General features: G+C 44.5%; 2 protein-coding genes across 28 annotated transcripts in view; both read left to right on the forward strand.

The window, feature by feature from the left end:
- Positions 1–39,911, forward strand: part of AUTS2 (activator of transcription and developmental regulator AUTS2) — a 526,196-nt gene extending 486,285 nt beyond the window's left edge. For 3 of the 27 annotated variants that reach the window (XM_015880952.3, XM_085521772.1, XM_085521778.1), the window contains 13 exons: positions 18,339–18,816; positions 20,372–20,625; positions 21,435–21,676; positions 22,107–22,151; positions 25,503–25,598; positions 26,724–26,795; positions 28,173–28,202; positions 29,093–29,164; positions 31,993–32,134; positions 32,632–32,712; positions 32,984–33,067; positions 33,983–34,205; positions 36,693–39,911. In XM_015880952.3, coding sequence (XP_015736438.2) covers positions 18,339–18,816; positions 20,372–20,625; positions 21,435–21,676; positions 22,107–22,151; positions 25,503–25,598; positions 26,724–26,795; positions 28,173–28,202; positions 29,093–29,164; positions 31,993–32,134; positions 32,632–32,712; positions 32,984–33,067; positions 33,983–34,205; positions 36,693–37,932 — 3,059 coding nt within the window. In that variant the 3' untranslated portion in view covers positions 37,933–39,911. Of the gene's footprint in view, positions 1–18,338; positions 18,817–20,371; positions 20,626–21,434; positions 21,677–22,106; positions 22,152–25,502; positions 25,599–26,723; positions 26,796–28,172; positions 28,203–29,092; positions 29,165–31,992; positions 32,135–32,631; positions 32,713–32,983; positions 33,068–33,865; positions 33,918–33,982; positions 34,206–36,692 lie in introns of all 27 variants that reach the window. The other 24 variants (XM_015880954.3, XM_085521779.1, XM_015880955.3 and 21 more) reach the window with 16 other exon arrangements.
- Positions 39,912–86,259: 46,348 nt separating this feature from the next.
- Positions 86,260–214,211, forward strand: GALNT17 (polypeptide N-acetylgalactosaminyltransferase 17). Its single transcript, XM_015880996.3, has 11 exons — positions 86,260–86,822; positions 115,956–116,139; positions 126,890–127,056; positions 131,317–131,491; positions 133,322–133,519; positions 165,000–165,117; positions 203,940–204,125; positions 206,054–206,191; positions 207,368–207,463; positions 211,817–211,984; positions 212,221–214,211. The coding sequence occupies exons 1-11, from the start codon at positions 86,585–86,587 to the stop codon at positions 212,347–212,349; spliced, it is 1,797 nt and encodes a 598-aa protein (XP_015736482.2). The 5' UTR covers positions 86,260–86,584; the 3' UTR covers positions 212,350–214,211.
- The last annotated feature ends 18,476 nt before the right edge of the window (positions 214,212–232,687 follow it).

Genomic DNA, 232,687 nt, shown 5'->3' on the forward strand with positions numbered 1-232,687 from the left:
GCTCCATCTAAAATAAATAACTGAAAATAGCTGAATGAATATAATCCATTTCTCCAAAGGAAGAAAAATAATTGCCTTCAGACTTCTAACTTCCCTGCCAAATTGCATCCTGATGTGAATTGCAATGGACAAATTATAATCCTTTGAGACAAGGGAGGAAATGATGGAGTCTGTAAGTGACCCTTCCCTGGTAGGCACAGTCAAAATGAAACTAAACTTGGCAAGTGATTTGCACTCACATCGGGGAAGAGCTGGTCCCCAGGTCATCCTTGAAAGGCATTGACTTACGAGTGAGAAGAAAATAGCTTGCAATGCATGCTGATGGCCTGAGCTTGAGCAGAAGGCAGTTTCAAGTGCTATCAGCACTATGCAGACCGCAAGCTCTATATTGCACCACTTAAAGAAAAAGAAAAAAAAAAATCAAAACCAAACAGTGGCAAGTAAAAGCATGGAGGAGGAGGGAAATGTAGCCAGGGAGCCTCATGGTTGCTGGGTTGCTCTTGGAAGGGCTTTTTTTTGCTTAACAAATGATGGCACCTGCAGAGATGGCCACATCAGCAGGAACTGAGCATCTGCCTTCAAGTCTCTCTCTGTTTACTTTGTAATCCAGTACTTAGGTATATAAGAATCAAGGTGCATTTATGTGCAGCACTCAAAACATGCATCCAAAACGTCTGCAGGCAGGTCTCCCACTGGTTGAAAGTGGAAAATCAGAAGCCAAGTTAAGAGCTTTTTACTCAACCCGAGTTATCTCAGAAAGGATCTTGAACTTCGTATCGTGGCTGTTGATGGGCAAGATGCTACCATTGCAGGTGAGCACAGATAGAAGGATTCAGACTGGAACAATATAGAGTCGTATCCTCCAAACTGTCTAATGGATGGCAGGAGCCAGAACTGCGAGGAGGAGAGAAAAGATTGTGTTCCTATACAGAATGGATGCTCTGCTTTTGCAAAACATAACGCCTTCAGTGTCTGCAGCAGTTGGTAGAATAGCTGTGATTGTTTTTCTAACCTCAGGAAGATTAAATGTCATTTAGCAAACTTGGTCTAGGAGATAGTAGCACGTCTGCGAGCATTTTCTTAGGGAAATATGAGCTGTAGAAGTTTATTAATAGGATGTAGAACAGTTATTTGTTTGTCTGCTTTCTCCCCCCTCAGGAATTTTTTCCTTTATGTTTTCTAAATAATACAAGACAGCCTTGGCAGCACAATCCCCACAGTGGTTAATGTCAGATTGTTATCAGATTTGGCAGTGATTGTTTTCTAATAATATGTATGTTTTTCCCTTGCTGCCCATGTAAGAGTGACAGTTTGCTGAAACTCAATGCAAGGTTTAAGAAAGCGGTAAATCACTGAGAGCACATGACCTACTTACTGTTCATCTCTTTTACTATCTGCCTTGTAGATATTGAAGAAAAGGATTTGCAAGAAAGCAGATGAGAGATGGGAGTCTGAATTTCTCCTTTGTTTTTATTATAGCAAAGACAAGATCCTATTTATATTTGGGCTTCACAATTACGTTCCTCGCTCCCAACAGAAGAGCTGATGAAACATATAACTCACATGTCAGCATTTGCCTTGTTTTGAATGCTTATCACAGCGTGTTGGTTTAAGAAGCTCCAGGTAGTTTAAGTGACCACATCCTCTCCTAGACAGCATTGGGAAAGATGGGCAGGATGTGGGTGCTGCAGGGGCACAGGGACAGATGGGGATACTTTTCCTTCCCAGCCATAGGCTGGGGCTGCTGCCCGGAGCCCCCCAGGCCATCAGTGAGGGCACTGCTGTGACCTGAGCAGAGCAGTGAAAGGTTTCTGGCTGGCCGAGCTGGCAGAAACTATTCTCTTACATCTTCACGATGTGGCAATAAGAATGCAACAGCTGCCAGAAAGCAACACTGAACCATCCACTTTTCCTTGCAGCAGCCGGTTTCCTAAACAAAGCTCTCTGATTACCGAATATTATCCTTCTCCCTGAGGAGCCCAGCTACTCCCCAGCTGCTGCTTCCCTCTACAAGGGAACATGAAAGATGAACCAACGCCGATCCTGGGGTGAAGAGCCTGTGGTGTGTCACTGCTGAGACAGGGAAGCATTAGAGCTGCTCTCAGCTGTTGTGGCAACCAAACAAAACCCAAGCAGTAGCTGATTGCCAGGTCAGAACCAGCCTCTTTCAGAAAGGGATTAAGCAGCCGAATGCACTTGTGTTGGCTGAAAGTGATACAGCATTAAGTATAACTCTTTTAGAGTTGGATTGGTTTGGAAAAGCACTCATCTTGGATCAGCAATCATCCCTTACCACTGTAAGTTTTAACCAGCAGTGAGGATATTACATGAGCAAAGGATCCTAGGAGTTGCTTTTTGCCTTCATCTCAAGACCACTGGGAAGGGCTGCTTGCCTTGTCCACGTGATGGCCTTGGCTGGAAGGGGAAGTGTTGTCAAAGTCTTAGAGTGGTTTTAAGAAGTGTGTACTCTGTTTTAATTTAGTTGGCTGTATTATGTTTGGTCTTGAAGTGCTTGCATTTACCTTTGTGTGGCTGCCTGGGGAGGGCTGTAGGCTCCATGCGATGGGCTTCTGTTGTCAAATCTCAGAGTCATTAACGTATCAGTTAATATGTTAGCTGAGGTGCAGTCAATCCATGGAAGAAATACATATTGAGATGAAAACATTACCTGGGGTGTTAATTTGCTGCCTGTATTGGGAACCATGGTAATTATTGGGGAATGTTGGGCATTTTCAGTGAAATCTGCCTCACTTAAAGCTTGCTGCTGCTTGTCCAAACTGCAGTGATAGTCGTGTTTTAGAGAGCGGTACTTTGGCTTTTAAGTCGGCATTTAATCCGTGCTCATGCGTTATGTCCTTAAGTGTTCTCTGAGTTCTTCTGAAGAGGATGTCTGCTGGCAGTCGTGGCTGGTTCAAAGTCAGCTGTGGGTGTGCTGCTTCGCTTCCCCTGTATTTTCAAGTAGGTGGTGCTTCCAATGGGAGAAGCTTGCAGTGCTTCACCCATGAATAGTAGCGCTTAACTACTCAAAGTTTGTTCCAATTATTATTTCATGTGGTTTGAAAAGCGACTTTTCACTGTGAAGAGCCTTGAAATGCTCCAGAATGATGTTACCCGCCAAGTGTGGAGCCCAGGGAAGAGGCAGCATCTCAGTTGCTTTGCTGTTGCATCTTCTGCATCATTAGTGAAGTTCAGCCACAGACTCCCATCTGTTATTAGAGAGGCCCCTATTAAGGAAAACTGAATTGCATGGAATAGCAATAAGATGCAGCGTCGCTGCCTTTCCTGATTTTATCAGGAGTCTCATGATTTTGGGGTTCTTTTTGATCTTAGGTCCTGAAGTGATGTCATTAAGTAACAGGCACTCCCTTTCACAAGGCTGAAAATGAAATGCAAATAAAGCAAACCCAGAATATACATGCTGCTGTTTTTAAGGCAGTTACATGGTGAGGAGGCTTTGGCTGGTGGTGGTTCCGTACACTTGAGATTAGAACTATTACAGTCTGATGAAGCGATAAGAAGCTTATCTAGTTGGCCATTATTTAGGCAGAGTCCCTGTGTTCCAGGTAGGATTCCTCTATGTGTTATACATCTGGAACCCTGTGTGTGTGGCACTGCTGTCCCTTTCCCCTTGGGTCAATGAGCCAGACAGATACTGGGCTTGGTCAGCAGTGTCATCCAGGTACTTTGGCCAGTACAATGGGCTGTCAGAGCTACAAGGTGCTCATTGCCTCTCCTTGTCATTAAAACATTTCCATGCATCTTTGCATGCAGTAGATAGGCTGGTGTGCATTGGTAGTGTGTACTTGCCCGGTGCTAATAATGCCAGAAACTGCTTGACTGTAGCTGCTACCATAAATACCGAGCTTGTGCAATGTATCCCCTGTTAAATCTGGATTGAGCAACCACATAAATCATGGCCTTGAATGTTTTGGTTTGCATTGGCAGCCCTTTTGGTAACTGCTGAGATAAAAGCTGTGCCTACAGCAAGCCATATTAACCAAGTCAGCCGTGTGAAATGCATCCATTTATTTAAATAAATCTAACAGCTACTTGGCTTCAAATAAAAACACTTCTTTTCTTTGTGGTTTCTTTAGATAATTTCAAGCTCAAATTCAGCTGCTGCTATCCAGTGTCTTCTGGGCAGAAGTGGTCATAAAACTGTGATGAAAAAGATCGCCTTGTAACTTTGGGGCAAACTTGTGTTTGCAACGCAGTGTGCATCTGATCCGTGACAGTAGCAAAATGTCATGGAAAACGCTGCCATGTGTTCATTAAAAGTCTGTTGAGAAGCGAGATGGCAAACTCAATTGTGAGAGCACAATTATATGTTATTCCAGATGAGAAAAAAACAACATCGAGCACCAGAGTGAAGTAGCAAAGCCAGCCAAGCAGACCAAGCAACAGCAGATGAGGTTATGCATTAACAATTGCAGGATTGGGGATACTGAAAGAAAGAACTATTCATGCACAGCGCTGGCCTCTAAATTAACTCGAGTGCTTCAGCAGAATGACCTGTGGGCAGCTCAATAGATATTTTTGTTCAGCGCGCTGAAACAATTCAAGAAGATGTAAATAATTGCAGGCTGAGTAAAATCTTAGAGTCTGGATCAAAGCAATTGTTCAGAGCGGCCTTTGATGGCCGTGCTGTTGTCACTGTGCTTGGTCCCTTGAAAGACTGAGCTGATCAGTAGGTGATGTGTGCAGGTAAGGAGAGGCCATGCTGTGCTCAGAGGAGATAGAGGAGACATCAGAGTTTCCAATGGTAATGGTAGAAGCAATAGCTGAGGTAATCCATCTCCTTCCTATGTGACACAAGCACAGGGCAGCTCCCTGGGGAGCTGCTCAGGTTCCCACCAGATGCTGCACAACAAACAGTGCTGCAGGAGGGCTGGGAAAGCAGGGCTGGAGGAAGTGAGAGCATGACAGGAGGCCACAAAACCACTGGGAAAAGTGGTTTCATTCGGCACTGATGTGTGCAACACGCTGGGCTTTGCTTTCCCTTTCTTTCACCCCACGCTGTCGTTCAGACCTGTGTCCTGATGTGCTTGAGTGAACTCAGCAGTGAGAAGAGCTTTGAGAGCTGTAAAAGTAACATTAGGCCCTTGTGAACAGTTGATTTTTATCATTCCATCAGTGGCCCTGTGGCCCAGTCTGAGTTTTGCAGTGCTCTGTCTCTGTGGAGCAACATAATCACCCTATTTCTAAGTGGGTTTCTTTTTAGTTTGGTTAATTTTGGGGCCTTTTTTTTTGGTACAGTAGATTTGCTTTTACTCGGTACTTTGCAGAATCATTTAACGTTGTTTGTTTTTAATCTGGTGTGTGATTAAAATAGATTAATGTTGTTGTAACATAAAAACCCTCCAGGGGTTTTGTTCTCTTTGTAAATATTCTCTTGGATCTTTTTTGTCTCCTAAACTGTGTGTAGGGAGAGTATTTTAATGGGACCTGGGGAGAAAAGAGCAGCATTTTAAACTTAATATAAGAATTTAATTTTTAATAGGTTTCATTTGGGGCTGGAGTATTCATATTGAAGTGGAAATTAAAGTGTCTGGATGCTTTGTGTGTAAGCTTTTGGAAAGTCTATAAAGAGATGTGTGGGTAAAAGCCTTTCTTTCTTATCTGATCTCACAAATATGCAGTTAGAGAAGCTATTGATTGATATCGTTCGTTCATATTTGACCTAGTTTTGCAAATTTACCTTTGAGTTTCCTTTTGTTAGTCCATGCAGGTGTGCTGTGTAGAGCATGGGTCGACCTGCTGTCCTCCAGCAGGGCTCTTGTTCCTCTCCACATTTGCCTGTGAAGGCACAAGTTACAACAGCAATTAAATCACTTCCAGACTGCTGCGTGCCATACAGATGGGTGGCAGAGTGGTTCACTGAGCCATACAGGCAGCAGTGGGTTGTATTTGTGGTAAGGTAAAATGCCTTGCGGTCTCTCCAGGTTGGCAGGTGAGAAGATGTACTCATTGCTTAGAGTCATGGAACATAGAGGTTGGAAATGACCTCTAACATCATCTAGCCATCCAGCCCTGGGAGCAGCTGTGGGAACAGGAGGGTCCAGGCATCAGTGAGGCCCCTCTGAGTCACAAGGTCATTCATTGCTCATCTTTGCAGCCAGCCTGCCTTGCTTCATACCCAGGGTGCTGCACGAGGAGCAGGTGGTGGCGAGACGCCGATGACAAGAGCCCTGTTTATGGCTAATGAGCCCCTCCAGCAGTTACGGAGATAACCAGCAGCCGTCCCTGCTGCAGATACATTTCCAGGTCTGTGAGCTTAGCTTAATACCTCCGCCTTATCTCAGCGTTGCGGACTGCTTTCTGTCTTCATGTGGAGGCATCAGAATGGCCTCAGGCTCTTTGGTAAGATTAAGAGCTTCCCCTGGCATCCTGACAAGGAGGAAATTTAAGGAACAAGAGTATTTAATTTAAAGCTAATCTGGTCTTTGTGAAAGCGGAGGATTAGACCATTAAGTTCTACGCGCCTGGCAGGTTTCTGCCACTGATGGCACAGATGTGCTTCTCCTGAAGGCTGTGTGTGTCTCTGTGCGTGCTCTGTTCCTAGAATCCAGGTTTAAGCCTTGCTAGGAGGAATAACTTACAGAATCACAGATCACAGAATCACAGAATTACCCGGGTTGGAAGGGACCTCAAGGATCATATAGTTCCAACCCCCCTGCCTAGCAGGGCCACCAAACATACACCTTTACTAGATCAGGTTGCCCAGGGCCCCGTCCAACCTGGCCTTGAACACCTCCAAGGACGGGGCATCCACAACCTCACTGGGCAGCCTGTTCCAGGACCTAACCACTCTTCTAGTAAAGAACTTTCCCCTAACATCCAACCTAAATCTTCCCTCCTTCAACTTAAAACCATTTCCTCTAGTCCTGCTATTATCAGCCCTTTCGAAGAGTTTACTCCCCTCCTGGGAGTAAGTTCCCTTCAGGTACTGAAAGGCTGCAATTAGGTCACCCCGCAACCTTCTCTTCTCCAGGCTGAACAAACCCAACTCCCTCAGCCTGTCCTCATAGGGGAGGTGCTCCAGCCCCCTGATCATCTTTGTGGCCCTCCTCTGGACCCTTTCCAAAATCTCCATATCTTTTTTGTACTGAGGGCTCCACACCTGGACACAGTACTCCAGACTTAGAGAAAACGATGGCTGCATTTGTGGTGGGCGCAGCCTCCATCCTCAGGAGGACGGGCTTCTAAACGCTTTCAGCAGTTTACAGTGAAATTAGTGGCTGTTGGTAAACATTCAACTGGCTTTTGTTGTTGTTGTTGTTCCTGCTACCCAAGAATGAATTGTAAGTTAGCTTCCAGGGGATGCTGGAGGGCTTCCAGCACACACAGCAGGCTTAGCACCTCCTGGGAGCAGGGCCTTGGATCCCTTAGAGGTGAGATGCAAGAAGTGAACACATCCCCACCTGCAGCTGGAGCCATTCGTGTGAGCTGCTTTCCCTCATCCCTGTGAATCAGTTAGATATCCCTGCCTTGATAACAGTTAAATCCTCCTCACTTCCATCACAGCACCACAAGTGAGTAGGTTAACGTACAGATACTTATATGCAAAGGTGACTACACAGATGCACCCACTCTCACACATGTAAATATGTATTTTATAATGGATTATCAGTTAAATGGGGCTCTTAATGGTTTGTTTCTAAATGGTAGTGGGCCCAGTTGATTTTCTGTGTATTTTCTACATTATACTGGAGGCTGTTACAGTTTTAGCCCTGTGCTTATTATGTAATGCTATGGGCATGATTGTGAAGTATTCATAATTGGCAGGGCCTAACAGAAAGCTAAGCAAATGAGCTAAGGACATGATGATTAAAAGCTCACTGTCAGCCTCACTATAAAGTGGGGAAAAAAAATTCATCTAGATAATTTTCCTATATTTGAATGCATAACAAGACGTAGCGGAATGGAATTAATCATTGCGTATTACGTTCTCTTACTCACTTTCTTACTCAGATGCATCCTTTGTACCACAAAGAGGAGTGGTGGCATTAGGCCAGGATTGAATTTGACCTTTCTTCAGTCCCTGCCATTATTTTCATGAAAGCAATGGAAAGAAGCCTTAAGCAAGAACTGATTCTTGTTTTGCACCAACCCCTGAGCTGAAGAGCTCATAATCTAAATACTTGGAGGAGGAAACGGGGACAGATGCTGACCTAACAGTGTCCCTGGGGAGCTGGAACAGAACTTTAATCTTCTCCTCTAGTGCTTCGTCCCTGAGTCCTGATGATTTTCCACAGATCATTTTTTTTCTGTATATTTGGAGACATTGCAAAATCACTTTGCCCAATGCATCCTGAAGGGTTATTGCTAAAAGCTTCTCACAGCCTTGTAAGAAATATGTGCTTCAGCATATCTAGTACCTGTTCAACCTGGTGAAGTAATGGGGTTTTCCTATGTCAGAACAAATCAAGCCTGTGCCAAAACTGCTGTAAATGTTCTCCAGGACTTAATGAGCTCTTGCTGTTTTGCGGTGGTCCTAACAATTTGTTACTGTGACTGTCCTATAGTACAGAATTATGATATCAAAAGCATCTCATACAGAGACAGGGCTATCAGGGAAAGCTGATGGCACATTGTGTGTTTTGGGGCTGTGCTGCACTGGTGTGGAATTCTTTTCATGGTAAAGATGGATGCGTCTGGGTGTGTGATCTTTGGTAATTCTAATTAAGCAGAGGTAGTAAAAGTGGCATTCTTCACTGGGGCCGTGAACTCTTCCTGAAGTCACTTTAAATTAGAACATAGTAAAAGAGGGCAAAACTGAGTGAGAAACCTGGCATTCCTCTTTGACTCTTTGTAAGTCAGCACGAAGCACAAAGCTGTGCCTGTGGCTGCAAAACATGGAAGGTTTGGGGTATTAAAACCCACTTTGACTTTCAAGAGCTTCTCTTGAACGCAATTCCACACCGCCATGAAAAAAAATAATCAGTGTAAAATATCTGAACTGGAGCAAATGGAACAATTTGGCGACTCTGATGCCTTCGTCTGGAGTTTCATGCCTGCGAGGATGTGAAAAAGTCAATAGTGTGAATTGGAAGTTATTGATTATTTCACTGGGCTGCTGTTGAAACATCATATGTACTTGATTTGGTCTCCCAACACCCAGCAAATGTTTGTTTCTAGTTTTGTCTCCCTTGCGAAAACAGTTGAAAACACCATAAATTGAAAATGATTTTTTTTTTTCCTTCTAATTTTAAAGTATTTCTTTCTTGAAGTTAAATAAATGCTATTTGTAAAGGTTCCCCTCACTCCAAGATGGATATTTCACGTTACAGATGGGCCTATTCTTAATTTACTTTGCAAGGCGTTGAGCCTTCTGTTCGACACTGCCATCTGCAGCCCCATTGATTTTAGGACGTTTGTGTAAAGCTGTCTGCATCCGACAGCTTGCAGGGCTGGCTCTCCGCTCCTTTGAAACAAAGCAGGTTATGGAAATGGGCTTTTCTCCTGCTGCCTCTGCGCCAAGGCCGACCTCACCACCTTGTTGAATGACAGCAAGAGATTCAAATGAGAACCTCAACTGAGAGGAAGCTTCGGGTCGTGTTCTGTGTTTGGGAGGTGTAAAGGCTGTCGTGATACAGCAGGGTGAGCTGTGTTGACTCCTGAATGTGGAAGAACACCAGTTACCAAAACTGCTGTGAAGTGCTTCCACTTTGAGCTGCTGAACATTTCCACTGCTTCACATGGAGCGTGCAGCAAAGGGGAGAAAAAAGGAAAAGGGATTATTGTGGGTATTTGTAGAACAGATTTGACTGTAAGATTATCCACAAAAGTAAAAATATTTACATCCCAGTTGGTTAAAAATCTGTCCGGTATGTCTATTTGTTTAGCTAGCATTAATTACCTACATCAGCTCCTTCTGGTTTGGTTAATTTCCAAGATTCAAACATTTTGCTTTAAATTACTGGAATTAAGAGGGAAACGTACACCATGGCAGTTTGCTGATGTAATCTTAGGAGTGCTCTGTGATGGGGGGCTGGGGGCTTGGCATGACCCTGCTGGTTAGGAGTGATGGGAGGAGAGAAGTTGGACCCCCCTTTCATTCCAGCTCTCCAAAACCCCAAATTGCTTGCACCCAGTGCATCACCAGTACCTGCTTCCAGGAGGTTAAGCTGCTGGAAGTCAAGCAAACAATGCAACGCTGTCCGGAGAGGGATGTTGTCATTCATCAGAAGCTTGTGAGGAGATGAACAGATAAAGAAAATCAAGTGGAATGTGAGTTGTGCAGCTGTTGAGATAAAAATGAACACAGAACAGTGCAAAGTCAATTCTCCATGGCTCACTTTTGCTAGGTGGGAGACTTCCAGGTTGTTGCTCCAGGCTGCAGGGCCAGACAAGGCTGTGTTGAACAGGGCGTTGCTGCTTTGCATCTCCAGGCCATCAGAGATGATGCAAATAATGTGGAAACTCCTAGGCTGCAATTTGTGGGTCTGAGGTTGCCAGCTGTCTGAAGGCAAGGAGCTGCTTTGCTGGGGGAGGGATCTGACGTGCTGGTTGCAGAGTTCACATGCTGCTCTTGGATTCCTGGGCTCGCCATGCAGTGTCACACCTGGGCACACTGTGCCTGCTGGTGTAATTGCAAGTTGACTTGTGCAGCTACTTAATGAAGCTTAATGGTAAGGGAGAGAGAATAGGAGGATTCAGAGGATGCTAGAGGGGGATTCAGTTTGCTAGAGGGGGAATGACCCTCACTACACTGAGAGGCCTGGAAGTGCTGTGGTTGTGTGCAGAGTATGGTCAGGGTGTGTGTACATTGTCCCACTGACTTCAGTGCAAAAGAGCAAATACTGAATTAAATGGTCTTCTGGTGCTTTGCATCGCGTGTGACTTAAACAGTTGACCTTACGTGTGGTGCATGTTCCTGTTGGTGTCTTTAGGGGAAGGCCTCCCAATTAATGGCATGAAGCGTCTCTCCACATTTAAGGCCTTTCCTCTTAGAGCAGGGAGAGGCTGCTGGCAGCAGGGGCTGTCCCAGCTCAGCAATGTGCTCCTCATACCGTCTGCAGTGCAGATCTGTGCCACATGTACTGTATATCCCCAGTGACAGCTGAGCAAACTTATGAAATAACAATTGGGGATGATTATATTAGTTCGGAGGATTAGCACAGCAGGTAGCAGTGTTGGCACAGGGCAGGGTTTGGGCCGAAGGATAAATACACATTCTTTTTATTATTGCAGCTAATGGGAATCTGCTAGACTTTGAAGCATAGAAAAGGCTCACTGGCCACCTGTGAGCTAATCACACGGATTTGCCTCATTCTGTATTTCTGCTCACTTGGAGCCTGTAATCTAATTTCCAAACAGAGATGAGAAGAGCGAACAATTCATTTTCTACTTTACATGGCTGTGCCGGTAAACTTTTAATCCTTTCAGAATTACAGTTCCTTGCAGTGTGGAGGTAACAACACAGAGCCCTGTGTGCAAGACGTGAGTCTTTGAATGCACCATTTGCTGGATAATAATTAGCCTCAGCACGGCTCAACATGAATCAAAACAAAGGTTCAGAGCGTTGGACATTTTTCAAACGATGTCTTGGAGCACACATAGACTAAAGATTGCAGTTTTCATAGAGAATTCCTGGGTTTTTAACTTCAAAAGAGCCCCGCAGCAGTCGGCGTTGTCTTCAGCCCCCAGCGTTACACCCTGCTGTTGTGTCTCTTCCATTTGTAGGACACGGTGATGTCAGTTTCATGTCTTACCTAATTAATTATCTTTATAGCAGAAGGATGTGTGGCTGTTTCGGTGTTACTGTGGACTTGGTGACTTTGTCACCACCCTCTGGGTGAAAAACTTCCTCCTAAGATCCAACCTAAACCTCCCCTGTCTCAGTTTAAAACCATTCCCCCTTGACCTTGTAATAAAAAAATAGAGCCAGAAATTTCATTGTCTTCAGTGAATTGTGCTCACTGAAGTCGGTTCAAGCAGGAGGGATATATGGTCATAGGAGTGATGTCCCTAAGAGCACCATCAGACCTTTGTTGCACCTTACAAGGTGATCATCAGGGAGGCTAATGAGACTTCTCTGGTTGCATGGGGGTATATGGTGGGTCACACATTGCTCCTCTGGGTCTTCCCGAGGGCAGACACTGTTCAGTGAGTCAGTAGTTCTATCAAAAACACCCTTTTGCAAAATCTTCCTTTGCAAGAAAAAAAAAGCCCATGTCGTGGGTAAATGCAAAAGCGGTTTGTCTGATTCTGTTAAAGCATCTCATGTTGTGTGGAGCAATTAGAATATAATGGGACATTTGGCTGTACCAAAATTTCTCCTACCAGAAGGCCCCCAGCTGTCCCGAGGTATGTGAAACCAGAGCTGCTGGGCAGCACAGCCTTTCTGATTGTAAATAACATTCATACAGATTGACTGGCACAAAATGACATCTCTCTGAGACCTGCCAGGTTCCCATCATCACCCCACCTCCGTGTCTGGAAATTAATTTGATTTAAGCAAATAGATTTCATTCCGTTTGTTTATAAGGTTTCAGTGACTGGGAGGGCTGCCATCCAACTGCAGTCCATGGAGTTCAAGTAATTGGAGCAAGCCAGTCGATATCCAGCAGATGTCAAGAGCAGGCTGGGAAGAGCCATGGTCATGAAAACAAGATGTCAAGGCAAAGAAAGCCTTTTCAAGTAGTTCTGTGGTCACCTTGCAGAGGTATCATAAAGGTCTTCAGACCATGAGAGGCTCTTATTACCTGCACCAAGTTATGCAGGAGGTAATGATGCCCCTCTATAAATGGTTGTAATAAAAAAGCCGAATATGTTTCAGTTCTTGAATTATCATATAGGCTTCAATGAAACATCACATTCCTGTTCACAGAATGCTACTAAACGGGGTAAAAACAAAACTGGTGCATGCCAAAGAGCCGCTGTTGGTCTTGTGGTTTTTTCTTGGTTTTATATTGTTTTCTATATTAATTAGTACAAACTCTTTCAAGTCTTTCACTGTCTTACTTGGGAGGAATGTGGTACGCAGTCATGTTTAGCTACAGGGGAAAAAGCTTTTATCAGCCCTTGTCTGAAGCACAAAGCAGGCTTTAGTGACATTACAACTGTATGTACAAACCTGTTCAATGATTTGACTCCCACTTGTGCCCAAGTGTGAGAATGTGCTAAGAAACACTGAGCGTTGGAATTGCAGTTTGGAGGTATAGCGGAGTTTTCCTGTAGACACAGAGGACCGAAACAGTTGCAATTAGAAGTGTGCATTGCCATGTTCCTGCTGGGCTTTGCTTTGGTGTTAACAAGAGAGGTGCTGGGGTTTTGTGCTCTGTGTTTGAACTTGACATCGTGCCTTTAAAATCAGGATTGAAAATTCTTGGCTCTAAAGAAGAAATTCAGAAAGGGAACGGTGTTATGTGTCTGGTGAGTTATGGGTATGACACCTCTCAGGGGGAATAAATGTGTTATTTTTCTATATAAACACACCACACTGATCTTTTTTGTCCTTCATATATTAAACTGAGCTGTCAGGCTGCATTCGATCAGCGTTCATAAGGTGATACTTTTCAAGCTGCTTTTGAAAGCCAGTTTTATTCAAGCTTATTGAAGTAATCCTGTTGCATACAAGTGGGCTGAGTGTTTGGGAGAGCACTGCAGTTACATGGCTGGAGCAAACTGATAGTAAGGAGGGGGGCTGGCAGTGAAGCCCCAAACATTTTTCTTCCCAACCCCTGTGGTGAAGCTAATCTGGTGATAGGGTTGTCCCATCCCTATTGATAATTGGAGGGAATGGTGAAGCCTCGCTGTTCCCTGTTTTTCCTTGGAGCGAAGGATTCTCACCAGTAAAACGTGGCTGAAGAATGGAAAGCAAGGAGTTGGGTTGTTTTCATCATCATCTCTTTGCAATGCAGGGTTGGTCTAAGAGCTGCTCAAGTGTGAAGTCCTTGTGCCCCGAGCTGGTCAGTGTAAAAGCCAGGAGGGCAAGCAGCAGCACATACACATGCTGTAAGGTCGTTAGAGCTGTTAAACAGTGAAGAAACCTCATCCATCTGAGAGAGCAGGGATTGAGTCTAGACATACCTGAGGCAGTGCGTGTTAAATCAGAACACACAGGCCTCAACAGGACACGTTGCAGTAGCTGGGACAAGCCGAGACCAGCAGCGGGCAGTGATGCAGATGGTTTAATGCAGAGCTTCCCCAGGTCTGCCCCAGCTGGCTGGGAATGGAGACGTGGAACGGAGCTGAGGAACCGAGCGGTGAGTGATGGGAAAGGGGTGAACTGCTTCGGTGTGAGGCAGTGGTGCAGAAACCTACAGGGTGCAGCAGGAGGATGAATGGGAAGGGATTGGGAACATGGGTGAACTTGTAGGAAGGAAGGGTGGGAAGCCAGGAGCTGAAAAACTTGCAGTGGAGATAAAAGGGAATAACGCTCTTCTAAAGGAATGGGTGATGGTGATGACTTACAGAGAAGTCTCTGACAAACTGGCAAGAACCAAGTGGAATTAAAAGGTGAGGAATGAAAACCTTGTGGAAGGAATATTCTCATATGACGTGCGTAGAAATGTGCTGCTATGGGCGATAACTTTACACTACTCAGATGAGATTGATGCACCTAACAGGTCCGTGGTGCATTACTGTGATTTTAGAAAGCTGGGGAAGAAAGTCTCCGGTTTCTGGGAGTCATCCAGTCTTACCAGACATCAGCATGAGCTCTCACGTGCCAGGCAGGTTATTTAATCTCTTCTGGCTGCAAACGTTTTACATCTGCTTTGGAAAAATCAGTGGTGGGAAAGGTGGATCCTTGTCATGGTGTAGAAGGGGCTGTCTGTGTTTCTGCAAGCCTGGGTGCGCTTTACAAATGCTGTGATTACAGGCCCTGTACTTCTTTAATTAAAGCACAAAATTTAAACAAGAAGCGAAGGCTTATTGTGCTCAAACCCTTTATTATCAAAGAATGGCCCCCAAATCATTTGTCAGCATTACTTCCTACGTGGGAAGTTTCCATTCTGTTCAGGAAGAATCCACATTAATAAACTCTGGTGCTGGTAGCTGGCAAGTGACTGCTTCAGAGCTGCACAGGTAATGAGTAACTTACCTCTACCTGTTGGGAGAGGTTGGGAAACCAAGAGATTATCTCTGTTGGGAGTGAACTGTGCACACTGTGCCTATGTGTGCACACGTAGGTCGAAGCAGGATTGAGTTACGGTGTTGCTTTCTGTTAGGTTCCATTAGGATGCTACAGATGGATGCAGGTTTTTTTTCCTATTAAGTAAAATGCAGTGATTTGTAGAAGAGTTTTGCTCTTCATTTTCCTCTAGAAAGCCATATCCCCTTCATTTTTGCTAAGTAAAGACATGCCTTGAAAAAATATCAAACATCAAGTGCTTTTAATATTATACTCACAGCATACAGGATGTAGGGGTTACATTTATGGCCCGTGTTCTGTGTAACAGCTGGCTGAAATAGATCATTTCATGTGAAATATTGGAGGGCTCCACACTCTCAAATCAAGGCCAGCAGCAGCTCAGTGACTGAAGAATTGTCAGCATCTTGTGCAATTCCATTAAGTGCTTCTTCCCATTGATCTGCAACTTTATTGTTGACGATTAAATCCATTGCCAGGCAGAAGAGAAACACTTCTAACAGGAGGTAGCAAAGTCTTTTGTCCCGAATGATTTTTCTTCTGTTTTATAATTAAGTACAAAGTGTGTGACAAGTCTTGCTATTCACTTGTACTAAATACCTGCTTACCGTGGGATAATTGATATCAGCAGACGACAGAGCTGCTTGCAACACACTTTCAAATGCGTGTTTTTAATTTGCATAATCAAATACTTTGTTAGTGTCCTTGGAAATTAGGATGAAAGATGGCTGTGTGCTAAAAATGAAGCGTTGTTTTTAGCAGATTATTCTGTATCCAGTACAGCAGATGAAGTGCTCTGGGGCCTTCCTGGTACGTGTTGGCTGGTGCATCCAATGATCTTCCCCATCCTTTGCAGTAATAGTTTCTGTCATCTGCCTCTATTTATCCAAATGTTCCTTTGACTGATGTCCAATCAATATGAAATGTACTTAAATCTGATTAATTATTTCAAGTCGTGTAGGACACGCATTGAAGTGTCATCCCAAGGCAGTGGGGTGTACGTTCTCTGCTTCCCATTGACTTCAGAGAAGTTAGGACTGCCTGTATTGGTTGTGATGGTGTGCACCAACTGCCCCACTTTTTGTGTGTTAAGTGAAAAACAGAGGAATTTCAGATTCAAGACACATCAGAGGGCAAAACAGGAAAGGAAGATAATGGAAGCTGCATGTGCTGTCTGGGTGGTATGAGCTCAGCCAGTGTTTTTCTTCACCCTTCAAAGAACATTGAACTGCGGCTTTATGCCTTTCTCAGTTAAAAGACTGTCTGCTGTTGGACGTAATAGCAGCCCAGTGGAAAAAGGGAAGCCTTTGCCAGCACAGAAGTTACATCACAGTTATTTGTCCAAAGCAGAGTATGGAGACGACCATCAAATGAAGTCATAGGGGCACAAAGGACATTTTCCCCTTAGTTTTTGTGAGTCAGTCAACCCTCATAAGTGATGTGCTGGTAGGAAAATAGCGATCTTGTATTTATGGCTGTGAAGTATTGTTGATGAGGACTTGAGCCTTCTATACGAAACACGAGGTTGGTTGTGTTCATCACTGATGTGGGATTTCAGCTCCCAAAAGAAAAGTTGTGGGATGAGGAACTCATTTATGCAGTTTAATTACAGGGATGCATGTGGAGAATATAAGGAGGCACTGAGAGACTGCAGGACATCTGATAGCATCCTGGGGTGGATGCATAGATGCAGAGGTGTAAGACTGAGAGAGGGGGAAGGTGTGCAGACATTCAGGGTTTGATGCTTGGAATAATGTTATGTTACTGAATGCAACATCTTCTAAGAGATGAACTAACAGGAATGGGACTTAAGGGGCTGTGTAATAAAGATGTAAGCAGCAGCAGCAAAGAATACCCAGGAGATGACAGGATTCCTCACCCCATCTCTCCGGGGGAGGAGGAGCTGCATTCCCAGCAGTGAGTTGTGCTGAATAAATGTTACAAACACCAGAGACTCTAAAGATATCAAATGGAAAGATTTAATGATTGCAGCAAGCACAAGGTATTCCCTGTAGCTTGGGAAGTATCACCTCAGCTGGGTTTTCAGACCACCCCACCTACTGTATTCAACTCAAAGGGAATTTCTAATGACAAAACTTGTTTGTCTCTCTCCTGCACCTCCCTTTTGTCCCATCTCCTATTCACGAGCCTTTAAAGCAGTCTCCGTTGGGCTGCTGTCACACAGGGCCTGCAAACCTTTTAATAAGGGGTCTGGCACAGTTTGCTGCATGAGAAACCCAAATGAGGAAGAGTCTTTGATACATTCCTGACCGACTCTCTCCAGCAATTCCAATGTTGTGCAGGTTGGCAGATGCTGTGAACCTTGTCTGTGGCTTGGAGAAATGCTTTACATTATAGATATTTATTCTCCTTCTCGTCAAGGTTTGACCAATGCAGCTGTCAACCGTTATTTGTGAGCGCATGTTAATTTATTATACGTTTATTCATTTTAGCCCTTAAAATTGGCAGAAGAATGAGTGAAGTTTTTCTGTCTGAAGATGATTTGGAAACCTGGGTGCTTGTCCCCAGGCCCTTTAAATCTCATGTGTTTCCCATATGCTTCATCTTTTAATTGCCAAAGTTGTAAGTGCCGCTTTACACCATCGCTATGCAATATTGACGTAAATAACGCTCCCAATTCCCGCAGCAGCTGCCAATGCTGACTTTTCCAACCCTGTCTTGGCAGCGTTCCCCCTGAACGTGCTCAGAGGGATGTCACTCATCAGATGAACAGGTTGCCCAGTGATGCTGTGGCTGCCCCCACCCTGGAAGCACTCGAGGCCAGGCTGGATGGGGCTGTGAGCAACCTGGTCTGATGGGAGGTGTCCCTGCCTATAGCAGGGGGTTACAATGAGTTGATCTTAAAGGTCCCTTCCAACCCAAACCATTCTACAGAATATTCATTGTTAGAAGTCTGGGGGCGTGATTGAAGTGGGAGGTCTTTGTGACGCCCCCTTGAGCAGAACTCCAGTGTAGCAAGTGTTGTAATTTTAATAGCAGTCATTAGTATTAAAGAGACACAGCTGGAGGACCCAAACCAGTCTCTCCATGACCAGCCAAACCAAGGAAGCCTTGCTTTCTGACCAGTAAACATTTTAATGTTTCAGATTTGTGTAATAAGGCGCAGAGCTCGCAGTGCATTTCCTCCCTTAGTGTGTTGGTGAGGGAGTGATGATAGAGGAACAATAACAATATTCGTTGTGAATACACACTCATCTGTTCTGTCTCTCTTTTATTGCAGATAAAGAGTTAGGACTCAGTACACTCGCTGAAAATGCCGACCCTGGTGCTAGGGGTCCAGCTGTCCCGAAAATATCAGGACTAGAGAGAAGCCAAGAGAAGAGCCAGGACAGCAGCAAAGACCCAATACTTGAGCCCGTGGTGCCTAAAGACCCCTGCCCTCAGGTGGCCCAGCCTCTGGCCCAGCCCCAGTTGGAACTGCAGCCGGAGATACCTTGCCCCAGCCCTGCGCTCGCCCCACGGCCGGAGGTTCCAGCCCCACCAGCCCCACCACAAGCCCCACAGCTGCCTGCAGCCCCGGAGGAACCCACCCGTCCACCCGCACCGCAGCCTCCTGTGCAGCACCCACCCCGGCCGCAGTCCCCGGTGCAGCCAGCCCACCCCAACCTCCCTGCAGTGCAGCCCCATCCGGCCGCTCAAAGCCTCTCGCAGCCGCTCTCTGCCTACAACAGCAGCAGTTTAAGCCTCAACAGCTTAAGGTAGGTGGAAAGCCAGGTGTGCCCATGTGCTGTCTCTTTGCAAACTTGCTGCCCCCAGTGGTGATGCTTTATTGGTGCCTAGAGAAAGTGTGGGGGGATTGGGGTAGAGGTGACAGCGCATCGCACCCCATTTGTCAGAAATTGAGGGGGATTTGTGCCCTCATCTTCAAATTCTTCCCTAAAATGAGCCAGAATCACTTTATTTTCCCAACAGTGCTTGGTAATCTCAAGCTCTTTGTTAATTTGACTTTGCTTATCCCTCCTGTCCTTGCACACTCAGGTTTTTGAAGGGGATTTCATGCAACATAGGCCAGTGGAAGCAAATCCCAGTTCTTGCAGGCTGAGCTGTTCTCTGAATGCTCCCAACTTTTACCCTTGCCTCCCTGTAAACCTCTTCTGCTTTCCCCAACTACTGACATGCCCTAGGGCAAGAAATACAGTGCAGCTGCTGTTAGCTCTGCTGACAGCTTGGCATAGGCTTACACTGATGACATTCAGGCTTAATTTCTTCCCGCACTGACAACACCTTGCAGTCCTCAGTGTTTTTCACCTCACTTGGCCACACAGAGATAATCCTCACCTTTTGTAGGGGGATAACAAAATTAACGGGGATTAAGCAACCCATTCCCAGGAGCTCGTGATGTCTTTGTAAGTCACAGACCTCAGGTTTCCCCTGTGGCAACCTGGTGCTCTCAGCAGTGCCCCTCACCTTTCCCTGAATCTGAGCTTGCAGCAGGAACATGGCATCCCTCCTGACCTGGTGAACCAGTATATGGATGCTTCGTGGTTTGACTAAAACTGGGAGTTGTTGTTGAAGAATTGGATTTATTTTTAACCAAATTGTTGCGGCTCGTCTTCAGAATCCACTGCAATAAAAACATGTCATTACTTGAAATATTGACAAGTGGGATTAAGCACCATGTGATTATATGGTAAACATTCCCTGCTAAGAAATGAAACCTGCAAAATTACAACCAGTATAATCCTGGGTATTTATTTTGCTGATTCATCTTCTCTCTTCATATTGTGGGGGTAAGGAGAGTCATTAACAGGATAATAAGCATCTATCTGTTGTTGCCTTCCCAACTTCATTTCATGTTTTCCCCACTCTTCCATCTTTCTGAGTCATAGCAGAGAAATTAAACTTTTATTAACGCAGCGATCAACTGATGTTGAGCTTCGTTTGCCTGAAAACATGAATCAGAAGCAGTCATGTAGAAAGGACCCGATAATTAATAATGAATGCACAGAGCTGATTACTCCTTTGTGTGCTGTGCCTGTGTTGTCGAGGACAGAATCTCAGCCTCTTACAGGGAGGGAGATGTGTCCTGGGGCTTTGGTGTAGAGGGGCCACAGGCAGTAGAAGATATTCAGTAAGGGAGAGGTTGGAGAAAGGAGTGTCTCAAAGAATAATAACTTATATTTGCAGTGTGTTACTTTTATTAGTGACAGGTTTATCGTGAGCCGTGCGTAGTTCATTGGGGTAGTGTACGTGTGCTTTTAGAGCTGTTCTCTCTTCTGTGCGATGCTTAATTGCTTTTCTTTTTGTTAACAGCAGCAGCAGAAGCAGCACTCCTGCCAAGACTCAGGCTCCCCCTCCACACATATCTCACCACCCCTCCGCCTCACCATTCCCCCTCTCTTTACCAAGCCACAGCCCACTGCATACCTTCACGCCCACCCTCCAGCCCCCCGCACACCCACATCACCCCAATATGTTTGCCCCTCCTACGGCTTTGCCTCCTCCACCTCCATTGACGTCAGGGACCCTGCAGGTTCCAGGACACCCAGCTGGTAGCACTTACTCAGGTAAGAGGCAGATAGATCGTGGCCCCAGTGTGGCAATGGAAACCTCTGCTGGTTGGGTAGGGGGGGCACTCACTGCTGAACGATTTGGGGTGATGTCAAAACCAAAAACCACCCAGACTTTCCCAATGACTTCTGCCCCAGGAACGAAGATTTTTGGAAGCCTGTGCTTTTCTGTGTCTGCTCCCTGGGGTAAAACCACTTCAGAGTTCATATGGGGCCACCCAGAATCTGAACGCTGTAGCAGATGTCTGTGCTGTAGCTGGGGTCTGTGCTCAGCCTTGCTTCCCTGCAGCCAGCCTGGCTAGGGGGAAGTCTGGTTGCTGTGCACACAGTGCTCCTGAGGTCGGCTATGTGCAGAGCTGTGGGGAGCAGCTAGAAGTGAAGTGAAATATGCTCTGTTGTACTTTGTGGGGAGATGTCAGTTCCTTCTGGCTCACTGAGGGGGATCTGAGGGAAGAATATTGAGGATCACCAGTGCTTCAGTAACATAATTCGTGTCCATGAAGCAGGGGAGCTGCGTTTGTGGCTGCCCTCTGTTCCCTGACTTCAACTTACCTGCACTGCCCACCTGCATCCAGGAATTTAAGGAGAACCTGAAGGCAGGTTCCGTGAAAGAGGGGAACTGGAGGCTTTCTTCTCTCAGTGTGGCCTATTGGGAAGAGCTGGGGGAGCTTTCTTAATCTGTACTGTGTCATGCTTTACTGTGAGGGAACTTAATATAGAATGTCACTACTGCAGCCAGCAGAAATTGGCACAGGGTCTGGAAAAGTCCCTGAGCTCAACAGAGGTCGCTTTGCTTTGTATTTCAGAACAAGATCTTCTCCGTCAGGAACTGAACACGCGGTTTTTGGCCTCACAGAGCGCGGATCGTGGGGCCTCCCTGGGCCCACCGCCGTACCTGAGGACCGAGTTCCACCAGCACCAGCACCAGCACCAGCACACACACCAACACACACACCAGCACACCTTCACGCCTTTCCCTCACGCCATCCCACCCACTGCCATCATGCCGACGCCAGCACCGCCCATGGTGCGTACCCCAGGCAGAAATGTGAGGATAAGTAGAGCACAACTCTATTCTTTATTATGAACATTTGCCAGGCGGTGGGGAAGGAGTGATGTGCTGCCCAGGTGTGGTTGGGGAGGACAGGACGGGCGGTCCTTTCCCTATGGCTGTCATGTGTGTTATAGGTCCAGTGCGGGGGCAGAGGGATGAGGCTGCTGGCCAAAGGGGGACTCGTGCCTGGGAATCCCTGCTGGTTGGAGTGATGCACTCTGATGCCTCCTCCGTTTTCCTGGCTCATAAAGACCTCGTTGTACATTGAAGGGAGAAAAACTCAAACCAGCTTCACTGGGAGTTCATTTTCTGCCTATTTTTCCTCTCTGTTGGTTGCCAAATAATAGGGAATTAGTCTGTGTTACCAACAGAAACGAAGCAACGGAATAGAAAGTAACTAGTTTGTGCTTTGATCCCTTTGCAGTTTGACAAATACCCTACAAAAGTTGACCCCTTCTACCGTCACAGTGTGAGTTTTATTACTCTGTTTAAAACTGAATTAATTGCTTTTCTGTGGTGGGTTGGGATCACCACTCAGTCAATGGCACAGTGTCGAACCTCTCCCTAATCATCACTCCAGGATTTACCATTATCGTTCTTGGTCGCTTTGGCTTTTGAAGGCTTGCATTTTATGGTGCTTGTTTCTGATAAAGATGCAGTATCAGCTTTTCCAGTCAAAAGATCTCTTGTTCATACACCGCTGGAAGACAGGTTTGCTGTGAAAAAGATGAGACGAGAGGTGACTGTAGCACGAAGCAGTACAGAGCAGTAGTTTCATCACTGTGTTCCGGTGGTGCCAAAAACACTTAAGAATGATATTTTCCCTGAGAAATCTGAAAGGAAACAACAAACCATCACACCAACCCTTCAGGGATGGGTAATCTAATAGCTATTCTAATATATCCTATTTTGTTTTATAAAATTTGAAAGCTTGTCTTACTCTTCCCATTTCAAAAGCCAGTCTGACCCACTGGGCTTGTTGTGCTCTGTTTGATGGCAGCAGTACGATCTAGCTACTCACTTGACATGCTTATCTCAGAGCTACCAAAAACCTTATTTATTGAGATGAACTCATTCTTCATATTGATTGTAAAGCTGCTGCTCTTAAGGTTTAGAATCTGACTCATTTGCTGTTAAAATGCGGGTGACATTTCCTTCATCATACCAACAGAGGAGGGTATTTTGTTCATTTGGACAAGAATTTCTAAACCCAGTAGGGATATTTTGATGAGAGAAGGAGTACTGCATCGGCATTCAGAAATTCGCAAAGCATTTGGCTTCATGTGTTGATTTTGCTTAGAAGTGGAACTGGGTGAAAAGAACGGTCAAGGTGATGGTGTGATGCTTTCTGCTGTCCTGATTAAACGCAGTTCCTGCTCATAACTGATGCCTGTAGCACATGTGAACGGTCCCATTAATTCCTGACACCTTGTTTAAGTGTGCAGCGTGTGAGTGCCTGTGGGATCACACCTGTGGGAGTACGAGGCAAACATTTAAGCTGAGGATGATCTCTCAGAAGGGTCACGCTGCTGTTTGCATCACTGTTTGTGAAACTGCACTCTTGTTTGTGTGGCTTTATCATGGATTCAGAGGGGTAGATTATCCTGAATGTGGGATGTTGATTTGGGCAAGAACGTGGAATTGGGAAATGAGTAAATGCATCTTGGAGAAAGGAAGCGCAAACGTTGATGTGTAAAGTAGGAAACATTGAAATAGTCCTCGGCTGGATACTGTTTTCAAACCCACAGTGAATCCTTCAGGTCTCAGTATTACCCCCTTTCACATAAGGATGGGCTTCCATTTGCTTCCATTTGTGTGAGCCGGGATGTTGGCCCTGGCACAGGCACAGCAGCAGGGCCCTGGTGCATTAAGCTTCCCCTGCTTTCCTTGGGAACAGGTCTGTCCTAATGAAGTTACTGCAAAGTAATCACAATTGGCGTCTGTTGGATATTTAGCAAGCCAAAGATCAACATGGTGGCTATAAATTTCAATGGATTAACAGCCTTGCTAAAACTACAGCAAGGTCGTGGTAGCCAGAGCATTTCAGTAACCACTCCTAGGATGAATGTGAAGGAAAAGAGGAATGTTTGTTGGAGAGTTAAAATCAGTGTTTGCCAGAAAAGAGAAAGCAGGGGAAGGTCAAATTTAATTAACTTAGCGGGCGTTATAAAACTAAGAGAAGCATTCCTTATTATTAGTTGTAGATAATAGAATATTAAGCTTCGCTCCGTCTTTTGCAATTAGTCCATTACGTGCAGAATTAAATACAGAAGACACTGGGGGATTCAAACCACATTTTAGTTATTAAAAAGTTACTGTAAATGAGGACGGGTGTCTTCTAATGATTTCTCAGATACCCACAGTCCAGCAGCAACTTGCCTGAAGGTTTTTCTGCATCACTGAAAGGAGCAAGTCCAAATTACAGAGAAGTGACAACAGGATAGGGATGTGTTAAGAAAGGAGGCTTCATTCTGTGCTTCTAAATAAACAATCTCCTGATCTATGACATACTAAAATAGTTTCGTGTATATCAGTACCTGTAGTGTGAATAAATGGCCTTCTGAGACTGAAGCTATTGAAAGGGGAGCTGTGAAGTCGTGAGAAGGGATTCAGAAAATCACAAACATATGTTGAGATAAATCCATCCGAACTTTATGGCACTTTTTATGGCACTGATTTACTGTGGGATGTGATGCTCTCAGTGTTTGCTCCCTCCACATTTCCAGCTTTTGGCTGTTTCTATTCAACTGGCCATTGAGTCCTTTATTTTGATCCCAGAGGCAGCATTCGGGAGGTTCAGTTTCAATTGGCCGAATTCAGAGGTGAAATTTTATCAGCCAGAGAACTCCTTCATGTGTTTGTCTGGCAGTAGCAGTGAGGTGAGCAGCCATCCCCTGCCAGACCTCAAGGTTCCCAGTGAGAACAGCTTTGCACTGAGATGCTTTGAATCCCCGACTCCTACCAGAGAGTGACTTCCCTGTGCTGCAGCGTAAGGAAAAGATTCACAGCCAGACTGCAGAGACCAGATAGGATTTGGTCATGATGATTTGCTTGCTTGTTTCTCATGTGTTTCTCTGCGTTAGAGCAGAAGAACTCTGTTTTTGCTAAGTTGTCTTAGTACAGATACATTGGGACCACTGAGGTTGGTGAAGATTTGCCTCTTTTTATGCCTCGTGGTCTGTCTTTATAAGACCAGAGACCTTCAGTTTTGGGGTTCTACTTTGGCCATTTTTTATAAGTAATCCTTTTTAGCAATTAAGTTCATCTGTCTCTGCTGCTACTGGAAGTGGCAGGATATCCTCTCAGACAGGCTAATGAAGTCAGAATTGTGCATATTGTCCTCGTTTCCGACAGAAACCATTAAAATCCTTGCATACTAATGGAGTTTTAATGATACAATATCCTAGAGCTTGTGCAGGTTTTTCCCCCCTCAAACAGCAGCGTTCTCTGCCTTGTTTGGCCGGGCGCTGCCTTTTCTCTTCAAATCTTCTGCAAACTGCAACCCTTCCAAATCCCCATCCAATTCAAAACCCAGTCACTGCACAACAGTGTGCACTGATGGCCCAGTGCAGAGGCCAGGTTGCTGGCTGTATGATTTTGGAACTGCTTTTAAGCTCTGAAGTGAACATCATGACATTCGTGAACATCTCATTGACTGCTTTAACTAACATTGTTGCGGCGGGATCACGTCTTCAGCTCTCCCCGTTTCTCCATGTTCCATTCCCCTAACTGCAGGAATGCTCTCGCTGTCTCATCCAGCCGTTCGTCTTTGCTTTGTGACCCACGTGCATTTATGCTCCCCTCTCTTCTTCTGTTTCAGCTGTTTCACTCCTATCCTCCAGCTGTATCAGGTATTCCTCCCATGATCCCTCCAACGGGCCCCTTCGGCTCACTGCAAGGAGCATTCCAACCCAAGGTAGGACGTGTTTCCATCTTACACTCAGATGCTCACTTGTTCTACATATAATGGCATGGTTAACTTTAGAAGCAATGCGATTAGTTCACAGGGTAGCGTGCATTCATGTGAGGTCATGTAATAATCAGGATTTTAAGACACGATGATCATTATTGTTTTCTCATTTCCATAATTATCTCAGAGCTCCAGCACAACGCCCTACATTGATTTAGTTCCCCACTCCTTTGTGACAGCGACGATGGTGGAGTGCGATGAGTTTGTTTCTCTTTTGCATTGTTTTTATGAAGTCACTCTTGATTTATGAGTGGGAGGAAATCATTCTCTGTAGCCTGTAGTCTTTGTGACTGAAATCAGGACTGAAATTTCTGCAGAGAAGACACCTTTCTTAAATTGGCCCATCCACTCTAATGACTGAATATGTAAATTGCAGTTCATTAGTGGGATTCTTCATATATATGGTAATCAGTCTGTTAACAACTCTGTTACTTAATTGTTAGTTATACTGAAGCTGATTTCTTTTTTCTTCATTTTAAGTGAGCAAGATGTTGTCTAAATGTAGTGCTTTTTCCTCCAAAAGATGCATTTTGTTACGTTAGCTGAATATTTACATTCAAATCAAGGGAAAAGCTTTAATTTTCTCCAGATAGATGTTGCCTTATCCGATGCTCTTGTGCTAATAGTTCATTGTGGATGCAGCTCAGATCCTTGTATGGTAACCACGTAGGTTGCTGCTGCTTTGTGACAGTGAGGGCAGCAGTTTTAGCCAGTTCCAGTGCGTTATAGATAAGCAGCAGAGCACAGCCTTGGTATCCCAGGTGCTGCTTTAGGTGCTGTCTCATACTGCTCAGCTTTTCAAAGGTGAGAGGCATTCCCAGTGCAATACTGCTGTTGCCTCACGTGTTTCAGATCACTTTCACTAGCGGGGAGTCAGTGGGCAAAGTGAGTTTGGAAATTGAGATGTCAGTACCTACATCACTACATGGTGATAACAGTTATCCTTTTTGATTAAAAGAGCTGATCTTCACAGCACAGGCAGCGTTAATGAGGGAGAAGTACTGTTTTTCAGTTCATGTTTTTGTGTGGCTTTTTACTCATAAATGCTCTCTTTCTGTGTTACAATTCTAGACTTCCAATCCTATCGATGTTGCAGCCAGACCTGGAACCGTCCCTCATACCCTTCTACAGAAAGATCCACGGGTGTGTAGGAAGAATTACTGTATTGTTCTAAACTAAAGCTATACCTTGTGAAAATACTGAGTGCTAGGGCTGCCATCTTCTGTATGTCCGAATCAATGTCTGAAGCTAAAGCTTAATCTGAACTATTAAGTTGGTGAGATCAGAGGAGTTGCATGAGGACAGGTTAAATCCTGACCCTTCTGTCCATCAGTGGCTACAGCAGATAGATGCCGTGCAATGCAGTGCTCTTTCCTTGCTGTCAGGTGGCATCCCCACAAGACTGGGGTCAAACTGCAGACCAGCATAGAGACGTACAAACCTCTTTGAGATTTACATTTATATTCTGTAATTGTTTCTGATGTGGGCGATGACAGTTATTCCCTTGGTTACTGTATTATTGACTGCAGCAGCAAAATGCGGATGCACTTTATTGATCACTTGGTGCCTCTGGATTTTGAGTTGGAGCGCATGTGAACAGCATTTATTGTCTCAGTGCTTCGTTTTCTGGCTTTTTTTCTGTTCCTTGCAAATGCCCTCGGGTTGTTTGCTTGTTTGATTGAATACACGTTCTTTGCAGCGAGGAACATCATGCAGTCCTATTTTTCTCAGAACGCAATGACAAAAATCAATGGATGTGGAATTGGTCCACTTCTAAGCGCTGCAGAGCTGTTTTCTTTGGGTTACACCAAGTTCCATTAGTTGGAGTTTGCTCTGAATTAGCGCTGTTGTTAAGCTTTATAACAAAAGGGCCCACCTGTTCTCATGTCTGCTCATTCCAAAGATAACCGAAGCCTCCCGTCATTAAGTCACTTTGTTTTGTGCTGCCTTTCAGCTTGTAGTGCAGTTTTGATTGTTTCAAGATGATGCCAGGTGCCGTCACCGAGTCTGCAAAATAGCTCTTGCATCTGTAGGTCTCCTTTTAAAGGAGATGGCTCTCTGGATGTGCCTCCCTGCTGAACAGGCAGGGCAGTAGCTTGCAGGGCAGACCAACAAGCTCATTGGGAGCAGCCCCCTGATACTGCCCTGTCCGATTCCAAGCAGCTCTGAAAGATTAGACCAGAAGTTTGCCCAAAGGACAGAGCTGTGTTCTTCTTTGGAGCAGTTAACCAGCCATTTTGGTAGCATTAAATCAACAAATTAATGCAGATGCCAGAGGACAGAGCGCTCAGTGTGAGGCTTGTTTCGTTGCTTGTCAACACTTAGGTACAACAGCCATGGGGGGAGGGAGGCCGGCTCCAGTACGGGGGCTGAGGACTAATTATTAACTGAAAGGGCTTCATTTGAAAGTAAAATTACAACATTTTAATTTCATCTCTTAATGAAGCAATACAAATTTGTTAATTAGAGCAATTGTTTGAGTGACAGGCATGTAACCAAGCTGTCATTTCTTCTTCACAGTTGACAGATCCGTTCAGGCCCATGTTGAGGGTAAGAAACCTTCATGTGCTACAGTTTGTCGAGCTCGTCTCAGTCCCCGCCGGGTTGCAGCACACACTAATTAAGAGCAGCGCCGTGCTCCATCTGGGGGATTTTGCACCATGTTTGCTGAGCACTGTGGTCAGCATCGTGTGGTCGCTCGAGGAAGAGAAGCAGTTTTAAAGCTAGAAGTTCCCTGTTCTCACACAACCCCTTACCACAAACATCAGAGGTTAAATATTGATAATCCTTGTGTCGCTGTGGCTCACAAGGCTCCCTGAGCTGATCCTACAGGCTGCCTGGCAGATGTCTCCTGCCATTTTAATGCAGGTTTAAGGATTCCGCTTTCTAATGTTTATAGTGTGCTTTGTGTGTTATTCAGTACAGAACTCCTACTGGAGTACCTTCTTGTCCAGCACACAGTCAATCCAGCTCAAACACAGAATACTTTAGAGATAAAAGAACCAAAAGATACAATCTTACAGTAACCCAAAAGATATTTTTGTTTTTAGGGGTTTATTTGTGAGCCAAAATGTTGTAGGTTCAGACCTGCAGTTATATGAGGCAGTCAGACTGATTTGGAAATGCAGACTGAGGTTTTTAGGTGTTTTTATTTGGATCATCTGGTGGAAAGGCCAGTCTTAGAATAGCTGCGCCTTTGGAAATGTACTCAATGTACTGTTGTGAAGCAATCCAGCTGTGCAGAGTAGTTGCTAACAGGCAGATAGTTCCAGCAGCACAAGCTGCATTCTCAGCCAGTGGCATCAGAAGATTGCAGGAGTGCAGGAAAACAGAGCGTGGGTTTGTCTGGGGAGGAGGATGACCAGGAGCATCCCTAGGATAAAGCATTGCAGGTACTGGGAAATCACTGATTCATGCTGTATCCCTCCTGTTCTTTCCAGAAACCCGGGAAGTGGTGCGCTATGCACGTCCACATCGCCTGGCAGATCTACCATCACCAACAGAAAGTCAAGGTCAGTCTTTTGGGCACACCTGCATTTCAGATACATTGTGCACTGCAAACCTGTGAGTGGGAGGTTTTGCCTCTTGCTGTCAGCAGTTCTGTACATGGATGAAGCCTTGTTAACATAACCACAAGTAGCATCATAGCTGCATTGCTCCTGCAGATGTTCACTATAATAATAGGGAGGAAAGGTTGGTGTCTGTGTTTGGCATTTATGGCAGGAGTCAGGAGTGCTAGAAAGTGAAATTAACAAGGAGACCCTACCACTCTGCAGTCCTTGCATGCAACTGAGTTGTATGATCTCAGGTAGTGCTGTAAGATTATGAAGATGTTGAACAGCTACTAAAATCTACAGCTAATAGAGTTTAAAAATAACCCCTTTAAACAAGGTTGACAGGTTAATTTGCTGCAGTAGACATATCTCTTTTCTCTGCTTCCTTATGTTTCCCCTGCTAGTGATCTTCATTCATCTTCCCATTATCAAAAAAGACAAGATTATAGACCTAGAGAGTTATATCTCCTTTTTTTTTTTCTTCTGTATTTTATTGAAAAGATATTTCCTTGAAATGAAATTATTGTTCCCATGTTATCTGTGTCCTTTGAATCTTCTTTGATTTGATATTCAGAGAGGTCATACTGCTGTATTTATAACCCGTGGTAAATGCCATTTTCATACAGACATTTATTTTGCCTGCTGACTTTGTCTGTTTAAGAACAGTAATAATGCTCAGACTGTTGGGAAAGGGCATTGTTTGGCTTTTTTTTGGATGCCGTGGATGATGATAATTCCAAAAGTAGCTGGAAAATGTATTTCACTATCTCAGTTCAGTCAGAAGACGAGGTGTGGTGTGCAGTCATGAAGGCAAAAATGCAGGAAACCCCAGGAAAGAATGAATGCAGCTGTAGATGCTGTTTCCCTGCCCATACCTCTGCAGCAAGACACCATTCAGACATGTGTAACCAGTCTGTGCACCCAGGGAGACACAGCCCAAGCCAGACAGCAGCCCTGGGCACAAAGCAGTTCTACGCTGAGGCTCAGGATGACCAATGTAGGGTCAGCCTGGATTCCAGGCAGATTTTGCTCTCCTTCATTGGCCTGCTCCCTTTCAGGAAAGGATCTACAGCTTGATCTAATGTGCTGTGAAGTTAGAGCAAGCATTTGCATTGAGCTTAGTGGGACCTGTATTAAGGTGTTTGGCATTTGCTGGACCTGAAATGCATTCATAAGGTTACCATCAAGAGGGGGGCAGCAAATGGGAGTAAAATGAATTTGATCAGTTTTCTTCCATGCTCTTTTAAGGTAAATCAACGCATTCAGAAGGCTTTTACCACAGCCATGATGTTCCATTCCTCTCCAGACAGGGGATTTTTTGGTTATTAGAACAGTGCTATTCATATGGCCGCAATTAAAGTTTCTGCCAGATTTGCTGTTCTGAGTAATGCCTGTCAGAGGTTTATAACTTGGTTGTTAAGAAGAATAAGAAGAGCTCACGGCCTAAAAATCTGGCACAGAGCCTTCAGTTGAGGCATTTGTGTTTTCTGATCTTCTAAAATCACTGAAGTGCTGCAGTCTGACATCTAAAAGCCCTGACCTGAACGTGGCTGTCTTTTGCATTTCGCTATTTGCGCAGGTTATTATCACAAAACATTGATAAATCTGCTTTTTCTTTTGTTTCCTCTTTTTCCTGCTCATAGCTTCATAGACATGTTATTAGCACTTGAAAAACAGCTACTAGGCATGCACATTAACTTGGTCATAACTTTTTAATATGCATATTTATATCATTGTAATAGTCTGTACTCTGAGCTGGCACGGTATTAAATATTGATTTATTAAGCGTAACGTGCTCCAGAATTACTGTTAAGATCTACTGGTTCAGTGTTACACGTTTGTAAATCCTTTCAGCTGACCTGCACAATTAATCAGCAATCTGTGTTGAGGGAGTTTTGGCAGCTCAGGTAATTGGGAATTTGGTTATCCTCTGCATTCTATAAAACTATTGAAGTGGGAACCACTGAAGTGAGTATATGACACAAGGAAGAATCCATCCTTCATCCATTTATCATTTACAATGCAGCTACATCAGGAAACAGGCTTTCAAAAAGAAAATCTGCTCATTCTAGTACCATATAAATAGAGGCAGTGTCATACAGTGCTTTGAGTTTGGAGAGCAAGCTATCAAAATGAGACTGGAGTCCAGACACTACTGCGCTTCGTATGTAATTTGCTTCATTTTAGCCCCTATCTTGCTCAATTGCAGTCTGAGAGGCACTGAAAGATACCCAGCATCAAGTGTTCCTCGGCTGCAGCTCCACATTTAGATGTGATGGTTCTGCTGTGTGTGTGTCACTGCCTGATGGGTGATCCCTGCAGTCAGAGGTCAGCTGGCAGCTCTGCCTCTTGCACTTGGTGCTTTCCCCGCTTTCAGCACTCCTGCCCACCTGGGATCACATCCAAACTAACATCTCTCTTTGACTTTGTTTTTATTGTTGTGTTAAAGGCAGACCCGTGCTTACAGCCAAGTATGTGTTTTTAAGGCCTCTTCAGAGATTTCAGTGTTTGTTCTGCTCAGTCAAGTCTGTGCTAAAACTCTTTGCTCCAGAGGGATATATGTGTTTGTGAAGACACTGGTGAGCCCTGGGCAAAATACCTACTGGGAACTTGAGGTTGTTTGCCTGCTGCCAGGAGACTGGTTCTGCACTTATACCCAGGCTCCTAAAAACTGATAATCTTTGTTAAATCATTGGTCGTTATGAATAAATTGTGCTGTACCCACAGCATTCCAAAAGTGCCTTTTAGGACAGTCTCTTGCAAATCTTTTTTTCTTTATGTTTCAGAAACAGATGCAGTCAGATCCACACAAGCTGGACTTTGGCCTGAAACCTGAATTTCTGAGCAGGCCCCCAGGCCCCAGCCTCTTTGGAGCCATCCACCACCCCCATGACCTGGCCCGGCCCTCGACTCTCTTCTCTACAGCCAGTGAGTATTGAGGATCAAACTCTTCCTTGTGGCATGCTCATTAACATGCTAATCTGTGCCATGTTGACAGGAAATTTCCCATATGCTTTGGCTTATGAACTTTGCAAGACGTGCCAGAGGCTATTAGTCTATTTGATAAATATTTTAAAATTATTCCATATGCTCTTCAAAAAAAGAACAACGACGTGATAAAATGCCATGCAGGTTATACACGGAGTAACATTTCACGCAGTGATATCTGCATCCTGGAGGTGACAGGTTGGAAGTGCACTGTGTTGTGTGTTCCCCTTTGTTTTCCATACTGACACATTTCTCCTCCACCTTCTTTAACTGACAGCTTCTGTTCAGAAGAGCAGCTGCTGTTTGCATGGGATCCTGACCTGAGCATACAGCAGTCTCTGCTTACGTGAGGTGCTGTTTAAGAATAGGCAAATATAGAACACAGGGAGTCCCCCTCTGAGCATTAGCTAGGAATTCACCATCTTGCTTTGTTTCAGCAGGTGGGGCTCATCCAGCCGGCACCCCTTTTGGCCCTCCACCTCACCACAGCAACTTCCTCAACCCAGCTGCTCACTTAGGTAAGTGCAGTGAGTAGTTCTTGGCCCTCTCTGTGCGAGCCACTCACTGTGAACACAACTCAGAAGTTACACACAGGCATTTTCAGCCCTGCTGCTTTTGCATGATATGCTGCAGCTGGTTGCACTGTGAATATCCACTGAACTGACAGCCGGTCCAGTTGTTCTGTCGTTATCCAGAAGGCTTCCGTGCAGGCATAGCACAGCTGGATAACACAGTAATGCCTTCTCACAATGGCCAACACACCAGTGAGCTATTTCCATTGGTTTGCAGAGCCTTTCAATCGACCAGCTTCCTTCAGCGGTCTCACTGCGGTGGGCAGCAATGCCTTCGGGGGACTCGGCAACCCGACAGTCAGTGAGTAACCTCTTCGTTTATGAATTCTTGTTTGCTGGGTAATTCAGGACATGGCGTGACGGTGACTCTTTGCTGTCATTTTATCAGTTGCGTAGATCACACATCATTAAGGGATGGTAATCTGAAAAGTGAGCTTTTTCCTTTAAGTAACAGCATCCTTAGTCACTTGTAAATGGTTTTCTTGTAGTTACCTCGTAGTTTGGGTTCAGTGTAGTGCTAAATGTCACCATTACATTGTTAAAAGGAAATAACTGCATCTAGAACTCATGAGTGTAAGGAGTTTGTGGGATTCCACGTGGTTTTGTTGCATGGTCAAAGTAGTTAATGTGCAGTGCGTGTCTGTAATCCTGAGCTGTGGATGAGAACATTTGTTTTTTTTCCTTTCTCACCAGTGAATCCAGGACATGTGCCTGGAAAAGATCACTAACCTGCATTTATTTGTCCAGGGTCATCAACATTTCTCTAGATTTGGCCAGTCACAAAAGATCATCCCTTTAAAAATCCCTCTCTTTCACCATACTCCAAATCTGGCATTGTTTTGGTCACATTTTATATTACTTTGGTTCAGGATCGAATGCAACAAGTTCCATTATTTGTATTCAGTATAATGGTCATTGCCCGGTGTCTCCAAAATATTTGGACTAAGGATCATTGTCACTTCTATCTTCCTACTCTCATCCCTTGTCAGTTTTATCCACAGCATTTCCCTATCCAATTAAAAACAGCTGTCAGATGCCTGCCCATTTTTAGGAATGAGACCCTCTAATGAATCTCTGTTAATTTCCTTTCCTTTTCCAGCTCCCAATAATATGTATTCATTTTAACTCTGAGTGCTGTAAAAGTTTTTTTGGTAAGTACCTTCACTAGAGCATACCTTTTTCTTAAACCTTTTTGTTTTCCACTTCACCATTTCAGCACCCAACTCAATGTTCGGCCACAAGGATGGCCCCAGTATGCAGAGCTTTAGCAACCCTCACGAGCCCTGGAACCGACTGCACCGAACTCCTCCTTCGTTCCCGACCCCTCCGCCCTGGCTGAAGCCAGGAGAGCTGGAGCGCAGTTCATCTGCTGCAGCTCATGACAGAGATAGAGATGTAGATAAACGAGACTCATCTGTTAGTAAAGATGACAAAGAAAGGTACGAAAGAACACTTCCAAGAATTGTCTAGTTCAAAGCTTGGGGCTCCGTTCCGCTTTTAACCCTTCCCAGCCTGGCACATTGTTAAACCAGAGCTTCAGAAGAGGGACGCTCGGGGAGCTGACACCATCACCGCCTACGATGCAGCACTGGCGGTAGGGAAGATGCAGATCTGCCTCGGGTGCTTCCTGCTCCATCTGTTTCTCTTCTCACTTGCACCTCAGTTCATCAGAAGGAGCTTTGCTGGAGCAGAGTTCAGGCAGTGTCAAGTGAGAATAGAATGCTTGCCTTGTGGGTGACTTTTTTATAGGCTTTTTGAAGACGTGGTGTGTAGATGGGTGCCTGACAGGATGTAGAAAGAAATGTGAAGTCCATCAGACACGTATCTGCACCCATGAATATTCAACTTTGTAAATCCTATCTGCAAAACAAATAACCCTGCTTCCACCCCCTAAAACAACCTGAGGAGAGAAACCACTGTTAAAGTTGTAAAATTACAACACCATAAAATACAACGGCATGGCATTTTCCAGTACCACTATAAGCTTCAGTGCATGCCATTCATTGAATCGGCCTTAATTCCCCTGCAGAACACACACATACATGCACTGCTGTTGCTTACCTTTTTTGTTCAGTGTATTACATGGACTTGCACTCTAACATGTCCAGGCTGGGAAGGGTTAATGAAAAGTAAAACCTGGTCATTTTTTTTTTTTGTCAGGACTGTTCCCATTCTACAGTTAACTCCGTAACAATTCCTCTTAACATTTAAGTACCAAATTATAAGAATTTGCCATTCAGCAAGTGTCATGCCTTCCTTGGAAAATGCACAGAGGCTGATTTCAGCTTTTTCAGTTGTGGCTTAATGGCTTTGCTGCTAAGTTTGCACATTACTTTACTACATAATGGCTATTTGTTTCTAATTTTTTAACATAGAAGAATATTTAGGAGTTGTGCTTTTCTGACTTCTGTCACTAACCCGAATCTACGCATTAGCAGCCTTTTCCAAAAGAAGTTATGCTAACACATTAGATATTCTAAAAAAATACATTGAAGAGCTTTTCTGTGTTATTGTAAAATGTTGAAGAGCAACTCAAACTTCAGATCTTGTCACCTACATTTTCCATTTGGAATATTTTCTGTTTGGTAGCATAGCTTCATTATTTTCATGTCTGGTGTTAATGCTTCCGAATAAATTTCTGTTAGAAATTGGGGATTCTGTCCTGCGAAATGCTTAAGCATGTGAGTAACTTTACTGGCTTGAATGGCAAAACGTTTCAGTTACTGATGATATGAGTAGCCTTTACAATGACGTGATTCTTTCAGTTACTGTTTTGTTGTTCTGTTATGAGGTGTTCCTGCTGAAGAAAACCCTTTCAGGAATACATCCCCTGCCAGCAGCTTTAGCATTGCCTGACCTCCATATCATAGCTCAGAACATAATTTATTTTCAGTGATTTGAGAGTTTAAAAGTAAATGTCATTCATTCTTCATGTTCCTGCACAATTACTGCTACCAGTTCAGTACAGTAATGGCTTTGCTGATCCAGTATCGCTATGCATCCATGTGATTTTAAGAGTTCTACTTTGCAGCATGTTCACACTGTTGCCTGTTTGAGAAGATGCAGAGAATTCCTCCCTGGAGACACTCTCCCTACGTAGATAATGTCTGGTGTAGTTTGTGAGCTTCTCATTCCTCTCCTTTGACCTTCAATGGCACCCAGCAGGGTGAAGGTGCAGCCTTGCCCCTCTGGTTGAGGTCCCATTCTGTGTCACCAATTTTGATAAACATTAGAACCAAGGAATTCATTTTACCTTACAAATTTGATTCAGTCTAAATAGGAAGGCTACTCCACCTGGTCAGCTCTACTTTCATAAAGTAGTTGGTACAGGATCTATTCAGATATGTTTTGTTATCCGTTGCCAAACAGTTATTCTCTAAATCCTGTATGCAACATAAATTGGTTTCAGAGATGTAGAGAACTTGCAGTATTTTGAAGGCTTCCTGGCCATTGGCAGGGAGATCAATTGGCAGTCTCTGCTGTGCTCACTCTGCCCTAGAAATGGGAAAGGATTGGTAATCTTAAAAACAACAGACTCCAGAGAGGTGTTAATTTGAGAGCTAGTTTGAATGATGGGCATTGCTGCTGAAGAGGTCAGCGTATAATCCATACATGATGGCCACCTCTATTAGAAGACCTGTGCTGAGGCTTATTTCACAGTTAGAGAATTGCCTGTCTTTCTGGAGGTTATTTGTCTCCACAATACCAGTGTCTTGAGAGGTTTTAATCTTCAGTTTCGAGAAAGAAATTGAATTGTGGGAAGCAAACTGAAAATCTGGAAGGGTGAAGACAATATAGATAAGAAACCTATGATGTAAAGATTTGCTTTCTGCAAATCAACAAGTATAGTCAGACATCCTCAAGGCTTTGCTTTTATTTTTGAGAGTTTCTTGTGCTTTAATTTTTACACTTCTATTTCTTCTTAGAGAGAGCATTGAGAAAAGACACTCCAGCCATCCTTCGCCAGCACCTATCCATCCAGTAAACTCCCTCGGACATAATCGCAGCTCCAGTGAGCAGATCAGGAGCCATCTGAATCCTGAGGTTCGAGAAAAAGAGAAACCCAAAGAGCGAGAGAGGGATCACTCCGAATCTCGGAAGGAAATTAATGTTGAAGAGCACAAGGTGAAGGACAACTATATTTCAGAGAAAGAAAGCCTGAGCCATGAAAGCCGAGTGGTGGAAGAGTCGAAGCAAATGTCCAGGGTTCCTTCACCCTATGCTAGGCCACCTGTTGTGGAAAGCACCAGGCCTAACAGTACTTCAAGCCGTGAGGCTGAGAGGAAGAATGAGCCAGCGTACGATAATCCGAAGAAAAGCAATGAAGTCAAAGTGAAGGAGGAGCGAAAGGAAGACCATGATGCTCAACATGAGGGACCTCAGACTCACAGGTCATCTGATCAGCCACCACCTATATCTACATCTAATGTCCATCCAAGTCCTTTAGTGTCTATGCCCATGACTGTAGGTGTAACCGGGATACATCACATTAACAGCATCAGCGGTCTGGATAGGACTCGCATGATGACCCCCTTCATGGGAATTAGCCCGATTCCTGGTGGAGAACGCTTCCCCTATCCTTCTTTCCACTGGGATCCAATGAGAGATCCCCTAAGAGATCCTTACAGAGAGCTAGATATCCATCGGAGAGACCCCCTGGGCAGAGACTTTTTGCTAAGAAATGACCCCCTTCATCGTCTGTCTACGCCAAGATTATATGAAGCCGACAGATCATTCAGGGATCGGGAACCCCACGACTACAATCACCACCACCATCACCACCACCCTCTCTCCGTTGACCCTCGACGTGAGCATGAGCGGGGCAACCACTTGGATGACAGAGAGCGGTTGCACATGCTCAGAGAGGACTACGAACATGCACGCCTGCACTCAGTTCACCCGGCCGCCTTGGATGGACACCTGCCTCACCCAAGCCTCATCACACCAGGACTTCCTAGCATGCACTACCCCAGAGTCAGTCCCCCGACAGGACACCAAAATGGTATCCTCAATAAAACTCCCCCCACAGCAGCTCTCAGTGCCCCTCCGCCACTTATTTCTACGCTGGGGCCTCGGCCTGGGTCTCCAAGAAGGACTACTCCTCTGTCAGCAGAGATGAGAGAGAGGCCTCCTTCTCACACCCTCAAGGACATCGAAGCTCGATAAGCAGAGCGAGACTAAATAAAAAAGCAGAGAGAGAGGGACAGAACGTTGTAAATGAACATAATATAAAGACCTTCTTACTAGTCTATTGATACAGACTGGGAATGTGACCCACTGTACAATATGTATAGACCTGAGTGCAAAGATTTTGAAATGTTTTTTTTGTATATTATATGTTGAAATTTTCCAGATCTTTTAGCCAAGTCCATACGTCCCTCGTGTCTCCTACTCTATTTTATTTCTAGTTTAAAAGTTGCAAAATTTGAACTGAAGAACAAGACATTAATCTGAACGATCTGCCTAGAAACAAGCCACCGCCAATGAGAACCGTACAAAGCTCTTTCAGACCAGAAGTGAAGACATTTGTAGATATTTATGTAAAAAGAGTGCTTCATGGGTTAATGGTTCATATATGCAAAAAGGGTAAGATGAAAGCTTTACTTTGTACAAATGTAAATAGATAAAATTAAGTAACATAATACATTAATACTTCTTAAACTGTGCTATTTGCAAACTTAATATTGATCAACACAGTCTGCTTATGCTGTGTTACATATATTGTTATAGACAGCTAAACCCCTTCAACTATGCAATGAATTTTAAGGCTTTTCACAAAAGCCTTTATAACTCAAAGGAGCCTTTTCAACACACAACATACTTAAAGTCATATTTTCCCTGAACAAGCTCATCTGTATTAGAAACCTGTTTCTCCTGCTTGTTTTGATGAAGAAACAGCCCACTAGAAGTGTAGTTCTCTGTCTGAACCCCCGCATCAAGATGCTGATGTTTCTGTACCTCATGTATTCCTTAGAACGCGTCAGGTTAGCAGTCTGTAATCGCCGATACTGTCATGGCAAACAGGTTTTCAGTCACGTCCATCTGGGTTAAACCGAGTAATAATCAAATGCTGTCAGTTTTCCAGGGCTTTGGTCACTTAACACGTCAGATTTGGTTTTGGAAGGGCAGTTGGTTGAAACCATTCATGTCTGTGTGGCATTTCAATCTGTACGCACACTTCCTTTTCAGCGACACTGAAACAAAATCCTGCAAGAAAGCCAATACTTTTCTAGAAAAAATGATGGGTATGTTTTCACTGTGGATCAGTAGTTTAATTAATGAACTCCGCTGCAGATTTCATAATGCAATTTGTTGTATTTCAGTTGGTAATAAAGTCTGTGAATAGTTAACAGGTCAGCCTTGTTGTTCCCTGATCACAGAAGATGTGAATTCACGTGCAGAACGTGCTCCTTTTTAACAGAACGCATCATTCCTCTGAAATCTGTCTTTTCATAACACGTGTTTTTATAATGCATTAAGTTTCTTACCGGAATATTTGGAGAGAATATGACTTTATCAGAGAGAATTCAATACCTTGTCTACTGGACTGTAAAATATATGTATGAAATAAAACTAGTTCCATTGGTCTTCTAGTGTATTAAAGTGCTATCCGAGGTTGTTATCCTGTTTTGGCAAAAAAAAAGAAAGGAAAAGTAAAAAAAAAAAGAAACAAGGTACCTACCGACATTGTTTCTAATGATCAGAGGTCTATTGGAGTAGTCAGCTGAAGGTTTAGTTGTGAGCTTCAGGTTTTGTGGACTCCAGATGTTGTGCCGTGTTCTTTTCTCAGTTTGTTTTCCTTCTTTTTTTTTTTCCTTTCATTTTCTTTTTTTTTCTTGTTTTGGGGTTTTTTTTATTTCTTTTTTTAAGAACGGAAGGAAAAATGACAAACAAAAAAGCAAACAAACCAACCCAAACCAACCCTGAAGAATGATGTACACTGGAACCGTAGCGGTAGCTTTCAGTATTGTAAAGAGATTGTTATATACAAACCTTTTTGCTGTTTATCCTGTATGTAATAAAGTCCTTTCTAGATCCTATGTGAAAAGAAAAGTGAAGCAGCTCTCAATCTTCAGCATGTTTCCTCATCAGCGAAGACTTGTGTAATGTAAATTGTGCCATGTTATTAAAAAATGTGAACTAAACTGCTAGGTGCTTCTTTGTGTGCAGTACCCCATCGTTGCTATGGGGAAGAAATGATACCTTTTCCCAAGAGTGGGTTTTTGTGCAGAAGGTCTAGATGTTAAGAATGGAAAGGACGCAACAAGACTTTATGAGTTGTCTTACAGAATGGATTTTCATGGTCAGGTTAAAAAGGAACAAAAAGGAAACCAAACCCTTGGCTTGCCTGGATTGCACGACTTAAAACTTTCTTCTGTCTCAACAGTTACCACTTGAGGTAAACAACTGTTTGCATGCAGCCATACATTCAAGCTTTGTTTTGTTTCTCAATGCTGTTGTAGAATTGCTGTCTGTTCTGTGTTATTCCCATGCAAATCTGAAGAAAGTGGAATTCCTCTGAATTTCAACCATGTAACACAAAGAGTAGCCCTGTGTCTTTCTGGAAACTAGTTTGGTGTGATCTCTGTGCATTCTCAGTAGCAAAGTACCCCACAGTAGCATAATACACAAAAAGAGCTTGGAGGGTTTTTTTCTGCAAGCAGCCCATGTCTTGGTCTTCTAAATGACTATCATTAATTCAACTTGATGAAGGAAAGCAGTCACAGATGGCTGTAGAAGGATAAAAACTATGAGTGAGGGAGTCTGCGAGACAGGGCCCAATGAGAGCATCATCTTCCAAGCTCATCTCAGCATTGTAATAGGAGTTTTAGCAGCTTTGTCCATGTCTTCAGGGAGAATAAATGTGGACTATATCGACTATGACCGTTGTCCTCAGAGGTGCTCAGAACACTCCTGTTAAGGGTCCTGAATTTCCAACCAAGCCAACGAAACCTCAGTCCCAGAGTCCAAGAAAGCATTGAGGCAATTCAGTGTATGAATTCAATGCAGTTTAAGTGGCTGTCTGCCTTTGAAGAGCAGCGTGAGGTCTTACGTGAGTGCTGATGTTCACAAGAATATGCCTGAAAGGTATGACAAGAGATGTAACAAGATTGTAATGCTTATAAATGTTGCAGATGTGTTCATAGCTTCTCAGAAATTTGATATTGAGTCTTTAGCTCGTAGGTGTAGGACAAACTTGTTAGCAGGGTTTTTCATACCAGACATTTGTTATAATTCTTGTACTTATGAATCACGAGCATTTGAGAAATAAAGCACGTGTTAAGGCAACACAGCATAACCACCCATAGGAATGAAGGGACACTGAAGGGTATTGTTTTATGGGAGCCAAAAGAACAGTGAAAAACCTGAGTGACTGCTTGAATCACACAGGACCTTTGGTTTGTGCTTTAAGGATCCCACCATGCCCCACTACATCTGGTTCTTCCATCCAGCAGCATCCATTAAGAGCTGGGATGGCAGTTAAATCAAATTATACAGAGGGGTTCTTTAAAGGCAGTTCTCTGGCAGAACTTTCACTTTTTGCTCTACTTCTGTTTCATTTTTTGCTCTACTTCTCTTTCATTTTGACTTTCTACGCTGTCTTTGTTGTCTTTCTAAATGCCTTCTTTCCTGCTATTTACTGCACCTTACCATGCCTTTCTGCCTGCCATGCTTCTTTTTGTTTGTTTGTTTGTGGCTTACAGCAGCTAAATACAGGCAGTGATAAATGCTGCAGATGCGTTTTGCTGAGAGCTTTTGTTCCTTTTTACCTTCACCTGTGTGAGCTCACGAAAACAGAATTTGTAGTCTTCATCAGACTGAAAGACGGCAAATGGAGGCTGGGGAGGACTCTACTGAAAGGCTTTTATTTGTTGTGACTGTGCCATATAAAGTGAATATTTAGCATGATTCTTGATAATTTGAATTGTATTCCTTCACGCATGCAGGTGACCTCTGCTGAAAGCCTGGTACTGGAACAAGGTAACCGTGCATTAGATTTCTTTTACAGAGGAGCTGCTTGGCTGACGGCGTTTTGTTTTGGTAAGGAAAAAGTTGCTGGGTGCCCTGTGCATTTGGGAGTGCTGCTGTAACCGGGCAAAAACAGGGCTTCAGTGAATTAATGTGTTGGTTAATCATTATAATAGACTCCAGGCTTTTGCTGGCCAGGACATGACAAAGCTGCAGGCAAGAGCAGGCTCTGTTTTTCCTGCAGCCTCCATGTGTGTCCAGGATCCCAGCACCTCCAGGTGCACATTGTGGAATCATCAGTTTTCAGCACAGTTTGTTTTACGAGCTCTTGTGTTTGGCTGGGCCTTCATGTTCCTGCAGGTGTCTTACAACTGAAATAATTACAGAACAAATGCATTTTACTGATCACAAAGAACGTGCCCCTCCTCGTGTGTGTACTCTGTGTATAGAAATACCTGTGTTTATATACATCAAAACATGTGGCAATAGGTGCAGTATTCCTAGGATGAAGCTCTGTACAGCAAACAGTGGAGGATGAAATCATGCTGCTGCTTTGTGATCCTTAGACATCCCCTTTGCTGGTTTCTGCTGAGGCTTTTACTACAGCATGTGTTAATTGCATTTGTTGTTTCCACACTTGGTCTGGAGATACCCTACTAAACCATCACACATGTTTTATAAATGGGGAAACTTTTGTTGGGAACAAAAAGCTGAGAATCAGCTGTATGGTAACAGCCACCTGCTGCCTGAATCATCCCATTGGTCACCAAGGGGAACGTGGTTCCTGCCTCAGCCACACAGGGAAACAAAAATACCCTAAAATCAGTGGCACTGAGTGGAGAGGATTTTCAGAGTGGCTTTGAGTGTCACCCTAAGCTGTGCTAACAGCCACCTGCAGTTCTAGGTTTCCTAAAGTTACCTCCATGAAGTAATGGTTTTATTTAGTGTAGCAGAAATGCTAAGCCATGGTCTGAAACAGTGATTGAACACCTGGGGGAAGGCGGGACCAACCCAGGTGCGTGCAATTGCTCCTGAGTGACTAGAAGCCTCATATAAGGGCTGGCAGTAGATGCAGTGTGGTTCTGCTGGAGATCCCTGTGTACCCGAGGCTTGAGGTAAGTGGCTTCTTTCTTTTTGTGCTCATGGTTGTATTTGAGCAAGTTCTCACTTTCTGTAGTCTATGACTTTGTTACTTTGCTGCTGTTGCTGCGCCTTCCATTGTGTTATGCTTCTTCATAGAATAATTCAAGTACTTGTCAGGCCTGTGGTCGTTCTGATTAAGGAAAGCAGGTAGGCCATAATGTAACATTGAATATGGCTGGTTTGATGGCTGCACAGAGGACAGTATTTTTTCTTTGTTGGATTAATCACTATGTGTTTAGTTTACCACTGTCCGTGGCAAATCATGCATTTGGAGCTTGTTAAAGCAACCACCAGTTACTTGTCTTCCAAAGGGATGCTTTGTTTTGTCTGAATTCATATGGGAATGGGTCAAAGTGCTGGATTTATTTTCACCTGTTAAAAAGGCTGTCGTTCTTCAGAGACGCCACAAGAGGGTAGTTAAAGAGAAACTGAAATACGTGTAGGCTGATGGAATGGCTGCGCTGTGATGTGCAAGGTGAATATGGTTGTAAATTATTTTTATGTGGGCTTGATCTGCAAGGAGTTTTCCTATTCCCCTCCATAAATGACAGAAATCTCAGCGGTGCTGTGGCAGACCATGATCAGGTTGGATAGGGAGTGACCTTGCTTTAATATCTTTAGTAAGGGGAACCAGGAGTGGTTCTTACCCCCAGCATTTGGCAGCCTCACCATTGAGCAACAGATTGCTGCTAAATGGCTCACACCTGCAGGTGCAGCAGCTGAGAGCTTGTACCCTAATTAGCACAGAGACAACTTTGTGCTGGAAGTATGTGCTGGGTGCTTGCATGGAGGCCTGAAGGGCAGTGTGCTCACAGGTGGGTTAATGGGTGGCTTATAGCACCCTGTGGTGTCAATCTGTTGGACTGGGGCCTCCAGCCATGCCAGCAGCCCTGCAGTGCTCTCCTTGCTCTGAGCAGCATTTTGTTGTCAACGGAGCTACGTTATGATAGTCATTATGGTTTGAAATGACTCATTTTCCACTTAACTGTATTATTGTGGCTTATAGAGCATCTGGAGCTTTGCAGCAGTAAATACATCACTGGCTGCTACAACAATATACTAATCTGTTTCTTTGAAGGATTGATTTAGCAGAAGACAGTCTGTGCAGGCAGGTGCATATAAATGTGTGTGCCTTGGGGTGGCACCCAGCACTCGTCCTGGTAGCCAACCAGTTTGGGTCACAGATGCATCGTGCTGCTGGTAGGCCCATGGAAACTCATTGAAGGCTTTAGTGTAACTCACTGTAGCTTGAGTTAGGCATTGCTTTGGGAGGAGAAAAGGAGGGATTCTGCTCAGATTTGTGCAAGGGAACCTGTGTTGGAGCATCTTGTGAGGCATTGGAGCCATAAGGATCGACGTGGGTCTGCTCATACCCCTCACTCCTGACTGCTTGAGGGAGGAGCCCCTCTAGATACTTTTATTCGTTTTATTTCCTTTTTATCCTCGGCTTCAGCCCTTCCTCGCTTAGGAAAAGCGGCTGCAGAGGGCGGTGTGGGAGAGCAAAACCTGCACGAACAGGGCGTCGAGCCGCGTTCAGACGCTAGAGGGAAACCTCGGCCCGGCAGCAGAGCTCAGCCCTTAATAATAGAATTTCTGGGTTATCTTTGGTTTCTCATCTCACCTGATGAGGATTCTCACGGTCACAGTTGGGGCCTGTGCCTGTTTCTTCCTCTGTGATAGGATTTGCCTGTTAGGCTGGAATTCCCATCCTGTACATCTATGAAAACAATAAGTATTTAGAAGTCACTCTCCTGAATAGAGAATGAGACTCCCTGATAACATCCGAAGACAAAACAGGAAATGTCATTGTTGGGTAACACCGAAGCAGCTTCAGGAAGCCGTCAGTGAATCCCAGCAGAGCTGTGTGTGTTCTGGAGCCAGCCACATTTCTTAGGGCTGTTAAGTCAGAAATAGAGCATTTGCAAGAACCAGCCTTTAAGACTCCAAAATACTGACATAAATCAGTGCAGTGAACCTGAAGCACTTTGTAATTAAGGTATTTTCCTTTGAAATCAGACCTAAGGCTCAGTTCTCATATTTTCCCTGAGGTTGCCCCAGACCACAGAAGGGGAATGTACTGCCAGCTTTGGTAGCAACAAGTTTCCTAAGGCTGTTGGTCCCTCAGCACTTAAATTACCTGGGAGGGCTTTGGGTTTAAGTCTGCCCTGCCTGTGATGTTGTGACATCCCTGCAGCCTCCTGGGTGAGTGTACAGGGAAACCTGCTGCTGTTGTTGGAAGCTGGTAAATTTCCACACAGTATCTCGGTTCATTGCCCTTTTCCAGTGTTTTTGTGGAAAAAAATTCAGCAGCTCTAATTCTGTCTTGTGTGTTTAGGTTGCAAACACCCCAGGGCACAGTCTGGCACACTGAATGTGTGCATGCAGCTGACTTGTAATGCATAAAGACCACCACAAAATACCAAATACTTTGTGAGCCTTGTATGCTTGGCTAAGGCATGAGCTCCATGAGAGATGGTGGACGTCCCATCCCTGGAGATGTTGAAGGTCAGGCTGGGCTGCACCATGAGCAGTCTGGTGGAGCTGTGGGTATCCTTGTTCATTGCAGGGGGGGTCAGACTAAATGGCTGTTAAGGGTCTTCCATAGTCCATCCTTCTCTGTTCCTCGGTAGGTATCAGTAACTGTCTTCATGTTCTAGAGAGCAAACGTGCAGATGACTTTTAAGTCAGGAGGAGAGAAGGGAGGCAAAATAATGTGTTAAGTCCCAGAACTGGTCACTTCTGACCTTCATTTTTTCCAGAATTCATTGCAATGTTGGCAGTGCTCGTGCTGCTCTTTACATGGATAAGACTTGTCTTTTCTGAGCTGCAGTAGCTATTTTTTTTTATCCTTGCCCTAAATACACTTAATTTTCACCTTAATCCATTTTTTTTTCCCTGTGAGGCAACCGTGTTGCTGTCTCAGCAATAATAGTGAGAAGTTGAAAGAAGTTAATCATACTATGTGGCTCGATGCCTTATGGTTTATTATTAAGAATAAAGACAAGTACTCCACTATTTTATCTCTAATGTGCAGTTAACTTAATTCGTAATCCTCTAAAGAGCTGGTGTTCTTCCTAATGCTTTGGCTTCTGCCTTGCTTTCAAGCAGCACATGACACTTAAAAGCCAAACTGCTCCGTGCTGAAAACATTTTAATAAATGCATGCAGAAGTCAGTCTTCATTTGTTTAAAACGTTGAAACTCCTTTTACTGGTGTGCCTGGTTGAAATTAATGCTTAAGGGGCTGCTTTCCTGTTCCTCTTGTGCTGTTGACTTGTAATGCAATGCAGATACCCGTGGATGGGTACATTATTAGCTTAGTTCTCTGCTCTCAGCGTTGTTAACTGCCTAAAATACCTTTCTCCTTGTCTGCTAGTTCTTTTCATAGCCTGGCCTCCTCCTCCCTATTATTTTCATAGTTCAATGCTAGATCTGACTGAGCATTCACTGAAGATGTGTGGGCCGTGGTACGAGTTAATAAGCCTCTGCAAACAGTTAGTTCTTTACAGTGATAGTTTATTTTTAGCGTATTATGGTGCAGTGATATTCAACAAACAGCTTAACAAGCTTCAGCTGCAGAGTTTTGGCATCATTGTGCTTGTCCCTGTTAACTTTCCTTCTATGAGCCTGGGGTACAAGTTCCAAAGGCATTCAGACAGTATCTGTGCTCAAGTTGTGTTCTCAGACCGTGTAGATGCCTAAAGCCGGTTGTTCTGGAGTTTTGTTTCCATTGTCTTTCTCTTTTGAGTATGTTTAACTTCAGCCTCTTTCAGTCTTCCTGTTTTATCTTGCACATTCATCTCACTCCACTCAGCTAATTGGATTAATGCACTTAGTTTATTTATTGTGCAGTATTGATTTGACAATACCAATCTTCCACTCTTACCCATCTCATATTTTCATTGGCCTCAAGCAGCCTCACTAAATGCTCCTCTGCCCCCACCTTTGCACTTGGCTTTGTGTGTAAAATCATAGCAGTGATTAAACCCCCTGAAAGCTATTGAAGTTCTGCAGGCCCAGCAAGCCTGACTTCATGAGCACTGGAGGCTAAGGCAGGAGTGTTGGGTAGTGTCCCGGAGCTCTTCATAGCTTCAGTGCTGACATAAGTGACCTCCCAACGTTTGAGGCTTGTGCTTTTGCAAGTGGTTTGTCACTTGAGTGCTTAGTTTGGTGCCTTTTGGGGAGGCTAAATACCTCAAATATTTGCTTGCCTGTGCTTGTTTTTTGGTGTTTAAACTTCCGACAGCAGCTCAACATCCAAACTCCCTGGTGACCTGTGAAAATCACTGCTTAAGTGTCTGAAGCATTGAAACCTTCAGCTTCCCCAGCATCGTGAATTGTTTGCAGTAAGATAAAGTCTTGGGCACTGAAATTATCGGTGACGTGACAGGGATTATAGCAAAACACAGCATGCACTCATTGCCTCTGTGAGGAAAGGTGCTTGGTGCTGGACAGTCAGATGTGTGAGTTCAAGTATGTGTGTGCTCTGCAGAGTTGTCAGCTTCATGTATATCTTCTTTTTCTTCCCTGATTTCTGAAAGAGCGTTTTCATTACTTAGCTTACAGTTGTGTGCTTGGCTGAACTGTGTCTGGGGGGGGCTGAACCAACAGAAGGCTGTGCTGCCATTCATAGGGACCCAAACAGGCTGAGAACTGGGTGCAGAGGAACTTGATGGAGTTCAGTAAAAGCAAGTGTAGGGTCCTGCACCTAGGGAGAAATAATCATGTGCATCAGTGCAGGTTAGGGGCTGACCTGCTGGAAGGGAGCTCTGCAGAGAAGGACTGGGTGTCCTGGTGGGCAGCAGGGAATGGGAGGCAAAAGTGCTGTGCCTGTTCCTTTTTGGTGTTGATGTGGTATTTAGGGAATAGGGTTTGCCCCCCACTCACAGTGGCTGTACAGCTCAGAGCAGAGATAAATGTACTCAGAAGGAGGGAGTGCTCCAGGTGTAGGCAGTTTTGTTTTCTGTCTCATTGCAGTTGTTTGCCAGTTGTTAAGGAATGTTTTCATTATACGGTGGCAGTTGTAAGACACTGCCTTGGTTTGACAGCTTCTGCACCAGCTCAGTAGCTCCCATCACACAGAGAGGTTTCTTCTAATTTCAGCGTTTCACTTTTCTGAGATCCAAAGCTGGATGAGGAGAGGGCGACCATCAGAAAGTAATGGGTGCACCCCTGTGTGTGAGGGGTGTCAGGGAAGGCTGTCACAGGGACACCAAAAAAAGATGGGATTGTGAGGGGGGATTTTTTGTGTGTATTTGTGTGCTATCTTATGGTACATCAACTTCAATTTCAGTTAAACAGGAATCCTCTCGAGGCTAAAACTGTAACCCAGGACCGCGATGCAAAATTCTTATGGTATTTGGTTTGTGTTGGTGGGGAGGCAGAGCCACTAAATCTCCCTGGAAACTGGCAGAGAGGTTGTGATTTTAAACAACAACCTAAAGAAAAAATAAATAGACAAAACCCCAAGCAAGCAAAGAAACCAAAACAAATGGAAGTTAAAGAGGAAAAGGATCCTGGGATTCCCTGCTTGCCTCTTGCCCCCTCCAGAAGCTGGGTAGCATTGTAACTCCTTCAGAGCACAAAACTGAGCCCGTGCAACCTCTCTAGAGGTGGCTGTATGTTGGGGTGTTTTAGATTGGTCTGTTGGCTTATCCTGGGCCAGCATCTCGCTGTGTTATTGCACTGTGACACATTTAATTCCTGACCCAGCAGGGTGCTGAGCAGTAGGCTGGTGGATATGGTTTGTGCTAGGATTGCTTGTAGCTCTGTGTTCCCGGTGGCCTTCTGCATCCACAAAGCCAATGCCATACAGTGCTTCATTATGAAAGCTTAGTGTTCAGTTGCGTTTATTTTATCTGTAGTACATGAATACCTGATCAGTGCTCTGAGGTGCTGCCATAAATTGATTTGAGGAAGGAAACCCTGTGATGCTCTTCATTTGGTTTGCTTGGTTGTTTATGAAAGAAAAGTTTGGTAAAAATAATTCTTCCGTGTTTTTCCTGTCCATAACACCTCTTCCAGCTTCTCTCCCAGTCTAGAGTAGACTGTTAACACCTTTTCTCAGTCACTTTGTTGCTTACCTTCCTCAGAATATTTTTCAGGTTGGCTTCCTTTCCCCTCCCATTCCCCAGGGTCTCTTCTCAGGAAGCCCAGTGAAATATTGCACAGGGCCTCAGAGCAGGAGCTGGCAGGAGGGAGGGCAGTGGGACTGGGCTGGGTGCACACACAGCAAGAGCTGGCTCTTTTGGGGTGATTGCTAATGATTTCCACACAGCCTAAAGGCTGGGATTAGCAGCCTCACCTGGGAGCAAGCATTGCAAATAGAAGATAAAGGTCTGAGGAGCTGTGTGTGAGCAGCAGGGGGGTGTTAAGCTGGGTGGAGCAAGAGCTGGCTTGTTTTTCTTTTTGAAGTCTTGGTGGAAGTATTTTTAAATATAGTCTGCTTGGAAAAGGCTGGAGCTCCTGGGTGAGGTCTGGGAGAGGCCTAGGAGAGGTAGGGCAGGATGCCTTTTGTCCACTAGTGCAAAAATGGATAAAATCAGATTATTTCAGGCAACATGAGTATAAATGCGTTTCTGACTGCATCATGTTTGCTGCCTGACCTGAGCTTTGCTCCCATGTGGGAGGCAACTCTGTGAGTAGTGGTCTCTGCTGAAGCTGATGGGAATAAAGGGATCCTGAGTGTGTAACAGCTTCTATATCCTTAAAACTATTTCAAGCTGGAAAGAAATAAAATGCCAGCTGTTGCTTCAGCTACTTTTGTGTTTAAACTTCATTTTGCAGCATCTCATTTTGTGTTCCTCGTATTCCTTTGTGGTGTCAGTTGTCATTTAGGTGCTGAATAGTTGGAGTTGTTAGCAGTGGAGTTATTTGAATACTGAAAAACGTGTCCAACTGCTGCAAAGCAACACGTGGCAAATGGCTTTTGCTGCAACAGGTTCTTTGACTTAAAGCTGAGGGCTGGAGGTCTTTACATAAGGATGAGCAGGGATATATGGCAATAACACGAGCTGTTTGAGTCTGATTCTAGCATAACAGGAGATGAATCTGCTTTGACTTGGGAAGATTCATATTTTCTGTGGTATAATTCACTATGATGCTGGTCTGGAGGAAATGAATTACACAAAACAACAAAGCTCTGTATTTGAAGGTCTTCTATGGAGCTCTAACTCCCAAGTTAGATTACAAAGGAGAATGTGCTATTGTAACCATGTACCTGTGTGGTGCTTGTTTCCCATTGACCACAGCTGTAACCTGCAGAGCTCTGCACAGAAACAATCCTACTGTGAGCTGCTTTTGATGCCCAAAGATGATTCTCAGATTGTGCGGTTCGTTATCTTTCTATTCACAGATTGGACCTGAATTGTCTTTCTGCATTTGATCCATACAACCTCTGTGGGTTTTTTTCTTGTTGGTTTGGTTGTTGTGGGTTTTTTGCTGGTTTCTGCTTCTTTTCTAGTATCTGCTTCAGAGACTGCAAATAGCTGCACTGCTGAGAATGAGTGGGAAGGGAGAAAAGCAGCTGGAAAAATTGCTAGTTGTATGTGCCTAACCTTAGCCATTACCTGACAAAATAAACCTCTCTCACTTCCTTCCCTTGTGACAATTTTTCTCTGACCGGAGTCTTACTTTTATTATTAACAATCCATTTACCCCTCGGTGAAGAGGATCGGTCACTACCCTTGTTGTTAAAGAAGGTGTTAAGAATTAGCAAAACAACATAAGTGCTGAGGACACACAGTTTAGAAGAGGCCCAGCCCTGGGCTGATGCTCATAAGCTGTGAATAAATTCTTTTTGATTCTGGGAACTGTCTTAAAACAGCAGCGTGAGTCTTGTGAAGCGGGAATACCAGCTAAATTATGGTTGAGCTTCATCACAACAAAAGATTAATACTTTTCAAACCAGTTTAGCTGCCTGCATCCAATGAGTGTGTCTTTGGGTGGAGGTTTTGGCAAGTGTTTCTGAACTGAGTGCAAACAGGCAGTGTTTATAATGTCACTGGATAGAAATAAGTCTCTGTTGAACAGCATTGCCTTGTAATGGAGAGATTTGCTGGAAAGACTGAGCTTCCAAATTAGATGTTGTTTCTCGTGGCAGATTCTCCATAACTGAAGTCATGCTGGGCAAGTACCTGAAGGGCAGGAGCATCCTCTGCTAGAACTTGGTGTTGGCTCATAGAAATGGAATATCACTTTATCTCAGCCTTCTGGGGTGCTTTGAACAACCTCTTGTTAAATTAAGAGCTGCAATGCCTTGCAGTTTTTACTTGCTTTGCCTATAAGAAGTTTTGAAGCTGGATGTGTGCTCTTAAGAAATATTTAGCAGAGAATGTAGTCCTTATATTACGAGTTGTTTTGTGGCTTTAGTTAAGTGAGATTGAAATGTGAAGTCCTTCAATAGGAGAAATGGGAGGACATCCCAGAGCATGCTGCTGTTTAAGTAAGGCTGATGTTATGATACGGATGCAGAGCTATTGCCTTGCTGGAGATATATAGCAATTTGTTAAGCTCTGGGAACAGCAGAAATTCCTAAGAGCCCAGTCCTGCAATGCACTCCATGAATGGATTTAATTGAGTTGTAATGAGGGTAGTTATGGACAACTGTTCCACTGATAAGCAGCTTATTGCAGGATTAAGTTTAAACTCATCAGTGCAACACATGCTGGAGTGTTACTGTAAGATGAAAACTTCCAAGGTTTGAGGTGGGCTTCAGGTCCTCCAAAGCTCTGAAACCAGCTCTATACTGACATGCTGTGTTAGTGTTAGAAGCAAATGGTGTTATTACATGAAGTGTTCCTACATGCTTAGATATTAATAGCCAAACTTCTGACTTTTTTTTCTTAGTAAAATGTGGGGCTTTATTTCATCATATTTTGAATGGAAAGTAGGCAGGGTTTGAGGCGTCTATATTAAGCATGAGTTGAAGTGATTTAAGCTGCATCCTGCCTATCAAGTTCTTTGCTCCTCATTGCAGGTGCAGTACCTGTCCGGTTCTATTCAACTTGCCCTTGGGCTTATGTATAAATCTCTGCTGAAATAAAATACTATAATTATTGTCTAACTATTTAAATAGGTAAAAATGGCCCATCAATACGTTATAAACAGAGATTAATATTTTATTAATGTTTTCTGAAAGCTTCAATTACTTCTCATTGGGTATCAATTAGTTTGCTTTTAAACAGAATTCAGAGGAGTAGCGTTCAATTCACTTACTCTAAATTAGATGGCAGTATGTTTCACTTAATATAAATTGTGTGTGATTACTTACAATCAGTTTAAATCAATAAGTTTGTGATGGATTTTTTTCACCCTGTGCTATGGGTTTCCCAGTAATAAATCCCTTGTTTAGTCCAGAAGGCATCGCTTCTTTTGGCAGCTTTCCACGCATTTCAGTAATGAGTATTGGATAGGCACAGCTTTAACAAATCAGCATTTAAGGAAAAAAGTCCCTGTGGAGGATAAACACATTAAAAAAGAAATCAATTTAACTCGACTATCTCCCATTCAAATGAGCAGAATACTCAGCTTTAAGGGTCTGTCCCTTGCAGGGGGTACTTGTATCCTGGCTGCATAATTTGTTATGTGATAATCAGGGTACTTTGTAACTCAAGGGCTGGGTGCTTTGCTGTAATTTTATAACATTCTTGGTGGAGGATATATGCAAAACTGAGTTGCTTTGAAGTATCCATTGAGGTGGATGGGAAGGTTGTGTGACATTCCCAGGGACTGAAGGAAAACATGGGCAGTAATGCTGATGGAGCACAGAGAAAGTAAACCTGACTGTGGCACTGTGCTGGCATGAATGACATCCTCCAACCTCCTTACTGCTGGTGGAAAATCTGTTGGTCTACATTGTATACTCTATTTAACCACACGGGGATGGCTGTAATGATTAATTGAAGCAGAATGGGGAAATGAGTTTTCATCTTCCTGGAATGATAAGCTGCTTCTAGGCCATCTATCCTGCAAGCTCAGTCCTCACTCATTTATGCTGCAGTGTGTATATATGTATGTTCAGTCTTTCTCCCATTTCATGCTTGAGCTCCTGGCAATAAAAGATGCACACTAACAGACTGTTGCTTCCTGAGCCTGAGCAGGATTCATGAAGCAATTCTTAGAAGAAATAAAGCATGGAAATGAATTAGTGAAATTCCAGCCTTCAAAGTCCACCAAAAAAAAGTGAGGCAGTGCTGAGTATTGCAAGGCCAGGCAGCTGGGAGGCAGCAATGCAATGAATGTCTGTGGGAAGAGAGCAGCACAGCTTCAAATAGGTGTTTGTTTTGGTCCTGGCATGGTATGCTGGGGATAACTTGGATAAAAGCATTGAATTTAATGCAGGTATCAGGGGTAAGAATATATACTGTAATTGGAGATGCCTTCAAGGGGGCAGGTAGAGGTGGTTGAGCCTTTCCTTAGGGCAAAATAATTGCTTTCTGACAGGGTTTGGAGGGTAACCAGGCCTCCAGAGAAGGTGTGTGTCCAGCAGTAGTGAGTCCTTACAAACTGCCACTTGTTTTGTGAGGACCATGCTTGTTTTGCTTGCTTGGTGTCCCATTTCTTTGTGTACATCAGTCCATTTTCCTTGCTTTTTTTTGTGTGCACTCGAGTTGCTTAGGAAGCAAGTGGCAATCATGCAGCCAGAAGGGTAGTGAAGGGACATTTAACAGCATGGGGTGCCTTTTGTTTTTAAAGGATCCGCTGCTTGTCTTGGCAAGAAATAACAGCTGTTTGTGGTTATTTCTCTTCAGCAGAACAAAATGTACTGAGTTGTGCTTTCTGGTCCTTCATCTGTTTTCTCTGGGATGGCGCAGGGTGCCAGCGTTTGTTAATAGGATAACCTTCAGTCTCCACATATGTGCTCTGTGCATTTGTGCCAGGCTTGTGCCCCAGGCCTTCTTCCTGCTGCTTTTTCAGAGATATGTTATTAGTCCCTCAACAAGAAGGGTTATTTTTTATCTGGGCTACCTGTGTGCTCTAATTTGTAAAGTAATTTCCACCGAATCTGGGCCTTATGTCAAGGCAACACCAAAAGAGCTATTCAAGGTGTGCACGCATGTGTATAATTTTATGCTTTTAATTCGTTTGATTTAGCTAAGGCTATTAGATTCCTGTTGTTCTCAGTGTGGCTGACTATTTGTAGACTACATAAATTAAATATTCCTCTCCCGGTACTGTGTAACTTAATAATTAAAACTCCTTAATAATATTCTCCTATGTAATTCCTTCATGTGCTCCTTAATCTCAGAAATAATTTGCAGGGGTAATGTGCAGTGTTACCTACCTCATTTCCCCAGCCCAATTTTTCCTTAGAAGGCCAAATATTGTGTTGTACACTAATTGAATCGGCCAGCAACTTCAATAGCTGAGCTAATAAAAATCTTGAAGACCAAATCTGTAGCTGATCCAATAACTTCTTTCAAATGAACATGCTGGCCAGCAAAGAACTTCAAGAAACTTTCCCACCTGCAAGCTTCAGGTTCAACACTGCCTGTTTGATCTATGAAAGCTGCCCCACAGCCTGTATCTCTTGCCTTCTGGGAGGTTTCAGTATGTGTGGCAGAGACTCAGTCACTTCCATCAGAATGAGAACCGGTTGTGAGAGATACACTTTCAGGAGTGCTTTCAGGCAAGCAATTACAGCACATGAGGAAACCAGAGATGGAACTGTTGCTGATAGGCAGTGAAAAATTACTGTCCTTTGAAAACTGCACCCAGCCTTTTCTCTTTATCGCAGTATCTGGTTTATGGTCAGTTTGCAGTAATCACAGCAGTTAGCATTTCTCATCCTTGTAGCCATTTGGGGTTTGTTCTTTCAGTGCTGTAACCAACTGCACTTCTTGACCTGTGCTTGCAAGCAACTCTTGGGGCGTTCCAAGGCAGTAGCTTAGTGAAGAAATATGTTCAACTAACTCACCTATACTCCCTTTTTCTCTGCTTATGGAATCCACAACGGTTGCATAATAACAAGAACAACTGATAACGAGCCTTGTGATCTGAAGTGAAGTTCACAGAGTGCTGAAGTACACAAGCTTGTCACAGTGGTGCCTAAGGGTTTGCAGTTACCTTCAGCATGTTTATGGCACCCAAAGTAGGCCAGATTAAAATAGCTTTTTGTGATGGGTAGTCCCATGGCATATAGCCATGCTCCTACTTCTGCTTTATTTTGTATTGTTCAGAACTATTTGCCAATGCATCATGGTTTGCATGCTATTTTTCTTGCCTTTCAGGCAAGTATCTGGGTGAGCCAATGCCTGCAACAAATTCTGCATGATGCTGTTAGTGAAATCCCTACCCTGTGTGTGTGAACAGACTTTACACCTTCCCCCTTGCACGTGCCTTGAAACATGTTGGTGATCCTGGTGGCACGCTTGAGCATCTTAAGACTTGCTGTTTGGAAGTCTGATTTCTCCATGCCTTTTAAAGTAGCAGTTCTTTCCAAGGAGTCATTAGTATGCTGCTGCATTGCCTCCCAAATGCTTCTCATCTCTGGTTAGCTGTGCCCACTATAAACAGCTTGTCGAACATCTCAGATCTTTGCCCCTGTTACGTCTGATCTGTATTTCTATGGGTGATTTTGCATTTTGATATTGTAAAATCTCAGCGCGGGCTCCAGCTTGCTTCAGACTTGCCTTCTGCTCATTAGTTGTTTCTGGAGAGATCCCTGTGAAGCAGATTGAACCCTGACAGGTAATAGGGCTGCAATCAGAGGAGGCAAAAAAAAAGGATTCTGTGCAAAATCTCTTTTTCCCCTTGTTGTTCTTTCTCCAAGGAAAAATGTGTGAGGCTGATGGGTGCTGAGGGGCAGAAGGTGTTTGTTTCCACTCGCCTCCCTAGGAGAATGGGCAGTGATGCGTTTAAATTCTCTATTGCTCCCCTGACTTGCTGGGAGAGCTGCCGTATGCAGCCTCATGTTGTGGGAATCCACCCGAATCCTGATGTCTGCTCATTGACAAGCAGTGTTCTCTAAGCTTAAATTGGTGTGAAGGCAAACTGCCTGAAGAAGGAGCTGGAGTCAGAGCATTGCTCTGTCTGAAGATTGAGCACGAGTGCTTTCAAACGTCCCTCTCTCCAGTCCAAAGCTATTTATCTTGAGTGAGAACAGGCTTTAGCCACTCGTGAAAGTACCTGATGGTGACCAAGCAATCTGCTGGAGAAATCAAGTGCTTCTTTTATGGCTGTATTTTAAAGATTTCAGAATGGTGTTTTTTGTGTTGTTGTTGTTTTGAGAAAGTGTTTTCCTGAAGGAACTTGTGATTATCAAGAGAGGACTTGACAAGTGTGCTGTCCTTATAAACAAAACTAAACTGCTGTGCTTAGAAACTGAAGTATTTTGGTCTATGTGGAAGGGACAGATCTTGTCAATGCACAGTTGATTTCTTAGGTTAAGTTACAAGTCTAAATAGCGAAGTGGAGACTTGAAAAGAAGATGGGGAGGCACACGGATGAGGCTTGTTAGTTCCCCCTCCTCACCTGTCTCTCTTTATCAAGATGATAGGAGATGGTTCTAAACACTTAGCCAGTGCCTCTGTGTCTCTAATGGCCACTGTGGATTTGAGTTGAATGTGGAAGCTTTCAGCTTTTTCAGATGTTTTGTAGGCCAGCTGTGAGATAAAGCTGCTTTTCTTAGTGCTTGTGTGCTCAAATAAAACGTTTTCTGCCACAGCTATGCTTCTTGACTTCTGCATCCTCTCTCTGCCCTCTGACTTACAATAAGGATTGCCTGCATACGGTTTCTGCTGCAGTATGTCTTCATTTCAATTGCAAACTGTGGCTATTAGTATTCTACAAATAACCATTTAGGCACTTGGGTTTCTCAGTAAAGGGAGAACTTAAAACAAGAATGGTCGTGATATTTAAGATTGATGTTTCCAGCAACGCTTATGGCTTTTGCTCAGAGTCTGAAAGACTTTCTTAGTGGCCTGGACTTATTTTATAGTTGTCCCCAAATATTTTTACCATATTTTTCTGTAATAAGGGCATATTTGTCCAACTTGCTTCTTATTTTTTTTTCTCCACCTCATTAGATGCAGGAAAGTTTCTTTGTGCTTAATTATCATTAAGCGAAACAGAACTAAGAAGCTTCTCATGAAGGCACTGGGGTAGTGTGCACCCATCAGGACTTTGGGAGCTGAGGGTTATTAGGAGGGATTTTGCTGCTCTTCTTGGGCTATGGCAGTTGTGAAGCATTCCCAGCTCTGTCTGGTTGCTTTTGCCTTGGTTTTGTCTCCTGATTTCAGTTCACCCATGTCAGATAAGCATTGATGAAGGTGAATAACCAAAGCCCTGGGACTGCACTGGAGTTGGTATGTAGCAGCTGACTGCTTGGCTGCACCTATGGCTTCTCTTCTCCATGGTTGAGTACATCTGAAGAATATGAAGGAATGTGGGATGCACACACTGTGAACATCTTTCATCTTGCTGGTATATTGCCCCGCAGAATCCTTTTCGGGTGCTTTGTGATGTTTCACAATTAAACAGAGCACTCTGCTGACCTATTCACTTGTCTTTCTGTCCCTGTGAAGGATGGAGCCTTGGATCCTCTGGCCACTAACTTGAGGATCTTTTTCATGCGGAGAGGTTGTTAGTTGATTTCTCTTCTCTTTCTATTTTTCTGATAGATGAATTGGGCTGGTTTCAGCCCAGATCTCTAACAAAACAAAGCCATTCTGCCTGTTGTGAAGGGCTGGAAGCATAATCACTGCTTTCTCATTTAAATTCTAAAATTGCCTTTCAAAACTTCAGGTTTTATTTCTTTTGTAAAAGTCTTCTCTGGCCTTTTGAGGGATGAGCAAACACTGTTTCAGAATTGTGCTTTGAGTGACTCCCTGTGTTTTTACCGTTTACATAATCCCACATGGTGGCACTGAAAGAGTAATTTCTAACCACTTAACTACCCTTAACTTTGGTAAAGTCGAATTGCTGTCTGGGGAGTGTTTTGCAGTTGTAGCTGGTTAGGATGTGGTTTGCTTGCTCCCTCTTCGTTGTTTGCTCTATTTCAAATGCTCTGGTTGGGCAGAAGAGAGCAAGGTACCTTTTATTTTAACCTGTCACGCTCAGTGCACCTACATTTTTGCAGCTGTAGAACTTAGCCTGCTTTGCTTTGTGATCTCTGGGTTAATTCTGGAGATTCAGTGTTCCCTCGATACTTTTACTATGTTCACTTTAAAGTAAAGGTGTAGGCAGATCCATCTCCCAGCCCTCGTCAATGCAGGATACTGTCACACAAATCAGAGCATCAGGATGTGCTCCCTATGGAGGAAGGCCTTATTACCTTATTACCGAATATATTGCTTAAAGGCAAGTGTGGGGAGCCTTTCCCTTGCTGAAAGCTATATAGACCTTTCAGATAACTTTGACATGCTGTATGTTAACACATGTACTTGTGGTTTTTACTCTTTATGTTACCACTGAACAATTTTACTGTGGGCCTTATGAAATAAGTAGCACGCTGTAGTCAGCTGGAGGTTCACCACATAAGCTTGACAGACTAATAAGCTTTTCTCTTAATGGTATCTGAAAGCTGATTCTGCTTGAACTGCAGTGTCATTTCTCAGTCCAAAGTCAGATACTTCCAGACACACCTGCCTTGTGTTCCCAACTGTGTTAACCCTACAGAGCCACCATATGATGTTGGCAATATTGATAATGGAGGGTATGTTTTATAGGGGAGTTGCTAGATATTTTTCCATCCCTTAGAAGCCACCCATGCTACATTTAGGAACATCTGTAATTGCACCCATGCATCACTTGGAAGCTGGGGAGCTTCTGAAAGGATCTGAAGCTGTGGTAGAAGTTCTCCACTTTGGTTAGTTTGCAGCTTGTTAGGAATGTGAATAGGTTTATGGGTGAGATCTGTGGGTGGTGTGTTGGAGCTCACTTCCCTTAAATTACTAGCAACTCATAGAAAGGAGCAAGAGTACGAAAAACACTAATGAAAGCATATATTGCCTTTTGCAAGCAATTAAGTAGGAGATGGCTTTTTGGCTCTAGAAAGAATAAACAACTGGGAAATTATGGTCATTTGATAGTAAGAAATCTGTTTTTCATTATTGAATATTGAAGTAACCAGCAAATGAGACTGTTTAAACCTTGGTCAGTCAACAGCCCACACACGATCGCTTTCTTTTCCCTTTCTCTTCATTGAATTTCACAGCTGAGATTGACAGATTCAAGAATGAACAGCTTTAAATGCGATCACTCCCATCTCAAGGATTTGCCTGGCTTTTTAGTTTTCGAATCTCATTTCAGAGTACATTGCATTAAAAAACATGAAATTACCGAGCACTTCTATTACTGTTGTTGTTGTTGAACAAACTGTTTTTATCTGTTGCTATTGCTCTGCAGACTCTGCGGCACACATGCGTAATGGCTTACTGGTACAATACCCCATTTCCTAATTGTATTACACTTCAGAATGTGAAGTTATCCTGCCACTACAGCCACTTAGGGAAGCACGATGCAGTCTGTAGCATCAGGATGAGTTTGCAATAGGACTTTTCCCTTGCAAGCATCTCCAGATCCAAGGAGTACTGAAGTCTTAGCTGTATCTGTTGAGCTGCTTTAGCTGAAGAGAAGGAATTGATTGTTGATTTGGAAGTGACGCTGAGTGGGTTGTCTTGTATTTTGAGTGCTGCTACTAATGCTGTCAACACTGACCTGCTGTGCACGTGAAGTTCTGTAGCCTAGGAAGGAGAAACAAAGAAAGGCAGAACAAAATGGAGTAAGAGACAGATTTACAAAGCTTTTACTAAGAAGAATGGTGATGAGGAAGGAATTGCTTCTAATTGAAATGGACAGTGGGATTTTCCCATACAAATTACCATATCTAATTGACTTGTAGCAGAGTGCTTGCTGTGGTTTTTCTGCAGCGGTGTTGCTAGGAAATGTTGCTAGGCAACTACTCAATGACTGAACCGACCTTTAAGATAAATATATGTATTTTTTTCCCCATTCTGATGCTGGAGAGCAAACCTTTGTTTTGTCTTTTGTGCTGGCCTTTGTCTGGATGGTTGGAGCTATTTGGGCCTGGGGATTTCTGAAATAATAGTCTGCTTGAGATTTGACAGAGCTGTTGTGTAGGCACAGCCTCTGCATGCAGTGTTTTCAGGAGCTCCATTTCTTCCTTGCAGAGTGTGAGCAGCAGAAGTTGGCAAATAATGTTTTGAATAATTTATCTGATTTTGTGATCTTTATTAAATAAATCATTGAAGAAACATTCTTCTCTATTTACCTAGCGATGCTGGGACAGGCAGGGCGAGAGGAGAGCACGCGGTGGCTGTTGGTGCAATCTGACAAACAGGGTTTTAAAGACTCACGTTGATTAGGCCCTCTAATAATAAGAGTGGTGGCAAAGCACAGGGCAGCCATTGGGACCTATTGGGAGTGTTTTCTTTTTTTTACCAGCTGACTTTGAAGCAAATCCCTTTGTTTATTACCATGTGCAATTGAATTATGCCCTTAATTTTTGGAATGCTTTTGCCTGTCCGAAATGAGCTGTTGTATTTCTTTTCTCCAGAGGATCAATTTGCATAGGCTAAGCCCCACTAATTTTCTACCTCTGGTTGCATGAAGCTATAGAGATATTCTGTTGTTGTTTCCTTGGCTAAGGCTGAAGTTTCAAAATGCAGAGGCTTAGTAGTAAGTGGGCACTGAGTGCCAGCCCTATAGGAGTCCTGCTCTTTGTCACATCTAAGAGCTGATGGAGAGGGGTGGCTTCTGCTCCATAGGAATGGCTGGACAGGACTGAAGCTGTGGGCATCAGGCGTTCAGTCCCTCTCCAGCACAAAGCAGCAGGAGGAGGATCTTGAAAGCTTCAGGCAGAACAAGTTCTTGTTGCTAGGAGCTGGATGGTGCTCCTTCTCGAAAACCCTTGAGTAGCACAGTGGGATGCTGAAAGAAGATGGTATAGAAGTCAGGGCAAGGGAAAGTGCAAACAACTCTATAGGTGCCTCCGAGGACAGAAAACAGAGCTGCTGTCTGCAGGAGGGGCAAGTTTTGCTTGGCAGATGCCTGGCAGCCCTGCCTGCCACACACTGTGTGGTTTCACTCCTTTCTCCTTCCTGATGTCCAAACAAAAATGTGAACTAAGTTACTTGCTCTCCACATTTAAACCTTTCGGTAACTTCACAACTCTTCCTGGGCCTGTGTGCAAGCAGGATGTTGTGTTTTTCACTTTTTTTAAGGAAGGGGGTGTGGAGATGATGCATGAATGAAGAAAGCAATTGGAGCACTCCTACCTGTACAGTCTGACACTCCTTCGGTCTTGCTGAACTTCAGATCTGCTCTTCCAAATATACATTGCCTCCCTCCTCATGTTTGTGCCTTTGCTGTGCAGGGATGTGATTTCTTGAGTGTTTTGTAGAGGAACCTGGCTGGTCAAACGTTTGTTTTGAAGTAAACCCGGATATTCGCCACTGTTCAAATTAAAATACATCAGATTTGTTCCAGGCTGAGTTAGCTGATATGGATTTCCTGGCGCCAGCCTCTGCTGTGCTGGTTGCCAAGTAGGGTGTCCTCAGATTCTGCTTTTCCAGGCATTCAACCAGTCTCTAGGTATGAAAGAGACCATCTCTTCCTGATGCAGTTTTATCAATCCTCTGTGCAATGTCTATTATGGTAGAGGGTTTGGCCGCCCTCTGATTACAAAAACACTGAATGTGGTTCCATCTGAATGTCTAGATGGATGTCTCTTATTTCTTGTTTGGAGAAAGCATCACAAATGATTGGAATACCTTGCAGGGACTGTAGGCTTGAGTTGCATATAGAATGTCGAGTCTACTGATACTGACTCACAGACTCATAGTGTAAGTTTAATCACAATGACATTAGGGGAAATGACTTAACTCCTTCAAAACTGAACTTCTGGAGGAGAGATGTCTGAATTACCCTTCAGCTACAGATTGCCAGCGAGTTGTTACTGCTTTAGCAAGGCTTAAAAACCAACCAAACAAAACAGTGGAAGCACAGCTGGGTCCAGGTTTTGATTTTTGTCACGCATTTAATACATATACGTGTCTATGTGTTTGTCTTTACAGTGCTAAGCAGTCAGTGTGACATTCCTTAGTCCTTCCTGCAGTCTGCTGTCCTCTAAAATAATGTGCTGCTAGAGAAATAACTTTTTAATTGAAAAGCATCAAAAATGAGCAGGTTCTATAGCTGGGGGAAGGATTCCAAATTCTGCAGCTTGCCACCGTCTACCACAGCTTTCAGAATGTATTGATTTCACAGCACTAAACAGTATATGTGGTGTCAGGCTGTAGATGGAGAACATGTAGAATGAATAATTTACCACCCGGAGAGAGTGAGCCTGTCTGCAGGAATAATAAGGAAAACAGCCGTGTGAACTGAGACTCTGATCTCAAAGCTGAGAGCTTTCTTGGAAGTGGGAGCATCTGATGTTGAAAGACCTCTGGAGGGTGAGGTTTGTATGTGAGAAATTCTACACAGCGAGCAAGAAGAAATGCAGCTCTCTCATCTCGTGGTTTCACTTCTGTGTGGAAAGATGAGATGCTCTGCAGATACATCTTTGACCTGGACAAGGTTTCACGTTCTCCTCCTTGGAGAAGGCAGACTGGGGTTAAGGTTCGAACCTTCACAATTCTCATGGTCCTGGCAGCTGGGCTGCAAGGGAAATGAGTTCCATGCACATCAAAGGGAAATATCCTGCTGCAAAAGCTGCCCTTTGTTTAACTCCTTCAGGTTTTTGGGTGCAGGTCTGTTGCCATAGATATTAAGATGACTGCTAAGGAATCTGCTCTTGTTTTTAGCTGAGTTAAGTGATGAATCTGTGCGGAGTAGCGGGTCACATTGCACATCCAGTCAGACCTGGGTGTCATTTCACAAGAAAAAAAGTGAAATGAACTCTTTCCAGTTCTGTGGAAACACTAAAATCTGGTACTCACATAAAGCTTCAGCAGCAGAGATGCTGCTCTGTGTAGCTGCTCAGTTTGTTAGCAAGGCCGCTTCCTGAGAGAGGTTGCTGACCGTTTTCACCTGCTAATTTAATTGGTATTAAATTAATTAAACAAAGGCAGTTCCTCTGCCCTCCTCCTTCAGCTGAAGTGTGTGTGTACTCCACCTCCCTGCAGCATCCTTCCCTCTTCATTATAGGAAAGGACAAAAAGAATAGGAACAAGGCAAGTAGTAACTGATAACAATTAACATTTCAAGCAAAGTGGGAAGCTTTTGGTTAATGAGAAATGAAGGAGGAAAGCAGAGGCTGACAGAACACGCAATGAACAGCCAGTGTTCTCCATAGTCTGTGCCTGTTGCCTCCTCTTGCATCTGGTAACTTCACTTCTGGGTGGCTTCATGTTTCTTGTTTTTCTGAGTCTATTCTTCTGTTTTCAGAAGACCAACCCAGACCATGAGCCCTCGCACCACTTAGTGGGGCCATGGAGTGCTTACAGCAAACTACAGCCTTCCCCTCTTTATTCAGCTTGGACCTGGTGCAGCCTTCAGTGCAGTGAGGTCTGCTCTGAAATCAAAGCGAGCCTGCAGTACATTTAATAGGCTTCGTGAGATTAATCCCTTTTGACAAAGTGAATTCATCATAATAGTAAGATATAGGAGTTAGGAGGCAATTAAATCAGCTTAGTTTCAGGGCAGGGTATTTAATGAACATATTTGCCTGCTACTGTGTTTTAATAGCGCTCGATAAAATTATTTCCTGCCCAGAACTTTTTAAATGTGGGAAGCTGGGAAAGTTCTTTAATCCTAATGCTGTTATTCAAGGATTCATGGAAGAATATTGGAAAAATGTTGCGCAATATATTGCTAACTCCTCTTTCCTTTTTAAGGGAGAAATCTTGTTAGCTAGAAGACCAAGTATTCATTTTTTTTCTTCCTGTTAAAAATTAAACAAGGTTTTCTGCACTGAATTGGAGAGGCTGCTGGTTTTGGAAGTCTATGCTGAAGCATATCAAATATACTTGGTTAAAGCTCAGGAACTGCCTATGAGCCCCCAGCTTCAACATCTGCTCCAGAACGAACAGAACAAAGGAAACATAATGGCTGGGAACAATATGAGGAAGATAGCATTCTTTCTCTTGTGAATAGGGTTGTTTGTACCGCAGTCACTACAGTAACATTTGAACGCTTCCCAGTAGTAAATTAAACAACGCTACTAACATCGATATTCTCTTATCTACTTCTAAACTGCAAAGAATTCCTCTGGCTCGCACAGTGGCTATCTTTGTTCCTGCGGCCACACACCGGGTGGCTGCGTATCGCTTTGCTGCCAGCCAGGGCTCTTCAGAATGGCCTTTATCTACCTGTTTGTTTTTGATACGGTTGTATGCAGTGCTGCGGTGATAAGTGCAGAACAAACACGGGGAGACTGCACCGTGCAGTGAACAGGCAGGGCCTGGCAGGCTGCTTGGAGGTAAGTCTGCCTGCACCAGCACCTGACTATTACCTGAACAGCAAAATGAATCTCTGAGTAATGTAGCCAGAGCTCCTTGTGAGCAGAGAACAAAATATATGCTAAAAAGCACCCTATGCTGAAATGAGATACCTAGAGTTATGTTAGACCGCAAGGGGAGAACTTTGGGAAGTGAGGGAAAATGGTAGCACTGATATCAGCAATTGTTTCCTTCTAACTTCAGGGTTAATCTACTGAAACACAGCAATAATGTGCAGATACAGCAGACCAAGTTTACCCTTGTTTATGTGCACTACCGGAAATGTAAGGAATTCACAGTGCTATTTTTTTTTGTTGTTGTTTGCTTTCTCTTTAATCCCCAGGGAGAAACATCAATGCCCCGCATCTTCAGTGTGTAATAATTTATTATGATACATCATATTCATTTTCTTGAGTCCCTACAGATAAATATTTTAGGAAGCATAACTAAGGAAGTTGGGCATTTTTTCTTGTCCACAAGGGACTCTTCGGCCTCTGGAGAAGATGCTTCCTGGGTTAAAAATTAGAAGTTCTTTGGATGTATTTGGATAACATTCATTGCACAGACTCTGTGACTTGCTTGTGAATGAGCATGAAAATTAATCTCCTTAAGAGGATATATAGATTAGGGGAAGCTTGAGAGATTATTATAACCTGTTTGAGAACATATCAAGTGAATAGAGCTTAATATTATTCATCACCATACATTTCTATCTGACATTAGCATAATATACCCATATAGAAACTTAAAAATCTATTACTTTATTATTGAAGAGCATGTTTACTGCTATGCTTCAAACTGTCACTTTTGGCTGTGGTTAAAAATACAAATTAATGATTAATGAATGCAGTTGTACTTCTGACTGAAGGCAGCTGAATATATTGCTAATATAGTCTGTTTTATTAATGCATCTTGCTTTGACAATCATCTTGGGGCAAAGCTCCTCTTTTCAAGGATGCAGCCTCATAAGTGGAAGAAACACAACACATCTCTGGTAATGAGGGAAGGATGGCTGCTTGGCTTTATGTATGAACAGCAGCTTTCTTCTAGGTTATGTTGAAGATAGACAGATTTATGCCTCTAAATAGGAAAGATTAGAAGGGGTAGCCATGTCATCTTAACTTCTGTCTTCTCATGCTCCATTGGTTATCACTGGTGCCACTGCCAAAACAACACCCCCAAAATGCTCAGGATTACAAATGGCTCAAAATGCATTCAGGAAATGTTGATGTCTTGGGTTTTTCCTCATCTTCTCAGAAACCACATAAACATTAACGGTAATTAAGAGTTTGTGTAGCTGGAATTCTGCAGTTGTTGGGAAATCAGCCTCTAGACTATGTTAGGATTGATTTTTCCTTTTTAAATTCATTAACAACATCAGTTGACCTCCACAGCCTCTGATTATTATTATTTTTTAAGTCTAATTTATTGCATAGGCTACAACGTATAGCTTGCACAAAAAGGATTTGGTAAGCCATCAGTAAAAATTACATCAGAAGAAACTTTATTTCCAATAACATTAATAGGCACTTTTGGGGTGCCATTTATTTTTGCAACAATTACTGTAAAGTCTCCTGGAAGATGTAGTTAATGTAATATACATGTATGCCATTTTCTATTTTAGTGCCTATTGATTGCTTCATTTTTCATCTGTATTAGGCTATTCTTATAATTTCCTCCAGGCTTTCAGACATGGCAGACATCAAGGGGAAAATTGTAGCGGCGTGTCCTGTGGGAAATGCAAGAAAGCAAATAGATGGGAGTCTCAGCAAAAGATGGAGTTCAAGTGCACTCGTTTTGTGGGAATTTAAACCACCTTCCAGCCTTTTAGAGACGTGGAAGTATTATGCTGAAGTCACTTTGATCTGATGTATTTTCTGGAAGTTAATTTCTAATTGTGAGCAGAATGTGTGTGTACAAGTAGTGGGTCTGTTGGGTCTGTTCTGTCCCATTTGATAGTCTATAAGTTTGAGAGGTGATGATTAATGCTTCTCAGTAATCATTTGTGGTAGGTTCCAGTTATGAGCAGCTCAGGGAATTTACTGTAGAAGAAGTGTTCCCAAATGTAGACTTGCCGCCACAGGTGCACTATGTTGTAAGGCCAGAATACAGGAGAAGGTAACTCTGCTAGTATCCAATACATGTGAACTATTTTAATTTAAAAGCAAACAAAAATGCCCACAAATCTTCATAATTAACTAGAATGAGTTGTTTTCTCTCTGCTTTCACCTCCCACAGCCTTTCCACAGCAGCATGCTCAGAGGGGATGGGTTTGGTTTTCAGTTCAGGCTCTGTAATGCTAATTTGGACTTGCAGAAGTGAATTTATCTTCACAGTTCTGAGCAAGATAATTAACTTTTCATTAATATATCTTGAGTCCCATGGTACGCAGCAGTTTATAATACAGTCTGAGATAATGTAGTTAATTTGCGTTGGCTTGGTGGTGGTAGCTGTAACTTTTTGTTGTTTTAATGGTAATTTGTGTTTTTATGACGGCTTGGCAATTAAAAAGGTCAGGTAGAGGATCTGGCTGCAACTGGGGAGGGCAGGATCAAAGTCAGAGTCCAAGAGCTGCCACCCTCTGCCATCTACAAGAATCACTTTTTCTGACTCTTCACAGGTTTATGGGTTATTTCTGGACACCCTTTGAGTTCTTAATGACAGAAGGGATGTCTCACCTGACTGATGCTCCAGGAGGGGGCCTGAATTTTAATGCCTTGGACCAAAATTGATCTGCATGAGCACAATCCTCAGTGCTGGCTAGGGCCAAGTCAAGAGTTGGTCTTCTTCCGATTCCGCTAATTAACTACCTTGTGAAACACTCATTAATGATACTGAAAATGAGTCTTGGCGTTATGCCTGGGAATGACATTTACTTGAAGCACATGGGGGTTTCTGCTTCTCCCATTACATCTGCATTTGTTGCTGCTGTGCTTCTCTAGGCTCCCTGAGCGTGCCAGAATTGTGGCTGCTGTCAGCAGCCTCAGGCAGCTGATACTAGGAATATGTTCTTGCGTTTCCCTTTTCAGACATGGAAGGTGCTATTATTATATATGTGTAAGAGTTTATTGGTGTTGAACAGGCAGCTGGGACGAGTTTGTCCACCTTTCCATGATACACGCAGCTTCACTGTGCAGGTAATAGCAGGTAATGGGGGGGAAGGGAGGTATGTGATACAAATAAATAAGATTTCTACCATGGAGAAAACAAACTCAGAAGATGAGAATATTTAATTACCATTTTGCTTATAACTCAACCCATTTACCTTTTTGTTTACTTCCTCAAACATGAGGACAACTGACAGCTGTAAGTTTGGCTATTTTTTCTAAGAGCCTGAAGATAGGAGAGTCAATCTGGCATCTTCCTTCCAGTTCTGTGGCAGTTCCTCTACTGGGAGAATATAACACTTGTTTTAGAAAAGAACAAGTGGTTTGAGTAGATTTGTTGAGATAAAGCTTGAGTGTTTTAGTAATGAGTAAGGACCAAAGAAGAGAACAAGTAACAGAATGCAATTGGCAGGCTCTGTCTTCCATGAGCTGGCACTAATACTTTAATTCTTTTTGGTCACATACTGGAACTTTTCTGAGGACACATTCAGGCAATAAGCCGAGCAATCCAAAGATCATCTGTCTTCTCTAGTGGTAATAATTTCTTAGCTTTTATGTCTTTGTGAATCTGAAAGCACTTATAAAGGAATTGATATAATTTTTCCCCATTAGCCTGCAGCCAACTAATAGCTGCTCTAGAAATTGAACTTAAGTGATGGGCTGTCAGTCCAGTGAAACACCCTGGTGTCAGGGTGTCTTCCAAGGCAGGAGAGGTGACTGCTGGCTGTCAGAAGCAGGTATGGCCCTGATCTGTGGCTGCTGTGCGTTGCTATAAGCTCCCTCAGCTCTGAGGTTGCTGTCTGGTCAGTGTCTGTGGTCCATTCAGGGTGCCTGCTCATGCTCTGTCTCCACTCCTGGCTCTGTACCACAATATTAACAGTATTATTATAGCTGTCCAGTGATGTTGAGTGAAAAACTATGATTTCTTGTCTCCTGAATCCATTGCTATCAGATGAATTCTTTTTATGTGTCCCAAAGGTATTTGGGATATTGCAAGGAAACTCTTGTAGCCATAGTTGTATTCCTACACGTCTGAAGCATAGAGGGGTTGCTTTTCAAAGAAATAAAGTGAGAGAGTAGAAAATGAGTTAAAACCAAATGATTTCAGCATGTGAGATGGTGCTGCAGTGACTGCTTTGCTGGTTCTCATCTTCTGGGTCAAATTACTTACATCTAAGTGAATTCTTCCTGACTCCCCAAAACAGGTGTTGGTTTTGATCAGTGGGTTTAAAATGCCTGCAGTAAGCTGGAAGAAGCACATTTTGTCTTTGCCCAAGGAGCAGATAAAACCTTAACCCTAGGTGTGTGCAGTAATGCAAAATGGTTGTCATATCTCGTTTCCTTTTATATCTTATTCCATTTGACAACAAGAGTCAGATGTACCAGATACATTTAATCTGGAAGTGTCAGTAATATCCTTTTTTTTTTCTCTGCTTTTATATTTCCTGCACTTCTAGGACTCCAACTTTCTGATCTGATTTCTCCTGGCTGTACTACTGTATATTTGTTTCCTATTTGTGTCTCTCTTTGTGCGGGTCGTTGTACGTAACATACGCATCCTTACCTTTATGTGGCTCTTCTCAGCAGAGAATGAACAACAATAAGTGAAGGCTTATAGAGTGTAGGTGTGAATGATGGATATCATGTTTGTGACTATAGGCTGCTCTGTGGTAGAACAGTGTTTATTTTAGAGTTTCTTAGTTGCTGTTGGCTCTTCTGTCTTCGGTATTTTAAAAAATAGCCTAGCTGCTTTTATATAGTAGATAACAACTTACGGCTTTAAAAACAACTGAGGAAGAAGCCACTTTCTTGTACTGAATGTTCTATAAAATAAGCATTTCTTAATCAGAAATAACTGCGGAGATCAAATGACACAATTTGGAAGCCTGAATTGAAATTCTTCTTTTCTTTTACATTTGATGTGAAAGTTTTAATTTCCAAGCTATTGATTATTTGAAGGTTGCTGTATCCTAATCTCTGCTCCTAAGATTTATTCTGCTTCGAGCAGTTTGAATTAAATCTTTTATGTACGTGAGTGGGCACACTCATTGTGAGTGTACCAAATACACTGCTTGGGTCTGATTTTGTAGTAACACTCTAGAGAGGTGTGTGAAGGTAACAATGGCCAAGGTTGGGATACTGCAGTAATATGGATGTTGGCTGATGGACTGATTGGAGTTTTAACCTCACTGGTCTGTCTTCATGGTGTTCCTTGGGGATGGTTTATCAGAAAGTATTTACAAGGAGCTGTAGTCTGGAAGGTGGAATTGAAGGTGATAACTGGTGTCTGTAGGTGGATGCCAGTCAGGAACTGAAAGCAGAAAGGAAGACGAGGAGATCTTGAGCCTCGATTGTGGGATTTCAGTGCTTTCAGAAGCCTTGTCTGAATTGCACTCCCACACAGAGATCCTCTGCAGTACAACCACCCGTCTCATCACCGTTACTGAGTTCTCATGGCCAGTGAAACAAAAACCAACAGTGAAAATATGACTTTTTTCTCTTTAACCCACCCCTCTCCTCTTTGTTCTGTTTGTTTTTCTTCCTTCCCACTGGAACCAGTACAGAATGATTGAAATCATTATGAAAAGTGATACTGAATTATTTTGATGGCCAAGCTGTTTGTTTCTGAATGGGGAGGATGAATTTTTTTAGATCTTCCTGTTATACTGCTTTATATCAAAAGTACCTTACATAAAATGGAACCTTTACATAAGGTAAAGGAACTAGAGAAGTCTTAACTCCCGCATTCTCTTTGAAAACCAATTTCTCATGTTAATTAAACCTCTGCATCGCTAACCTTATATGTGACATTTGGTGTTGCAGATGGCATGGACTGGCTTCCTAAATCTCTGTTTTGAGTCATTATCACTATGTAATACACTGTGGGCCAACCATGCATGGTATTCTTGATGAGGATAAACCCAGCTGGTTCATATTAACAGAAACCAGCATTTTTATTTCAGTCAGCTCTTGAGTGATAGTGCTCCCCATGTTGATCTTGTTGCCAAGCTTACTGTCCAGCGCCCCTGTGGACAGTGCTGAATGTTGTCAGCAATGGTGATTTTTCACACTTTTGTGACCCTCTGGCATTTACTTTCGAAGAGCAAAACCTGTTTTCTTCATCATCTGACTGTAATGTTTCACATGAATTAATCAATTAAAACAGCTCCGGGAAACTCTTCCTGCTTGTTCTGGGAAAAGCTGCATTTTCAGACACTGGGTGGATATCTGAAAGTATTTTGGTGCATGTGATGAGTTGTTTGTTTTTTGTTTTTTAACCAGCTGATGAAAGTACACGGATAAGAATGCAGAATTTCAGCTCGTGAGAACTTGAGACTAATATGTTTCCAGGATCTGTGGGGTCAAGAGACAAACTTGGTGAACTTCTGCATATAACAAATACTTTCCTAGCCCTGTAATTCACCCCCATCCTGAAACGTGAACAGTACGTTGTGCAAGGAGCACAGGCATGTCCAGTGACATCAAGAGAAACAACTGAGGAGGGAATGTAGACTTATGTAGGTGAAAAGTGCTGTGCTGTTGACATGGATTTTGAGGGTACTGAACTGCAGCCTGATTTTGGTGCAGAAGTTCCCATCTAGCTGAGGGCCAGCAGATAGTCCTATATAATATCTTCTAGTCTTGCTCTTGGCTTGGTGGACCTTACTGAACTGAACTACAGAGGGCATGTGTGGAGGCTTTCAGCTTAGGGACATAAATCCTCTCTTGTAGAGAGAGAGGAATAGAATTGCACTGGGTATAGTGAATTCCAGGTTCCCATTCACAGAAGAGCTACAGAGCAGCTGTCTGTGCAGCACACTTCTCATTGCAGCTGAAACAAATCCATACCAGCAGGTTTGCAAAGCAGGCACACAGCAGTGTTTTATATGGCGAGTTGAAGTGAGTAATTTCTTTTAAGAGATCCACCCCCTCTGGATGAGGAACTGGGGCCCCTTAGGGCCAGATTCCTGTCTGAAGCACCATGTTGCTCCTCCTCCTTCCTTTCATTTGGTTTCATGCCGCCAAGCAGCAAGAAATGAAATGGACAAACTCAGATCTGTGTGATGTGTGCTTACGTTACAGTGTTGCTTAGCTGTCCTAAATCCTCTCCACGAACAGCACAGTAGATTTACGTAACCATCTTTAGTATTTAGTATAAATTCAATACTGTCAGCAAGAGAGATCACTTACAACGCTCACCTTGTATCTTTACTTTTAATGAAGCCGTTACTGAGGTCAGGTCTTTTATTTATAATGGCGTGTTCTCAGCTACAACCTAATGAAGAAGGAAAATGCATTAAATCGATCGCCTACAGATTTAAGGAATGTATGTACATGAAATTTTCTTTGATTTGCCCTCGCGCTTGTTGGAATCTGACCTTGTATGAGTCAGAATGTAAAAACACTCCATTGACTCCTATGTGAAATTTTTCCTTGCCTTTAGTCAGTCTCAAGATACTTGTATCCCAGTTAGAAAACGCACCTAATTTCAAATGAGAAGGTTTATTAAGGAGTCATTTGTGCTCTAAGAGCTTATTAGTTTTTAAAACCTACTCTTCAAGATAATTTTCGGCTACACAGAAGGATTAACGCTTTTATTTAAAAGGTTTTTTGTTTCTGTTTTCCATTAATTTGCAACTTGAGAGGAAGCAGAGAAATCCTCTTACTCAATAGAGAGAGCTTTACAAAATATGGCCAAGCTTACAGGTTTTTTTATGGTATGGTGATAGCATTGTCAGCTTACTGTTTTAGTGGGGCTTTTTGCAGTGTTTAGTCCAAAATACTGAGAGCTGTGTCTATATGTGCTAATCAGGTTAGGTCTGGTAGGCTGTAGTAGTAGCAGTAATGGGAGGATGTTTGGACTAGATGATCCTGTAGGTCCTTTCCAACCATGTGATTCTTAGATTCTATGTGGATTATTGGCTTTTCCTGCTGCCTATTTGAGGACCTGATTACTATGACCAGGTGGAAGGACTGAGCAGTCAGTTTGGTTTCCTGGAGCTTTTTGTTCTGCTAACCACTGGTTACCTGCAGTCAAAGAAAGCCCCTTTGTTTACATGGGTAAAGGGTGCTCACTTCATTTCAGCCTCTTCTCCTCACGTAAGCCCCATCTTACTTACAATTTCCTTTCCAGAGCTTCTTCAGGTTGTGTTTTCACAGACAGAGAATCTCAGTCTGAGTAGAAGAAACTGCTGCCCATCTGATGAGCAGATGTTGAGCAACACCAGAAGCATTACATTCTTACTATCCCATTCTTCAGAGAGGTGTGGTGCTGTTTTGGGGTACCTGTAGCAGAGTGAGGATCAAGCCAATATCACTTTGAACTGTTAGGATCCTTTAAATCCAGTCCTTGAAAACTTTGATCTCTAATGTGTTGGAACAGAGTTGTCCCAGTCTCAGAGCACCTGAGCAATGTTTAAATTAAAGTGAATTCTTGCTTCAGTAGGCTTCACTGGGACTTCTTCTATGTGTTGAATGCAATAAATACTTAAGTGATGAATTAGGGCTTGGAAAAAAGAGCTCTTCAGTCAAACAGTACAGCACTGAGCCCAAAGACAGCTGGCAATCCTATAACCCATATGGGTTTATTTTTACAATTTAAAAGTCAAAAGCTTGTGAATAATGTATGTGGTCAAAACAATAGTGCACATTGAAAGTACCAGAAAGAACCAGCCTGTGTACTAAAATGTTCACTACTGGGAAAAACAGGAGGGGGAAAGTTAAAAGGAAAAAATGAAAGATCACTTCTATTCACACAGCAACAGCAGCTGTAGTTGGCTGGGGTGGAGGTTTGTGCCATGAGATCATTCTGGAAAACAAAATTAGTAATGGATCAAAGTTGCAAAGTGATGATCTGACCTATGGTTGTGTCGCCAGGAGTTTACAAAGGAACAGCTTTCAAGTGTGCTCATGGCTGCTCATTGTCTAATGACAGGCAATAAGGAGCAATTCAGGAAGGAAAGGACAGGTAAGGTGTAACAGATACACGGCTCAGTTCATAGTAGGTGGCCAAAAAACAATACTTGCTAAAAGGCAATGTGCGTTTATGCATTGGTTTGCTTGAGCAGGATGCACCATGCCTGGGACTGTCAGCTGAGGTTCTGTATTGGGGGAACTCATGAGCTGCTGCAGTTCTCACAGATCTCCAGCTAGACAAGTCTGGGGAGTTGTTTTGGTCTGTTTTTCACCTAGGGGGTTATTTGAGCTTCCTTTGTGGCAGCTTGTTGTGTACTGTAACTGGGAACAATTTAGGTAGATCTTCTTAAAGCTTTAAATGCTCTTGGGACTAACTGAAAGTGAGGAGCCTGCAGCTGTGGATGCTGTCTTCCATTACGGCTGGAGGCAGTGGAATCCATAGGGATTAAGAGAAAAATCTCTCTGGGACCTCTCATCTTATGAAAAGTCACTTTTAGTCAAATACTGAAAAACTAGACTATGAGTGCTGTGGCACAGCAGAGGGTTGTCATGGATACTTTGACTCCAGGACACTATAAATCTCATCTTTCATTACATTTACAATATCTTAGCACTTTTAAATCCGCTCTCAGTGCAATTGCAAAGCTACATCAAAGTATATGGTACAGTGCTATAAGAATAACTTTGTCTCCTCAGGTGTGGTGAAGGCTCTGTTGCTTAAGGAACTCCCATAGTGCCAATGAGCCATCACCTGAGCACCATTTGGACACTCTTTAATGTAAATAAAGGCAAAATTTGTCGTGGTTTGACTAGAGGTTCCTTACTGCTGTAGATGTGTGACTGCCTTTTTCTATCTAAAGTATTCAGCATTATCTCAACTGAGAAGAGCTATTCTGAATACATGACATTGGTTGATGTGCATAGACCAGCAACCATAGAGCTGTTGTGTGTGTTTGGAAGCTGGGGCAAGTGATAGGATAAGAAGTTAGCTTATTTGATTGTTTAACGTAGGGATAAGTCTTTTTGTGTGAGTGTTAAAATGGCTAACTTGGGAGCATTAGAAATAAGAACCCTTCTTAACCAGTCCTGGTTTTGGAGTGGGTCTGTATTTAATAGCCTGGTAGACTCTACCCTATTTCCCTGCTAATTGCCAATTAGTGCAATAGATCTGCACACATCTCCCTAGAACTAATTTAAACTGGGTACTAATAGATCAAAAGAAAACCAGGTGAACACAGGATGGATTCTGAAAGGCAGCTTCTTCCATGTGTCCTTCAATATTCTTTGTAGGAGCTGACAGGAATGATGATATCTGTGTTATTTCTAATAATCAGATGGAAGGAAAATTGGTAACGTCTTTCAGAACACTTACCTTTCAGGTTAAATCCTCCAATTGAGAAAGCAGGGAGGTGCTCTAGATTCATGTAATTCCCCCTTTTAGCATTACCAAGAATGAACTGTAACTTGAGCATGGTGCACTTCGTTGGCTTGAATGAAGCAATTAAGGTCTGACTGAAGAAAAAGTGTGCTAATAATAATTCCTTCTGGCTGCACTTAGTGCAGACTAATAGATTTGTAATTTAAAGGTGCTACTCATTTTGAGTTCTGTTTCCCACTCTAGAAAGGGAAGACAGCCTTGTTGTTGTTGGCCTCTCTGAGGTGCAGTCTGGAGCCAGCAGAGCTGTGGGCAGTTGTGCTTGGCCTATTGATGCTCTATGCCAGAGCAGTTGTGGCACACTGCAGGCTTAGGTATGAGAACAAAGAGGATGATGTGAGGGTTAAAACTGCAGAAGAGCTGCAGAAAAACTCAGAAGAGCTGTCTGCAGGGGAGAGGGCTGAATGCATGACCACATCTTTTCTAAGGAGGCAAACATAGGAGATGAGATGGTATATTTTCCTGATGAAGGCACATACCACACTGACATCTCCTGCCTCATCCTGGCCTCAAGTGAAGCGCTGGGGGTGCAGAAAGCTCTGACCCTTCTCCTTGGTCTGTCAATTCTTTGCTCGGGGAAGAGAATTCAGTGACAGCACATCCCTACGGAAAAGATTCAGAACAAATGCAGCCTCCTCCAGCGCTGTGCTGCAGGGTCTTGTCTACAGCCTGCTAGGATAAGAGATTTTCTTCTTGCCTTCACTGCATCATGTTGGGCCCTTATTTTATGATATGCAATGCATACTCACAGGAGCCCTCCATGACCTCTAGCTTTGTCTTGGTTTCTAGCTCTGGTGTTGATATTATATTCTATACCTGAGTTAAATCCTGTACTTTGTCACCTTTTCTGCAGAACATTTTTCAATCATTCTCTGTCAAGTGGAGATGAGCAACACTGTAATAACAGAGAGGATTAGAGGGGTAAACTTTAACACTGTCAGAAAATGTCCAGTTGGTACTTTTGAGCTTTAAACACAAGAATGAAGGAAGATAGCTGTGCTCTCAATCGATGAAGAAATCATCTTGGATGATGAATTGTTTACTAAATCGTTAACTAAATTACATCAAAGAATGCATCCATACTGTAAAGTTAAATAGAATGGATTTATGAAAATGCTTGTAGAAAATGGTTTATTTTTACTAAGAGATCCAACAGACTCATGAGAAGAAGAGCTATAATGTGAAGGCTCTCTGCCATAATCCTCCTTGAAAATAGAATATCCTGAGTTGAAGTGGACTTGCAAGGAACATCAAGTCCAATTCCTCTGGTGTTTGTGAGTCCAAGTTGGTAGCAGTAGGGCAATGGTGCTTCCAAAAGGAATCAGATCAGCCTTGTGATGTTTTGTTGTAGGCATTCTCCATAGGAATGAACCGATGTAGAGATCCAGTGTCCTTTTGTAAAGCAAGAGAAAACTTCCTGAAAAACAATAACTTCTATCAAATAGTTTTGTGGTTTTGAGACTGGGAGGGGTTACTGTGCTCTCAAGCATCCAGGAGGAACTGTGAAGCTGTCCTCATGATGGGGTTATGAATGTAATTATGGTAAGCCTACACTTCAATGGATCTCCAATCATTAGCTTCAGCCTCGGGTAGACTAACCTTTCAAGGAGAATAAATCAAAAATGCTTAAAAGTTTTAGATGTGCTGAGGGCAACACCCACCTTCTGCATAGTACAAACATCAAAAGGGAAAAGAGGGCTTATGATGATGAAGTTTGAGAACTTGAGAAATTATAGAGGTCACTTCAGATCCCATTGGCCCTTGAGCAAAACTGTTTCAAGGTGTTTTAGTTCTTTGACCTTCTTTGTACATATTTGAAAGCCACAGCTTTTTACCCCAAGCATTCTAAACAAGATTAAACAACTTCTTAACATCTGCTGTGTTCATAATGTGTCGGAAGAGCTATCAGTTTTGGTTGCTGTCAAGATGGAGTGTTTTTTGCTTGATTTGGAAAAGGTGTTTAAACATACTGTTTAATGTTTGTGTGTTCTATGATGCTTTGTAAATGAGAGACATTAGCTTGCTTTAATTTGATGGCTTTTATCTAAAAGGAAAAGAATGCTTCAAAAACAAAGCAAACTGCATCTAGAGGTCAGTTCTCTTGCAGGCATGAATAGCAGCATCTGTTCAACAGCAAACAGCAACTTTACGTAGTGGTGGAGTATAGAAATATGTCAGTACCAAAGAAAAGTGGGAAGAATCAGAGGATGAAAATAGGGAATGACTGTTTGAGGTGTAAGTGCAACTAATCTTTAACAACTGTATGAATGAAGGGCTCTTAAGTCTTGCCTGCCTAATTTTTTATCTTGCCTGATAGCGTATGTGGATCAGGGAAGGTGGTTTTGCTCAGGGTGTAGGAATGACTTTGAGTGTCTCCATCTACTGCACTCAAATAGGCAAACCCAGGCTCTCCTGGCAGATACGCTTTAATGCTCTGCTGAGATCCTCATTGGTTAATAGAGGGTGGGGGAAATGGAAAGCATCTTTCTGTGCCTCGTGTTTTTAGGAGCCATAAATAATACAGTAGAACTTAAATTTTCCTGGAAAGCACTTTGTGCAATTTGAGCATTTTCTACTGCAATTTGTCATCTCTAAAATATCCTGTTTATAAGAAAACTTATTGTTTTCCTTTGGCCAGCGAGTAGCACAGTATGTAATATATAATAAAGAGCTTGGCAATTAATAAAGCACACACAAAAAAAACAAGCAAACCAAGGAAATAATTTGGGATTTGATTATTCAAATTCTTGCCTTCTTCCTGTGGAGCATCTCTGCCACTCAGGCAAATAATATTTGTTAGGTTTGACCTGGTCCCCCTTGGAGAAGGGCCTTGGAGAGGAGGGAGGTCTGCTGGCTGCATGGGGGGCTGGCTGCCTGCTGCCACTACAGGACTCCTAGGTGATGTTGGCAAATCATTTAGAAATGAGGATCTGCTATCCAAGGTGCCCCTCTATGGGCTGTTAGATTCATTAATGTTGTGGGCATGATCCCTTAATAAAGGTAGCAATATGAGGTAGTTTAATAGGTAATTAAACCTGATGAGCCAGGAGGGGGTCCTTTCCCATGCTGTGAAGTGCTTTGTGGCAGAAGGAGGCTGTTCAAATTAAGCTGAAGGACTGGGGTTTTGTTGAGGGCTATCAATGAGGGTGGTACAGAGGAGCAAACAGCAGCGCTAGTTCTTCAGTGGCATCTCTGTGTTTGACTGCTGTGTTGTCTGAGCATATGTAAGCCGCAGAGAGCACCAGGCAGGCATAGCATTCAATTAAAAACTAAAGGAAATACTCCTCCACCTTGGACAAGTTAATATGCATCGGACAAGCACATACACGAACTGTGCAGATCAAAGACAAGTGCTTGATAACGTCTGAATAATGTTGCCCTTTAAGATACTTGTGCTGAACTGTAAGGTTTCTCCTGGGATGTGAGTATGGGCTAATTGCAGTGCTGTCAGTCAGGCAGCCCCAAGTGTAGCTCCATCCTTATGCTTTTTCTTTTTTTGCTCTGGCTAAAATCAAGGCACTGCATTCACAGGCTTTCACTTGTGGCCCTTTATAAATGACCATCAAAGTCTGCTTCTGATGTCTGAGACACCAACAGGTATGGATTTACCTGAGGAGGAGTGGCCAGGAGGCACTGGAGGTTTTCCCTTTCTCCTTAGGTGCTCTATGCTCTTAAAAGCTATGGTGTAACACTGCTGCCCTTTGCAGCGTGGCAGGGATTTGGTGTTTGTTGGCTGTTTTAATTGTTGACAGCCCAAAGCTGAATTGACCTTAACCTGCTCAGATGTTAACAAACAAACACCATGTAGTGCATGCACTTCTGAACTTGGCAGCATTTTGAGTGCAGGTTGGCTTGGGTGGGTCTCTGAGCATGGACACATCATGTAAAATTGCAGGGTTTGCTGTCTACCTTCCCTGTGACCTCTCTGGGACTTAGAAAAGACTGGGCTTTATTTTTCTTATCCATAACATGATAAATATTGCTATGTGATCTGTTCTAGGGCCAGGGATATGAATGGGGGTGGTCTCTAAGTAAACCTCTACTTGGTATTAAATAAAGGTGTCAAATATTAGTCCATAATAAAAACCCGAATAATGGCTGGTGGATGATGCCTTTCACTCTGTACTTGTGTGTCTTATATTTAATATGCTATAAAAGTGTTGTATTTTATAGTCATGCCTAATACTGAAGGTGAGAGACACTGCATTTCTCAACCTTCAGTACTCTATTTGAATGTGCTATATCTCTGGCTATATACCCAGCAAATGCAGATCCCAGTAATGTTTTCATTAAAGGACCATATGGGAAGCATATGGGAAATCATCTCTGGTTGACCTGCCATTTATTAATGATGCTTTGATGTCTTTTTGTTTGTCTTTTGCGTAGGGTTTTTTATTTTCCCTTCCCTTGAAATTCAGCTCCCCTCCCCTGAGAAAGCTGATCCCATTGCTTGTCTGCTGAGGGAGTGAAAAAGAGGCATCTAGTGAGGGTTAAACTTCAGTTAGGGGAAGAAGCCTCAGTAGCAGATGAGATCCCTGAAAAGGCTCTTGCTTCTGTGAAAGTGCCCTTGATGATACAGAGAGAAGGTAGATCAGTATGGAAAGCATTACCTAGCTGTTCTTTCGCAGCAGAATGCTCGCATATGCACACATATATAGTGTTGTTTCAGGCATTGGAAGCTCTTTAAAGGAGCAACAGAAGCTCCTTATTTCAGAGAAATACCACATCAACGGGCTTATTTGCCTCAGTGTAGTCCCCAGTGATTAAAGCTACACCTACAAGAAAAGCTGAAAGCTTTGCCTACAAGCCTCCTTCTTTGCTAACACAGCTGAAGGGCTGTTCATTATCCCACCCAAGGCAGAGTCTTAACAAACAGATCCTTTCCAGACTCCCTGCATTGACAAAAAGAGATTCAGCATGCACTTGTTCAGCAGCAGAACCTGCTATACACCACAATGTTTTAGCATTTCAGCATTGATTGATGTGGGGATGCCCGTAGCACATATGTAGACTCTCAATACTTTCTTTGAGCAGTCAGTTGATCATCCTATTCAGAGATTTTGCATGAGAACTGAGCAAGTCTAATAGTGGAGGGTCTGCAGATAATTGATAAATTATAGATATGAGTATTTAGAATACGAGTGGTTGACACAAGCTAGAGAATATCATCTATATAAATAGCTCTGTTGAGTTCACAGTGTTTGAACAACCACATCAGCTTAGTTAATTTTAACTCCTTATTGGCTTATTACATCTGCTATGCCCAAGTTTATTTTCTTTCCCAGTTAAATCTTTGTCCAAATTAACAGTGTCACCTTGTAGCTGTTCATCAAAAGGGATCTCATAAGCCAGAACAGAGCTAGACAAACAGCATAACAACTCCACCAGGCTCGCACGTATGATTACTGATGTGATTCAATTCAGGGAGCTATTGTAATGAAATTTTAAATACAGGGCTTAAGCAGGTCTGAGTTAATGCAGGTATTATCCCCATCCTTTACTCAAGAATGAATTGCAACTTTGCTGAATATCTGACATGCTATAATGTGTGCCTTCAGATTCCTATTGCACTACTGAGGCTGTCCTCAGAACAAGAATAAAATGCATCTTTGCAAGCGATTTGCAAACAAAAGGAAGAATTAATTCCAGTCCAGACCTCTGACTCTAAAGGGGACAGACCAACCCATCCAGCTGGTAGCTACAACTAAGAAGCTTCAGACTTAGAGCAAGGTCTTGGAGTTCAAAATAGTTTATATGTATTTGTCCTCGTTTTATTAAACCTGCAAAGCAATAGCTGGTACTGCTTTCTTTCCAGAACTGTCTCTTCCTTACCTCAAGTGCTTTACTTGGAGTATTTATGGCACTGTGACAGCACTGTGGTATGAGTCAGCACCACACTGCTTACACTCTGTTGAATGGAGATGAAGGTGGCATTTCTTTATCATTGAAACCTGTTTTTGACACAGTCATAGAATTTGGCTCCTCCTCGTATATATGCACGTCAAACTGGTTGCAAGCAAGCACCAAAGCCTCTCGTGAGAACCATAGGCACACCACTATGCTGCTGTGTCCCTGATATGCAGCACAGCCCTTCAGAGCAGCAGGGCCTTAAGGATTAATCGTGCTTTAGTGTTTCCATCCACAAAATGGATATTGCTCATATCTGGTTGGTAATGGTCAGTGCTGATGGTTCTATAGCTCCTTGAAGGTATGAAGCTATATAAAAATGCAAAAGCTCTTTATGGTTTATTGTTTTTGTATGTGATATTTACTGCCCTCCCTGCTTTTGTTGTGTAACGTAACAAACAGTCTTCTGCATCCTGAAAGCATGTGGTGCATCCATTGCTCAGCAGTTTTTTTCCCCAATATCCTTATTTAATGGTGGTTTTGATATGCAGATATTTAGAAACTATGTAAAAATATGCCTTAAGTAGCAGAATAAAATAAATACCGGGGCTCTAACAGCTTCTCCCACCTGCATTCAATGCAGAGTTGCCAAACAATTTCAGTGCTTTATAGCCTGTTGCCCCAAATCAAATTCTGTGTTGCTTTTGGTTTAAGGGCTAATAGCTTTTTGAAATATATTAGTGCTTTCCGGTGACAGGTCTGAGATTAGCTGTTTATCTATAGTTCTGAGGGGTGTTCTATAATCCTGTGGCACAGCAAACTTTATGAGGAATTTTACAAGCGTTCGGGAGTGCATTGTGTTTTTAAAATGCTAAAAGGAGAAAGAAAAGCAGTTATGGAGGGAAGAAAACAAAGCACTGCAGTGTCTCCATCTGATGTTCCACTGGGCTTGCTAGCAGCACTGCTAGCAAGGGAGGAGGAATGGTTACATGCCATACAGGGAGGGAGGCACCAGCAATCCAGAAGCTTTAAGCACTGCAGAACTGGCTTACTAGAAACATACAGGACTTAAAAAGAGCAAGCAACTCTTCCTTGAGCTAAAGCTGCTGATGAGGCAGAGCAGCCTTAGCATGTGCTCAGTCCCTCAGATTCACCTTTGCTGATTTTTTTTCACTTAATCGTATTTTGGACACTGTGTGCAAGGAGGATGCTCAGGCTGTTGGCATTGCTGTGCTGCAGCTCCCCAGGCTGATAGAGGCTGTGCTGGGAAGCAAGGCCTGGGGCACCTCTCGGAACACTGTGTCTGCCCCGCTGCAAACTGTGGTGCAACTTGATGAAACCCTGCATCTCCTTATGCTTTGTTCTCCTTTTGTGCTGGGAAAAGGAGAAGCACCCATGTGCTTCAACAACACTGGTAGAGAAACTTGATGGGCTCTCAGACTTCTTCCTTTAAAACATATTTTTCTGCAAGATCCTCGGCCCCAGATGAAAGTGTGTATTCCTGCAGGGGATGCATTTCAGAAGCAAAGCCTCCAACATAATTCTCTTCTCTGCTTCCTTAAAGATGTCATATCTTTCACCCACAACAAATGCTATTGTTGGGAAGAAAACAGAAAATTGTCAGCCATTCTTCTGCAATGAAAGCAGCAATCTTCAAAGCTAAAAACAATAGCTTCAGGGTAACTCAATAACTCCTTAGACCATATGAAAACAGGCAGTTTGTATTTTTGAGGCATCGAGATTAACAACTGTTTTATCAGGCTGGAGCTGCCCCTGAGGATGCTCACAACTAACCCCAAGCAGGAGCTGGGATGGTGCTCCATTAGTGCATGGGGGTCTGTGCTTGCTGGGTGGTAGGAGATAGCTCGAATCCTGCTTTTGTAACTGCAGAGATAATCACAGCTGGTTTTGAGCATCAGCTTTCATGGAGGAAGCCATCGGTTTTGGATAAGCATGGATAAGCCTGACAAGAAAGCATAATACAGCCCAAAGTCTGGCTTGTGCTGTCCCTGATCTCCTACAGCAGTTTCACTGAGATGTTAAACAACCTATGACTGCTCAATCAACAAAACAATATCTAGATTGCCCCAAACCAAGGGGTGATGTGATGGGAGGGAATTCAGTTGTTTAATTCAAAGTATAAACACATATATGTCAGTTTCTTGACCTACTTAGGCTTCTAAACATTAGAGCTGCTTTGAAGCATATCTTTGCTGGGATGAAGACCTCTTGAAATTTTTATGAGGAGTATCTTTTAAATTCTATAACGAGAACTTTGTTCTTATTTATCAGTGAGATTTAATTAGCACGATGCACTACACAGACTGGCGTTCATTAAGCAGTTGCCACAATCTGTGGTACCTCTTTATTGGGAGGTTTGCATTCTTAAGGTTAAAACACTGCGTGCTACTTGCAGATGGTCAGCACCAGTCCGAGTCACAGCAGGATGAAAGCTGCTGTGGTGTGACTAGAGCACAGCTGAAACACAAATCAGTGCAAGAGATATCTTAATTATCTGAGAAAGGACTACAGGAAAAAAGACCCGAAGTAACAAGTATGCGTGCACTGACTTGTAAAATTCACAGTAATTTCTTATTGCTTTTTATTTTAAAAGACATACATTTTTTTTTTCATCAGTGTGAAGAGAGCTCTATTAGATAAGGAAGAAAAAGCAGGTGTCTGTTTTCCACCTTCATCTGCACTGCAGCTGCCTTTTGAGTGATGCTTCTTCAGCACATCTGTGTCTGCACCCTGCTTGTGCCTGGGGAGCCACAGGTTGCACCCCAGCCATCTGTAGCTTCTGAAAATCTTTGAGTCTTCCCCTTTATTCAGAGCTGGGAACTTAATGTAAGGGATAGGATGGTTGGTTGCCCTTAAGCACAAGCTGCAGTATCTAGAGAGCCCACAGAGCCAGGAGTAGTGCACAGCAGGGCAGGGATGCTCCATTTCTAAGAGGTCTGCTGAGCTAAAACTCACAGTTGGGCTTTTAGGGAGAAAATCTGAACCTTGGATGGTTTGATTGTATCCAAGCAGATGGACTTCTTTTTTTTCATGCTTCTGAGATGCTTCTAACAGTCAAACGAGAGGATGCTTCCATGTTGATAGGAACAGGGATACACTGCAAATTGCCCTTAGTGAGAGATTACCCTTGAACTTAGCATAGAATAATAGAATGGTATGAGTTGGATGGAACCCTTAAAGGCCATCAGGTCCCACTCCCTGCAGTGCACAGGGATATCCACAGCTCCACCAGTGCTCAGAGCCCCTCCATCCTGACCTTGGCTGTCTGCAGGGATGGGGCACCACTGCTTCTCTGGGCAACCTGTGCAGTGCCTCACCACCCTTATCACAAAATCATTTTTCCTTATTTACAGTCTTAATGTTCCATTTCCCCTTGTCCTATCAAGGGGACATAATATCATCGACTTCACGCTGATGTGAAACAGAGCTCTGGTTCCAAAGGTTTGATCCTGGCAGGGTTGTTTTTATCATCTCTTAATGTCCTTGGGAATGTAGAGCCCCTTTTCCAAAGGTCTTTAAGTATCTTTTTGTTTGTACATGTAACATGAAGTAACAGCATTTCCTAGCTGGACTGAAGGGTCGTGAGATGATTCCGTGTTGTAATATGGGCTATGCAGGTATCTTGTTTAATACAGCAGAGCTAACAGGGATTCTTTTCTGATCAGCCAAAAAGCCCATATTTAAATCACTTATTAAAAATGTTTTTTAATGCTTTGCCAAAATTTCAGTGAAGTCGCTCTTCTCCCTTATCTGTTTCTGTTAAAGGAGTCGGAACTTAAAACTAGCTTCAATAAGAAAGCGATGTAGGAATTAGCATTCACAGTGATAACCGGAATCTGAAATGCAAAGCAGCAAAACTAAAGGATATTTGAGCTGTAAAACATGATTTTGCTGTTTCTCAGTGGGTTCTTTCATTTCCAAACTCAGTCAAGATTTGAAGCCATTCTGGAAACTTCAGAAGTGCTGATCCTGAAAGATACTTATTGATAATCCTTGCGGAGATCTCTTTTTAATATCCTTGAGGGAACCATAAAGCAATCTCATAAGCTAAAAGCACAATATGTTGCTTGTTTTTCACAGCATTTCACTGATGTGTCAGTGATGAGCTGTCCGTGCTCGCAGCCTGAACTTAAAAATTCATGACATCTGAATAGAATCATTGTAATGTAGAGCTAAATATGGTTCCAAACTTTGAAGATAAAACTGGGGAGAAAAGTTACTTTTTGCTGGTGTAGCGAAGGACAATTGTAAGGCTGGAGATAAAACTGTGCTAACTAACACCAAGGATGTCCAGAGTTGGCTTTGGCTGCTTGTTGGCACCGTGCTGCCATTGGATATTCTGAAGTCATTTGGATGAGATAACCTCTGGAAACCAAGTTATTTTTGTACTTTGAATTCATGTAAGTGGCAGTTAGCGTTCATGGTATTTTAAGGCGCAGAGATTTTAGCTAAAGGATTACTGTGTCGTTAATCAACCTGCTGAATATTCATGATTTAGTGGATTTTTTTTCCCCCCACAGAAGGAGAGAATAATTATTTTGGCTAGCACTTGAAAAGCATGTGTGCTGTTGATAGAACCTCTACCACAGGAGGCAAAAATAGAACTCTTCCATTAGGCATGGAAGCCAACTGATCTTCTTGTTGTGTTGAGGAATATGATTTAGCTGGGAAGTATTGGGAATGGTTGGACTAGATGATCTTCTAGGTCTTTTCCAACCTTGATAATTCTGTGTGTGATTCTCTCCCCAACCCCAATCAATCCCCTTTAGTTCTTCTCATCTGCTTTGTAACTCTTAATGACTTTTGGGGGATAAGAAAGTCAGACTGCAGGAATGTTAGTGAGATGGTAGTTAATTTTTTTTTTAAGTATAAATTAATTTTGGGTTGTTTTGTTGTTGTTTTTTTTCCTTGCTTTTTAGTCAATATTCCGTGATAGCTCTGTGCCAAAATTGCTTCAATCTCACTTTTTACAATTGGCCTTTTATAATTAAAATAGATCGTGCTGTTTATTTGTAACGCAGCAGCACTTAGTTCAGCACGGCGCAGTGAAAGCCTGCTTTAAAACAAGCAGCAGGTGCCCTCCTGTTTGCACAACTCCTTCTGCTCCTGCTTATCTTGAGGTTGCATGGCCTTGCTTTGGTGTAAACAACCAAAACCAAAGTGTTTTGCTTTTCTTTATTTTTTTCCTGGGTTATCACGTGCCCAAACACCCCCCAGCCATGCAGGTGTAATATGCTGGCCAGTATAAGCTGTCCTGTTGTAGGGTATCCCTTAGCTGGGTGGAGCTCCTCTGGATCAGAGCTTTACCCCCTTCAGGTGTAATATACTGGCCAGCAAAAAGCTGTCCTGTTTGTAGGGTATTCCTTAGCTGGGAGGAGCTCCACTGTATCAGATCTTTACCCCCTTAAGGCAGCTGGGCCATCTAAGCGGGTCATTTCAGCGTCTGACTGCAGGGATGCTCCTGACGCCGTTTCCTTTGGGTTCTTTCGTTACAACACCGATCGCATCCTTCGGGCACAGCGCATCCCCAGGCGGCGCACATTGCCGCATCCCGGCAGGTCCGGCTGTTGGGGGCAGGGGGCGCTCCCTGCGGCCGCCGATCGGGGCGGGGATCCGCACAGCTCCGCACCGCCCCCGCTCCCCGCCCCGCCGCTGCTGCGAGGAGGAGGAGAAGGAGGAGGCGGTGAGAGGGGCGGCGCGGTGGGGACCGCCGGGGCACGTCCATGTCCCCTCAGCACCGCGGAGCTGCCGCAGGGCCCCCCCCGAGCCCCGCAGCCGGGACGCACCGTGCGGGGCATGAAGTTGCGGCCGAACGGGGCGGGCGGCCCCGGCTGCGTTGTCCCCCGTGGGGCTGTAGGGGCTGAACGAGCGGCTCCGAGCCGTGCCGCCCGCTGCCGTGCGATGTGCGCTCAGCGGCATCCACCTGCCCGGCCGGTCCCTTAAAGAGGCGGTGGGAGGTTCCCCTCGGGAAGTTTGATGGCTTCTTTGAGGAGAGTCAAAGTGCTGCTGGTGTTGAACTTGATCGCGGTGGCTGGATTCGTCCTTTTCTTGGCTAAGTGCAGACCCATCACAGCCAAGAGCGGCGACTCCTTTCATGACATCCATCCCAGGGCTGAAGTGGTCAACTTGACGGCCCGAGGCATCAGCTCCATCCAGGACGCGGTGCTCAAGAGGCTTTCCCTCCTGGAGGACATCGTCTATAGGCAGCTCAATGGTAGGCACCGCTCTGGGGCACCGAGGGTGAGGTGGGGGGTTCGTGGAGTTTTGGTGGTGAAACCTTATTGCATCCCTTTATCTCATGCACGGGCTCTCGGCTCACTGGTGTAGCATCCCATTTCCAAGTTGTGCTCGGAGCATCTTGCACAGGATGCGAGGAAGGTTCAGCAATTCAAGGCTGCCTTCAGGATGGGGGTGATGGGGGTGCAAACAGCACCACGATTTCTGCATCCAAACAGAAGGACGTTCCGTGGCCGAGCAGAGCAGCACGTGTTATTGATCAGGGAATGGCTTCGTTGCCTCAGGAGTGGGGGGTTTGTATTTGGAAATGAGCTTTTAAATGGCTGTTTGGGTGCAGAAGGTCAGAAAGCAAAAGATGATTGTGAGAAGTTGAGCAAACAATTCAGTATTTCCTACAGCTCAGCCCTAACGGCTGCTAATTGAAACCTCCGTAATGCTTCTCTTTATAGCACAGCAAAGGGATTTCTATTAAAATCTCACCAGGTTCAGTAGTTCTGAGATGCAGAAAAGGAGTTTTAAAGATGCCATGCGGGATAGAGGAACGTTGTAAGGGCGTAAGAAATGTAGGTGAAGCATCTAATTAAAACACTGATGTGGAAGCTCATCTTCTTTAAATTGCTCCCCATAGACTCCCAAGTGGCAGCGTGGTCCCAGCCCAGGCTCCCATTTATTCCTCCCCATCTCTGTAGCGTTAACAACTCCCAGCTTTAATGCTGCAGGATTGGAGGAGTCGGTGCTCCTGGCGCTGTCAGTGTGATTCCCTCGTTGGCTTTTGAAGAGGAAAGTGATGCTCAGCACTGTGCTGGCAGCCGGTGTGTGCTGTGCTGTGTATCAGGAGAGCAGGGTGCCCTTCCTGGGGGGGGTGAGCATCTGTGCTTTGGGGATGGGGTTGCACAAAGCGAGAAGCACTCGGCTGAGTGGGTAGGTGCTGTTTGTGCTGCTGCAGGAGAAGTTTGGGCACTTTGCTTATAGAGGGGCAGCAAGTGCAGTTCAGGATGGGAGACCTGATGCCAGGACCGTGGTATCAGGTGTGTAATAGGGATGCTATCTGCCATCCCACAAGCACACAGAGACTGCTGAAGTTAAAGTGATTGCTCTACTCCATTGGAGGGGAGTGTGGGATGCCCTGCAGTGCACCTGCAGGCTGGTCCTGGAGCCATAGGTGCAAGCAGGGCTACCCTGGGGTAGGGCTGGAGCCTGCTGTGTGCTCAGCATCAGCTGTGCACCCTAGAGCAGGGTAGGCAGGGAGTGTGTATTTGATATGTGTGTTTTAGAAGTGCTCTGGGTGCTGGGCAGTGTCTGCATTGGGCTTCACTAAGGGCAGCAGTGCCCCAACCCCATCACTCTCAAAGGACACCAGCAGATGGGACGGGAATTTGTTCTGCTGCTTGAAGTTGTATTTTGCTTTCAGTCTGACCTGTGCTTCAGCATGCATGAGGCGGTGCAGCACAGGGTAAGCCTGCAGCTTAGGGAGCATCAGGAAGCGTCTGGGCATGGAGTGAAACCCAAGTACAGTTTGGGTGGAAGTGGCTGTGGATTCTGTCTGCGTTGCAGCACTTGGCTGCCTTTCAGTGGGAGTTGGAGCTATTTTTACAGAGGCGAATCTCTTAAGAAGCACCGATTCTGTGCGGATGAAATGAGTGTTCGGATCCCACAGCTGCTGTGGTTTCGGTTCTTTGGAGCAGAGGAGCAGAAAGAACAGCTCTCTGTGGTGTGGCAGCCCTCGTTTTATACGTATGCCTGTTAATTCCCTTAAAGGTTGGGCATAAAAACAAGCTAAGCAGTGCTGTGTGCCTCAGGTCTGGTAAAGGAATGGTTTTACACCTTCATTCTCTCTGAATTACGTATCTCTACGTTGTTCTGGAAGCAGTGCCAGGTTTGTTCCTGCTCTGCAGTGTGATGTTCTGTGCACAGAGAGCTGACACAAACACATCCTGACCCACTGCCCGCACTGACCCTCACCTGGAACATGAGAATATTGACCCGAGCTGGAGTTGGGCATTAATCCCATGAAACATTGCTTGTGCTTGGTTTTCTCTTTTTAGTCACTAAGGGAAGAACTTGGTGAGAAGACTTAGCCCTGTCCAAATGTGTCTATCCAGTCTTTTTGGCCTAAAGCTCCTAGAGATCTATACACATGCCTTGCTCCTTCTAAAGTGCTATTCTTGCTCCTTGTCTCATTGCAGTCATTGGTTCTCCGTTTCCCTCGGTGCCATTCCCTGCCCCTGTGCTCAGTGTGTGCTGCAGGTGACCTTGGAGCGATGTGTCGGAGGCTGTTCCGTGGGCATCTGCTTATCTGAGAATTCAGGGAATTTCTAATTCCTGTTGTCATTTTTATAGACGGAATTTTCTCATTGAGCAGATGCTGGGAGGAAGGTAATGGGACTCTGAAAGGAGCCGGCGTGCTTTGTTTGGGATGTTAACCACAACTTCTCTTTGTGATCCAGGGTGGGGTTTTTTGTTGTATATGTATTTTGTTATATGCTCTTGAGGTCAGTATATGAACCGTGTGCTCATGAAGTAACGCTGCCGTACTGAGAGTCAGAAGTGAAGGGAGGGGGTGTCTGAGTGAACCCCAGGTTTGCACATGGGGAAAGCCAGCAAATCCTATCAGCTCCCACTGAGTGCTTTGAGCAAACAGAAGGGGATCGGCTCAGCTGCCCGCTGGTTATCTCAGGCAGGTATTGAGCCACCTCCCAGTTGTGCTGGGGTAAACATCTGCATGCCTACTTGCTAGCAGAGCTCCGGGCCGTGCTACCTGTGCACGTCCAGCAAAGCTCTGGGTACTGGGTTAAAACCTCTGAGCAATGAAGGAACTGCTGGAATAAGTGGGCCAGAAGATGGGTGAGCAGAGACAGGTTTCCCCTATTGCTGAAGAAACTCACAGAGCAAATTGCTGTTGTGGTTCTGTTGAAGAGGAGCTTTAAATTCCTTGGCAGTATGATAAACTATGCTCTTAAACAAGCTTGTGTCTGTGCTTTTGCACATGCAGTTATTTGCACATACTGAGATACGAACAAGTGTGTGGCAGCAGCCTCTGTGCATACAGATTTTGCTCTCGTCTGCTTATCCCATTGAGAAATTAACTTTGTGTGGACGTCGAGGCAGATATGGTAACACAGCCTTTTGCGTGGTCTCCCTATCCCCCTTGTAAAGTGGCTCTTAATTAACTTAAAACACTTTAGAGATATGTGGATTTACTTCCCATAAGAATAAGATAATGCTTATCTTCTATAACACTTATCGTCCTCAAAGTACATTACAAACTTAGCTAACTACCGAGTATAAAATTATATATGTAAATAAGGCAGATTAGAAGCCGTTCCATCAGCCGTTTAGTGGCGTGTGGTAGTGCTACACCCACAGCTAAGCAATATGAGGGTTTCCTAACAGGTAGGTAATACATAACTGAAGCACAAAGAAGTGCTCTGATTAAGCTAAACAGCTAAATATACAGAACTGAGAGTAGAGTAATTCTCCTTATAGGCAGAACGGGCCAAACTTTAATCACATTAATGAAATCAAATCAAGCCAGATCTTCATGGGAGCGTAGCCTTGCTGCATGAAACCCTTTGATATCGGAGATGGTGACGTGGAGATGAAACAGCACAGTGACACACTGCGATGGATGTGACTGCTGTGTTAACTGATGGTTATCACACTGCATCAGATATACTTTCTTCCCTTGTACTGATGCCGTGACGTTTCTGAAGTGGAAACAAACTATATTACTTTACGTAACCTTACATAGCGACCTGATAAAACACACAGCTTTCGTGCTTGTTATGTACCTGACAAATCAGGCTGCCTTATTCCCTATTGGAAGTAATGGCAACTGTCCAGATTCAGAACATGCTTTTAAAGTTCTCAACTTAAGCTCAGTAGCTGCCAGGTGAGCGGCCTTCATGGTCTGTGGGCACCCGAGGGCTGCTGCCTGTAAGTTGTGCATTGAAATTAAGTCTGATGCTGATCAAAGGATGAGCAGAGCAAGTATTCTTAAGAGAAATAGTAGAGTTGCAAGGTGAGGCTTCACAAAGTCAATTAGGAAGGGTCTGGAAGCTGAGACGTTAATGTGGCATTTAGTTTACAGCCTGACTGGGAGGGACTGATAGATAATTTTTGTTTTCGATCATTGTTTGGCATCATCATCTGAATATTCACAGTCGTTGGCAATGAATGAGTAATGAGCCACGAGCACGTTTGTCATGCAGGGACAGCATGGAATCATGAGATGCAGTACTAGCAAATAGTGACAACGTTGGCATTTTATTCTTGCATGTCAATTTGTGTCTGCCTGACTGGAGGAACAGAACCTGGGGTCGATGGTGAATTTTCCAAAACCACGTCAGATTTAGGCGACCGAATTAGTTGTGAGAGCTCTCAGGGATATACCATAAGCTGTTAAAATTATTGTGGATCTGGCAATATGATTTCCCAACCTCAGCAAGTCCAGTAAGAGACATTTGGAAATGGATGCATTTGGCATCATGCGGGCGTCTAGTGACAGTGCAGAGCCTGCAGGCATCCTGCCTGGCTCCCAGCTGCCACTCCGGAAGGTCACGACTCCACTGTTGGAGCAGTGTCACATCTGCTGGGCTCACACCGCATCTTGGATGCCCGAGGGCTGTTGGAGTGGCAGCAGGCATTGCTTGGACAACAGAGCGCCCTGCTCGCTGGAGATCTGCTCTCATAGAGTGGATGGGCAGAGGAATTTGGCTCTGGGTGTATGCTGACAGTGTGTGTGGGTTTGGGGGGTGTCAGCCCTGCTGTTGGCCATCGCTTTCCCTTATTGCTTCTGTCCTGGCAAAGGCTGCATGTATTTCCCACATGGAAATACAGTGTGTAGTGTGTGAGCAACTCTGGCTTAGTACAAAAGAAAACAGGAGTGTGCTCAGGTAATTAAAAAGGTTTTTCTTGTTTTGCGATTTACGCCACTGCTCTTTACATAAAACCCAACAACGTGGTCCAGCTGTCACAGCAGGCTGGCAGGCTGCCCGCTCTCAGGCTGGGTGAGGATGTTCTGCGTGCTGATATATCTTAAACAGGAGGTGTTTCTAGCAAGATGTCCCTATCGACGTCTGCAAACGGCCGTTCAGACCCAATGTGCGCAGTATTGACCCTGCTGTGAGTCAACAGCAGTGATTCAGCTCCAGTAACGTATCCTAGTGGTACAATATTATTTCCCCTAAGCAGGTTTGGGAATTCTAGCAGCCGTATTTTCTGGCCCCCAATCCCCGTGGTCGAATTTCTTTAGGAAATTTTTGAATGCTTTTACATTTTACTGCTGCAAGCACGGCGAGTTCTGCCTGTAAATCTAATAGCTCATCGACCTGCGTTCTGACACTGGCTGATAGTTACCTAAAAAATAATGCAGTCGTGATGCAATGAGAGCCCTGCGTAATGCGTTGCGTTCAAGGAGGGCACTGCGTGGAGCTTTGCACTGCTGACACAGAGCCATTCCATGCTGCCTCTGCTGCAGCCTTGTGGCTTTGGTGCTTGCATTGGTGCAGAGATGCAAAGTTATCTGTATTAAGACTGATAATTCCCTAAAATCAGGAGTGAGTTGGATAAGGGTTATCACACTGTAACACGAAACAGAGTGAGAATCCATTTAATGATATTTTAATGCTTGCTTTGATTCTCTTACTGGATTTAAAATAACTTTGGTTGGCCTTTATGTGTTTTTCACACTGCACCCTCTCCAGTGAAGGATGTTGGAGCATTTGAATGCTTTAAGTAGGTTGGAGCATAAAAGCCATATTCTGATAGATTTTATTGCGTTTTTTCCTATTTGTGCCAGCAAGACAATAATAGTAATAACTTATACACATTTCTAAGCCTGTAGTCCCTCCATGGAGGGGGATCCATCCGCCCGTTTCCATGAATTTCAGCCTCCAGGTGCTTTCCGTGTCCCCATGAGGCTGTTGGGGACAGGTGGGCTCAGCAGGACGGAGCCAGCAGCATCGTGCAGGGGATCTGTGGGCAGGCAGAAGCTTTCATGTAGAGATGTGCCCCTCCAGGAGTGTCTGGCAGCAGCTGTCGGCCTCCTGCAGTGCCTTGGGTGAAAGGTGCTCCCAGGGTCAGCTCACACCGAGTTCTGGTTGTCTTTGGATCAAGCACTGAGTCAATAAGTGACCTTCTGGGGGAGCTTTATAGCAGCTCTGCACAACCATTAAAGGAGAGATGTTGAGCAACTTTCCAGAGCTAATTAATGCTGTGTTCCCTGTACGCATTTCCTCCCTCCTGATGCTGCTTCTTTGATCCCGTGTAACAACATCAACCCTTGCAAATTAGAGCCAGCTGCCACAAGAGGAAGAGGCGATGCATGGCAAGGAGTGAAACTGCCACATCTCATCCCAGTCTGAGGCACCCGGTGTGATTTACGTCCTTTGTGCAGCTGTATGGAAAAGGGTGATGTTCCCCTGGATGTCCATCTCTGGCAATGATTGGTACAACCTCATATCCAGAAAGCAGTGAGATGAGGAGGCTATGGGTGGGTGAGGTGGAAATCAAGCATGGGTGCCTGGGCATGGAATGGTGCCCGCCTGAGTGGGGACCCTCTGTTTTGCTGTGTGAGTGTTTGGATACACAGCCCTTGCTTGAGGTTTTGCTGTAAGCTGTGGAACGATGGGCATCTGCAACAAATGTGTTATTAGCAATTAGGTATTTTCTAGAAATGAGGTGTAACTGAAAGGATAGGGAGCTCCCCGAGACCTTAATGCCAGACCTATTTCTGTTAGCGGGGCATTCAGAAGGTGTGTGGGTCTAAAGGCTGGGCAGGTATCATTAGCAGCGTGAAGCACAACTGTAACCTCACCGTGGCAATATTACAGGGTTTGTGCTGAAGCACATTTGTAACCTTTGTTTTCACAAGTCCAGAAATGAAGCTTTTTTTTTCTTAATATAGGCTGAATGCTCAGAGTGTGTGCAGGCTGGGTTTTGTCACATCCAAATGTATGAAATGCCGGCCTATTAAAATCTGCTGTAATGATCTCTTTTTCCCATAACTCCTAATATTTGCCATTTACTAATTATGATGTGCCTAAGTGTTTCTCATTTGTAGTACGTCTTTTAAATACTGCAGCTGTCCTAGTTCCCAGCTAACTGCTGGTGATTTTTTTTCTTTAATGTCTCACAGCAGCGAGTAGCACCATTGATTTTTTTGCAGGTTGGCATTAAGCGTTCACCTCACACTGTTCTTCATTAGAAAGTTTTTGATGTAAAGGTCCCTTGGGGAAGCAGCCGCGGTTGGGCTTGGCAGAGCAACAGCAGAGCTGGGGAGTGCATACGTCCCCAATGAGCGTTGCTTTGTGTCTTACACTGGTGCTGAGTCAGAGAGGGCAAGCTGGGAAAGAAGTGTGAATGTGTATTTCTATATGGACACACATCTGTCAGCTCTCCTGCTTTATCCCTTTACATCCAGTGCAATAATTCCTTCTGACTTAAGAGAGACCGGTGCCAGGTGTATGATGAGCTGCCATGGTCCTTCTGCACACGTTTGCAGCCCCAGTGCAACTTAATCCTTGTTTCCAAGCCGTAGGTGCCTTGTTTGTTGTGTGGAAGCAAAATGCTGCTTTCTGTTGGAGGTTGCACCTGACCTACAACCTCGTTTCCCTCCCTTTCCTTCACATGTTCTTAAAAATAGATAGCGATATTTTCCCTTCGTTTCCCTTTCTCAAGCCTTCATGCTGAGCCTTGGCTTAAAACCTTAAGAGCTGAAACTTAAGAAGTTGGAAAGAGAAAAAAAAAAGCTGATCTAGGAGTCTTTTGCCTGGATCAGTGGAGCAAAGGAAGAGGCTGAAGTTGCACAATTGTGAGTCAGAACTTTGCTGAACGTGCTGCGTCAGGATCTTGTGTGATGTGATTATATTTGGAGGGGCACAAAGGATGTGTAATGGCTGGGGCTGAACCTGGAGGTTCAAGCCCCGTTTTCAGCCTTGGATTGGTATGAGCTGAGCTTCTTTCCCATCAGTCCCTTAAGCTTTCACGGTTGAATCTGAGATCTTTTTTCCCCTGCTAGGTCAGTATGACCCTTTGTATTTCATTTGCATTGTGTTATGTCAGAGACCTGCACTTCAGCTATGTACCGAGTTCAGAGCTGGGTGGGAGATACCTGGCAAGCTTTCATTCATTTTTTAACATCTCAGGGTTTTTGTTTTTTTGACTAGTAAATACAGTTTCATATTTATACCCATGCCAGGAATAAATCGAATTAGTCTGAAATTAACTTTTGCTCCTACAATGGTTTGCACGTTTCTAATATTAAGGAGATAAGGGGAGAGAGGAGCAAACCTGCTTTGAAGGCGAGCTGATTTCCATAGCAGGCAGTGACCTACATAGCAGGGGGTGGGGAGAGTAAGCTGACTCGAATATGGGCTGTTCTTTATTTATATGATTTTAAAGGATCTGCGTCAGTGCTCCTGGACTGAGTCCTCTTCTGCCACTCACCTGGGAACTCAAAGCCAACAAAACCTCATTGTCCTTCAGGAGTCTCCTCTGGATTAAAAGCTTTGTGCAGAGGCATTTGGTTGATAGCAGGGTTCAGGTGTGGCTTCAGTGGAACCACAGTTCAGTGTTTTTAGGAAGCCCGTTCCATCGCTTTACTTAAATGGGAAGGAGCAGCGTGCCTTGTGTTGGGCATTTAAGTGCAGGAGATTTGGGAACATCCTTATAGAGAGATACCAAGAGGTGGCAGATCTGGAGAGGAGTTTGACAAGGAGTTGGTCCCATCATAGCAGGAGCTGCAGAACAACACTGCAAGGCTTGTGCAGTCCCCAGGGCTGCAGTAAGCAACGTGAGCGTGCACAGCTGTAGCTCATTGCTCTGTCTCTGGGGTGATCGTTTGCTTTGGTGTAAAGTCAGTGTGATGTGTGCCCAGATCAGAATGACTGTCACTTATGCCAGACATTGAAATACATTGATTTCTGCAGAGAAGTGTGATGAGTCAGTACCAGAGATTGTATAACCTGTTAGAGAGCCAACACTCATTTGGCTGCAGGGGGCTGCCTGCCCTGCTCTCAGTATTTACCCCATTACAGCCTTCATAGCTGTACTAACACCTGCAGGTCCTACAGGCTGTCCAACAAACGGGTTTTGCACTGTTAGGCTCGCTGAGAGAAGGCTTATTTGGCTCTTCCTGGTTCTGTATGAAAATCATAGGACAATGGAATGGTGTGGGTTGGAAGGGACCTTAAACACCACCTGGTTCCAATCCCACTTCCTTGAGACCAAGTCAGCCAAAATCCATCCAACCTGGCCTTGACCACTTCAGAGATGTGGGGCATCCTCAGCTTCTCTGGGTGACCTGTTCCAGCTCTGCCATCATACTGAAGAATTTCTTTCTTTTATCCAGTCTACATCTATGCTCTTTCAGTTTTAATCATAACTTGATTTGCATCACTTGCAGAATAGTTCTTAGAACTAGGACCTGAGTTGGGTACAGGTCATGCACTGCAAGAAACAGTGAGGAACTGAGCTATTGAATGCTTCTAAGTTGGTATTCTGCTCCTGCATTTAAAGGAGCAAGGTGTTCTTGTGGGCAGAGAACACGCTGTTGGTCTGAACTGCTGGTTGAGAACATCTTGACTGAGCTGTTCTTAACAAGTTCAGGTAGCAATGAAGATCCACTCCTTTATTCAGACAATATAGTATGACATTTTCTCTTCTAACCCTGTGCAGTGATAGTGCACAGTGTGCCTTGCCTTTGCCTGGAATATCCTCCTCCTTTTTCCCAGTTCTGGAGTGCAATGAGCTTAAGACTTCCCTGCCCTGCAGGTACTTGCATTTCACTGCAGCCATATGCTGGGTTTGCAAAGCCCATTGGGAATTGAGCAGGATCTATGAAGCAAGTTAAAAATTAAGAAGCAATGAGTAGGTGAGAAAAGGCTGCTCACAGCCTCTGAAGGGTGTTCCTGCTTGTGTCTCAGCTTGGCTCTACACAATTACTGTGCCCTGTTGCTTTTTTTTAATAGAATTTCTTTTTCTGTGACTCAGAACTCAACTCTTTTCCACTGTTCACTAAGAACAGCGAATCTGAGAGGTATAGAGGAAGTCCCATGACCTGCTTTCAATGTATGTCTTCAGTAATGTGTAAAAGAAAAGCTGAACACAGAACAGCATGGACTGTTTGCAGCTATTCCTCTTGCACCGTGATCCTTGCATCTCAGTGTTTCCCAGTCTTGCATGATAGACTCTCTTGTTTAATTTCAGAAAGCAGTAAGGCTTTGATTTTCACTTTTTTTTTGTAGCACTTGTATTTAATGTGTCTGTCGATACGGTGCACTCCAGATTTGTGTGTGCCGATGGTGCAGAGCGTAAACCGCCTGAACTGAAATGTAAAACATCAGATATTTTACAGTGTCATTAAAACAAGTTGTGTCTATAGTAGGGTTTTAATGATTCCTTTCAGGAGGATTTATTTTAATATATATAAAATAGAAAAACTTTAATCAGCTGGACTGCTGCAGAGATAACAAGGCAGTGCTTTCTTAGACATTTGTCCGTTTGTTTAAATATTAAAATAGGTGAAGCTTAATTAAAAAAATCTTATTTTGCAGGGCACTTTAGGTAATTCTGAAATGCCAGCTGATTGCTTGCAGCCCAGTGTGCCCAGTTAGAGAGAGGGGAGTGAGCAGAGGATGTGATGTGTGTGCCTGGAGCCTCAGGGCCACATCCTGCCCTGCAGGGAACATTGTATCTCCTGTCTACCCATGTTACATGTTACTGTCTACATGTTACATTTGCACTATGTGAAAGCAGGACTTGGGGGTCAGCATAGCTCAGCAACTGGGAGGTGTCCTGAAAGGGAATCCAGCATGTCATGTACCTGCCTTCAAATAACTGGTAAACAAATTGTGGTTGTTAATTTCCAAGGTCTTTGGGGTTCTCGGCCAGCACTGACCATCTCTGCCAGTGCCCAGAATGTTAAATCTGAGATCAGAAGTCCCAAGGGTGTTATGGGACACTGTGAGTTGGTCTCCTAGAGATGTGATTCAATCTGTGGTAACACAGATGTGGGAAGAATAAGTCCCCTGAGTCCCAACGTTTGCTTGGTGTCAGCAATCTGCTTCTTTCTCACCATCTTTTCATTCAGTTGTTCTGTGGTGAGGTTATAAGCTACAAGGATTAAACCTCACGCTTTGAAACAGAAAGCACTTCTGCTATCAATTGCTCCATATGGACAGCACGGACAAAGAAGGCTGAAGGCCCATGAGAAATGTCCCAGAGTTTTTGTCCTCAGGATTTGGGAGCTGGCAGAGCTCAACTCCAGGGAGGAAAGCTCAAAGATGGTTGAGCAATGGTGATGACAGTGTCCTTTTTGAGATGTGCTCGTCCATGGCACAGGATAAAGACGTTCCCATGAGTACAGAGATGGAAATAACAACAGCAGAGCTCTTGGATCCAGTTGTGAGAGATGGAACAGATGGGCTCTTGTGTGCAAACAGAACGTTTTATGCATTTGCTGGCACAGCAGCCAGTTGTGTTTGTTGGAGGAGTGGAGCTCCAGTAAAGCCAGACCTTGGAAAAGCCCTGAAAAGCATGTTTTCCTGAGAAAATTAATTAACTAGTTGTTTTTTCTAATGCACATAGACTGACAACCTGTGCTGGTGCACGTGGAGGTTGTGTATTGCCGAGCCCTGTGATTTCTTACCTCTTGCTCCTTTGAAGCTCCAGTGATTCCCTTGTACTGCTTTCCTTGTGTGCCTGGGATACAGCAGTGCCCCATATTCTGTGTAGCTTTGGATGCTTTATCTTCTTTGCAGCCCCTGCTGAGCAGCTCCATCACTGCTGATAGAGCAGCGGAGGTGGGGTCTGACTCAGTGGAACATCCTGGAACCAATGCAATCTTACAGTTTAAAAAACAAACCCTACTGCAGCAGTGACATAATATAGCCAGTTCTGTGTGGAAGTGAATATAGAAAACTGTCAGAGAAAATCTGTGTTTAGGATCTGTGAAATCAGGTTGTTAATGTCTTTGAATATCCTTAGTACCTGTTTTCCAAGTAGTGCTTCCTAGTTGCTTTCTGGTACTGAAGTGAGCTGTCTGGATGTAGCATACCTGTGAGCTTTCAGCTTGGACCAAGCCTGGGATAAGCAGCTTCCTTTTGGCAAGAGGTCTCTGCATTCCTCCCACTGCTCTCCCTTTATGGCTTCATTTCTTCTGCTCTGCCATTTGATTTTGTTTTACAGCTTGTAGCATGAGATCCTGAAATCATTTTCATCTGTTAAACAAACATCTATTCCTGGGACTGATGTTTTAATTTAATAAAACACCTTTTATTGTGGGTCAGCTGCATGTGGCAGTTTGTAATGAGCCTCACTGGAAGCCCAGTGGGATGGCAATGTGCAACACATGGGGGTGCTTGTTCTGAGCCCTGAAAGTGGACTTTGCATGAATTCCACCCAATTTCTATTTCTTCTGCTTTTCCTCAAGAGGTTCAGCTCTGGTTTATTTGGACCACATGCTGTCTTTGAAGGTTGGTGCTCAGACCTCTAGAGGAGGGGACACTGAAGCCAAAGCTGAAGTTGCCAATGAATGTTTAGTTGGTTTGAATAGGGTTGGTACTCCCAAATTACATAAAACAGGACTGGGTGCTTAATGCTACTGCCTATTGATCACCCACAGGCACCTGTTATTCTCTAAAAATGTTGTCAGTAGCTTCCAGGGAGCATAATGCTCCACTTATGGCTGGAGCTTTGCACATAAATAACTTGTTAAGAGCTGTGGGAAACCTCTTGTTGTAGCCATCGTCCCTTGATTACAGGGAGTTGACTCTTTCCTGTGTTTGCCTTGTATTTCTCTATTAAGGACATAGGATTATCCTGTAGCAAGGAGCATTGCTGTGCGGAGAAATCTGTGCTCAATATCTCCAGCCTTAACCATTATCATGAGAAGAATAGATTTCTCCTCTTCTGTGTATTAAGGACATGTTGTGACTTTGTGGAATCGCTGCAGGAGTAAATGATGTATGAAATGAGAAATCTCTGCTCAGCGCGCAGAGACACAGCCAGAGCTGTAAAATGTTCGGCTCAAATGCAGCCAGAAAAATCTCTGAAGGATCCAGCATGAGCCCCCATTCTTCCTCTGGTAAAGCATGGTGGTGAGCCGGCAGCTCATGCCACGTGTGTTCGGCACTGCAGCATGGGAGGGAGTGTGGGAAGGAAGGTGATTGCAGAACAGCTAAATGGAGGAGAGCTCGGTTGTGTGAAAAATGCAGAGGTAGTTTTTGGAAGATTTTGATATTTAAATGTCAGGGCTGAGAAGTTTTAATGGAAAACAAACCAAAACTACAAAGCAAGCTCAGTAGCAACTGTTGAAAACAAACAATAACAACAAAAGGTTTGTGTTAGAAAAAAGTTGTGAAATATTGTGGAGGTCATTTCAGCACTTTGGTTCATGGACAGCAGCAGAGCCTCCAACCCCTGGTGGTGTGGGTTCCCTGGATGACCAACCTATCACTGCCTGTGCTTTGTAGAATAAGCTCAGTTCTCTATGGAAAAAAGCATTTTTCAGCTAATTCCAAATCTAAGATCTTTGCAGAGAATTCAGTTGGAGAACAATTAATCACAAAATACATTTTTCTTCTCATCTTTAACAATGAGGTGGAACGACCGAGAGAGATAACTCTCTTGGCCTCATACCAAGAAGCTGCACCAGTGTTCCTGGGAGGGTGCCTGGAACTTCTGAAAAATACATCATCACTTTGGCCAAGGCCAAGTTAATGAGTTAAAGTTATCTGCACTTTCCTACAGCAGTATTAGAGACAAAGCCTTTCCCTTCCTCAGAGTTCCATGGCAGACAGGTGAAGTAGACCCCTTGGATGTTGCAAACCTAGTTCACCCCATGTTTTGTGGGGCTGTGGGTGAGCGTGTCTTGCTGGGTTGCCTCTTTGCCTGCTGCTTCTCACAGTCCCCCTGCTGCCATCGTGCCTCCCCTGCATCTTTCTGACCATGTTCTGTGCTACATTGATTCAGGGCTGGAGCTGAGCACTGATGGCAACAGCTCTGCTGTGATGGATTGCAAATCATCCTAGCATAGCTTTTCTCTGTCACAGTGTTAGGTATGGATAATATGGGCACAGCTGACCTCTTGCAGCTTTGCAGACACCTTACCTTCTGATTTTCGTGGTGCTTTCTTGCTGCATTTGTCACGTGCGAGGAAAAATGATGGTGTTCTGTGCCATCAGCTCCTTAACCGTCACCCTTGCTAAGTCTCTGCCAGGGACAAACAAATCTAAGTTAGGGAGGGGAAGAGATGGAGGAAAAGTAATTTTTTTTGTTGTCACACAGATGTAGCCCTTTGTGCTTTGCTATGCGTTTCAGGCATGTTTGATAAGCTGTAAGAGCTTCTACAGTGCTTGGAGAATGAGGGTACCCGATGGTTCTGAGGTTTTGCCTCTGAATCACAGATTTATGTCATGTTCTATTGAGAAAATAGCTTTATGGAGAGCATATCTGGATGCTTCCAGCAAGGAAGAGTATAATGTAGGTCTTCCACCATCTGATCTCTCATCAAGGGGTGTTCTATGGAGTTGAAGGACAAGCTCCTCTGTCCTGAAGACATTGGAAATGAATCTGTGTGTGCTCACCTGGAGGTCTGTTTGCTCTATATGCCATGTGGTGCTCGCAGTGTTTTTGTACGGCCACATCCTCCTTGACCTTCTTTGTATTGGGAACAGCTGGCTGGCTTATCCTCAGGCGTCCATCTTCTGTGCCTGAACGTACTTCAGTGTTGCTGGGTGAGACCCAATGGAAAACTTCCCCAGATGTTGTTTGTGTGCTGGGGAGAGACAGCCCTGGAGGGGCTTTTACCAGCACTTTCAACTGGTTATTGCAGGAGCATTCTTAGTGCAGTAGCCACATCTCGGGTTTTTCCTACTCACCGCATGCTGTAGTAAGGTTACTATTGTGATGAGCTTCCTCATTCATGCTATGTAGCATGATTAACATTTTATATTCCCTCGGCACTGTGGTGCTGTTATGTCTGCAGAATTTTTTTTCAACATTATGAGTTTGTTCTGCGCTGGCAGAAAATAGCAGCTCAATAATTCCCAATTAGTTTCTGACCATCCCTCTTTTAACCTTCCTCTCAAATGTGGATTATTTTGGGTACCAGACAATACGAGTGCTGCAGTGACTAATTGAGCAGATGATATACGAGTAGTTGGGGAGGCATTGGCCATTTGGAGCTCTTCTGGCAATCTACACTGACAGATTGCTGCGGCCAGCACCGCCAACACCCCCAGAGCACAAATGGGGCACTGGGCCTGGGCTGCTGGGACGGCACTGCTGGACCGGTGGGGACGTGCACAAAGTCAGTAATGGAAGAGTCTGATTTTATTGCTTTTATTTGCTTTTTGATAGAGCGCATCAAAACCCAAGTGAGTTGTATTTCTCAATACACCGATCGACCTATCCCCACCCAAAACCGTGGCACCATATTTCCTTGTCCTTTATCATAAACTCAAGAGAAAGCCTTATCAGTATCATTAGGAGATGTGGCTTCTATTTTGGGAAAGATGTGTTTCAGTTTTCCCTTTGTTCAGCCTGCAGGGGGTACAGTACATCACTTTGAGGCTTTTACTTCTGTAGCTTCAATTCTGTCTTTTTTTTTGTCCCTTCTGTTACAAGCTAATGTCTATGAAAAACGATAATTAGCAGCTTTGTTTTAGATTTTCATCACAGTCTAATGCTTTTAAATCCATGTTTCACAGTAAAATTAATAGTCTGCATTAAAAATGCAACCACAGAACTTCACTGGGGTAATGGAGTAGTGTTTGTAGGGAAATGTAATCAGCTTGTGGTAGAAACCACATGTGTCTGGGAGCCTGCAGAACATGGCTGTGGTGGGAGCCTCTCTGCCTGGGTTTGGAGGGAGCATCTCTCTCCAGTGTTCTGCAGAGTGGTTCAATAAGGCTAATTTTGGGCCGTTGGACAGGACCTCTCCATCAGGGCAAACTGATGTCCCTGGAGGCTCGGAGCCCTCTTTAAATAATGCACAGGAGCACTGCATGCTTTGTAACTCTGCAGCCTTCCCAGAGAAATTGATGTCTTTCATAAGTCTGGTTCACAGAGTCTCATTTTTTGTGTCTGTGCAGGCTTCACCTAATAAACTAGCAGTGTGTTGGGCTATAATTTAAGACCTGGAGATCAATGTATTTTTTTTTTTTTTTTTCCTGTTTAACAACTTGGGAATGAATGCAGAGCTGTTCAAAAGGGGCTGGTTAATGCTAGTGGTTAGCGCGATGTTAGGGGAAGGCGTGGTGGGTAGATGAGCCAGCAGTCTCATGGGTGAGTCTTGGTCCTGGTTTATATTATCCTCTTCCAGTATCTAAGCCTTGACTTCACCTTAAATACCTGGGATGTTTTGAGGCATCCTCTTTGGCCACCTCCTCCTGGAGATGCCTCCAGCCAGGAATGTGTGGCAGCCAGATACCAGAATGAAAGAATGACTTGGGTTGGATCCATATCAGACCACATGACAAGTTGCTCTCCCTGCTGTGTATAACCTCCCCTCAGGTACTGGAAGGCCACAGTGAGGTCTCCCCAGAGCCTTATGTTCTCCAAACTGAGCACCCCCAGCTCAGCCTCCTCTGGGTCCACTCCAACAGCTCAATGGCCAAGGGCAGCAATGGAGGCGTGATGCAGCTCTGCAGGTTGGTGGCATTAGGATGCCTGGCACCAACCTCCCGTTTGTTGTGCTGCTGTTAGTGCTAATGTTGCACTGTTTATGTTAACGTAATTACATTAACATAAACAAAATGTTTATATTTGTCATTGCAAGAGAATCATCATTCACTTCCTTTTCCTGTCTCTCATCTGTGTTGCACAGTCTTATTATTTTTTTGTGTCTTGTAGTCTTAAAATAAGTCTTTATGTATCTTCAGATACATCTTTCAATGCAGAAGCTCCTGAATCCTGTTTTCTGTGTAAGGAGATTTTCAAGGGAATGGTATCAGATGCTCAATTGCCATTGAGTGTCAAGAGGATTTAAAGGCTAAACAAAAGAATTAATGCAATCTGAAGGCCGAACTTCATCAGCAATCATTAAGATTTAGGCTTCTTACAGCATCCAGGCGCAGGCAGTCTCATGTGTTTAAGTTCATTTTGCTAGTAGGGCAACTCAGCCATGCATTAAGGTACACAGGATTCCTCAGGTCTGCAGGACTTTGGAAAATCCAAGTGTTTTAACTCCTTATGCCTTTGGAAATCTCTTCTTTCATCTCAAGGTGTAGCTTTAGGTATCCAGTACCAAAAGCCTTGGTGCCCAAAGCATCTTTTTGTTGTTCCTCCTTCAGAAAGCAAGCTTTTGTTTTGCTGCGCTGAGCCCAGCAGCGACAGCAATTACAATTAGTAACAATGGTCTCCAATATCTCTCAGTCTTTTTCACCATGACAGAGATTTTAATACATTGTCTGAAACGTTTGCTTTGAGACAGAAGTGCGGATGTCAAGTTTCACCCTGGAGGAAATTCCTATTTTCAACTTGAAGATATAGATTTTAACAGAAACGCTGACAGCCTTCTAAGGATGCTGCTCCCACAAGAGCCAGGGGATAACACACGATGCTCTGGATCTTTGGTGACATTAATCTTCCCAAGAGAAGAAAGAGATTTGATAATCTAGCTGCACCAGTCGTGAGTTGTTGGTCTCTTGTGTCTTGAAGATGAGTGTCAAGAATACCTAAGGCAGCCCGTATTGTTTAGATGTCCCCACTTGATTATTTAAACATATTTGTGTCTGCTTCTGGACTGCTTTGCATTGAGTGTGAAAAAGACACTGATATATACAGAACACTGAAATGAAAAGGTGATTGTTTGTGTGGTCACTGCAAAGGCTGCCTTTATCTTATGTGTCTTTTCTGGCTTTAACTGTGATATCTTGTTAAAGGCCACGTTGTTTTATTTTCATGTGTGAAATAATTACTTGTTCTTTTCTTGATCCCACTCAAGAATTTGAGGTTTTTGTTTGCGAGTTTGCTTCTGTTTGATATTAATCCTGGCTCTCATAAACGTGTTCTGCATTTCCAAGTGCTTTCATACAGCAAAGCATCTGACTCCCTTTAGCATAAAGGTCCAGCTTTTTGGTTTTTGTTTCGTTTTGAAATTGAAGTTTAGAGGAAAAAGCTGTGTTGTATGTGACGGTGTGCTCGTGTTAAAATGAAGCTCAAATGTGACTAGAGCCAATTTGTTTGCTGAACTAGGTTCCATCAATGCTAAAATGGGGAAGAATTGCAGAGAGTTCCTCACCAGAAATGGCTCCTGGGACAGTTTTAGGCTTTAGGCTTCCATGAGCATCACCGCGGTTCTTTCCATCAGACTTAAATTCACTTTAAAAATCCATTACAGGCCCTATTATCAAGGGCACTATTAAACCCCTGCAGCATCTATCTCTGCGGTGTATACGTTAAGTGGATGATCTGTTTCCAGAGTAAAAGGTAGTATGACACCATATATCTCAAAGCTGCAGATAACTGTGCCAGCAGTTAAATACCTGCCTTGATTTGCACAGATGTCAAGCACGTGTTGTCTCCTTCACTGCCAGATGCTGTCAGGTGTCCAGGTAAACTTGGCATGTGTATGAAGCAAAATGGAAGCGAGTTGTGTTCTCCCATGAACTTTATGGAGTTGGTATTCGCTGCCAGCAGAATTCATTTTCTCGCTGGCACAAGGTGTGATGGGATTTGTGCCTCAGAGTTCTCTGGTTGTTAGTGGCTGTTTTACACACATATACTGCCATACTGTCTGCTGGGGATGGGGGCAGGTGGGGATCAGAGCATCTCCTTTAGTGCCCCAGGGTTTGTCATGTATTTGCCCCACAGCTGGAAACATCTGGCCTGTAAAACAAGTGCCTGGTGGGAGGAGAGCCCATAGATAATGTGTGGCCAGCTTGTATAGCCACCAGCAGTCTCTGCATGCATTTAATATGCAGCACAATTCGCTGTGGCTGGGCTTTTTGCTCTTTGCAAGGTACGAAATACATTTGTGCTGCCTCAGTGGGAAGGAAAATCTGTTGCTTCGAGGACGTGGGTTGCTGCAGCACATGGGAGTACCGTGCCCAGCCACAAGACGGAATGGAAGCGAGTTAAGAGCTCCCGAGATGACAGATTTGCTGATGTACAGCAGCTTGGGAATGCGCAGCTCGTGCTGTGAATGAGGCCGGGCTGTGCAACAGGTTGCGATGTGCTTCAGCAGCCTGATGAGGCGATGACATGGGAGATAGCTTGGGATAGAGTAATGCTGCTTGGATCCGCTCCAGCAAACATGCCTCTGCGCTCCTGTAGTGCTTTTTCTTTAATCTCTGCACATTCTTCTCCTTTCTTATCTTAATCACTTCTTGCTGCCTTCGAAAGGCAGTGCTCAGATATTATTGGTATTTTACTTAGTGTTTGTGCTAGTGCTGCACCAGCTACATCTCTTGTCTGGTGTGTTTATTTTCGAGGGGTGCACAGATGTACTGAGATACCAGAAAAAGAATATATATATTTTTTCCAATGAAAAATAAAAAATCACCCTATGAAAGTGCTGATTTTCATTGGGATTCCATTAAAATGGCATTGAGCTGTACGTATTCTAAAGCAAAGCCTGTTCTCCCTTTGCTGTTACGTATGTCATGTTTATATTTGCATTTTAAGATCTGGAATGTTCGTTTTTCAAGTAACAAAATGGAGAGGTCTGCAACTAGGTTCCATCAATGCTAAAATGGGGAGGAATTGCAGAGAGTTTGGGCAGCATGTGCTGGATGTTTGCTTGGGAAGCTCCAGCCGCCCCCCAGGCTTCCAGTACAAGCTCCGTGTGTTTGCATGCTCCTGATTTAACCATCCCTGTATTTATTAGGAATATCTGACATGCAGAAATCAGATCTGCATCATAGGTGCCTCTGCTGTGGGTACAGGGGGGTTCCTGCTCCACCTTTAGCTTGAGTGGTTGGGGATTAAGACCAAGCACAGCCCACTGGTGCTGAGCTCTTGCAGCTGTACCAACCTTGAGGACAGTAATAGAGGCAAAGGAGTAGGAGAGGAGAGGGCTGCCTGTGGGCCTGCACAGCCCCATGGAGGGGTGATTAGGCTGTCTTCCTCCACAGGCAGCTGCAGACAGCCCTAATGTGTTAGATAACATTGCGGTTCAGTAGCCGCATGCTAATACAAACTCATCTGTCTTCATTTACCATCCTGCTGCTGTTCTTTCCATTCCTTCTTTCCTTCTCTTAGCGCTCAGGTTGGCTGACGTGCTGATAGTTTATCAGCTCGGTAGGGCTAAGCCTTGGTGTTGCTGGGCTGGGAGATGACGATGGGGTGCTGCAGGGATGCCCGCAGTGCTGGAGCCGGCAGCATCTGTGTGCAGCTGGTTGAATTACTGAGAGATTCTCAATCCATGCTCCTGATCCTTAGTTAAGCTGAAGAGCTCGGGGCTCTTCCAAGAAGCTGCATTCAGGTAGCAGATTTTCTACCTAAACCTGCCTGCGTTGTCACAAGGGTTATTTTCCCATTCTTTGCCCATAGAATGCTGCAGCTGCTTTGCTGTTGCTTCAGGGTGGCTTTATGAAGCAGATTGCTTGGAAGTCTGACGTGTTAGGAGTGGGGTAAATGGAGCTGCATGGAGCTCTCGGTGGAAGTTTGGGCCATGAGGTTTTTTAGTAGCTGGTACCAGCTGGTTTATTTTAATGTAATAATGAATCATGTGAATGGGAACATGGCCTGTTCCCTGAGAGTAGGATCAAACTTGAGGGGAAGAATGGAATTGAGGTATTTGTTGGCCAGAAATGGGCACTACCTGAAAACTTTCATCAGAGACTCAGAATGTGGTCTGTTGCCAATTGGGTGAAATGGGGCTTAGTGCCTTATTGCTGGGGCTGCTGTGTTATGGGGTGGGACCTGGTGTGTGTGTAATGATTTGCAGCTGTTTGTTATCATTTTCATTAGACTAATGCATAGGTGACACTAATGAAAGTTTCCTGCTAGTAATTGATGGGCCACTTGCCTTTCTTTCCCACCATACCTCATATTGCCCAGCACAAGTCAGCAGAAGGCATTTTCTCCCTTTCTCAGCCCTTGAGAGGGGATGTTCCTTTTATAAAGCACAGGCCAGGGTTGTGAAGAAAGCCAACGGAGCAGCAGCCAGCTTTGGCTGGGGATGTGAGCTTCGGCACTGCAGGAGATCAAGGCAGATTTGGGAAAATCCTGCTTAATCCCTGAAATCTGAGATAGTCCAATCTCATGCAGTTCCCCTTCGGAAGCAGAGCACAGAGCCCTCAGACCAGGTCCTCATCCCCGCTGAGACACAGACTGAGTGATAAATTTGTACTGATTAACATCTTCTTCCCTGAGTCCTGCAGTCAGCCGGAATATATTGTGTTTATGGCTGTTGTCATTGGTTATTTGTACCTGGGTAGTGTTTAGGAAACTCAGTCATATATCAAGATCCCATTGAGTCAGGCTCGGTACAAATAAACAATAAAATGACTCACGGTACTTCACAGACCTTACAGTTAATGACTTAACTAATTACTCTAATTAATCTGTGCAAAAATTAGAGAATTTGCCCTCAGACCTTTCGATAAATTAGTAAACATACGTTGTCCTTTCTTCTGTCATGTGTTCTCTCATCCATAGGTTATAAAGAAGCACAAAACCAGCCATGCCAGGAATGAGAGTAGCACAGAATTCCCATTGAGCCCTTATTTACTTCCATATTGGAAGTATGATAAATTATTTGGACTAAAGGACACGATACTGTCCTTCTTAATTTATCCTCTCAGCAATCTGACCTTTTAAAAAGATATATGTATATATATTTTTAGCTAGGTCTTTCCTATAAGCTCGTAGTGAGCCTTTCTTTCCAGCCTTATAACTACTCAGTTTGGAGCTTGGTCATGGTACAGTAGGAAGGAAAGGAATGACTGGCAGATCTCCTGCCTGGGGATCCAGGACTGTGGCTTGAAACCACTTGACCACAGAGCCAGAAAGAAGTTCATGGGCTCAGAATCATTATGGCAGTACAGGGTGGTTAAAGCAGAAGCAGAGGTGTGAAAATCTGCCGTGATGGAGAACTTGATGTAGGAAACACAGCACTGTTGCTCAGAATAACTCACTCCTCTTCATTCCACTTTCAGAATATTTATTATACCCAATTTAAGCCCAGAGGATGAGTTGGGAGAGCATCTTTCTGCTCCTTGCTTCCTGCTCAGCATTTCTTCGCTCTCTTTGAATTGTAGATCCAAGTTGCTCTCGAGTGTTGTCAGAAGGTGACATTTCCTTAATAAGGAAGCATGAAGAAATGAATGTAATGCTGTTGTTTTATTTTTCTCTTGACCTGCATCTGGAGCAGGAGCTGTTTTACTCATTAATAAATAATATCCCCAAGGAGAATTTGATCTCTGCAAACTCAGGATGTGTGGGAGGCTTTGTCATGGCAATGAGGGAGAAAAGAGTCATGGATCTTTGAAGGTATCTTTGGGAAAGAGCGGGGGAGGAGAATTGATGCCCACCAGCCCTTGTGTGTGTTGGTGGAGCGGGGCCTGTCCTGCTGGAGAGGTGTGATGCTGTTGTGGGTCCTCAGCTCTTTGTTCAGCCCAGAGCCCTCGCTGAGGTCTGCTGTTCACTCTCTGCAGCAAGCATGGGATTTGTAGACCTTAAGGCTGTTGTAAAGTGATACCTCCCATTCCTGAGAAGGAACAGCATCTTTTTCATGGCACCTTCTCCATGGCACCCCCTGTTCTTACTGAGCTGTGAAGGGATGGAGCTCTGGGTTTGGTACCTCAGTATCTACTGCAGCAGCAGGGTTTTCTTCTGGGAATCTGAATTCCCAGTAAACTTGACCTGGCAGGGCAAGGAGCTGATAAATGAGGTTGCTGACCCTTGGTATTGTACAAGAAACCTTTTATTCCCCTGAAGTCTTTTAATCTGCTTAAGGTGAGTAGGGCAGGCTTCACGAGGCTGGTATTAATTGCATTTCCCCCTAGATAGGAGGAAGAACAAGAGCAAGGTATAACCCACTGTTTAAACAGTTGCAATGTACTTCCCAAACCGCTCAGGATGATGAGTTGGAGTATTAATTAATATCTTGTTTTTCTCCTTGCATGTCTAGAAAAATCAATGGTGAGAACAAGGCTCTTCCTTCACCACTAGCAGAACAGAGACAGAATAGAGCGATTCCAGTTTTCAGTCTGAGGTTGTACTTGTGTTCACTGTGCTAATACACACGTTACATTAAACACCTCGGGCCCATTAACAGTGGTATTTTGGAGAATGCAGATGTGTACAAGTACAGGGGCATCGCAGTGGAGATTATGGCTCTCTGATGACCAAATTAATGTCTTCATTTCTGTCCTTAGATGTTGAGAGTCATAGTGTGTCACCCCTATGACCCATTTGCAAAGCACAAGCAGATGGGAAGAAGTGTGAAGAGCAGAAACACTCTCTGGGGTGTCCTGTGAGCTTGAGAGCACGGAATGCACACCAGTAAAGCAACAATAAATTGTTGCAGCTGCTGAGTGAGAACTGAGTCTGAGCACAACCAGAGCAAGTATTATAAAAGAAATTAAGTGCACAAAGCAAAACCCTGTAAAATAGACTTTCTTGACCTTAAAAAGTAGCAAGTTTACAGCTCAGCAAAAGGCAGTTGGTTGGAAGAAGTGTATACAAACTTGGTGAAGGTGCTTGTATTAATCCCGAGCATAACATTACATGTTGGATTTAAGAAGTTGGTGTTTATTTTGGGAAAGCCCACTGTGTGCAGTATCTAATGTAATAACCTCGCTCCTTACTGCCTTAGTGAACAGGTTTAGGGGTAGCTACCTGTGCTGCTGTGGTGTATTGTGATGGCTTCTGCCAACTTAAACTAACAGTGTGAAGATCGCTTTGGAGTGTTCTGAACACTCGATGGAAATTCATTGCTGTGTGTTGGTGGGGAAGTGGTTGTGCCTGCATCCCGCTAAGATTGAGTGGCTGAGAGCAGGCCTTAGGCAGGGCTTAATAAAGTGAGCTCTCAGGAGCTCTCAGACACCTTGAACATGGATGCAGTGTGCCTGGAGTCAGCTGTCTCTCTAAATGATCTCAATGATGTTTTTGACCCCGATTTTCCTTTTGCTTAAACCTTTTGATCTACTGCTACTACTTGGTGGGCGTTTTGTGGGTTGTTGCTTTTTTTTTTGCCTCTCTTCAAGTAAAAGCATCTATTACCAGAATGCAGCAGTCCCGTGTGTTAGTCAGAGATATAAATCTGTATTCGTGTCCTAATGTGCAAGTGAGATTGCTACAACACATTCTTTTCTGTGCCTCTCTGCAAACGCACTTCATCCATCCCCATCCGCAGATCGGCGTCTGTTATCTGGAGCTGCAAGTCAGATGCTGGTGCTACATATGTCACTTCTCTACGTGGCAACCGCTTCAAATACATCAGTACCTCGCCTGCAAAATGTGCATCCTTTCCTACAGCTAATAATATCTCTGGGCTTTCAGGGAGCGTGTATCTGTGTCTAAGCTCTTCTACTAGTCCCAGGGTTTTGGAGTTAACTGTATCAGTCCTTTGAACCGAACGGCCTCAGCTGGTTGAAGGATTCCTGTTATTTTGTGCCTGAGGTGAATCGTGATCAAGGAATTCATTTCCAGGCACAACTTTGTAGTGCAATGGCCGAAATAGGGCAAGGAGAGCTTTGAAATTCTCCTGAGGACCATATTCTGTCTGCAACAGGTGCCAGTGTTCCCTCTGGCTCCGAAGGTAATTGCTCTGTTTCCATTTCCATATAGATAAGAAAACTTCAATTACCCATGTTTGTATGTATATACATACAAACGCTTGTCAATGTATATTGATATTAAACACCTCAAACCAGTCTCTAAACTCTTTGCAGTTTGAGAGCGCGCTCTTCTCCCATCATTTTCATAGAGCACAAAGTGGGAAGGAACCTTGGAAGTTGCTCTGCTGCTCCCTGCACGAGCTCGGCTGTGCTTACATCCTTCTGGATACAGATGTTGATCTAACCTCTTAACTGCATTTAATTAGGAGCTGTGCCCATCCTGGGCAGCCTGTTTTGGTGCTTGACTAGCTGAGCTGCCGGAAAACTTGTGATTCTCACACCCATTTATCACAGTGACTTCAATGTCTTTTGTGGGAGCTGAAGGATATTTGGGGAAAGGAATAAGTGCAAAGGGAGGTTGATGGAGGCAGTTATGTTTTGTACTACCTGGACAGCTTCCATTGCCCTTGTATTGCAGAGGTCTGTATGCTAAGCAGATGTGACCTGCAGTCAGAGGAAGGGGCATTATTTAATGTGATAAACAAATCTGAGCAAAGGCTGGGTAAAAATAGTGGAAAAACTGCTGCAGGGAGGAAAGAGAAAATGTGTTTGTAGGTCTCCGGGCTCCACCAAAGCTGCAAAGGAAAATTGGTGCCTGTTAGTTTGCCAATTACCCTTATCTTTAATGAGCCTTCCTTTTAATAGTCTGTATTTGCAGCGTTCAGCAAGACAGCACTCAAAACTACAGCAGTTTTCCATCATTTCCAGCATCAACTCCAACATTCATGCTCTAGTATCTGCTCTAGTTTCTCATATGATGCCCCTAAAAGGCTATATCCATTGCATCATTTCTTTCCATCTTGGCTGGGAGGTCAGAGGGAAGCAGTATCAGCAGTGTAACATATAGCACATATCAGCCCATTTTCTGTGTTGTTCTCATCCTGAGATGGGAATTTCTCTTTAGCCCACAGACCCCTGGCAGGAATGAGGCTGCTCCATGCAGCTCAGCTGGGATGAGCATTGCTCTTCAGACATGTCCTTTGATTTTCTCTTTATGCATCCTTTATCTTCAGTTTGAGGGCTGACCCTTGTGCTTATCACTCCTTGAGAAGGGGGGGCTTTGTTATTGTGTGGTTATGGACACATACCTTTAAGCCCAGACTGTGTGCTCTGTAACTCACCTCTTAGGATGCCATAAACAAATGCTGAAGGATAAAACTTGAAGTTCTAGCCCGTTATTTGCCATTTCAGAAATCTTTCTTATGTTATTTCCTCTTGTTCTTCCTCTTCTCCACCTCCAGTTTTCAGGCTCAGGGCCTGTTTGTCAGTTCCAGCTGCCCTTCTCTATTCCCCAGCCTTATCAAGGGATGTTCCCTAGCTGTAAGTTTATATGGGGAGGGTTGACGTTTTCTTTCATCTAGGCTGACACGTAGCAAAATGCTTTTCCAACAGGCCTGCTGCCTGGGGAGCCTGTTTGCCTGGGCACTTTATAAATGAAGGCCATGTATCACACTGTATTGCATTTTACCAAAGGTTTTCTCTATCCGAGAAAGCTCCTGTCTCCCAATGAAATATACTGCCGGCTTAAAAAGGGAAGAATATATTTCCTGTAACTGTCTAGGAATGGTTTGGTTGTAGAGATGAACTTTTTATATTGTCTTGAAAGAAAAACAACTTTTTGTCAGTCCTCAGGGGATGCAGTGCGGCCGTTCCAGCAGGAGGGGCTCCAATATTAGCAGGCGTAAGTGCTGTCTTTCCTTCCTGCTGTTCCTGCAACATGAGAGCAATCGGCGCCTCTTGTTTCAAAGCTTGGATGTTTCAGGAGGCTTTGAGGAACAAACAGCTTTTCATTTCTAAGCTACTCGTTGGGTGAATGCGGCTTAAGGATGATTGAAGCTCTGAACTGTTCAGAGCTCTGATCTGTGCTGGGCATCTCAACTCTGTGTGGCCCATTTCCATCTCATGGACTTGCAAAATTCACTAGAGAGTCTCCCAAGGATCAGCCCTTTTGTGGGGGATTAGTGCTGTTTATCACTATGGATAGGCTGGAGCAGGCATCAGGAAAGATGCTTTGCCAGTAATTCGGCACTCCTGCTTTGGTGCCTGCCCAAAATGATTACAGATCAGGTTCTGAGTGTTCTTACTTCTTAGCCCAGTTCTTCGAGGAAATAAGCTGGTGTGGTTATTTGTTCTTCCTTATTCTTTGTCTCTCTGCGCTGTGGCCAATTTCAAGCAGCTTTGGCTGAGGGCTGGAGGTTCTGAGAGTGCAAAGATGCTGCAAACATATTGCTGCTGGCAGGCCACTGCATAAGGCTGTGCTGAAAACCAGCCATGGGCAGCTGTGTGCTGGGAGCAGCTGGCTACAGAGGTGATTTTGCCTCTCTGCTTCTGCACCACTGCAGGCACTTAATTGTGCAGTGCAGCATTTGAACGCAGTACTGGAGACTGCTGGTTCCTTGAGAACCAAATGGTGCTTCCATGCTGATTGTGATGAGCAAACAGAAAATAGAAGATGCACGTGCTGCCTGTAGGAAGCTGTGCTTTGTGGCTTCATGCTCCCAAGCAGGTGTCAGTGGGAAATCCCTGGGGCTGATGTCTGAAGTTTTGTCAGAGATGCTTAAGGCTTCCAGAATTGCTCTCCCAAGGCATCCTTTCATCCAGCTGGAAGCCAGCTCTGTTTGGACATGAGTTATCTTTCCTGTCATGCATGGGTTGAATGATGCTTGCACGTGCCACAAAGCAAAGTGATGCTCCAGCTGCACCGATGAACCCTTCTGGCAGCCTCACCTGGGAGCTGTGACTGTCCCTGTGGGTGATTTTGATATCATGGCACTGGAAGAGAAACTGACGATCTCAGCAGCAGTGCCCAGCCCAGTGTGTATGAATCAGTCTCCTTTGGTGATTCCTTTGGTTACATGACACAGATTTATTTGTGCTTTCCGAGACAGCAGCTCATCTGCAGGAAGGAACTTTGGGGAAGGTAATGAGTGAGTCCAGATGAATGGAAGCTGGTGTGTGTATGCGTCTAGTTGTCACAACCGCAGTCTTGGAAGAAGGCAATTAATGGCATTCTGAGCGTGTCAGTCAGAGCTGCTGAATGAAAAGTCACGTCCTGGCATTCCTCTGGTGCCTCTGCTGTCAGCACAGAGGCATCGTTTTGCCAGACCTGGAAGTCACCAGGGAGCTGCTGCCTTGTGATGGGACACAGATGGGTCTGGGATGGCTCTTCCTGCTTCTTGACTGTATTTAGGGAGAGGTGAAACATGCACCATCCTTTTTTTGTATCTTTCTTCTGGAGCAGAAGCAGAGATGAGCAAGTAAGGAGGTTATCATTGTGCTTTTCAGCACATCCAGGTATTTCAAACTGTGGTTTACATTCAGAGGTGATTTTCTCACCACCTCGCAATACTGTTTTTTAAGGAAAAAAGTGTTAAAATACGTATCTTGTACGTGGGGAGGCAAAGTGGTTTGTCTGGGCTGGGCTTGGATTATGGTACCCTGGGAATAACCTAAAGGTTGTTTGTCCTTTCATAGGTATCAATGGTGAAATCTGTTCTGCTCTCAGAACGGAGACTCTGCCATTAAAACAAAACCAAATGCGTTCTGGAATCTTAATTTGAAAAGGAAAAAAGAAGAAAAAAATAACAAAATCATCCATCAGATTTTCTGTTGTCTGACAGCGATGAGTGCAAGTCTCTGCTAATGAAAAATATTAAAATTCCAGGTGTCCTTTGTAATAAATAATAACATGAGTACAAACCTGGCTTCACAATCGCCACCAAATCATCAGTGTAGCTCTTTTTGTGCAGCACATTTTGAACTTTGCCCATTTCCTTCAGCTATGCAGATATAAATAAATAACTCAGCTTGATAAAGGTCTGGGTATGCTAAACCATAAAAGATAAGAAAGCTTTGAGGGGAAATTGTTTTTAAATCCATAACATTTGTATGCTGTTCACTGTTCATCCTGAGCGAAAACTCATTCAGCTGGCAGTTAACCAACCCAATTTTATTCTTATTCTGTGTTCCACCTATCCTTCTCCTGGGGACATCTAACCTTATATGTAATTACCTCTCTTAGAGGGGAAGGGGGTCTGAATAACCTTCCTAACAGCTAAATAAATGCAAGGATCCCTGGGACGGGTTATCGGTTGGATGCTGGTGGTAGAGCTGTCAGGAGCTGCATGCTGGAACCATGAAGAATATCAAAATTTGACTCATTTTCCTTCCTGTGTTGGGTTAAAGGACTGAAATTGGGAATGTTTTCAGAAAACTCAAAGAAAGTGCCCTGTCTTCTCTGATCGCTTTTGTTTCTGTTTTGACACAGAAGTAACAGTGGTGAATTTAGCAGCGACGGTGTCTCTCTTTCTTTCCAGGTCTGTCCAAGTCACTTGGTCTCATTGAAGGCTATGGTGGACGTGGCAAAGGGGGACTTCCAGCCACCCTGTCCCCCGAGGAGGAGGAGAAAGCAAAGGGACCCCATGAGAAATACGGCTACAACTCCTACCTCAGTGAGAAAATTTCACTGGACCGTTCCATACCAGATTATCGTCCAACCAAGTAAGTACTGCTGCCTTCGTATCACACAGAGAGCCAGGGCTGGTGGTTGCTTTCATGTTCTGTTGGGATCCTGTTTGCTCTTCCCTGCTTTTCGTTCTCAGGGCAATGCTCAGTGATGAGCAGCACATGCAGTTGGTGCAGCCTCCATGCCTCTGCCATCATAGTCGTCCTGGGACACTGCTGGGAATCTCCTCTTGAGCTTCAACTGTCCCTATAGGATTGTTGGGATGGAGAGAGCTGAAGCACTTGAACCCTTTTACATTGGCAGAAGGGCTTAAGATGGGGAGAAAGAGTAACAGATGTCTCCTGAGCAGGGACACCTCTGTGCAGACACAGCTGAAGAGGTCTTGGTGGATGCAGTGGCAATACCCGCCCTATATTATTTCACTAAAACGACCCTTTAAGGCGATGGTGATGATGAACGTTACCTACTAAGCACCATCCCACTTTAAATGAGACACCAGATCATTGTTAAAGAGTGTGAGAAAAGCTACGGTGAAAGTTATCTGTATGGAAGTTAATTTTAGATATGGCTGGCAGCGTGCTCCTCAAAATAGGAAAGTGACAATTTTTCCAGGCCTGGAGTGACAGCTCCGATTGAAAAAAGAATAAATAGCTAAGAGAGATTTAGATTCTGAAGGATACATGTCCAAATGCGTGTGTCATTAGGGTGGTGACAGAGCTATTGCTTGGCATCTGCAAGCCATTGAAAATCATGCAGCAAGGGGATGCAGCTACATGTCTCCAGCGTACTGGCAAATTGTTAACGATGTGAGAGCATGGAGAGCTTTTGTTCCTTCGCTTCTCTGCATGCTGCATGAATTTCAAGCAGCCACTCATAGTTTCCAAGGCTGTCAACCATTGACAACAGAAGTATTTGGATGAGTTTTCAAAGGCATGGAGTCCCAGCATCCATCCATTGCTGCTACGGTCTGTCTGGACAAAATAAATAGCAGGTAGAAATTGCACCTTTGGCAAATTGTACCATATGCAAATCTCACTACAATGGCAAATCCTTTAAGTGAGACCTTCCCTAGCAGTTACCTGAGCCTGGATTTCTTCTTTCATTTCTCATCCAGAGCTCTGACTTTTAGCAGAGCCAGCATTACTTTGTGAGAATTAATTTGAGAATTAATGTTGTTGGTTTTTTTCCTCAGATCTTTGAGGGAAGAAAAGGATTAATTCTGACATTTTGAGGTTCGCGTTGTATTTCCCTCAGTCCCGCTATCAGTGATTTCATGGGAGGACGGTGGAGAGGACAGAGCAGACACAGCAGTTTATGAACATAGGGATCATTTTGGAGCTGGGCTGATACTGTGGAGGAGAGAATGTGTGGGTTGCAGAGCTTAGTGAATTCTATCTGTGCACGAACTGCAGGCTGGTGGGGTTTTTTGGGTGTGTATTGATTTTTAGACCAGTTTTCTTGGTATCCTAAGGGAGCAGTTGATGTGGTTATGGAACAAGCGTGATTTTGCTGGAGGATTTGGAAAGTTTCAGCTTTTCCTGCTTCTCACTTCAAGATCTGTTCGCTATTTTGTGCATGCAGTTTTATGGCTGATTTTATGAAGGGTTTAATGCAAACCATTTAAGTCAAGTATCCTGGTCTCTGATTAAAATAGATTCGAGGCAAAGGAAATTAGCCTAAATGGTTTTGAAATTGCAGCATTGGTAGGAAAAAATGTTGAAAACACTCCAGCTGATAAGCATTACAAAGCATGTATTACTTTTAAATATAATAGTGAGGCCTGTTTGTTTCAGTTAAAGGCTGCTCGATGTCCAGAATGCTGATGGTCCTGAGCTGTTCTAGCATTGCCTGTCACATCCTTTCCTTTTTACTTTCTCCCTTTTAAAACCCGTCCTGCTCTTCACCACCTGAAGCCCAGTGCTGGGCTTTAGGCTGAATTGATTCCTGACAAGGCTCTGTGCATTCAGAGGGAATCTCTAAGTGTTCCACTTTGTCCAGGAAAGCTCTGAGGTCCATTCCCACCCAAGCCATCCTTGGACTCTCTGCTTGCCTATAAAGGGGGAGAGAGGACACATTAAGATGTCTCCTGTTTTCTTTATTGAAAGTGAAGCCTATTGACGTGGATCCTATGGGCTGCTGACATTCCCCACTTTAATACCAGGTTTTACACACCTCTATTTTAATTTGCTGATGTATGATTTAATGGGAGCCCCTCCTACATGTAATGAGAGAGTAACAATTGCTGCACTAAATCAACCTGGCCGTCCATCTTATCCAGTATCTAATCTCTGATAGTGGAATTACCAGATGCTTCAAGTTGAAGAAATCATATTAAGGAGAACCATGAAATAATCTGCCCATCTGCTACGTTGTCTTTTCTATTCTCTTTTCTATCCTATCTAATATAAACGTGGAGTTCTCATTATCTCTTTAAAAGTCTATGCCTTTCTGGAATCCTGCTAAGCTTTTATTCGGTGGTATTTTATGGCATTATGGGATTAAGGAGTAGATTTAAGAAAAATAATACCCGCAATTGTGAGGACTATTGAATCATTGGGTGAAGATGACATATTCCTGCTGCTGTAAATCTCCGAGCAGCTGTTCTCATGCAGACAAACTTCAATTCAGCATCCTATGTTGAAATGAGGAGGAAAAACTGTGAGCAAAAAGTCATTTCCACAAGCTCAGTTCTCTGAGGTTTTGAGGGATTTCTAACCAGGAAACCCCATCCCTTCCCAATGCCTGTATTTTAGTTCTCATACAGAGCTCATGGAAAGCACCTGCCTTTGGGTATTTCGTGATGAAGAGGAGGAGAGTCTGCCCTGTACTCCACACATCTGGCATCCACTGTGTCTTAGCATCTCATTTCCTCTCCAAACTCAAAGCCATACAAGCTCATTCAAGCTTTCCTTGAAACACTGTTTGTGTTTTTTGCCTTTTTTTTCCCCCCCAAGCGTATTTTTTCTCGTGGCTGAGATCTGCAAACATTATTGTAGCAAGTGAGAGCTCCTTATTGGTGGTTTCCTGGAGTATTTTAGTAGCTGGCAGTTGCACATTTGTGATATTATGCCAGTTCTTTAGTCATGTCCTGCCCCAGGGTGTTAAACCAGGCTCGATGAAATGAATCTGCGGAGAAGGACAGTGCTTAAAAGGCTAAAACAAACTGAATTACGTGGTGGTGTTTGCTGGGAAATAGACTCATGACGAACCACTGTGCTACTGAATACATACTGTATGGATCTATATTCTTAGAGCATCTCTGTACATATGTATGCAGAGATGATTATTGGACTTCCAATATCTCTTTTTGAAAGCTGGGCAAGTGAAGTCCCTACAGAGACACTTTCCTTCCTGTGTTTGCTGCCTGCTTGATGCAGTATCCTTTGCCTGACAGCTCCGTGGGCTCTGTATGAAGTCAGAAGTGACAAAAAGCTGCAGTGCTTACAAGTCCCAGCAGCTCCTTTTAACTCAGTAAAAAAGTGCTTCTGAGAGGGTAAGTCTGGAGATTGTTTAGTGGCTGCTGTGGGATTCTCTTGGTGGTGTTGCTCTGCCTTGGTGTGATCTTGAAATGCTGCAGCCGTGGATTTATGTACAAAATACCTTCATTTTTTCTCCTAATAGGTTGCACTGATTGTCAAATTTCCCTCCCTAACTACGGAATTGTTCCCTGTTCTTCTGAGTTTGGAACATGATGCTTCAGGGAAGACTTTTCTCTATGTAGTGCGCTGTAAAACACTTAGTAATGCAAACATAAGTGTTAAATGTGGGCTTTGGTGGAAGGCAGCTTTGGTGTAATTTAACTGCTAGCTTTGTGCTTTTCTGAACCCCTGCACTGAAAAATACCTGTGTTATAAATACCTCTGACTATGCTGTGCTTATGGAAGTACATGAACCAAGTGAAGCTTTGGGCATGTTGCTTCTAAAGTGCTTTCCAAAGGAAACAAAGCCTGTGTGTCCAGCATCCAAAGCATCACAGCAGAGCTGGCTGGGATAGGCAGAGGGACGTGGTGTGGGTGATCCATCCTACAGTCAGCAATGTGCCTTGAAGGACGGTCGACACAAAGCGTGAATCCATTGGAGTAATTCTAAAACTCATTACTTTTTCTTCCTTCCCACTGTCCCCAGCTTGGGGCCATTCAATAAATCCTAGTCTGAGGGTCTCCCAGTGGTTCTGTTCCTTCAGGGATGTGAAATAGCTTGTGTGCGTGGGGAGAGATGGGTAAGTGGATGTGACACTGCTAATGGCTCTGGCTTTTATGTCCCTTAGACCTGTCTGAACCTAATGACTTTATTACAAGAGCCTGTCACAAAAATAAATCCTGTTCTGCACATTCTGTTTTTATGGCTTAGGAGATCATTTCTTGTTACAACTTGCTGAGTAAGTGAAGTGCACTTAAAAATGCCTGAATGTACCCAAATTCTGACATCATGGTGTGTGTTTCTGGTTGCTTGAATTGTAAAATGTGAAGCACAACATTTCAGAGAAGTGGTTCCTGGAAATGAGGTGGGAGTCGGGAGAACAGAACAAAACAACGAGAGATTTCATGGGAGAAGCTTGATGAGTTTTAGAGGTTTAATGATCAGAAAGTCAATTTATGAGAATCTTATGTTCTGAATCTATCAACATAAAGCTTTATCAGACAGCATCAGACCTCGTAAGAGTCTCGGGTAATAGAAAATGGTTCAGTTTTCCATCTCCTTCCTAGGGCAGATACAATTGATTTCATATTGATAATCCCTTTTGCCAGGGGATGTTTGGCTGAGTCAGCAAAACACTGAGATAAGCAGTCAGTGAATGGGGCGTGATTAGGAAGCGTTGCTATGAATAGAGGGCTGAACACGTGCTTTTTTCCAAGCTTGTTTATAATCTTTACAAAAGGCAAATGAGAATCGATTCATTTCCTGGAGAAGCTGTGCTTTTGTGAGCAGAACACGAGCAAAGCTTGCTTGGTGCTGTAGTTTCTGGGGTTATTTGCCATCAGTTCAGAAGGATGTGTGAGATTTTGCTTTTCTGCTGAGATTTAAAGCCAGCGCGGATGTGTAAGTGAGAGCTGAGCAGCAGTAAATTTGTCTGGATTAAGGAAACTTGAGCAAGCCTGAATCTGCCTGGGCACAACAGCGTGTGCGGAGGCAGCAGCAGATTGTGGAGTGATTTGTAACGTATTGTGTTTCAGTCTCGGTGCTTCGCAGCCCGATCGCGAGTAAATCATTCAATCCAATCAGTGCTGCACCCATACAGCAGGATTTACCTCAGGTGTCTCTCAGAGCAAGGATTTCATAGCCATTGCTGCTTGAGCATCACCCAATGAGCAGCCGAGGTCTGTCTGGGATCAAGGGTGATAAAAGTCATTGCTCCCAAAAGTAGCTGCATCAGCCTGTGAGCGAGGCAGGCAGGGACTGCCAGGAGAGCAGGGGGGATACGTGGTCCTTTGACAGTGCCACTGTCTCTGCATTGACCTCAATGGGAGCTTCGACCTCATCTTACACTGAGTGTCTGTTAATTAGCCACATCCAGCATCGTGTCTACATGATCAGCTACACGGGTAGGTGACACCTCTAATAGAGAGTGTCAAAGTATGCGCTGTTAATTTACTGCTTTACATTACTGCCTCTCACCCAGCAATCTCTGAGTGCTTATGAGCTCATAATGTGGAGGATTTGTTGCCCCTTTCCAGCTGTGTCAGTGTTCACCTGCTCCTGTTGTTGACCAGCCCAGTGCTTATATGTGTCATGTAGTAGCATGGATCTGCTTAGCTCCTAATGGGAGCAGCCTATAGAATACCATTTTCACAGCCTCTTCCTTCAATCCATGCATACTTTGGCAATATTCAGCCCTGTTCAGAGGGGGCCATTTATAGAACAGACTGACTGAACAATAGAAAAGCTTGTAGATGTTCTTGGTGTTTGTTGGACGTTGCCTAAGATTGCAGGTAGGTGACCAGGTTGGCACTGCCATCACTGCACAACCTGTGGTCTGAGAGATCTGTTGATTCTCTTATTGCATGATGATGCTCACTCCAGTTTGGCTTTATAAGAGCTTGACCAAACCGTAATCAGTGTTATAGTAATTTTGGGGAGAATTCAACTTAGTGTGCAGAAATACTAAACAAGGTGACTTCTGTGCACCTTTGCTTTAATGTTGCAGCTCCGTATGTTATTGTAGGAGAGGCATTTTAAAGCATATGAGCTTGTGAAGTTGAACTCTTCTCTGGTTCTGAGGCACATTTGGCAGGAAAATCTACAAAATCCTGTAAAAGCTGTGCCAACATATTTGAGCACTTTCACAAGGCCAACTGTTTTTAAGGGCCGTAAGTAACAAGAATCATTTATTCTACTAATCAAAAGAATATTTGCCTATTTAAGTATTCCAACCCTCAAGCCTTATACGAGAATGAAATGTCAGTGAGGGATAAGCTTATGAGAAGCACGTTAGCTGGATTTGTTTTGTGTGATGGCCAGCAAGGAAATGATTAATAACTTCAAGAACCAGATTTGGGAACTACTGGGTGCTCAGAATTAGAAGTGAAAAGAGAAGGGAGGAAAAAAAATCCAGCCATTCTGGTAAGAAGGAGAAAATCTGTGGAAAAGCAGCCATGGAGGTCTTATATGAAGAAGTGTGGTCTCTATAATCAGAGCCATTAAAGTCCTTGTCTGCTTTGTTTTCCTCTTTAGGCACTGACACGGATTTTTGTACTTAATTCTGTCCTTCCAGTTTGTGTCTTATGGCTGGATCACACACATGAGATGGGGAGGGTCGTATCATAGAATCATAGAATGTCCTGAGTTGCAAAGGGCCACAAGGATCATCCAGCTCCAACCCCCTGCTGTGTGCAGGGTCACCAACCAGCAGCCCAGGCTGCCCAGAGCCACATCCCGCCTGGCCTTGAATGCCTGCAGGGATGGGGCATCCACAGCCTGTTCTAGCACAACCCAGTAGGACCCCCATCAGAAGATGTAGGGGTAACTTTAGAAAGAACTGTGGAAAGAACTGTAGGGCATCATGCAGGCATGGCTGCTTGTCCTTTTCCATGGTAGTTTCTGATGTTGGCATCCCAAAAGTGATGTGTGTGTTTTGTCACCTCTGCGCTGTGTGGAGCAGTGCATTGAGCAGACCTGAAGGGCGTTTATTCAAAGATGAGTAATGGTGTGGAGTCAGAGCTAATGATGATGTAGCTATTAGACAGAGACAGTGCTCATCCATCAGTCTGAACGCTTGGAAGGCTGGCATGGAGGGCTTCTGCTGCTGAGCCCCTCTGCCTTGTGGCAACGAAGCAGCAAGTCCATCAGCACTGGGATGTGGCTATCTGTGTCTCCTAACTTCAGAGGATAATGGAGCTCTTTGTGCTCCCAAAACTTACCTTGTGTGGTGCTCGCCTTGTGACAACCATTAGTCAGACCAATTAAACTGTTCCAGTGGCTGCAAGAAAGCAGCCCACCGTTATTTTGTTGACCTTTTCTTCTGTGTGTGTTTTTCATACTTGACATCCATCCAAAGCAGAGCCTGTCCTGCTTGGTAATGGAGTGTCTGTCCTTTGTATGGAAAATCTTACCTGCTTCCTGCTGGGGGAAGGATACAGAGCAATGAGGAGGCTGGGGAGGGCTGAACAGCAGGGGGAAAGTAAGAAATAACCTTATTTTAAAGTGATAAAAAGGTTATGCGGCAGACTTCTGGGTTCCTGTTCTGCTAGTAATTCATTTCTGGGCAATTGAATGCGTTATTCTGCATCACCTCTCCATCTGTCAAGTAGTGACCGTTCCTGCTGTGGTGGAAATGGGAAACTTAAAGTTTGGACTGCACTTCAAATCTCTGAATAGAACGTGCTGCTCCTTGTGTCAGTGGTTACTTTGCACTGATGTTGAAGGTAGGAAGAACGGATGCTGTCTGGTGTTGTGTGAGGGGATGGGACCTTGAACCCTTCCCTGTGCCCACTCGCTGCCCTGCTACATGGCACATAGGCTCAGGAGATGTTTGTGGGCTGCAGTGTTGGTTCCCAAGCTGGACCCACAGCAGCTGGCATGCTTCTAATGCCTTACTGCACTTGGGTATGTTTTATGGCACCAGGTCCTGCCCAGTTCTCTGCACTGCTTCTCTCATGCTGCAGGGCATGTCTGAGTGCTGCCTTTTGCAAGAAGATTTGGTTTTCCAATGGCATTTCTTAACACTTTGTTTGCCTTCCCTTGTTGGTGTATCAGCATCCCAGGCAGCAGAGCACAGGGCTGGGTGCGAAACACGGAGCCTGTTTGAAACCCATGGCACATCCCATCCAGAGCAGACTACTCAAATTTATGGAGTTCTGCCTTCTCTCTAGGAGTGAGAACAGCTATACTTTTCTGCTTAATGGTTTTTAATCTTCACGTAAGATTTGGGTAGGCATATTTATATATGGATTGGGGAGGAAGGACTCGCAGACGGTACAGCTGGGACGAATTAGGAGAAAATGATGGCCGTAATGATTTGAGGTACTGCGGAAAATAGATGTGTGTGCTGTCAGGAGTGGACGAGCTGAGCGAGGCAAATTGCAGGAGGAGGCAGGTTGCTTCTGGAGGCAGTCGGTGCCATGGCTGGGATTCATGGTTTATGGGGTCAGGGTGGCAGTGGTGTGATCTGGGAGCAGGCTGGGGGTCCATCAGTGTCTGAGTGCTGCTTCTCTTGCAGCTCACTGTCACTGAAGCACAGTGTGATTTTTTTGTTGCTGTTGTTGTTTGGAAATGTGCTGACTTGATTAATACAGCCTGACGCACACCAAGCTGTTCCCCATAAACTCAGCCCTTCCCCCACCTCCTCTTCTCATCCTTCATTTGTTTCTGAATGGTTTCTTGCATAAAATTGTCCCTGTAAAAAAGAAAAACCAAACAAGTGCCAACCCCCCTGCCCTGTAAGTACATTTTATTCCACATGCTCCTGTTTGCGAAGTTGGGGTTTTGTGTATAATGATCTCAGACCACAGAAAGGTGGAAAGGACCATGAGGACAAGTGATGCTTCCCAGTGCTGGCTCAGGTTGGACTTTATCTTCAGCCATGATGCTGCACGTTGGGAAGGCAAAACTTAAAGTGGGTTTTGTCAGTGTGATTTAAGGGGACATAGTCAAGCATGATTTAATGACACATAAAACGCCTCTTACTCTGATGTCCCATTGATCTAAATGAGAGACAAAGCCGTAAGGGCTCTGTATCTTTTTGCTATTAATCCATGATATTTTGATATAAATCCTGCAGGCAGGTGCCAGGCTCCGTTAGCTGAAGAGAGCAGGATTTAGTGAGGAAAATGTCACTGTGTAACCTGTGCTAATTAGCTACAGGTGTTGGCAAGCAAGCATTATTCTGTGCTTTCCAAATGGAGTGTTCCTCATCTGGCACGGGGGGAACAAGATCAGCTGCAGACAACTTGATGCTTTTCCAGTTTGAGGTATTTCCTGAGTTACAGGGTCTGGTGTTGCCCTTGTATTCCTAAATGGCCTTTTGGTAATGATGGATGACTGGAAGTTGGCAGATTTATGTTACAAAGAGGTGCTGGACTTTGACCCTATGATGACAGTGTCTCCAGAGGGGGTGTTGATCTCACTGTCACCATATTTACATTTAGAAGTTTTCAAAGTGTTTGCAGTTGTTGTCTGAGAAATCCATCCCTTGTGGGCTGGGAGTGGAGCAAACAGCAGATACAGAGAACATGACCTTGTTTTTATCCAACGTGCTTGTTAACTAAAGAGGAATCATAAAGAACTGTGTTTCTGTGAAAATCTCTGTCTCCAGTGTCTCTTTTTGGAGCGCAGAGGATGCCTGCTGTTGCCTAAGAAACACCCAGCACAATTAAATACAGAGTCATTGCTGGGAAGTCAACGAGCTTGAAGCTGCTCCTGGATATCAGTTCTGCATTGTTCTGTCATTGCTTACCTGGGCAGGATTTAGTTGGTAAACTCACACTGCAATTCTGTGAACACTATTGATGTTGCGTGGCTAATCCAGCTTGAATGGGGAGAGGGAGCAGAATGGCTCGTTTTCTTGTTCTTCCCTCAAAAGCATTTATTGTAGGGGAAACTGACAAGTTTGGTTGAGTTGTTTAAAGTAGGGAAGCTGTTGCTGGCTGGGGTGCAGGCTGGTGGGGGAAATGGGAACACCTTGTACCTCTCTGCCTCTGGTAGCACCTCTGACACCAGAAATGTGCCCAAGCAGATGCTCAGCTGTCAAACCAAAGCTGGAGTTAAACGATGACTTCTGAAACCCAGAGAGGTGATCACAAAGCTTTGGTTTAACCTGCACTGACTGTGAAGTATAAAGACCCCAGTTCAGAGCAGCGCCCTGCTGGGATGCTTCAGAGGGAGAAGTGTGTTCAGAAGAATCTATAAAGAGAGCTAAAACATAGATTAAAACTATTTAAACGTGGGTTGTTTTGTATTCGTTTCTTACCAAGGCAGATGGGAGGAAGTTCACAAGTGTGGTTTAAGAACTAAGCTCATTTCTGAGCATCAATTAGTCTCAACACGGAATAGCAAAGCGGAGCTTCCTTTTAAATGGGAAAGGCTTCCTCTGTTCTGGCAGCTGTGTCCCTATGGATGTATGGATGTACAAGCACAACCTCAGCTGAGTGAGCTGTGTGTACCCTGCCTTGGTGAGCCAGGAGGATGCTCTGAGGTGCTGCCATCTCTTCCTGTGCAGTGCTGATGAAGTCACACCTAGGCAGCTGCCTGCTCTGTGTCTTAAATGCTGCACATCAAAAGCATTCCCAGCGCTGAGTGCTGCAGCGTGCTCTGCTGACCTCATCTCTTTCTTTCCCCTTTGTGCTTCAGGTGCAAAGAGCTGAAGTATGGCAAGGACCTGCCCCAGATCTCCATCATCTTCATCTTCGTCAACGAGGCGCTCTCGGTCATCCTGCGGTCGGTGCACAGCGCTGTCAATCACACACCAGCCCACTTGCTGAAGGAGATCATCCTCGTGGATGACAACAGTGATGAAGGTTGGTGCTGGGATGTGGGGCATCAGAACAGGAGGGGGTTTGATTTCCTCACGGCTCAGATTTGTGTTTTTTCATATGGCAACGTTTTCAGGCTTGGATTCCTCCCAGGTTTGTTTTTCCACTGTTCAGTTGGATAACATCATTAAGGCAGTTAAAACCTCATGAAGACCAGCAAGTGGTTGTTGCTTTGATTGCCACCTTCATTTGCATTGCGTGCTTTTGGTATTATATAAAAAACAATAATAATAATAATAATAGACACGGGCTGTGGATTCTGTGATGAGAAAGGAAGAACAGGGAGGGCACAGGATGAGGAGAGCTCATTTCCAAAGGAAGTCTGAGAGGTTGCTCTTCTGTCTGCAGTGAGATGAGATGGTGTGCAGTGAGCGACTCAAGCCTGTAAAAATAGGCACTCAGATATCACAGTAATGAGCACCATAGAAAGCTGATGAATTATAATTACCAGTAGAAGAAACAAGAGGCCAGCTCCTCAGCTGATGAAAATCACAGCAGCTCTAATGCTGAAGCTGAGGTGATGTTCATTGGTGGGATTTCAGAGCTCAGATATCAGTTTGGATATTGAAGAGAAGGTGCTTGTTACCTCTTGTTGTGGTATTGCCTGGTTTGCAACGTCGAAATGAGACGGTCCTTCTCAAAACTGTGAAAAAAAAACCCTCAAAAAAAGTGCTTCTGTCCTCAAAAGCCTTCCAATGGAAGTATGAAAGGAGGGCAGGACAAGGAACAAGGAGATGCTGTTATCCACCAGGGCTGGTTGATAATGTTGGAGCTGTGCTGCTGAGTCTTTGTAGGCATCGTAACAAATGAGATTTTTAAGGGGGGGATTTGAAGGAAGATAATGAGGTAATGTGGCAGATGTTTATGGAGAGTTCCTCCCAAGCGTATAATAGCGTAAATTTCTTTCTATAAAAGAAATGATACAAACTAACACATATCTCTTGGACCTGTGCATTTGCTCTCTGCATCATCAAGGAGTTTCAATGACAGCAAAGAAATATTAATGGCCATAATATTGTCATATTAATTTGCATTAATGGTAGGAAGTAATTGTGAGCAGCGATAGCAACATCTTCCAGTTGATGCTCCAGATATTGCAAACAAAGTCATTATAATAAATGGATTTATCTCTACAGGAAAATAATTACAGGAAAATAGATTCTCATGAGCTCTCAGGCTGTAGGATGGTGTGTTTTGTACGGGAAAGCATTTTTCACATGCAGTAAGAGGAAAACATGGGATGGGAATACATATAGGTGTCATAGAATCACAGAACGGCTTGGGTTGGAAGGGACATGAAGGATCATCACATTCCAACTCCAACCAAGACCCCTGGGATTTCCAGGTCGGCTTCACCTTTTGGAATCAGTCACAGGGCTGGAGGTGAGCACTGAGTGTTGTAGCGCCATTCAGAGAACAACGCTGCAGAACGTAAAACTGTGCAATGAGAGATGAAAAGTTAATAAACACGGGCGTTCGGATTCTTTGTGAGCTGCGAGGAGGTAAAAGATACAAATCTATTGCAATGGGAAGAAATCCCTTCTTGAAGGAAGAAGCGTGGGGAGTTGTAGTTGGAGCCCCTTTCCCCCCTGAGCTGCATGTCACGCTTTGTAAAGACTTTTTTAGAGGCTTCTTTTGTTTGTTTGTTGCAGGGGTGTGATCGCCAGGCGGGCGTGCAGGTTGTGTTCAGCACTGATAAGGTGTTTCCCAGCTTGTTGGAGGGATGCGGCCGCGTGCCCCTGAGATGCTGCGTTATCTCACGTTTGCACACTTTGTCTGAGTGACTCTTAAATCAACACCTGCTTTTCTTGTGCTGTCTGTCTTCTAATGTTTGTTATCTGGGGTAATATCTCTTTGAAAAGCAAACTTCTTGGTATCAAAGGAAACCTTTGGATGAAAGGCTGCTCGGAGCAGCTGGCTGCACCCAGGGGTGCGTGCTGTGGGTTGCAGTTTAGCTCGGTGCAAGGCATGAGCTGTGGCTTGGTGCATCACTTTCTTGTTTTGCAGCACCACCAGCGGTGTTCGTGTGCTCCCCTGGGAGCTGACTCACATGTGTTGGGGTTTAGAGAACGGAATTAACAAACTTCTAAGAAGCTGAGTCTTATCTCAGCTTTTCCTGGATGTCGTTCTCACCTGAGTCCCTGCTCATTCCAGTTGCTCTATGGAAAAGTGCTTCTTCTTAATGTGCTTCCTTAATGTGCCACCAGGTAGGTCCCACCTTGAGGGGAATTGTGGAGGTCCAGGCAGGATTTGCAGCATGAAACACAGAGCAGTGGATGTTCCTTTGGCTGCTTCAGGGCTGCTGTCCGTGACACAGCTGCTTGGAGTGGCAGCCAGTAGCTCTGTCTCTCTGGCAGGTCTATTTCCCAGAAGACTCATGTAGGTGACAAAACACTTTGCAATACATAACATGAGTCATTGCAGCTGACAGCTGGAATTTTTAATAGAGCAACAGGTCTATTGGATTCTACTTTCTTGGACTCGCCTTTCAGTGAAGATCAATACAGACAGATGGAGAACAAAAGGAAGGATTGAAATTGAACCTGCTGGCATTTTCAGTTCAGTTTCTTTCTGCAAAACTTCCCTAGAACTGTCTCGTGCAGTGGCAAAGACCAAATGTTCACAGATACCTCAATGGGCAGGTATTGATTCCATCCTTAACGAATGAGATTCAGGAATGATGTGGGTGTGCTGTGCAGGAGCACCCCTGGAGGCTGACCCATGCAGATACCCCATGAGCACATGGACTGCACAGACACTGCTTTGATAAGGATGAGGGTGAGTGGGGCATCCACTGCTCTGCTCCCACCATGGCTCCTTTTGATTGACTCTTTGTATCCAGAGTTTTTTTGCTGAGCTGCATATCATGCTGAACTGCTTGCTGGTGCAGTGTGCTGTGGATAGTTCTATTTTCAGCAATGAGCTGATATGGGCAAAAACACTGCAAGTGCGTAGCATAAGGCAGAGGCAAGGAGAACAGTGGCCAGATGCTTCCTCCCTTGATGTAGCTTGTATGAAGTGCTGAAAATAGCAGGTTCAAAGGCCAGATTGCCAGTTTGAGGGAAAGCTGACTCTATTAAGCAAGGATCTTGGCTGTTCCCCTGTAGTGGAAGTCACTTAATTCCTGGCATACTATTTCAGCCCTCCTAACCTTCCTAATATAGCTCCGGGACATGCTGCGGAGGTGCAGGAGTTAGAGATGAAACACTTCTGAAGTTGGTGATAAATGAAAAGGTTTGCTGCTGCCAACCTTAATGCAACAGTGCTCCGGATCCCAGCCTGGATCTCTGCCTTCTGACAGCTCACCACATCCAAAGCCCAGCCCACCACTGAGCTGCTCACTGTTCACTTGTTTGGGTGCTGAGTGCATGTCTCTTAATCCCCAAAGTGCTCTGGCATCGTGCTTACACCTGCTGAGCACCGTGTGTTGTTCCTCTTTGCAGTTCCCCCCTGGTTCCCTACATCTGTGCCCTCCTTCGAGCTGCTCAAACAGTTCCCAGCGACGTTTCTCCCTCTTTCCCCTCAATGAGGGAAGCTTAAAATTCCAATTTGTTGAAAGCAGTTTTAATAGTTCCATCCAGCCTGCAATGCCATGGTCTGCAGCATTAATGACAGTGAGACATGAGAGGCTGTGCTGCGCTTCTGGGGCTTCATCTGCCAGTGAGTCTGCATCCCTGTCTCCTTAAAACCATTCAGAAGAGTTGTTGTCTCCATAAAACACTGGTTTTTCTCTGAGTGGCTCGGCATGAAATGGAAGTTGCTGAGTTATGTGTGTATGTGGTGCAGATGCTTCGAGTTGAGGAAGGGGCTCATTTGCTTTATTCTTTTTATTCCCATTTCAGCATAAAAGAGAAATGAGACTTTGGGGAAATTGGTGTGTGAGGGGAACTGTGCCAGTCTGAAGGAAGCACATGTTGTGTGCTTGGGAGAAAGAAGGCATGGAGGGAAGGGGAATCGATGCTGCTGTATCCTCTGATGGTGTCCCGGGCAACGCAATTAAACAATCTGCGGTTCCAATGAGCGTAAGACACAGAGGACAAAGATCTTCCATGTAAAGCCAAACCCTCCTTAATTCTATCATGGTCCATTCAACATCAGGTTTGACAAATGCAAAACAGCATTAACTCAATGGAAGGTAGTTTTAGGTGAATACATCCTTTCCAGTGGTGGTGTCAGGGTGCAGGGGGTTACGTTAGGTGACAGCTTTGCAACTTTTCATTGGGTTTCTGATGCTTCTCCCGGCAGAGGAACTGAAGGCGCCGCTGGAGGAATACGTCAATAAGCGCTACCCAGGGCTTGTGAAGGTGGTGCGCAACCAGAAGAGGGAAGGTCTCATCCGAGCACGCATCGAAGGCTGGAAGGCGGCCACCGGCCACGTCACAGGGTTCTTTGATGCCCACGTGGAGTTCACTGCTGGCTGGTAGGTGCTTGGCTGGGAGGTCTCAGTTTGTGTTTGTGGTGGGATGTTGATGTGGAGCAGCCTGTTGCTTTGTTAGGGTGTGTGAGAATGTTGCCACATGCACATTAATTTTGTCTTCCTTCAGTGCTGAGTGGTCACTAATGGGATACGTTGGGATGACACAAGGAAGGTCTTATTTCTATCGATCATTATCGCTCTTGTTTACTGTCATCATTTCCTAGTCCCTCGTTTGATGTTTCCCTGTTTCTCCCTCGCTTCTAGTTTGTTTTTCACATTGATTTCCAGTTCTCTTAGGCCTAAGAACTTCAAGTTTAAAAAAGAAAAAGCCCAGACAGCGGGGGATTGAAAAAGAAAGCATTTCCCACATTCTTGCCCTTTGCAGCTGGATCCCACTGAGGGAGGCTGATGTCTTAGATTGATTTGTTTTCTTCTGCAGCTAGAAATAAGTGCAGAGGCGCAGAAGCAACAGAAGGTGTTTCATAAGGACTCTTTTCCAGAGAGAGCTGAAACGTGTGGGTTCAAGTGGCTGAGGTTTCTGTGAGTCTGGATGGTGAAAGGAAACCAAGAGTGGTTTTTCTCTCCAACCGTGTGTACCAAATAAATGGCCCATGGTTAGGAAACTAGATGTAGAGGAGACTAACTTGTCTCTAATTTGAACATGAAGAAACATCCCCTACAAAAATGCTTCAACAGCAGCGCAGTTTTAAGCAGTCATTGGAGTTTTTGTAATAGCAGCACGTCAGATGAGTGTATTTAGGAGTCATTGCTGATGTTGATATCTGTATTCCCAGCTAAACATTCTTCAGATCATTACGTCTCCACACATGCCTTTATTGGTATACTGAGGCAATTTACTGAACCCTTGAAATGGCTTTTGTAAGGGGTGGAGAGGGAGGGGTTTTGCAGCAAGGACTCTTGCTCTACTACTGTGTAGCTGTTGCTGTTCTATGGAAGGAGTCTCCAGGTGTTGTTCTGCCTGCAGAGTCAGTCCATGCTGCAAATCTGGCCCTTAGTTGATGGTTTGTCTTATTTCTTTACTACCTCAGTGACGATATTGAGAAAGCTCAGTTTGAAAACACAACAATTTTGGTAATTAAAAGGTTCCGAGTGTGGAATTACTGTTTAACAACATTTGGGTTGTGTTTTTTTTTTCTTTTAAGCAAACATACCAGAGAAAACATAATGTTCTGCCTGTGCAGGAAAAGATAAGGTCCACTTTCAGAGCTTTCATTCATTTCAACAGTTTAATGCCTTGGTTTGTGGAAACTGTCTTTTGCTTTTGCTGCTGACCTCGGCTCGCCCATGAGTTCTCATAGGAGCAGTCAGTGGTGCAGAGTGCTGGAGTGCCCCTGACATGCAGGGCTTTATCCCTATCTCCGCTCACAGCCCTGCACAAGGGATGTGTTCAGACAGGGAACCCTGCTGAGTGCAAGCACTGCAACCTCCTGCTGCATCTCCCTGGTGTCTTGGCAGAGCCTTTTAGAAACAACCTTTAATCCTGGCCGTGTAAATGTGTTCTCTCTGCGTGTGATTCCTGTGCTGATAAAAGCAGGGGCAGCAGGGGCAGTAGGGCAGAGGCTGGGCTGTAGCAATGTGGGATTGCTCAGTAGCTCTTTGAACTCCTCTGGGTGGGTTTTGCTGTATCTCTTTGCTGCCGTGGTGCCTCTTCCAAATGGCAGCAAGAGGTGCTGACCTTCTATTTACCGAATGGTGACAAGATGCTTATTTCCTTACCCTTAGTTAAGCATACAAGTTGTATGAAGGCAACAGCATCCACATGCAAACTGGGGAGTAATTAAATTTCTTCCTACGTTGCTTCTTTTTTCCCAGGGCTGAGCCGGTGCTTTCACGAATTCAGGAAAACCGAAGAAGAGTCATCCTTCCCTCCATAGACAACATCAAGCAGGACAACTTCGAGGTGCAGCGTTACGAGAACTCAGCCCACGGGTACAGCTGGGAGCTGTGGTGCATGTACATCAGCCCCCCCAAGGACTGGTGGGACGCTGGGGACCCCTCGTTGCCCATCAGGTATGTTGCATGGCCTGCTAGGTGTGCTGTAATAGGGCAAAACATGGGAAGAATAAGTGCGAAGCCAGCCTAGAGAGGTTGGGTGCTCAGAGAGGCTGTTGTGTTGTAATACATCCATGTGAACAGCTTTGGGAAAGGATATTTGGCCATGGTGTGCAGAAAGCCTGGGAGCTGTGGGTACTGTGTAGGTCTGTACAGTCTTATGTTTAACTGCACATGATGGAGTTGCTTTATTTCAGTTACAGCATTCAGATTTTGGAAATCATGAGGGATGAGGTGATTATTGCTGCATAATAAACTGAGTGTGAATTCATGAAATAAGGGCACTGGGTGTTTTGAATAATAACTGCAGCTCCTTTTAGGGCAAAGTTTGAACAAACGAAGATATCGTTTTGCAAACCCTGGAAAAAATGGGTCTTAAGCTGTTCTTACACCGAGCTCTGAGTACCTGGCAGCTCTGAAGTGTTGTTTCTGCAGGCTGCAGGTGTGCAACAAGTCCATTTGGGTGACATATAACAGCAGGAGGAAGAAGAGCAGCTCAATGCATTAGGTTGGGCTTGCTTTTTGCACAGAGGTCAATTATTTCCTCTTGACAGCCCCCAAATACCTGAAGTGTAAGGTGGGCATTGCTGCCTCTCATGTGGAGTGTGCAGGATGGGCACAGGGGCTGTCGGAGGGCAGTGCCTCCACTTCTGTAACGGAGCCAACAGCCTCGTGGTGATGCTGAATAATTCAACAACTTAGTGAAATAACGTTGTTAACGTGTGCTGGGGGAATGGGTTATGAGAGAGATGAATGGGCAGTGACCACAACAAAAAGCTGATGAGAAATACCCGTCTCATTGCATTCTGTTGTGCGACCAGAAATAAATGACTGCGGTTATTTTTTTGTCACCCGGTGCTATGAAAACTGTGCACTTTATGGCAGTGTTTGCATGAATGGGATACCAGTGCGCTACTCCATGTAATTATGCATGGGATTAGAGGGAACTTTGAAATGATAATTTGCAAAGGTACATTAGTTTTATAGTGACCTTTTAGGATAAAAGAGTGGGGGTGGGGGAAAGAAAGGCAGTTTATTCCTTTTGTTTGCTTTGGTTTATACCATTGGTGCACAGGGATCGTGGCAGCATCAAGAGAAACTCCCCTGCCCAAGACAGGGTCTCCAATGTACCCCTACCAAACCCTCAGCAGGAAAGTGGAGCCAGACAGCTGTGGGAACACACTGGCAGGCAATTTGCTCTCATGGTTGATTCATAAGATATAATTATCCAGGCAAAGAGTGCTGATGGCACGAAACTCATCTAAAATATGGCCCAGTCTCAAACTGGTTCCAGATTCATGCTCTATCCAATGATTTTTCCCACAAAAGCAGTCTCTTTTAATGGCTAGGAGGGATGCTGGTGTAATACCTGGATTCTGTAATTCATTTTCTGTGTTATTTTTTTCCCCATTAACGTTTAAAATTCTGATACATGAGGAGACCCTCAATCTCAGCACTGTGTCGTGCTTGCATTTCATAATTAGACTCTCCTTTGCCAGGCTTATGGGCTTTTCTGACTACTTCTGCCCAGAAGATAAAACTGTGATTATGGCACAACCTGTCACATCTAAATTAGCGCTCATAGGAGAGGCAGGCAGTAAGTGATGTTTTAAACAGTCATCATGTAGATCCTTATCTGCATCAGCATGAGCTCCCATCACGACGGTTGAATTTTCTCATTCAGACGGTGTCAATGTGTGTATATAGAATCACAGAATAGCAAAGGTGGAAAGGGACCTCAGGAGACCATCAAGTCCAACCCCCCTGCTATATAGCAGTACCCTACAGCAGATCACACAGGTAGTTGTCCAGGTCTTGAAAATCCCCATAGGAGACTCCAGCACTTCCCTGTGCAGCCTGATCCAGTGCTCAATCACCCTCACCCTAAAGCTGTTCTTGTTTGTATGGAACTTCCTACGTTCAAGTTTTAGGTCATTGCTCATCCAATCACTCCACACCACTGGGAAGAGCCTGGCATCATCCATTTGCCTCCCATCTCCCTTTAGATCCTTAGAAAGGTTTGTCAGATCCCCTCTCAGTGTTCTGTTACCTGGGCTGAACAGACCAGGTTACTCAACCTTTCCTCATATGGGAGGCTTTCCAGGCCCTTTATCCTCAGGGCAGAGCAGAGGGGAAGGATTGCCCAGCAGGGTGGGAGCTGCCTTTGGTGCTCCCCATTGATGCTTCATCTCCCACCTGGCAGCCTGTGATTTTAGGGGGCTTCTCAGTAAGGAGCCTCCCTGCTGCTGCAGCGCTGCTGGTTCATTTCTGCCTGACTCATTTTGTTGGTGCTGCGTCAGGTTTTGTCAGAAAGCAGCTTTGAAGAAATTGCTGATATCTGCGAGATTTCTGGCTGGAATTGCTGATTGCACTCCAGATGCAAGACTCGTGATTTATAATTACAGATGTGACACCTCAGTGGCTCTGGGGGTCTGATTCAGGAAGGCAATTAAATGCACTCTGGCATCTTTCTTTCTTCAAGAAACCAAGAAAGCAGGTAGAGACTTGAGGACGAGGACATACCTGAGCATAGAAATTAGGCTCATCCCTCTTTTCTACCAGCAGCAGTGCATGTGATCTTGGTTGCTTGGTTGGCAGGTCCATCGAGAGCATTATGGATAGAATATAATGCATTTGTTGGCTTTATATTTGTATTTTCTGCACTTGCCTGGTGGACTGGCTCAGTCTGAGAGGTAAAAGCAGTGCTGAATGGCTCTGTTAGCTGGCAAGCCCCCTAATGTGCTGGGACTGAAGGAGTCCTTGGGTGGCTTCAGAGATGACAGATGTGTGTTTGCAGGCATGCGGAGTCCAGCTGGGAAGCAGCAAGCAGGTTAAATTGGGCTTTGGATGGGGTTTTGCTGCAGCTGTTTTATGTGGTACTTCATCTTTAGTGGTGTTGGAAGACAAAAGCTCATTTAATTAGTATTAAGATCACTGTGAGGAGGAAATTGGTTTTGAGAGTTATGGATTGTAAAAGAACAAAAAAGCTGGTGATTTTGAGTGGTGATTTTTGTTGGTTTATTTTTTCCTAATGATGAAAATAATTTGAATTAACCCACCCAATTACCTGTTATCTCAGCCTCAAATGCTAATGAGTTTGCTTTGCGATGTACTTAGGAAAGAGAGGACTCGTCGTGGTTGTGTAAATGATGCTGAGGTTGAGATGGGGAACAAACTGAGGGCTTTTGGGTTATTGAATATGACACACAAGTGGAGAGAAGGTGCCTAATTGTGCTGCTCAGCAAAATGCTTCTGGTGTTTATTATAGACTGTCCCCTCTGTCACAAACTGCAGAGTTTTGTGTGTGCTGCTGGGCAGGGAGCAGGTACAAGCATCTTTCCATGTGAACGTCTGTAAATCAAGCCCATGGTGTCTGTGCTGGGGTTGCTGGAGCCTCCTGCATCCAGGTACATCACTCTTAAGGTCACTCCTGAGTGACACAGGTCAGCACAGAGGCCTCTGACAACTTGCAAACAGCCCAACAGAAGAAAGCAAGGGATTTTTATCATCAGTATTTAATTTGGGGCAATCTTGTTTGGACCTGTGTTCCAGGAGAGGGACGACTGAGGTCAGAATCCTCATCTCAATAAACTTTGCCATCCATCTCTGGATTGAATTACAACTGTCAAGTGCTTTACCAGCTTCAGAAAGTAGTTTTGCAGGAAGCTTTTTAGTCCTATCAGTGCGGGTTTGCTTTTAGATGCAACGTTTCATCAGTGGCCCAGATTTTGACTGGGGATGCATTGGGGAGAAGCACACCTCGACTCACTGCTCTGTAAGGGACTGTCAGCAGAGCGCTGATTTTCAGCCCTCCAACTTCACAGGGATTCCCCACGGTGTGAGAAACCTGTCGTGCCTTTTTTTGTGATGGATTCTCTGACTCTGGTCATTTTGAACGTTACATAATTTAGTGCCAAGTGTGAAAGAAGGGCTCCTAATCATTTGTCATAGTGTCAGGTTTTACAAGACGAACAGACTTAAGTCGCTGCCTGAAAAAGACTATAAAGCTTTTGCTGAGGGTGCACCTGGGATTTAAGCATATGTGGGTGGTTTGCAGCAGCCCGTGTGTGTTAGTGCTGCATCAGGATGGGTTTTAATTTCCCAAGAGCTGTCGTTGTGATGGCGCACGTTGGCTGCAGTGAGGAGCTGGCTTGACTCACTGCAATGGGAGGTGAGATTTCTGCCATAGACCAGGGGTTGGGGCTCTGCAGGCTGTGTGATTCTTCTTCAAATGGGAGGAAAGAAGCTGGAAGAGGAAAGGCTGGGGGAGATGGTGGGGTCACCATCCCTACAGATGTTCCAGAACTGTGGAGATGTGGCACTATGGGACATGGGCAATGTTGGTGGATGGTTGGACTGGATGATCTTAGCCATCTTTTCCAACCTTAATGATTATGATGCTCCTGCAGCCTCTGAGCATCCTGATTGATGCTACTGTAGGTGCTGGTGTGTGCCTCTGTGCAGTGAATGGGCTTATGCCTGGTTGGCTTGGCCAAGTAAGCATCAGAAGGCAGCATTTGAGAACCTCCAGGTAGGTCGTTTTGGAACACAGAGGGGGAATCTGGGTGCTGGGCAGGACTAAGCAGCTGCTCCAGAGAAGATGTGCATCTCCTGGCATGGAAGAGCCATCCCTCAATGCAGCACAACATGGTTGTTCTTTACATTGAAACCACCTCTCCATGCAAAACTGAAGGTATAGTAACGTAAGGCATTTCTATGGAGAAAGAAGGTTGGCCGTGCTGGAGAAATTTGCCTTTGTGTTCTTAAAGCTTCACAGAGGAGAAGTATTTTGATTAAAAAGGAGGGAGGTTGGGGGGGGGAAGCAAAAAAGCATGGTCCTGATTTAAAAATAAAGAAATAGATGCACGAACAGAACTTTTAATCTGAGCCCTTGTCACAAAAACAGCCTTTATTGATGTCAGTTGCTTTAGAAAAGGGAAGAATAAACAGGATTTGGCCTTTAATTTGTGAAGGGTTTTGATTTTTCGGAGGCATTAAAAAGACAGAAAAGATGGGTATTGAATTATTTAACAATTGCTAGTAAAATTAAGCCTCAGTCAGCCTGCTTTCACTGAAATAATCTTATGAATAAAAACAAAACAATCTGGGGCAACAACAATACACAGCAGAGCTTCTATCCCGCTGGCTCAACTGTTTCAGAGTAGTCCATGAAGTGGTTTTGCAAGTCAGAGCCAAGCAGAGCTTTTTCTGTGGTCTCCCATAGGAGGTGGCTGCTGCTGCTGGGTGATACCGATGGTTTTTCTTTCTTTACATCTGAAAGCGAGGGCAAAAATAGGCAAAAAGGACTTGGGGGAATTTGGCCCTTTGAGTTTCTTTCTTCTTTAGCAGATGGCATTTAAGTTGATTTATTGGCTAAAGCCAATCTATTCTCATTAAGCAGGAAGTTTTTAATGACTTCTGAGGTGGGTATTCAAAACAAAGAGGCGATGGTCCAGGCGGGTGACAAAACATAGCAGCCCTTCATCAGACAAGACTTAAAAGAGCGTTTGAGAGCAAGTGCTGAGGGCTATGATTTTCTTTCATGTGCGCTTTCATTCACTGTCCCTTTCAGTCAGTGGAACGTAAATAAGCATAGTTTAAATTAAAGGAAAAATAGATCCTTATTATCATATCCATCAGTTGGAGCAAGGAGGATCTGATGCCAGCGAGCTCCCAGCTGCCTCTGCTTGGGAGTTTGGGGGTTTGCAGAAAGGCTCCAACCCAGTGTGGTTCAGCACTACTGTGCTGGTAGTCTGAATTCAATCTGCTAGAGCTTAAATCTCCAGATGCTTTCCCAGTGCTTGTAAAGCATGTACACGTGGGTGTGTGCAATGACTTAACATGTTCATTGGCCAAAATGTGCCTTGTGCATCGGACAAAAAACCTGCTTTGCTTCCAGTCCCAAGGTAACTCTTCCAAGGAAATGCGAGGCTAGGAGTAGCTTTTGCTCTGCTTAGCGCTCCGGCTGGAGTCTTTCCCTTGATTTGACAGTTGATGAAGGCTGTTTTTTCTGTGCTGGGCATCTTGGTGCTTAATGAACACCTTTCTCAGATCTAATTGCCTTGTAGGAGCTGTTGAGCTCCTTAGAAGACGAGCAGGTATTTCCTAATGAGCAGTCAGGCTCAAGGTGTTCTTAACATGATCAGATGAGCATTCGCTTCTTTGCTCTGATTTACACCTGGGTGAACTCACCTTTTTTTGTGTTTATTTGTTTTTAATTTTGGGGAACAGCACTGAAGCAAAGAAATGGGGTGTCTGGAGGTAGGGCCGTGCTCTGAGCTTGTCTGCCCTGGAATAGCAGCCCTGCAGCCCATCCTCATCCTCAGTGTTAGTGCTGTCCTTTAAAGTTACAGGCATGGAGACATGGCTCTGTGGCCACTGGTCAACAAATGCAGTGTTCCCTCTGTGATGTTGCTGCTGGAAGAAATTGTGGTTTTAAGGAAAGAGAAGCTCACAGTATGGATTGTGACTTACTGGTGGGGAATTGAGCTCTGAGCAAAGGATGAGCTAAAAATAAAGTGGGAGGATGAAGGAAAGGAGAGATTCCAGTTACTGTTGGAACAGAAGTGAGAGGTGGGGGAAGCAGATGGCTGGCTTGCTGCTAACCACAGTTGATTGTTCCAGCTGATTTAGGGATGGGCACACTTAGGTATTGCCAAGGAAACTTGCTTGAGTGTTCATGAAGACAAGGATAATAAAGGATTAGTAGTTCTGCTGGGCTGTGACACAGGGCTGACGGCCTCTTTGTGTCTGGGACGTGAAGCAGTGATCAGGTAAAATACATCCTAAGTGCTGTAAACTGAGGAGTGCTGCAGCCCTGTTAGTCTGCAGGGCTGTACAGTAGAGGCACGCTTTCCATTTTAGCAAGAAATAGCCTTGCAGAAAGACAATGCAGCGTGACTGCTTTCTTTCCACTGAGTTTGCTTGCTTCTCTTGCTGATTTATAGTTAGCTTAGTCAAGAAATTCCTGCATGCCTAGTAAAATGGGTTCATTTTTAACTGCGAGGGAGCATTTGCTTTATATACAGCAGTTTCTTTTTGTGCTTTTGTGAAATAGGCCGTAACAAAGAAATAAATCATCATAGCATTATTAAATTAAAAATAAGCCTAAAAAACCGAGCAGTGCCGCCAGCCAAGGTTAAACTTGGTTCAGGAGATTATAGTTTCATCAGTCCTTCCTCCCGCTCTTTGCTTAATTTGGTACTTAAACGAACTTAATAACCATTTCAAAGATATGTACACCCAGCTGCTTTGGAGAGCAGGCTCCTGGTCCTTGTGTTCTTATTCTGGGTCACACACATCGTTAATGTAGTAGAACTGTACTCCTAGATGCCACCATTTATTTGGATGCAAAAGCATTATGCTTGCTCAGAGCAGGGATTAACACAGAGTTTACCTGTCCTCTCAAAAAGGCAGAACAAGGTGTTTGGATTCCATGGGCAGATTTTGGGTTGATTTTTGTTTACTTGCACATGAAGGGAACAGAATGACAGCGTGCTTTGGAGGGAAGCTTAGCACCAACAGGCAGCTCAGTGCTTAGCAGTCATAGGGGACACGTTGGCCAAGGGCTCCGTGTGCGTGGTGATGAGCTGTGGGGGATTTAGAGAAATCTGTCCAAGAATGTTTTATTCCTCACAGTCGGTCTAATCCAAGAGACCTGAGCTGGCGTTTCCAGCAGTTTTGCCTTTCAGAAACATTTTATCCCTTGAAAAGCTCAACTCTAATTACTCTGCACCTCCGTTCCTGTCGCTTAAATAAAGGTGGTCACTTTTTTCCTCTCTTGTTACCTTGAAATGCTCGAGCACATTCCTCACTGCAGGGCTTGAAGAGGGGGGCTAAAATGGGGCTGAATGTGAGCTCTATGGCAAGGTGCTTTGCTGAACCCTGGCACTGTTTGTAATGGCTTTCGTGCAGCTCCTTTTGCTATTTGTTTGCCTTAATCTCATTCAGTTGTCTGGATGCCATTGCTAAACAAATGAGATGATAATTAGCATAGCAACATCAGAGGAAGTTGATTTTCCATCTATAATAAGGCTGATGATAATTAAACATGCATGACCTCATTGGATTGAATATGAATCAATTAAAATTAAAGCTGGCTGGGAATTATTTTTCTCCCGTGATATTCTTTTTTGGAGGCAGCAGGAGCAGTAGAACGAGTCCTATTGAAATGAGTTGGAGCTGCTTTGCACCCTCAGTGTTTAGAAATGACCACATTGTGGTGCTTTGTGGGTGGACTGTTCAGTGGGTCTTCCCCAGCCTGGTGCAAACCTTAATTTCAATGAAGTTTTTTCACTTTAGGGGGTAAAAAGTGGTGAAAAGGAAAAGGCTTCAGCTGTCTTAACCCGGAGCAAATGTGTGTGGATGCTTTCCGTGTGCAGGGAGGCACATTCTGCTCTGCGCTGTGGCCAACGAGGCGCATAAATTACCTTTATAACGCGTTTTAATTTCCTGTGCATGAGTGAGCGTCACAACGGAGCGGTTTCTTTTGAAGGGAGATGATTTATTTAAAGGCAAAGTGGAGGGATGAAATGAGAAGGGAGTTGGTGGCCCATCCGGGAGCTGGTGATGTGCTCCCCTGCACCCATGGGCTTGAAGGGGCTCCCCTGGAGCACAGCTGGGAAGGTGGATTGAATTCCTTCTTTTTGCCCTTCTTTTCTTTCCCACCCCCAATATGAAGTTGTGACACTGCAGTTCTTGCAGCCAGATCTGCCTATGGCTTTTTTTTTCCCATTTGTTTGGGGTGGTTTTTTTTTAGAGCTGTGACATCTCATAACTGGCAGCAAGATGCAGCCTGGTTTAGTTCAGCCACTGACCTGGAAAATGGGAAACCAAAGCCTGAGTAGTCCCAGGTCACTGTTTAGCATTTTGGAATATGCTTCCAGGCCCTTCAGTTGGAGCGCTTCTAATCTGTATAATTTATCGAACATGAGCAGGGCTTGAAAGCAAAATGCAGCCGCTCTCTTGCTGTGGTGAGGATGCACTCTGCTGTTAGGGAAGCTCTGAGGTCAGCTCCTCCTCTGGCTCCTTGATGTCCTGGTTGAATTTCCTGAACAGTGAGTTATTCTGTGTGTCTGCTGTGGGATGGATTCATCTTTTGGTCCTTTTCCACCCTCCCCCAGCAAGTAGATGAGTCAATTCTATTGCATCTTGCATCCAGCGCTGAAGAAAAGAAGATGCTGAAATACTGCTTTTCTCACCTTTCCAAAGCATTTTCTTTCAAAATACTTTTGCTTCTTGGCCACCCTCAGTCCATGGTAACACATGGTGTGTGTGGTGGGAGGTGACTGCTTGGAGGATAAATACAGTCCCTTGTGCTGCCTGGGTTCTGCCAGTTGACTCCAATTGAGATGGGGACGTTAATGATCCAGATTCCCAGGTCACAAGCTCATTTCTTGCTGGGTTTGTCTCGTTTGAGTTTCACTGCTGCAGGAATGGCTAAACCCAGTGTGATTGCTGTGCTTCCTGTTATCTGTATGGACTTAGCTGAAATTAGAGGGACTACTGTGCGCAGGCATCAAGGAAACAGGTTATTGCAGATGCAGAAACCACCAGCTGAGTGCAGATGAAAGCTCCATAAAATGTTAAATCATTCTGTTTCAAATGTGTTATCTTGCCATGTGCCAGCCCCCACCTGCCCGTCTTTCATTTGGGCCTTTTCTGTGCATGGCATTCCAATGGCTTTCCAAAGCTCTTTCCAATGGCTTTCCAAAGAAGGAAAGAGAGTCAATATTTCCATTTGGAAATGCCTACCTGTTGTGGGTATGGGGGCATCTGTGGCCAAGGGGTGGATGTGTTCTCTGTCCAGTTCCTTTTCAATGTGCAGGTAAGAAGCTTCCTTTGGTTGCAGCAGTGGGCTTTGCTGTTGTCTCATGGTGTCTGTGAGGCAATGAGGTGAGTCCAGCAGGGTTTGCTGGGTTGCTGCCATTAGGTGTAACCTGCTGGCTGTCTGTTTGGTGGCTTCTGAGGTGGAGGAGAACAGAGCTGACTCAACTGGAAGAGATCTGCAGTGCAAGTGTTTGGGAGAAGGGAAAATCTATTTGAGCTTGTAAGCTGAATAAGCTTTGATGCAGGAGGTGCAGGGAGATGGTGAGGGCAGCATCATGCCTGGTGTGCTTATGATCAAATTGTGTTTCAGACTTGGAAGAGTTAAGTTAGAAGTTAAACGTGTCCATTTGAAGTGGATATTGATAAAACATAATGAGTTTGATTGGAGTTCGGGGCTTCTTCGGGCTGGAGATGGCAGCCTGATAAAAGGACAAGGTTTAGCACCGGGGCCTTTTACTCTTCATTAGGACAAGCCTTGGAAACAAGCTCTTCCTTTTGCCTTCTAATGGCACTATCAAGGCCAGTAGCAGAAAGGCAGGATGCAAGTGGCTGCTGTTGCCCAAGATGCTATTACAATTAGAGTAGTCCCTGAACCTCATCCAAACTTACAATGTAGTATCAATTCAGGTTAAATTGGGAAACTGAGCAGAAAATTGCTGTCTGGTATTTGGAGTGTTTTTTTGCATCTTAACATTATCTGATATTGGATCATTATGTACTGATGCAAAATGGCAACAAGTAATAGCACAGCACTGCAAGTAATGACACTGGGATGTAAGAGAAGGAAATAGGGAGTGAAATTTAATTCCTGATGTGGTTTCATGAAATAGAAGTCAACTCAGGTACACACTTGTTCAGATTAAATATAATGATCTGTGGCTGCAAGCGAACTCCGAGGGGAATGCATATCTATAAGTTGGGTGAGCAGGGGGAGAGTTGCTATGGAAATACAACCAATGTCGTAGTTGCAGCACGTTGCAAATGGCTCGTGTGTCATGGCTCATTTTCCAGTGGAAGTGGGGGAAGACCAGGAATTAAGGAGAAATGTCTTGAAGTGTTTGCGGCAGGACGAGCCTGGGATTGTGCAGGGATGGCATAGCAGCAAACATCATGAGATGGAATTTCTGCATTGGGAAGGGGAGGCTGGCAGACTGCCTGCTGCTTCTGGGTGCTTTGCATTATTACCTTGAGTGGAGATTTTCTTTTATGTGTACTCTTAGGAAACAGCTTCTGCACAATGCATTGGGCTTTCCCTCAGTTTTGGCTTCCCGAGCCTTTGGCAGCCCAGATCCTTTCCCCTGGCTTTTGTTCCTTTAGTCATTTGGTGGCTCTGCCTGTGGCAGGAGGGTTGGAACGTGATGATCGTAGGGGTCCCTTCCAAACCAAACCATTCTGTGATTCTGTGATTGCCACAAGGAGACCCCCAGTGTCTGCAGCAGGTTTGTTTCCTTGCAAGGTGCTTGCAGTGTGCCCTATGGACCAGAAGTATTGTTTGCTCCAGTGCTTTAATTGAGAACTGCTCGCTGTTGTGTGGACTATAACATCGTCATTGCAAATAGGGATGGAGCACTGAAGGATAATGTCCTTATTTTTCTGATATTGGGCTGAAATCATTTGTTTACCACCCAGAAACATGCACAAACAGCGTGTGTGTTTATAGCCCCTCTTCAGGTAATTGTAGTGTAATTCAGGCTTCTGAAGTAAGAAGCTAACAACAAATAAATGTCTTTACAGTATTGCGATCTCTGTGTATTTAAAGCACCTCCTTTTGCCATAGTGGCTAAATAGAATCAAATGTGTATTTGTAGCCAGGTATGTTGGGATGACGGAGAGTCTGAGGGTTGGATGCCCAGACCCAGCTGGGTAACCCATCTCTGTGGTATCACAGTCCTGTTGTTGTTGGGCTTCCCATATGCTCACAAAGCATCGTTCAAGGCTTCAAAGAAATGGGAAAACTCTGCCTTGGTGTCTTTAGGTCATCTCCTGGGTTATAGACCGTGGGCAGCAGAAGTGGCAGTGAGGCTGTGGAGCAGGGAGAATGCACATCTCCCTTTTTAACTCCCATCCACAGCAACTCATTGCTGTGCAGTAGGAGTAGCATCAGAACTGAGGCCTTTCTTTCCCCCACCGTAGTGATGATGCTGTCATTTCTGCCAGCTGAAAAATGATCCTGTTTCGGACTAATCCCACCCAGGTGTAACCAAGGGGCAGATCTCCCAGACCTGCAGCAGCTCCGGAGTCTACTTTATTTTCTGAAGCTATTCTCCTTAAAATTAAGAGTAATTTCTCTTTTCCTCTTGATGTATTTCATTTAGCAGTAAAGAAAGGCTGCAGAAGAAAATTGAGCAGAGTTTCCCCTGAATTCAAAAACACCGTAGTGATAAATATGGTTCTAAATAAACCTCCTTGTAGTCACAAATCAATTAATCTTTTTTTGCCCTTACTCTCCATCCTAAGGATTTACTTTCTCATTGAGCTCTTGCGAGCTTGTGCAGTATACCTAATTCTTCACCTGGATAAATAACCAGTGGCATTTTTATTCTAAAGCAAACTGGCTTTATCTTTTTTGCTGTGTACAAGCAAATGGAAAATAACCTTCATTTATTTTTATATATTTTTTTAATTTATTTATTTATTTATTTTCCCCCAGAGCAACCTCTTGTGATTTGTGGCTTAGAATAAACAGGAGTTCAGGGCCCAGCTCTCAGCAGCAGCACACTTGTCTTCTGAAGTCAAGGGGTGGCATCACTCTGCTTTAGCCCCTTGGTCAGCAAACATTCCTTATGTAATGGCACAGTATGGGTTCAGATGGCAAGAGCTGTCCCACTAATGTGGATAAGGCTGGCCCTCTGTGCACTGACTCTTCACACATCCCCTTCCTACATTGCATTTGCAAGTCTGAACTCCACCCTTGTTCCCTGCCAACATCAGGGTAGATGCAGTAGGGAATGATAGCTAACATTGCACTTGAAACTTCAAAAATGATGAGTAATTCCAAAGGTCTTCTATATGACCAACTTATTACTAGATTTGAGCTTTTATTACTGTGCAGCCTATTAGCTGCCTCTGCAGAATGGGGTTTTCAGCTCTTTTTTTTCTAATGACTTAGGTTTTGTGAGGTGGCTTTGAGAAGGAGGTCATCATCCTCATCCTCATGGCTTTTTGGTCTCATTTTTATCCAGCTGGTAAAGGTGAGGGATGCTGCAATGCCCCACTTTACCTTGTGCACAGAAAGGGAAGCCAAGGAAAGTCAGCATGACATTCTTTGTGAGTGCAAAGGTTTGCTTTACAAAAGTATGGCAGAGAGTTTGGAGCACAGATTGTGGCACCACTTGCTTTGAGCCTTACAGAAATGTTTCTAAGAGGATGGGGCTCAGGAGCGGGAAGCTGGAATTTGGATTGCAGAGTTTTCCTTTCATCCCTTGTAGATGCCAAATGTTGATGAGTTCTGAAATCCTGAGAAATGGAGGTATTTAAAGTCTCTGACAGGTTCTTCTGCTCTAAAAGATTTTCTCTCATTAACAGCCAACATCAAGGATGCTTCTTGAAAAGCAGAATCTTCCCTGTATATAAGTACAGTGGCCCATTAAATACTTTGCTTCGTTTGTATCCCGTGGTTGATGAGGACAGGATTTTCTTTCTGGGCTTTTAGTGGGAGAGGCAAAAAAGGCAAAGGAATAGTGATTAATTGCAAACTGTCTTTCAGAAGTCGTGCAAAGTGTTAGCTGCTCTAAGCCATCTTTGTGCAAAGCGCCGTGTGTTAGATCTCCAGCTGGTGAAAAAGGGGGCTTTCCACCCCAGGGTCTGGCTTATTAGATTTAACCAGCAGATGGTTAATGCCTGTTTGCTGTTAGACGTGGTGAAGAACAAGGTGGAACTGGAAGGAGGCAATAGGATGCTGGCTGGGCTGGCTTTTTTGTCTCAAAGAAGTATCCTGCTAACAGCAATGTGAGTCACGTGAGCTGAAATTATTTTACAGTAACATGGAGCTGTCTTAAAACAACAGTGTGAACAGCTACAAATATTGGCTGCATTGAACTGGTGGCAAATGGTTCAAAAGAAGCATCCCATTGGCTTCGTATGTGGCTGCAGTTTAATTTATTGATGGGGCTGCCTTTATCCTTATTATGACCAACTAAATCTCATTCTGGTCAGAAAGATTCCTCTTTTCTCTTTTTTCCACTATTTTTTCCCCCCTTTTTCTTCTTTTTTCTATTTATTTCTGTTTTTGCCCTGGGGGAGGAGGGAGGGGCATTCAGTCAGCCCACATTTACAATGCATGCCTTGGTTTTTCTCCCCTTGACCTGCCAGGACTCTGGTGGGTGTTTTTTCTCTGTCACAGTACTTCCCATAGAGATTGCAAACAAGATTAAGCTTTTAATAGACACAGACCAAATAAGCAGAAGCAGCAGTCCCTCATGCAGTGGCCTTGAAGTCTGAATAGGGAGGGAAAGGTGTTTACAGGTAGAGTGAAGCTTGGGAAGCGTAAGTAGCTCACTCAAGGCCACACATCAAGCTATGGGGAGGACAGGAGCAGAGTCATAGGCTTCTACCTTGGGGCTAAAGCACTAATTCATATCATCTGTTTGTTTACTGTGCCTGTGCCCACAGTAGAAAGGAGAAAATGAGCAGTTTTGTTGTGAGGAAAGTGTGTGGTATTATGTGTTATTCCATGAGAAATCTGCCAGGGCCCAGCCCCAAATGCACCAAAACCATCAGGGAAGAAACCTGGAAATGCAGCTTGCTACCAGCATCTGTTAGCGTATTTTGGTGCACTAAGGATAGACAGTTGATTAATCACTTCATAGTGATAATGTCTTGCTGTTAACAACGAACCTTTCCTGCAGTATTAGGAAAGCTAATGGGAATGCAGAACCATTTTCCTCATTTCTCACAGCTGTATGAAAAAGGAAGGGATCTGCCCCAGATGGATGAGATGCAGCATTGTAGGCATCCAGGTCACCTTTGAAGATTCCATTTTGGTTCTGAAGACCTCTAAGCACCGCTGAGTGACTTGGATCAAAGTATCAGTTGGGTTCTTAGGATACAATTCCTATTTGTTGTATTTCACAGTATTTTAGCTCACAATAAGCTGTTATTCACTGCAAATGAAAACATTTGCAGCTGTTGATGAAGGCCAAGTATTTGGTGGATTCATTTGGGACTGCTGACAGTTCTGGTGAATGAACACCCCAGACAACTACTTTACTCTGAAGCTTCAACCTGTATCTCTTGTTTTCTTACCAAGACTTGTATTTTCTCATCCAACACGTGGCTTTATCTGAATGCTGCTGAATATTCAGCCTGTGAAACAGGAGAGGGGAAATAAGTGAGGCAGTGAAGCTGAAAACGCATCTTGACAAGAACAGGGAATGCTAAACTCTCCCAGCAGTAGAGCTGGGATGCTGATGGACAAAAGGAGCGGGGAATCCTCATTGCTCAGGAGATTCACTGTGGGCGCATCTCAAAACATTGCTAATAAGTGACACCTGGCAATATTTGCCCCTTTGAGCAATAATGGAGATGAGACATTTATCTCTTTCCTGAGATTTCATCAGAGAAATGGATGAGTTCTGAATGACTCGCCATATGTTTCACATTCGGGCATCAGGCTTGCACTTCTCCTTTGCCGTTGGGGACTGGAGTGATGGAGGAAAGCAGTATGTCAAACCTGGCTAACATAATCTTCCTCCTTTGCTCAGCAACTTTAAAACACTAATGTTTAATGCAGTGTCTTCCTTTCCTTCTGCTGCTATTCCCCTCAGACTTCTCCACTCACTTGTGCCGTCAGCATCTTTTGCTCCCCATCACATATGGTGTGCATCGTTTCCTATGTATTAAAACCTGAAACCAGGAAAACATCCAGTGTTCTGAAAAAAGCATAACAATGAAATCAGAAACACCAAAATATGAAGGCAACTGAAAGGGAATTTCTATCCAGGAAATAACAGAGTAATCTGTCTGTAACGTGTCCTGTTGCATTGGTAAGCAGTATCCAAATGGAGCTCTTTGAAGAGCTGTGTATTTAATCACAATAACTTTGAGCATCTGGCTTTGGGAGATGAGTGAAGAGCCCAGCTCCATTGTCTCGGTAGATGCTCTGCAGGTTTGGAGGCTGCTAGCTGCAGTGTGCCCCTGGTCAGCCCCTCAGTAATGGAAATGTTTTTGGATGGGGGACAGAAGAAAGCAACATAGGGGTTATTTGAGTTTTTAGTGTATAATGCCCCAAACCAGAAAGCTCCTAAGAATATTGGGTCTGAGATCTGCTCAACCTTATTATTGTCATTACCGTTATTTGAAGGCTTTTGAGTTCAGCAGATACATCTTACATGCTTCCGACATATGGCCTTAGTAAATGATTGCCCTATTTATATCCCTGGAGTTTTGTCAAGCATCTGCTCTGAGCTCAGTGTGGCAAGCATGAAATTCTTGGTCCCCCAAATGCGGTGTATGTAGCGTGTGGATCTACAAAGAAGGCAGATGTGATTTTTAGGTCAGTTGTCTGGAGCATCCAGTTTTATACAGTCACGTTGACAGTGGCCCATTTATTGAAAAGTATTTTCTTTTAATCCCAGGAGTGGAGTCTGGATCATCTTTACATGGTCCTGTGGTGTCAAGGGGAATGGTGGACTCTTTCTCCCAAAGACGTAGTGAGTTTATTGGCTGTGTGTGACCCTGGATACAGCTTGCCTTGATGTGGGCTGAATTGGTTTGCAATGTCGGCCTCGTTACACCCGTTGACAGTCGCTAGCTTTGAGCAAGCATGCTGGAGTGATTGCTACTGTGTTAATTCACATGGAATGGGAAACGGTATCAAAGGAAAGCAGAGATTATGTGTGATTGGAGTGGCGTTGAGCTCTTGAATAGATCTCATGAGCATAAATGCAGTTCCTGGTGCGGGTTTGCTCCCGTCCCCTCCAGCTCCATGTGCTGCCTCTGTGGGTGACATCAGGGAGCTGGGTAAAATAAGGTAAACCCAATGGGTTCTGGTTCTCCCACCTTGTGCTGTGAGCGATGCCAGGCTTAGCATCAGTTTGTGCCCATGTTGGAACTGTTGGACCTGCCCTCCAGGAATGCTGAGTGCTCGGCCCATCCACAAGCTGTGTCACACTGCACTTCCCCTTAGTGCATTTCTGCCTTTCAGCATCTCCTGTAAGAAGTAGCAGGTAAAACTCACTGCTTTTAATCTTGGAGTTCCACTTCAGGCCTTGACTTACCAAGTTTTCATTCTTTTCTCTATTGCTTGGTTCTGCAGAACCGAGACGATGGAAGAAATAACTAGAAGGAATATTAGCGTGGTGATGGTGGTACTCACGTTCCATTAAGAAATACCGAGTAATTTAAAATCCTTCTCCTAGGCACAGGAGATGCAGAGCAGATGTTGAACAGTGAAGTGGAGGGAACATGCTTTCATCTCTTCTGCAGGATGTTATTTCCTGAAAGCAGAAGTGTCATTGTTATCATTCAAAGCCTCTCGGGGTGCATCACATACAAATTTTACTAATAGAGGGCTTCAAATAGATGCTGGTATTGTAAATGCTATTCTGGGCTCCCTGTTGTTGATAGAAAGAACTCGTATACCACTGGTCTTATTCTTTTCCGAAACACCGTATTAAAGTGCTTTCCATCTTTGTGGAAGTGAAAATATCGTGTTTGGGAAATAAAACCAAATGACTGTGGTTGTGTTGTGAAGTGATGCTCGGGTGGAAGTATGTCTGTATCAGTACATAATGCTGAGATCCTTTAAAAAGAAAGGTGCTTAGAGACTGAAGCTGTTGTGGGTGCTTCAATTTGTGGTGTGTTTAACCTGGAGGTGTTCACTGCAGGTTGGGGAGCATGCTTTGACTGGGTGCTGTGATGGTGTCCAAAGCACCAGGTGACAGCAGTGTCCCCATGGCTGGTTTGTGCACTGAGCACAGGCTGGACCTTTTAAAGGGATGTCTTGGGAAAGACAGTCAGGGGTGCAGAATCCTGGGTGCCTCCATGTAGCTCATTGCCCTGCTGAGTTATTCTCCCCATCTGGGGAAAAATAAGCCAGTCTCAGAGTCAGTCCTCTCCAGCCCACATTTTCTTTTTGATTCCTGCTAAGCCACAGTGTGGTTGTGGGAGAGTCCCCAGGTGGGAACTCCAGGTGTAGATCTTTTGGAGTCCAATATATCTCTAAATCCTGCTTTCTCATAAAGCCACCAGAGATCCTTAATGGAGCTCGAGGCTGAAGAGGTTGGTGAGAGGTTTGTGTTGGCTTCGTTGCAGAAGGCAGCATCCTCTTTTAGCCCAACTAATCGCCATTTCCCATAGCACTGTCTTGTTGATTGTTTGTATTGTCTAAGTGGGCAGCTGATAAAACTATATGAAATGGAAGCAGCTGGTGTTTAATTGCTGCATTCCTTATATAGAGGCTTGGCCACGCTCCGGTCTCTCTTCAACTGAGCTCAATCCGGAGTCAGCCCTTTGCTGGAGCTTTGCTGGGTTTGGGTAACTGAAAACATGAATTTGTGTCATGTGTTCCTGCTTTAATTAAAACCTGCTGCTGGCTGCAAGAACTGGGGCAGACACAGGACTCTGCTTTAGGACGCGGCTACCAAACCACTCTGTCAAAATCCTAAAGATAGTGGCTAAAACCCTTTCTCCTACTCAAGCCAATTGCCAAATCCTGCCTTCTCTTGAGCCAGGGCTCTTCATTTGTTGGAGGAGGGTGTCAAGATTTAGGCCTGTTGATATTTGTTGTGGCAGCAGCTCTGCTGCAGGCTGTACTCTGCAGGAGCAGCCTGCCTTGCCTGTTTGTATTTCCATTTATCTGAGGTGCAGCTCCTACGCTCTGCTTCAGTGGGCAGAGAAATTCCCCTTCTCTCTTGAAAGGAATGAGCTTCCAAAATGTGATGGAGGTTAGATCTCCAGCCTCCTTCCAGTCTGGATGCATTTCGTTTTGGCAGAGATTTTTCTGGAGAAACAAAGGAGCTTTGGGGTCTGGAGAAACTTGTGCTTAGATGTGCTGCTTCTCCTCCCAGGCTGTGAGCTGACCTTCCTTGGAAGGTGCTGTGTGTTAATTCTCCAGTCAGAATGGTCTAAATAAAGTAGAGAAGCTGGAGCAGGCGAGTTCCAAGTTAGCATGAAAATAATCTCATTATAACACGCAGGACACAGAGAGCTGGGTGGGATGAGGAAGCTCTGCCTTGTTAGCAGGCATGCAGGGCTCTGAGCCTTGGCACTGGCCTCTCTGCCCTGTTTAGTTTCAGCTTCCCTTAAAATTCCTGCTGTTAATCCACTTTGCTCACCCGGGAGCCAGAGGCCTTCCTGCTATTTTCTGTCAAATTAAATTAATGGGGAGGGAAAAAAAAACAACCCAACAAAACAAAAACTACACAGATGCTCTAAATCCCAGGCTAATACTGCTGAGTTCTGGACCTTGCATCCTCTCAGTGTGGTTCAAATGCAGCCCTGGAGACACTGGGGCACGTGGAAAGGCAACATGCAGCAATAGCTGTGTTCCAGCAGGGCTGGGTTTTCATTTAGCTCTGGGAGGTGAGATGTGGGATGAAGCCCTGGATTTATTTGTGATCTCTGCAAACGTGCGTGGATGTGAGCGGGCCGATTTGCTGCAGGCAGTGCGCAGGAGTTGTTTGTTTGGTACACTGAGTGCATGGATCAGATGCGCTTTTTTACTGTGCAGAGAAATTGCTGGGAATCTCCTATGAGTGAGCCCTGCAAACCGCCTGGGAGGGCTGGGATGGGAACTCAGTGCTTGTAGTTTGGGGCTTGGACATTTTGGGGGTAACTGGAGGTTTTCTTTTAAGGTAACTTCAGACTCTTAACTCTTCACAGCCAGCATGGGAACTGAAGAACATAAATGGCCTTGCTCATGGACACTCAGTGGCCAGAGCTCCTGCAGATGCTGAAGGGCAGAGCTGTTGTGTCCTACAGACACAGATGCCATTTTTGTACAGGGAATGATTAAGGCAAAGGTTGCAACTGCCTCAGCTTGGCGCCGGCCATCTGCCTTTATTTTTATTTGGCTTGTTGTATTTTCAAGTGTGGAGAAGAGCCAAGGTGAGGGAAATGGGCTTTTGGCTGTAACCGAATGTAAGAAGCTAAAATGCATTTCTTTGGTAGGCAGCTCAGCCCTCCTCGTGGCATCGTGGCACCAGTAGCATGTGATGTGCTCTCATAGCTCCTCTTCCTGAGCTTTCTTCCTTCCCTCCTGGATGGTTGGGTTGGAAAGGAAGCTCTTGCAGTCTCCAGATTTAGGGCTGAAGTTTCATGGTACTGGTGGGATTTCAGAGAATTGAAGCTGTATGTGTGTATTTTCTTGCTCTCTTAATAGCTGTTAGGGGATGAGAAGTTCTACAGAAGGTCCAGGTGGAAGTATTTTCATGAGTACTAATGACAACAAGCTGTTTGGGCCTCAATGAAGAGTTGAGCAGGAGGGAAATGGGGGTCTGAAGCTGTTGGAGTTACTCGTGGTCAGTGCCAAGGACGTGCTTAGGGCTTTTGCTCCATTGGAGCCTACAAAAGGACCAAAAGTAAGCAGCAATCCTATGGAAAATACGTGCTCTGGGCTTCATTCACTTAGCCATCTTCTAATTGAAAACATATTACTGAAGTCAAGACTGCTCACACGAAGACCAAAGTCTTTATTTCTGCTCTTTGAAAATTGCTAGGCAAAAATCACTGAACATCAATGTGGGTTTAAATGCTTTTCTTCATTCAGCTTAAATTCTTCTGCCATCCCCAATTTAATCTATGAAATGTCAAAATATCAGATCTATTCCTCTCAGTGGAAGCAGGGACAGTAGAGCTGCACATCAGTAAAGAGGTTATTCAGTATAGCATCAATGTTGAAGTGCTTGGATGAATTTTCACGTACAGATTAGGAACCTTTTCATTGCAGCACTTGTCCTTTGTAGGTTACATGCAGGTTACCCCACTGCTTCAGAGGCATTTGGTTTTGCTGTTTGCTTCATGCTATTGATTACCCCTCTAATATGGCAGCAACCTCCTTCCTCACCTGCTGAAGCCAGAGGTCTGGCAGCCAAGGAGGGGGTTAAAACTTTCCTTTCTTCTTCTGCTTTTCCATGGTCCTTCCTCAGACTGTTAAATTCCACATGTTTTCCTTCTGATTAAAAGAAAAATCAGAGTGAGAGCGCTTTGGGCTCTTTTGGCATGTGGTGCTCTATATAAAGAGAGGGAATAATTCTTGCTCCATGTGATAAAACTGGCAGCAATTCCTAGCACATGCCTTTAGATTTTGTCTTTCCTTCCTGCTGTTAATCTTGCGCAGGCAAGAAGCCTCTGCAAAGATGCTTTAAAACTGCAGTTGAACTTGATACCCATTTCTCCAGCAATCAGCTGTGTGGATCAGAAGGCACGAAGCGCATCCTGACAGTGTGAACTCACCGCAGCTCTCGGTTTGGTTCAGCAGTCTTTGGTTGGATTCCTATTGGGTTTGCAAGACTTCTCAGACAATCTGCTGATAAAGCTTCCCTTCTTGTCTGACTTCCTTTCTAGCAGTTCAGATGCTAATATCCACTCTTCCAGCTTTTTCCAGACCATGGATTCAATCACCAAATCTTGATTTGTTTCAAGCCTGCATTGTGCTGCCAGGGCAAACTGCAGATCCTGTTTGCCAAGGAGGAGAGAAGGCTCTGGGGGGACCTTATAATGACCTTCCAGGACCTAAAGGGGGCTACAGGAGAGCTGGAGAGGGACTTTGTATAAGGGTAGGTAGTGACAGGATGAGGGGAAAGGGTTTTAAGGTGGAAGAGGGGACTTTTAGACTAGAAATTCTTTACTGTGAGGGTGGTGAGACAATGGAACAGGTTGCCCAATGAGGTTGTGGATGCCCCCTCTCTAGAAGCACGCAAGGGCAGGCTGGATGGGGCTGTGAGCAACCCGGTGTAGCGGGAGGTGTCCCTGCTTATTGCAGGGGGTTGGGATGAGATGATCTTAAATGTCCCTTCCAACCCAAACCATTCTGTGATTCTTTGATCTATGATGATGTCCAACCTGCCTTCAGCTGCTCCTCCTTGGTCCTGGGAGCCTCATGGCCAAAGTGGCTGTGGAAGGAAGGATACTCCTGCCAGGGCACCAAACAAACATTCAAGTTGACTTCCACAGTTTGACTGTGTGCAGCCAGTGAACAATATATTTTTCAGGACAACAGTCTGAAGGGGAAGGACTTGTCCCATGTTTAATTTATGTCCTGAGGATGTCTACTTCAAATGAGCTCCCACCATGTTCTGAGTTAAGCATACAGGCGAAATCTTGGCTCGTGGTCAGGTCCGGTTCTTCTTTGGCTGATGCTGATTTTACACATGGCTGAGCCCATTCATCCCATTTTGCACAGATACCTAATTACCAGGAGCCAGAGAGTGCAAGCTGGCTGATGATGTGTGCTGCCTTTTATGCGAGCAACACATAATTCAAACACTTCTATTTTTTAGATACATTGAAGGTGAACTTTTGCCACCAAGGAGCTTCACAAACCCAGATGTTCCATGCAGAAAAAAAAGCAGCGTGGTTGGGTTTTTTGGATTAACTAGCTCTGATTTCAATGCAATGCATTGATTTCATTGCTTGCTCTGTGGTCTGTGCTGCCTCATGCCACCGTTTCCAAGAGCTCTTGCTTCAGTTGTGGTCCCCAGCTTGTGTACATGTATGGGAGGAAATGACTGGAGCCTTAACATTTTAACAGATTATTCAGGGGTGATAAAGGCACCTGAGGATTGAAAGAGATTTCTGCTTTTGAAGCTGATGGCCCCGAGTTGCCTGGCCCTTAAACAAGCAGGTTGGTTAAATCCCTTTGTAAGCGTGGGGACATCTGATTTCTGAATGGGTAGATCTACTCTAATCCAAATGGGGGTGAGTCCAAAACTGCCTCCGCACCTCTGTATTTCCTCACCTGGCAATCATTTTTCCTGACCTTGCTTTTTCCATTTTCATACAGTTCTTCCCGTATTCATTTTTCTTTCCTATCTGCTTCACTCGGTGTTTAAAATAAACCCCCGGCGCTTGAGAGATGAGAATGACATTTACTATTAAATGCTGGAGGCACAAAATGTATCTGTTATGTTTCTCAGGAATTGTGCTTCCGTGCTGTGGATGCGTGAAGGGTAAGTTAAACCTGAGAGCTGCCCTCCCTGCGAATGGGCTCCTATCAAATACTTGTCAAAATAAACGCGTTACTCAGCTCCTTTGAGGTGCTTACAGGGCTATTTCAGCGCACTCTCATTTACCCACAAAGTGAAACTGCTCCATCTGTCAATAACCATTATTCATGTCCCTATTCTTAGTAGCAGCCTGTAGCGAATGTAAACACGTTTACCTAAATTCCGTCTGCAGAAATATCTGTGAAATTCCCAATAACGTCTGTCTCCTGAATCTTTAACTTCAGTATCCATTACTGCAGTACATCAGAAAGCAACAAGGGCCTGAGCAGAACTCATTTGTCATGAAGAGCTCCATCATCAGCCAATGAAGGCTTTGAACAGTGCCTTTGGTTTAGCATTTAGGAGGAATTGAGGTTTAGGAGATACTTTGGAGTGCCTGGAGGAAATCAAGGCCGTTTCTTGATGAGGCTCCATTGGGATGGATTAATGGTTGGATGAAATAACCTTAGTGGTCTTTTCCACCCTTACTGATTGTGTGATTCTGTGCCATTTCAGACTCAAACAGAGGAGGTTTGCTCTCGAGTGATGCTCATATCCACACCCTAAGAGCCCAGATTTCCTACTGTCACCGCTTTTTCTCAGTTTTCTTATAGGATTGCAGTTTCTTCTGCTATCTGCATACATGCCTATCAGCGCAGATGTTCTTTGTGTAATAGATAGGGTGGTGGCACAGCCTCCTGCAGCTGTGGTTGGGAAGAAAGCGGCTGTGGCTCATGTTTCTGCACTGACCTCATTCCTCTTGTTGCCTCCACATTAGGAGGATCTGAGCACAGAGTCCCTGGGGAGGGTTTGTTAACACATGGGAGCCCAGTAAATTAATTGGGGTGTGCTGATTTTGCCATTCTTGGTCATAGGCCAGGACACAACATGCTGTGTAAGTCCTGCTGTGGGTACTGAAGGACTCAGTTTGGCAGCTCAGACCTCCAGCCCTGATCCTTCAGCCCCAGGCACATCCTGCTGCTGAGCTGGGCTGGGAGCTGTGGCTCAGGCAAGGTGAGAGATGGGTTTACCTGCAATTTGGAGAGGAGAAACACAACTGAACGTCAGCTGCTTTGCTGCCCTTGAGAAAAAGTATATTCACATTAAAAAAGAAAAGTAAATAACACGTTCCTGTTAAGTGCCTGTTAGTTATACATATTACATCTAAAAGTAATTATCATTTAATTAGCAGTTTAGCAACAGTGGAAGGAGATGAAGTCACAGTTGCATTGCATTTATTACCAATAGCAAGCAAAGGGTTGTGGTCCCATTTGAAAACAGCTGGGATTAGGATGGGTGTCATATGAAGTGAGCGTGGGCAAACAGGCCTGTGGCCTCTGCCCTCTGTCCTGGGTGCTATTAAGGGTAAGCATTTGTTTTTTTATTGTTATTTTGTCTTTTTTACTTCTGCAGCTGTTTTGTTGTAATAACTCTGGGGTCAAAAGTGCTGAAAGATCAGAGATTGGAGGAAATAACAACAAAAAAAGCTTTCAGCTTCACACAGGTGGAGTCCCAGCAATGTGTGCCCTCCTGTCAGTGGGGTTTTGGAAGCAGTGCCATTGTAAATCCTTCTGGAGCTGTCTATAAAGCATTGTCTCCTTGAAGAGCTGGCAAACAGTTTAAAGGTGTTTGATGCCTCTCTCTGTGTGTTAAATCCAAGCGTCCTGGACAACTGATGAAGGCATCTCCTGTTCTGCTCTGCTTGACGAGGTGGATTTCGGTCGCTGCCAGTTAGCAAATAGGAGGTTTGAGTCTTCTTCAGGTGAAACTTTGAAGCCAGTTCCTGACGTTGCCCCAGGGAGTGCTGCTTCTAGCCTAGAATAACTAGGTCTGATTTGCATGTATAAACACTAACCTTTTAATGAGAAGTTCACGTGAGACTGAAAACTCCCGAATAAGCTGTTCAGGAGGGCACTTCCCACTTGCATTGAAAAGGTGACTGATAGTCAATAACAGGAAAGGACCGTGACCTTCTCCTGATTAATCTTTAAAAGGTGTGCGCTCGCCATACATACCTTGTGTTAAATAGGAGCAGCTTTCCCATGTGTAGCATGGGGATGCACAGCAGGGGGAAGAGGCTGTGATTTGCTTTTACCTCCCAGCTCAGTTGAAAACTGAAAGCTGCTTTATTTTGCTGCAGTTTTATTTCATGTTGGTTGGCAAGGTTTAACTGAAGGCGATATGGGAAAGCCTCTATTTTCCTATTGCAGACAAGGCTTTGTGGCTGAGCACCTGGATTTCTCATTGAATAGTTGAGTTGGAAGGGACCTGCGAGGATGAAGCCCAACTTTGGGCCCCACACTTGGACCACCCAAAAATTGAAATCCTGTGCCTTTGTGGCTTTTCCAATGGTAAAGCTCTCTCCAGCTTTTATTATCTGATGCCCCCACCATGGAGGGTCTGGTTTTGTCTTCCAGGCACCTGTTGGGTATCCTTATCACCATCCTACTAACAAGCCTGCTGAATGTTAGTGGGTGTCTTCTCAGTTAGTTCTGGCTGTGGTGGCTGCACAGCAGTTAGGGAGCTCTTTGATGGCAGCGTGTGCTTTGTCTCTGCAAGTAAAACAAACGAGCAGTTCCAAGATGTGCTTTGAGTTTAAGACCTTCAGGGGACCAGTCATGTAGGAAAGTAAAAACAGGTTAACTAGAAACTGTGCTTTTTTGACTTTTCGTCCGTGCTAATCTGTGCCCTCCTTTGTATTCCATGTTGATATGCAATAGCTTTCCAGACAGGAAAGTATTCTTCTTGCTATTTTTTTAACATATTTTTCAGTGACTTCCAACCTGAGCCAGTGTATGTATGAGAATCATGCTCTGTTTTATCTCAGCCTCCAACTCTGAGCCCGTGTGGCCTTTCCTTTGTGGCTGTCCCTACTAAATCACTTTGAGGGATTACTGCTATTTCCCCCAGCTTTACTCTTGTGGATAAATGGGTGACCATTAGGGTCAGCACCCCAGCATACCAATGTTTGCATGCATGCAGTTGTGCTGCAGTGCTTTGTGGGACCTTCTTTTCCCAGCTGCAGGCCAAGGGCTTTCCACCAAGTGGGTAAGGCTGGTTTTTCCCTTCTGTCTCCGGGAATAGCTTTGCAGCTGCCATTAAGTCAGCTAAAAAGGAGAATCATCTTTTCAGTTTATCTCAAGGGAGAAATCTGTAATTGCAATTGCATATCAGCATAGCACCATTGATGCAGGTCCGAGGAGTTCTTTGGGAATGGAACTGCAGATCAGCTGGTAGAATACACACAGTTGGGGGCTGTTACTGCCTGCACATGCACATTTTGACTGTCTTAGCAGCACAGATGTTTGCATGAAATGCCTTGCTAGAAGTGCTGAAGGAAATGGGAGCACTGAGTTGGGCTTTCTGGCATCTTGTAATCTGAAGTGCTGGACCAACCTGGGTTTTTGCTCAATAGGCAAGGACAGAAAATGCTTTTAGGTAATGACCTTGGCAGCAGTTTTTAATGCAGCAGGCGGAATTTTTCGATTAGGTTGGAGTCCAGGAGCTTGGATGGGTGATATAAATCTGCTTTACATTCGCATACCATATCTTAACACACCACAGGCGCTATCAGGGCCTGCACATGGCTTTTGTTGCTGCTGGTGGCTTAAAGCAGGACTTGAAGCAGCAGACTGTGTGGTTTCTTACTTGTAAGGTTGTTAACTGTCAGTGCAGTTGACTTCAGGTAAGTTTGGTCTGGGAGGGGTCTGGCATGCATGTCAGCAGCGGTAGTTAATTCAGCAGATCCAATGCAGAAGTTACCCAAGTGATTTATAAACGCTACTTCTGAAGACCATGTAGGTATTAGGCTCATCTGGTAGATGAGATACAGGGAGGCTGAGCGCCTTGCCTGAGGTCCTGGGTGAGTCATTTCTCGACGTGGGAATCAGAGCAGCCCTACAGCAGCAACAAAGTCAAATGGATCTCAGGCAAGGTCACAGCCATGGCAGACAGAACAGATATTTCCAAAAACGCATCATTTTCACAGCTTCTGTGTCATTAAAAGTTAAAGTGGTATTAATCTCCTGTAAATGCAGAGAAGGCATTCACTCCAGCATCTCTTTTATGTGATATCTCTTTATTTTTAATTTGTTCCACAGACTCCATAGTACTTAGCAACAGCGGGAAAATAAACCCATTTGAAACAGGCAATTAAACAAGGTCACTGGGGCAGGGAAGCTAGAATTATTCAAGAAACAACTATTGCAGATGCCATCCTGGGGATGATATTAAGCAAGGTACGCTGCTGTGGGCTAAAATGCCTTTCCTTCCTAGAAATTTTATTGCATTCTCTTGAAAGACATCCAGCTTTTATCAGCCCACACCATTACACAGGCACTGAGGGGAAGCTGAGAGCCTGGCTCCTGCCTCACTCGGTAAGTGCGTGTCGAAGCCCCTCTGTAGGAGGTAGAAGCAATATATATTTCTCCTTCCAAGAGGCATTTCATCCGTGACATTGAGGCTGCTGGGATGGGCATCTTGTGCACTGTTGGTGATGGCTTCCTGCAGCTGCCCTGGTGCTCCAGCACCTTCATTACTGCAGACTTCTGGAATTGATGACCTGAAGTTCATTGTTAAAGCAGATCCTGGCCCTGCAGTGGGTGTGCAGGCTGTGTCTGCTCTGCATGTTTGTTTCTGGGGGAAGCTGTGGGGGCACAAAGGGGCAGGATGGGCATAGGTGATCCCTGGGTCCGATGGGATCGAACAGCAGGCTTGTTGTTTTCCATTTCCTTTTTAATCATTCAGTTCCGCTCCCCTTCCATTTCTCTGACTGGGGTCAGGCACATGAGATCTTGTGGGATTAACCCAGTTCTATGACCAGAGGGATCAATCCTTAATGCCACCTGATTGTATTTAATTTCCACATGTGTTCTCTTCTCGCAAAGCTTTGTTTTGCAAATCACAGTCTTTATTACACAATACATTCACCTTCCCACAGATAAAGGCATATGGACGTGTATAGCACTGCAGTCATTTCTGTTTGAAAATTGGGTTCTTTGTTGCATCTAGAGCCAAAAGAAAATTCTCTTATCGTAGGTTGCCATGTAAAATGAAGGTTATAGCTTTAACCCTGAGGTAGCCCAGAAAATAATTTATAGGATGCCATTGGAAGCTGTGTACTTAGTTTTTGCCAAGTTTATTAATTTGACTGAGGATTCTGATGTGATCTGAGTCTGATGTCAGCTCTCCAAAGAGCTTTGGGTAACCAGGTGTGTCCCTTCCTGCAGCAGGGGGTTGGAACTGGATTGTCTTCAAGGTCCCTTTCAACTCAAACCATTCTATGATTCTGTGATGATTGCTGGGCAGTCCCTATGGGATCCAGGCACAAACCCAGCACAGAGCTGGAGGTGAGGAGTTGATGCTCCATAAGGAGGAGCTTTATAATAAAATTGGAAGCAAGGTTTGATTGTGCAGGAAAATTAATTTCCTTGAATTGAAGAAGCAATCGGCTTGAGACTTCTTAATCGTCAGATAGTAACTGTGTGCTAAAGAAAGGAAGACCATTACCGTAACTTAATAGACTGGGATAAATGTTTCCCCCTGTATCTTTTTCATCTTTATTTAGAGATTCATGCTGAGGATATTTCATAAAAGCTGTTCTTCTTGACCTTCTGTCACTTGCAGTACAGAGGAGCCAACAGAAATAATGGCAAGGATCTGACGCTGTGGATTTCTGGATGCGAAACCAACATTTGTGCTGAATGTTTCTGTTCATCCTTTTCTGCCAAATTCTGCTTTTCCTCCCTCATTAAAGCGAACGCAGCTATTGGGACGAGCAAATGCATTGAGCTGAGCTGAGCTGTGTGATTTTTAAAACCAAACTGTGTTAATGCTTTTAATTAAGGGGCAGAGGAACAAGAGGCTTTATCAGCTCTTTGTCTGCAGGCCGTAATTTGGTGGCGGATGGGCTATCCGTTATTGTAAGCGTCCACCTTTTTGAAGGATTTACTGCCAAATCAAATGGTGTTTTTATTTAAATAGTTGAGCGTCGCTTGATTCTCATTTATTTAATATGGAAGCATTGTTACAAAGAAGAATGTAGCGCTTAATTTGTATTGCTTGAGGGAGCTCGGATCCGCTCGGGAGCGCTGCTTTGCGTGCTTCGTGTGTCGTTTGTTGAAAACAGAACACACAGGAAAATGAAGAGGAGGAACATGTGAAGGTGAAGTTGCAGAATGCCCGTCAGGCTTTTTCTGATCAGGGACTCTTTGGTCTATAAAGAGAAGATGCACTGCAAAATAGTGATGAAGGAAAGCTTTCTTGGGTGGCGGTCAAGGGTAGGAGTTGGTGATTTGGAGGAGTTCTTTTTTGTGGCCCTTTCCAATTTATGTTTTCAGAGCGTGGTAGCGGCACAACCAGCTCCTGCAACTGATGGTTTTTCAGGTGTCGTTGAAAAATAAGATTATTTCATTTGTACTGGTAAGAGGTTATCATTTGGTCGTCAAGTGCCACCGTGGCACATCATGTGAGTGAGTTGGGGCTCCCCATCCCCAGATGGGATGAGCTTCCATGCTCAGCTGTTGAGGGTTGAAAACCTTGCTGATCTGGGGGTGCGTTCCCAGTGCTCCCGATGAGGTCTGTTTGCCTCTGTTCTCCATGTGCTGGATTGGGGCTGCTCTGTATAAAACCAGAACAACTTCTGTTTAATTGCAGCAGGTGATCTAGGAGAATGGAGCTATTAGATTTGGCATCTCTAATGTGCTTATCATTTCAGAAAGAATTGTTTCCAGTAATGGCAGCTCACTTGCTACAAATAAAGCAGGAAAATGGAAATCTTAAGTGCTTGAGTGGCAGCGCATCATGAAGCATTATATTGCTTAAGGGGAGGAAGAGTGAGCTGGCTGTCAGGGACAGAATCTATTGGAAAAACCCCTCTGATGGATTCTGATGCTGACTCATTTAATATGGCAGCAGCATTCAGCTGTTCTACTGGTCTATTAAAAGTATTAAAATGCCTATAAATAACAATACTTAAGTGGCTTTTGCTCTCCATCCATGGCTCCTCTGGCAGACGTGGGTATTTTGTGAGGTGTGGATGGCAGGGCCTGATCCTGTGAGCCACATTTGGGTACATTTGAGGATGCTTTCCCCCTCTGCAGTCGCTGCTTGCTTGGCTCAGCCTTCAGGGTGCTCCACAGCACAGATTGCCCATGAGCTGGGAGGCTGTCTCTAAAACCTGCCCCTTTTTCCCCTTTTTTACCTCAAAACCAAGTTTCCTCCAGAAATCATGCTTTTCTAAGTGAATGCAGTTTCCAGACGTGTGTGCACCCCCTTACCTTGCAGGCCTTCTCCATGTGACATGAGGTCCTCAGGCTGTAGAGGTGGTGGCCCAACTGTCCTCTGTAGTCCTCCCTGCTCAAAGCAGCATCATTTTGTTTGCTTGGTGTGGGCAGGAGGGATCCTGAGCAAATGGCAGAACCTTGGCAAGCCTTAACCTGGAAAATTCCTCATCTCCTTCCTGCTGATCCCTCCAATTGGATACTTGTGTTGTTTTTTCTTTAGAGCATGGTTTCAAACCAAAGCAAGTTAAAGGAGCAAATGGTTTTTATAGTTCTGTTTTAATACAGAAAATATCCTGGGGGGTAAGCTGTCTGCTTTCCATAACCACAACAGATTAGTGTATCCCCAAGCAGCGAGGGCATAATGATATGGTTTTGTTCAGTGCCGTGCTCTGTAGCAAAGTGTAATTTTACGGACAGGGTCACAAGTGTTTAACCACTCACAAAATGCCCCCAAACGTGATCTCAGCTTGCACAGATGAGAACAGCATCCTCCTCTCAGGGAAGCTCTTTCAGATGGAGATGGAGATGCAATCCAGCATTTTGCAAAGCAACGAGGGAGGGCTGGTTTCTGTGCGTGTGGCAGCAGGGGTGCTTAGTAAACACCGCTATCTACCCTGTCCTTGAAATCGCATGGTTATTATAAATTAACCCCTGACACTGAGTTTTCCCTCAATCTTTCTGTGCTACGCTGATGTCATTGGTATTGGTAGGACCTCTCCTGTTGTGGTTTTTTTTCTGTTGTTTTCTTTGCCTGGGCACTGCTTGGCTGCTCCTGCAGCAGTCTGAGCTGGAGGGTACAGGGGTTCACATGTGAATGGTAGAACTTCATCTCCAGCTACCCAAGGGCACTGCAGTTGTCAGCAGAACTTGGCATAAAGCAATGTTTCTGCAAGCAGTTGGACTCAGCTTCTTAAGGATTTGGTTCTGTTTCGTGTTCCTTGATAGCTGGTAGCAACACCTTCATCATACATTATAAAGATCCTAAGTGGAAACCTCTTTCCATGCACACTGATATCTGTCCTGTTGCTAGATGTGCTGAATGAAAGTAAGGTGTAGGAAGTACCACTATTTTATTTTCTTCACTTAGGGGGAATGGAAACCCAAAGATGGTCCCCCTGGTGCACTGAAGGTGGGAAGCTATCAATAATTGACCATGTTTCTGTTGTTTTTCTTTTCATACAGGACGCCAGCGATGATCGGTTGCTCCTTTGTTGTGCACAGGAAGTTCTTTGGAGAGATTGGGCTCCTCGATCCCGGGATGGACGTGTATGGAGGGGAGAACATAGAGCTCGGCATCAAGGTTTGTGCTGTGAGCAGAATCTCACCTAGTGTTACTTAAGGAGCCAAAAGCAAAACCTCAGCAGGTTAACACAGTGACTAAAACATTTCAGGTGAATTGTTGGTTTGCTGTAAAGAATTTGCATTTGATTTTGAAGGTGATGATAACCTGTTTTTAGGAGCGAGAGCAATTTTGAGGGGCAGTATAAACTGACGTTGGTTAAGCTTTCACATTGGTTGGTCTCAGCCATATCAGGAGAAATACGGCCCTGTTTTATCACACGTCTTAGGGAGGCAGTGGGACTCTTGTGAGTGTATCAAGATGCATGAAAATATCACAGAAGCATTTAGCAGCTGCAAATAAAATGTGTCCTTAAACAGGCAGAGCATGCTTTCAAAAGCAAAACACTAAGAGCCATGTTTTTAGAGTTCCCTCAATAAATCCACAAGACGTTCCTCGTTACAGCATCTACTGTGACAGCATCACTTGATTACTGTGTACAACATTAGACGGGGTTTAGTGATTCAAATGTGTACATACAGTGAAGTGATTCATAAGCAATGAATTCAGTGTTCGGAAGCAACTTGGGATGGAAAAGTCTGCAGAGGTTTTTCCAGGCATGGTTTAGAGTACGGTACTCGTGCGTTAACAGGCTGATGGGGAGAGACTTGAGACTTACTGCTGGAAAATTGAATTGACTGTGCTGCTGTAAGAATGAAAAATCATTGTTTGGTTCATAGATTTACCAGAGGATATTCACTTTGCTGGCAAATCAAAAGAAACTTAAAAAATCTATTGTTATTGGCTGCAGGGAGCAATAATCTCATTTAAACAAGGGAGCAGAAATTAAAGGCTTTAAATATGCCACATAGCTCTTCTCCATACAAAGTGGTTATTGTACATCATCATGCAACTCGCTTCCGGGGTCCAGAGAGATCCAGCTCCAAACTAAGCCTCTCTTGTGACTACCCTAATTTGTTTATCTATGGGGTTTTTTTTTAATATCATCACTGTGGAACTTGTCTTCTCACAATTAATAATTTAACCCATCTGTTCGGTTTTGGGGGGATTTCATGGAAGATTGGCTTCCTAACTAGAAAAATAAGATGATGTCTCAGGGACAACTGGTGAACATATGTCATCTTCTTTTGCACGTGCTGAACTTTTTAGAACCATGCAGTAAACATCCTTCTGGAAAAGGATAATCCCTCTCTTCCTTTCTTATCCCAGTGACTCACCCAGGCTTGTGTTTGCAGCCTGTGTGTTTCCCTGCTTCTTGCACATGCGTGTCCTGCATGTTCTGGTCAAGATATTGGTGATTTTGATAGACAAAATATTTAGGAAATCCACCTTTTTAAGCATTTTTTTTCAAATATCCCTGAGTTAAATGGGTACAAGTGACTTCTTTGGACAACTGGGAGTTCTTGGTATGGTGATGCTATGTAATGTATGTTGGCTTTTGTTAGGTAGCTCATGTGGAGGGGAGAGCTTTTGTAGATGCTCTGTTTGCAATTGCAAGGACTGTCAGCCCTTGAACACCTGCCTGCAACCCGCCATGGCTGGGGTCTGTAGCAACCATCCCACATCGTCAGCAGTGCGTAACTCTGATGGAACCAAATCTTTTTCTAAAGGTTCAATTTGAATATAAAACATCGAGGCTTTTTAATGCTGTTTTTGTTTGTTTGTTTTGGCTGCAGTCGGAGAAGCAATTTGGTGCTTCCATGTTTGTTGTAGTGATTTTCAGATGAAAAATATGTGCAGAAAGGATTTATTTCTGTTTTGATGGTGACGCAAATTCCATTCTGAGAACCGTGGCAATTTTAAGAACATATTATTCCTGTATTAAAAAAAAAAAAAATGCTCAAAGAACAAAAATGAGATAATAAACCCATCAGGGCTCTGAGAACAAAATGGAAAAATTACAGCACTTCAGGCAAAGCCAAAAGGTTTTTGCTGAATTTTAGCACAATTTTTAATGCTGAAATTAAAGGTAAGTAATCTGAATGACAAAATGTAATAAATAATTGAGGAGGTTGGACTGTCCTAACCTCGAATGGCCAAGGCTTGCTGCTATGTGAGAGCCTCATGAATTTATATCTGTTGCATTGCGTCTTTGCGCAGGGGAATATCTGTGCTTTCAGTTGCTGCTTTTGGTCAGCTCAATGAGAACATTTCTGTGTGAGCCACTTAAAAAACCTAAACCCCATTACTCACATTCATGAAGTAGCTCCGGGCTCACTGCTCTCCCTTATGTGCTGGGGAGCATCCTTGGGTTGCTCAGTTAATAATAAAGCCATTAAGTGTATTGTAGCCCTAGGCAGGTTCTTGTTCTGCTCACAGGGTAGCGTTGGCCCCGACACGGGGCACATGTTGTTCTTTGTATTATTGTCTTTTCTTTTATCACACTGGTGTGTCTCCAGAACGCTGTGCTTATTCTCTCCTCTTGTCCCTGATGTCCACTGCTTCACGTCCTGAGGCAGAATCAACTCTAATTCCCCTTTCCTTGGCAGAGAGCTCAGAAGTTTTTCCTGAGCTGGGTGATGTAGTCTAATATTTCAACAGAGATTTTCGACACATTTTTTTGTTTTCCAAAGTGTGCCTTGCAATCAAATTATAATCCCTCTGATTTTGTGAACCCGGTGCCCAATTCCTATATCTCAAAAGCATTGGTGCTGCCCTGCGTCCCCATTGACTCCATTTGACCATTTTGACACGGGACCTTCTCCGACCTCCTCCTTTCATCAAAGTTTTTCATTTTATTTTAAGCCTGTTTGTGGTTTTTATGGACCGAATGACAACACAGTCAGGCTGCTCCTGCAGCACCTCGCTGTTTCTCCGCACAAAGGGTTTCATGGATTTTCATGGTTAGTCACAGACATTCGCTAAAGATGCTCCATAAAATTGTGAGTGTCTGTTGGAATAAAGATGCAAAGGGCTGTTGCGTGACCGTTGCCATGATTTCAAGCCTGAGATGGGTTACAAGGTTATTTTCAGAGTGTTTTGTGCTACTGTCATGCATTGCTAATTAAACTCATTTGAGTTGTCTTTCAGAGATTAATTTAATCAATAAGGATATTATTACTCCTTTGATGGTATCATTTGTACGAATTGTCACTTGAAGAAAGCAATTAACTGAGAATGCTTATTAGCTGATCCATTCCACACCTTATTTGTATAGTAAGAATCGATTATTGAATTCATTAAGGAAATCACAATCCGGGGATCCCTTTGAGGTTTAGTGGCTGACTTGAGCTCCGTTTCATTATGAATTTTAACTTGTCTGAAGCTTGGGTTGGGATTTTTAAACCAATTTCCAGAGGAAAAGAGCAACGTGTCCCCTTGTACTCCAGACTTTTCCCCCAGGTTTGTCAGCTCAGTTCATCAGCCCAGTCCTGGTGCCCCCAAACCAACAGTTGTTTCTATGGAACAGGCAGAGCTGCATCTCCACGTAGCTGTAAGGGCTGAGTCTTTGAATTTGGAGAAGCAAATGGGGACGATGAGAGCACTGAGCATGTTGTTGTTAGGGATGGTTTCCTTAATAACCAGACTTTCATCCCTTGGCCACGTACTCACCTAAGTAACCCCAATGCACTGGCAATGACGTTGATCCTCTCCCAGAGGGTACCGTGCTTGTGCAGCCTTTCTTCTTTTGGAAACTCTTACGGCAGATTAAATTGCCTTTTAATGTACAAAGGCGCTTGTGTCTGTTTCATCCATGAAGGAGCCCGTTTTGTTTACATGAGTGTGATTATTTGTATGCTGAAATGTGGAGAGGGTCAGGCCCTCGGATGCAAAATAAAAAGAAAGCCATCAAACAGGTGTACTTAGGCTCCTCAAGGGAGCTTGACTTCTTCTGCATATGCTTTTCAGAAAAGTACTGTTATATCTTTTTGTTAAGATGAATGTAGGTGGGTATTTAGAGCAAGCAGCTTCTCTTTGGTGGATGCGTTGATCCTTGGAGACATTCGAGGTCAGTTGGACCAGGCTGCGAGCACCTGATTGATCTGTAGATGTCTCTGTTTGTTACAGGGGAGTTGGACTAGATGGCCTACTGTTATGACTCTGTGATTGTATGATTATAGCATCCATAGCTCTGCTGGCCCCAGGGCTGTGTGGAAGAAGGGCAGCCCATACCCAGCCTCTAAAGTGGAAGAGTGGTAGATGCAAGTGCATCAGGGAGCACAGGAATGCATGGATGTTTGGCTAGGTTTTTACTTGCACAAACCTGATGCTGAAATAGTGCCTGTCATCAAGGTCTGAAAATACGCCCTGTTAAGATGGAAGTTATTTTTATAACACCAACCAAATGTGCAGACATCCAATGCTGCGTGTCACGCTTTGACTCTGCGTTGTGTGCTTACTGCTGTCTTTCAAGATGTGTTTCACTGGGGCTTTTTCTTTGATCATCCTCAAACGCCTCCCTTTCAGTTCTGCTGATTAATGCATTAAAGTCTGGGTGCAGACAGAGACAGCTCACAGCAGGCAGCACCTGAAATCCTTTTTGAGCCGCCCCGTCCATCAGTGTAGGGCTGTGAATTATGGTTTCTCCAGTGCAGGATGAGGGTTTGGTCAGATCTGGCAGATCTGTGCTGATGCTTTGCTACATTTTTTATCACTTTGAAAAATAGAAGGCTGAAAAGCATGTAATTTATTCATAAGGCTTTATTAGACTTGCGAGGGTTTGCTGAGATGCAGTAGTTAGGCTTGAATCAAGTTTCTCGTGGTGAGCAGGGATTTTTTCCCCACTGCACCTAATTTTGCTGAGATTGAATTAGTCATGAAGTTACACATGCGGCAGCAAATGGTTTGTTTGGAAAGTGGGGGAGACAAATTGGACCAGTGTTCTGAGCTACAGGTCGGTTTTGAAGCAAGATGTCTCCCAGGCTTTATTCTGTGGTCGAGCTGCAGGAGGTATAAGTGCATGGGGCTGGCACGTTTCTGGTTGCCTTTGGCTGGTTGAACACCTTGGGATGACTACACCAGCAATCAGCTGCTTACTTGGAGGGTATGTGCTGTTCAGATATCCCCTCTTTGGAAATTTCAGAGAATTTTATGCTAAGGAAGCCTAAATTTCACAGCGGTGTTGGATGCTGATGATGCAGTAAAAGCATCGGTGGTAGGGGATGCTCAGGAGGAGTGCTGGCAATAGGGGATGGGGAGAGAAACCTTAGGGCAGAGCTCTGTTAGAAAAACTGGAGGCACAAACCTGGGTGAAAAGTGGGGCTTTCCAAAGCACCAGGGAATCCTGAAGTGTGGGAAGCATTTAAAAGAAGAAACGCACAGAAAGCCCTAAACCTGCCAACAATAGAAACTTAAAACTGGCTTTTAAAAAGTATTTTATCAGCCAGGCACCAAAATCCACTTAGAAATTGAGGCTTAGGGCTCTTTCCAAGTGAAAATTGAGTTAACTCAGAAGAAAGTAAGAGGCAGAGTAGGGCTGACCTTGGTAAAGGTCTTAGAAATATAGCTTCAGAAACAGTGATACGCCAGTAATGCATTACCTTTGTGAGTGGCCACAGTCTGTTTATATGTACCTGTATCCCTGCCAGGGAAGTTGATTTTGCTCTTCAGAGCGATTGTAGCGTGGTCGGAAGAAATATTACCACCATTGAGCAATATCCAATCGCTGCATGCATTTATTTTAAGAGCAGAAATCAGTGCGAGTGTGACTTCAGATCCTATGTTTGGCATTTTAGTTGTCAGCTCCCCGTATTTACTGTAGATGCTTGAAAATGCTTCGTAAGAAGCTCCGGTGTAGTTTTCCAAACTGTTCAGATGCTTTTTCATCAAACTTATCTCCATGGAAATGGAGCTGTGTTTTGATTATTTCCTATCCAAGACTGTAACCCTCAGTACCGGGAGCTGCAGAGCTCTGATCAGTGCTGCAGTGCTGTCCGCTTTACAGCTGTCCCTCCTTGGGGAAGGGAATTGCAGGCAGGCAGCTGCAGTGCTCCTGCCTCAATCTTTCCTCTTGATAGAAAATGATTTGTCATCCCTGCCTGCTGCTGCTGATGGAGGGGGAAGGGACCTCTCTTTTCACCCCACTTGATTCTAGTGTTTTTACTGACAAGTTGATTTTTATGCTGGGAAGACACCGATCATCTTTACTGGGAAAGATGATAACTCTTCGCGTGCAATGAGCTGTGGGTTGTGGATGAGATTGACTGGCGGATGAAGAAATCCATTTTAGGGCTCAGCCATCCCTTATCTTCCCTTGAAAGTGGCAGGCATCAGCTTCCTACTGATTTTTTGCAAGCACAGTTAGGGGTCTGCCCGGCCTTGGTTTAACACTGGACTGGAGCCGGAGCCCACCCTTATCATCCTGGGCCTGGGTAGAGAAAACCAATGTGAAGAGCAGCCAGCAGTGCTACTGCAAAGACTGTGTGGCTATGGAGGCTCCTTGAGGCTCAGGACGTTGGTTTATTGGACTTGGGAACTCCATTCTCATCCTCCTTCACATTTCTAGCACTAAATCCTGTAATGGGGGGGTGATGCATGAGCTGGAGTGCAGCTGGCTCTGAGTGCTCAGCAGCTTCACTCAGGAACTGCTGAGGTGCAGCCAAGGTAGGTCCCCCCAAAAGGTGATGTTTTGGCATCACTCCCTGGAGGACAACAGTCCTGCGAGTATTTCTGGGTGCCTGAAACAATAGTTCAGTGGTTTCTTCTTTCAGCATTCACTACACAAGGTGAGCAGCAGCATATTTACTCTGTGTGTGTGTGCCTATGATGTCTGGAGCATAAATTACCCCATAAAACAAAAAGCACACTTGTGTCTTCCTAAAAACCAACTCCAAGCCAAACTGAACTTTGTCTTCTTACTAAAAACACGTTTGGGAAATACCAGGAGAGAAATTGACATGAAATTACACACCGATAAATGAGGCTCATAATAAACCAAGATGAGAAATGTTGTTTTTTTTTCCCATCCCATTATGTTCATAAAGCTTTCAGAAAGCTCCCTTTGGGTAAGTCTTCTCTTTTCCTTTTGTGATTAGCAAAAGCCCGGTGCTGAATGCACCTCCCTTGATGTGCTATTGCTTGAGACTTGCCCTGTGCATCATGGAGAATAACATGGAAACAACCAGGCATGATTTATGTTTCCCAATGCATTTTTCCTTCAGTCCTCTGTGTCCTTGTGCTACTCGGTGCAGACTGCAGAGGTGGTGCTCTGTGTTTTCAGGCAGAGCTCCCTGCAGAGCGAGTACTATCACAGCCGTGAACTTTTTGCTCCCCCGTGCTGCATTTATTATTCATAGCAAGACAATCACCTCATAGATGATCTAATGGCTGTGGTGCACCGCTGCTGTAATGCCTAAAGGGTGGTTAACCCCAGTAACACGGCGTGGTTTTCATTTATCTCCTTGATTTCAGTGTTTTCCCAAGAGTCCCAGTGCAGTGGAAGATGTCACAGCTTGATGTCTGAACGGCAAGCTGGTATTAAGCTGTCAGCCAAATCCCATCCTCAAATCCTGTCAGGGTTCAGGTGTCTGACCAAAGCTTCCTTGGCTTTGCCTAAGAACTCAGGCACTCAGGTATTAGATACCACAGAATGAAAGTGTATATTTGTATTTTTTTTCCCTGCTCTGGAGCTTTTAGCAATACTTTCAGAGTCCAATTTCTCCCCAGTCTGATTACAAGCAGCCAGAGCAGGAAGCTGCTGGGGCCAAGCATAGAGCAAAATGAAATTCCACCTTTGACAACACAGGCTGTGCTCCAGCAAATCGCTCAACTTTTAAGCACCTGGGGAGTCCTCTTGATTTCTGTGGCAATATTGCTGCTGCTTAAATGTAAGTGCTTCTTAAGTGCCTTTCTGGATTGGGACCCTCTAGAGCTGAACTTGGGCCATAAGGGTTAATATCTGCAAAATGAAATAGGCGACCTTATTTTTGTTGGAGGAAAATGTTTTTGCTTGTCATTTCTTCCCTCCAAACAGTTTCTGTTTTGGGAACTGATTAATTTGTGTGGCTTTAAAATGTACGTGCATCCTTCTTGCATTTTGTCATGTCTTCTGGGGAGTTATTTTGTCTTATTTGCACAGAAGATATGAGAAAACATTGGGAAGTGAACTAACCTGTTCATTGAAACAGCTGCAATAACAGACCTATTATTTCATATTCATCTACAGGCCCAAAATACGTATTAATTAACCAAAGTACTGCTAGTGGGCATATGCAAATGAAGTATCATCAATCATGCCGAGATCATTTTCTTTTGCATTTTTGCTTTGTGCTGATTGCAGCCTCTCAGTATCAGATCTGTGCTTTGAAGCTCAGTGTTGGACCAAAAAGAGAATCAGAATCAGAATTTGCCAGCACTGTAGAAACTGCTGCAAATAATGCAGCTTATAATGAGGAATTCATATGTAATCCTGTAGAGGAGATAACAGTCTAGATCTGCCTCAGGCACAGAGAACCCAGGTTTGTTTTTATGGAATGGGAATTTCTCTCTGTAAAGCCGCAGAGTTAAACAGAGAGGGGTAATGAGATCACAGAACCATAGATATGGGTTCACATTTGAACTGTACCCAACCTAATGATAAAATAGGAATTCTAAGCCCACTGCTTTGCTTTACTAAGACTGAAGGCCTTGGAATGCCTAAAGCAGCACATAACAAAAGGGCTTCCCATGCTGACCTGCTTTGTGTTCTCTCCAGAAGGAAAATGATCCTTGGGTTTGTGACCCCCTCCATGTTACCCAATGGCCAGGACACCGAATGGTGGGGCTGCTCCGGGTATATCTGATGTATCTCAGGGCAGCAGTCTCATCAATCACTGACCCACGGGGCGCACAGTCTCCTCTGTATCTTTTGTCTTATTTGCTGCTTTGGTGTCATTCAAGTATCGATTGTGCTGAGGGCTTATCAGGGTTTTTATAATTGCTCCTGAGGATGCATTTTGTTTGCTTTCCAAATGAAGCATCCAGGCTGGATATTAAATGGTGACCTCCATGGGCAGGTGCTGTAACTTAGAATGCTTAAGCAGTGCTAACGTAAACAGTGCTGGCAAAGACATTGTGAGTGGTAGCTCTGTACTCTGTCTTTTCCATCTAGAAAGGTCAACCCTCTACCAACAGCAGATACCTGTCAGTATTCTTCTTTTGCTTATGGGATCCTGCAGCACAGATGTGCCTGTGTTAATGCAAATGCTCTGTTTGTCCATGGTGCCCGTCCCCTTTGTCACTGCAGAAATGGGAGAATGGATGGAGAGAGCTGGTCCAAGTCCCCAAGTGTGGAGCATCCCCCTGAGACTTCCATTGTGTCCTCTGTTTTTCACTGAGAGGATGGTGAAGTGCTGGCACAGGGTGCCCAGAGAGGCTGTGGATGCCCCATCCCTGGAGGAGTTCAAGGCCAGGTTGGATGGGCCCTGGGCAGCCTGGTCTGTTACTAGATCTAGCAGTTGGCAGCCCTGCCTGTGGCATCGAGGTAGAAACCTGATGATCCTTGAGGTCCCTTCCAACCCAAGGCATTCTTTGGTTCTGTGAAAACGCTACCTTTGGCCATTAGTACTTGAAACTCACCGTGGGTGTGTAAAAGGCTCATGTTCCTCACTGGATTTTTCCAGCATCAGGAGCCAGCCCTGGGCTTTGGCTGTGAACATATAGAAACCACTCCTTGCAGCTTTGGTTTCTGCTCAGCCAGCTCCAGATCCTGTAACATCTCACCATTCTGGTGAACTCGTATTTTGGCAAGCTTTGTTTCCTTTTCATCTGTGCTTCCCTGTGGCATCTCCAGTGGGTGCTTAGAGGTGGTGACTCACAGGAGATGACACATTTCTTCTGCCCCAGGGGCTCCTCTCTCGCCTGCTTTAATGGCCATCACAGATGTCTCCTTTCAACACAGTTTGAAAAACCCAGAGCTAGAAAAATGTGCAGAGCTCTCTGATCTTCCAGCTCATGCACTGAATTATCCTGACAGCTCCCGAGCCCTCTTGTTGCCACCAAGGACTTCTTGCAGCTGCACCCAAAGCCACGAGCATCTGTGGCTGAAGGGCTGAGCCCAGCGGAGTTATCTGGACACCCAAAAGGGTCTGACATTGTCCTTCTAGAAAGTGACATCGCTTCCCTGTTGCTTTACATTAATAATGAGCATACGTAATCAGAGGATGGTGACATTATCTGTTTTACTTGCTGGCCAAAGATGAGCTGAATCACAGAATCATAGGATGGCTTTGGTTAGAGGGGATCCTAAAGGGTTGCCACCCACCAGATCAGGCTGTCCAGGATCCCATCCAACCTGGTCTTGAGCACCTTCAGGGATGGGGTATCCACATCTTTGAGCAAGCTTTGTGTCTGCTTGCAGAGCCCCACTGCTGTCTGACGCATCTCTAAGTGATTCTAAGGCCATGGAGTGAAAGTGACAAAATACCAAAGACTTAGTAATTATTTAGAAAACAAACCTGTCTTATTGCCTCTTAGGAGGTCTCAGTTACTCAGATTTGTACAGACTGCAGGACGGCAGACCTTAAGCAGGACATCTTAATGGTAATTTTTGCTGACAGTCAGAAATCAGCCAAGTGAACCATTTGGAGAACCTTTCAGAACTGTTCATTTACATCATCTGCTGCTTTTGTCAAATACGTGGAAGAGTGTCTTGTCATGTCTTCTACAAGAGTTCTGTTGTCTGCTTAGATTACAGGAGAGGGGCAGACAGTTGTTCAGGGATTATCACTTGCACGGTATGAGGACAGCATTCAAGAAGCATAATATGGTCAGCTCCTCAGCTGAAACCTCCATTCAGTAATTTATTTTCCTAATGTTCAATCTTTGCACTGACTAAGGGACATCCAGCACTGATTCTGGTCCCCAGTGTTAGCAGGAGGTCATGGAGCTGAATTGCTGGTGAGCAAAACATCCTTGATAGAGATCTGTGCGTCAGGCCAGAGAGCTCAGCTGTATGTTCTGCTTAGATTTCAAGTGGAAAGTTCATGGTATAGTACTCTGTGTGTGTAATGGATTTGCTTTGCTCTTTCTGTGACTTGCAGAATGGGAAAAATGTGTTTATTGGTATTGAATTTAGAAGACCCGTGCCATATAAGAGGGAGATATGTTCAGTGTGAAATGGAAAATTGTCAGTTTTGCAATCTTTGCAGAAGTTCTCTCAGCTTTACTGACCAGGCTTCTGCAATGTGGTTTTAATCCAAGTCTTAAAAACCTGAATGCATAATAAAATGCCTATGGCATTTCATCATTTTCAGCTATATTGCTGTAACTGGTGTGTATATCTAAAGGCAATCATCGCTGTAGAGCAGAGAGGAAGATACAGGGAAGGTTTTAAATTTCTGTGGCTGTTGAAATGTTAGAAGAGGGAGCTGTAATGCTGATACACGACCAAACTCTCCATTTCTTTCCTTCTCGTAAAACTGCGTCTCTTCTCCTTTTACTCCTAAAGTTGATCTGACTTTGAATGTGCAGCTTTGAGACATAAAACGATTAACGAAACAACAGGTGTTCATAAACTCCTGGTTTTATAGCGGCATTTGAAGTAGTGATTGATACTACATGTGCCTCAAGCAGATGCGTGCACCCCTTCGGTCCATTACTGAACTGTAGATGAATTAATGTTGTATCTGGTAGAGCCGCGTGTTCCGTCAGATTCATCCTGCTGGTGTAAATTAATGAATGTAGATTTATTGAGAGAGAGGAGAATATGCTTTTTGGTAGCTGTGGGAGACCTCAGCCAAGGCTGAAGATCTCTGGACGTTGCACTGGGGGATGTTATTGCTTTTGCAGATTTTCTGGCTTAAGAGCACATCTCAAGAATACACATTATTATTTCCCCCTGAATTTCCATATTTCAATTCCAGTTAAGAGTAAGTCCTGGAGCATTTTGAGACCAGCTGCTTTCATTGCTGGCAAGCATCACTGTAAAGGAAGGAGAGGACTCCATTGCAAATGAGCAGTGTGTAGTAGATTATTCTCGTTGAAAGCATTTCGCTCTTGGCAAATGTGTGTCATGTAAATAGAGTAGACTATAAAGGGTATCTGATGATGTCGACTGAAGAGCATGAAAAGCCCATTGTACAAATGTTCCTGGTCATCACCTGGAAGGGTCTATGGCTCTCAGGAGTAAACACACATGAGTTTCTCAATTAACACTACTTTGAAGACAAGTGGTTCTTTAAATGGAGAAGTATTGTTACGGTTATCATATATCTGCTGTAGGGTTGTATGTGCTCCACTGATTTCTCTGCCAGTGTTTGCCCATCCTCTTTGTGAAACCTTCTGCTCTGTCCTTTCTCTGGGGACTTGGGGGTGGGTGCTACGATCTCTCCTTGTGGGCTCCTTCTGGGCTGCCCATGCCTTGCATGCTGAGAAGAGCTACATCGTGCAGTCCTCATCTGACCTCTGTCTTTATGCCCTCACTCCACAACTCCTGTGTGTGTTTATAGGACGGCTCTGGGAAAGCCATAAAGCCCGAAGATGCGCACAAGTTTACAGCAAGTAATTTCCAAGTTGTTTCTGCTCCTTGCCGCCAGCTAAATCATGATATGCAGGGAAACGCTCCGCAGCCAGGAACGATTCCTTCTGACAGAGCAAATCAGCTCAAAATCTCCTCGCAGGAGAGGTTAAGCACAGCAGACCCAGATCTGTCAAAACTGCACTCATTTCATCGTCAAGGCAGGCAATGTCCTCCCTTCTGCCACCGGGAGTGTGCTGTGTGTTAACCCCTCACCCCCTGCCTTCCACCTGCTAATCAGCTTAGTGCCTGCATTCCTCCTCCTCACTGCTGTCCTCGCCAGCCCATCGCAGCCGCTTAGAAGCCAGCACTGAGCGATGCTACAGTTGTTCCTATTTGATTTTGTCTTTTCTTGCTGTTGCTCCTCAGTTGACCCTTGATGATGTCACTCCTAGAGGTGCTCAAAGATTCCCATTTGACATCCCGCTTCTGCAGCACAAGCATTTTCCTCTTAAACCACTATAGGGGGGTTTAGATGTGCCATAAAGATGCATGCTGGTCTGAAAGCTGGCGTAATGGTAGCACTGTGGAGGTGCAGCTGATGGATCAGTCATCTCAAATGTGTTTTTTGGCACTGCTGTTATTGCCAAAATTGGTTATTTCTTCATCCTCTGCCCTGTTGATGTGTCTCCTGCTTTGGGTAACCAGTTCTGGCCCTAACACAGCATTGCATTTCTCGTGTATAAAAAGCCCTGTGCAAAGCTCTGTCTGCCCAGGTGGAAAGAGCTGCCCATAAGAGCTTCATTCCCAGACTGTCACAGTGGATAACGAGTCCTTCCCGTCTCAGTTTCTTTGAAATGCGGTGCTATTTAAAGAGAATGAATGTTCCTCCCAAGCATGTACAAATATAAAACATATTTCATAACATCTTGCCTTGCAGTTCCTGCGCATTGCATAAGAATCGCTGTTTAAATTATGGTGATGTCCTGGAAATGGCACGTTTGGATCTTAAAGGAGTAAGCAGATGTATTTTCCTATAAGCATGCATAGGGCAGCAAGTACTAACTGAAGATGGTAGAAAATGCCCATTTTTCTGCTCTCCTGCTTTCCAAACTGATCCACAATAAATTCCCAGCTGACAGAAAATCGCAGCTCCTTGCTGTTGGCTAAGGGGGAATCTTAAAACATGAAATAGAGTAAAAGCACCGTTTTTATGAGTTTCTCATGTATAAAAAGGCAATCTCAATCCAGGCATTTTCCTATTTCTCTTGGTTATCATCACGGTAGGTGGAAATTTTCTGTTGAAATGGGATGTGGTGTTACCTGTGATGCCCAGATCTCTGAGATGTTCATCGTTATTAATAGCACGTCCAAGGATGGTGCAGTAGGGCTGAATTTAAAGAGCCACAGAAACAGAGTTTATTGCCGAGACTGTTTGATGATGAAGGAATGATGGTGAGCATGCAGCACTGAAATCCAAGGCCTTGGATTTTCACCATGCAAAAAATCTTTTGAGCATCCAGGAGGTATTCCTCAGCTCTCCTTGTTTCCAGGGGGACCACAAAAGGCTCTTCCTTTTGTTCTGCAAGAGCAAAATAGAACATGGACAGGCACGTTGCTTTCCTGTATGACCCCATTGTCTCATCCTTGTGTGGGTTGTCCTGACTTTCTGCTTGTGGTATGTACATCCCCATTGAGTCTCGTGGCATCTTGTCCTGCTCTCCAAGTACTTGGAAATCGTGGTAAGAGGTTTTCATTTCCAAGAGCTTCAAGATTGCCTTGTGTCAGCCAGGCTGGGTTTTGCATAGTCTATAGCAGCTGGTGCGATTTAATGTGAATAGCTGCAGCACCTCTTTGCGTGAACTTGCCTCTCTCCATCACTGTTGTCATCATTTATGTTCAATCTCTGGATGAAATACTCTACGTGAGCTTTACAGGCTGACACATCCATGACATGTGAATATCTGGGGCTGGACAACACACTGCACGTTATAAAACAGGTCCTAAAGGAGTGTAGGGAGGGTGACCACAACCACGTATGGGGTGAAGCATTGCTTCAGTCTTTTGCTACAGACAAAGTGGCTCCTGGTGTTTTTCCACCAACCGTCTGCTTCGTCCCCAGGGAAAGCAGGTTTCTAATTGAGGAGATGCGTGCTGTGTGTTCACCCTGAGCTCTGATTTATGGGAGCTGCTGTTGGAATACATATTCATGACGCTCTTTGCATAAAGTAAAGCAAATTATTGTTGTGAAAATATACAGGGTAAGAATTGGTTCAATTTGTTACCTCCTGAAGTGTCTCTTGTGATTCAAATGAAATGCAAAGTGGTGAGCTTGGTTTTCCATTAGTCTACCAGGGAGAGAAGGGCTGTACATTACAGAGCTGTATTTGTGCTGACGTGGTGTAGAGGATTATACTGAATATTTTCTGTGCCATTGTCTGGCTTTGGTTGCATCTACGTGTGACACCTCATCAGCTGCTAAACCCCTTCTGCTCATTCACATGGGTACGTATACAGTGTGTGCTGATACAGCTCTGACCGTACCTGAAGGCAGTTTTGATGTACCCACACTTGTGTTAGGGTTTACTTAACATCACCATGTGGCAGTTCATTAGTCCTTGGTGTGGTTTAAAGGTGTCTTTCTGTGTTTGAGTACCTTGCTTACCTGCATGTGAGTAAAAGGCCCTTTGTCAGCACTGCCATAATTGGGCGGATGAAAGGGAAGAGGTGTTCAGCACTGATGTCTGATGGAGCTTTTAGCATACAGGGTAGATGAGATCTACCATCAAATTAAGGAAAGCTTGGAAGGATGGATTGGGTGCCATTGTGCTGGGGGTGTTCCAAATGGAGGACAGGTTGCTCCTGCTTTACCCCAGAGGGAAAAGTACTTAAAGACCGAGGCAGGGTCTGCCTTGTGCAAATTCAGCCTTCTTTCCTTTTCCATTTGAATTTTAAAATGTTCCTGCTTGTTTTATGCACCCATTTGATTGGCTTTGAGAAGGAACATGATGTTATTTACAGTGCTTTAGCCTTGCACTTTAATCTGTTTTTTAGTAGCAGAACAAATTAACTGCTTTCTCCTTCTCTAGAAAGAGAGCTCTGGTTCAGAGCCAGCTCAGCCTCGAAACAAAGGAGGCTTTCAGTCACCACATCTTCCCAAGCTTCCCATCTTTAGTGATTTAGGATTATTTTTCTTATTCTTCCTCTGATTTAAGATCAGAGGTGGGTATGTTTAAAGCCGTGTATTTATGGCACACCAGGCATAAGCCCCAGAGAGCTCATGTAGCTGGACTTATTGCAGTTGAGGGTATGGAATGTTCCTGAGATCAAATGCTTTCCCAAGAAAGGGTGTTTGATACATGTGAGATCCTTTTAAGTGGCGAATGCTGCACAGGCAATCAGATGCTGAGAGTGATTATTAATAGCGGAAATTAATGTGCTGGGAAATTAGAAAGCAAGAGAAAAGTCCTGAAAGGGAATCACCTTTTGGGAACTGGAACACGGCGTCTGGTGAAGAACTTGCCCCAGTATCCAACCTAAATCTTCCCTCCCTCAACTTATAATGGAAACAATGGTTTTTCCTACTCAAAAGGAGAAAGGGGAGCACTGCTGTTTCTCAGGGGTCCTTCTGTGCTCCCACAGCAGTAGAAGTGGGGACGAGTACATCCATCTCTGCAAGTACCAAATACTTGCCAGCAGCTCCAAGTCAAACTAAATATTATATTTCAGCCCCAAAACTCCCCCATGGATATGAGCTTGTTGGATCCAGCTGGGTTGAGGAATTAATGCTGCGGATGCCTTGTGCTGTAGTAGTCACCCCACGGCTGTTGGGACCACAACCAAGGGGAGATTTGAGCTGGGGTTTGTAGAAGCAAAGCCCTGTGATCACAAACATACACAGACACTGAATGTTCTCTTTTTCTCTGGAGAAGCTCCAGAACTGGGGGAATCTCATCCACCCGTGGCCCAAATAAAACTTGGACTTGGACAAATGCTTCTTTGCAAAAATACTCCTGCAGAAATAGCTTCCACGAATGTGTGTGTGTATAAACAAGTCTCAGCTTGGCACAGTGCTAATAGCTATAAGCAGTTGTTAGAATTAATTAAAGTATAATACATAGTCTGGGAAATGAAACTCAATTTCACATTCGGTCTTTAGCCTAGTTATACTGTTACAAATGTGGTAATAAGTGTTGAAAATGCAGGTGAGTATCATGCAAATTAAAGGGAGAATGAAGTATTTTCTAATTTTATCTGGGAAAACACATTAAGGGCTGCAGCGGGTCAGCTGGTGGAGAATTAATCACTTCCCAACCCCTGTGGTTGGGCTTTTGGGGAGCTTGAATAGCTGCCTATTCAATCAGGAAAAATAACGGGAGTTTTAGGCTTTCTAGGCGTTTTGCCCAACAAAAACAAAAGGTGTCATTAACTGGCTGCCACTGCCTGGTTTTTCAAAGTTAGTTTTCCCTTAAAACTTTTGCTGGAGCTGTTTTTTCTTTTTTTTTTTCTTTTTTTTTTTTCTCATGTCAAATAATCCCAGCAAAGAGCTGAAGTGTTTGTGCGCTGTGATTACTCCTCATTATCTTTGTGAAGTCTTAGGTAATACAGGGAAATATTGACCTTCAATGCTGAGCTTGCTGTTGGGATTTTATTCTTGCTATACGGCAGCCAAGAATCAAGCTTTCTGGCTCTGTAGGTTACATTTTTTCCATCATTTTGTTGTTCTGAGTCTGAACTCCTGTTGACTCTTAGGTGTATTCTTTGCCAGCAGAACGGATACATGATATTGAGCAAAAAGAGTGGGTCAGTAAGAGACTGCCCTGGCCCAGATCGCAGGCACTTGGATGGGCACAAGCTGTTCTAGGAAGAGATGAAGCCAACTTGTTTTTATAGCTAAATAAATAGGTCTAAATCATTAGATTTGGCAAGGAATGAAAGTCATACAGCCCAACATGGTGCTGGTCAAGCAAACTGTGGGTTGGTGTGGTGGCTGGACTGCTTGGGGATGCTGGATGAGGACAGAGGTGTGGGGCTCCCATTCTGACCAGCCAGACTTTCACCCCAGACCTTCATCCCAGATGTGTGACCAAGGACGGTGGTGGTGATCTAGGTCACCCATCTCAGATACAAGCAATTAAATGCCCAATTGCCTGATGTGCATAATGCATGTGTGTCCCTGAGCTTATCACATCACAGGGGTCTGCAGGAGCAGGGTTTGGATTTGTTGTTTTGCAGTTTGGCTGTTTGTATGTAAGCTCTTACCCTCGCCTATTTATTGTAGATTTGGTGGTGTGGTTCAGCACTTTGCATGTCCTGCTGCTCCAGCATTTTTCTGGCCTGCTATTTGTTCAAAGGAATGGAGTCGAGGTGCTTTGCTCACCTTCCTCTTCATCCTCCCTCCTGCTCTGTATCAGTCCTCAGATTTTTTTCCTTCGAAAGAATAAGCACAAAGTAGGTCAGTGCTTTGGCCACAGGCTGATCTCGTCTTCCCCAAGCCAGCACGTCTTAAGGGTTTCGTCATGTTGGATGAAGTCACCTTTGAGTGGAGTTGCTTTAATTACAGCTGGTTTGTGGGAGACACATGGAGGGAGATGCATTGCAGGTGTATTTTATATTGTGATTTTTGCTTGGAAATAATGTTAACGTGGCTCTTAAACAAGCAGAAAGTCTGTGGATGTGTCCATGTTTTTTGCCATATTCAGCACTCAGTGTTGTCTCAGGGTGCCCTCAGTGTCTCTTGATCTTTTCATTGCTCCGGCAGCTCAGGAATGACTTCAGGAAGGAATGTTGTTGGTTGGATGACACCCATTTCAGCATGTCTTTCATCACTGTCACAGGACTGTTCTATCTCTAATGCAGCTCTCTCAAATAAGTAACAATTTCAGCCCTTCTTCACTGCAAAGTGGCCAGCAGGCAAGACTGAATTATTCCTTGGCTTATCAAAAAGGAGGAGGCTGTGTTGGTCCTGTTATGAAGGGAGGCTGTGCAAACATTCAGTATTACGTATCATGGATATCTCAGCTTTTGGGATCTTTTGGGGTCTTAGCAGTGGTTCCTGTGGCAGCAGAGTTGGACAGATTTGTTGCATTTTAAGCTGTTTTTTGATGAAGTTTTGTAAATGTGAATGAAAATCCATGCAGCAGCAGGATTTATGTGTTCAGAGTATGAACTTCTAGACAATGTGGGCAGTTCATGATTCACTTTGAAGCTAAATTCTCTTAGGTTTTATGGTTCTATAGTTGTCTATGATCACGAAAGCCAAAGCCAGCCAACTGCTGAGGCACATATTGCAGAACTGCATTGCAGTTGAATTGTACTGTGTTCCTCTGCTGTTTGATTCTGAAATAAGAAATTCCTATGCGTAATACTGAGCAAGATGCCTTCATGTCCAGAGCCTCTCTTCTTTCTTTTTCAGTAAATCATTTTAAATGCTGGAGATGATGGGAAAATGATTAAAAGAAGAAGAAGAAAAAAAAAAAGAAGTGACATTAAAGTGATCATTTATTGATGCTAAAATCCCAAGGGGGAAATGAATTTTTGAATAGCCAATTTTCTGAATGCCCCGAGGAACGTGCGTGCTGTTGCTTTGCCTCTGAAATCAAACAATCTGAAGCTCTGGTTTTTCTGTAGAACCAGAAGCTGCATGTTTAGTGGAAGGTGAGACTCTGACTTAACCTGGGATGAAGTCCATTGGTGGATCATTTGGGCCAGCCAGTTGTCAGCAGGTTTTGAAATGAGGAAGGAGTGGAGTCACGGAGCTATAAGGCTTATTGGGAGCACTGAGAAAAAATAGCTTTACGATCTGAGTTAAATCCTTAGCAATTCACATTAAAAAACCCTCACTGAGCGTCTAGAAAGACGTTTTGATGAGCAGTCTTGGCTCTGGTGGCATCTCATAAGTGAAGCAGCGAGAAGAATAAATGAGCCCTGTCTCTTGCTTTACCTTTTCTCTTAATATCACAGTTGATAAGTTTTGAGTAATTGCAGTTAAAATAGAAAAGGAAAGGGAAGTGTCTGTCACAGAGGCATCAACATAGCAGCCAGGAGCACAGTCCTCTTGCATTCATCCCTTCCAGGGTCTGTGTTAGAATGGAACTGATTTGGGCAGAGGACTAGATGAAAAGAAAACCAAAAGCAATAGAATCTAGAATGCTGAAGAGAACTAATTTATATACATATTGCTAAGAAGTGCATGTACGACATGCAAGGAAAGAAATTGGAGATGTAGCCTGTCACAAGGAGGAGCATTTGTCCTCAGGCTGTATAGCCTCCTACACTGCTTACTTGCAGCCTTTGTGTTTCTTTCTCTTGTCATATGAAGTTCTCTCCAGTTTGAGTACGTGGTTCAGCATTTCCTGCTCCCGATGCTTATTCAGTCTGGTCTGGACAAAGCTGATAGATTGACAGTGGCCTTTATCTAAAAGCAAAGAGCGAATTGTAGTCAATAGAGAATGAGGGTTGCTCTGAGATTCCATTTTGTTCTTTCACCCCAGTTAATTGTGGGCAGAAATTGATGTGGCTGTCTGAGCAAAGCGTTGCGAGAGGCTGCCTTTCACTTCCTTAATTGAATTCCTGTATGCAAGGAAGCCTTTGGACCGCTGCAAACTCAAAACCTGATTGCATCACATATGAAGGACCAAGGATCCCTGCCAAGTAGTGACCTGCAATGGAGCTGGTAGGATGCAGCTGTGCCCACGATGGCCCCTGTCTTGTCCATTGCCCACTCAGAACTTTTGCCCTTCCTGATAAGTTGGAGCTTAATATCATATATCAATAGCTTTAGTTGGGGGAGAGGTAAATTGGGGTAGTTTTAGTAATTAATATAAAGGGGAAATAAATACTGTGTGTTTCATGGGACTTGGCTGTTCCCATGGGCTGGTTCTTTACAGGGTATGAGCAGGGACATCCTCTCCTGCGGATGAAGTGACTGCCTGAGGCTGGTGGGGACCTCTGGGTCCAGCTTTGCCAAGCCCTGATGAAGCAGGAGCATGCACAGAAGGTTGCCCAGGACCACATCTATATGGCTTTTCCTCTAAAACATTTTCCTTAAAAGAGAAAAGAAAGAATCATCCAGAAAAAAATACCTTCACGTGGTTCCTATTTTGGCACCTGCAACAGCAAAGTGCCATCAAGAGTGTGTTTGAAATCAAACCCATGAAGGCTGTGTTTTCTCACTGACTTTAATTTGCAGGGTGCACGTGCTCAGCAAAGGAGCCCCTGGGCAGCGGGCATGATGCTTATTCATGGGCTTGCTATTAATGCATGCAATAACTCATCGTGAACTAATTAAGCAGCTGAATTTGTAAAGGAGGCATAAGGGAATAGAGCACTGGGCATTTGTTTAAAGAGCACAAAGCAGTGTTGTGGTTTGGGCAGCAGACCATGTGAATCCTGCTGGCCCCTCATCGCCAGGAGAAGATGCAGAGACTGTCAGCCATAGGGATGTGTTATTTCTGATAGCAAATACTTCTGCTTTTCTTGAAGTCCCTCTGAAATCAGCAGGGAGCGCTGCTTCTTATGGTGATGTAGTAGCTGGAAGCCCCAAGATTCCTGCTGCCATTTGCGCTGCCCACCGTGATAATCAGCAAAGCCAAATCCAATGTGAGGAGCTCATCTCTTCTGCAGTTTTTCTAACCCTATAACTCAGTTGAAATTAACAAGTAAATTGCCTGGCATAGAGTGAACCTCAGAATGGACCGAGGTGCCAAAGCTCAGAGTGGTTCATCATCTAAGTGGAAATGGTTGGGGAGAACTTGGAGTGGAAACAGCCAGGAAGAAGGGAAGGTTGGAAATGGAGCAAAGGCTCCAACGCTGAGACAGAGAGAGAGCAGCAGCAGCATCACTGCAGCTGGCGCTTACAGGGGAGGCTCTTGGTAATTGCTAAAGCTGCTTACAGTGGATTTTTTCATTAGGAAGGAAACTAAGAAATATTTTGAAGCTGTTCTAATACCTCTTTAGGAGCTGTAGACCTAATGGAGTGTTTATCCAAATTCTTCTGGTTGCTTCTGTCAAAGCAGCAGTCCTGGCTGATTTGTCGGCTGCGTAGACTCGTGGATGCATTATGTGGGTGTCCTGCTGCAAATTACATCTTGTTTACTTGCCTTTAATCGACAATTAGTGTGAAGTGTTTCTACCAAATGGATAAAGAAATTAGCAAGTGAGAAAATAAAACTGTTACTAGGGGAGACATCTGGAAAGACTGGCAGTCATAAGTGCGTACCTGCACCGCGCATGGGAAATGTTTTGACAGTTCAACCTGAAAGCAGGCTTTGGTGTTGGCACTATTTGTTAGTACATTGATTTTTGTAAAGAGTGGCAGTGAGGAACACGGCTTGGATGCTTTAATGGAATCTGGAGAGTCTGTAATATGTTTCTGGTTTGGATAAAAGAGGAAAATTGCTTCTAGCACTTTTATGCTCAAGAAAACAAAGCCAAAATCATCATCCCTCTGTGATGTCTTATCTATAATGTGTTATCGGAGTGGTATCTACATGCAGCTTTCACAGTGTCACTGAGAATTCTCAGCTCTGAGAGATCCAACTTTGCTGTTTCTTTATATTGACCCTTTCTTTAAAAGTAGAAAAACTGGAGGAGAAGCCAAGGAGGATGGGTTGGTTTTCAAGGATCTCTGCCTGTGGGCTGTCCCTGTGGATGGGAAGCTGAGCAAATGTGGGAGGACTGTGGGGGTTGTAGGGGCTCCATCCTTGAAGATGCTCCAAACTTGGCCCGGCCCTGACAGACAGACAGACAGACTGACAGCACTGCTCTGCTCAGCTGATCTGAGCTGGGACAGTCAGGATTTCAGAGCAATGTGGCAGTTCACTGTCAGCCAAGCATTTATGTCGCACTGGGAATTAATCTCCAACCTCCCTCCATTTGCTTTAGCTGCTGATAATTCTGTCCTCTGTGATTTTCAGCGAGGAGCCCTATTAGCTCAAGCTGTGTACAGCGCCTTCATAAAACTGAACAACAGAAGTTAATCTTTTCCCTTTCATCTCTGTTCCTGTGTTGGTTCTGAGCAATAGCTTTGTAAGTTTTCACCCTTCTTAGCATGCCAAGCGTTTCCCTCATCTCTTTATCTTCTATTTTCCTTAATGTCCTTATCCTTCTTCTTGAGACAGCCTCATCTGCAGGGACTGCTGTGCTGCAGATGCAGAGCAGCTAGTTGAAGGAGGTTTAAGAAAATAGTTATCTGAAGATTAAGAGGAGATGGCAAGCAGCCGGCTCCGGTTTTATCTACTTTTGCTCCTTGTTAATTGCCGTTGGAGAGAAAAAGGGGTTTTATGTTCCCAGAGATGGGGAGTTGATAACTTGTTTAATCTTCCAATCTCACTCGTTCCAGTCTCATGACTCACACAGGAAAGGAAAAAGTTTCTCTAAGAGATCACATAAGATAGCCACCGAGCTGCTTCTTTCTCTGGGCCGAGCTTCTCCTCCTCATTCCCAGGATGAAACTAAGCTGAAAATACCATGCCAGTCCTAACACTGCAGTCTGGTTTCAGTGAGTGTGGGTTAGGTGACCTCTGAGCTGATTTCTTGCTGCTCTTCTCATCTGCAGAGCAACCCTGTGCAGGCAAAGCCCCATCGGTCCCTGTTGTGTGTCCCTTCTGCTACCCCAGGGATCAGGTAGGAGGTTGTGGCTGGGCTTTTATTTCACCCCATGCTGGCTCCTATGTATTTACTGTACATTGATTTTGGAAGGATGGCTTTAGATCTGAAACCCTTGTGGCTGAGGTGAGCTGAGCTGGGTGTTGTCATTGTTATGGGAATGTGGTGGGTAGTTGTGCACACGCAGACTGTTTCTGCAGCAAGGTGCAGGAAGTATTTGCTGTCCTTGTTTTCCTTTGCTTTGGTTGTGCCCCACTAAAAGGACACGTGGACACTTGCTACACCCACGTCTCTTCTCTGTTTCAGTTACTACTAACAATTCCTGTTGGAAAGAGCTCAGGAATTTCTCCCCTCTCCTGTAACCATTTGTACTTCATTATTTTTATGAAGAAGAAATAATGATTTGCAGATGGCAGTGGAAGAGCCCTCCAGGAATGTGCCTTTCATTTTGGATATGCCTTTCTACCGTGGTTTGAAGCCAATAGATTTAGGAGCTGGAATGAAATCACATGAGGCCCAGCAGACACTGCCAGATGTGATCTTCCCAGCTCTGTACTGTCGATTTCTCCTCATTTTTCATAGGCTTTTGTCAAAGCAGAGTGCCCAGCCTGCCCCTCAATTAGCCCTTCCCAGCTGCAAAGCTCCGCAGTGGGACATCAGTGAGTTGGTGCCTAATTGAAACCACCCAGTAATGTCAACTGAGAATTAACAGTTTGTTCCCTAAGATTTCGGGTACATTATCATGGTGGGTTTATTTTAATCTGCTGGTTATCCCATTTTCCCACCAGTTCTTGCAGTCCTCGGGTGAGTCACTGCTTCAGTTTTCAAAGATGTTGCTTCTGTTAGGCTATAGATTTCCTGCTGCTTTATAGATTTTCACTTATTTTTTTCTATAGGAATGACCTCAGAAATCACCTGGCCAACAGTGCCCAGGCTTGGGTGACCTGAGGGAAAATCAGGTGTCTCTCTTGTGATCAGCAAATAGCAACCAAAAACAAGCCTCACTTAGGACACAGTGAATAAATCAGTGTGGGTGGAAGGGATTTGCAAAGAGCTGCGGGCTGGATAGGGTCCCTGGCTTGGGGTCCTCAATGGACCAGGCCACACCAAAGCTGCCTCCACCCTAAGGAGGGGAAAGGCCTTTATTTTGTCAAGCTAATCTACTTAATTTATTTAACAAAGACCTAATAACAGCTTGTGCTTCATTCTTTTGACTAAATATTTTACTCCTTATTCAATGTCTGCTGAGGTTTGTAGGAATTTTTGCATTGATTTCCATGAGCCTTGCCTGAGTCCTAAAGTACATTCAGGCATGCACTGAAGTGCACTTGTCCCCAGAGAGCCCAGGGCATGGGGATGCCAGCTCTGACCTAAGCTGTCCATAACCTGTCCCATCTGTGGATGAGCTGCATGTCATCCATCCCTGCCCATGTCTGGCCCCACATCTGGGCTGCCACCAGTCCATGCCTTCAGAGGGTTGATCACCCCACCCTACATCACTGTGTAGTGCTGCTTTGGACATGCTTTCTTCCCAAAGCAGGGAGAGAAAAGGAGAACAAGAGAAGTTCTCAGCTTTCTTTTCCTTTTTTGGTGTGGGAAAGTGTTGCATTTTCATTCTTATTGTAGAAAAACTACCAGCATGAAAATGAAATACAATAGGATGCCCCATCCCTGCAGGCATTCAAGGCCAGGCTGGATGTGGCTCTGGGCAGCCTGGGCTGCTGGTTGATGATCTTGTACATAGCAGGGGGTTGAAACAAGATGATCATTGTGGTCCTTTTCAACCCAGGCCATTCTATGGTTCTGGGAATAGATTTTGGTCAAAGGAAAGCAGTTTTGAGATAAATAAATACAACATCATCATCCCAAGTAATCGTTATTGCTTTCTGGAGGGATTTAAATGCCTCTTAGTGGTTGATCCAGAGATAGTGTGAGGTGCAACCCCTGACAACTTGTAAATTAATTGCTAAATTAAACCGTATATTTGCTTAATAGCTGCTATCGGTTCATTTTAAGAGGTTTTGCAGATCTGGGACTAAAACCAAGTCCTCTGCCATTGCCAGCATCAAGGCTTTGGCTGTGTTTTGCTCATCGTGTGTGTGTGTGTGAACCATTAATATAGGATCCTAATGCAAATGAAATTAAGTCCCATCTTTCTCCTGCATGCGTGGAGCTTAAGAGAAGTAGAAGCAGCTTTTTCTAGACTAGCACTGCTGATTGAGGGGTTCATCAGTGGCTTTGCTGTACAGGTTTGGTGAGGAGCATCCTCATATAAACACTACATACATATGCCCGCAGTGCTTACAGTAAAGCAGGACTGTGACTGGTCAAACTGGAGAAACAGGGGAGGTCAGAGTGTGTGTCAGTCCCTAGGAAAGCTGAGTCACTGGTGAAGGAATCTATCTCAAAAGTAATTATACAGAGATGAAAACAGTCAGCAACAAGCTCAGTACCAGCAGTTTGAGTTCACGTTCTCATTTCATCCTGCAGAAGGATGAGTAATTCTAAATAGCTTTAAAGACATTTAAAAGCACCCAAACCATGACAGACAGAATGCAGCAAATGAGAACAAGGTAAGTTATTATATGCTTTGTGAGCATATACAAAGCCCTGTTATCACGGGTACATTGGTACATGTATTATCACTGTGTGTGTACCAGTTATATGCTTTCTTCGGCATGGGGCATGGCTGCTGACAACAAGCCTGATCTTTTCTTTCACCAGCAATGCTGAAGGCTCTGGCAGTCTTTTCGGCTCTGAGCTGGGTCAGAGTGTAAAGAAAATAGAGATGCAGCAGCTCTGTGGCAGTTTGTTCAGCAGGAAATTGCTTATTCAAACCTACACAGGACCACTTGCTGATGGGAGAAAAGTCTTCCTCTCCACGCTCAGGCAGAAAGCTAACAACACAAGGAAGTGCTGCAGGAGAACCCCAGCCTTTTCCTATCTGGGCTGTCCATGGCACTAAGAGGGATGTAAGCAGCCAGGCAGGCTTTTTTCTGCCTCCAGCACGATGTGCATAACTGTGCTTAACGGTGTGCTAGAGCTTGCTCATTTACAGGAAAGATCAACGAGCAGCTCCTAGTTAAACTAATGAAGCAGAGCTCTCCATGCACCTCGCCTCGGAGGAGTAGATCCTTTTGCACCTGAATGCATCTTTCTAATTAAAATGAAGTTTTATTATCGTATTCTGATTGAAATCTCAGCCCTGGTACGTGCTGATGGCATTGGCATCTCCCAGGTGAACCACTGCCGAGTTCGGCGGTGGGGACCGCACTTAAGGCTGATTTAAAGCCTATTGAAGTGGATGGAGGTGTTTCCATTTTCTTTCAGGGATTTGGCTTGCTCTTCACAAGTGTAATTTGAAGCTGAGCCAGAATGTGGCCCAGACTTCATTTTAGAGGGAATTTGGTTGAAGGATTTTCATGCTTTAAGGTTTGTAGTCATGTGAAGGCTGCTTGGTGACTTGCTAATGTTACTTGCAAAACCACAAACAGCCTCAGAGGAGCCCTTCTCCTGCATAACCTTGCATGGAAAGCAACCTCTGCTTGCATCTGGTGCTGCAGCAACGGGCACTTTTTCCAGCAGGTGTCTTAGAAAAATTCAGTAACATCAGTTGGGCAGCAGTTCAAACAGGGTCTTCTGATTTTATGCTTTGTTTCCATCTCTTATGGTTTTGTGTGCTTACGGGGAATCGCCTTATTTGTCATTTTAAATTCATACGGAACACATGAATGCCTGAGAATCAGGCAACTAATAACAGTTGGTGTTGAAATCTAAACAAATGAACATGAGAGAAATGAGTCACCGTGACCCAGAGGCACAGCGCTGCTCATTGTTTTCTTCTGTGTCGTCCACTTTATACATTCTTGTTTCCCAAACTCATTATTTTGTTTGGATTTTGAAATGCTCTTCAGAAAGTACTGAAAAGTTTCCAAAATTGAAGTTCAGAAGTGATGGAGTTGATGGTTACGTTTTGCTTTGGTCAATCTGAACTTTGCTCCAGTCCCAACTTGCTTATTTCTTAGAGTTCATTGCAACTTTGGAACTTGGTGCAAAATTGAAAATACATCGGCTGTCCATTTTGATGAACCTTAAATGCTCTACTTCCTTTTCAAAGGATTTCATTGCCATCAGTGCACTGCACATCTTTAAAAAGGTTCAGATCCTTTTGACTCAACTGTTTTTGAGATACAGTCAGACAATTATATGCCCAATTCAGAGCCAATAGTTGCCACCTAAAGGACGAGAACAGAGCTGGGCACTTGTATTGGTGTATTCATAAAGCCTCCTGGAGTAAAATGTCATGCACACATGGCAGGGATGGCTAAAAACATCTCCTGTGCTACTGCTCTGAGGCTTGTAGCCTCTGTAATGCATTTTTTCAGGAATAAAATAGAAGTAGCACCTTCAGCAGAAAAGTTATTAGTGCTGGTGCGCCCTTGAATGGGAAGCTTCATATTTGGAAGGAAAAGCTGAAATGAGACTTTTTCAATTTTATGATTTTGTCTGTGGAGAGAGTCCTTTTAATCTCAATTTAATGAAAGCCAGCTCAAGATGTGTAAGTGGCTGTGAGAGTGCTTGGAACAGGCAGGGAAAAGGTTGAAGGGTTCTCTGAAGTGAACTTAGAGAATGACAGAGTCACAGGAGTTGGCAGGGACCTCGAGAGATCATCGGGTCCAACCCACACAACTAAAGCACTTACCCTACTATAGGTAGGCATCCAAACAGGGAGACTCCACCACCACCCTGGGCAACCTGTTCCAGTGCTCCATCACTGTTACCGTGAAGTTCTTTTACGTGTTTGTATGGAACTTCCTACATTCAGGTTCTAACCCATCACTCCTTGTCCTATTGCCACACACCACTGAGAAGAGCGTGGCCTCATCCATTTGCCTCCCACCTCCTGATAGATATTTATAAATGTTTATCAGATCTGTCCTCGGTCTTCCTTTACGCAGACAGAGTTTGGAGTAGGGCTGGGTAACCGCCGTACACTTTCTTGTTTATAAGAATGTGGTAGTTCATTTAGATAAACGACTTGGGAAACACTTCATAGACATGAAGGAAAATGTGGCAGAATAAATTATCTCAGTGACACTTACATCAGGAGCAACCATCTTTTTCAGTCTCGCAGACTAAAATAACTGAGAACAGTCTGGCCTCGTTAGTTGTTTACTGCTAATGGGTGATGTCTTTCATTGCTCCTACTTAATGGCAGGGATTGCTTTTCCCGCACCACAGCCTGCTTACAGATACAGCATTTTGAATGTGCTGCTGTAAGGGACTTGCTGTCAGCCTTTGCCATGCCATGCAAAGCTCCACAAGCCACCAGAAAGCCTTACACAACAGATCACATTATCCTTCCCATCCCTGGTGTGCCAGGGTGTGTAAATCCTAAATCAGAAGATTTAGGGTAGTTAAGAGAGGGAACATGTCCTACATAGACCAGCACCATTGCAGAAGCTGTGGTGCCCTGCCTTGTACTGTGAACTTGGCCAGATGAGTGGACAACTCCATGAGGAGCATAAAACTTGATGTTTTTTTGAGGACATTCATAGAATCTGATGGCAGACTACTTTAACCCCACAGGGTGGTTAATACGTGCTTTTAGTTCCTGCTTGTGGAAGCCTGCCTCAGTGTCCCCTTGCTGAGAGCTGCCTTGGGGAGCAGCATTACTTAAGCTGGGTTTCCTGTCCTGCTCTAGCAAGAGTCTCTTGTTGCCTCCAGGCATCAGTGCCACCAAAGTTCTGTAGGCTGATGGCAGTTAGAACGTGGAGAGCACAGCAGAACTATGTTACATTGCACCACTGGGGTTCCTGGTCCATCCATTTTCTCCCATGTCTTCTGATTTCTCCTGGATTCTCTCATTTCATCTTCTCTGCCCCCGTTGCTTTATGGAGACAGCTGATGTGGAGGAGCTGTGGGAGCACTGAGTGAAACCCGTCTGCGTCTGCAGGATTTTCTGTCCTCTTCTTGTGAGAATGAGAAAAAGAACAGGCTCTTTCTGGAATCTTGGCTGTCTGGCTGTAATTGGGGGAAAGTGACTTGCTTCTCTTGGGCAGCCTGGCCTTTGTCCTTGCCTCTTTCGTTTAGTCTTCCCCAGATGCTGGAAGAAGAGCTGGAGGAAATGGCTTTCCCACAGGGCTTTCCAGAGTGCAGATGTGTAATAAAAGGAAAAACTGTTCTGTTGCCAGGCAATTGCAGAAGAGCAGCTCTGGCCTTGTGTAGCAAAGCTGCTTAGAAGGAGCAAAGCCCCGAAGACATCCTCCAATGGATACTGACAATGGTGAGGCCATAGTTAGTGTACCAAACCAGTTCATTGCTTTTAGTCTTTGCACAGTGCAGGTAAGGCATAAATCCCTGCACACCACACTGCAGAGGATGTGCTTTTACCCCCAGGGCAGGCATTGGTGGGCTCTGCCCTCCTGGGACCATTCATGCAGTTAGGGGGGATGCCTAGAATCAAAGAAAGGAAAGGAAAAGACAGAAGAGATGCAGTCATTGTGTGACTGCATGGGGATGGGCATTTGTGATGCATTTGGGGCACTCACAGCTACAGCACTGTGGGCAGTTTGCTGGTGGGTGGGAGTGGATGCCAGCACAGGACAGCCTGAAGCACAGAGCTGGAAAAGAGCAGTTTTGCTTTACTAATGAATTTCTACAGCAATTGTCTGTTTTCTGTGCTGCCCCAGCTTTTGGCTGGAAGAAATAGGAATATTCTCTATGGAAATGTCTTATTAGAATATAATCACCATTTTCCTGGTGCTTTTTGAGGCTTGGAGTTGCAGGGAATGATAATTGGTTTCTTCACGTTAGAACAAAATAGCCGAGTGTGTAGTAAGAGTATATACATATAAATAAATGAAAACGTTCATTGTTTTCATCAACATGCTTCATTGGGAAAAGAATCCTTATGAGCTTTTTATTGCTCTCTAATAGCTATTCAGGTGACAGTCTGTCTGCAACCAGCATTGTGGGATTGTATCACTTCTACTGCAGTTATTTCTAATTGGCAAATCAAGGACAAGAGAAGTCAGGGAAGAATGGATAAGGACCGTGCTCCCATTATTAACATGCAGCCTCAAAATTGGGCTGTGCTGAATGACATGCAGTGCTGCTGCTAACCAGGCTGCCAGGAATCGAGGACACTGTTATTCTACAGAGGCTTTTATTTGTTTATTTATTTATTTTGGAGAGAGAGTAAATTAATTAGTGCTTTTACAAAGGAACCAGATATAAAAATAGATGCTGATGGATATTAGATGCTCTTAAACAATGATTATGTATTAGGGGGAGTTAGAATAGAGGTTTCTAAGGTCTTATAGCATGACTGTTATAGATAACAGGGTGGCAGAAAGCACAGAGCTGTGGTAAACAAGGTAACGTCAAACGAAAGAACCAGGTGCTGTCAGATTAAGCACACAAAGGTGCTAATGTGTGATGTTGCCAAGCCGTTCTGCATGTAAATGATAAATGCTATCAGACCCTCATAATAAGTGAACTGAGTCTAGCTCCATTTCGGAGGTGTTTCGGTTTCACTGGATCCACGGCTTCAGCAGGATGCAGCTGAGCTGTGGAGGACTTTGGGATGTGGTTGTTCGGTGCAGGGATTCACTTGTGAGAAAAACAAGGCTTTTTTCACACATCTCAGTTGTTGAAGGTGTATTCTTTAATACATGGCAATGTGCTTGCATTGCCTGTCTTCTTCACTATTAACTCAGCTTCTCTGTTTTAAGTTTACTGCAGTTCTTTGATCGATTTAAGTGGAGTCTGACCTATAAAAGATTCCTAATCATCTCTTCCTTGTTGTTCTTATTGACCCAGCTATGGTTAACATCCTATGTGCTGTTTGCTGTGTGGAGGAGGAGGAAGGTAGGCTCTCATCCATCTCACCTGTGCTTATCTGTCTGCTCTAGCTGAATCACACAGACCAGGTTTTCAGTCTGCTGACCAGGTTCAGTCTGCAAGCAGGAAGGAGACAAAAAGTTGTTAAATGCTGTATGATAAATCCAACTTGGAGAAGTTCCTGAAGGGCTCTTCTCCTCAATTGGAAAATCTGACATTGCTCAGAGGTGAGAAACAGTTGAAAAACAGCATTGTAGAGATACTTCAATTTGAAATAGCCTGAGGAATCCTACAGTGCAAAGCTATTCCTTGTGTTCCAGTATCTTGAAGGGACCAGTGTAGCACGAGGAGCCATCCATGTGTTGTTACAGCCCCCCTCCTCACAATATGTTGTCTGGTTAGACCACGCTGTTGGTAGAAGGGGAGAACTAGGGTAGATAGCACAGAAATAACTTGTCAGGCTGCTCGGTGGAAGAGCCAAGATGATAATTCACAACTTTTCTACCCTAGCCTAGTGATATCCTCTCAGGGATCTCTGTACATCTGTCTTAAGCATCTCTGAGCAGGAGTTGCAGAATAATTCAGACTCAGACTTCTTGAGGGCTGTCATCCACTTCAGCTCAGTGCTGGCCGAGCTTCAAAACTAAATCAGTTTGCTCATGGAGGTGCCCAGCTGAGGATGGAGGTCAGAGGCTCCTTAGCCTTTGTGTCCCAGTGCTGGGTGCTCCTGTTGTGCATCCTGGCTGGGTGAGATGAGCAAAAGGAGGGTCTGTTTTCCTGTTCATGGAAGTATAGATAGTTTGGGAAAGAAATGAGTTACAGTGCAAGAGGGTGTAGGGTGCACACAGAGGACTGCAGCTGTGGGGAGCTTGTTGCCACACACCTGGTGCCATGGGATGGAGAGGCTCCAGCTCTTCTCTCTACCCTTGTGCTACCAAAATACATCCAGGATTACATTATATGTACATGTGCAGGGGAAAAATAAGGAATTGGGGATATTTCAGGTTTTTCGTAAGTATAAAGAAAAGAAATCTAAGCATCAAAGTGGCTGTGTTTTATCGTTTTCATGAAGCTCTGGCCTGGACCCATCAAGTGCAGCTGAATGTTGGATTGATTTACAGCAGAGAGCTTTGTTTGTGTGTATGTGCAGCTTAACTTTCAGCCAGGGCTGAGGGCAGCGTGGAGACCTATCCAGCCATCCCTCCTGGTAATGTGACCCAAGGGACATCCTGCTAAAGCAGCCCATGTCTCCTCTGCCGCACAGCAGCCACACATCACCGAAGTCACCCGGAGGCAACGCAGAGCTGCTGTTTCATTGGTGTCTCACTGCTGTTCCTTTGCACTGACGAGGTGCAGTGTGACGAGCACAGCTGGTGTTTGCTGCATGAAGAATCATTAGTGGTCATAGTCTGTGGTGTCCGTGCTGTGACCAGACCCCGAGGGACATAGAGATGCGGCAGAAGCTTTGTGTGGGATCTGGGGAGAGGAGGAGCAGGTTGATGGAGTGTAGCAAGTCAGTGGGTTGTGCAAGCAGCCAAGGTCATCTTTCAAAACCATTTTGATTGCTGCGGTGGCAATTTGGCCCCACAGACCAATGGAACAATTTCCAGCATGTGTTATAAGGACTTAACATGAAGCAGCGTGCTTTCTGGGCAACCACAAAGGATGCTTTCCTGCTGCAGCAGTGGGACGTGAGCACAGATGAGGTATGTGGCCATGCTGGGAGAGGCTTGCTGATGCTCTTCTGGGCATGAATAATGCAGTCTCATATCTTCCCATAAAGATGTGACCGTTCCAGTGGGTTGGATCACCCTCAACAGTTCAAATACATGCTGCCTCTGCATGAGTCCATATGCAAACAAGGCTTTGATCAGGGTTAGCTTCTACAGAGACAACCTTAATTAAGATCGATATTAATACAAATAGGAATGCAGCTCTGTTTGTAGGCAATGCTGTGTGCATGAGGGGGAAAGCCCCACTTTGCATTAGATCCAAGCCAAGGCTTCCAAATCTAAACTCAGGGCTCCAGCTCAGTGGCTTGTCTGTACCAAAGGGAAATGGTTCCGGAGTTGGCCAGACTTGAAGGAGTGGCGTTGAACAGATGATGGTGCTGATGAGCAGCTGGTAGGAGGTTTTTCATCTTCGAGAGCCTTTGCACGATGTTTCACCTGCACGTATGCCAGAATTTTAAAGGAGCTTTTTAGTGGAGGTCGAAGGCTGTCGGTGACAGTCAGTTATCAGCAGCTTTGCTGATGATAGCTTCAGAGCCATGGCAATTGCTTGGGCTTTAAACTTTCACACTTGTTTAGAGTTGCAAAGTATTCATTATTTCAAGGCACAAGACGACCGCGCTGAAGATGGGATTTTAGCATTGCCTTAGAAAATAAGCAGATGGCAGAGTGAATGGCAGAAATATGACAGAGCAGCCCCAGTCTCTAACCATCTGGTTTGGACCTTATTTTCAGATTTCAAACTTGCACACATTAAGTCTGTCTGCAGCATGCATGGTGCTGCGAGGGGGAATGTGCTGAGCAGTAGCATGCAATAGCCCACGGACCTCAGTAACACAGGCAGCTGGCGTTTCTCCTCTAAAACAAGGGCCAGATGAGAGCTACCTTGCCCAACATAGCTAACTACTAAAATGACAGTCTGATTTCTGCACCAAAGGCTGGTAGGTGTGGGGCAGCTCCCCAGGGCAGTGGGTATGACACTGCTCTCAGACATAGTGTTTGGGTTCACGTGGTCCTGTGTGGAGCCAGGAGTTGGATTTGGTGATCTTTGAGGGTACCTTTCAACTCCAGCTATTCCATAATTCCGTGGTTCTATCTAAACCTATGGCGTTCTTTCTAAACCTAATGAATGAGAAAGTCCATAGCAAAACCATCTGAGAGCCTATAAAGCATTGTCAGTGTGGGTTAGAGCTCTGACATACCGTGTGTGTCTGTGCGTGGTGTGTAGTGTATGGGCATCCACACCAAATAGCAGACACTGCATACATTTCCTCCCTCAATATTTGCATGTTCTAGTTTTAAACTCATTAGCCGTTCTTTTTTGATGAGTTGCTTGAGCAATTTTCTGCAGAGAGGATCATCTGAGTTGCATTAAATCCCATCCATCTACAAGTATCTGTGCCGGAGCTCGGCTTCCTTTCAGCGCCTTCCCCATCAGTGCCTGATGAGGGAAATCTATAATTACAGATCACAAAAGCCGCAGTCGTGATACGCTGGAGTTAAGACGACTGGAAGGAGAGGGGTGAGCTGTCAGCTCCAGCATGCATTGCCTCTCTCTGCATAAATAATTCTGCTTCAGAACTGCCTCTTATGGTTAAACTGCTCCATGACACCTTCCCCCTTCTCCTGCTACTCCCCACGTGGAGCTCTGTTAGTCCAGAGAACTGTATGAGAATCATTTCCTCTTAACGGCTTTCCATGCATGAAAAATAGATCAAAATTCCCTTGAACTGTTTAGGCTGTTTTATTTTTACAGCTTTGACAAAAGTGGTTGTAGGAGAATGTGATCGAGATGGTTTTGGTACGTTATGGGCAATAAAAAGCAAAAATGAGCAACCTCCAAGTAGGTTAGGATCAAATCCTGCTGGTAGTTTGTGTCTTACAAGGGTGTAAAGCCCAGTGTGGTCGTTGCCTTCCAGAAGGGCTTACAGGTATTGTTGATGCTAGTTTTAGGCACTTGTCTTTTATGGGTCTCTGTAATAATCTTTGCGTTACGCTATTAGAGCATAATCAGGTCCCTGCCGTGCTGCCAAGACTGATCAGATGGCATCAATGCGCTGAGGAATTTTCACGCTGAATGTATTATGAAAGGCACAGATTTATTCCACGATAGCTGCAAACCACTGCAGCACATCACCAGAGCTTCGTGCTCCATGACTTTTTAAAGTAATTTTAAAGTAATGAAAGCTCCCATCCTGATGTGCTGAGGGGCAAAATGCTCTTTTGCCACAGTTTTTCTGAGCCAGGAGGCTGGGGACAAGTGCCTTCCAGCTGATCCTGCTGCACTATGCTTTGTGACTGGAGTGTTTTATATACAGCCTCCCCTCACGCCCGTTCTAACGCACCTTATCTGGCGATGAAGCCAAATCAATACCCATTGTAGCCAGCAATGATGCACAATGTAGAACAGGTTTTGTTGGATTTGTTGGAGGAGCACAGCATAAATTTTTCATTGGAAAAGCCTCAAGTTTGAGCAAACACAATTACAGTGTGGATGTCTCATTCTCCTTGAACTGTGGCAGCACAGAGAAATCGCTGCTTCGCGTTGACGTGAAGCTTGCTTTATTCTAGCATCTCCAATATGTCAAATGTTAAACTATTTATGTTCCACGCAGAGTTAAGAGGATGGAAACTGTCACTGTTACATCTTGTTGCTGTAGGTTAGGATTTGTGGAATGAATTTGGCACCTGGGTTCTGCTTCTGTTTGGCATTTCTAAATGGCCATGATAGCAGGAATGCATTTAGTGGTCTCAGCAGAAAAGCTGGGGACATTGGACACCACATAGTGTGGATCTTTCTAGTCTGCCTCTGGTACAACAAAGACAGGAACCTGTCCAAAGTCATGAATTCAGGAAGATTCCTTAGGAGGATGTTTTTCACCTGGAGGGTGGTGATGCACTGGAACAGGTTGCCCAAAGAGGCTGTGGATGCCCCATCCCTGCAGGCATTTGAGGCCAGGCTGGATGTGGCTCTGGGCAGCCTGGGCTGCTGGTTGGTGACCCTGCACACAGCAGGGGGTTGAAACTGGATTAGTAGAAAGAAAACGCTGTTAGTATTTCTTTGCCATCTCTCTCTTGTTTTTTTTTTAAATTATTATTATTATTATTTGCTATTTCTCAGTTTTATTATTTAGGTCTTTGTTCCGATGTGTTCTTATTATTTTAGCTGCCCTGGGTAATTGTGTTTTTCCCTTAACTAAAGAAGCTGATGTTAAAAGAAAGGAGGAGGGGGAAGATAAGGCAAAACTGTTAAATGGGAAATCCGTTGCTAATTAAGGTACAGTTTTGCTAATCACCTTAGAAATGAACTTATCAGCTGGAAACGACTGCAGTTTGTGTAATGAAAGTTAGGAGCACTTCTCCCCGTATCCTTCTGTCACAATGCATTCCGAGATCAGGAGTTTACCTTGCAGACTCATCCTGACACCATTAGACATGATGTCTCTTTGCATTAACTGCAGGCAGGCTCGAGCTGTTCTAGGATATATTTCAGTCTGACTACTTAAAATTTGGCAAAGTTATAAGCAAGGAAAGTCAGGATCCTGTAATGGGAGCTGTCAGTGTGTATTATGGAAGTCTGAGAGAGCTGCAGCTAGAACGCTGTGTTCAGGACCCCAGATAGCTGCTATCCCTTCTGACTTTTTATTATGGTGATTATTAATGATGTCCCAGGGGTGAGGAGGACACACAGCATTATGTAAGGCATTGCCCAAGCAATGGGATGTTTATTCTCACGTGGATGCTGATGATAAGAGAGGAGAAGGTGCTGCGTTGGGGCAGGACCAAACTTTTCTTAGTATTCATTAAACTTGTGTTTTCGAAGTGAATTGGGTTTGGCCCCATTCTAGCAACTGAATCTTCTAGCAGACACCAAGATGTGATCCTTCTTGAGTCCTGAGGCTGGCATAGCACAGGACAGGCTCTCAGCACCCCCCTTTATGGCTGGACGTGATGAGGTCTTTTCCACCCTTAGTGATTCTCTGATGCTATGATTCCTGTATGCACAGCTCGCTCCTCTAGGGCTCCCTTTTCCACCTGGCTGGCTCCAGTGATGGCAGCAGATTGTCAGAAGTCCTTTTGTTTCTTAAATAATGCTCCCGGAGGGTAATTGCTGCTCTTGGCAGGCAGGAGCAAAGCAAATTGATGGTTACAGTGAATTTTGGAGGGCAGAGGGGATTGTGGACAGTAATTGTTCCTAACTGCATGCCACTTGGAAAATTGTTCCTGTGATCGCTGCAGTGTGGTGGTCAAGTGAAATGGGGGTTTGCTAGCTGTCTCTATTACCAGCACAGAGGGCTGTCTGTGCACTTCTTGCTGTTCTCCCAAGCACTGCACCTGCTGAGGTCCCAGCCATCGTGAGGGATGGAGACACATTAAATGCTCCACATGAGCAGAGTGAAGACAGCTCTGATTTTGCATAAGACCTGCAGACTGATGGCTGTGAGGATGCTCGTGCCTTGCCTGGGAGGTGGGGGAATGCATTACCTTGAATACTTCAATGTATTTGAATGCTCATGCACAAGAGAAGATCCTGAGCCTCCCTAGAAGCTCTACTGCTGCACTGCACCACGCTGAATTCACCTTTGAACTGTCCCAATGCAGGTCAGCGTGATGCTGGCTGTTTTGTCAGTGCTTTCACACATCTATGACACCTTCGTGCTCCCTGAGGGAGATGGGAGAGCAAAACTGGGTCACCCCATCCCTAGAGCAAGGTGATGGAATCTTGCACTAACCAAGGGCTGCCTCCCACCTGGGCAGATGCTTCTAAAAAGTAGATGGTTGATGCTGTTTCAGCTGCAGTCACAGATTTCATTGCTTGAGAATTGCTGGTTTTCTATGTTGAATTCAGTCAGCTGACAAGAGGGGATGGCCTCAATTTGTACTAGGAGAGGCTGAGGTTGGATATGAGGAAAAGCTTCCCCAGAAGAGTGGTCAGGCACTGGAGCAGGGAGGTGGTGGGGTCACCATCCCTATAGGTGCTCCAGATATTGGTGGTCAATGGGTGGATGGACTATCCAGATGTTCGTAGAGATCTTTTCCAGCCTCAGTGATTCTATGGTTCCATAGCTCCCCTGGTGATGGGTTTGTTTTCTCTTTGTTTCTCTGGAAATGCTTTACTAGAATTTAGCATTAAAGTGTGTGTTTTTCACAAACCCAGGCATCAATCTGTACATTTGTGCAGACGGCTGGAGGAGCAGCCACTGAGTCACTGTCATTTACTGGAGGGGAATGTTCTATTTTTAATTCCACGTCTCTTTACGGGTGGATGAATGGCAAGCTAATAGTCGTGGTGAAATTTGAATGTCAGAAAACAAGGGGAAACTTGTGACTTGTTCCTCGTATTTAACCTGCTCTGTTACACATTCCATCTTGAGTCTTCCAAAATGTCTTTACGTGCTCTCCATGCATGTCTTATGGATGGGTATAATTGTTATTTGTTCCATGGTAGCAAGCGGTGTGAGGCTCCTCATAGTGCTGGGACTGCAGGTTGATACCATTTAGGGGATGCAGATGGGATTAAAGGTGGTGAGCCTGGATGAGATCCCAGAAACACTGGGTGTTACAATAACTGTGCAAAAGGATAGTGCAAAGCAGACTGCAAAAGAGGTGAAACTGGGATTATTAGGCCTGCCTGGCATATGTGTTTATAATGATTGCCCAGAGCCTGGTGTCCCTGCCATGGATTTTTGATATTTAAGATAAATAATTTCTTGGTGAAGGTAAACAGGCAGGTAAGAACTCAGGTATGGTGAGGCGTTCTGCGCATTCCCTTTGTGTCTGAGGAAAAGAAGCTCTCAGAATGTTTTATTAACTTGTAAACTGTGATTTAAGGGAATTTTAAACAGCATGTGAAAGAAAAATAATGAACAAATGTTTTCAAGTGGGAGAAATCTGTCCCTGCCATATGTTTCTCTGAGTCATCCCTTTAGCAGAAGGAGCTCTTGCAATTGTTTCTGTTATTCCAGGCACTAATCCTTCTTATTTAGTAGAAGCATCTCTGCAAACACAGCACCCCATCCTGCAACCATGGGGTGCTAAAGGTGGGGTGATGTAGTCGTCATCCCACCAAGGGGCAGAGTGCATTTTGCTCTGTGCACAGGTTAACTTCTCCCTCTGGCTTGCGGCTGAGCAAAATCCAAACATGGCCACAGATTTCTATTTGCAGCCGATGATGAGATCCTGTGTGCTATAGCAACCACAGAACCTTCTTTCTCTTGAATTTGCTCATGGACCCTTGGCTGATGGGAGTTCTGGTTTCATTGCAGGTGTGGCTGTGCGGTGGCAGCATGGAAGTCCTGCCCTGCTCCAGGGTGGCCCACATTGAACGCAAGAAGAAGCCCTACAACAACAACATTGGTTTCTACACCAAGCGTAACGCCCTGCGAGTGGCCGAAGTGTGGATGGACGACTACAAGTCCCACGTGTACATCGCATGGAACCTGCCTCTGGAGGTAAAGCCATTGTGCCCTTCTCCTGAGTTTTCACTGGGTTAAAACATTGAATTGTAGAGGATTTGGTGCTCCCAAGAGAAGAGCCTGAAGTACCCTCTGTCCCACCAGTAGCCACAGAAGCCATTGGGGCTCTTTCAGCTTTAATGGAGGTGCTGCAGCACCTGCAGAATTTGAGTAAATATAAAGTAAATATACAGCCACCCTTTTGGTGATGGAAATAAGGACTCCTTGCAGATCCTGTCCCAGCTAAGGGCTGCTCCAGGGTCCTGCAGGAGCAGCATTCCTTCTGGCATCACGGTGCTTCAGGGCTTTTTGAAAGACATTAGCAGGAGCTGCTGCTGTTGGAGGAAAGGTTACATCTGGGGAGATTTCCTGGCATTTAGAGCCCCAGTAGTGACAACTTCATACTGCATTAGAGAGCAGCTGTTATCTGGGAAAGGTTGGTAACTGCCCATTCTGCTGGTCTGCTATTCTGGGTCCTGGCTCCACACAGGACCCCCCAAATCCAAACCCTTTGTCTGAGAGCATTGTCCAAATGCTCCCTGAGCTTTGGCAGCTCAGGGCTGTGCCCAATGAATTGGAGACCACCCTCTGGTGCAGAAGCTTTTCCTGACCCCACCTGACCATCCCTTAATGCAGCACCAGGTGCTGAATATTCCAGGCTCCCCCATTCAGATCTCAGCCTGTCCTGCCTGTCTACGCTGAATCATCTTTATTTCACCTGTGAGCTACCAGTCACAGATTAAAATGGTGTCTTCTCTAAAGCAGAGTGAATAATTCATTAGGAGATCATTACAAGCATTGTAATGGAGAATTGCTTTCCCAGCTGTAGTTAATGATCACTAGAAGAGAAAAGAGCAGGAGCTAAAACAGAGTAGAAACCCAGACACTTGTAGGAAGGAGAAGTGGCTGCTTTGTGCCTTTGATTTCCTTCACCTGGTTGCTACATTAGTTCCCCAGACGTTGTAATGAAATAAAAGGTTAAAGAGGGGTTGCTCTCTTCAGCTCCTGAGTTTATTCCCCTGGGATGGGTGCTGCAGCTCTGTGTGCTTTTAGATCAGTGGGGTTCCTCTGTGTCTCCAGGGATGCTTTTTCAACATGTATTTCTCAAAATCCTCAAAAAAGGATTTTTATTTTTTTTTGAGGTTCATCTTCTGTTCTTCCTTTTTTTTTTTTTTTTTTTTTTTTTATTCTTTGCTATCTGCTTCTCTTCTATTTGAATGGTAAATTTTTAATCTTTCCTTTAAAAAAATAATTAAAATCTTTTTTTCTTTATTTTATACCTTTCTAACCATGCTGTCCTCCTAGGTACTTCTTGGAAGAGTCTCCCATAGACTCATAGGATGGCTTGGGTTGGAAGGGACCTCAAAGATCACATAAGGGAAAGAGTTTTGGTGCTTGGTGCAGGCAGGGCTTTGCTTTCCAAGGGTTGAGCACACAGCCATCTTTTAACCCTGATGTGTATTTGCTGCTAAGGAAATCTTCTGTGTCAGTACCTGAGGGGTAGGTGAGATCTTCTAGAAATAGCTTGGCATTGTGCCTTTTGATAAACTCCATCACTTCCAGACTGATCCAAAATCAGAGGGGATTAATGGGGGGAGCTTTGTCAGTGCCACATTGCGCTTCTCATATTGCCTCCCAGGGCCAAAGTGTGTCTGGTGGCCAATGTAAGAATGCCTTTAAACCTTGTCAGAGAAGTGTCTCATTTGCTGTGGCTGTGAAGCCTCTGTCCCAAGTCAGATTTCTCTGATGATGATTTCAGTCTTGGACACACCTGCCAAAATTTCCTGGCATGGATTCAGTGTGAAGTTACTCAACCTTTGGCAGTTTCCAAGTGGATTGGAAAGAACAGTGAAATCAGTGCAGTGCACTCATTTTCTCTTTCCTTAAGAGCCTTTCAGCAATGTGCTGTGTCTGTTGTTTTTCAGAATCCAGGGATTGACATCGGGGATGTCTCCGAGAGAAAAGCCTTAAGGAAGAGCTTGAAGTGTAAGAATTTCCAGTGGTATCTGGACCATGTTTATCCTGAAATGAGAAGATACAACAACACTGTCGCGTATGGCGAGGTAATTAAGGCTGATACACCCTTAGATGGGACTGGAAATATTTACAGTTGGTGAGGCTCTGATGAGAAGTAGCCTTAAAGGAGTTCAATGTGAATCAGACCTTACTGTGCCCCCGTAGTTGTATAAATGCTTATAAATCTGTTCACAGTTGCTTATGGAAACCTGTGTTGGGATCTATTTCTAATCTTGGAGACTGCATGCAGTAAAATATTTTAGTACGTTATTTACTGAGTTGACACCAAACTGTGTGTGTTGCCTATCGAGTGTGTGGATTATGCAGCAAACGTGTAGTCATTTTATAAAAGCCTTTGACTTAACCTCAGCCTAATTTCTTACATGGTCTCTGTAGGATATAATGCATTGTCACAACAGCTTAAGGCTGAGATAAAGCAAGGAGACTTAATTCAATCTCTCTTGGCATTGAGACAGCACTAGGAATATAAAAACAGGCAACTAACAATATTCTGTTGCAGTGGGTCTCAACAGAACAGCGGCAGTTCAAGAAGGCTTCTTGAAACACATCTTGAGCACCCCTGATGGGCATCAATTTTAAGAAAGTTTCCTTATTGGATTTACTCTGATAGCTTCAAGGCACCCACCCCCAAACAGGCCATATTTTAAAGGCATTATTTCGTTTCAGTTGACCTATATGATGAAATTGGAGCGAGGACATCTCTGCCTTTGCAGACCTGGTTTGTAGCATGAGTCCAGCACTCTCCAATGGGTGTCTTTAAATACTTAGCCAGCAGCTCTGTGTCTCCTCCTGCATCCTTGTGACAGGCCATAGGATTTCCTTGTGCTTACTGGATGTCTTTTTCCTGCCTTGTTGAATACTTTAGGATTCTGATGAAATAGGAATGATTCCGCATTGATTTGAGGTTCCTGGCAATGCACTGAAAACAGTCTAAAAATACATTTGTTACTTCCACGCATGACCAAATAAGAACACTACTCAAGGAAGCTGGCTCCTTTGACTGGTGATTATGATGTAAAAATAATCATCATTAGGCCCGTGTTGAAAGAAAACACAGGGCACAGTAAACTTTTCTCTGCCTGATTATGCCCATTGATATACAATACCACATATTCTTTCCATGGCCAGGGATGTGGCTGCATACCAGTCCCCAGCTTACATCTGAAGATGCTGTTTAACCACTCTGTCTTTATTTCTTACAGCTTCGAAACAACAAAGCAAAAGATGTCTGCCTCGACCAGGGCCCGCAGGAGAACCACACAGCAATATTGTACCCATGCCACGGCTGGGGACCACAGGTGAGGAGCCCACGTGTGTTGGGAGTGGAGGCTGGAGGGACAGAGGATGGAGTGTGGATGTGCAGCATCTGTTGGCTTCACTCTCAAATGTATAAGACCTTTTTGTTTAAGAAGAAAAAAAAGTCGTATAAAAAGATGCACTTTCCCAACTACTCTTCGAGCTATTTTCTGGATTACCATAATTGCAGCAGAGCTGCGAGTAAAAGCGTAATTTGAAAACATCTTCCAGACAAGGGTAAATAATTCTGAAAGCAAATGGCCAATGAGCAGAGCACAGCACACACAGGAAGAGCATTTTAAGACTTTTTCTTTCTCTCTTACCTGACAGAGCAGAAACAACCAACTGGGATAAGAAAACAAACAGTGCTTTTTGATGGGGTGATAATTAGCTGTTCCTAAGGGCCTGGGAGCAGGTCTTCTCATTCCTGGTAGCTTCCCAGGATGACATTTGATTTTGATCTCTTTGAATTCTTCCTCTGCAGAATGATTTCTGCTAAGGTAGGCAGGAGGGTGAGTTGAGGACTGGGATGGAGCCGAGTGGGGACGTAGAGCTGCAGGATATGGCAGCTGTGGCAGCCTTAGTGGCTGTCTGAGGATGGAGGTAGATATCTGGGGTAGCTCAAGAAGAAGACTGGCATGTATAGAGTCCATTTTCACAGTACAGTCACTGTCAGCTTTCCAGGTTCTCTGGGAGTAAGTAATTGCAAAGCTCATCTGAACTTAAACTGCAGACTTAAGGAGCCACCTGAGCTGAGGCCAGGGGAGTCCTCTGGGGTAGAGACAAACCTCACTTTGGTTTATCCTTGCCTTTAAACAGAGCTCATTCAACCGTGGCCTATCAAGTCACTGCTAAATATAGCCAAGCTGTTGCATAAATGCACAATTTCTTTTTCTTAAATGGCACAAACTACCTATTGGACTTCCCGGATGGAAACTTAAATCTCTAAGTGCATTATAATAGGAGAAACTGAATTAGTCTGACAGTGCCTACTAAGCCGGGGCTTTAAGACTAACGACTAAAAGCAGGTTACTTATTTTTTCCACAGCTTCTTTTGTGATTAAACAACGTTTTCTTTTTTCCAGCTTGATACTCTGAAATAAAGCACTGCCTGTTGCACAAGCTCAGCACAGGTTTTTCTTCCTGGTTTTCTATCTCACCTCCGTCTCTTCCCTCTCCAGCTGAGAGCCAGTTCTTGGCAGTTCTTTTGTTTCGCCATATGTGCAATTAGCCTTAACTCCTTGAAAAGCAGCTATCAGGGAGTGCAGAAGCTTTGAAATCAGCCTTTTGCAAAAACACAAGCGCGGCACAAAAGAAATTGGACTTTCGCTACTGCAGTTTAATTAATGGGCTGCGTGTTGTAATTTCTTACCCGAAATATAATTAGAAGGGATGTAAACACTTTGTTCTAATAGCTCGCTTGCTGGAGATATGTATATGTAAAACACAAGGACTTGCAGTTCCTCTTGGGTAGTTCAGCACACAGAGTGGTGTCTGTGTTCACATCGTGGCTTGCAATGTCTGCTTCTCTCCCTGGTGCTCGTCATAGCCACACTGAAATCCATTTCCCAATTCAGAAATGGGTTTGTTGCCTCAGCTAGTAACGTGTCTGCTCTCAGCTGGCATCTTAACAGCACAAGGGCAGCACCAAGGAGGTTTGGGTTGGATATTAAGAGAAGTATCTTCTCCAAAGAAGTGGTGATGCATTGGCGTCATCCCTGGAGCTATGGAGATGTGGCACTGAGGGACATGGGTATGGTGGGGTGGGTTGGGGCTTGGTGATCTTGGTGGTCTTTTCTACCCCAAATGATTCTGTGTAAATTGATGTGGTTGGGTGTGATGGATCCCATACCTGGTGCCAAATATGGATGAGTTGTTGGCTTTTTCTCACAGCACCTTTGCTATAGAATCTGTAGATTCTATTGTTGCTTTTTTTGTCTTCTTTTCTTTGTATTTTCACTTTACCTTCTCATTCTTACTGCTTTTATTCACTTCCAGCTCAAATAATTATCAGATTTCATAACGAAGTATCCTTTTATCCTGTAATTATACTGAATGTGCTCTTTTAGACTTTTTCCTGATGGCTTCATCTTTTAAGCGATACATCATGAAAAAAACCTTGCTGTAATGATGTATCACACTAATAATATAGTAATACCTCATTGGAGTGACAGAACGATGGTGATATATTAATGTGATAGAAAGCACTATAATGCTATAAAACTTAAGATAATGTTCACCCAGCAGAGCATTTCATTTAATTATAGGATAAAATGTGTTTTGCCCATTTAATCATCAGAACCTGGGGACAAAGTCATCAATACTGAGATCATCCGGGACACCACGATGTCAAGGATGACAAAACAGCGCATCAGATAAAATTGGGTTAAGGAGAAAATACTGTGCTCTTTACTTAACAGTTGCTAATGGATGATCTGCTCACTGCAGAAAAGAAGCTAAACAACCCTAAATTATTTTCCAATAGAGTCAATGAAGGTCATCAAGGCTTTTATTTCCCAGGTGCTAAGATGTCTAATTAACTTTTTCCCATCTCTGAGATGCAGCCAGCCAGAAAAAATAATCAAAGAAGATATATTGTTGGTACTGCTTTGCAATGCATAGGGCACGTGTGCAGCGCCAATTTGGGACCCAGAGCCTCATCCAAAGCATCCTTTTTTAGTCCCAACGTCTGTTTTGATGGCATAAAGATTGATTTTTGAGATCCCAGAGCTTTTTATCCTTTATTTTTAGGACTCAGTGAGTCAATTAGAGATCCAAAGCTGTCTTTTTTTGTAGCCTAAACTTGGAGATGCGTTTGGAAAATGCTGTAGATATGAATCCTTTTTTCCTCTCTGGTGATGTGGCCAAGGGCTGCTTGCACTGATTAAGCTGTGGAAGACTTCATCAAGATTAACCACTTCTCAATGTGCTCATTAGTGTTTTCAGACAGTTTTTCTCTAGTCTGTCCCCTTGGTCTGTTCGGTTTCTTTTCTGTCCTGTGTTTGGCTGAGAAATTTCTTCAGGTGCTCAACAAGTCATAGAATTATAGAACCACAGAATGGTTGTTTTGGAAGGGACTTTACAGATTATCCAGTTCTAACTCTTGCGTTGGCTGGGTGCCCCCCAGCTCAGGCTGCCCATGGCCCATCTGTGGCCTGGGGTACCTCCAGGGATGGGGCACCCACAGCTCTGGGCAGCAGCGCCAGCACCTCACTACCTTCTAAGTCAAGAATCTCCCCTTAACATGTAACCTAAATCTCTCCTAGTTTAAAACCATTCCCCTTTCTCTTGTCACTCTCTGCCCATATAAAAAGTTGGTTTCCCGAACAAACAAGGAAAACAACATTCAGGCGCTGCATCTGCTGTTGCCAGCTCAAGTCAGACCCTTCTACATTGTTTTAACTTGATTTTCAGTGTTTAATTATTCTAACTGAGATAACCCATACTCCCAGTGTGATTTACTGTCTCTTTTTAAACATCTGGGTCACAGATATGCTCAGTTAATTAACGTGCTGAATACTCCTCATTTGTCTGCTAGATAATGGATTGATTCATAATTTAAATAAGCAGCTGTGTATATCTTTCCCCTGAACTATGAAAGGCAGGCCGCTGTCATTCATCTCCTTTTCACTCCTGAATTTAAATATGTTTAGGGAAACATTGTAGTGGGGTCTCAAACAGTGCAGATGCAGGAGCCCTTTGTGCACGGTGCCATCATGGTGTCAGCTGCTTCTCACACCCCCAGCCCTGGCTCTCACAGCATCCACTGCAGCACCCAGGGCTGGTTGGTTCTCATGCTGGTGCTACTGCAGCAGTCAGGTGTGGTTCTGTTGCCTTTGCTGCACTGTTGAGCTATGGGGGATGCTTGGGCCTGCATCCCTGGGTAACAGAACCAGTGATATGTTGCCCTTTGGCTAATGCAGAGGTTGCTGGAGGGCTCTGCCTGATGCACCAGTGGCATTGCTTGCTGTACAAAGCAAGACTGGCTTGGCAAGCATGTGAGTGTGGCCTCCAAGCCAGCTGGCGCCAATGAGGAACCAAAGCCAGGAGGAGGCTGCCCTGTGATTTAAGGCTCAGAATCTCCTCCCCCCTCTCCTTCCCTCCTCCCTCGCCCCTTTCACCTTCCCCCTTCCTTTCCTGCCCTGACTCCTCACCTGTATCTGCAAGCTAAACTTAACAACATGAGAGAAAGGCTGGAGAAAGGGTTACTCTTTTATCCTCATCAGTTCTGCTTTCTCTGTTCATCATCCTCACAGATTTTCCCTTGGGCTCTGCCATGATTGTCCTCTTCTCTATTGCATTTAAGTGATACTTCAAGGATACTGATGGTCTTTTTCCCCTCCTCCTTGTCCCAGCTTGCACGCTACACCAAGGAGGGGTTCCTTCACCTTGGTGCCCTTGGGACCACGACACTCCTGCCTGACACCCGCTGCCTGGTGGACAACGTGAAGAGCCGCTTCCCCCAGCTCCTCGACTGTGACAAGGTCAAGAGCAGCCTTCATAAGCGCTGGAATTTCATCCAGGTGTGTTTTGGGTCTGCCATCACTACCTCTTGCTCTCATACCATGGGCTGGTAGTGATAAAGTTCACTCCAGTCAACCCCACTGATGAATTTGGAAATGATTTTATGGCTTGAATTTCATTATCGCCCCACAGAGCACTGTGCACTTTCCAGCCATGCAATCCTGCAGTGTGCATTCCTGACTTGCTTCGCAGGCATCCTCACGTTTTGATGTTTTCTCCATGTCTTTGATTTTAGAACGGTGCCATCCTGAACAAGGGAACAGGGCGCTGCTTGGAGGTGGAGAACAGGGGAATGGCCGGCATCGACCTGATCCTTCGCAGCTGCACAGGACAGAGGTGGACAATTAAAAACTTCATCAAGTAAAGAGTGGAGAAGTCAGAGGAGTTTCACCTGAAAGGTGGCTGACTTGGACCGATTGGTCTGGACTCCTTTGGAAAGGACAAAATATCAAAACAGAGCTTTATTCGTGTTATTAGGAGAGGACATGGGGGAAATGGGCATTTGTGTCTTTATTTTTGTTGTATATTAGTCTCCCACAGGTGATTTCAACTGTGTGAAATTGGGTCAGAACTCTAATTTTCTTCTGGCAAGCACTCTAAAAGGTAGCACTTATTTCTGCTGGAATAAGTGTAATAAGCTCGTGCATCCTTGTGAGCATTGAAATACTGCTTTCCCAGGTGACTCCAAGCGCTCCCAAGACCCAACCAGGTTTGTACGGTGATTGAAGTCAAGAGACCCTGCATGTATCTGCGTGGTAAGTGTGCAAACGTGTGTTTGTGAGAGGAAAAGGCCACCAAGCCGTGAAGAAGCTGTGTTTGAATGACGTGGTGTCTTGCGAGGCACGTTGTATCCTTTCCCTTTCTTGCTCCATCATCCAGCAGCCCCTTTCTTGAGTCTGGGAGAAGCGAAGCTCTCAGAGACACCCTGTAGATCTCTCCAGTCCCCCCTCACAGGTGTCACAACATGAAATACAGTTGAATAAGAATCGTGAGCTCCCCATCACCCTCTTGCTGCTGTTGGCTGCACCAGCCCCACACAGCACCAGCCTCTGTTTGTGGAAACCCCAAGTGGAAAGCCCCATGATTGGCTACCTGTCCCATGTTGGGGTCTTTTGGATGCATGCCTTGTTAGAATTAACCCATGGCAGCCCAAGCATTGCACAGCAGGCTGCCAGCCTGATGCTGGCCCCTTGTGGACTCTGTTACCCTTTTTTTTTTGCTGTTTTCAGGGTGGATGTGCTGATGTGTGCAAGAGGCTGAGGGCAGGTCATGTGAGAGAACGTCCTGCTCAGGCTTCCCTCTCATGGAGGCTATGGGGTTTGTTTTTAAGGCATCTTTGCCTCTGAATGAAGACATAAATAGTGGTATTCTCTTTACCTCTATAGTGGTATAGTTTTCTTCTTGAGGCTCGAACACATCTATCCTGCCTGCTCAGTGTGTTTCTGCAGTGATGTTGATGTAAGGAAGGGAGAGGTAGGGCAAGAGACCAATAAATGGCATCTTGCCTGAAATTCTTCATCTTGAAGTCACTTAAGGCTTGTTAACACAGTGGGATGAACTCGCCTGGTTTATCTGACCTGCAGTAATCCTGGGAACCAAATCTATCCAGCTACTGTGGGACACTTTGCTTCGGGGTCCTGGTGTCTGGCTAACTGGAAAAGGGAAACATCTTGAGAAGTCATTTCACGTGGATGTGGGACTAATAATGGATGGCCGCAGTCTTTGCTTGTCTGGGAGGGGAAACCAGCCCATCTCCTGTCCTTCTCACAGAATAATACTCTTTCTGGTTGCCCTCTGGCTAGGGTGCACTAAAATATATTAATATATGAGATGTATGTGTAAATACGTTTCCCAAAGGTGGGATGTGCACAGAGTTGTTTGCTGCAGAGCACTCATGCCTGTCTTCCATTTGCATCGGGATAATGCTACCTGGGTGTTTAATGAGTTTAATTTTCAATGCCATGCAGCAGGTTGATGACTCATGTTTTAGTAATTTATTGAACAGAAACAGAGAAATTTCATTGTTCCTTCTTACAGCATCGCATCTGATTGTTCACTTACACGTCACAAGACTCAATGGAGTTGTCTCTGGGTTTTCTCCCTTCTGTAATGCAGTAAAACCTCTTGTTGTCCTGAATTGCAAAGTAGGGACTCAATGTAGAATTTTGCTCTCTTACTCGCTGTTGCATCATCTCTCGTGTAATAAATTTTAGCACTTATGAAACAGACATGACTGCAGTGTCTTTAGATGCATGAGGATGCATTTGTTGCTGCCCTCTAAGAAAAGCCATTTGCCAATGGAGAGGACTCACACCAAGAAAGTCTGGGGGATTTGAGACTTCACAGCTAGTGGCCAAAATGTAAAATTCCCTTTTAATTGAGCGATCAGTTGCTGTCAGTCATCAGTGGAAGCCACATATTGTTTAGCACAGGGAAAAACCTGCATGTTTTGGAGGAGGTGGGGGGGAAAAAGGAATCCTTTGGATGTTGCTGTGCTATCATTCACGGTTCTCAGCTCCTCTCTAGTCCTGCCAGCGCTCAAGGCGCCAGCAGATGGGCTTTGTCAGATTTAATTGTGGTGGTGGAAGGTGTCCCCGCCGCCAGCCTTCCATCTGCTGCTGGAGGCTTCTGTCCCCATCGCTGTCAGCACTGCAGAGCGTGTGGCCGCGCTGTTCCTGCTGTTGTTTGAAGGATGTGCTTCTCCAACAGGCAGGAATTGCTGTGCTGAACCATGGGACTGTTGGCTGAGGTCACCTGAGGATGGTGGCATGGTGGTATATGGTAACATCCATGTGCTTGTCAGCTCAGGTGACACGAAACATCTGGATTCCATTGGCGATGGGCTCTGCTTCTTCAACAGAAAGCCAGAGATGTGTTCCCTTTGTGCATGTCCCAAAGGAAGGGGGTGTGGAAATCAATGCTTCGCTCCAGGACCTTCAGGTGGGGAAGAAACCTTGTCAGGATGGTTTCCCTCTTCTCATTGCTATATGTAGAGTGCTTGGAAGTGACTGAAAAGCAGCAAAATTGGGATTAAAATGGAGAGTTTTATCTGCCGTGTCTGTGTAAGTTCTGTTCTCCTATTGGTCTGTGACTTGCAGGGATGATTGCTGAGGCGATGACCTGAGGTCTGCACCCTCTGAAACCTTAGAAATCTATCTTAGGAATCTGGATCTGAATGTTGCATCTGGCGCTTATCTCTAATAATAATGTTAATTGCTTTTAAAAGTGATATCAAAGTGGTTCTTATTAAATATATGATTCGAGACTCGCCTCTTGAGTGATTTTAAAAAGATTCACCGTTGATGAGATACAGAGGCAGTCATTCTTCTCTGTTACTCGGTTAATAGAAAAGTGTGCTGCTGTTTTAATGGAAGTTCCATTTTAAAAAGAAATGGAAATGAAGGAGAAATCAAGAGAGATGGCCGGTGCAAATTAACCTCCCGTTTCATCCTCCCATGCTGGCTGCCACTCACCAAGATAATGCAATTACATTCAAGAAGTTGAAAAGAGATGTTACACGGCAAAACAGCATCGCTTGTGAATGGACCCGGAGTGGATGCTACTAAAAGTGAAGCTCGAGGCATGGCTTGAAGATGGCTTGAAACCCAAGATGGCTGGTAATGATGATCCTACCAATGAGGTGTGGGTAGGTATGGACGGTAGGAGCTGTGTCTGTGTTTGCACCCTATAGCAAGGGCTGTGTTGTTGTTTGTATGAGCTGAGGGCATGGCAGGCTGCTGGAAACACTCCAGGTGAGTGTGGCCTCCAGCCCTGAGCTTGTTTTTGCAGAGCGTGATCAATACAGCTCCAGCACGGAGCATCCAGTCACTGCTCTCCTAAAGGATGCCACAGTGGTAGAAAATCCATACTCTTGTTGCATGCATTTGTCATGCTTAAGACTTCCTATGGTAAAAAGATATGGGCTAGAAAGCTGTAAGATCATCCCATGTGCTTTCTGGTCAATGTAAGTCAACAGAAAGCTCTTATTCTTAGTAGAACCTTTGTGCTGCCCTGGGCACATCTGCACTTGCAGAAACTTCCCTCTAAGCCCTCAAGTGCAGTTAAAATGCAGCCATTTCAGAAGTTTAACTTGTGGGGTCCCAATAGCAAAACTCTGCTTGAGCAGTGAGCTGTTGGGGCACTCATGCACTGCATAGGTAGGAGCCTCACGATGCTCCCAGACTGGTTGAAGCTGCTCTGGTCACTCAGCTCTGCAGCAGTCAGTGCTGGTGGGACCAGGATCCAGGCAGAATGTTCTGTTTAGAAGCAGAGTGACAGCATCTGTCCAGCACCACATTGAAATGAAACAACACAGCAGGAATGACAAACCTGAAATTCAAACCCAGCAATCTCCACTTAACCAGGATCCCTGGGGGAGAACAGCAGGTTGAGTGTCACATCCCAGGGGGGTGACTGCATTAAGTCCCACTGCCACCTCAGTTCTCCTTACCATCAGCTCAGGCTTAGGGTTTCGCTGGTTGTGCTCAGCACAAGGGAAAATACCAATGTAGGCATCATCTCTTTTTAGCACCCAGAGAACTCAGTGTTTTATTCTGAAGGCACACAGGAATTGCTGCCAGAAATGGCTGTCCTGGTCCTCTGTGTCAAGTGGCAAAAGACAAAAAAGCAAGAGAAAAGACTGTACAACCCACAGAGCTTTCCAAGGAGGAATTTTGTATTTTATTCCCATCTGGTGGCTCTGAGATGTGATGGGTAATAGCTTTCCAAATGTATTTCCTGGCTATTGTCATTCTAGGTTTTATTGTTACAGGCAAGAACCCACATAGGACCTAATTCATATTGTGCTCTTCAGAAATCACAGCCAGGAGGAAAAAAGTGGCAGAGTGGGGTCAAGGTGATGTGCTGTGTGGAGACCAGGATTGGCACCTGGTGGTAAAGCAGTAACAGCTTCTGGCATTGTGAGAGTGGAGCAGCTCCCACCAGGATGCTCTGAGCCTTACACCATCCCTTGGAGGGGCTCAGAAGTGCCCTGGATGTCCCCATGGGTCCCCTCCTCATCCCATGATGAGATGCAGACAGAGCTCCTTCCTGCACTCTGCTTTCCCTGTCTGCTCCAGGGTCAGCTCACCACCACCTCCATTCCCATCATGTTTTTGGCTTTGGTGCTATTTTTGTTCCTCTCTCTCTTTGTCTTTATGACCGTCTTGTTTTACTTTTTGTGGCTGGGGCCGCCTTACGCTCCTCTCTTTGCTTTCAGCAGGAGGTTGCTCTGTCTCTGTCCTTGCTTGCTCCTTTATTCTCCATGTACTTCCTTCTGTTTGCTCTCTTTCCTTTGCTATTTCTTTTGATTGCTTGTTTCTCCTGATTTTTCTTTTTCACCCTTCCTTATTCTTTCCCATTTCATCTCCTTTTTTATTTCTAGCTTTGTTCTCCCCTATTCTTGCTCTCTCTCCCATTGTTTTGTTCATTGTACATCACTGTTTTGCTATTTCAATTCCCCATCTCCTGTTTTCTTCTAACAGGTTTGCATTTGGAGCTGGAACCCAGTCAGGGTTGAGGTTGGGGTTAGGGTTAGGTTAGAGAGTAGAAGGTGGGTGGGTAGGTTTGGGGTTGGGCTCTGGTTGGGCACCCATTGCCAAAGTGGTGGTTCCTGACCCTTGAGGCTTCTCCACCATAAAGCCCTGCAAGCACTGGGGGAATCCTGCTTTCAGGCAGCACAGATCCATGGAGCTTGGGGACACATCGGTGGGGTCAATCTGTGGCCATCCACTGAGAGGATTCATGCAGAAGGAAGGGGAAGGGGGTTACAGGAAGTGGTGGATCTAAAACCTTGGACTCTCTGTGGGCTGTGATTTTTAATATGGGGGAAAAAAAGCCACACATCCACAACCTTCCCCAAAATGAGATGGCTGAGAGAAGAAGGGATGCCCAGAGCCTCCTGTCCTGTGCTACAACAGTGGTGGGACCATAAGCATGGGGAAAAGATATGAAGGGGGTAACAGCCAGGAAAGGGAGATGGCAGAGATTGGGGTGGAATCAGATGGGAAATGGGGAAATGTATGCTGATAATAGAGGCATCTCACACAGCATGGGACCAGGGGAGCAGTCAGCTCTGCCGTGCCCAGCCCTAACACTTGGCTATGGGAATATGAGGTCCCCAGCCCCTTCCTGGTTGATGTTTGTCCCATCTGCTCAAAGAAAGAGTGAGGTGCTCCCCTGCCCCAAAGCATCACCGCTTCTTCATCACCCCCTGCTGGAGCTGAGCATCACTCCCAGCTGTGCACATCCCACCGGGAGAGCACAGCCGGGGGCACGCAGCTGCCAGCCCCATCACTGCAAGGTGATAGCGTGGCCCCGCTATAAATCATAAACCCTATTAATTACAGGCAATCCATAGAGCAAGGGCACGGTCTCACATTTACTTTCCCACTAGAATAATTCCATTGACCTCCCCTGTTTAAGTGTAACAGCTCCTGCTGAGCTGCTTTGTTGCAGTTGATAGCAAGATAATTATAATCCCATCAGTGGTTAAACTGTTTCAATAGGCAAAAGACACACGCTTCAGCCTTTGATGGATATCTAACAGCTCCCAGAGATTTGATATTAATCAGCTGCTATCTCCGGACTGTTGGGAGGTAAGTGATTGCTGACAATAGCTGGTGAGGGGAAAACACGGTTTTCCAGTGATGCACGTGTAGAAAAACAGTGTTCTGAAAGCAGAGTGCTTGTGGGTGCATCCCAGAGCTGGCAGTCACCTGCTCCAGTGCTCTTGCTGAGGGTAAGGGAATGGTGGTGGTGGGTCGATGGTTGGATTGAATGGTCTTGGTGGTCTTTTCCAACCCTGGTGATTCTAAGAGCATCTGTTGGTCTGACCAGAGGAGGGGGATGGCCAGAGTCACATTGTGGGGATTGAAAATCTCCTATTAAAGTGTTGCTTAATATTTAATTGCTTGTTAAATCGATGCCCCCCCCTCCACCCCCCAAGTATTTGAGTCCTTCCTGGGAACAGGTGGCCAGGTGACACGTATTTGTTATTCAAGACACTTAACATCAGAGTGCTTAAAACCTCAAAGCCAAACGAGCTGCTTCTCATGTTGTAATGAACAATTTCCCCCATGCTGAAAATATGGGCGTGAAATTGCTAAAAGTAATAAGCTCATCCATTTCTCTGCAATTTTGCTATTAAACTGCAATGAGACAGACAATCGAGTCAATAATACCCATGTTCCTCTGAAGAAATCAGCTGTGCAGAGGGCAGGGAGCTCCTCCCATAGAGCACAGAGCTTCTCCCCAAATCCCTGGGACCTTGAAGTGCATAACAGCATCCTGTATTTTGGCCTCTTTAAATGTGGGGCTCCTCGGAGACTCCAAACAGTGCATAAAAAGCGTAATTGTTTCCCGAGGAGGACTTTTAAAATCATTGTTATTATTTTTAATCTTGTTAGGCGCACACACGGTTCTGTTGTTCCTTTTCCTTTGATTATTATTATTTGTGTGTGAACATTGAGTGCGATTGCTGTAACTGTTGGCCTGGAAAACTACCTGGGAGGTGTTTGCTGCAGCATTTCATGCTTCATCACTGTTATTTTTCAGCTCTGCTGTGTGCAGCCTGCCCCAAACGTTTATTACTGCTTGCACAGAGGCCACCTTTTGCCCACTAGGTTGGTGTCAGTGCCCCAGTGCTCACAGCAGAGCCCTGTACTCCCCTTCTGTGTGTGTTCACATACCCCTCCTGGAAGGGAAAGGCACCATGATGTAAGTGCATAAGAAAATAAGAATAATCAAAAACAAATCCCCCCAAACCTTACAAGCACATCAGAAATCCCAGTGCATGACACCCCTGGGGAGGTGATAGGGCTGGGTGTCCTTAATGGGAGCCAGGACCAGGAGCAGTGACTCTGAGTGGGCAACAGCAGCATGCGGGCAAAAGAAAGTCAGCTCAGTAGGGTGAACATGGGGTGATGGGTGCTGTTGCTGGGTACCAAACCCTACAGAGCACATCCTTTGTGTGCACAGAGAGTGAAGTTCATGCTTTGCATGAAGGCCTTTCTGCTGCCCCATGTCCTTGTCCTGATGGGTTCGATAAGTGAAACTCTGCAAGAGCTGCTCAGCACTGAAAGCTGCTTCCCCAGTGCCACCGTGTGCTTGGAACTCAAACAGCCTGGTGTGTTTGCAGGATCAGAAAGCACAGCATGATGGCAGTGTTATGGGCAGTCCAGGACTTAGTCTATGGGGCTAAGAAATCCCAAACTGGGCAAAAATATAGTGCTGTGAATGACACCTTGGTGTGGGACAGTGCCTTGGTGATGATGGGATGTGTTGGAAATTTGGAGCAGGGAGGTTTGGGTTTGGCTTACAAAAATGGTCCATGTGAGGATGGTTGGTGCCAGCACAGATCAGGACAGGAGCGTGGGATGGGAGCTTTATCCAGAATGCACCAATCTGGAGTTCCCTGCCTGGCAAATAAGGGAAAAAAAAGGAAGCTGTGTGTGTCTGAAATGAGGTTCCCTTGCAGAAGTGCTGTATTGTAAGGCTTTGTAATGAGGGACCAGGGTGGTTGTGCTGAGCTCTGAGTGCCCATTGCTGCAGAGCCAGTCCTTGTCCCCATATCCAGCTGTGCCCCATCCTCTCCTGCAGGGCCAGGTGCTGTCCTGACCGATTCAAATGCTCACCTCAAGTTTGAATCATCCCTATTGAAGTACTTTTACATTATTGTCCCCAAAAAAGACGAAGTGGCTCCACGTAGCGGTAAGACTGAGTATTTACTAACAGCCTCTAAACCTCCATTTGATGTTAATGGTAACAGCCTCGCGAACTGCTTTGGGTCTGGGTCAGAGGAGTTCCTATGTGTCATAGCCCAGGACGGACCATGCTTGTCAGGATGGGGATTAAATAGGTCTTGGCTTTTCTAGCGTGGGCTCATGTGGGCCCAGTAACAATGTTGGAGCAGTATTAGAAGCATTGCAAACAGCAATAGTGCTGTCCCAACCCTGCACTGTGCTGTAGCATCTGTGCTGAGCCACTGGTGGTGACATGGGCTATGACAAGAGCACAGTTGTTCTGCTTTATGCACTCTGAGCTATTGCAGGTGCTGAGCAGAGGTACCCACTTGGAAATACAGCCTTTGGAAGTTGCACTTGAGTTTTTTCATAGTAAGCACGAAGCCCTTGTAAATAAGCTGGGGGGCGCATCCCTTTGTATGGAGTACTTTGAAGGAGGGGGAGCATCTGATCTCCATTCCTCCGTTTGCAAAGCTTCTGTAACGAAAAACCATAGGCACCCCAACAGTCTGCACCTCCCAGCCCTGTTCTTCTTCTCAAAAAGCACTTTTACTTTCCACCACAAGAGGTCCTCAAGATGTAAGGCAAAACATCCAAAGCGAGGTTCGGCAGAGGAGCATTAAAACATTGCCAGTACTGTTAAGTCGGTAGGTAGGAAAAGTTGCTGCCCCCCTCCAGCACGCCCTGCTGTTTGGGTCTGGATCTCCTCAGTGGCTCTGGTCGTGTGTCCCAATCCCAACTTTTGTCCCCTTTCCTTGTCATTCAGCACCCACTGTCCCCACTTGGAGCTAAGTGCATTTCCTATCATGTGTGGTGATGCTCTCATGGGCAGTGAAATGAGCAGAGAGACCCTGAGTAATACTCACCTTGAGCTTTCCTTTTCATCAAACCCTTTGGTGTTACTCAAAGTCTCGGCACAAGGTGTCAGGATGGATTTATCTGTGCTCGTGATTGGTTTCAGCTTATCCGCAGGCAGAATGGGAAACAATCTTCTCTTTTAAATGTTAATAGAGGACTTATTCTTGTCTTGTAGGCAGATTTGGTGATGCTTGATTTACTCCTCTTGCTCCGTCTGCAACACTGTCTGAATATTGCACATGTATTTGTGTGTTTTATGTTTCTACACTTAGTGATACTCTCTGGTCAGGGCACGCAGGGATGTGGGCAGGTGCCAAGTGGAGAAGACCAGCTTCTGTTCTGTGATGTCCAGCAACGAAATAAGGGATAACAGGCACAAACTAGAACACAGCAAGTTCCAATGAACACAAGGAATGATATATCTGCTGTGAGGGTGTCAGAGACCTGGAACAGGCTGCCCAGATGGGGGAATCTTCTTCCTTGGAGATACTCAAAACCACCTGGACACTTTCCTGTTCAACTTAGTGTAGGGAACTGCTTTAGCAGAGGGTTGACCTGCAGTGGTCCCCTCCTATGATTCCGTGTTTGTAAAACACTGCAAGATTTAATGATGGAAACGTGCAGCCTCCCCAGCAGCCCTGCAAATAGGAGATGGCTGTTGGATGCACTCACATTCTCACTGAAGGCAATGACAGTTCTGCTAGGGGAAAAAAATATATAAATGAAAAAGAGGAGTTCAAATAAATGCTGGCCTGGAGCTCACGTTGACAAGCTGTGTGACTAATGCACTACCTAGAGGAGTCCTAGCAGGAAGCGTGTGGGCATTAATGCCAGCAAGTACAGTACCAGCATGGATGGAGGAAAGGGGGACGAGAGAGGTACCAACATTTGCGTCACCTGGTCTATCTATAGCTGCCTAGCAGGATGTCTGGGTACTGGATCCGGTGGGGCTTGATGAGACGTCCTTGGGGACCTAGATTAGATTATGCAAAAAGTCCTCCTTGAAGGATATCTCCCCAGTAAACCCTGGAGCAAGCCACAGCGCTCCCATTAACATAGGAGAAAAAGCTAATGAAGATTAATGTCATCGGCTGGTGATGGGGAGTGGGGAGGGTGGTTTCATTGTAAGTGGTCAGAAATAGATCATCTCTTGGCATTCGTATCCTTACATCCCTTTTTCTTTGGGTGTATTATTTAACCACAACTTCATGCAAGTTCATGCAGCTCCGTGTGTCGATCTGCTCTTTCAGTCCTGCAGAAACAGCCTCACCCAGCCCAGCACCAGCACAGCCCTCGGGGCTTTCCTCTCCCTTCATGAGATTCTATTCCAAAGTCTCCATTCCTGCAGCTCCAGCCCATTGCTCTTGTCCTTTCTGCCATATATGAGGAGTCAAAGCACCCCACGTTTTGCATACTGTAAGGATGTCCTTTGGGTCTGTGCGGACTCACCCTGTGTTTTCTTTCACTGCTTCTTGCTGCAGAGAGGAGAAAAACAAAAGAAAAAGGACCCAAAAGTTGTTTGTGACCATCTCCATTGAAGGAAATACAGGAAAGCGATGCTAATGAGGTAGTGCTGCCTTTTCTATGATGGAGGTGGGGGGAGGGGGGTTGCAACTTGGCAGACGTGGCAGGAATACAGGATAATCTGTATTTTTAATCTGATTTGGCTTAGTTTATTCAGCTCATACCCCTTCAAGAGCTTTAGATAACATTGGGGTCCTATGGAGCAATGCTAGCAATGTGCCCATTGCTGTGTGAATTGATAAGGCCCCTTCACACCAAGTGCTCTGGATCACAGCTGTTAAGACAAGGGGTTTTTAGCAGGCATTTCAGGGTTTTTTAAATGGGTACACTTACAGTTTTAAAGAATTGCTTTAAAAGGCAGCCAGGGACTTGGTTTATCCTACGCAAACATTAATATTCTTCTAAATTGATCCTGCTTAATTCACTGTGGACAATACTTAATTCAGTGTTATGCTATTTGTGCTGAGTTATTAGCTGGAGTGATGCGTGTTGGAGAAGCACCATCAAGCCGTGCTGCAGCTTGGCAGACGTGGCAGTCTTCACCTTCCCTACTAAGAAAAGGGTTGCTCATAGTTTTCTCCCTCCTTCCTTTAGGTTCAGGGATGTGGGTTCACCTGTTCTGGACATTAGCAGCAGCCCTCATGGTTTTCACTTGCTGATGTTTGTTGTATATCACAGGAAGACCAAACAGAACCCATATTCAGTGGGTCCACTCTGAGATGCAGGCTGCTCTTAGAGCAAGGTGCTTTGGTTCTAACACCCTACATAGCCCAGGTTTTGGTGGTGGGGGTCTACCAAAGGTCCAGATTTGTATTAGATTCCTGAAGGAATAATACTGCTGCATTCTATAATGTCTTGCAGAATTTATGCTCTAGGAGAGACTTTGCTACAGAGTTCTGTTCAGGTTCATTGGTTTCTTCCAGCCATGCTGTTCTGCAGGACTCGGGCAGCTCATTTATGATGTATGGGAGCACCAAATGACCTAAAAAACCTGAAGTCATCCCATATCCTAAAGTTACAGTGCATTATGATCACAGATACCTTCACAGAATCTTAAAATGATAGAATCATAGGAAATCCTGAGCTGGAAGAGGCCCATAAGGATCATCAAGCCCAACTTTGTACAAGACTATCTAGAAAGAATGCCAATAGCCTTCTCAATCTGGTATGGGGATTCTCCTAACCAGAAGAATAGAGGGTGCAGCCAATCATCATTTCACAGAAGCCAGCAACAAGGTTGATGATAAAAGCTCACAGATATCTGGGTTTGAGCTGGAACTATCTGCTATTGTCAGTATGATACCTGCCCACGCAGAGGGCTGTTTTCCATGTGCAGCATAGCTGGTGGAGGAGCTGAAAGCACTCACCCGTTGCATGTAGTGCATTGACTTCTGATAGACCTGCAAAGAAAGAGTCTGCACTTTGCGCACAGATTATTGTCAAGAAGTGCAGACGTAAGTACAGTGAATTCGCTGCCAAAAATAGCCTGGCTCTCATGACTGGCATTAAAGTGTCTTGTAGGGCTCAGTGCAGCAATACAGCCTGTGTGCACAGCTTCTTTTACCACTAGATGTCATAATCTGTTGTGTGTGTGTTGTGCATCTTTTTGTTCTGTTTTTTTTCTGTTTTAACATCTCACTTGCATGCCAGAACATCACTTCTGCCATGCTCCAAATTCCAATAGAGCATCTTTGCTGCAATCTCAAAGCACGTCTGGGCTTTGATTTACCTTTCTAACATTAAACTGCTTCCATGTCCTTCCCAAAAGCGGTGACAACAGCAATGGACACCTGTTTTCTTGAAGCTTCTGTCTCAGCAAAAACTAGTGACCATTTTAGGTTTTCTGAGTTCAAGTCCAGCTTAGCACTGTGCATCTATTCTATGGGCAGGGTGGGAAGTGAAAGGAAAGCAAAAGAAAGGTGGGGAGGAGAGGGGAGGGTGCTGATGTCAGCCTGCTGCAGGTTGGTCTCTTTGCATGCTGGGGTGAATGTGTTTATGGTGTGCCTATGGTCACAATCTGTCCTCTTGCAGACTTCTGGGTTCAGGTGGCAACCAAAAGGAAGTTCCAGATGGGGGAGGAGGATAGAGAAGCAGGTAAGCATGGCCCCCTGAGTCTAAAGAGCCCCACAGCTGAGTTTGCTCTGATGGTGGGAGTTTTTCTCATCTTTGAGAGAGAGGAGGTGGGATGCCTGATCTTTGTTGACATCTCTGAGCTTCCTTCTACAACCTCAACTCCAGAGAAGTTTGATTTCTCTCACTTACTGCTGAATATGAGAGTATGGGTTGCATTCCCCATTATATCATGCTTTCTGCCTTGGGGGGTCAGTGCTTCCTGGAAAGGAAACTCCATCCTCTTCATAGGTCTTTTGTGTTACAGATCCATCCGCTGCTAGAGATAAAATGGAATGGTGTGGCCTCTTTGTGTGTCACTGAGGAGCTGGAGGTTGGTTGGGAGGTTGCAGCAACGTTTCTCTCAATGCTTGTGAAAGAGGGAGAGCAGCAGGATGACCTTCAGTAAGTTTAAAGCACAGCCATTGATTTTAGCAGCTGCCAAGTTCAATAACAAACTCATAATGGAGGCTGTCTTGAAGGAAAAATGACTTTTTAAAGCTATGATGGATTTCTTAAAGTTAATTTTCAGATATAAACACAATTACCAGAACTCCTAATTACCCATAAATTATCTTTATGGAATATGGCTCCCTGGGATGGAAGATCTGCTCTGTCAGAAGTTCAGGGAATATCAAAACAAACAAACAAGCAAGAAATCAACAAAGAAAGAAAAACTAACATAATTAGGTCCCAAGAGACGCTTATTCCCAGCTTCACGTCAAAATTAAGTCAATACAATTGGATAGTTAAATATTGACTGAATTGTAATATTTAATCAAGTAGCATTCATATTGCTCCACTTTCAAAAGAGATTTAGCTGGTTGTTTTATTGACTTTTTAATCAATGCTGTAATTATATTGGTGCTCTAATTTCATAATAAGTTTGCATTAATTAAGGTAGCTCTTCTATATGCTGGGAGTAATAGGAAAACCAAATCCAGTGACAAGAATATGCTTTTCTCACTCTCCACATGAGATGCAGACGGTGCTATTTACACTCATTTGCTCTTGCAATGGAAAATGACACCAGGAATTTATATGGCTCAGAATGACCAAATGTTCTTAACTTAGGTCAGCTCCGTTCTCCGTGCTGAGAAAGATCTGTGGAAATAAGAACTTGGGTCAAGTGTGTCACAGGAAGTTATTGATCAGATTCTGAAATATAAAGTGTTTGGATCTATTGGAAGATAAATGGGGATCGATATAAATAGAGAAATACCTGTGCTTACTCAGTCTCTATCTCATCTGGCATCATTCACTTTTGATATCAGCTCTAACCAGAGGGGTCAGGGAGTGGTGAGCAGAGAAAATCGAGCTGTTTGTGAAGTGGGAAGATTTGTCTTGGTGCTTAGGGTGCTCAGACTCATACAGCCTGAGGAGAACTGTTAAGGGTTAGCCTATCATTTTTTTCCTAGCAGCTGAAAACACAGCGACAGGCTTGGGGTTGTTAGAGGTAGATGAGTAGAGCTGAGATGATGCCTGCAGCTGAGCCACTCTTCCTGTACGAGCAGCTGCGACTCGGGAGAGTCTAAAGCATGATGTGGATGAACAGCTCTTTAAACATTTATTAGAACTGCCTGTACCACCTGTGCCTCACTGTAACCTTCCCTAATAACCAACGTAATCTGGATGACAGCGGTTAAGGTGAGCATCCCTAGATAGAGATGTTTTGTACCATAATTGAGATAAATCCCTGAGGCTCCCATGCCAGCTGCCCCCATGCTTTGACCAACTCGTCCCCATGGCTGTAACATGGTGGGACTGGGGATGATGTGGGGCTTTTGGCAGTCTACGAGGTGTTGCCGTAGGTTTCTTGTGCTGGCTGTACAGCAGACCCATTGCTCCTGGGTGTGTGCAGCCTAATTCCGGCTGCAAAAGCCAGTGGAAAAAAGTGATTCCCAGCCCTATTTTTCAGACTGAGAGCAAGAAGGCAGATGGCTATTTCTAAGCATATCATTTTTGCAGTTGCTCGGTAAAGGCAGGCAGTTGTTCCTGGTTTAGATTAGCACAGAGGTGTGAACTGCAATCTCTGCTCCTGAAACCCTACCTTAGCATGCCAGAGAAGTGAACAACTTCCTCGGGATACAGAAGAAGGCATTGTTTCAGCAGAAGGCAGCAGAGCCCTGTGGTGAGATCATGTCTTGGACAGGAGCGTGGTTGGAAGGCCACGAGGATGCGGTTATCCCAAGGCTTCTTTGTCACGCAGTAAGACCTTTACAAAGCTGGACTGTTTCAATACAAAGGATTTTCATGAGTGAAGTCACTGCGACTGGAAGGTTTCTGATATCACCGGGGTCACTCTAACTATAATAACACATTGTTTCGCACTTAGAAGTGATGTAGATTTGTTTGGCCAACGAGATAAAGCATCCCCAAAGTATTAAGAAATGTCTATGAATGCATAAATCAGATGTTTTCGATTGTCGGAGGATGTGTAACGCGACAGCTTTTTGGAGCTGCCTCCATCTGATGCTTCCACATCTGTTGATCATCATCTTGTCAGAGCGAGGAGGCTGTGAGCTGTAAAGGGATAACAGTTTGCCTTGTAAGAATGCTTCATTGATTTTTATTAACACTGGTTGTTAGCTCTACCTGCTGGTATCTGCTCAGCTCAGCCTGGAGCGTTCAGTAGCAATTTCAGAGCAGAACCTAGAGAAAGGGATGGGTAAACAAGAACCTGCAAGCCCCCCCCTGCATGCAGCAGGGATGATGTCTTTATGGCTTATTGTGAAGGAAGCAGCATGTCGATATTTCATAAAACAAACTGGGAAATAATTAAATGTTAATCCTTCCAAGGGAGCGTGGAGTTGGCGCGATGGTGCAGTAACAACCTTTGTGCTGGAGCGGGGCTTTCTGCAGGGTCAGGTTCATTGTTCAGCCAGTCTGTAAGAGAAACGTGGTGCTTACCGAGGCTGCTCAGGGTTTCTGCTTTGGTTTTTTTGCTTTGGGTTTCTGAAAAGCCAGGAATTGATTTTAAACTTGGCAGCTTCTACATAAAGGAGCCTTTTTATTCGTGCAAGTTCACTCCTCTGATTTGGTTAAAAGTGCTGGAGTAATTACTATTGTGATCTACATCCAGCTTCCTGCCTGACAGATGTCAACAGTGTGTACCCTGAATTCTCAGAAGCCATTTATCATGGCGGCACTGTAACTACTTTCCCAAGAAATAACACTGATTTGCAGTACCCCTAATATGTGATCTCTTTCTTCCTTAGAGCCTGTCACCACGACCGGCATAAGCAAACCCATATGCCCAACATCTCTTCTGTTTTGGCACAGTGTAGTCCCCCTTCAATTGTTTCTTCTCTTCTGTCCTCTGAACTGATGCTTGTTTTTCCAATTTACAGGGGGAAACCATTTAGAAATAATTGCTATTTTCATTTGTCCAAAAGCCAATGAATCAGTGATCAGTCTCCAAACGAGTAGGAAAACCTTTATATTATAAAATTGCCTCTTGAAAATTGAGTTTAAGTAACAAAAAATATTCAGAGTAGGTGGTTGAAGGACTTCAGGGTTAAAGTATGGGTTATACACTTGCAAATGCATTTACTTTTGGCAGGACTGTGTTGGCAGGGCCTAATTTGGAGCCTGTTTTTGGTACCTGCAGCTTTCTTTCAGCGTAAGAAGCAAATTCCATTTTCTGTATTTTTCAGGCTTTGGGGTTCTTTCTGGTTTGAAACAAGAGGAGACACTAAAATTGGCACCAGCAGTGTAGGAGCTGGCTCAGCACAGTAAGTACAAACATTCTGCCTTCCTCAGATCCTACTGTCTTGGTCATAAGCTTCCTCATGCATCTTCCCTGGTCTGGCTGTTCATAGTGTCTCCAAGTAACTTCTTAAACAAACTCCTCCTTAGAAATAGGGATAGAGAGTCTGTGTTTTCAATTTCTGACCATAGAACTTGGGGAATCAGTTACCTTCTTGCTTCTCTTAGCAAGGCTTGCCTTCAGACTAGGGTCAAGAGATCTATCTTGATAGAGCTACAATAGACATGGGTTATCAGAAGAGCTCTCACATGCAGCATGCTCCAAGTCAGTACCTCTCTTCTGTAGGCTAGAGACAACACAATTTCCTGGGCCTTGATTTGGATGATATTTCAGATTTAGTGGTAAGACTTGTGCCATCATGGAATTATGAAGTAACCAAAGTTAGAAGAGACCCACAAAGACCACTGAACCCAACCCCCGGCCCCACACAGCAGCACTCAAACCCAAACCCTACATCTCAGAGCGTGGTCCAACCACTTCTTGAGCTCCAGCAGCTTGGGTCCATGCCCACTGCCCTCTAGAGCAGAACCTTTCCCTAACCTCCACCTGACCCCCCTTCCTTCCCCCTGATGCAACTCCATGCTCTTTTAATTATGATAACACGCAGATGCCAAGGTTGCTGGTGCTTGTCTGAGCACACAAAGCAGTCTGTGTGTATGCATACATCCCAGGGGCTGATCACCTCAAACACACTGCTGGGCCAGTCAGGAGGATGCTCTTGATATTCAGATCACATAGCGTGCTGAACATGCAGATGAGTTTAATTTATATTTAATCAGCCTCTGCAAACAGCAATCACTGGAGAGGTTTTCCGTACAACACGCAGTGATTATGCTTATTACAGTGGTACTGTTCATACTGACAAAGCCGGGGGTCTCTCAGCCCTTCCATTTGAAATCTTTCACTCTGGAGGTTTTAATGTTTGCTGCAGAACACCCTGCAGGCTGGGACTTGAAGAATCAGGTCCACTATTTGTCCATGTCTACATCTTAGCTGAAGCATAGAAGCAATCCTCTGCCAGCAAGCAATCCAGGGAGCACCACTGAATGCTTGAAGTGATTCCCAGTCCTATCTGTGCAGCCGCAGGACACAGGAAATGTGCTTGCCAGCATCCCCAGCATCATGCTACAGGTTGCTGACCCGGTGTTTATGCTGCTGCACTGCATTTGTCTCTGTAGTGACAGTTTGGTCGGCCTGTGATTATCTCAGTTTTCTGTCATTACATGAGAACTGTTTTTGACAGCTTCCTCTAAAGCCGGCTCATTACAGGCAAATAGAGATCTAAACAGAAATTGGGGTTAAAAGACATTTATTACAGTGTGGCAGGCGTGCACTTGGTATCTTCAGTCTGATACTACCACACTCGTAATAATGTGGGAAGGTGGTGGTAGGGCAGGGTCTTCACTCACTGTAAATGATGTTATAGGAACCATAAGCTCATAAGATGATAGAATGGTTTGTATTGGAATGGTCATTCCCTTATAGCCAGTGACAAGAGGAACAGATGGCAATGGGATCACCTGCTTTCAAACAGGTTTATTGCCCAGATCTCCACATCTGTATTATTAGTTCCTTAATTGTATCCTTTCTTTCCCCTTCATCCCCCCTCAGTCTCCTGTATGCTTAGCAACTGGCACAAAAGCATCCCAGCTCCTCAGCAGACAGCCTCCTTTCCGAGGAAAGATTAAAAATGGGAATTTTTTTAGTACAGAATGTGCAGTTTCAGAAAGTTAAAAAGAAGTTGGGAGACTGATGTGCAGCATCCAGCAGCCTCAGTGCGAGCGGCAGCGATCGACATCTGCTGTAATTACTTTCTTTAGAACTTTACAAATGTACTGATAATTTTGGTGGCAAGAAGAATAAATGGGGAAAGATCTGGAAGATTGTCTTGGCAATTTTTATTTTTAATTAAAATATTTTTTTATTTAAAAAAAAAAAAAACCTCTCAAAGAAGCAATTAAAACAAGATGATATTAAGTCTATACTTTCAGGGAAAAAGCCTGCCCAGGATTAACTGGCTTTCACCAAATAAATTACTGCCTCTGGATTTGCATTAGCAAAAAACTTCCCATAGATGTTAATCAGGAAGAAGTGTGCAATGAGAGGATGTGATCTGAGCCATCCTGCAGGGCGATGGGCACGGTGTACATCACTGGAGGAAGGCATCATGTCGAACTGAAGCCTGGAGCTTTGAGCATCAGGAGCCCATTGATGGTAAGCAGATATAAATGGGGCCATGCCTGAATTTTATTCTGACTATGGAAAGCTTTCTTTCTCCACTATTTGTATTCCAGTAATTAAATTTGAGGCCTTGGCCAGACTCCATTTAAACAAAGCAAAGAGCCAGGGTGTGAAATACTGCGCTGTATGATGACCTAATCCAAATCCCACCAAGTCTGGGAACGTTTCCATTGACTCCCCAGGAGCTGGATCAGACCCGCACAGTTCTCCCATGGCATCCAATACCTAAAACTTCCCAGTGGCACAGTTGAAGCATGGGGCTTCTGGATGCTATTTTCCTCTGTTGTGTAGATGGCACTGAAATAACCATGTGAACTAAAGGAGCTCTGGCAAACATGGAGCCTGTTTGTGGGCTCTTTGTGCGGTGGGATGGAGCAGTTCGGTCTCAGTCTGGATGTGGTGTGTTTTTCTATTTTAAAGTTTGTTTTCTCCCTTCAGCCAGTGAAGATTTCCCAGTGGTCCCACACCAGCTGCTGTGACACTGTGCTTCTCCACGCCAAGGGCAGCAACGCAGTGAGTTTTTAAGTCCTGAACTGTTTTGGTGGCTGAAATGCAGTGTTCAAATGTGTGCTTCCATTGAGCACATGGACTCCAACACTCTGAATATGAGCGCTGTTTGCTCTTCTTTAGGAGCAGAGGGATGCAGAACCAATATCTCTTACCAACAGTGAATTTCTTTGATTACTCACTCTTTCCTATGAGAAATATATAGGAATTCCTGTAATGCATTTGATTCATTCCTGTAATGAATTCAAGCTCACTGCTAAGCCATTCATTAAGCTGCTCCTCGCTTACATAACGTAAAAGGTCAAACAGAGTGTGAGGTGTCATTATTTTTACTATTGGATCACAAATTTTGTAAACATCTTTCCTGAATCACTCGCTTTTCAGTGGTAATCCACGGACAGATAATTGATCATATCCAAAACTGGGATGGTTCCAGAAATAAGGAACACTGTCTGAGCCACCAGGCTGACATCCAAAGACTCACAATGAATAAATAACGTGAATCCATGGAATGGAGTGTGATACATATCGCTGTTTGGGGGGAAACACTCATTTTTTTAGAGTTTAAATGAAGGAACCAGAGCTGCAAAAATGGTCAGGTGTAAGGAAAGCAGTACAGCTCGATTCCAAGGAGAGGGTGGAAAAGATACTTTCCATATGGGTGAGATGGGAGCTTTGGGGTTGCACTATTTCCCCCAGCAGTCCATCTGCTGTGATGGGGCCACGTGGATGAAGACTGCTCCATCAGCTGTTTCCTTTCAAACTTTAATTTAGGCACCACTACAAGCAATGCTGGGGACAATCCTCACCCTCGTCCTTCTCCAGCCGAATGGTTTGCAGCATGTGGAGGGCACTGAGGGCCAGTAGATGTGGGTGATAACAGTGAAATGAAGGGATTTGCTAAGAGAACAGCTGCAGTTCAGGATACAGGAGGGTGGTTAAGCTGCTCAGAA

Source organism: Coturnix japonica, chromosome 22, assembly GCF_054131305.1.
Source record: "Coturnix japonica strain WE chromosome 22, WE-NBRP24, whole genome shotgun sequence".
Classification (NCBI taxonomy): Eukaryota; Metazoa; Chordata; class Aves; order Galliformes; family Phasianidae; genus Coturnix; species Coturnix japonica.

Excerpts from the sequence above, each read along its gene's own strand:
- GALNT17 (XM_015880996.3), top strand. The coding sequence starts at position 86,585 with ATGGCTTCTTTGAGGAGAGTCAAAGTGCTGCTGGTGTTGAACTTGATC. Across the intron at positions 116,140-126,889 it reads CCAGATTATCGTCCAACCAA|GTGCAAAGAGCTGAAGTATG; the intron begins GTAAGTACTGCT and ends TTTGTGCTTCAG. Across the intron at positions 211,985-212,220 it reads AGCGCTGGAATTTCATCCAG|AACGGTGCCATCCTGAACAA; the intron begins GTGTGTTTTGGG and ends CTTTGATTTTAG.